At 42.3% G+C, this 288,358-nt stretch overlaps 2 protein-coding genes across 5 annotated transcripts; one reads left to right on the forward strand and one right to left on the reverse strand.

Annotated features, from left to right (window-relative positions):
- Positions 1 to 6,761: 6,761 nt before the first annotated feature.
- PSMB7 (proteasome 20S subunit beta 7) lies at positions 6,762 to 47,807 on the forward strand. The gene is made up of 8 exons (XM_054007515.1): positions 6,762 to 6,888; positions 7,323 to 7,416; positions 8,455 to 8,552; positions 9,205 to 9,345; positions 12,245 to 12,360; positions 27,405 to 27,463; positions 46,176 to 46,327; positions 47,585 to 47,807. Exons 1-8 carry the CDS (start codon positions 6,827 to 6,829, stop codon positions 47,694 to 47,696), a joined length of 834 nt encoding a protein of 277 aa, XP_053863490.1. The 5' UTR covers positions 6,762 to 6,826; the 3' UTR covers positions 47,697 to 47,807.
- A 402-nt stretch (positions 47,808 to 48,209) lies between these two features.
- NEK6 (NIMA related kinase 6) lies at positions 48,210 to 158,298 on the reverse strand. 4 transcript variants are annotated; one of them, XM_054007396.1, is made up of 11 exons: positions 158,192 to 158,285; positions 128,982 to 129,053; positions 113,897 to 114,018; positions 99,516 to 99,656; positions 97,787 to 97,849; positions 88,844 to 88,954; positions 82,874 to 82,982; positions 79,834 to 79,941; positions 65,743 to 65,837; positions 57,157 to 57,270; positions 48,210 to 50,499 (listed from the first exon to the last, which is right to left on the reverse strand). In XM_054007396.1, the coding sequence occupies exons 3-11, from the start codon at positions 113,987 to 113,989 to the stop codon at positions 50,389 to 50,391; spliced, it is 945 nt and encodes a 314-aa protein (XP_053863371.1). In that variant the 5' UTR covers positions 113,990 to 114,018; positions 128,982 to 129,053; positions 158,192 to 158,285; the 3' UTR covers positions 48,210 to 50,388. The 4 variants fall into 4 exon arrangements, with proteins under 4 accessions (XP_053863371.1, XP_053863368.1, XP_053863370.1 ...); XM_054007393.1 differs by having other exon boundaries at positions 99,516 to 99,659; XM_054007395.1 differs by lacking the exon at positions 158,192 to 158,285 and adding an exon at positions 129,996 to 130,061 and having other exon boundaries at positions 99,516 to 99,659.
- Between the last annotated feature and the right edge of the window lie 130,060 nt (positions 158,299 to 288,358).

A 288,358-nucleotide genomic window follows, 5' to 3' on the forward strand; every position in this document is an offset into this window, starting at 1 on the left:
ATACGCCTCACAAAATGCAGTGAGCAAGCCTTTCAGCTAAAACAAATCTTTCAAAAACTCACAAGAGGCATTACTGAATCCAGGATCTTTTCCTCAAAGAAAGAAAGAAGAAGAGTATGGGAGTGCCAGAACAAAGCTTCTAAAAGCAGCATTCTGACTCTCATCTGTGTAAGGTTTTAGAAGCACAGATAGATGTCCAGAAGACCAACAGGCTGAAATACTGACATTTTGCTAAGATACTTTCTTAATTCCAGGCTTTTGAGGCATGAGAAAATTAACTAAGAGATGAGATTTGTGCATTGAGGGATAAGATCCATGGCTGAAATGGATTTCCCCTTCCTCTTTCCTGGTTTTGGGGGTGTGAGTGTGGAAGTGGATGATTTATGTTTGTTTGTACTAGTAAGGTTGCATTTTCAATATGGCAAAAGCCATATTGAGCCACTGATAGGTCAGTACAAAAAAAGTTCCTAACTAAAGTTATATTTTTAGTAGTATCAAGTATCAGAGGAGTAGCTGTGTTAGTCTGAATCTGTAAAAAGCAACAGAGGGTCCTGTGGCACCTTTAAGACTAACAGAAGTATTGGGAGCATAAGCTTTCATGGGTAAGAACCTCACTTCTTCAGATGCATCTTCTGTTAGTCTTAAAGATGCCACAGGACCCTCTGTTGCTTTTTAGTAGTATCAGTCACCCAAAGCCCTCAAGGGGTTTTACAAGGGCCGTTAGCGGTGTCCCACAACCCTAAAGTGAGATAAAATTGCATGACTCATTTAAAATATGGGGGAACTAAGGCAGAGAAAGGTAACAAGACACTAGCAAAATCTTGACTAGAATCTAGATTCTATATTTCCTGATCTAGCAGGAGAGGCAAACTAAGTTTTTTCACAACTCTCTCTCTCTCCCCCACTAGTTTAGGTCATGCAGATATTTCCTATAGCTTCAGATTAGAACAATGCCAGCATTTGTATCCCATAGGGTTCAAGTGTGCCTCTAGCTTCAGAACATGGACTAATGCATTCCTCTTTGCTTCCTCTCGCTGGTCCCTCTGTCACCTTTAATAGATTTCTTGGGGAACCAATGATTTGTTCTTAACTCCAGCTTCACATTAGAAGTTCAATTCCTACAGGACTAGGTGGTCAGTCAGTAGGTGCTCAAAGCCCATGGCTGGAGGAAATACTTGGGTTATTCAGACCCACTCAGTAAAAGTCTGTTCATCCAATTATAGGCAGTACTCTGCATGCTGCAGTGAAGCCCCGGGCCATTCGTTTGAAGACCTTCCTCTGGACACACTCTAAGTAAGCAAACTTCAGCAATGGCCTGGACTGACATGCAAGATTTATACTTCATTTCCTGCCAAAAAGGAGGAACTGTCACTCATGTCTTTGGGTTTGTAAATAAACTCATTTCACGTAACAATTCTAGTAACTCATTCTTGATCTAGACATCTCGCTACGGTAGGCAGGAGTGATGTAGTGGCGCTCATTACAATCCTCACTTTGTCAGTTCACACACTCAACAAGCCTTCCCCCTCAACAACAGGGAGTAATTGTTTTCTTTTAAGCATGTCTATCATAGTGGGTTACAGACTGATACCAGATTCAAACCTTGTGGAATGGATTTAGTTTTCTAGGAAAGTCAGATCAAGGTTACATTTCTTATGTCCCACCCCCACTCTCATCTGTTTGGAAGGGGCGTGTGGGTCTCAAACCACCTTCGCATCCAAAACTCCAGGAAAGTACAGGAGCGTCAGTCCTAAATACTAGTAAGTGGCAAGTCTCTCCTACGTCAAGAAGACTATCACCACATTTAGACACACTATTCTCTTTTCACTGCTCTACAGAAGCTATACAGCTGCTACTTTGAACAGGTAGAGACAACGTAAAGTGCCTCATCAAATGTTAATAGCCTCATGTGCACAGCTGCATTTAGATGAAGATTAATATTTAAACATTCAACACAGCACAGAGAGCTCTAAACACTTCCTAGTTTAAAGGCCATCTCTTAGCAAGTACTGTTGAAAGAAGAACAAGTTTTAAAAGCTAAACAGTAAGTTCTTCGCTCACCCTGATTGAGTAAGAAATAGACATTGGGGGAGGGGGGGGGGGAAAAGGTGGCAACCATTGAAGCAATAACCACAAGCCTTGGGAGGTATGAGAGGGCACTTGTTGCAGACACAGAAATCAGAGACTTAATCCAGCATCACATTGGCAAACACACAACAAATTGGCCTGTATAACTCATACTCGTGAATACTCGATAGTTTCTATTCTATATGCCTACTAAAAATAAAATTTTAACGTTCACAGGGTTTAGAGTAACACTTGAGGTTTGCAGCACACATTCTGAGTGTTAAGTACAAGTACAACTACCACTACCAATGCCCAGCCCATCCAGGTGCTTTCCTGACTGAATACCGTTCACCATATAGCAGTTGCAGACTAGCAAAAACAGCTCTGGTAAGTAGCAGACCAATAACCAGCTGGACAAACAAGCTTTGGAACATTATTGAAAAGAAATGCCTTCCAAAGTCACATTAATCTATTAGGTAATGATACTGTCTTCTGTCAAGAGAAAGACATTCTTTTGAGGGAGCTTTGACCAACTGGAATATTTTGTTTCACACAGAGCTAAAATGAGCTCAATAGGGCAGAAATATCTAGCCACGAACACTAGTGCATAGCTCACATAGGATAGGAATATCATGTACATTTTCTCTAATCAGGTCTCATTGCCAGGAAGCATTTCTCCCAAACACTTACACAGAAGTTAATTGAATTTAACAAATGAGAACAGTTACCTATAGGACAACATGATAAAAACCATAACATGGAAAAACAAGACCAAGCCCTACCCACCAAATAACAGCCTCAGCATTCCACAATTTTCTACCTCTTATTGCTAACAAACACCCAGCAACTCCAGTAAAGAAAACCATACAGGGACAACAACTATGTAAATTAACAGATGGGGATAGTATTTTATCTACCCCACTATAGTCTCACAAACTGCTCTAGCATCTCTCCTCTTCAAAAGGCCTTTGGAGGCTATTTTGCTTGATATATTCCAGCTGGATTAATAACCGCAGCTGCTCTCTCCCAAACCAACAACAGTATCAGAAATTCAGCAGCGGTGATTGGTTAAAGCAGCATCAGACAAGTAATCACTAGGATAGAGTTAATTTCCTGGAAGTCTTAAGCCTTGAATCGGCAAAGACTTGCTTAACTTTATGCACTGAGTAGTTACATTGACTTCAATTAGACGATTCACAATGTGTATGCAAGTTTTTGCAGGATCAGGATCTAACACTTAATCAAGTTTACTCTACTCAATGGTTTTCATGTGCCTATGCTATTTGCTCTCATTTTACAGGTTGGACTGACTGTCTCTAGAAGCATCTCCTTAGCCCCCTTTGATTGCTTGTTTCCCTTTACAATTTCAAATTTCTCTCTTGGTTTTACCTATGGCTTTTCCTGTATTTTGTTTTAATATGGGTGAGGATTTTTAAATGTATAGATCCCTTCTCCTTTTCTGTATAAATAGGAAGCTAGGAGATAGGACTGGAAGGGACCTCTTGGGTCATCCAGTTCAGTTCTCTGCTATTGCAGGCAACCCCCTCATATAATCCCACTCATACATTCATCAAATTTAACGATGCAGACACAGTTGTTTTCCTCCCCACCTTGGAAGTGGCAACTGGGGGCTGCTGAGGCCAGAGCTCCAGTAGTTTAGTCTTTACCAAAGTGAGAGGCAGGTGAGAGTGGGTGAAAGACAGGATCAGATGATGGTGAGAAGCAGGGGATAGCAGGATGAGGCAAGAAATGGTGAACAAAATCCTTTTTTTGGAGGTATATTCAAATAAACCAGACATAGGCGATGGGTATAACAGGCCAGGGGAGGCTAAGCCTCCCCAAACAGCCGGCCCGGCACCTTTGGAGTGCACTGCTATCAAAAGGGTGGGTGCCCTGCCTGCGCTCCACCCCAAGGCCCCACTCCCACTCGTCCTCTTCCCCCAAGGCTCCGCTTCTTCCCATCCCCGCTCCATCTGCATGGGAGGCGCACATGAGAGGTGAGTAGCCAGCTGGCCGGCCAATGGGAGGGCGGGGTGGAGCATCGGCAGGGCTTCTGCGGGAGGAGGCTAAGTGGGGGCAGGCCTCGGGGGGAGGCCACAGTCTGGGTGTGCACAGCCTCCCCAAATGGTGGAGTCACGCACCACCCATGAAACCGGATTAATGATGCACATCCACAATTCGTGAACATTGTGTTGCCTTGTCTTTTAAAACAACTTTTCTTTTGGTATACCTCCAGAATCACCCTTCTTTTGTCCCTTTACTTCGGTTCCCTCACTGTGAAAGGCCTTACATGGTGGTGGCCAACCCTTTGCTACTGGATCTATCTTTCACTCTGAAACCTTCAACTCTCCACCCATTAGAGCAGAATGCACTGGGCAAACAGAGCTCCAGATAACCTACGATCTTTCACACTTGATCCTGCTCCCAACTCAATAGGACCAGGCTCCATGGTAAGGTTTACAACTTCAGCAAGTTAGGTCCCAATCCTGACAATGCTTATGCATGTACTTAATTTTCCTACCATAAACAATCCCATTGATTTTAAAGAGACTACTCATGGTAGTGAAGCTAAGCACATGCAGGAATCAGGGTCTTAGCCTGTAGCATACGACACCTATAGTCAGGCATACACCTCAGCTGACATTTCTTCAGAACATGTCTTATTATCATCCATAGTTGTTGGTTTGTTTTTAGAGCTGGGAGAATAATTCATGAATAATGTATTCAATAACTTTCACCTTTACAGTAACTCCTCGCTTAATGTTGTAGTTATGTTCCTGAAAAATGCGACTTTAAGCGAAATGATGTTAAGCGAATCCAATTTCCCCATAAGAATTAATGTAAATGGGGGTTAGGTTCCAGGGAAATTTTTTTCACCAGACAAGAAACTATATATTATATAGATATACACTCAGTATATGTTTTAAACAAACAATTTAATACTGTTCACAGCTATGATGATTGTGAAGCTTGGTTGAGGTGGTGAAGTTAGAGGGTGGAAGAGGGAGGGATATTTCTCAGGGAATGCCTTATTGCTAAATGATGAACTAGCACTCAGCTGAGCCCTCAAGGGTTAACACATTGTTGCTAATGTAGCCTCTCATCAAGGCAGCACAAACAGGAGGGAGGGGAGACAGCATAGCCGACAGAGACAGACACACACCTCGTGTGTGGGAGAGAGAGTGCGAGATGCACACTGCCCCTTTAAGTAAGCTGACCCACTCTTAAATGCACTGTCTCTTAAAGTGGATCAGGAAGTTGAGACAGCAGCTGCTGCCCTAAGCTCTCTCTACATTTGTGTCCCCTCCCTGCTCTATATGGAGAAAGGGTAAGTGGGGTGCAGGAGTAGGGGGACACCCTGACATTAGCCCCCCTTTCCCCCTGCACAGCAAGCAGGAGTCTCTGAGAGCAGCTCCAAGGCAGAGGGCAGGAGCAGCACATGGCAGTGGGGGGAGGGATAGCTGAACTGCCGATTGATAGCCTGCTGGGCGGCTGCAGCACAGGGAACTTAGGGGAGCTGATGGGGGGCTGCTGGTTCATCCTGGTTCCAAGCCCCCACCAGCTAGCTCCAACGGGCTGCTCTTCTGAAAGCAGTGGACAAAGCAGGCAGCTGCCAAACGACATTAGAAGGGAGCATTGCACAACTTTAAGTGAGCATGTTCCCTAATTGATCAGCAACATAACAACGAAACAACGTTAACCAGGACAACTTTAAGTGAGGCGTTACTGTACTCCCTTCTAGCTCCCCCCCTCCATTGTCCATGAACAGACTGTGTGTCTCAAATGTATGTATTTGAAATTATTCATGGAATAATTTCTGTGCATCACTGTTGGTCTGCAGCTCATTTGAGAGTATTTCACGGGGACTATTTGATATTCAAAACATGAGAGGTTTTGATTGGTTAATCAAGCCACATGAGCTGCGTCTGTTTCCTTCATCATCATCCTCATGTTCCCATTACGCCTCTGGCATTTAGGGCAGTGACGAAGCTCTTCCCCCCGTCTGTTTCTGACAAGTCTTTCAATGGTTCCCGGGCTGTGCCCCAGGTTTTTCAGCTCGGTTTCCTTAATGGATGAGCGCAATTCCTAGACTCCGGAGTGTGGGCAGAGAGCCGTTATTACAGAACAAACGTGTGTCCTCCTGCAATAGCTGCTTAAACTGGCTGTTTCTGTGACTATTCCTGGGCCCGCCCTTACGAGGGTATTTGTACGAAGTGAATATAAACGAGGCGAAGGAAACCGCTTTACAAATCACAGCCAGTTCATGGACACCAGCTGCCGTCCCCCAGCCCCGCCGCTCGGCGCTGAACTCAGCTCAGAGCCAGAGGCCCCGGAGCCCGGACTGACGCTGTCCCGAGTCTCACGGTCACGGTTCTCCCCTCAGCCTCCAAGGGGAAGACGGTTTCTGGCCCTCGCGGCTGAGGAGAAAACGTCCGGGGGGGGGGAGAACCCCGCGGCGACTGCGCGCTCCACAAGCCGCAGCCACCTAGCCCCCCCCCTCGGCCCGGCCCGGCCCGGCCCGGCCCGCGCTGCCCGAACGGCCCGGCCCCAGGGCGGGACTAGAGCCCGGGCGCCAAGGTCCCGAGTCTGCTGTAGGCTCGGGCCTGGGAGAGGGGGGACTGCCGGGAGCCCTTCCGGGTCAGGGGGCGGGGCTCTCCCAGGCGCGAGGGAGGGGCGAGGCGGTGACCCGGAAGCGGTTCCGCGTCCTGCGCTCGCTGAGTCACGCAGCGGCGCCCCGGCAGCACCACCCGGCGGGAAGATGGCGGCGGTGTCCGTGCTCCAGGCTCCGAGCAGCGGCTTCGGCTTCGAGAACTGCGCCCGGTGAGGGCCGGGACCAGGGCCAGGGCAGGGCCTGGGACCGGGGCGATTAGAGGGGGGAGCGGGCCGGCGCTGTGACTCAGGGGAAGCCGCGCAGGGAGCCCGGCCTGCGGAGCCTGAGCGGTGGGGCAGCCCCGCCTGGCACAGCTGAGGGGGGCGTATCGTCCCCCACCTCCAGGGGGCTCAGCCGGGGGCGGGGGCGGGGCCAGGCTAGCAGGGGAGTGGGGTTGGTGTTGGTGGGGGCGGGGCCAGGCTAGCAGGGGGCGTAGTCGGCGGGGGCCAGGCTGGGGCGGGGCTAGTTTTGCGCGCGGGGGGGGGGGTGGTGGTATGGGGCAGTTCAGCCGATTGGTGAGGGAGGTGTAGGAAGAAGATGAAAGCTTTGCTGGTGAAGGTGCCATATGTCCTTAGTCTCCCTTTTGCTCCTCCCCTTGTTCCAGGAATGCACTCCTAGAGGCAGAGTTGACTAAGAAGGGGCTTCGGCTCCCTGCAGCCCGGAAGACAGGCACCACCATTGCTGGAGTTGTGTTCAAGGTGAGGTTAGGTTGCTCATTGACCTCGCTCCCTACGGCACGTGGTCCTTAGTACAGTGGTGGGTGCCCATCAGAGTCTAACGCAGAGCAGCTAAGAGTCACAGGAAGATATTTATAATGGACTCAGCTCTTCACCTCTTCCAGGGTTAGCAGCTGTTGCATAAGGGGTTTTTGCCCTCAGTGAATGTGGGGAGACTTCTGCTTTGTGTGTTTCTGCCAGTTTTGTTTGTTGACCCACGTAAGTTCTTTGGGGAGCTGTGGAGTGAATACATCACGAGAGAGCGGCATTCTATTTTCCCTTGCTGTTTATCAGGAGAACAGTCAGCTAAATTTCCTTTGCAGAATCTTCAATTCTGATGATGAAGAAAAACAGAATTACGTCCCAGATGGCCTGTACAGTTCTCCTTCTTAGGAATAATCATGCATTAAACTGTAAATAGAGCATATTTTATCTGGAAGTTAGAGATAAAATGTAATTTTTAGTCTCTTGTGTCACTGCACTTTAAAACTCAAACTCCACACTCTTGCTGTGGCAACAGGTGGCCTGTAATCTGGGTTGGCTGTTCCTTCCCATGGCAAGAGATACTGTGGTGATGCGCACAATATGAAAACTAGTTGGAAAATAACATGAAATCTTACCTCTTCCAGTAAGGTCCTCTAGCCAGAGTCACCTTACTGGAAAGTGCCAAAAGTGTCTTCCTCAGCTGAACACTGTATTCAGTCCACTGCTGACTTACTCTGTCAGCTCTCTTCACTCACAAGCTCTGTTTAGTATGCTTGCCCTTTCCTGTTACATTGCTGTATATTTGATGGTGACAGAGCCTTTTTGGTGCTACGGGAACTTGTGTCAATTACAAATTCTTCTACAGCCCAGTATTTACCATTTTGTCTCTCTCTGATGGTATATTATTATTGTGAGAATTGCAGGCAGTGACAGTGCTCATTGCCATTGCATGTTACAGACTACTGTAACGTGAGCAGTAAAATAATGTTAAATCTTATAAAAATTTTGATCCTAAGTATCTCACCTTTTCTGTAGGATGGTATAGTCCTTGGAGCAGATACAAGAGCAACTGAGGGGATGGTTGTTGCTGACAAGAACTGTTCAAAAATACACTTCATTTCTCCTAATATCTAGTAAGTATTAAAACTGTCAGTTTTACAGTAAGTAAAGTTTAAGTGTAAGTTAGTGTTGATTCTTGTAAACTGTACGCCTTATTGCTAATACCTCAGATTAAAAATGAGAACGTTAAAATGGTAGTTAATTTCACCAGTAATGCAGTTTGTTTCCTTTTGGTAGTCATTCATGCCAGACAATGAAAATAGGTTAGCTAGTTTCATGTTTAGTATCTTGTCAATTTAATTTTTTCTCCTGCACCAGCATAAGACTGTAATGCTTGGGTTGAAAAAACACTGCAGGAGTGTATCTAAATATGAAGCAGTGAAACATCCTACCCTCCAGTTGCTATTGGAAATACTTCTGTCAAAGAAAATGCCTATTACCTCTGAATGCATGTGAGTGGCCTTTGTATACTAAAAGGGTCAGGAAACTATAACAGTTACGTAAATTTGATTAAATCAAAGCAAACTAGGGGAGGAGACAATGAAAATCTAACATTAAATAAAGTAATCGTAATTTTATCTGTCTGAATAGCTGGTATCCACCTATTTTACACTTCATGGTAGGTTAGAGTCAGTTCCACTTCTAGCGACTAAAAGAAGAGGGACATTCATTAAATACAATGTTTAAGAGTTTTTAACTTGGTAACTTACCAAAAATGTTTTCCAGTTGTTGTGGTGCTGGAACAGCTGCAGACACTGACATGACAACTCAACTGATCTCTTCCAATCTGGAGCTCCATTCCTTGTCTACTGGACGGCTTCCGAGAGTTGTCACAGCTAACCGAATGCTCAAACAGATGCTTTTCAGGTAACTCCATGAATTCACTCTTACATTTTTTAAATGTTGGTACTGGATAAAGCTTCAGTTTGAGACATGGATAACTGGAAAGATACATTTTTAACTTAAAGGAATGTGATTAATGAACACAACCTCCTTCAGGGTAAACTACAGAAATACATTTTACAGCCTTTGTAGCCAAGACAGAGTTACCTAAGTGTATTTTCACTATTTACTTTCAGATTTATAACCAGCTAAAAAGTGAAGCCAATGCTATCAGATTGAGAATTTTACTAAAGCTGGAAATTTTACTTTTAACTCAAGAGCAGCTTTCTGTAGTTTCGATCTTTAAGTGAATATCAGTGTTTGTGTTTTTTACAGAGATATTAACAGTACTGCAAATTTCTTGCAGACACTGACCCAAAGTCAGAAAGTATATAAATATTTATCATAAAACTGCCATGCACTTTTGTTCATTTTGCTTTGTCAGACAGAAACAAAGAAACAATGAGTTATCTTTCCATTTTGTTCACTATATGTGGTGAATTTAAAAGCGCAGTCTGATATCAGAGGACTGAAACGAAGTGATGACAATTGAATACAACAATTTTATGCAGTCAATAATACTACACCTCAGAAGCACCCTTCACCCATGGGTCCTTTGACACAAGACTGTGCTTTTAGATTTTTACAAGCACTATTTAAACATCCTCCACCTATGAGGTACAGTGTAGCTAAGTGTTGTATCCATTTTAAAGATGGGGGAAAATAAGACAGAAGTTGAATAACTTGATCCAAGGTCAGAGGCAGTGGCAAAACTGGAAAAACAAAAAAATACTAGACCCTCCTTTACTGCTAGTCCAACGTTCCCTCAATTTGTTTGGATCGCTTATCCCAGCCAAACAGTGAAGGCAGAGGCGGGATGATGGAGAGGAAAATACAAAGTCCGTCAAAACCATTAGGATTTCCCATTTCCCCCTACAACTTTGTCCTCTCAAATATAGCTTTGCAAGGAGATACGAAGGTAGATTAGGTATTTACACACACCATAGGATACAATTAGTTGCGGAATTACTTAAGGGTCTAATAGCTGAGGTTTGTATTTTTAGTAGCATTATCTATTGCTGAGAGAGTTTTTGAATGATCTGGTTCTGAAAGAGCACCACTAATAGAAACTTATTCTTGAATTATATAGTCCAGTCCCCTCAACTGACACTTGCTACATTCTTCTAAACAAATTTATGAAGTACAACTTTCCGGATCTTAATGTTTTCTCTCTTTGCTGTAACCTTCCTCACAACTGTACAATCAGCCCTAGTAAACTGGATCTAAATTATGCAGCAAGGAGTCAGAGTATGAGGAACCATTTTGCCAATGACCGGGAATTCTGCAGCATCTTCATTTAAATTTAAAACGTGTTTTTATTTCATTTAAAATTAATTCAATAAATACATCCATTGTCACTTTGATATTGACTATTTCTTTAGGCTAGCGTCCTCAGATTTTCCACGTGGCCAGTATGCCAAAGACTTTCTGGTTATTGTTTGGGGAAGGGGAGGTAGGGAGACATGCAAAGGAAATATGATGTTTGACTTTGAAATTGTAGGGCAGTCATCCTAAGATGGGTTTGCCATCAGAATCAAGCATTGTTTTATGTGAGTGGGTATTTAATCCACATTACCAGTTTTTCCAGGCTAAAGAGATTGAGGGCATGTTCTCCATCCCTTTTTTAACCATGCCAATGTTATTTTAATACAGTGTTTTGCATAAGTAAGTTATGTCTGGGTGGAAGGTGAAAGAATGAAGTATGTGCATGTGATTAAAAATAAATGTTTCCAGCAATCAGGAAAATTCCCAGAAAATTAAAGTCTGGGATGGAAGAAGGGGGGGGAAAAAAACAAAAAACCATTCCATGTAACCAAGTGCTCTGGAGTCGGGATGAGTTACAGTTAATTCAGGTCATCAGGTTGGCAGCTTGCTGTTGGTCAGCTTGGCTGTTCCAATGGGCTGTCATGTGACAGTCATTAAAAGCAATCCAGATATTTGGACCAACCAAAGACTGAAAATGGAGGTGGAGGAGGGCATACATTTTAAAACTCTTTCTATTAAAATAAAAACCTGTTTCAAATGCAGGAATAAGATACTTCAAGTAAGACCTGGAAAAGTTAACTTTTTGGCTTCTCTTTCTAGTAAAGAAAGAAGGGCGTGTACAGGATAGTAATGCTCTAGCACAACAAGTGTGCCATTCAAGAGATCCAGCACATTTCCTGCAGCTGAACATTTTAATTCTCCAGTTTCAGGCGATGGTGGTTTAATACTACAGTACCTTTCTATACCCTAGAGTTAATTTTTCTTAATTCAAATGATCACATATTGCTAACATTTGCAAAGTGCTCCTGATAGGTAGCCAAACAGTTATTTTCTTTGTATAATGATGTTTTAAAAAAGGACAGATTAACTAGACCAAATAAGGGGTCTGTATTTAATATTGGCTAATAGGACTGGCACGTTTTTGAAAGATATACATTTAGATATGCATGGAGAAACAACCTTGGTCTCAAGTTGCAGTGGGGGAGGTCCAGGTTGGATATTAGGAAACACTATTTCACTAGGAGGGTGGTGAAGCACTGGAATGCGTTACCTAGGGAGGTGGTGGAGTCTCCTTCCTTGGAGATTTTTAAGGCCCGGCTTGACAAAGCCCTGGCTGGGATGATTTAGTTGGGAATTGGTCCTGCTTTGAGCAGGGGGTTGGACCAGATGCCCTCTTGAGGTCCCTTCCAACCTGATATTCTATGATTCTATGAACCTGTTATAATAATATATAATAACCTTTTTCATAATAACCTGTTATAATAATGGAAAAGTACTTTAATTTTTAGAATGCATGTGTTATCAATGTCTAAATTCATGTTTGTACTTTGTTCAACAGGTATCAAGGTTACATTGGTGCTGCTCTGGTTTTAGGGGGAGTAGATGTCTCTGGACCCCACCTTTACAGCATCTATCCCCATGGATCAACTGACAAATTGCCCTATGTTACTATGGGTGAGTAATGTTGCTTTACTTCAGAAGAGTGTTGCAACACTGCTTGCTAACTGAAATGCTTGTGCTTGTATTTCTTACAAATTTGAATTCTATGGTTCATAAGTGGTGTCAGGAGTTCAGAATTAAGAAGGCGCCTCTAAGATACTGATGGTTCCGTTCCTTCCTTTTTACATTTGAAAAACACTTCTGTAGATTCTCATGCCAAAAAAAATATGGTGAGTTGTAGAAGAGCTGGTGTTAGATAATGTGCTACATGGATTCCTCAACAGACTTGACGCCTAGAATCTCTACTGTTCTTCCTGTTTACTGGCCATTTGAAGTAAAGAATCCATGGCTCTATTTGTAAGAGTTGGGTTACTAATCTTGTCTTGCCCAAATTCCAGCTTGGGTAACTACATTCTTTCTCACGTTTGTTTCACTGGTGGTTTCAGTGGAGTAAACGTGTCTCACTCAGTGTCTGAAATCTTTGAAGTGTTTCTACACTGCAAAATAGCAATTGTGTTCCACTCCAGAGAAGTGGCTGCATTTCAGTGGTTAGTGAAGTGATCCCTGTGTAGCCTTCTGCGTCTTGATAGGATAAAAGTTTGTTTAATGTAAGTTTCTGACTATGGTAAGGAACAGAAATTCTCAAGCAGTCCCTCCCTTTAGTGTTCACTGTAAGTTCTGGTGTCAGTAATTGGCCTTATAGACTGCCACCTCAAGTCATTTAACTGTTACCATTTTGAGAAGCTTCAATCCTGCTGTATATTCCACCCTTTTATAGTATTTTTCTGCAACCGCTGTAGTCTGAAGAGAATGATATACATTTAATTGCATTTTAGATGAGTCCTCATAATTACTTTAAGCTGTTTAGTTATTGGGAAAATGACCGGTAAGGCTGGTGTAGTCGACTTTATTCAAATGTCATACATCTCCTCACACTCTGGCCATCATAACTTCTAATTTTTTCATGCAGCTCTGCACCTAGAACAAAATCCCTCTTTGTGTGCACCTAATATCCTTGCTCTTCGAAACCCACTTTCCCCATAGATTTTCACTCCTTGGCTGTCTGCTCCTCATCTCTTACCTTGTGCAGTATCTATTTAAATATCAAATCTTATAAAGTATCAAGGACCAAATGAAAGCAAAGACTTAATAGGCTTTTATAAAACATACACTGAAAGTGTCTATAATAAGTAGAGCCCTACATGGATACAAACTTTGTATCTGCATCCAATCCGCCATCCTCAAACACGGTCAGCAGATATCCACAGCTATGGATATAAAACGGATATCCGCAGATTTGCTGGGCTCTAATAAGATCACTTACCTAGTCTGGCATCCCATCATCCAGGCTTCCATTTCCCTTTACGAGTCAGTGTCTCCCTTTGGCTGGTGCAGAGATTCGAGGTTTTGGTGGATAGGTTGGTGAGCGTGGGGGGTTTCTTGTAATGTAGCCCTCTGACCAAGCAAATGTTCTCTCCTTCTTGGGCACTGGTTCTCAAGCTTTTGTACTGGTGACCTTTCACACAGCAAGTTCTGAGTGTGACACCCCCACCCTCCATAAATTAAAAACACGTTTTTTATATTTAACACAATTACAAATGCTGGAGATGGAGCAGAGTTTGGGGGTGGAGGCTGATAGCCCATAACCCACACTTAATAACCTTGCGATCCCCTGAGGGGTCACAACCCCCAGTTTGAGAACCCCTGTTCTAGGGTAGCCAGAAAAGTCCAAACGAAATATAATGCCATTCTTTGGCCCTCTCCAAGCTCTGTCTTCTACCCCATTGTCAAAAGATTACCAGTCTCTTGATCCTCCCCAGTCTAAGCAGTTCCTTCCCAGGACCACAACTCTCACCCTGTTGATAACCGAGAATGAAGCAGGGCACTTCTTCCCACCCTGGCTGGAAGCCCCAGTGTGGGTCCCTAAACAGGTGCCAGCAGCAGGCCTGCTATCCACATCATTACTGTATTACCTCATGCTTTCTCCTTCTCAGGCTTTACCCCTTCCCAGAACTCCTCTCTCTTCTCCCAGGCCTGTGCCAGCCCTTGTCCATACCCTCTCCTGGACTGCTACCCCATCTCTCTTGGTAGAAAGCATGCATTTCAATACCCTACAATTCCCAGGATCCCTCTGGAAACTAGATCTCCCAGAAGGCCCATGTTCCACACTGAGTCAGGATTGGGTCATGCTTCATCTTCAGTCTGCCTTAAATGGCTAGTGCATACCCAGTGACAGTGCCTGTGTGCTCAGAATGTTTGAGGGGCCTGTAGACCTGAAAGATCACCCTCAAGAATCCATGGCTTTAGAGAGGGAGGGAGAAGTATACCAAGAAAAAAAATTGAAAGTCAGAAACCCTCTATCTATTTCATTTCATTTTGAACTAAAGAATGCAACACTAAAAATGGGAACTATAAAATAACAATTTTGTGTCCTGAGTTTTAAGAATCAAGTACCATTGCATCTTGGAGACCAAATAGAAGTAAAGTTCAAGGGATGTATAGCAAAATATTTATTGTATAGGCATTTTGCCATCCAGTCCTTGTCTCCTTTTTTACAAAGCCTAGAAAAGCCCTGCTTGGTTCAGCACCTGGTTATCAGAGAAGTTGTTGCTTTTTCTGTTTTACAGCGGTTTTATTTATTGGGGGCAGGGGTGTACCACAGTGGAGTCAAATGAATTTCCTACGATTACACAGTTGCTCAGATATGATTGGAATCCAGGAAAATCTGGGCCACCTATCGACAGCTCTTGCCATTAGAGCACATCCTCCTGGCTTTTAGGGTATGTCTGTGCTGCAGATAAACACCCAGGGCTGGCCTGTGTCAGCTGACTAAGGCTACAGGGATATTTAATTGTGGTTTTGGGCCTGGGCTCTGGGACCCTCTCCCCCCCTGCTTTGCCACCATCCCCTCCCCGTGGAGTCCCAGAGCCTGGGCTCCAGCCCAAGCCTGAATATCTACACTGCAGTTAAACAGCCCCATAGCCTAAGCTGCATGTGCCTGTGTCAGCAGGCACGGGTTAGCCATGGGTGTTGAATTGCAGCGTAGACATACCCTTAGATATCCTCTGTTGTCTTTGCAGCTGCAGAACACAAATCATTGTGCACCTTGGCTGAATTGTGCCAGTCTTTTCTTTTAAAAAGAAAAAATACTGGTCCCATTCTTTGACTCTCCATTCTAGAAGTAGGAGGCAAGTGCAGAGGTTATTACCCTTGCAACTCCTCAGTTTTGCTCACTAGCAAAAAGCATCAGTGCAAACCATAAAAAGGAACTTGATTGTATCATCCTCTAACTTTCAGACCTCCTTAAATACAGTTGCTGAACAAAATATAAATGTCTCCAGTGAGTACTAGGAGGTCACTATGTTATCACAGAATACAGAATCTATATTCTGCTCTAACCTTTGTTCATTGACTCTGTTCTGAGGAGCTTGTCATTCTCTCTCTTAACCAGTGTTTGCACTTCATGTCTAAGCATAGCTCTTCTGCAGTAACAGTTCAGGTTTGCGTTTGTCTGAACTAAAACTGAATATTTTAAAAAGAACCTGGAGGAATGCCCTTTTTTTTTCATATTTAATATTGCTTATTTTGATTTAACCTCTTTCTCTGAAGACAAATGCTTGAACAGTCAAGTAAAATGAAAACTTCCTCAGGTATCCAAGTTTGAATTCTGTGATGCTTCAAAATCTAAAGGCTTGTGAAAAATGCTGCCATCTATGGAATGTTCCAATTCAACTTGGGAACTTAGGGCAGTCACAGATATTGTGTTACACTCCACTGTTAAAATAGTAGGAATTACAACAAATGACTATTTAGTATTAGAGAAGCTAAAGCAAAATCCTGAATAATGGAATTATGAAGAAAAGTAATCTGATGGCAAGATCTGGGCTCTTCAGATGCTTATAAGGGCAACCAAACTTTTGCCCCAAAAGGATTGTACCAGCCAGTGGTAGTGATGTGAGGGCCACACTTGACTTCCATAAAGTTAGACAGTGACTTCAAGCACTCATCGTTAATGTGGAAGAGATACCGTTTTCAGCTGAGAAGATTAAAATGGAGCATATCACTCAGGAACCTGTTATCTCTTCTAGCCATGTTAAAGGGACACTGTCAACTTAAAATTCACCCGTATGCCTGGAAATTCTGTACTGTTACAATACTTCAGATTGCTGCATCTGAAATAGATGAGAGAAGAACTCTATTTTTCAATTAGTTTATTGGTGTAGTTGCTAGTGCTTTATTTCCCCATTATTTCCCCTGTATAGTCAGTTATCTTTATTTCCCCACATAACACGTGTGACTATTGAAGATATATTTGAACTTTGTTCTTTTAAAGGTGAATTTGGGTGTGGGCTACTTGATAAAAGTTACTGATTTGCACTCAGATGCACTCTGGCCACCTGGATTATATAATCAAATAATAGGTAATGCAAGCAAAGTGTATTCTGCCATGGTAGTAGAAATTGACCCTCAATTACCATTTCTATACTGAGTGCTCATCTATGGTCACTTTTTTGGTCATTTTAAATTACTGTGATTACTTGATATCCCCACTCCAGTTACTGCATCCTGGCTAATCAGAGGAATCATTTTAAAACTTATTCAATAGATTCCTTGTAGATAGTGTTCTCTTAATTCGCTATTAATTAACTCTTCTTTGTTAGGCAGACTTAGCCTCCAAGTTGTAAATGAATGCTTATCTCCAGCTCTTGGCTTGGTGATGCTTCTTGCAGGAGCATTGGTAAAAGTGAAACAGAGTGTGAAATTGCCAATTTATCCTCTACAAGTTTTTAATACAACTAGAATTATTTTTAAAGAAACAGTTATCTGGAAACTAAGGTATTTGACAATCTGGGAATACTAATTTACAGAATAAACATTATGCCCCCCTCAAGGAAGCCTTGAGATGTCTATCCAAGTCATCCAGATAAGATTTTTATCTCTAGGTATAGTGATCAATTTTTTAATTATTCAGACATGTCCAGAGGACCCCTGTGTTCAGAATCCTGTAGTATTTAACAAGCTCTGGGACTTGCAGGTGAGCCGTAATGGCTATAACCTTTGTAGTTTTGTTACGGGAAGGAAAATAGCATGGAAATATAGTTGAAGGTAAAGCCACAGAAATCTCAGCATTTCACCCATTCTTTCTCCTAAGTGAGCATTTATAGCAGGAGTGTCAAACTCATTCTTTGGGAAGTGCTGAATTCTATTTTGAATTATGGTCTGTGGAATAAATTTAGGACTACGTAGTCCCCTGCACCCACACCAGACACAGAGTAATGTTAATAGGAGGTTTGCACAAAGTTCAAATATAGAAAATATGGCTTCTAGCCAGTAACTAAAAGTTTTCATCCTTATTGTCTATCAGACTGCAATTTAAATATGTAATGAGATGCAAATTATTTGTACAGTGTCATGATTGGGCTATATAGTTAATGCTCATCTGAAATTAATGTGGCTGGGGATGTTGACATTGCTAGAGCCATTATTTCAGGTTGTCTGCAGACTCAGGAAGTCAACCTTTGCATCGTTTGATTCTTGGCCTTATTTTGGAGGTTGAGGGCTTTTCTTTTAAATGGAAGTGTAGGTTCTGCAGAATCTGAATGTAATGTGTAAGGCCACATAAATATATTGAGTGGGCTGGATCTGTCCTGCCGGCCAGGAGTTTGACACCCCGATTTACAATATTTAAATTTGTCCTTGTCTCTAGTATGGTTACTGTCATTCTAAGATAGTTTCAAATGGAGAAAGTTGAACTGAAATTAAAATTAGGTTACTCATTGCCCTCTACACAGGCTTTTCTCGTCAGACTCCTCAGATCAATCATATAAAATACACAATGGCATATTCTTCAAAGTTTTAAAGGACCTTTTCGGTAAAAACTTCCATCTAGCTAGAATATCTTAAAATTGGCTTCCACAACAACTGTGTCTGGAAACTGGATGACTTTTTTGTTGCTGCGGACTCAGACCTCAGTGGCCAAAAGAGTGCTTCTCTAAAACATGGACAACCAAATCAATGGTTCACTGATATTTCCCTGGAGGTCTGGGGTGTTACCCCTGTCCAGGATGAGGTGTGTTAACACTTTAGGATATTTACCCCAAAACGTGCCTCTCCCTCTCCCACCTAATATGCATCCATCAGTTTCTCAATTATAATTTGCCCATTCTGCAGAATGCCACGTTAGTGAATAGATGGGCTAATAAAATGGATGTTTACTAGGGATTGTGGTTAATTGAGCTCCTCTTTACCAATCCATTTGACCCTCATGCCATCCTCTTTCCTCTCCCCCATGCTATTCTCTACTGAATTCGCAGAAATAATAGGGCTATTTTTATTGGCATTGTACCATTCTACTTAATTTGTTAGAACTGAAGAACACAGGTAGAAGAATGTCTTTTATTGACTGGATTATAAAAACATTTCTGGTGTCTGCAGAGTGTCTTTGTGTCTCCAAATTCTTCTCAATGTGATCATGAGAACACTACAATTCATTATTACTTTTGTGTAATTTTAATTTTGTTTTTCTTCCATGTGAGTGAAAACTAGATACATTCTAAACTCCTTTATATAAGCTGATTTTAGGCAACTTACAAAAGCTTTCCTTCTGATGCCTCTCTCAAACGTTACTGAGAATGGTTTCTCATTAGTGCCTGAGATATATACACATCCATTTACAAGGTAATTGCTTGAAAGACTATGGCCTTTAAGAACTGATTTAATATATTAAACAAAGAATGCATTTAAAAAAAAATCTAACATCTAACACATCCCTATTTATAACACACATCCTTTCGCAATTAGGGTTTTAAATGCCTTTTAGGTTGTTAAAGTAAAACAGTAAATTAACAGGATTGTGCGGTTTGTAATGTGAATTCTGATTAATTTACAGATATTCTGCTAAAATGGTATTAGACCAATAGATGGTGCCATTACCTTAGAAACTGGTAAATTGTTTACTTAGCATATAAAATTAATGAAACAGTTGTATTATATGTGATGTCATGATCTACTCTAGCTCTTGATAGAATTAAAATATTAATATTAATTTGGTTTTGTATTTTATAATGTGCTCTAAAACCAATACATTACCAAATATAAAACCATAAATTACTTCATAATGCAAATAGGTAGTGATTGATTAGTGAACCGGTGGTGTAGGAATACAATCTGCTTTTATCTATATGGTTTCTTTTGGAACTTTTGCTTTAAAAAGCATTCAAGTCTGATACTTCTCTAGACGGGTCACAGATTCTGACTAAAGAAAATAAACATACTGTTCTAGCCATTTTAGTTCTCTTTTGCTTAAACTTGTTTCATTTTCTGATGTACCAGATCTTTTGTTTATTTCAAAGCATAAGCAAAAGGTAATCCAAAGAACATCCTGTATCCTGCCATAATGAGCACCAAATGTGCGGTTTCTACCCCCTGTCCAGTCCACATTGTGCAGACAGGTTCCATGCTTAATTAAAATAAATTTGGTTAAAGCTTGTATAGTAGCAATGTTTAAATAACACCTAGAGATTGCGGTGCTGTTGTGACCTGCAGAAAGAAGTGGTGGTGGGATACAAGGTTTTTGGCAGGAAATGGTAGATTTGATTGGTTTGGGCTGGGCTGCCTTTAAGCAGGAGAGAAAGTCAAGAGTAGTGGTAATTGTATGGCTGATGGGGGCTAAGCTGGAGTTACAGGCTGGAACTTTGATACCTCATTACAAACCAAAGACAGTTATCAGTATTTGAAAAATGGCACAGTATGAATCTGTCTTCGCATGCTTTGTGTTTGAAACCAAGTTTACGCTGCTTCAGCTGGTTGCTCAGTACCTAGAACAGGTACGTACATTGTATGGTTTACAAATCGGTTCCATTTTATAGGGGTTGGTTCAGTCAGAAGTGCATAGTATTTGTAATGGAGATGGCTATACCCTTCTTTACAGATGCATCTGGAACTTAAGGGGTTTTTGTTGTTGTTGGTTTAACTCCTAATTTAAAAAAAAAAATGTAAGTTGTCACACTTAACGCCAAAGAATGTTTTCAAATGACAAATTAGTACAAATTAACTGGTACGTTTTATATAAGGGCTAAATGGATTTTTCTGTAGTGAGTGGTGAAAGTACTTTTGTGGATGAATAGTGTCTTCCTTTGCAAAGGGTTTAAAAGAAACTCAGTGCTTATTCAGGAGTGAAAGCAGCAAATTAAACTGTTTATGCTGACAAAGGACAAATTTGGATTTCAGCAAACGATGCAAGATTGTCTGATTGCTTGTCTTGTCTAGGAAAGCTTCTAGCCAAGACTTATAATGAAATACATGCATAAAATTAAACTGCTTGAAGTCTGTAGTTCAGCTTTCGGAAGCAGTAAGATATATTCCAGTGGTCTCTAGTGGCTGAACTTAGTCCCTTGGTACCAACATTGTTTTATATTCATAAATCAGCTCTTCATGCATTGGCAATGTCGGCTTGCGGAGCAAGCAGTACCACCGAGAGACTAGGCCGCTGAGCCAGGAACCAGATTGAAAAATGATCCCAATCGATGGGGCTGTGGAGAGCACTGAATTTTTACCTAGAATGAGCAGCAAATTGAATAACAATGAGTGTGTGTGAATAAGTGCCTTGTCAGTGAGCCCTGACACTGATGGATTAGAAAGTTCTAAATGTTACTCTCTCAACGCTGAATACCTCCTCCAGAGTGGCAGACTGAGGTAGCAAACAGGTCCTTGGGAGCTGAAAATGGACTGCTGTTAAGCACTAGGAAGTTCTCTGCAGTGAAAGTTCTGCTACAAAAGATCCAGTAAGCTGATTTTAAAAAGCCATTGCAATTAATTATGAAACAGGAGGCGTGGGGGAAATCACTTACAACATCTGGATTTTTTTAGTGCAAATACTAAAATTTTAAAATGAAAGGTAACTGCTAAGACAATTTGAAAACTCCTAAATTATGTAAAGGACAGATTTCAGAGTAGCAGCCGTGTTAGTCTGTATCTGCAAAAAGAACAGGAGTACTTGTGGCACCTTAGAGTCTCTACGGTGCCACAAGTACTCCTGTTCTTTTTGTAAAGGACAGTGCGATTCTAGCATAAAATTCCATTACAACAAGAGTCCATACACTTATTTCTTAACCTAGTGGCAGATTCTAATGGAATGCCAGATTCCATAAAGCAGTTTTAAAAATTAATCTGTTTTGACCGCAAATGTTAGGTCACATGTCCATATTAATTACCAGAATAAAAAATTTTAGTACAGATTTTAACCTCTCAAATCTTAGTTTAAAATTTTATTTGTATGTTTCAACATGTCTAGCAATTTACAGTGTTACTTGTTTAGTTGTTAGGTTAATTACTAATTCTTTAAGAAGCATCTTCCTAAAATGATGCTTACAGAAAACATGTGCAAGATTAACTGTGTTTTAGGGCTGACAGATCATTGGAAGTGCTATACTCTTGTATTTTTGATGTTTACTGAGTTTTTACAGTTCTTAAATTGATCATAGAAATAAAAACTAGTTTAATGTAATGAAGCTTTCTGACTGAAGCTGTGCTTCTAATGTCTACATATCTGGAAGTGTGTGGGTCTTTAAAATGGATCAGACAATGCACTTTTGAAAAACTTGTTCTTCATTAGAAGATTGTTTTATTAATTAAGCATGGTAATTATGCAGCTTTCAAATCACTTTTAAGAAGAGGTGTTTGTGTCTGTGTTGAGCTGAGGAAAGAGATGCTGTTAAACATACCTAAAGCAAATATGTAATGTGATTATTATGTTGACTGTGAGATTAGTTAGAGATTAAATAAACAATTCATTGAATTACCAAGTATGACAGTGCTTTATTAATTCTTTCAGTGGCTTTGAGATATTAATTATTATAATTGAACAGCTATGCTTTTGATTAATCAGTGAGGTTGAATCTCAACTGCTGGTGTTTTATATCGGATGCTATCTATATAAAGTCGGAGTACCTTTCCAGATGAATTCCACATATCCAAGTTGCCGTTACAGTTGGCAAACATATAACTGATGCTGGTTTTTCCCTTTGTGCCATTGTGTTAATTGTGTATTTAGAAATTTGCCCCTAGTCCTTTTAGTTTTTATGGCCAGATTTTCATAAGGTTGTGTCCAATGACTCCTGTGATGGGGCATTCCACTCACCGCATGGATGGCGCCTCCTCCTGGCCATTTGGAGATTAGCTCTGCAAGGCTGATGCCCCTTCCCGCGGTTGCACACCATTACTCAGTCTCTCTCTTCTGGTCTGCAGCCCCTTCATGCTTCACAAGCTGCTGCTGCCTCTTCATGACTCAACCTTATGTCCAGGTCACTGTACGTTTTCCCTTCCAGGGTTTAGTCCTTCACAGTCTGTCACTTACACAGTGACCCAGGCTTCCCGTTACTGCCCTGCCGGTGCCACTTCCCCAGTGCTGGGTGGGGGAGCCTGGGCCTACCTGCTACTCTTGGTTCCAACCCAGGGACCCTAGAACATGCAGCCAAGGTCTGTTCAGTCCCCAACCTTGCCGCTTACTCTCTGGGCTGCTTCCCACGCCAGCATCCCCCCTAAGGGGTTTGCCAGCCTTTCTACTTCCTCGTCCCAGGGAGCAACCATGAGCTACTTGTCTCTATAGCTTCCAAACATATCTCCCTTCTCCCAGGGAGGGATTTCAGATTACCTACCTGGCTTTATAGAAACCCCACTGGTTCCCACACAGGTGAGCTTCTCCTAATTAGGGCTCTCTTCTCAGTCTTCAGCCTAATAGGTTAATTGGCCCACCTGGTCTCCATTAACCCCTTCAGGGCAAGTGTGGGGTGGACACCCCATCGCAGCTGCCATTTGAGCACCTGCTTGAAGTAGGCAGTCTTTTAAAAGTACTCATCTGCCAACAGCTTACAACTTTCCCCAGTGACAGCTCCTGGGTGTTGAACATTTTTGAAAAATCTGTCTCTAATTCTTTAAAGACCGCGGTTTTATTGGAGAGAAAATGAGGTGTTTTCCTTTACACCCCTGGCCTGCCCTCTTCCGATGCCAAAGTGAAATGCCACTTACCAGTAGATTGTTCTGATGTTTATAATATGATTAGCTTGTAATTTCATACTTTAATCAGTGGTTAACTTAGCTTAAAGATAAGATCAACAGTCTGTAGCATTAATATTACATTGAGCTGAGTAGGTGCCGTTCCCATCTCTGTTAGAGCTATTGTTTAAGGATACTTGCAAACATCACTATACCAGTTAAATTTGTTTCACATTTGAAGGTTATTTTTCAAATACGAGGGCTAGAAACTTTTAAAAATTAAAGCTTAGAATCTCAAGCACCAGGGGCAGCCACCAGAGAAGCGCACTGGTTCACTCTGTTGCTATGAGCTGGCCCAATTTGACCCAGGTTTAAAGTTCTCATCAGAATTTCTAGTAATTTGCAGTGTTGTAGCCCTGTTGCTTCCAGGATCTGAGACACACAAGGCGGGTGAGGTAATATCTTTCATTTTGTCAGAAATTGGTCCACTAATGATATTACTTCTCCTACCTGGTCTCTTTTTTAGTAATTGTGTTGTTTTCCCTAACTAATAGACAGTAATGGATTCTATTTTGCAATGTTAGGATTTTTACATCTCTTCAAGCATTAGTGTTAGAAAATATTTAACTTTTCTGCATGCTTGTTAGAAATTAATGTTCGGTGGATATAGAATACATAAATAAGAGAACAGTTTTTGGTTCCCACATACAAATAGGCTCTCCACAGTCCCTTAGGACCTTGGTTTTTCTATGATTTCAATGGGCATTGCAATGAGAGAAATCGGATGTCCAGCTTTCACTTAGTTCCATGGATTTTTATTGCCTGCTTGCCAGTCATAATATATAACTTTCCCAAGGCATCCAAAATACCTGGAACATTGTGGATTTGTTTGGATCATACATTTGACAGCCACTGGGAAGTTGGTGTTTGATAGTGAAGTTCTACAGCTGTACTTGGAAGCAACTGTCCATAGCTGGCGTTCTGCCAGGTCTGCAGCTGCATACACAGCCAAACATCTCATGTAATGGCTGAATTCATCATCTTGTACACAAGAATTTAAGCCGTTTTTGCCAAACGGTTTCAATTGATATACATTTTAGTGTGACTGGATCAAGCTCACTCTCCAAAGTACCTCACATCAGTGTTGTCAAGTAGTGGATTATTTGGATTATTAGAGGAATGCAGAATAATAAAATGTATTTACTTACTCTTCTAAAAATGCATCCATATTCTTGGGTTGCAAGTATAAGCATAAAAATACAATTTATAAATTTCAGATGTTACCCAAAGTCCCTGTTGAGCTCCATCATTCAAAAATCCATGAATCCTCAGAAGACTTGAACTCTGTTCCTGTACAGAATGTTGGGCTGTGCAGTAAGCCTCCTGTCAGGGCACTTTTCTTTAAATGTGAGGCAATAAAGCTGTATTGTAAATATAAAACACATACTCGGGATTTACAAACTCAAGACGTACAATTCAGAATTTGTAGAGAAACTCCTGCTCCAAGCTCTGTTCTGTATTTTTATTAGTTTTGTTAGCACCTTCATAGACCTCCTTTGTTTGTGGATGTATGTAGCTTAACTAATGTAAAAATACAGGTCTCAGAATTTAACAGGCTTTCAGCACCTCTTTGAAAGCTTCCTTTTGTGTGGGATAATGAATTTAGTTTATTTAATTTGAATTTCAAATCTAATACTTATTTTTTATCTTGACCAGTATAAATAAGGGGCAACTCTAAGGCATATTTAAATTGTGCATTGTTTTATTATGTTATATACGTTTTTTATACACTAGAGACTTTCCTTTCTTTAAAAGTTTGCGTTGTTCTTGTCCTGGTATTCTGAACCTTTTGGACTTAAAAACTCACTTAGGATTTTGTCCTTGGGATCTCTTTTCACCAAGCAACTGGTGGAGTGGAAGACTACATCTATTCCATTTGTGCTTCGTTTGAGATTATTGCTCATAAGGAAAAACCATTCTAATTGAGGAGAGAACAACACAAGTGCTATGTAGAATAAGTGGATGGTTGGGAAAGCTATCTATCCTCTTCTCTAAGAGCACTCTAAGAGTGTACATAAGAAGTGTGTGTACAAAAGAAAGGTATATAAAATGGGAGAGCATTAACAGAAGTTTTAGAAAATGAAGAAATATAAATTTTTCTCTTATGTGGTTATTACTTAAGAACAATAATCTTGTCTTTGAAATAATTACTTTTACACTTATATTCTGGAAACTTTATATTTTGTGCAGTCGTACTGTTAATCATGTGAAAGATACCTAGATCCTAGTATAAGCAGTTCTAAAATACTGGTTTCTAGTATTTTCAGTAGGCTTCCCATCCTGCTTGCAGAGGGCCTTACCTGAATTAAGGAGGCACTTATAGTTTTGGGATGCATCCCCCATGTGGCTCTTTAACTCTCTAGTTAGAATTGCTTTTCCATATAATTTCACTTAGACTAGCTTTGTTTTTGCATCTTCCTTTATACACAGGGTCCCATATCTATTCCAGAACACAAGTGATTTTGCCCTTGGTTAGAGAGTCAGTGAAATTTCTTTTGTTTGGTGTTTTGTCTGTTGACAACATCTGTTTATATGGTTCTGCTGCTGCCAGTCCCTCAAATTCTTTTCGTTTCCAGTTTTAACTGTTAAAAAATGGAATCACATATTGCTCCAAGGCCTAAATGAATAGTCATTGCTTGTAATACAAGTACACACTTGGAGCATCCTACTGTTTTTAGATGTGATGTATTTGGTACTGTAAAGGTAATGATCCTCAACCACAGCAATATTCTGTAACAGGAATATCTGTCATATTCATTGGGATTACCATGTTCATTGATTTGTGTCTGTAAATCTGCTGTTTCTACCCTTTAAATTTGATCTATAATTGGACCTCCTTAAATGGTTCAAATAAGGTAGTCTGTATTTCCTCAACAGTGTCCCTGTCAGCTTCTCCTTTTTCATTATACATTCAGCAGACTGGATAAAATCAGCAGGACACCTCATTTGAAACGGTTTAATCGCTGTCTCTTTCTTTTGCTAAACCATTGAGCTGGTCAAGCGATGTCCACAAATCATTTTAAATAGAAAAGACAGCTTTCTGTGTGACCCAGCTAAACAGAGAGTGCTATGCAAAACACTTTACAAAGTAATAAATGCCAAAAAAATCTTTAATTGGAGTAAAAAATTGTAGATAACTTTATTCACTCTCCAAAAGTAGAGCGTCCTGAAATATTGTCAGGGCCGTGTACAGACAAGATGATGTCTTCCTAAAGAGCCGCTCTTCTCTGAACAAAGCAAGTCTAAAATTTCAGATAGTGCCGAGCTGCGTTTTGTCCCTGGGTAGGAAGTGCATATTTATGGGTAAAGCCTGCAATTACATTGCTTCAGGAAAAGCGGGGTTCTGTTGCAATCTTTGACTGGATCAGAGATGTGATATTAAATTCTTGGCTCCGAATTTGTCATTTTGTCTATTTCCTGTTACTCTTCAAAGTACAAAGTAAAAATAATGGCTCAAAATAAATGCTGCCTAATAAACTGATGATAGTAAATGTGGAACATAACCTGGTGGCAGCAGCTATTGCCATTGCTGGTACACTTGTCTCCATGTGTCAAGGTGACTATCCCAGGGCAGCTCGTTAAAACAATCTATTCTTTCTAAGTGTCTTGGTATTTAGTGTTACACCCTGCAACCTGGCAAGGCACAGGAGTGGGACAGAAAATATACACTCTGGCATTCATTTAACTCACTTTCTATAACCTTGTTTTCATACTAAAGCATTTTACTGTAAATAATTTACACTAATAAAAATAGGACCACACCAAGTCTATATGGACTAGAGGTAAATTTGGGACTCAAGTAAGTGTCACCTGTCACGAGAACAGATGTTTAAATGGTATGTGGTAAAATAAGGGTCAGTATTTTAATGAGCTTAAGTCAGGTTTGTGGTGTGTTGCAGTTTTATTGACATTCTCTTGTTTTCTTCTAAAAATACTCTCCAGAAATTCAGCAGTTATGTTACAGCTGCGTCAAAATTGAAATAAATGTCTTCACTTTATTCTCGTAGGTTCTGGATCATTGGCAGCAATGGCAGTATTTGAAGATAAATTCAAACCAGACATGGAGGTAAGGAATATTTTGGGGTTTTTTAATTTAATATTTCTTCTTTCAGTAATTCTCAAAACACTGACATACACTGAATGGCTTTGATGCTAATATTGAATGTTGCTTTAGTTTAAAAAAAAAAAGGAACCCTCCTGCTCCCAATGTCACCCAACAGTATGCTGGCTCATTGGAGAGCTGTCAAAAAATTCAAATGGACATAGCCAACTTACAAACCCAATACTTCTGTCTGTAATTTCTTTAATCGGTTCTTACAAAAGCTTCTATGATTAATGTAGATGAAAGATTAGAGGAGAAATAATTCTGTTTACAGTTTACTTTAGGTTTATGAGAGTCCCTGTATAATCTGTTTCACTCTTTCCCCTGTATAGTCATTTCCTCATCCTCCCCCCTCATTGTATGTCTTTCACATTCTTTTAAAGAAAGGAAAATGTGATTATAAAACCACAAAAATTGGCCGAAGCCAGTGCCTGAAACTACCTTTCACGCATTTTTTGAAACTGACTGGATTTCAAGTTGGCTGTCGCCATTCGAATAACAACTGTATTCCAATCTTCAGGATCTACCTAAAAGATATCAGAACATTTATAAGTTATTTTGCTGATGGTCTGTACCAAACTTGAAAAATCTATAAATGCATATTACTATGCAACCGTAATAATTTAAGAGTAAAGGCTGTAAGCCGTGGTACCATGATCAAGTTTTTGTTACATTATGTGCCAGAATAAGATGGTCCATTCTCATTATATCGGTTTATGAACACATCCATTGCATTGCTTTTATTTATGTATAGCATTTCTTCACACGTATATAGAATATAAAAACCAGTTATTGTTCAATAACTGTTTACCTAAAAAGATGAAAAATCCACAGTTGTCTGTAGATACACTATTGATGAAAATAAAATTAAAAGAATTAAGACGCTTCCTCTAACTATATCTGGTAAAATGTGTCAAGGCCTCCTTTAAACCATATTAATCTCTTCAAACTTTCCTTGAATGCTTGCTTCTTCTAGTTGCAATTGATTAATAATTCTACATGTTAAAGAAAAAAATGAGAATTGAATACAAAATTGAAAGTTTGAAGTAGATTAAAAATGACATTAACATTTAGTTTTTCATAATTGTCATTGGAACATCAAAGATAGCTATAACATTATTTTAAGGTATTTAGTGTTTAACTGAATCACATGGTGGCAAAACGGAAAGTTGAGTAACTGCAATAAATGTCTTCAGATTTCACTAATCTGAGTTGCATCTCTGCTATAGACCAATTTCTTAAGTCTTTATGCAATTGTATTAAGCAGCGTGAGCCCATAATGCCACTGAATTCCTATCTGAAGTTATTTAAATTTACAATTTTAAGTGCATTGGTTTATTCTGTTAAATTTTCTTATGGAGTAACTTCATGTGGATTAACAATTGATTAAAAATTAGTAGTGAGCGCTTTTCCAGTTGTTAAATTTGTTAAAAGATTACACAATGGGCAATAAATGGATCACTTTTCAAATTTCTCTTAGAGAGACTCTTCCGAGAACGTTACGTATGAAGTAGTTCTAGTTCTGTTAAAATAGTTTAAGTTTTGATAACAAACAAGATCAAAATTGCAAAGCTGCTGTGCTGCAGAGAGCATCTCATGAGACAGGACTTTGTTTAGTGTGTAGAATGCATAAGCAATGTTGTCAGAATTTGGAATATTTTCAATTAGGCACTCAAACTCACTCCTTCATTTAAATAGCATGAAGGTTGTACGACTAACAGAAAAATCCATTAAATATCAAGTAACGGTTGAGTCTCCGCCGGTGTAAGGCAAACCATTGTGAGAGTGGCACATCACATTTTTGACTCTGTCCAGTTTCCTGTGTAACTCTGTATTTTTAACATGTGCTGCCTAAATTGACAACAAGGCCTAAAATCCTTAGGAACAATAGCTACTGCACAATCCCTTCTTAAAATTCAATAGCATAATTTTTCGCCATCTTGAAAAGAAAACCTTAAATCTCATTTTCAATTAGTTATCAAGATCCTTGTTTTTTTAAGCCATTTTTGAGTGTAACGTATTTTTTTTTTAAATCATCAAAAAACTGGTAAACTTCTAATTTTTTTACTTAAAAAGGTCAGCCTAATTAAATTGGCTTCATACACAACCTTAAATGGCAGGAGAAATTCACTATTGTATCAAGCATGTAGAAATGTAGTCTATCAATTTATTGAAATTGATATGTAGTCTCAAGACTAGCATATAATTTAAGACTGGTTTTATGTTTATTGGGTGTTCTGCTAATTAAAATAGTGATATAACACATCAGAACAATCTAATATAGCTAAGAGCTAACGGAGAAGACTCAATTGGACTGTTTTTTTAAGACTTAAATTCTTCTCCACTTTTCTACTATGGCTAAGAGGTTAAAAGTCTAACTGTTAATTCTACATTTTTGAACACTGAAAATTAGGTTACTGTACACAGTGGGAAGTTCAACAAGATTAAAAAAACCCCAAAGTAAATATTAACGATAGTTCTATCGAAAGGAGTAAACAAAATCCTATCAGTGCAGCCCATCTTTGTATTATGTGGTATGGACATAAAAATTGTCAATTGCTAAAACACATTGCAATGGTGAGAAATTTAAAATTCCTGGAGATTAATTCATTTAAAACTGGGTAGTAGATTCATATTTTTCTGTCAAGATCAATCCTGCTTGCTTTTGCATTAATTGTCAGACTATCTTGCTAGGGCTACTGAAAGGTAGTAGCGTGCTGCAAGACCATCACATCACAGAAAATGATTCAAAGGCAAACTGTCCTGCACCCTCTGGTATCGACTTGCAAATTAGCATCTGGAATCTAATTAAACAACCGTAATGAAAGTAGCAGCTGAATACTGCTGGAAAAGACAATCAGCTTTTTTCCCTCTGATATATATTCTGTACTATTGAAGCTGATCACCAAACACATCGTGTGAGCACAGTTAACAAAATTAGCATTTATTTGAAGAACAGGAACTGTTTTTCATTCTGTTATGCTTTTGGCATGCACTGGCGTCCCAGGAGAGCCATGCCACAGCAGATCGTGCACAATATTTATAAACCCAGGACAGGCAATAATAGGAACTTGGAAAAATTCTTTTGCTAGAATTTCAAGTTGAGAGCTGCCAAAAGCGGAGAGGATCAAATCTGCAGTGGCAGCTGCTGTGCCCTACAGTTAGAATTGTAGACTTTGAAGATGCTCAACTTAAAGAAATGAAGACTGCAGGCTTAGCCAATTTTTGCAGGTTTCTAGAGCCCTGGCTCTCTGCCTTTTGAAGATGAGTTGCTGAAGCTTCTCCCACTGCCTGAGGCATGCTAACACCAGCAGGATGTGTTTTTTTTTCATAGACTTAGTGTGTCTTCAGTTTTGAGTAGCACATGCTTTGTCAATGCCGGCTGTGATGGTCTTTCTCTGGTTGCAATGCTGAGAGGTGATCTCTACCCAACATCCTTCAGCGAAACTGCTAAGATGGAGAGTGACGTACACAAGTGCTACTTCTGCAGTCTGATTTATGGAGTCATGTTTCATTGTGAACCAAGTGCTGGCCTCTAGAGGAACTGTTATAGATTGCTGAAGAAGTGAACACTTTCAGCCCTGAAGGCCTGTAGATGTTTCAAAATGTGATGCCAAGCACCTGACTGCTATAGAACAATGTTAATTTGTCAGGTGGGTAGCTACAGATCTACCTTAAATAATATAAGTGGAAGAACAGCACAGCTAATACGGTGTTGTGAGCTTAGTCAGTTTTTCCTTTTTGTGGAGTACCACAGGGTGTTAAACTACATTCAGTTTTTTTAAGTACATTAATGGTTTGTGCTGTTCAAAAATCCATATCAAGAGAGATGGCAACCATCCTGAACTAGGATAAATTCTGCCTATAATATTAGCTGCTGGAGCTTTTGAGTTGTCTGTATCCTTGTGGAGATTGGATTCCTAGTGATATTTGGGGGGAAAAGACCTTTAATAATATAAATGTTGGTGACTGACGCTGCCTCTCGCGAAGGAGAAGTTTTTGTAGGTTTAGGGAAGAAAATTACGGTACTTGATTAAAATACAGCTGTGTGCGCCTGTATTTCTCAATCACCTGACAAAAGCTTCATGTTTGACTAAGCAAAGATACAGGCTGTTCATGCTTCTGCTTTGTCTTCCATATTTCATCAAACCAATAAAAAGAGAAGGCAAAATAAGGAGACTCTGGAAAGATGACCAGCAGAAGTCATAGAAAACCATGATTGCAGGGAAATTTAGTAAAGATGTGTGAAGTGTTCAGGATCAGAGGGCAAATAGAAAAATAAGTGTGTGGGGAGGAAATGCAGGATTTAAATAATTGAATTTGAAATGGATCATTCTAAAAATATGAGAACGTGCAGTATTTTTGATCATGCAGTCTAACATTTGTTTGAGTAGTAAATACAGACAAACATTTTACCTAGGGGGAAGGAGGGCTTTCTGAAGCCCATGGACAAAATTTCTCTTTTTTTCCTTCCACCCATTCTCCTGACCATATTCCCTTCTTTAAAAGAGTGTTACTGTACAGGACAGTGCAGACCATGGACTGTTGGTTAATCCACAGAAGACCTTGGTGCTATTTCTGGCTCTGCTGTTGATCACTGAGACTCCTGGAAGCCAGTGGCTCTGTGCATCAGTTTCCCCATCTGTAAGAAGGGGATATTATCTTCCTCAAAGGCAGATGAGTCTTAATGGGCTTATGTAAAGTCATTGATATTCTAAGAAGGAGGGCTTTACTGCAATTTTTTCTATTTAAATAAAAATACTTAAAAGGCATAGTTCCGCACCGTTGTGAAAGCATGCCATGTTCTTCCATTAAACATTATTGGGGGACGGGGAAAACATGGGTGTAGCAATATGTAGCTGAATATTTGTTTTTACTAACTACTGACAATAATACTGGGTTATTTTTTGACTGTCAAAACTCTAATCTTCATCAACAGTAGTAGTCTCATCAGTCTTATTTCGATTGCATCTGTGTGACTCGATGCTCAAGAGCAATGACAAGCTGCATATGAATTCTGTATTCATTAGTGATGGTTGATCAAAACGTCTGTGTCCCTGCCATAGGGCTCAGGTGTGGAAGTCTGCCGGCTAATCCCACCAGCTGACATTCAGAGGTTTAATGACTCCATGGGAAGGTGACCACTTGCTGGGAAGTTTCTTGGCTGCACTCAGACGGCAGACAATAGAGATCAAGCAAGACTATCAGAGTTAAGCTGAAGAGCCTGCCTGAGATACTTGAATTCCTGTTGGTGTCAAACAGAGCTTAAGTAAACAAAACAGAACAAAATTAAAAATCTGACTCCCTGCACAAAAAGAAGTGCTTAAAATGTGTGCCCTGTGTACCTGTTTATTTCATTACATAGTGACAGGAGATTAGGCTGTTAGTAAACGTCTTTACTGCCTCTTATTGCTAGAGCTCACGTTAGTACAGATTTGGTATTTCCATTGTGACTGTACTACTCTATCCTTCGGAACTGTGTATCTCTGCACAGACTAGTGTCAGACAAACCTTATTTTCAGGAGTTATATCATGCTGTTTCCTACTTTTAAACTAAAATTATTTAAACATGTTAACTCAATTCCTGTTTGACACATTGGACAGGTTCCGTTCTTAACTCCTTGCATGGACTGTCATGAAGAATTGATTTCCATTATGGAACTTATGAAAAACTGGAAATATGAAGTTAATTTTAAATGTATCCTACTACTTGGCAGTGAGATATGCTCTTAAATGGCTGGGATTACTGGAGAGGAGTTCTTAATATATGCTCTTTTCATTTATCAAAGCACAATTTCCAAACGGAAGTCAGATAATAAAACTGCCTAAGGGTGATTTCTTTCTGAGTTACCACTGATACCCAAAACACTTCTTTGTTCTATATACTGACTGTTTCCAGATACAGGAATCTTGTCTAAATTCATCCATTCTTTACTTTAAATTGGACCCTGCTGCATGGCAAAGGAAACAATTTCCTTACCTTTGCAGAGGTAACACAAAGTTTGTACGCAATAATGTAGACAAGGTATTCACAAACTGTGCTGAATGTTAGAGAACATTTTACCACACATAGGATAGATGTAGGGCAGATAATTATTTTTTGATGCATTCTCAGGAGCAGATGTTCCAGTCTAAATTGTTTTAGTTTGTATGTTTCCTGTAACTGTGGAACGGGGAAAATGTATTGAGAAATATTTCACATAGTACAATGCCTAAGTGCTGCCCCTGGAGTGAGAATCTTGAAGGCAGAGTGTAATTTCCGTATGAGCAAAGAACATTGAATTGGAATAAGGTCAGAGCAGAATTTAGACTAGGCTGAGAGAGGAGACACCCTTCCAATGAGTGAATACTTACAAGATTTATAAAGCATTTGGGTAAACTTAAGAGGAAAAGGGTTACAAGAGGGCCTAGGACTTTTCCTTTTTAAAATAAAATGTTGATCTTTCTTCACCCTCATCCTTCAACATTTTTGGTGATCGTGAGATGAGCATGGAGTGCTTCACCTGAGGCAGAGGTGTCCTTGCTGGACTTTGTTCCTGCGGGGTATAATGGCATACAGTTACTTAAAATGACTCCTGTGCTTGGTTTGCTTTTCTCTCTACTCCCCGGTAGCTAAGATCCAAAATGTCACTACAGAGTGGTGGTGTAATATTAGGCAGATTGAGGATTTCAGGTTATCAAACTAAGTCTTTAGTGTGGTAGAATTATCAAGCTCTTTTACTGCGGAACAAGTCCATTTCATTCTGAGAATCTGTTCCTTAAAAACTCTGAATATCAGAACATCACAAGTGATGGATTAAATCTGTTCTCATGTTAATTCATAGTTATTGTGAGTATAGAAGCAGCCAGAAACCCCACAGACTCAAGATAAGGCTTGTAATTTAAGATTTCATACCACTGGAACAATGTATTGTACTACTCTTCATGTAAGGAATGAAATATACGATTCCAAGATACTATTCAGTAACATTGGTTCCTATAAGTTTTTGTTTTGGCAGGTAATTTGGCATAAATTGTTAATGTAAATCCAGGTTAGTGGGGAAGACATTATTTTACTAAAAAAGATAAACTGCTGATTAATTCAGTATAGAACTCAATTACAAATTGAAAGTGTCTCTGCGGGACTCCAGTACCCTGAAGACAGCAGATGTTGAATTGATACTCCAGCATATTTCACACTGGTATGAAATATTAACATGGTTTATTATACTTGTGTGGTGTACAAGATCAGACGGGGGGAGGTAGTGATGAGTCTGGGCTTGCAAGTGTATGTACCAATGAAACACGAAAATACTGTAATTACAAAAAAGAGTAAGGACTTTGAGAGGTGTATTTTATTGAAGAAAAGATCTCAGTAGAAAAGGGTAAGTTTAAAATAGTATAAATATTTAAATTTTGTTTACATGGTATATATAACGTACAAGATAATACAAAAACATACATCAGACAACACAATCTTTTTTAAATGTACAAAATCAAAGACATTAATATTAAAGGTTAAACTGCTGTGTTCACAATGCCCTGGTCAGATCCAGTTTGGGTAGTTAGTTACTGTCTACTCCATATTTGCCTGGTAGTTTCAAAATAGGCTGTCATTCCTCATTGCTGTAGTGTACTGTTCCTTTTAAATAAATGCTATGTTCACTCTAGAAGTAGGTACACTCTGGTGGTGGGTGAAGTGACTTGTGTGTTAATATATCAACATGATGACAGTGACATAAATTCTATAGTAGATACTGTAGAATTTGGATCCGAGAGATTTCCAAGTGAGCCAACCAAATTGGAAGGCAGTGTCCCTTTTTAAAGGTGTTTGGATATCTAAACGTTAATTGGTGTGTCATAGTGGTGACTTGCGATATGGGTGATAGTAGCCACATCAACCAGCAGCAATGACTATGTTAATCTTCTTAAGCAGAGAGATAAGTGTTAGTGTTGGCTAGGACTAGGCTGAAAAACAGCCACACACGTTGTTAAAAAAACAAAAAACAGGTAACCCTAAAAATGACAAGAATAATTTTAAAAGCTTGCAGAAAAACTAGGATAGCTTTTTATTTTATAAGAAATGTATCGCTCCAAATACACCGTGTGACCCAGCGTTCCAATAAGTAGTAATTTTCCAAAGGAATCCAAGTCTAATAATTACCATTTTTTTGAGCTTCTTACACTCAGAGCTTTGAACAAAAATGGAGAGATTTTCACAGTGGGGTATGTGAACAAGATACACAGATTTGTAGGAAGGAGTCTCAATGTAAGTGGTAATGTTTCAGAATTTGGAGTCTTTCAGATTTGTTCCTAATTAAAGGCTGCAAGCTGGATTGGAAAATAAAGCAATAGTTGCAGTAGCTTGATCCAAAATATGAAAAATCTTAGTTTGATCTCTTCATTCACCATTATTCTCCCGTCAGCTGGAGTGTTTGTAGGTTTCTTTATGTCCTACACTTTTTAAAGTCTATCTACTACAGCTAAGTAAAACCCTTGTGTGGATTCAGAAGACCCTTGCCCTAAGAAAAACACATGCCGTCACGAACCACAAAGTTCCAGAATTCTGTATGGGAGAAATTCAGCTCTGATTGGAAGGCTTCATCTTTATCCCTGTGCAGGTGGGCCTCAGTTCTGGGAATGATTTTGTGGGCTGCCAGTGGCAGTGAACACCCCATCTTTGAATTATACAACTACAGAGTTACAATAGTAGTTGAAGTCCAATATATGTATTTTCACCTGTCCTAGTTTCTTGATCATCTATTCTGGCATTACCCTAATTTCCTTCAGTCTTTCTTCTATATACTCTAGAAAACTGATGACTGTTTCTGGCACTTGTCTGCCCCATGTAAGCACCATTTTGAATACAGAAGCAGAAAATGCATTAAATCTTTGTTTTTTCCCCCATGTCCACAAACTAATCTTGCAGTGAGAGATCTCATGGTCTCAAGAGCTTCACTGACCACCTTTTCTTCACTGCTGCTTTTCCTTTCTTACTATGTGCTTTTTGTAATTATTTCAACTGCTCTTTTAATGGTAACTTTAACAGTTATTTTAATGTGCTCTGACTTTAAACCAATCTAGCAGATTTGAGTGCAGTATTTTTTTCACATTAAATATACAGTAATTCTCTTTAAAGAAATTCCACTTCCCCTCTGTGCTCTGTTGTCATTCCTCCCGTGCCTGTCTTTGTGGCATTAGACTAATCATGACAAGCAGAGCTGTGTACGGTGTCCCTCTTCTCGTTCATTTACAATAAGAGTGATGTATTCCAGAATATCTGGATGTTGTATCACTTTATGGTCCAACCCCTTACTCCCCTAGTCATCCTAGTGCAGTCTCAGAATTAACATCCTCTTTGCCTTCTGCTTTTTTACTTTTGTTAATTTCTTAGCTGCAACTTAACCTCCTAGAGTCTGGTCTCTAGAATCCCTCTACACTTGTTGAGGCCACTTTGAACATCTCCCCTTTGAACCTCTCGTTCCGTTAAACGTTTCAGACTGTGATCAGTTGTGTGCTAAGTTGAGCTTGTTTTTTTCAGGTGTTCAATAAGCCCCATTTCCACTCCCACCTGCTCCAGATGTGCTTATTCAGCAATAGCCCCATCTTGCACTGTTGAAACTATAGGGTTTCTCTCCACTCTGCCCCTAGCAGCTCCTTCATGACCCTTTAGAGCATGTACAAAAGATGGTGGGGAAAGAAAAGGCAACAAAACATGATGTGAAGGCAATGTCAATAACTCCCCACAGTCAGCACCAGGTGCAGTTCAATTAAACTTAACAATTCCCAAGTGGTCATTCACAGGCACTCACTTTACCTAAACAAAGTGAGATAAAAACAAAGCACAGTCTTTTGATTCGGAGATCCAGTACGATAACTTCATAACAATATTTTTCTGTATTTGTAAAGCATTCATCTGCCTATGACATGCATCACCTAAACTCCTTCGGATGGGAAGCTCGGTGAGTGGGACTTCCAAACAGTCTGAGCTATTAAGATTTTATACCCCAGCACCTCTCCCCTCAGTTCAAGTTTAAAATGTAGCCAAACAGATTCATTCCAGACTAAATGGTTGGCTTTCAACCCTCTCTTTAAAAAAATTAGTAAAAATGCTTTGCATCAGAGCTGTCATCTTAGTTCCACTGTCTCCTTGGACTTTCCCAAAAGATTTTCGCATTGCTTCCAGTCCCATATTGATCTCCAACACAATTTCTCCCAGCAGACAGGCATAGCCACACTTTCACCTACAGCAGTCTGCTGATTACACTTCCAAAGTCTAATTATCCTTCTGTAGGCACTTATGTCCTTCAAGAGGTATTGTTTTCCTAACTCCCAGGCCTTTTTTATAGATTTTTTTACTATGTCTCTGTCCTTGGGCTCCCAATACTCTTCCTCACTCCTCAGAGTCTCACTTAAAGTAGTTTGTATATTTTACTTTTTCAGTACAGGAAGGACATGGAACAAATTTCACCCCGGTGCAAAAGTATCACCATGATATTTTCAAAAATTCTTCTACCCAGTATAAATGTACCGCATGCTGATTCTTCAGATTTGTGATGAAACGCTAAACTTGTTAGAGCATTTTACTTATTTACGTATATGCTAAATATCAAAATAGGATATTGCTGGTTATCTACTAGACACAAATTCATTCCAGTTTGGTGATAATCTAAATAACTAATTAAAAAAAATCTCTGTACAATATATAAATCTGTTGGAGAAAAAAAAAAAAAGAGGTCTCCTGTATGAATTGCTTGTCAAGTTCCCAAAACATCAGGGAAATAATATTCTCTAAACAGCTGCATTAGTTTGAGACAGCAGTAGGCTTAAGTGATACAATTTTTCTTAAAAGCTTTTAGCAAAAAATAGGATTAATTGGATGTAGACATAACCAACATGCTCCATAGAAAAGGTTGTATTCAAAATCTGAAAATCATTTAAGTGTGAAGAGAAATTCGATTCAAGCTATATAAAAGAGTAATATGGAAAAGTTCCTTATCCTTGCTATTTGGAACTTGCACTATAGCAGATGTAGAGAGGTAATCTATCAGTTTTTGAGTGTCTACAAAATGCAACTCTCCAGATAGCAGGTTTAAAGTAAAGATTTAATACAGTCTCCATCTACTATGATGTTGCAGTGACAGTTTAAAACTCATTCTCTAAATCTCAGCAGACTTTATAGCTAGCAGTGGGCCAATATAAAGTTTAATGGCATTACAACACATAAATCATCTTTTAAAGATGCTACTAGTAGCTCCAATATTAAATGCAGACAATTGTCTAAGTTATAAATAATTTATCAAACACCATTTTAGATTAGCCTTCCATGCTGAGTTATTTATTTTAGCCTTTACTGTAGTATTCCTAAGGCACGTTTTGAAAGATCCATTACTGGTCAGTTTAATGAACTTGGGGTTCTGTATTGTTCCCTTCAAGCACTATGGTACAGCTGTGGTGACCATTACATGGCTGATCTGGACCTCTTTGTGCCTTTTACAAGTGCTGCCCATTTGTCATGCAGTGGTAAATGGAGTTGCACATTGGAGTCCTGGGACACATCGTGTGATGTAGTGATGGAGACAAACAGATAGCTCTATAAAGTGCTGCTTGTCACAGCTGACTTGTATTACAGTACATCACTCTTACTGTAATCTCATTTAAGAAGCAGTGTAGACCCGGGAGAATGATATTCCCAGTTAACTTGGTCTTTCCAACCATAAAGTAGGAAGTGCTCCTTTTATATACTCTGAACTTTTAGGGGTTTTTCAGATTAATTATTACAGTGACTCATTCATGCCACTGTAGTTAAGACTGTGTCAGCACTTTCATTATAACCCCCTATTTTCGGACCATAAAATCTCACTCCTTTGTATGCAGGGTCCCTACACAGGAACAGGCTTTTTAAACCCGTTTTTACAAGGGCATTTTGGTCCTCTTTTTAAATTATGAAAGGCTGGGAAAGATATTTGTCACATTTGGGTGCTGTTTAATTACATGTTAGATTTAATTAAATAGACTGGTCAAATTATGGTCCTGTAGTATTTAATATTCTGAGAGGATCTTAATTATAACAGGCATCTACCAAATAGAGACTGTTTTGGTCTAACAGTTACTTTGGGTTTAAGAATATTTTGCTAACAGAGTGACACACATGGTGCATTTTAAAAACAAAAAAATGCTTTTTTACCCAAGAGACTGAGGTGACGCTGAAAGAAGATTTAAAACAGCACAGTTTTTACATTCAAATAGAAAAGGCCTAATCTATCGCCAGAGAGAACTAAAGTGGATACATTATCCTTAACCTGTGGCCTATAATGTATTCCTTAGTTTAAATTTCATTTGAGTTTGTTTAAAACGTGTACAAAAGGATTCATTTAAAATAGTGGTAAACTTCCAGGTAACCAAAAAAGTGTAATTTTATTTGATTTACTATGTTCATTTCCATAGACAGTACTAAAATGTTCCTGTCATAGGATTCTAATTAATGAAATTATTCTTTTACCAAATGAAAAAAACCCTCATTCACTACCCCAAAACACTGAAGTGATGTGCCGAAATTTTTTTATGTGGCTTTGCTGGTTTGTTCCCCTGGGTGAATCTGCACAAAGTGCAGTTGAATCTATTTTAAAAGATTTCGTCTGATAAAATGGGAGTGAAGTAAGAAAGCGCACTGTTTCTGGGGCTGAGTACAGACCTCTTGGTCAATGTCATAATTAAGCTGTGAGAATATGAATACTGCTAATAACAAGCTCTTGTATGGAGGGTCACTGGAGAATATAAAGTCTGCCTTGGGTACAGACATGATTGTGGCTGAGCTACTGTGGGGATCCTCTTCAGCTGCACTTGAATCCTGGCGCTTGTGCAGCTGCCGCTTGAATCTGAAAACATCTAGGACAAGCACACACCCCCTAAGGATCAGTATTTCCTGGGGCGGGAGTTTAAAAAAAAAAAAAAAAAAAAAAAAAAAAATTTCAAGGCTTTACATGAAGTGAGCAGAGCTGCATTTACCAAAAGCAGCTTTGAAAGCTAATGTGCCAGTGCATTCCCGATCTCTAATGATGGCAAGTTAGATATTCAAACTGCTACAAGAACTATTAAGAGCTTGGATAAAACTGGTAACTTTGGAGACTCAGATTTCAGTTGCTCCATTGTGCCTTGGTTGTACATCATGTTTAACTCGACGTCGCCATAGGGTTGGACATGTCTGCAATAACTAACCACCACCTTGGTGAGTGAAGGATAAAACGGTGACTTGGAATTTCCCTATATGTGTATTAGAGTCCTGGTTTTTAGTATTGCTTTGTGAAATTGAAGTCTGAATTAACATGTTATGTTCAAGTCAGAATAATCATTTTTTTAAAAACATTCCTTGATCTTATGCATTGGAAGTAAATTATAAAAGTGGGGGCGGGAGGGGGTTATAACAGTATACTTGGATGTTTAATTATAGCAACTTCAGATGGTGAGATTTACACACCAAAGAGCCCAATCCTGCAGTGCTACTCATACAAAAGTCCAGTTGAAGTTAATCCTAGCACCAGCACTTATGTAAAAGTTCTGATAGAGTAGAGCCTGCAGGATTGGGTCCTAAGTAATGTTTTCCCCTTGATGAGTATAAATTTACATAATGTATTACTATAAGTATTATTTGGCCATTGAGAAGATAGTACTTTCTTTTGTTTCCTTAAGGCAGTGGTTCCCAAACTAGGGTTCGCGAATGTTACAGGGGATTCCCAGGAAAAAAATTCCCTAATGGCAGACAGAGCTGTCCCTAGGAGCCCCTGGACTTCCACGAGCTAAGCAGATAAAAGCAAGCATACCTATCACACTGAGGAGATTTAAAATTCAAGACTCTTTATAAGCAATGGAAAGGGAGGTGGATACTTTTTGCGGTTTTTAAAATTAAATAGGCAGCTAGTCTTGTTCTTCATAATAATTTTAAAAGCAACTTTAAGCTTTCTTGTAACATGCGTTGTTTGCCTGGACTGCTCAAGACCTGATTGCTTGTGTAGGAGGAACTCTTTGAGTTGGCTTCTTAAATACCTTCATGCTGTTTCACATCTGATACTCCTTGATGGAATCTTGTCTTATAACAGGCTTATTCAAAGTGATACAAGCTACAAAAGTGAGGTCTTGGAAGCGTGTTGCTGTTTTCATAACAGTGTGTAATAAGCATGTCATAAAAACAAATTGTATATTTCCAAGAGCATTGCTTTTATCATTTATACTCCGGTAAAGGAGAAAATCCCTGGAAATATTCATTTTTAGGAGAGGGTTGTGAGACTTGTGGCACCTTAGAGACTAACAAATTTATTAGAGCATAAGCTTTCGTGGACTACAGCCCACTTCTTCGGATGCATATAGAATGGAACATATATTGAGGAGATATATATACACACATACAGAGAGCATAAACAGGTGGGAGTTGTCTTACTAACTCTGAGAGGCCAATTAATTAAGAGAAAAAAAAAAAAAACTTTTGAAGTGATAATCAAGCTAGCCGAGTACAGACAGTGTGATAAGAAGTGTGAGAGTACTTACAAGGGGAGATAGTCAACGTTTGTAATGGCTCAGCCATTCCCAGTCCTTATTCAAACCGGAGTTGATTGTGTCTAGTTTGCATATCAATTCTAGCTCTGCAGTCTCTCTTTGGAGTCTGTTTTTGAAGTTTTTCTGTTGTAATATAGCCACCCGCAGGTCTGTCACTGAATGACCAGACAGGTTAAAGTGTTCTCCCACTGGTTTTTGAGTATTTTGATTCCTGATGTCAGATTTGTGTCCATTAATTCTTTTGCGTAGAGACTGTCCGGTTTGGCCAATCCTGAAAGATGATCCTTTACTCTCACAGATCTTGGGAGACAGACCTGTCCTCGCTTACAGACAACCCCCCAACCTAAAGCAAATACTCACCAGCAACCACACATCACTGAACAAAACCACTAACCCAGGAACCTATCCTTGTAACAAACCCCGATGCCAACTCTGTCCACATATCTATTCAAGTGACATCATCATAGGACCTAATCACATCAGCCATACCATCAGGGGCTCGTTCACCTGCACATCTACCAATGTGATCTATGCCATCATGTGCCAGCAATGCCCCTCTGCCATGTACATTGGCCAAACCGGACAGTCTCTACGCAAAAGAATTAATGGACACAAATCTGACATCAGGAATCAAAATACTCAAAAACCAGTGGGAGAACACTTTAACCTGTCTGGTCATTCAGTGACAGACCTGCGGGTGGCTATATTACAACAGAAAAACTTCAAAAACAGACTCCAAAGAGAGACTGCAGAGCTAGAATTGATATGCAAACTAGACACAATCAACTCCGGTTTGAATAAGGACTGGGAATGGCTGAGCCATTACAAACGTTGACTATCTCCCCTTGTAAGTACTCTCACACTTCTTATCACACTGTCTGTACTCGGCTAGCTTGATTATCACTTCAAAAGTTTTTTTTTTTTTTCTCTTAATTAATTGGCCTCTCAGAGTTAGTAAGACAACTCCCACCTGTTTATGCTCTCTGTATGTGTGTATATATATCTCCTCATTATATGTTCCATTCTATATGCATCCGAAGAAGTGGGCTGTAGTCCACGAAAGCTTATGCTCTAATAAATTTGTTAGTCTCTAAGGTGCCACAAGTACTCCTGTTCTTCTTTTTGCGGATACAGACTAACACGGCTGTTACTCTGAAAGTTGTGAGACTTGACATTTTAGTGAAAGGGGTTCACAGGTTGTTAAAGTTTGGGAACTACTGCCTTAAGGTTTAATATATTGCTGCAGGAGATTAAATTGTTTGTGTTTAATACCTAAAAATCACGTTTTGCCTCATTTCCTCATGAGTGGGTATTTTAGTATCTGGGTGTTTTTTTGTTTTTAATACACTGGTGTATCCAGCCCATTTGTACCAAGTAGCATTGAATTTATGCCACAATTGGTATTGGGCAAGAAACCTATCCATTACCAGCTGATTATCAATGGTCAGATGAATTTTTGCTGCCCAGGTGACACTTGCAAACTCTTCTCCTCTCCCCAGGAATGACTTCTGAGGATGGGGGGTGGGGAGGAGTGAACAATTTCCAAGGGTCAGCCATCAAGCAATAATTAACAAGGCAGCCTCCAGGTATTTTTAAACAAAAACCAGGCTCCATCATCTCATCCCAACAGTGTCTGGAGTGGCTTAATCTTTCCAGTTACAGTTTAGAGTGATTAGAGGGGACCAGTCCTAGAATGGAAGAAAACAAAAACAAAAAAATTTAAAATCAATTTTAAAGTCAGCCCAAATGAGGGAACATCTTTTAGAAGTGGCTTCAGTGATTGTCTCTAATTTCTGAGGACCATTTGGTCTTTCAGAGACCACTGTCAGTCTTGGAATCGTACCTGAATCTTTTTTATGGATTTTTAAAAATCTCTTTGACTTTAAAGCCAATCAGTTGCTCTTTTGGTTCCCAGAGTTGTGATTTATGGATTTGACATTTATATGTGGCTTTTCCTAAATAAGTGAGCATTAGTAGGACAGCCGCTTGTGGTGTTATGGGGTGGGGGTGTGTGTGTGTGGATATTTAGTCTACTTTTTTTTCCCCCCTGAAGCATGAGGGAACAGTGGGTCCTAAGTTGTGATTTGAAGAGAGCTGGCTTGTTAAATGTGATCTAACAGCTCGGAATAAGGAAACATATATAACGTTCCTACTATTATCTTTTAAAGTAGTTGCTACAGGGATGTTTTGTGATCATGAATGGCAGAGGTGGTGAGCCATGAGACATCTGTTAAGTTTCAGCTAGGGATTGCATTTTTTCCAACTGTGAGCCTTTTCCAGATCCTGCTGGATATATATGAAACATGCTGATGAACCACTCTACCAGTAATATAACCTTTGTCACCTCAATACAATTTTAATGCAGTATGTTCAGTTACAATGTGAAGTTGCGGCTTCTCCTTTGTCTCACAATACCTAATGGCTTCCAAAATTGTTTGCAACATCCCTGAATCTCCTCAGGGATTGTCAGTTAGGAGTTGCATTTGAAATGAAACCTAATTCTTTCCCTTGCTGAGTCTGTAGAGGGAGCTAATGTAGCTCTAATAGGCTTTCCCTTTCTGCTACAGCGAAGCTACAATTATGCGAATCTTTTCAGGCTGTAACTTGCTGTACAGAATGCATAGTTTGAGGCCAGTTATACCAGAGTTATTCAATGAAGGGTTGTGTTGTAGTTGTGTATACAATTGAATAGATTTTATTGTAATGTGCTCTCTGGGGCGGGGGGTTGTTGCTTAGAGCACTGGGCAAGCATTGGGCTGAGGCATGGAACTTACTGCAGTCTCTCTGAAAGGTAATTTCCATTAAATACAGAACAATTCAAATTTCCTTTGAGAAACTGTTTAAGCCAGGTGTCTGTATGGTGTGTATTTCAAGAACATATGCATGCTTTAAAGAGTAACAAACTCTTTGAGCATTAGAAATCCTATGCAAAGGGGTATGTTTGTATCTCAAATACACATTTGTAAACTTATACAGGACTAAAAAAGTAGTGCATAATTTTAGCCATAATAGGAATTTTCTTTAGATAGAGGTTTTCCCTGACTTGAAACAAGCAGCATATCTTTCCTTTCCTAGAATATCCTAGTCTAGAGCTGAGTAGAATTTTGCTGCTTCATTAACTCTGAACTAGTTAATGAAACTGCACAGTAGTGTCTGTACTATTGACAAAAGTATAAATGTATTACATGTTCATTTCATATTAGTAGTTAGTCTATTTAAATTGAAACATTGTAACAATCAGTATTTACAAATAGTAAATTTTAAAATTTACAAACACACACTTTACTTGGATTTATATAAAAGTGGCCATACTCCCATTCCTGCTATATATTTTATATTTTCAAATTGTGTTTCTCAATGTTTCTTTTAATACTCTTCTCCCGTGCACTACACTGGCATCTGAAAACATTAGTTAGCTATGATGCAGTGCAGATCAAAGCTTCCCTGTAATGCAGCTATTCAGATGAGCAGAATAACTTTTGCATTCCAAGTTGGCTATGTTACAAAACATACAAATCATTTTCTTACTATAGAGGATGATTAAATAGTCTCTACTCAAGGCAGTCTTTAACTAAACTACCAGGCAATTTGTATGCAAGTGTTTTACACTGGGCATTACAGGGGTACGTGTATGTTTTTAAGGTCTGGAAGCTACTAAATCATTATGAACGTCAGTTTCTCCCCTTCATAGTTTAAGGTTTTTCGTTTCTAAAATTTGTTCACGCTGACATGGCAGTTTGACATGTACTGATGATGGCGCTAATGATAGGAAAGCTGGCCCTTTGGGTAGTGCTGACCATTGTTCAGATTCACAATACTGTATTATAAAGAGGATGCCTCTGTTTCTACCTTTATCCTTCTAAGACTACTTAGGGCATGTACAGAAATATACATCTCCATCTGATAGTACTGTCTCAGTTAATAGGGCAAGTGATCCTGTTGAATCACACTTCAGTAACCTCTAGAAAGTAGCCCCTTAATTTGATCATTCATAATTTCGCTCCTTCTGTACATTAGATTAGTTTTCCCTTTTATTTAAATGAAATGACAATTTAAGAACTTTTCTATCTAACTACACTGTTGCTGCACAATTTCCCCATTTACAGGAGGTAGTAAACTAGACAAGCTTTATTTTATTTCCCGCCAGGAAGAGGAAGCCAAACAGCTTGTGAGAGATGCCATCTCAGCTGGCATATTCAATGATCTGGGCTCCGGCAGTAACATAGATCTCTGTGTTATAAGCAAAAACAAGTTGGATTTTCTCCGTCCTTATGATGTGGTCAACAAAAAAGGCGAAAGGTTAGTATTTCTGATACTGCATATTGTCCACTCTTTCCCTAACATTCCAGACATTTCAGTCAGACCCTTCCCAGTATATTTTGATATTGCTTTTTCACTGTCTACCACCATTAGCTCCTGCCTTCAGAGAGAAGAAGGGCTTCACCCATGTTTGGAGAACAGACTGTGCATGGGGTTGCTGATTTTAAACCACTCTGGATCACTAGTATTTCCTTTAAAACATAGAAGTTTGTAGAGATTTTTTTGTAAACAATTGTGGGAGGGACTATAAATTGTCTATGGTTAACTTTGGCCCAACCAAAAATCTTCAGTCTAAAGGGAAAAAGATAAGGAATTTAGGGGAACCAATGTTGCAGGTTGTCAGCAATGCTCCTTTCCCCTGGAACATCCCTCTCTTGACCTTTTCACCACCTAGAACTTTGTGCTATTTATGTTCTCCAGCTCCCTCGTTTGACAGGCCACAGCAAAAGAGAGATCCCCCCATAGCCCTCCTTTCACCACATTGTGTGTGAAACTACAAATGTGACAAACCATTTTATGCTGTTGCTCTTTCTTCCTTTAAGTTCAGGGAATTCAAATCCATCAGCTGTGGTTTTAAACTTTCAAAACATTAGTTAAATAAGGTACAGTGGCTGTACTTAAGTATGATTCTGCAGTGCAGTTTTCATAATTAGCCTCAGAGAAGTGACAGAACCTTTTAGGAATACTCAAGGCACAGAGGTGGTGAAATTCCAAAGTAAGCAAATGTGTTTGCAGTTAGTTGGGTAAGAGACAGGCTGAAAGTTTAACTACTAACCATGCAGTCACCCCAGCACACTGCATTGCCTAATCAGTGAGTCACAGCCCCTGCAGGCAGTTGAAAGATTTTGCAATATGTATATTTACACAAGGTGTAATGTGGTTGTGTAATCTTACATACCATTGCCGAACTAGTGGAATGGAAATAAAAATTCACCTTTCTTTAAAGCGAACAATAGGGAAAGGCACAGTGCCAATCCTCCAAACTTAGTCATAGTAGTTCTACTTGAATAGTATGAGCTGCACAGCTCGGCTGTTAAACCTGCATGGGATATGAGACTGAGCTGGAACTTGTTCATATAAGTCCAGGAGAGAATTCCTGTACCTTACCATTCATCTCTTCCTTAAAGTGAATATCAAAGAAGCTGTCTTTAAAACCATTGTTAAGAGAATTTCGCTAGGGTTGAATCTAATGTTGGGGAGCTGCTCTGTGACTTTCATTGATTATCTTTTCAACAGGTATGGTAAGTACAGGTGTGAAAAAGGAACTACAGCTGTTCTCACAGAAAATGTGGCTCTCCTGGAACTTGAAGTGGTGGATGAAACAGTACAAACAATGGACACTTCGTGAAGTATTAGACTAAATTCTAGTGACACTACATGTTAGCCATGGCTGGTTTATACTCAAAGCCTTCCTGCATGAAAATCCTCAATTTATAGTAAATAAACAGGTTCTGACCAATTTGTTGAGTTTTTTTTCTGGTTTTCTCTGATTGGCTGATTTACCATTCCTTACCTACAGAACCAAACAAAAACCCCTTACCCTCTCAGTGTGATCTTTCTCTGAATGGTCGTGAGTCACAGAACAGAGGTCTGAAGAACTCATTCAGCTAGTTGGGCCATTGTCAGTAATCAGCTGCTACCTGTACTTTGGGTAGTCAAGATAGGACTAGCAGAAAAACCTGCTACCACTAAGTTCAGTGGCTTTTCTCTCTCTCTCCCGTTTTAACACAGAAAACAGCAGCTATGCATTGTATTTCCCTCAAAAATTAGCCCATTACCAAAGAGTCAGGCTAGCCTCTAACCTGTACAACAGCACAATGGTTAGACATTGTTTTTAGAAGGCAGAATTTGTCAGCAGAACTGATGTAACTTTGAGATTTAGTCCATTTCCTTACAAGTTGACAGTTTCACACTGTGCATCAAACAGATATTGGGGGATAAAAACACTTTACAAGAACAATTGTAGACTTAAGTCATTTTGCAACAAAACACTGTATTCCTTAACACTGAACTCAAATATAGATAGTTTTTTACAAAGGAAGTTGTTTATTTTGTAAATCATGGTTTTATTTATCTAAAAATGCACAGTTGCAAAAATTTACCTTTTAAAATACATTTACTTATAAGCACTAATAGATCTTATGTAGCAAGGAAGTGACCAGACTTATCAAAACACTCAAGTAATTTGAGCCTTCTTGACAGCCAAAGAACTTTTATTCTACATTACACCAACAGAGGCATTGCACAACTATGTCTATGAATGTGTAGTTGCCACTATAGTTTAAAGGAAACCTGCAGTACAAAGGTGATAATCTTTATTATATTTAAATATAATAAATCTGGCTTCTTGATCATTTCTGAACATGTTAGCATTGGGAATGGAGGAAGCATTCTGGCCTCTCTCCTACATTCTCATGCTGAGTTGAATATCCTGGACTTCCTAACAGGAAGTAGATGCAAGATGCCATCTTACATAAAAGTGATACCAGCATCATTCACAACAATGAATATCTTGAGGTTTAACCTCTTAGCTGAATATTTTGACTAGTTTAACTGGGCACTGCAGTTTTCCTTTAAGTAGTGAGAATTAGGTTTAAAAAATCCATTCAAAGCATATACATGTATTTAACCCTCTTACCCTAATTTTATTTCCAAGAGACTAAGGCCTTTAAAAAAATTTTTTTTTAAAGAGTAAGCTGTCACAGGCTGTATTTAAACACGAACAACTGCCACCCACAAACATACATTATAGTAATGGACTCTACCTCACACAGAAGAAACACTATGACAGTACAAGTTTAGTTCCCCTGGCGTTGTCCTTTGAGACTGTTAAGTGCAGCAGTTCCCCTGAACAGTTAGGTGAAATGGAAACACTTGAACGTGAATCCGCACATTTGGTTTCTAAAGCAGTGAATACTTTTCATTGTCACTAATGAAACAAATCATTGATTCAATGAATGAATTTAGTTGACTGAAAAATTTTAGGTCTTTAAAAAAAATTAGTCTTTTAAACAAGAGATCTCCTTCAAATCAGCTTGAGTTTCTTATAAAAATTCACATTTTATAAATTAGCTTTCACAGTTAAATAGGTATGGGCTGAACCTTATTTAAAATTACACAAAGCACTGGTCTTATTTCATGCTAAATGTAAATAACATCGTTACTATGTTTGAAAAAGTTTTTAAAACACTGCTTTCCTTACATTTTATTTATGAATGGCTAAAGTACCATCGGATTTGATAAAGTATCGTCCCCAAAATAGAATTGGCTTAGAGTAACACTGGTTTTATAATAGACTTTTAGCCTAACAAGATTAATGCCAAAGGGGAAAATACATTTATAAAGATACATTGCTTGTAGAAGCAATGCTTTTCAGGTATATGCTAGACTCACCTCATTGTCTATAACCAAGTTAACAGATAAATGCATCAACAAAATATTCACTCTACATTTTCAGATAAAAAAAATCTTCAAACAAATGTCCCCCCTTCCTGTTTTTGCAAAGGAGGGGATAAAACACATAGCTGAATGCTTTAAAAATATATGAACTAAAAACTGAAATTGCTATTAACCATGTGCAGAAGAGGCAAAGTAGCAGTTATACAAATTACACAAAATCTACTGCAATTCTTACATTAGTATAAAGTGATTTCACTGAAGGAATTATTTCAATATTTCACATTACAGTTAAGATAAAGGGGTGTGTCAAAGGCTCAATGAGACACCCCTGTTAATATAATCTATTCTAGATTACACACAACAGTTTTAAGAAAGGACCCTTAAATGATCTACATCTGTAACATGTTATTGGCTTTTAAAAAAAAAATGCTTGCAATACCTCATAGAATCTTCACTTTAAAGCATGACCACCTGGTAAGAGTCCTTGTCAAATAACCTGCAGATATAATGGAGCATCTTGCTACGAGTGCTCAACTCTCTCACTTGAGTTTGACTAGGCACCGGTCGGTTTCATCTGAGAAATAAAAATTCAAGTAAGACTAAGCTGTGATGGCTTTTCTTAGAGAGTGTTTGCAGATGATTCAAGTGCTGGAGGTCCAAACATGCATCTGTTTTGCTATTTGGTGCACATAACCAATGTCAGGTCTCTGATCTGGATCAGGGTATATGCACATGCTGACCAGTTCCCGTAGCTGAAAAGGAAGGAAAAAAAAAATCACATGAAAATATAATGTAACATCCTGTTTCTTTTTGGAAAGGGTAAGGGACTATTTGAATGCAAAGAACCGTGGACTGGAGTGTCAACTCCTGAATTCTTTTCCACCTGCTATGTTCATGGCAAATCAGGAAGTGTGTGTGTCCAGCTTCCCTATCTGTAAAATGACTTGTCACTAACTAGACAATTAACTTTATAGCACCGAAGTCTAATATTCTGTACCAAGTTGGTGCATTCAGTAATGGCTTCTTAGACACATTCTAAGATGGCTACAATAAGCAGGTGCCTGAAGGAGGAGTGAGTGTTTGCTCCGTGTACAGGAGGTGAGACACTGAATTATGAATGGGAAGGAGGTGGTGATGAAGGGTTCAATAAGGCAGGCAGAGTATGTGAAACATCAGTAGGGATGAAGTAGCAGAGTAGAACTGAGCTTTAACAGTGAGGACAAGGAACTCAAACTGGATATGAAAAGATAAGGGGGGGCGGCACAGAATGACATGATCAGGATTTGGATGCAAGGGAAAAGCATAGGAAAGAACAGAAAATGAGCCCCAAATTGCAAGTCTGACAGAGATGACACATGATATGACTTGTTGGTGAAGATGGAGAAACGGAAGTGAATTGTGGAGTTCAATTCAAGGAAGTTCTATTCAGGACACCCATCTATATAATGATCCTGCATTCCATCCTAGCAGCAAATCAGTGGCAGTTAGCCAGTTCAAGATTGAATTAAGTTTTGAAAAGCACTTTGAGATCCTTAGACACAAGATAGAGCACTAGCTGTGCGAGATACAGCAGCGTGACAATGACACTCTTGACTCCAGGACCTTAATGGAGAAAAGAGATGGATCCCTGATTATAAGTAATAAAATGCAGAAGGACCAGAGTCTCCCTACCTCCCCAGCCTCTTTATTGTACACATGAAAGATTGTAGCTTTTAATTATACAGACACTGAAAGCTGCTCGTACCCCCGAGGCATGGGGGGAGAAAGCCTTGAGCCTCTGATCTTCTCACATCCTCCCAGTAGCCACAGTGCCAATTATTTTAATGGTAATTAAAAGCATGACTGTACAGCCATCAAGCACACAGCTTCAGCTGCATTTCTGGATTCACCCAATTGAGGTTTTCACTTCTGAATGGCGCTACGTCCTGTAAAATGACAATTCTTTCTGGGCCTGAAGCAGATTACAACACAAGGAATGGCAGCACAGTCCTACAGGGTGAACAATGATCGTGTTTATAGAAGGGAGACACACCACAAGGGAAAAGTGCCAAAACAGACTGATTCAACTACAGGTACTGATGTAGCCTTACTACCTATGATTGGGGGGTGGAGGGAAAGAGGAGGATGTTATGCTTTGTCATCTCTCCTATGGCCACAGTATAAACTCACAGTATCTGATCACTTCTCACTAAAATGAGGAGTAAAGTCTACCGTGAACTCCATGGACCCTTTGACTCTCTCTTTTGGGGATAAAAACGTGTATGCTGTTTATATCTGATAACAGCTCATCAAAGTCTTAGCATGTGCCTGTACCTTGAATTATAAAATGGATGGTATTTTACTAATCTCAGATGATGCCAACCTCTTTATTATTTTAATACATTCTAAGCAGTCAATGTAAAGTTATGTGAAATCAATCTGCTGCCTTTTGGTAGGGTAAATTATGCTGCTCGAATTCAGAATGATGGAGAGGCAAAGATTTTCTCCAACAACCATCCTAGCATGCCAAGAGCTATATACAACTTCCATTCTTATCTACACGTGGATCATAGATGAAGCCTCGATAATCACTACAAATAAGTGTTTGAAATGACTTGATCAAATTCTCTTCAGCAAACAGACTGCGGAGTTGGAACATAAGAATGGCCCTACTGGCTCAGATCAAAAGTCCATCTAGCCCAGTATCCTGTCTTCCGACAATGGCCAGTGCCAGGTGCCCCAAATGGAATGAACAGAACAGTTGATCATCAAGTGATCCATCCCCTGTCGCTCATTCCCAGCTTCTGGCAAACAGAGGCTAGGGACACCATCCCTGCCCATCCTGGCTAATAACCATTGATGGACCTATCTCCATGAATTTATCTAGTTCTTTTTTGAACCCTGTTATGGTCTTGACCTTCACCACATCCTCTGGCAAGGAGTTCCACAGGTTGACTGTGCGTTGTGTGAAGAAATACTTCCTTTTATTTGTTTTAAACCTGCTGCCTATTAATTTCATTTGGTGACCCCTAGTTCTTATGTTATGAGAAGTAGTAAACAACACTTCCTTCTCTACACCAGTCATGATTTTATAGACCTCAATCATATCTCCCATTAGCCGTCTCTTTTCCAAGCTGAAAAATCCCAGTCTTATTAATCTCTCCTCATATGGAAGCTGTTACAGACCCCTAGTCATTTTTGTTGCCCTTTTCTGAACCTTTTCCAATTCCAATATATCTTTTTTGAGATAGGGCGACCACATCTGCACACAGTATTCAAGATGTGGGCGTACCATGGATTTATATAGAGGCCACATGATATTTTCTGTCCTATTATCTATCCTTTTCTTAATGATTCCCAGCATTCTGTTCGCTTTTTTTGACTGCCGCTGCACATGGAGTGGATGTTCAGAGAACTGTGGCCATTTCTAGTTGTCTGTTTTAGGGAGGGAGTCTATCACGACAAGAGAAAATATTTGGATGGCTTAGCTTTAAAAAGCCACAATTCATTTTAAGGAGCTTTATTAAAGCAGGCCACTTGTCTCTAACTACTCAAGCCTATTCATTTTATCTGGAGCTGAGCATGCTGTCAGTGAGAGATTCATGGGATTAGGAATCAGCCTGCAGTGTAACACATTAGCAGAGCTCAACCTTAGCTTCAAGATCGGTAGTAGAGAGGCAAAAGGGAACTTTGCCATTAGCTCCCAAGGATGACTGAGAAACATTCAGCCTTGTGGCATGGGCAAAAGAGAGACCAGTCAGCCTCATCTCAGCTCGTACCCTCAGCGTGTGAGGAGACGCAGGCTGCTTTTTCACATTGCTCACAGGCCAACAGGCAGTGACAATGTTAGAGCGGGCTCGAGAAATGACTCTCTGAGGCTGAATCTGAGCGAGCAGAACAGCCATTCACTCTGGAAGGAGAGTGCGTGTATTCAAATACAAAATGACAAAGTCACCCATTTTGTCCTCTGACGCCATGATTACTGCTAGAACAAGCTCTGTCTAAGGCCTCTTGTACGGCAGATTTCTCCCATAGACTACTGCGGTGGCCTGTTCCCTGAACCATCTTCACTGTGTGCTTGGGTGGTTTAGGAAGTCCATGTGCTCCCACCCCTGGCCATTCACTCTGACAGTGTCACCATTTGGGTATTTCAGACCGTAAGAACTAAAGCAAACACGGCTCAGACTATACTCATGTTCCAGCTAAAAAAAATTAAGCTTTATGGCTTCATGTAACAGCAACAACTAATACAGTGAAATAAGCCAGAGCCAAAGGGCTAGCCCTCTCTCAGGCTGCGTCAAGCGTTCAGTTAAGTGTATGAACACCATCTGTAGTCTAGTTCTCTGGGACCTCGTGCGTTTGAGCTTTAAACCATCCTTCTCACCCTGGATTGTATCACTATACTACACACACACTCTTTAGCAGTGCCAGAGGGAAGCAAACAGACAGTAATTGTAAAGACAGGAAACACATCTGTCAACTTACACTAATTCCTACTGCCAGCAGGCATATCATGAAGTGCATGCTACACTAGCACAGCAAATGGAAATGACTCTTTATGAAGGCTGTCTGGAAAAACAGCACTTTCTAGAACAGTTTACCTTTTTCTTTTTCTTTTTTTTTTTTTTTTTTTTTTAAAGTTGGTTGCTTAGCAAGAATGCAAACTGTGTGAAAACCAGAAGCTCTGGTGTCTCTTCAGGAACACAGTGCCCCTTAAAGCCGAGACCCTACCAGGTATGTGCACACCAGACGGCCAGCATTTAGAGTCTGTTATGGTCAGGACATTATGGCTATATTTCTTGCCCACACAGCAGGACAACTGAGAAATAAACCAGTTGTTTGTGACAGACTTGCTGACTCACAACTCAAGGTAGGAGGTTAATGCTTAGAACAGATGCTCTGAAAGAAAGCAGCATGTGTGTGTTATCCTTCACCTGAAGAGGTGGGGGAACTGATTGCACATGTATATTCTTATCTTACTGCACGTTTGCTTTGACTACCGCGTAGGGTGACCAGACAGCAAGTGTGAAAAATCAGGACAGGGTGGGGGGTAATAGGCGCCTAGATAAGACAAAGCCCCAAAAAATCAGGACTGTCCCTATAAAAATCGGGACATATGGTCACCCTAGTACAGTGGTGCCTTTGGAAACCTCCCAGAATCCACTGCTTCCGTAAGGCACTTTGGGTTAGGTATCCAGAGGGTACTGAAATGGAAGTGGCTGGTGTGTACCATTTGAGTCAGAGCTGGTTCTATCCCACCGGTCGAGTTAGGAATGGTTCAGCTCTCTAGCACAGACAGAGCCTCTGCCTGCAGGCTCAAGGAGACAGCACCATGCTAGTCCAGCTGGAGAGATGCTGTCCTTTGAGAAATGGCACGCTTTAAACACAAAAGCTCAAATTCTGGTGAGTAACGTGAAATTATCGGATGTCCCTAAGAGTTCAGTCTCCCCTCAGTGACTGACACCTCCCACACGTGCCTCTTTCACTAACAGTGCCTGCAGCCAATCCAAGTCTTTATTAAGGGAAAAAGTCTACTGGCTTGGCAGGCTTAGGGGTCTGTCCCCTCCAGGCCTGTGACTCCCATTAACATTATGGGACTGAGCTGCATCCATCCAGAGGAGAAATAACCCTGCAACCAGCACACACTGGACGTTTCCAGAAGTGCACACTTCATTTCACAAAAGCTGCTGTGTGCAATGGAGCCGGAGCCAGAGCCCAGCTGCTCAGTTTTGTCTAGTACTGTTTCCCAATGCTTTGTGCACAGATCTGGCATGGTACCTTTCCCTGGGAGCCAAATGTCAGCAGCTTAAGAGGATGTGCAAGTGAACTGGTTGCCAATTAAAGTGCTCTCAACCCTGTTTCATTTATTTTGTTGTGTCCGCTTTCTACAGCGTTTACAGGGAGATTGGCGTATGCCACAAACACAAACGGGAGGTGAGGACTAGAGCTAGTCACTGTATGGATGCCCCATTTTTTGAATATGCAAAACTGATTTCCAACCCCCTTTGTTTTATTTCCAACCCCCTTCCTCCAGCATCCTGTTACCTCTAACTAGTTCAAGAGTATGTAAAACTGGGTGGGGATATTTCGCTAATCCCTGGAAAGACACACACAGGCTGAGTTCTCTACATCAGCTGCATCTATTTAGTTTGTTGCTTCCCATTTCTACCAGGCACACTAGCAGCCGTTGTGCAACCCGATAGCAAAGATGTTCTGAGCATCATCACAGTCCCCTTCCGGGGAAGAACCTTGGAACACACGTGGACTGTCCGCTAGCTGCCCTGGATTTTATTTCCTCTGTACCCGGTCTCTCACTGCACGGAGCTCTGCTTCTACTGAAAAACTGGTTGGACACTCTCAAGTACCTTAACAACTTCCTTTCAAATACTAGGCAGTTATTTCTGAAAGAAGAAATGGAGGAAAAGAACTAGTTGTTTCAGGGCGATTAACACACTTATCAGGAGACTTGGTTTCCCGTCTGATTTAGGTCCACAAGAAATGGATTTGGTGGGCTTCAGTCTAGCTGACATTTGGCCACATTGCAAAAAGTGCCACACAACTGCAAACGAACGGGGTGGCTGCAATTGGATTTAAGCACAATGGCAAAGGGGTGGGCATGCACAGCAGCAACCTGTGATATAGCTCGGTCCAACCACTGCTTCTCGTCTCTTGCTTTCATCGCAATAAAATTAACCAGACGTTAAAAAGCCTCCATATGGCTCCTGCTTGGATGCTTATTGTACTAGGCTAATCACTTCCCTTCCTCCTTTTAGTATCATTTTCCCCTTGTTATACATTTAAACAAACTGAGGACTTTATAGGCTAAATTTAAACACTGTTTTATGGTATGTTAATGTAGGGAGAGGTGACAGGTTTTCCCAGGTTTCCTTGTCGTGTTTTGCTAGTGCAGGAGTGCTCAGAGCAGATCGCTCCTCATTATTGGAAACTTCCTTTTGTCCCCCATTGGGCTCTAGTCTCAGAGGGGTAGCCGTGTTAGTCTGAATCTGTAAAAAGCAACAGAGGGTCCTGTGGCACCTTTAAGACTAACAGAAGTATTGGGAGCATAAGCTTTCGTGGGTAAGAACCCCACTTCTTCAAATGCAAGCCACTTGCCCACTTGCCACAGGTTCTTACCCACGAAAGCTTATGCTCCCAATACTTCTGTTAGTCTGAAAGGTGCCACAGGACCCTCCATTGGGCTCTATTTACTTTGCTGGTGCTTGGATACCATGGTGAGAGGTGTTTTAGCCAGCTGTATGCCAATCTAGAGGTCCCCAATTCTTTTCAGGTGTGTGGAGGGGAGGGTCTACTTCAGATACGTCCAAAAAACACCTCCCCGTCTTCACGCACACTCTGCCCCACCCCGGGATCAGTTATTTTACCTTCACTGGTCACCACTTTCCAATCTGAGCATCATATGCCCAACTTACCTTTTCCGAATAATGTTCAGCTGGAAGAGGGGGGTAGTCACATTGTTCTATCTTTTGGCAAAGAGAAAACAGATTCATTTTATCTCCATAGAAAGGACTCTGAAGAGCTGCCATCTGTAGAGAAAAATGGAAGATAGTTTTAAACTGTGAAGGGTTTAGTAGCTCCCAGTCCTGCTGATTTGCAATAGCAAGTTTTGCTCTGTGACAGTGCAGATGATTGATATTCTTGCTCTCAGACAGTGTACACAAACAGATACTGTTGCTCTTTGAGACATCAGTTTGTACACTGACAAGCACCTATTACCAGATGTACAGCTTACCTGCCGTTACCTCATCAGCCCTATGCAGTGGACATAAGCAAACAAAAGCTGTGTCGGGCAGCAGCAGTCGCACAAAGTACGTCGAGTCACAGAGCGCCCCGTCCACATGAAAGGCACGAGATTTGGTATTTGCACAGTGAAGTCAGACCTCTGCCTGTCCCCTATGCAGAAGGCTGGAACTCTGGTTTACCATGCTGCAGGGACACACACCTAGAGGTCTCAGGCAGCTAAATTGGTTTCCTGGTGTCCCCAAGGGGTGAGTGATAATTCTTGTAACCAAAGAAAACACCCGTGTCGAGCAGAACAGAGATTCACAGACCAAACACCTCCCACCACTTTCTTCAAATGATCAATGAACACTCATTACACTTTCCTGGCCCTCATTACACAGGAGAGGCTTCTATGTTTTTCCCCAGCACTGTAATTATTTTTTCCTAAAATGTCTTACATGTGGGACCCTGTGAATGTGGATGGGCAGTGATTCTAGATGTACACCAAAAAAAAACTATAAATAACAATGTTTCTTAAACCAAGGAAATGGGATTTCAGTGCTGCAGGAAAATTATTGCTCCAAGCCAATTGCATGAAGCGGAATATGATAACCTATAATAAAAATTATAATCTTTTAAAAGTAAAAGCCCTTTCGCCTTTGATGCATGTTACAGTTTCAATCTACTTCAGTTACAATCCTGTTCAGAACACAGCATATTTGCTCTCTGTGCCTGCTAAAATTTTAGTGGACTGCTGTAAAGAGCAAATTGATGCTTTCTGGACAACAAGCTGCTACCTAAAATTCAAAGTCTTATAAATAGGAACATTCCACTTGATTTTTTTAATAAAGCAAAGCCGCGTATTGTTTAGGGAAGAGGATTCAAAAAAGCTTTTGTAACCAGGCTACTGTGTCTTTTCCTTATCAGCTTATTTTTTTCATTTTAGTTTCTTTGGTTCATGAGCCCCATATCTCAATTTATTCAAACATGCCTTTTTTCATGGAGATAAATGGAAGATTCAAGCAGCCAGGATAACACGATGGAGGGTTTTTGAGGAGCTAAGATACACACATGGTGTTTGGAGAGTTTTTATATATATATAAAATGTAATTAGGTCTCAAAAAAGAAATTGCATCTTTGTGGGAGGAAATCACTTATGCTGCAAGTCCTTAACTGAGAGCTCTAAATGAACTTTAAATGCTGAGCCCCAGTACCGCAGCCATGAAGAGACGTGTGTTTGTGCACTTACAAAATATGACATGACTAAATAATGCCTATTTAAAGTAAACATTGTGAGCTGAGTACCTTTTTGCTCTCTCTCTCTCAAACCACGATTCAAAAACAACAAGCCCACGATCCAGAGTAGGTTCTGGCAACGACAGGCGCAAGCCCAAGACTGTTCACCGTTACAACTGTCTCCAGGAACAGGAACAAATGAAATTCGCCATTTACATATTAGGGAACCAATAGCACTAATAAGAATTGTCTTCAAAGGGAAAACCAGGAGCTGCAGAGAGGCTCAGTAAGCAAGAGGCATGTCACCTCAGCATGCAGCCCACACGGTGCCCCATCTGCTTATTACTCCATAACGTTGTTCAAGTGCTTCTTGTCACTGTCACTAACTGTCACATGCCACACCACACAGCAGAGTAATACCTCCTCCTAATGAAGCGCTATTGGATAATTGTTGATATTATCTACTCTGTTTAGAAGATTTTTTAAAACCATTTTGCCGCAAGCTGCATCAAAACGGCAAGCTTTTCATATTCACGCCGGCTGAAGTTGATGCTTCTCACTATGGTTTTAATAAGGGGCTATTTGATAATTGTTAGTCTTTTTCTCATTATCATGCACAGTGAAAGCTATCCAAAGAATATCATCTTGTTGCTGACACACACAGCAAGCTCCCAGCAGAACTTAAAAAAAAAAAAAAAAAACTCAAGACACTCTGCTCTGAAATTCTACAGTTTAGATACATTGACAGATTATTAGTGATTTGAGGACAGAAGTGCAGCACACGAATTACATCAGGTTTTGAAGACATTGCTTTCGGCCTTGCTCTGTGCAGTTAATAGAAGGTTTTTAACTCAGTCAAACCTCACCAATACACAAACCAGATCATTCTCACAACAAAACTGGTGGACTCACTCTACTTCCCAGCAGGTGTTTTTTGTGTTTTTTTTAAACAGCAGGATTCTGCAGTGCATTTTACTAAGAGTTCACTAATATACAAAATATGTCCCATGTATTAGCAGAGCAGGACAAATAATTAAAATTAAAGTATACTTGGGAAAATAAAAGGACTAAGTACATTTTGTCGGACTGTAGCCACAATTTTTATTGGTACACTACTCACTAATTTGCCAGTAATGGAAAAGAGTTCCATTATCAACTTAGAGAAACAGTGATGCATTTTCAAATGTAAATATATTTCAGGTAGTTCTTACCGGTGTCATATGTCAGATGTCCAAACATGCTTATATATGGCAACTCAGGTGGGATTTTCAAGGTACCTAAAATTACTCTGAAATTCAATAGATGTTCCCTCAAGCTCCTTTGAAAATCCCAGCTTCACTTTTCTTGTAGATTTCCAGCTGTAGCTACTTTGTGTAACATGTAGTTAGGAATGTTTGCAGAGTGAAATCTAACATCATGTCCCCCTGTAGCAGCCAGGTAGATATGCCTAGTGAACAAACAGCAACTGCAGGCTGGGAGAACATAAGAAGTGCACATGATGCACACAGGTAAGAATCTTTAGTCAGTGTCTATTTTGTATGTTTTTGTGGTTCGGAGTTTCACCAATTATCAGTATACACTGTATAATCTTAAATGTCATCAGTGATAAACAGTATCTTCAAAGAGCAAACTGACACTAGTAATTTAAAATAAGAAAAGGGAGCACCGATTCCATGGTTTCTCTGAGTGACGGTGATGATCTGTGTGTTACAAATACAAAGGAGAGTCAGGAAAACGCTAGCCAAAAGCATACAAGATAGGTCTCATAGAGTTAAATAAAGAGTCAATCCCTGGAAATCTGAAGATCTTTCAATTACAATTAAAATCCCTGTCCGTAGCTCCTTACATAGTCATATGCAAAGTAAAACAAAAAATGAGCACAACGCTCATGTTCTTTTCAAGACTGGCAAATAGAAAATTAAAACTGAAAAAGAAGATGCCTTATAAATTCTGACTAAAACGGCCAAGAATGCGAACTGGAAGACTGTGAGTCCAGGCATTCCAAATGTATTGCTAACAACAGTTTGTGATGCCACATTTGGGTTTGCTTTTGACATTTTGGTTAGAACAATTACAGCAGAATGGCTGGATCTCCATTTAAAATTGACCACCACACCGCATGACTGGTTTAAAAAATATGAAATCCTGTTAGTGTTTAAATTGATCATCTTGTTAAAAGTGCTAAAGCCATCGCTTGTGGCTACATTCTGGAAACTGAGAACTTATTTTTATCCCCCTGGAGTTATCTGGATGACAGATTTCCAAGGGAAGTGGGGAATGAAGACACCTCCCATTATTTTGAGAAGATTTAATAAAAATCAGTGTGCGATTGTAAATGTCACAGTAAGATGGTACTATATGACATAACAACACCCTCCCCCAATATTACTCAAGTGAATTCCAATTGACATGCATGTCTCTGAAGGTAATTTGTACATTAAATCTCTCGAGTTTATCTCCAAAATAAAGTCTGAAAAGAGGTATCAGAAGTGATTCATAACCAGCCAAGCATCATTATTTTTCCACTTTTTATCCCAATGGGAAAAAAAAGTTTTTTATTACAAGAAATCGGCATGACTAAAATAAAGATCCTTCAAAGAGATGTATAGATTTGATTTTTCAAATAATCTAAACAAAGTTTAAAATGTCTAAAAAGAATAACTTTTTATTCACTGAAATCAAATGGTAACTGGCCAATATTTCTTGCAGTGTCAAAATATCAGACTTTGTCCACAACTTAAAGGGTTTCCTATGTAGACAGCAAGTACAAAAATGCTTTTCAAGCCACATCTTGCACACACATGATTATACTATTACCACCACAAAAGCATATTTATTTTACCAAGTAAGTTAGCATGCTAGGACGCTTAGACTACTATGCCATGAGAGGACCCTATTGTGCAGCAAAACTATATCTTAGCATAAGGCTAAATACGTCTCTCCAAACAAAATCCGAGATCTTCTCTACAGCAGAACTCGTACCTGGGAACAAACTTAAAGCAGGCTGATTGAGAACTCACTTTGAACACTGATCAGTGATGGGGTAGCAGCATTTACCTTGGGTTACTGTCAATATTGTTCTTCTCACCGGTAGGGCTAATGGTGCAAATAAAAGGCAGCAAAGCTTCAACTGAGCAACGCCTTTACTGGAAATCTCACTTTCAGGTCAAATCCGAACAATTCCAGCTATATTTAATGTAAATAAATAAATAAATTCTTAAAAGCCCAAGTTTCCCTCACAATAAACCTATGAAGAGTCGTCTCTGGGATGCATTTCAGGTGATGGAAACACCATACACACCCTTTAGATACCGCTACACTTTATAGTTCCATTGTGCATATTACTAGAATCTTTAGATGCATGTAAAGCAGCAGGCTTTTTTAATTGGTTTGTAGATTCAGTGGCTATAAGTCCAGAAGGGACCAATGTGTTCATCTGGTGTGATCTCCCGCACAACACGGCCATAGGATATCCCTGAATTAATTTCTGTTTGAATTAAAGCTCATCTTGTAGAAAAACATCTAAATCTTGATTTCAAAATTTCCAGTGAAATCCACCACAACTTGTGATAAGTTGTTCCTATAGTTAATTACACTCTGTTAAAAATATGTTGCTGCTATTGCTTTAGGACTCTGAATTAATTCAAAGTCCTTTGTATTCCTTTCCTAGAGGTCACATGAATTTTAAGCATGGACCCAGGAACATTTCACTCAGCTGGAGTACATTTCCACAATTGTTTATGATAATGAGAGCTTTGAACCGAGTTGCTGCTTTCCTCCTTTTCCAGTACGAGGCTATCACACACTGGTGTTAGCACTTAAGTTCCCTCTAAGCTGCGCAGCCGTGCAGCAATCTATTAAGTGCCGCACAGGCACTTAGGGCTGAGGTGGGGAAAGGCGCCTCTCCCCGCCAGCCGCAGCCCAGCCTCGGCCCAGGGGGAGAGGCGCCCTGGCCCCAACCTAGCCCCGGCCCTGCTGTGGCCAGGGGAGAGGCGCCTATCCCGCCGGCCCCAGCCCTGGAACTGCCGCAGCGGGGACAGACACCTCTCCCCTCCAGCCCAGGTGCTGCTGTGCGGAGAGAGTGCTGGGGGGAGTCCTCTCTCCCCGCTGTAGCCCCAGGGCAGTCTGCACCCCAAGCACTTCATCCCCGGCCCCACCCCAGAGCCCACTCCACCCAGTCGGAGTCCTAACCCTGCACCAACCGTCTGCCCCAGCCCCGAGCCGGTCATCCCCAGCCCCACCCCCCAGTCTGCACCCCCAGCCAGAGCCCTCCCCCCCCCACCCCTGCCGCATGAATTTTGTTATATGCACCAATATAAAGATGATGTGTCACACATCACCTCCACATTGGTGCACATAACAAAATTCATTCCGCACATGCCTGGGAAACATTAGAGGGAAGACTGGTTAGCAGCGCTTTTTTATTAGGCTAAAAGCCCTCTTTCCCGTCTGGCCACATTGCCCCGAGTAGGCAGCATGCGCAGGACAGCTTTTGGCACATCTTAACATTTCTTAAACAAATGCTAACACACCCCTATGTTCTCATGGCTAAATAGATATGGAAATGGTGCTATGAGCCAATCTGCAGGATTCTCCAACTCTGACAGGAGTGGTTTCCTTCGTGAGCTTGTGCTGTTTTAAAGCTCCATTTTATTGATTGAACGAACACTTTTCCCCTCTATACAAATATTAGTTTCCCAACTGCTTTTCTTGTATGGTTGTCTCACAGATTCCGAGGTAAGATCTCCTTTAGGACCTTCGGGCTGCACCGTACAAACTCCAGTTGAAAGGCACTATTCACAATGATTTATAGACAAAATGGCTCTGCCAGATTTGCTTCCACCTTTCTGGCAGTGGAGTCTAACTTTCTAATCAACTTCCCTCAGCCCCACATGCTACCTTACAAGGTCCTCCTGCACCAAACTGTGGATGAGAAGGCACAGAGAGGGACCAAAAACTGGCAGGACAATTTGTGAGAGAGGAGCAGCCAAGGAAATTACCTTCTACATTATCTGCTTCCTGGATCTAAGTCGTCAACAACAGTCCAGCCAGAATGTTTTTTGTCTGTGGTCTGCATTATTTGGCAAGCGTCTGGCAACTCCCTATTGACCGTGGTGTACAGCATCAGACCTGTGTGTCCCCTTAGCCCACCCCTCTAATCCCCAATGGAATTTCACACACAACTCACTGTTATGATACACTACTATCATCTCTGTCCAGGCAAATCTACTTCTCAGCAGGTCCAGCAGCTCTTTGCTTAGAGACCACCACGACCAGTCCTTGGTCTTTACATTCACTGCAGCCGTTCACTGCATTTGTACTAAATCCAGCCTTATTGTTTTTCCATGAACTAAACTCTGTGACACGTCTCCTGCCCAGGGCAGCAGGTAAACATGCATTAGCGGTCTATGGAGCATCTGCATTTTCTTTACCATGGAAAAAACCACTTCAGGTGGGTATGGGTCAGTGTTTAGATACCCACGCGACAGGCACCTAAAAACCGATATGCAGATACATTTGGCCCAGAACATTTTTAGGTACAAATACCAAAGCCATAATTGCATCTAAGCAGACAATGTTGGAGTTCTCACATGTAAGCAGCACAGAGCTGTTAGACTCAAGCAGCGCTGCGCTACTCCCAATGGATGCTTAATCCCTCTAGCAGGATTTTATTGATTTACTTCATTGGCTTCCCAGCACCGATATTTCTCTCTCTAGATGCACACCACACAGCACTTTCACATTCTGCCAACAAATAAATCAACTCCTATTGAACTGTAGGACTCAGGCTTGGTAATATACTAATGATAGGACATTACCTTGTTAAACAAACATTTAGCTATGCTAGACGAGTATATTCTTCCCAGCAGTAAACAAACAGTGACAAACACTTAACTCTTGAGGGGAAGAAGCCTGCCTGGTTTGCTTTTAAGATAAAATTATCTTTAAGAAAAAAGAGCTGTAAAGGGTTTGTCTCATTTATGCAGAAACCTAGCTAGAGTTGTTGTAGTGTCTGATCAGTTTATGCCAGGTATTTGTATTTTGATTTTTTTCACGATTGTGAAAAGTTGCAATGACAAACATTATTTCATTTTGACAATCCTTTAATTAACCAGGAAACAATAACCAAAATACTTAAGCATCCAAAGCTTTGAAGTGGCCCTGGGTTATACTCAATTAAAGTTTAACATTATAGTGGGCTCTTAACTGAAATTTTTTTGGGGGAAAAGTTGTACCACATACTTCCTAAATTTTGGCTACCCTCACTTGAGCCCAAAGCAGTTCCCATACATTTATAATGTAACCTTACTATTTGTTTAAATGAATAAAAAAAATGTATGGATCTCAAATACCATTAATTGATCATTTTTCTGAACACTTGAAAAATCGAATGGCATAGTGTTCTTACGCAATCATACTATCAAGAGTAACTTTCTTCTCACCCTTCATATATCTAGTATGTAGTACACCCGAAGTATGTAAAACTGCATGTAGTTCACACTAAGGATCTCTGCTTTGAAAAACTATATTCTTACATGCTTTTGCATGGCTTTAAACACTTTAAAAAAAAATCTAACTAAATCCTCAGTGGGAACAGTAAATTCATTCAAAAAAAATCAGTCGTTTTCTTCATCGAGAGCTCTGGAAGGTCAAAGTATTTCAACTCTTCAGAACTCACTGCTCTTTACACTAAATAACATTAAAATGACACGTTCGGTCTTTAAAACAAACCGAGTACTTAGGAAAGAGGTCTAAATACGCTCTTCCAATCATTGCCCAGCTTATAGGAGTAAAGAATGAGACAAATTGGCTAGCTTCTATCTGTATCTCCAACATTTACTGTGATTCACTAAACCAGCTTTGAATAAAATCTTTTTTTTTTAAATACTCAAAAAGAACTCAAGATGACTAAGATTTTATAGGATTTCACAGGAATCAGATGTAAACAGGACTGAGTTAAACTGTTTACTTCAATTCATTCCTGTTTTCTTTTATTATGTGTTTGTTTATGCAAAGATGAAAAAGTTAGAGATGCTTACCTCATACAATAAACAGCCCAAAGACCAGATATCAGATTTAAAGTTATAGCCATTTTCATGTATTCTTTCTGGGGACATATAGTATGGAGTTCCCACTGTAATAAAGCAAGCAAAAAAACAAAACAAAACAGGAATTATCTTTCTAAAGAGCAACAGAGTTTGATCTATATGAAGTACAGATATTTACCTTTGTGAAGAGCAATGGCTCTAGCAAAGCTGGCAAATCACACATTGGAGATAGTTTGTATAATTATGAAATAAGCAATGGTTTCAAAAGACTATAGAAGAAATATTCTTTTTTAGAACCATAATAAGGTCAAAAAAATCAGATAAAGAACAGACAGGCATTACTGTGATAATTTTATGGTTTTTGAACTTTGAGGAAAACAAACAAACAATCTTCTTTTCTACCCTTCTGGGCACTTTTGGAATGTATTGCTTATATAGAACAATGGTAAATGATCACTCTCCACTTGGTTCATTCAACGGCACATGAAGCCGCAAGTTAGATGTCATGAACATTCGCTACTAAAACAGGAATCCTGTGACAGGATATCAATTGAATATGTTCACTTGACACACACTGTACCAACTGTCTGACAGACCAGCTCCAAATATGATAAGATACCTTTCCTCTAACGAGCTCTTTGAGATCTCAAGAGACCATTTGCTGCAGTGGAGAAACAGCAGTAATAAAGTAGGCATTCAAAAACTTTTCTGAAAGAGCCAGGATGATCTATGAAATTCCAGAATTAAAAACTCTTTTGCAGTTCTCCATCGTATTAGGAGCTATGAGCTTTCAACTCTGTTTCCAAAGTTTGTATTTTCTAAAGCTAAATTTGCCAGGGCATCTTTGGACAGGAGTTTGAAATAACGACTAATAAATCCCTTGTACCAGTGAAACTCATTTTTATCCCAAATCAACTTAGTGGGACTGAAAATACAAGATACCCTGGTATCCTCAATTACATCCAATAATCCTCGGACACTCCATTTATAAAAAACATCCAGGGTTCAGTTACTATCTTTTTTTTCTTTCTCTGCTTGTCAAATCCTCTGTTAATTGTTCTTTTTCTGATCTTGGCATTCCTATCTAACCTTCTACTAATGACCTTAAAGTGGCAAATGTTAAATTGCCTCTCATGTTAAATCCACAATTTCTTCATTCAAAACTCTGGCTGGAAATAAATTGTAGGCTTTGAGCAGGTGTAAGTCAATGGGCCTTTCAGGTGCTAGACCATGCAAAATTAAACAGAAACAAGGTCTACGAGTGAGTGTGAATGTTGGAAATGAAAGGGGTGGAAGCAAATTATAACAAGTACTAGTAGCTCAAAGCCCATGCTGTCACACACTTGGGCTAAGTAATCTCAGCATTCTCCCTCATACAACCAATGAAACTGTTGCATGCAAACTAGCTGTAGTGGGTGATGGCTGATTGAGTTACCTCTGATATCACAATAGTCTAGGACTCTTGACATAGATAGATACGTTAATATAACTAAAAGCCTGTTCTGTCGCATGGGTGTACTGTAATTCATAAAGTCAAAATGGCTGAGAACTTTAAAAACTGGATGGTAACACACCGCAAATCTCAGTGAGGATTGAACCTGGTAATATTCTAAACAAAAATAGTTCTCAGCCATGCTTGTAGCTGATTCCATCAGTTCACACTGACTCATCAGACATTCTAGGCTGCAGAGTGACAATCCTGGATTCTTATTACACAGATTTTAGTAAAAAGAACAGGAGTACTTGTGGCACCTTAGAGACTAACAAATTTATTAGAGCATAAGCTTTCGTGGGCTATAGCCCACTTCTTCGGCAGTAGCCCACAAAAGCTTATGCTCTGATAAATTTGTTAGTTTCTAAGGTGCCACAAGTACTTCTGTTCTTTTTGTGGATACAGACTAACACGGCTGCTGCTCTGAAACAGATTTTAGTGTGAAGTGCCTTCCTCCTCAACCTTGAGGCTATACTGAAACAAGCTGGGAATGTGAGAACTAGTTATTCCAGCTACGGACCAATTACAATCTCTTGCATATTTTCGGTTATTGAAATAGCCAATGCATTTCACAAGCCCATAACCTCTAGCTCACATCTTCTATTACTTTCATAACTCACCTGGTTCCCAGGAAGGAACATCTTTCTAGTTAGGTGATCAGATCTACTTACATTTTGAGTTTGTAAAAATCTTCCCTTGGTCAATTTAGGCCAAATTCATACCTGATTAATTTCACTGCCTTCAATTTGGCTCTATAAATACAGACTTGCTCCATCAGCCAAGTAATCAGTTTCCAAATAATCTGATTTTGTAAAACTTGAACGTCCTATAACATGAATGGGTGATTTCCTGTCATATGGGCAAAAGGGGTTCTCATTATTCACCCCTCGTCCTGTGTGAAGGAACATGGGGTAATCCAAATGTGTGTCATAGTCTTTCACTAACCCTTCTCTAGCAGAAGCATGGCTACATAGGCATACAGATGCCATGGTCATCCATGGTGAACTCCTAGGGCACAAATGGGAGAGGTCTGAGTCTTTGGTGCTGAAGGCACCAGGGTGGATTCCTGCTCATAACAGAGATATCTGTATGTGTACATAGCTACGGTCATTACATTTCCACCCCACATCTCCATTTTACCTTCCTATCTCTCATACACATTGATTCCTACCCTCCTCTGGGAGCTATGGCTGCAGCATGGACCCCTGCAACCCCAAGGTTTTGATCATCCTTGAGATGGTCATCCATTAGGAAAGAGTTTGTGAATGATGCAGTATGCACCTAACTCCAAACAGCACTCCCAGCTGCTTTCAAGATTCACGTGGGTAGCCTCGAACCCAAGTCTTCCCCATAATGCGTGGTGAGTCTCGAAGTCTACCAGTGCCAAACCCTAGCCATTTTAATACTGGGCTATTCACAAGGAGTACTTTAATATACTAAGCATATTGTCAACGCAGGAGCTGTCAGATCTGTGTGATTCACATAAAAATAGTAAAATGAAATAAAACCTATTGCATGATTGTGAAATGTATGAGATTATTGGATTAATTCATTACAGTTCTGATAGGAAGAAGGATTGCTGTAGCTGACTGGATCACTCATTTGGTCCTCCAGTCTAGTATTCTGCCTCTGGCAGTGGCCAGTAACCCATATCTCTTAATCTTAGCTTGCATTTATGGTTCATTCAAATAAGAAATTACATGAATCTGAGTGAGGTATGCATCTCTAGTTGGAAACTTAATTTGCACAAATTTAACATAGGTACATATCGTGTGAGAGGGAACGTGACTTTCAGAAATTATTACATCTCCATGCCTGTCTGCAAGTCTCTCCCTATTACAGCATCACTTATTAACCCAGTACTAATATCCAGTCTACGAATAGTCCAACATAGACCTTGACCCAGCTTTGGCCTGATTTAGCTTCCTGTAAAAGGCTGCTGCACATGGGATAGACTGGAGCCCTCTCATTAGTTACTAAACCTTTTAATGAACTGCATGGAGTGACATAATGGGAGACAACAGAATACTGTGAAAGCCGACAGAGCTCAGACCTCCTATGGATCTCCTCCTATTTGCATGTAAAATGAACACAGTGGGCCAGCTGAGCACTTTACATAATTCCTGTACACTTTTTCTGTAAAAAAAAATTGCATTGGGCGCACATCATTTACACATTTCTTCTGTTTAAAAACATGCAACTGCAGCAGAAGCTCAAAGTTATTCACTCTCTGAAGATCGTTATGAAGAGTTTTCATAGTTCTCCACTGAACACTGATGTACAAGACATTTCCCCACCTCTGCCTTCTCTATGCTTCTCCTCTTCTCAGATCTGCCAAGAAAGTTACAATACTGGAAGGAGCCAGAGAGAATGCTACCCTGTTACTGTCTGTAATTAACTGAGTAAATTCCAGAACATGCAATGGAAGGAATAAACATGGAGAACATTAATACTCTTATTCCCATAAGTCTCAGTGTGTCAGAATGCTTTGGTGCCACTGGTGGCCTCCAGCCTTAAGTGTTCTTGAAATCGGTTGTTCTGGGTCACTGCATAACAAGCTCACAGTAAATAACAGTGTGTGGGCTTGAAAGTTATGGCCTTGCCTTCCATGTTAGCATGGGTCTGTTTGGAAGGCTTTGTTCAATTTAAAATTGTCATTTCGAATAATGCCTGAAAGCGACCTTCGATCAAGGCAGAATGACAGTGTTTATAATACGGATGAATGCGTCATATTCCTTATTTGATTTTTGTGCATTAGGCTGTTCCATTATATTAAATAGGTTTGTGGGGCAGCCTATGCCTGAGCCGATTCTATAAACTCTACCTTGCACATTTACCTATCATTACTGTAGTGTTGTCAGCAAATATACGAACAAGCAGGTCTCTGCATTTCAAAAATGATACATTAATTTTTAAATAAGTGTCATGATAAAAGACTGACAAGCCCAATTCTCTTTATGGCCTGTCCAACATTATGTGGGAATCTCCTGTAATGAGCATCTTCTAGAAAACTGCACAAGACTTCCACTTTAATAAGCCAGGGCTCACCAATGCATTACATTAGTCAATTTGACAAGAACAGTCTAATCGGAGACTATTAATCAGAAACTTTCTTTGGCATTTGCCCTGCTGAAAATACCAAATATTGTTCAGATTCAATATTAATCACCAGCTGGTAGAGTAATGCCTCTTAAGTTATAAAGGTCACAGAACAGTACAGAGGTTTATGACTAAAGTCAGCATCTTCCCATTCCACTTCTGAAAGTCTAAGCACTTCTCTTGAACACTGCCATACCTGAGTGATATCAAACCAATGCTTATTCCTTCTATCATAGGTACTGTATTTGCTTCAGCTAAACCACGCCAGGACACCAGAACACCTCTGGGTCATTTGTAACATCCAAGTGAAGAAGAGGTTGATTCTTCAGCAGGCAGATTATGGGCAAAGGCAGCACTGTAAATGTAAGATTCATATTCCCTCCCTCTCAAATATTCTTTGAGTCAAACAGGGAGTGAGAAATTATGGAAGCCAACTGGGAATAGGAAGACTTAGGTTCTTTTCCCAACTCTGCCACTGAATTGCTTTGGGACAAATGGTAGGTCACTTCTATGCCTTGGTTTCCCCTTCTGTAACACGGAGGTGACAATGCTCACCCATCCTTGTAAAGCACTTTAAGGTAGCATGAGGGGCGTTTTCTGTCATTATTAAAATCATCACTGCTGGCTTCTTGGTTTTAACGTGAGGTTTTTGTTTGTTTTAACTTTTCATATTCTGGGTTATATCAGAGTTCTTTCCTGTGCAAATACAATGTATTCAGGGATCAGAGTTCCTTGTGAAACTGTTTCCTGATTCCTCACAAACTGAAACAAGGACAAAATCTAATTTATACTGTTAGGGTTCTCCCTCTATTCTTTTACTCTCTTGTGGCAATGTTCTCTCACGCACCCCTCCCATTGCCTTCAGGCAGATTGTCAGACTGAAAAGGGTGCAGAGGTTTTAAAATATTTTAGAGGTTTATGTGGTTTTGAAAAATATAGGAAATTTAAGTATCTACTTGAAATTGGTCAAACTGGCTGTGATATAAACTAAAAGGCAATTTGACAAGGAAATACTGAACTGAACTGTGTTTCTGAATCTATCGTTTTGCTTTCTCCCAGCAGGGAACAGAGTTCTGAATATGAAAGAAGAACCTAACAAATTCTGACCTTTATTGTGTCTTTACAGAGTATTCCCACTTTCAAACCAAGAAATATCAGAGCACAACATGGGCCTCCAAGGGGTAAAACTGATTAAAGCATTCCTTCATTCCAGAGATGTTCCCACTTCTCTCCAAACAAACTTTGCAATGTTTTGAAATATTTGTGGTTTTTGAAACATGCTCATTACATTTGAAAAGGCGAAGACCAGGCCTCAGAAAACTCAGATGCCACACAGGTCTAACTTAGTTTAAGAAATGTTTCAAATAAATAATTTAAAATGTCGAAGACTGTTGTCTTGCCATTGATATGCAAGACACATATTGAAGTGTCATAACCACAGAGTTAGAAAACCACTTTTTAATATGGTTCAAGCACAATATCTATTTAGTACGAATAAAATCAAAGGCCCTAATTCAAAGAGGAAATCAGCACCCACAATGCTCAAGTGACTCATCTCTTAAGATAAACCTGTAAATTGTTACATAGGAGAATTTACAGCGATCCTAAGGAGGAGTCTAGTATTAACATTGCTACATGAGGGTCTAAATGCCAAAACAAAAGTTTTCATACTTTGATGCACACTTACAGAATCTTAATCTTCCTATTGAAAAGCACTGAACTCTTAAGACAGTTCACCTATTCCTTGTCCTTTGTAATCTATGGAAACCTTAAGAAACTATAACACCCATCAATTGTCTCCTATTCTCAAACATTCCGGATAAGCCCGGTCTGCAATAATGGAAGTGTTCAGTTGAGACTGGATGCATTGCAGCTTCTGCTGTTACAAGAAAAAGAAAAATCCAACAACAGTTTGAGAGACTCAATCAAGTCAAATTGAGACGGCATTGCACTTTATGTTGCTCTTGCTTTACTCATTCGTTAGTTGTAGAACTACTGCAGGATTGCTGAATTTTTGACAGGAGACAAGCATGCTGTCTCCATAGCAGAGTCTATGCAGATTCTTACAAGCAAGATAAAGGTGAAAGAATGGTCAAAAGCATGAAAGCAGTTTCCTCTAAATTCCTTCAAGTATCACCCTGAAGTACAAATTCCATTCCAATAACTTAAAGAAAGATTTGATTGAAATCTACTTATTTCTACAGCAAGAAGATTACATGCAAATAAGAAAAGGAATTATGAGAGATTAATGCAACAAGTAGATTCAAAAGAGTTGTGATACAACACAGACAGTATTCCATTAGGAACAATCCACCTACTGCAAATAATCAAAAATCCTTTTATCTGTTATGTACTCTATTTATACCTATTAGCCATAACTAGGGTGACCAGCTGTCCTGTTTTTAAAGGGACAGTCCTGTTTTTGGGGACTTTTTCTTATATAGGCGCCTCTTACCCCCCACTCCCATCCCATTTTTTCACAGTTGCTATCTGGTAACCCTAACCATAACAATAAATTAACCAACAACTCTTTGATTACAAGTTTGCATTTTATCCCACAAATACTATACCTACTGCTTATACCGAAAGAACAAACTTGCTCAGAACACTGAAAAGATGGGCATTAAAATTTTAAGCACAGGTTTTCTCTGTCCTTTGTTTCTCAATGAGGCCCCTTTTCTAGTCATTGCAGTTTTAAATGCACCATGAATCTGCTTGGAATGGCACACTGGCTTGGCAAGCAGAACAATGGGGACCAGTGTATTTGTGCACCAGATCTTCTCAAGACAAAAGGGGTACTCCCTGGTTGCCCTCTAGCAGAGTAGAAAACACAGAAGGAATGTGTGTTCAGCAACCCACACGCAGTCTGATCAATGGCTATTTGTGTGTTCTGTTTTGAGAAGGTCTGACATGTATGGTGGTATTCCCAAAAGGAAAATCTGCTCTGACACGAGGAAATTTGAGTCTATTTGGCAAAAAAAAGTCAACATATATTTTTTCCCCCAATTTTTTTATACAAACCTGCAATTTTGGATTATACCACCAGACACAGGATTTTCACTAATAAAAAAATATAGTAATTAATTTAACAAAAAAGCAGTCAATTTTAACATTGATGGAAATTATCTATAAGCTATTTAATTGTTGTACCAGGTAAATGTTTTGGTGCATTTAAAAAGAAACCAAAACTACATCAATTCAGTGTTGATTTTTTAGTCAATATTTGACCATATTCTGCTGTTTACGTTCTCCTCTTAGAACTGTCCCAACTTATGCTGTGGGACCTATTTAACAGCTTTAAACAAAGCACGACAGAATACCATGCACTGATGATTTATTCCTCTTTTTGCTCATCTCACAGAGAAGTTCACAAAAGGAATGATGAAATGTATAACATGGTCTTTACAACGGGGTTTCAAGACAAGTTTAAAGAGCAGCATATGGAAAAATAGTACGGGAAAACTGCAACCCTGCCCATTCCAGTTATTTGCTGGAAGAAAGCCACTGTAACTCTGAAGCTGCTATGCACCATGGGTGGGAAACAACACAAATCCACTTGTTACATCTGATTTCACTTTTGTTACTGGACAGGAAGCTTTAGGTTAAATTTAGTAACTTCTTGTACCTAGCAGTGAAATGGGAGTCAAAGGGGTACCATATGGTACAAAAAGGGGAAACACCTAAGCAAAAGGAAAGATTTTAAATGTAATTATGCATGCACTGCAATAAACAAAAGAATTGGAATGTATTTTTGTTTTTTGTGAAAATGGTTAAGCAATATTTTCTCCAAAGAAATTAATTTTTAAAAAAATCCCACTCAGCAGAGACTGTTTCTCTCCGTTTTGGGGAAAAAAATCTTAATTAATGGAAGTTTTAATTATATGCATCTCTATTCTCCTTTCCAGCTAAAACCTGGGATTTATCCAGGGGGGGAGAGAGCAATTTCTTTAACTGGGGACAGGACAGAAGGGCAGCACTGCTACCTGGCAATGGCAGCTAATAAAATATCCTTTAGCGAGTAATTCAGCTGCAAGGGTTTGCTTTAAAATGTGGAAGATTTCAGGTAAAGCACTGAGCAGTGAAGACTGCTCCCTGCAATAACATAGACCTCGAGAACAAGGGATCGCTACAGTGAAAAGAGCAGCAGCAGAATATGTGGTACCCTACAAGTTCCCCCAGGTTATTCCTCTAACCATCCAGGAAAAGTTGATTTCACCATTTTATTTGTGGGGTTTACCGTTCATCCAATACACTTCCCTTCCTTATTCATACAGGGTGCTGGTTTTACTGCAGTCAGGGCCAAGTGGGACCAGCCTGCATCCAACTTTTCTGTGTGTTTGTTCACGTGTTTTTGTAGGTCTGTCTATCAGGAAGTGGACCTCACTTTCTCTCGTTTTACGAATGCAGACTATAGTGGTGAAACAGGAACCTCAAAATCCAGCCACATAATTTGTCGTGCAGCCTGCTGTTGCTCCAAGCAAGACACTCGCTTGTATCTTGTGAGCTGTGTATGGGCAAATCTTTCATTTTTCTTTCATTACCCCGGCGTGTACTGTCACTTAATTTTTATGTATGCAATCCTTCCTGACAAATATGATCTGCTGCCTGGTAATTCGTTTGACGTTCATTCTGTTCCTTGCTCTAATTATGGCTTCCATTTCTGACATTGAGGCGGCTGCGCTGCCACAGCCCGATAGTACACCTGTCAGACGGGTTGTGGTGCTGCCTAATGCCCTTTTATGCCAGTCTGATATTAGGAAATACAAAGAAAGAAAAAAATTAGACGAATATATTTGCATAAGCCCTGTGTTCAATTCATGGGTCAGCAGCCTTAGAAATTATGGTTCAGGGTGGTTGCTAGGGCAACATGGCTACAGGAAGTATCAGATACCACAGAGTAGGCCTGTATAAGATCATATCTATGTATATCTAGCTACCTTAAATATAAATATATATAAAATATCATTCACACTTACTAAAATGTAAATTTCCAAATGAAAAAAACCTTTTTAAACCACACTCTCTTTCTTGCTGCTATAAAACTACAAATCTAGCCAATTACGTAAAACAGCTATTACTCCAAATATTATTTTTCTCCAAACAAAATATCTTTTGAATGTAAGAATGTACTTTTTATTTGGAAACAAGCATTACTGTCAACAGCTCTTTCCCCCTTGGAAACCTGGATTTTACCTTTTCACATTGGTTTTCATTTTGCTTTCGGGATGCTATTTCTTTGGAGGAAGGGCAGGATCCACATAGAGGAGCTTTAACTCTTATTACATGCGCTTTCTGAATTAAGAAAGAGGAGCTCTGATAAAGGTCACAAGCCTGGTTTACATGTTCGGCCAGTTTCCAAGCCCCAATTTATTCTTATTAATATAATAAGCACAGCAGTCAAACTAGATAAAATCAAATTATTGGACATGATCATATTTTTGCCCATTCCTGATGATGTGATTTTAACTTACTCTGATGGGGATTTTTTTTCTCTTTTTATAAATACATTCTAGACTGAAATCTTACAGTAAAATAAAACTCTCCTAATATTTTGAGTACGTACATTTTAGAAGTACCTCGCTTGCTATTACATCTTTTTATAACAACAAAGGTTCATACGTCATCTCTGTTTTTCTGTGTGCTTAAAAGCCTCACTGGTGTATGTGACACGATTACCAAATAAATGTCGATTCAGTGCAGGTAGTAGCAATTTAAGCTAGGCTCTTCTGCGGAATGTGAGAAATGGCACAAATACAAAGTGAAATGAAATCAACACCTTGTGTAGTCCAAACTGACCTTGGGAACTAAAGGTAAAGAACTTAAATAGAGCTACTTGCTCTTTAGTGAGATAAGACTCGAGTATTTTTGAACATGTTAATACAGTATAGAGATATAATTGACTAGGAAAAGAAAAGAAGCATCCTCTCTTAGATGATCACACCTTTTACTTAAAAAGAGGTGACAGAGTTAAAAATGCTCTGGAATAGTAAACACTCTTTGCTCTCAAGAACTAAAATCTTGTATCAGTATGATGCAAACCATATAGCCATCTAGAGCTTTATAAATAATGCACAGTAACAAAGTTTACATGAAAAATCAAATTTTATATACAGTCCCTTTATATTAAGAAAAAAACATTCATGCTGTTTATCATCTTGCATACGTTAGAAAGGTGTATTATTCAAACAGAATATTCAAAACACATGCGTCTGACAAAGTGGGTATTCACCCACGAAAGCTTATGCTCCAATACATCTGTTAGTCTTTAAGGTGCCACAGGACTCTTTGTTGCTTTATTCAAACAGAGGAACTGTTTGAAAACGTTGGAATCACACCATTCATATTGGGGAAATAGGGGAATAAACAGAAGTATGTGATTACAGTGATATTTAAGGATGTTTGTTGGGTAATGAGAACAAGTGTACATTTGTCATAGGTTTTTGAAAATTCCTACTGCATCTCTTACTGTCTGATTTTTAGTAGGGCTGCCTTTTATAACAGGTAATTATAGTTTGCCTTGCTAATTTTATATCCATTTCTATTCATCATTCTAATATCTTTGTAATAACATAGTAAATTAATTTTCCACCACTGATATGAAGTATCAGTGTTTGAAATAAGTACTGGATGAGATAAAGCACTTATTGGATACTTGTATATTAACTGTCACATGGTATCCATGCAACAATTTATATTTTAGTGCAGAAGGTATTTCATTAATAATGTACAACAATTAATTATGCTCTAAATTTCTAATTCCCTCTCACTGTGAGAGTAAAAAATATATATATATCCTGTATAGAAGTTCTATCTATCTATCTACATAGGTACTGTGGCCCTCATCATTATCTATCTATCTCAGCACTTTCTAACCCAGTGTCACAAAAACATCTACTGAAGAAATCAGAGAAGTAAGAAAAATGCAGTGAAATCCTACAATGGTACTAAATACAACTCTCCCACTTACTATTTCAATGCATTAATGTGAACGGCTATGTGCGTAACACTACAACACAAATGACATCTGCACTACACTGGGACTTTACTTTCCACTCACCAAGTGTATTGTATGCCGTTAAGTGTATGCCAGTCTAATTCACAATAAACTCATTGGGGCAGAGTCTTCCGTTATAATCTGTACAGCACACCAAACACTGACAGTGCTCAAATAAAGTGTGTGTGTGTGTGTGTGTGTGTGTGTGTGTGTGTGTGTGTGTACAGTCTAAAGAGCTACATATACATATTACAGACATCTACATACAATCAGTACACACAAACTAGGTCATCACACACTTTCTGTTAAATAAAATAGTGTGTGTTGTGCATTTCATCTCATCCTAAATCTGGATCAGCTTGGACCCTTTTAGGCTCAGTTTTCATGCTACAGTAGCAAACGCTTAATGCCTGGTTAAACCCAGTAATTAGACATGTTTCTGAACTACTTCCAAAGGGAATGGATCCTCAAAACCTCTCACCTCTGTAGCAAACCAGGTTTTAAGTACTATCAAGTAAAACCACCTAACTCTCGTAAGTAGAAGATACCACCAATATTCTCTCTTGAAAACTTACGATAAGACAAAGAGACAAAGCCTAAATGACCATAGTGCACTTTGCATCTTGTGCCTTCCACTGACCATGCTGCTGAGCTCAAAGCACTTTAACCCTTTACCTGTTTTTCAAATAATGAGCCGGATGGCAAGAGGGTGAAACCCACTATTGTTATTCTTGTATGAAAAGGGATAAAAATTGTAGTTTCTTCTGCTGCATCTGTGGAACTCTGAACACTCCTCATCTAACCACACACATACATGCACCCACCCACCCCTTTTCAGGGTTCAATTCAATTTTAAAAGATCCAATTAAGGCCAATATTAGCCACTATTAGCTACAATTCAAACTAGTGCCCAGAGAACATTAACACTGTAGTTCTGTCAATGATCAATTTAGCCAAACCTTCAATATAGTATCATGTCTAGAGCATGACCAGGATTCTTATTTGTCAAGCAAGCCAGATAACTGAACAGGTCTATTTTCTTAGCCAAGATAACAGAGCAAGATCCCTTCTCCCCTCCCCTTTTGACTACAAATGCAGTGAATCACCAAAATGGGAAAGAAAGGACAATTAACCCTCTCTCACTGAAGCCAATGTTGCTCCATAAATTATCTAACTGGAATAAGAGTAATGGTTGTTGACACAGAGACTGCAGATTCATGTCTCTGAAAAACCCCAACCAAAAGGGTTTGCTGGGCAATTAGCGGAATATTGATTTCGTGTCCTTTAGAGAAGCTTGAATATTCAGCACTGTAAGCTCTTCGGGGCAGGAAGCAGGTTGTCTTACATATAGTAACTATCTAGCACATTGTAAGCACTGCTGGAAACAACAAACAGTAGTTATACATACTCTACTGCAACTACATCCTAAAACTACAAATCTTATAGCAGTATCAACCCGTGAGGAGATCTGGAGCCTACAGAAAACCTCCCTAAGAAGCAAACTTTGTTCATAAAGTGAATTTTAGGCTGAAGAAAGGTGCCAGCTTGACAGCCCTGGAGACAGAATGTATATTTATTTCCTAAGAGAGACAAAGAACTGCCATTGCTACACACTGAAGTCTTCCACTTTGCTCTCCTTTACCATTGCCTGACCACTAGACGGTCACAGTGCTGTTAAAATCTGTCCAGTAGATGTATCAAATTAGATACCACACACCCCACCTCACCATTGCTGGGGACGAAGGCTTACAGTGATATCATTCCTGAAGACAGAACTTCTGCAGATGCCACAGGAGTATTCTGAAACAAAGCCACCACACAAGGACAGCGGACGATTTTGAAAGACGTGTAATTGCACAGCAGAAAACCACCTGAAATTCACCTCAGGTCTAAGAGCTTTATGTTGCTCTGAGCTGTTATGGTGGTTGTTTGAGAAAACGTCCTTGTTTGGAACTGGTGAATTGCAAGGGTTTCTATGGAAATGTGCTTTTACACACTTCCCATTCTCAGAGAGCAATTGCAATGGCATCTTGGAGGGAGTCAGCTAATCAACATTACCAAAAGAAGTTGGTGGTGCAACAGTTGATATCAGCATAAAAAAGAAATTAAGGAAAGGGAGAAGGTATCTTGGATCTTATTGTTTATTAATCCTCTAACTACAGTGCATCACACACTCAAATGTGCTATTTAGATAAAGAAAGATGCCTATGACAACCTAGTCACATATCAGAAACCATTATACTTACCACAGTGAACAACGTTGCAGAAAAAAATGTCATGGAGAGTTTTAATTAAAAAAATTAAAAAAAAATATTTAAAATTTGCATAAAGAAACCCAATATATATAAACAGCACTTAAAACTTGCATCATAGAAAACATGTCAGAGGTACCCGCTGAACCAACCTTTGTCACATTAAGAGGACAGATATCACTTTGTTTGAACTTCACAGTGATACATTGTGTAAGGGTGTTTAATGGCTAAAAATGCCATCTTACCTAAGGAATGTGCTGCAGTGGTTTTAGAACTAAAAAAGCGGCCTAATCCAAGATCTCCCAGCTTCACCACTCCTGTGGCTGTTATAAACACGTTGGCTGGTTTTATGTCTGCAAAAAGGGACAAGGAAAAGGTCAAAGCCACAAAAGGTTATCTGTTGTAATACTGCAATGGAAACATAGCCTGAAGCCTCTTCTGCACAAAAGAGAGACTCAATCAGAACCATGTTTCTGCACAGCTTTGATAGGCTGAATCTTCTAAGACTTCAAGTTACATAAAAAAAAACCTGAGTATACTTCTCAGTGCAGCAGAAATATTAGCAAGGGAAAAGTTGTAGGAAAACAACATAACAAAAGAGGTAACCTCTCTCACTCACGGAAATCAAAGAAATATTTAAGTCCAGCTTCCCTTTGGAAATGTCACATTTACACAGAGAACTATTTATTATGGTTGACTTTCCCCTTATATCAAAGGTTGATCTACATGTCCAAAACTGATCCACATTTTGTGAATGGGACAGTGTTTTATATCGAAGTTCTATATTTTTTGTATCAGGCTTAAGATGCAAATTTGCAAACCGTATGTTAGCAACACGTTTGTTCTGTTGGAAGGCTGGTCTTATGGTTAAGTTAGAGGGGGGGCTAGGTTACTTGGATTCTATTTTCAGTTCTGACTTCGGTCATAAATGGCCACTCAAGGGCCCAACAAAATTGGTTGCTTAATAGAGGGAAGGCCCTCCTAATGAAGGTGGAGCCATGTTACACTCAGTACATTTTGAGGATATGAGAGGGAAGTCACCTAATTAGGATGGGCTTGTACATGATTCATTCTTCCACTCACTTCCTTTGATTATCAACTTGCTCACTGAATATCAGTCCCCTGGTAAGTAACAAATGTGTTTGTAAGTTACATTAACATGATTTTTTTGTGTCTCTTTCACACTGAAACACACTGCAATGGGTTGGAACTAGCTTGTGAATAGAACATGCAGTTACAAGCACGCAGGTAACATGCCAAGCAAGGGTCCATCCACTTCAGTAGCCTAACTTAATAATTTTCTCATTTTTAAAAATGACTGATTATTTAAATGTTGTGAATAGATTTTTAAGGCTGGAAGGAACCATTGTGATAATTCAGTCTGACCTCCTGCATGACACAGGCCATAGGATTTCCATACATATAATTTCTGCTTCAAGTCCAACAGCTGTAGTAAACAAGAGCATATCTTTTAGAAAAAAATCTAACCTTGATTTCAAAATTTCGAGTCATGGAGTGATCTTTCCATTCGAAAATACGGCACGTTCATTACATCACCATCTACGGATCTGGATATGTGACTGATCCAGAGCCAACAAAAGTCCATGGGGCTCTTTCTATTGACTCCAAGAGGGTTCGGCTCAGGCATTAGCACATTGAGCCCTGCCGAGACTCTCGTACAACGAAACAAATGTCATAATCTGAAGGCAGAATGTTTCTACCACATGGATTACAATGTCTTCAACATCCTAACGTCTTATAAAGGAAAAATAACGCAAGCCCCCTGCAGTGCCTCATACCTACATTGAATCAAAGATGGCTTCCAGGGCTAGGACAAGATGCAACACTCTCCCTGCAGAGTTTTGTATGAGGCAACTATTTTGGGGAAACTCAAAGAAATTATAAGCCAACAGTGTGTTAGCACCATGCATTTTTAATCTGAAATGTCTGACAGGTGACTGTTCAAGTCCAACATTTGAGGCAAAGATCATTCTAAACTGGAACAGCAGGTTCTAATCAGGGAGAGAGTAGGAACTTTGGTGTTTTTCTGTTTTTTGTTTTTTTTTAAGGATGTCTCAGACAGCTTTCCCTGATCTCCCCTTCCACCCTTACCAAAAAAAAAAAAAAAAAAAATGCACAATTTAGCTTTACACAAGTCTAATAACCTAAAAGCAAAGCAGGAAAGCTCTGAATTGCCTTCTCTTCACTCTAACCCTTCCCTCATCTTTTCAATGAAAATGAACTGCAAAATGTCAATGGGGGAAGAGGGAGAGGCCCCTCTTCAGAAAAACAACCAGAAACTTGGAATATAACGTAGCTAACCCACCCAGCAGAGTATGCATCTCATTCACAAAGCAGAGCTTTCACTCTGCCCAACACATCCTGTCCGACAGGACACCACAGGGGGTTTTATACAAAATATTTTGTCCGCTTATAAGACAGTCAAAGTAAGTGAAGCTCAGTTTCCCCAAGCTAAACCCCAAGTCATGGTGTGCACTAGTGAATCCTCTTTCCCCCTGAATTATAGTAGACTTGTGTACATGACAGGCTACTATCATTTACTATAGTCTAAATCAGGCATACCTGGAAGTCTGCAAGAGGCAACTACGTAGGAGCGGAATTCTAGTTCTCCCTTTGCTGGCGAATTGAGTGAGGCATTCGCCACTTGTAAAGGGAATGGAATTAATGAGCAGCTGAGATTGGTATTTGCTCCTTTGTGGTGCATTTGCACTTCCTGGGTCAAGTCTTTCACAAAACATTTCATTTGTACTATAAGGGGCAAAGTAATTTTTGGATAGAGACCAAAGTGATGAAAAGTTCTAAGAAAAGAGCTAGAAAAATAATTAATGAACATTGAGAATGGGGTATAAAAAAGTTTGGAACGTATTTATATTAATATTCCCAAATCCGCTTATGAGACAGAAAAACTCCCCTTAACTCTCTCTAAGGTCGTACTAAATATAATTAAGACTATTTCTTAGCATTCACTGCATCCACTAGTCTCAGCATTTTACTTCTGACACATTTGTAATGGCAGGTTTGACACTTCTAGTTAATATCAGTGTCTGGAATAGAAAGCAGCTCATCTTCATAATACTCTACTCACTTCGGACTGAATCCTCTAACAATGAGGCAAAAGACACGAGGAGAAATCCATCTCGCAAGCACCAGTCTCTCTCTAAACATGCACTGGCTGAACATCAGCATAATTGTTTTTGAATGTGGGCGCTTACTAATTGGAACATTATATTATTATTCAGTGAAAAGAGACTGAATTAATGTTACCTCTGTGCATCACCCTGCGGGAGTGCATGTGTTCGACTGCACTGCATAACTGCACAAAATATTTCCACACCGTCCTTTCCGGGATTAACCGTTTCTGCTTTTTAAAATACTGTGGAAGGAAATAAATAAAAGATCAGTGAAGAAGCAAAATATCTGTCTCACTCCTGGACTCATGTTAGTCAGCTGTTGACTGCTCATGTCCACCAGATCAACAGCGGCATGGCTCATCTTCTGATTAGCATTTAACTCCTTCTCTGTGTATGTAAACTTCAATACAATTCACTAATTAACAACCACTATGAAAAATATGCTTAAATAGGTTTGACATTTTTGAATGGACACCAATTATAATTAGCATTAATCTCCTTAATTACCTTGCAAAACATATTTAATGCCTCAAAACAACAAATGTCTGGAGTATTTTGCCTTAAGTAACAAAGGATTTTTTTAAAAAAACAACATCTTGTAGATGTTTATCATTAATGTACAGTCTATTAACAAAGAAAATCAATTCCTCCATTTTCTTCCCCCAGCCGCCCAAAACTACCATGGAATCAACGGGGTATCCCCAATTCCGATGTAATAATATATCCCTAAGAGTTCACACGTAGACATAACCTTTGGGAAAGCCAAACTGTCTCAAAGCAAAAATAAAAACAGATTACACGGAAGCAAAAATTGAGATTGTAAGCTCTTTGGGACAAAGACTGTCCTATCCCGGCTTTGTATAGCACATAGTACAATGGAGTCCCAATCCTTTGGGCCTCTGAGCATTGTTAGAACACACACAAATTAATAAACAATCATCACCACCACATAGCACAGCCATAAACTGTCGATACTTCTCTGGAGTAGTTTTACGTGCTATTCCCCAAGATGTAAATAAAGCAAGGCACTGAGTTATCACCAGTATAATCCAGGGCAGACACTGCTGAAATATCCTCGCTAACCATGCACCTCGCCCTCTACATCTTTTCTCAAAACTCACTTCTTTGGATTACCTTTCCATTGCTGGCCAGTACTTGACACTCTTTAGTGACCCTCACTCCAGGCACTAAACCAATTCTTTATTTATACATTTAGTTACAGAACCAATAAGATGCATATAAACCTCAGTTGTTCAATGTTTATTATTGTCATCCTTTGCCATGTAAGGTCTAATTTATTATATAGTGATCTCCTCTGGACAGGCACCTGTGATTTTTCTGATAAGATGTTGTGCACCCTTATGATGCTCTACCATTATATTTGTTTTACATCATACAATTAAGAATTTTCACTACAAATCTTAAGAGGAGGAATAAAGGTGCTAGATTGGTTGAAAGATGCCCATCTTGTATTTGTCCCTCTTGATACAGACAGCTGATGCCGGTTGTGACATTCAGCATTTTATATGAAAGTGATCTGAATCAAATCATGGCAAGAATGTAGCTTGCAGATCAGCTGTGAAAAGGTGTAACTGTGCAATTCGCCAAAAGGCAAAACTGACAGCTTGCAGCAGTTTGAAACCAAAACCGAAGAGTGGAGTGCAGCAGAACTGCGGAGGATGATGGATAAAGTGTTATTTACACCAGAATATTAGCTTAATTCTCATTAAAGTATTTAAGTGAAGATATGTTAGACCACAAGTGGTAATTTTCTAAATGTCATGTCCAATAAGATTTGCCTGACATTTACCAGAAAGCCAAAATTCTCCAGTGGGTTATACAGCAACACACTGTTACATCAGCTTTATAACAGCTCATAAATAATGCAGGCGACAGGGACATGACAAAGACAGTCCCTGTTTTTATCACTCTCACACCTTCAGAGTGTTGTTATTGCTGTTCCTACCGCCTCCCTGAAGCATAAGACTAACATACGTCTAAAACAAGGGGGGATGGTGGGGAGAGAGGAAGGGGGAATCAAACAACTTTATCCATTAATATTTGGATTCTATTTAACCACTACAAAATTCAGTTCCTTTTGTTTCAGTACAGGGACCTGGTTGAGTATAATATTCTGGCCTGAGGATTTTCTCAACAAGATCACTAAGCAGAGCTGGTTCTAGCTTTTTGCTCGAGTGGTGTTTGCTATCCTATGAAAGAGACAACCAGAGTTCCTCACCTATTCTACAACGGTGCAGGCTGGTAATCATGACGATCCCAATGCCAACTACACTATCATGTAAATAGACTCTTCCATTTTTCATCCTTGTTTGCATTTAATTTTTGCATACATCAAAATTCTATCTACAGGTTTGTCACAAATGAAAATACACTATTTGTATCATGGGGAGGCGGGGCAGGAATCAATGCCCCTTTCCTTTTACAATTATTTTGGGAAACAGGCAAGTCCATAAAGTATTTACTAGTTATAGCATCACAGTCTTGTCCAAGTTATCAAACTAAGGGCAGATCTGCACTACCGCTTAAGTCAATGTAACTTACCGTCACTCAGAGGTGTGAAAAAGACTCCCCCTTGAACAACGCAAGTCACAGCGACCTAAGCACTGGCCACACCAGTGCAATGTCAGCGGGAGATGCCCTCCCGCCAACATAGCTTCTGCCTCTCATGGCGGTACAGTAATTATGCCAACAGGAGAGCGCTCTCCTGTCAGCACAGAATGTCTTCACCAGACTCGCTACAGCGGCGCAGCTTCATCGGGGCAACTGTACCAATGTAGCGCTTCTAGTGTAGACCTGCCCTTAGAATCACCAAAATTAATTTTTAGAGAAAGACACCAAACTGGAAGTAAAAAATATTAAAAGCTGAAATTATCAATCCTGAATGGTACATTTGTGTTTATTATATTTATGAAAAGCTCATTTAGCCAAAACGTGAAATTTCTTCATCAGATACAATAATATTTTAAATTGTGTAAGCACTACTTTTTTCAACTAAGCAAACTCTACTCAAAGATTTACACAGGAGCATGGTCACTAGGGTAACCAGATGTCCCGATTTTATAGGGACAGTCCCGATTTTGGGGGCTTTTTCTTATATAGGCTCCTATTACCCCCCCACCCCGTCCCAATTTTTCACATTTGCTGTCTGGTCACCCTAATGGTCACTGCCCCCAACACTTGCTTTCAGAATGGTTCTTTTCTTTCCTCAAATCTTTAAATGCAAGTACTGAAAAGCCTCTGATCAATCTGGATGTTTTCTGGGGTCTCTTGGGAGAAGGAGCAACATGCAGTAAACAGCAACAATGTAATGTTAAACGTATATGCAGGATGAAACAATAATCATGAGCTCTCCTCAAGGGCCTGACTTCCTCCCTGCTCTTTGTAGGTTAGCCTATTCAGGAAGTAATATCTCCCTTAGCACAGGTCATTGCATGAAACAGTCTTCAGCATGAGAGGTACACTAGCCGCTAGCGTTACCATCCACATATACTTTGAGTCACCATCAGCGAATTCAGGTTTATAGATGTTAATAGCATTAACTGTTTGTGGATAAAAGCAATGGCTGAAAACTTTAGGCCATCCCCCAAAAACTCTCTACCATAGGTCTATTTCCAGCCCCCAACTCCCCTTGATGAAGCAAATTCCTTCTCTGAAACAGAGATTTTCACTGCACTGTAAATGTAGCCACTAACTATGGGCTAAATGGCTAACTGGTTTGACAGCCTTTGGCCTGGTGCCTCATAGCTGAGCTGACAGAGAAAACAAATCTGTTAATCAGGTATTTTAGCTGTGACAACAAGGAGGAGGTGAACTTTCCGAAGTGTTCATTTATGATAATTACAGAATAATGATGGCAAAAACAGGTAAAATATGGAGAGAAGGTTAAGAGTGCTAACAAACATGATATACCACATCTGTTCTCACAGGGGATGTATGTCTAAAGATTAACATGTCAAAGAAAATACAAAAGCAGGTGATAACAGCTTAACTAAAGCTGGTTCCAACAATACAAGTATTCCTAAGAGCTACATCAGAGAAGAGAAAACACTTGAAAATTTTCTCAATCCTAAATCCCTGTTGTGAAGGAAAGTCAATATACTTTTTGAAATGTCTTAAATGTAGCAGACAAGCTACGTGGCTAGTTACCCTACAATAATTAAACGTGCCTATCAATCAGAGACCGGGTAAACCAGCCTTGCAAAATTATACATACCCACTTGCTATGAGCGAATACTGTTTTTTGACAAAACATTTGTTCTTTCTTCATTATCTATCCTCATAGTAAAAGGTAGGTTTTTTGAATGGGCTAGTAAATTTTTAAGCAAGTTTTGCAAGGCTTGCATGTCCTAGGGCAAAATCCAGGTCCATACTGATATTGCTTAGAATTAGAATGGATGAGGAAATAGATCTGCAAGGCTACAGTGTAGAGAACCCCAGTTCACGTAGGGCATTCAAGACTCCTAAATTCCCGGGGGAGAGGGCAAGCCCATCTTCCTTCATAAAACTACTATGGAAACAAAGGTCAGAGAGAGGCAGCTCAGGAAGGGGAAAAGGAGCAAAAGAACATGAAAAAAGCAGAGACAGACAGTTAAAGAGAAAGCTGATTTGAGAGAAGTGGGGGGAAAAAACCTTAAGAATATTCAGGATCATAGGACAAGAATAAACTATAACAAGAATGCAGTAAAGAGCAAACCAGCACAAATGGAGGAGTAAGATTCATAGTCTAATGAAATTCTTGTGAGTTCAAAACGTACTTGTGCCTTCCCCAGTAGGGCACTAATGCAATAAAATACAGATTGGGAGAGGAGGAGAAATGCAGGATAAGACAGGCTGGGAGATTCTACCAATCAGAAGAAGCCAAAGATTATAAACATTCTCAAAAGAAAGATGTCTATTCAGAAAGATCACAAGGGGTGACAGTAAGTGCAGGACAACCTTCAGACACACTAAAAGAACCTATACATTCTTAACCAGTTTTCATATTCCATGCTCTAATTAAAAGCCCAAAGACAATAATGGCATAAACATGGTAAATGGCTGATGAACTAATATGTTAGATCCCTGTGAAAAATTGAGTGGGGTCATGAGACTCTGTATAAAACTTCCAAGTAGGAAGCCTTTAGGGAAATGTGTCTAATCCCAAAAGGAATTTCCCCTCTTAAAAATCTTTTTTTCCCCTCTTGCCAAACACACCAGGTTCACCTTCCTCCTCCTTCCCTTTCTTTTTGTTCTTGTATGTACACAGAGGTAGAGAGAGAAGGAAGGCTACAACAAATATGCTAGCTTTGAATTTTGTTCCACAGCCAGTAAAGGCTGGTGTGTTCCAAGAGTAAATTCTGGTGTGTTCCAAGAGTAAATTCTGAAGCCATGCACTAGACTCCGAGAAAGCACCATCTCCCACGCTCACAAGTTACACAAAATAAAGAGAAGGAAGGCTCTAGTAATATTGCAGACTGGAAGGACGTGTATCCTGACTTGCCTTTTTTTTTGCTCTCCATAATAAATCTCTGAAGTTATATCAGCTAGAATAAAAATTACCAACGTCATCAGTCCTCATGCTACTAATTTAAAAAATAAAAAAGCATGAGAACTGTCCGGATCCCGTTCCTCCTTTCCTTTTTGTCGTATTTTCATTTTACATAATTTAAGGAACTATCAAATGAACAACCCACATTTCAAGTTTCCATAAGATTTTCAGACTTAAAACGATTCCTCACATTTTTTAATCAGAATTGTAAATCACTTTTACTTATTCTCTAAAATTCTAGTGAACATCCATTCCAAGCATTCACAATGCTTTTTTTTTTTTTTTTTTTTTTTTTTTTTTTTTAAGTTTTTCTATATTTTCTTGTATTATGTCACTTTGTAGGGTTTATTCTTTGGTTTGTTTTTGTTTTCAATTAGGAAATAGTTCTGGTTTTGAGCTTGTTGAAATTTTCATTGAAATGACCTCCTGCAGGTAAGCAAGCAAGTGGGGTATCAGGCCCCAAGTTTCTAGTACAGATCTGCTTGTATCTGTCGCCTGAACTTCCAGAATAAATGTGACACCCCTATTTTGCCTCAAGAATTGGTGTGTCCTTACCTTAATCATCTGAGAGAGATCACCTGCATCTGCCAGTTCCAGGACAATGTTCAGTTCATTGTCTTCAATAAAAGAATCCAAATACTTAATTATATTGGGGTGGTTCAGTTGCTGCAGAGAGAGAGAGAGAGAGAGAGAGCACGCAAAGTGAATGTACATTACATGAAAGGTGCTTCAGTAATAATGACTCAAAATATACTGCCCATCAGTATTCATTCCTGTAATTGTTCCACAGCAGTGTCCTTAACAAAAGACAAGGCTATGGCATTTGCTGTGTGTCCATATACACACAAGGATGTGTGGTGAAACACAATTCAGATTATATCTCATATGCGTACCAGGCAAAAGAGAAAGCCAAGCAGTCTTTTGTAAGGAGCAATTAGTTCCAAATGGTCTATTCTGTTGTATGTTCAGATAATCAGGGTTTAAAATCATGATCTTGGGAGAAACTTGGTCTGAGCTACAATTAGCAGGATTTCATTTTTTATTTTTTTAAATTAATATCAAGCCCCACCACACTACTAAGATGTTTGTTATAGTAGAGCTTCAAATCCCCATTCAGGATCGGTGTACCATCTTGCTAGGTGCTTTACAAACATACAGGCAGACATTCTCCCTGCCACTAAAAACTACGAAGGGCAGGGGTCGGTCTACAATGGGGGTAGTCAACAGGTGGACCGCAGGCCACATCTAGATCACCAGACACTTTTGAACGGACCCCAAAATCTTTTTTATTTACTTATCATTGTTGGTTTTTTTATTATTTATTTCTTTTCTCTGGAGTCTTGACCTTGACCAAAAATTTGGACCTTGCCAAAAATAACTGACTACCCCGGACTATAACATACAGATTACATACTGCTTGTTAGTTCTGGCTCTCTCTTTTAAAGCTATATTTATAGTTAAATCTTGATGAATTTAAAAAACAAAATTTGACCAATGCCTCTATCAGGTCTATATTTTTGCATTTAATCCTAGCTTTTTTCTGTTGATTTATAATTAACACTAGAATATGGAAAATCTTGCCTTTTTCTAATGTTTGTTACATTTTACAATATCCTTCCCTTTTTCTATTTGTTAAAAAAAATATTTTTAATCGTTGCCTATTATTTTAGGGTATTTAACCCATAGCATTATTTTAAAATTTTTAACCCTTACCATTTTCAAAATATATTCAATCCTAGTCTTTTCATTTATTTACAAATTATTTTTACATTTATGCTTCTTTAGTAACCCTTGCCATTTTAAAAGTATATATCTAATCCCAGTTTTATCTATTAATATAAAAAAAGTCTTGCCTTTTTTTTTTAATTTAACCCTAGGCTTTTACTGTGTTTGTATTTACTCAGAGCCTTTTCTATTTAATAACTATTTAAAAAAAAATTTATGTACAGATCTTTTTCAGAAGAGACAGTAAAACAACTGCAGATTTAAACAGTTATTATTTAGCTCATGGAGGGCGAAAAGAGCAACTTGGATCTCATTTCAGACCTTTTTGCCTATACAGGATATTGAATAAACCTGGTGAAATATTAATTTTGCCACAATTAGTTAAAGATTTGCTATGATCACTACAGAGAAGGTGCCAAACCTACAAACACTTGTGCAGGTGCCCACATTTATCCATGTGAGTACTACCACTGACTTGAGTGATGCCAATTACCACCAAGATCATTTTGGGTTAAATGTGCGGCTAGATGGAGCTACTATGTGAACCACTTGTCCTGTAGCATTAATGTGTTCACTGCCACCACTGTGTTCCTTAGAAAGTACAGCACATGAGAAAGTGGGCTCCTTCAGAAATCAATTTTGCCCTACATGTTTTACAAAAATCTGCATCTTCTGGGATGCAAAGATGGAATCAGTATCAGAAAAGCTGGCTGTTTGAAATTCTTGCATACCTGACACTGAAGATTATTATGTAGACAATTCTGCAGGAGAAGCTCCTAACTAACAAAATACCTAGTCAAAAGTAGCTCTTTAATAGAAGGAAAGATTACAAACTTTGAAAAGCCAAGTGTGGACTGGAAATGTGTGGATTCTAGGCTTTCCAAACAATTTTGATACTGTACCCTAAGTTATGGGAAAACTTCTCCAAAAACTTTGAGAACTGATACATGAGATGCATCCATCTACAATGAAAGGAATACAGAATCCCAATGCATGCGTCTGGAAATATAGGAAGCATCATTATCGTTTCTGTCTAATCCTGAAGGAAGTAGGTGACACTGCTTCCAAAAGACAACAAAATGTAGTTTCCACATGACCCCAGCCCTATTCATCAGGCCCAGCAGAAGGAAGCCACCATATTGTTCCATGCGCAGTATTATTCATGAGGAAGTGTACATTACCTGAGACACTGATTCTGCTGAGTTTCAACTGGAAGTTATTCTTTAAATACAGTTAATCCTGCCTTAGCATGGGGGGCTAGACTAGATGACTTCCAGAGGTCCCTTCCAGCCCTACATTTATATGATTCTACCTACCGTTCCCTAAATGTCTTGAAAGAAGAGCTATCACTTGCCTGTATTCCATTTCTATGGCAGGACAATGATGAATTTCAGGGGCATTCCCATCATTATGGTAGACAAGCTCACCATCTTTTCTGCATAGTTGAGTGCTTTGGCTTTTTTTTTTTTTGGGGGGGGGGGGGGGTTTATAATTGTTAATCCAGATTTCACTTATTTAAATAGCTTTTGTTTTTATAAAGTGCAGCATGAGAGGATTTGTACACTAATATATACTATAATATTTTTCTCTTGTTTTCTGGTTTTGTTATGCATTATTCCCAGGACTAAATTAAGAAACAAAACATATTACAATTTCTGTTTTAATATTTTAATGTCTGATTCTCCTAACAAAACTGACAACTGTAATTACTTGGAACATACTGTATGTATCTTGATTTCTGTACTCTCTCTCTCTTTGCCTCTTTCTGAATTGCATTTCTCTATTTTGTAAGCCTAAAGTCCAATAAAAATAAACTTAAAAAATAAAAAATGGGCATTTCATCCAGCAGACAGTAGTGACTCCTGTGTGTCTATTTCACGGGTTACTGAGCGGAGAGAAACACTGTTATAACCCACCATGTTAATCACTCTGCTCTGCATGCACATTAGGCAATAGATTCTCCTTTGCAATGCCTGGACACTAACTCACATTAGTGTTAATGGGATTCATGTGTAGGCATCAAGAGAAGAATATTCCCACAAGGCTGAACTTAAAAAAAAAAATAATAATAATCTAAACAGTCAAGACATTTCAACGGAATATTTTAAAAAATGTCTTCCTTCAGGTGTGCTGATCTACTGCCCTTCCAGCCGAAGAGGTTCAGGTGTTCCCTGCAGACACTGCTCTCCACCCAATACTGGTGTCAGGGGCATCCTCTGCAGGCTTCCCAGGACCTGCCAGGCTTGTCTGTGAACTTGCCTCCCAGTAGTGTCTGATGGCTCAGCAAGCTTGGCACACGAACTCTCTCCAAGCAACCCATGTCTTAGTCTTTTGATTAATATCTTAAAACTTTTTTTAAAAAATATATCTATGTTGAGATTAACCTCTACCCTTGTGGGTGGGTCTCCCACGATTCCCCCTTTCATCTCTGTTACCAGCAGCAGGAGCTGAATACCAATCCCTCTAGTCCGTTAAAGCTGTTCCCAGAGAGCTAACCGGCAAAGTTCCTTACTCCACCACCCAGCACATCAGACCAGACCAGCCACCAACATATGGAGATTGTATATGTTAAATTTGTTTAAAAAAAAAAAAAAAAGAAGAAAAAGAAAAGATTTGTTAAAAAAACAAAACAAAAAAAAGACACCTTATTCCCCACACCTCTGAACCCCACTACCCCAGAACATCCAGTGAAGTCAAACTGGTTTTATAAAAGACTTGACTGAAGCGGAGATCCTGCCCCCCTCTCCACCCCCCCGTACCCTCAACGCTTGTGCATGCACGTGGCAGGGAAGCTATGCGGGAGGTTACTTGAAATTTTTAATCTTTTGACAGAAGGAAACTGCATAACCTTCATTCTCACCAATCTTTAAACGCACAAACAGCACAAAATGCCCTAGCTCGGGTTATTGACATTTTCTCATTTCTTTAATGCAACCTAAAAGTTTGATGGCAGTTAATGCCTGATGCGTATGCACAGCAATGCTGTCAGCAAGAGGCATGCAGAAGAGCAAGTCATCTCCAAATGAGCGAGCATGTTGGCTCCCTGCTGCTGATTACAGCCATATTACTGAGCTATTTTACCCTCTCTTTTTACTAGGCTGGTTTTTGACGGGGTATTCTATTTTTTGCAGTTCCAGTGAAGTTTTTATTACCTCCCAAATGCACAAGTTTTTCCAATTAATGTACTAAGCACAAAACAACATTTATTTCTGTAGCCATACAGGAACTTTGGATCAAAAACAAGCAGAGGCAAAGCACCATTTTGACACAGATTCACTGCAGCAAGCCTGTCCGATTCCTTCAACAACAAAAAGTGTATGGAGTCTAACTTGGTATATTAAAAAATTGGGTAAATTGTTTTAATTTGCAGTTTACACAGAAATTATTCTAGACTTTGGAGTGAGGCGGTAACTTAGCGTACAACAGTAGATATCATGGGACAACATTCACAAATATAAGTATCCAAACTGATTACTTGGCTAAGCTCCAGATAAAACATTACAGTTAGACATTTATTATATATCAATGAACCCACGAGTAGTGCACTGACTTGAGTTGGACTTAGCACATGTTTAAGCAGTTTGCTGAATCCATTACCCTTAGACACTTTAAACTTTTTATTTAAGATAAAAGGAACAATTGCCTTTCTCAAAACTAATAAAATAGTTAAAGGACAGAATTTATTCATTTTTACATAATATTGTTATATTGGGAGCTGGGGTGTTCACATGGATATTGTGTGTTAAGTTACTCATTTAAAAAACAGTATTGACTTTGTTGAAATGTATTGCACACTAATCTAATAAAAACAATTGTGGCCAGTTTTTGTTAAAAATGGAAAAAAAAGTTTAAAAGAAAAAATTCCAGGGAAATTCTTCATGCCATGCCAAGGGAGATCACATGTCTTCTGCAACATAAACTGGAGTCACGCTGTTAAAACCTTACTCCTCTCTCAGAACATGGACTCGCTCTGCCTAATGCCTTATGCGTAGAAACATCCACTACACCATCCTCAAATTGTACTGGAAAGCACAGTACACCAATGTCAAGTTTTGAAATGTGAAATAGTACTTTTTCTAAGAACCACCTCTGTGACTCTGTAAAATGGCCTTCAGTTATTTATATGTAGCTGTAAGAACAGCCAGCATGGGAGCTATCAATTAACAAGAGATGAGTTGCAAATATTGATTTGACAAGTTATTAGCTTTACAGCACTGAGTGAGATGCATTCCAGTTGCTGACACTGACAGATGTACTGAAGCTGGCCTCTTAAAATCCTCCCTAGTCTCTAAACAAAACCTTGAACAACTCTGCCTCACAGCCTTTTGGGAATATAACTTGCCTCTGCATCAAATTATCAAAAAATGCTGACCTGTACAATGTCATTAAAAACTGCTTCTCAAGTTGACATTTAGAACTTTGATTACTCTTAGTTGTGATTTGTTCAGTTTCTCAGAAGCTGACTTATATACATCGTGGGTAAAATCCGTCATATTTTGTTTGATCTTTCATTTGAAAACTAATATACATTTGAAAGAAGTGCCCTATCGGCAGTATCAACTAATATATCCCTTGTGCATTTGCAATACAATATGATTTATCAAACTGACTTTTTAAACCATACTTTGAGCTCCAGCTTATTTGATGGGGCTATGTAAGTGTTCAACCAGCAACGGTTGTTCATAGCACAGCACGATTATTCTTTACTGCATTTTTCAACCAGGAATTTATATTGTCAAGACAGGAGAGAGACTTATGACAGTAATGCTTAAAGCTCCCCAATTCACAGTCGTTTTATGTAGCAAATAACTAAAAAACACAACTCAAAGTATGTTGTCATAGGGCAATAAACAAGGATCAAAATGCAAAAACCTTGGAGGCTACAGCATCTCCTGAAAAGGAAAAAAATAATTTAAAAAGATATTTCCTGCATTACTAAGGCTGTGATTTTTAAAATGAAAAAATTTTAAGTTTCTTATTTGTCACCACTTATGCAATTTGTGTATGTTCTGCATTTCATTCAGAGAGGAGAGTGATCATCAAATATCCACCTTCACTTTTTTCTAGTCAGTTTCACTTCCTGTTTCTCATACACAAGTACAATGCTGAAATGCTTGAGTTGCAAACGCTGAAGGAGAATGGTTGATGTTAAAGAAAAAAATAGGTTTAATTTGAAATACTTATAATACTTTTCAAAAATACATTCACTGAGCCCTATTAGTACATTTGCACATAAGCAGGGTATACTTACCCATTGTTCCTACAAGTTTCAATGTAAAATGGACAGAAAAATCAATTCAGATACAAAATATCAATTGGACTAGATTAATTTCCAACCTCAAAGTGGTACAGATTTTATTTATTTTTTTGAGTAAACGTTTTTTTAAAAATCAACTGCTACATTTTGGGCTTAAGTGAGTGGGCAACCCCTCTACAACAGAGATTTCAACTCTCTGACTTTCATCAGAAAAATCTCATTCCTAGCTGGCTTAGAGTGAGTAAAGACACATATTAATTTATCCTGGCAGGATTACTAAAACTTTAGAAATACTTAAGGTAAAATTTAACATTATCCTAAAAAAAATAAAAACCTGGAAAAATGACGCAGTTAAAGTTTTCCATAAAGATAAGTGACATGTTAGCATAAGTTACTATGGATTCCAAGCTAAAATAGCCTTTTCTTCATAAAAATATATATCTTGGGTAATGTATACATCTGTGGAATATGAGTTGGTAATATTTTCAAATAAATCAATTCAATTTAAAAAAACAAAATACGAACTAGTAATGAATCTAGTCTACTTGTATAACCAGAGCCAATTTACTACTGGGATGAAGTCCCAGCTATGGAAGAAGAATCATAAACTAAGTCACTGTGGCCTATGATTTACAAGAGTGGCACATTTGCTGCTATTTGGAAGATAGCTGTCACGTTCTTCAGGACACACCATAACTTGCTTGATCTTGAACCGGTAAAGCTGCCCAACTTAAACGTGCTGGCTGAGTTACAGCCTGATCCAACTCCCATTGACCTCAAAGGGATTTGGAACAGGCCTTCAGTTCTGCCAGTTGACGCTATGTACAGCAAGAGATACTTGGGAGAACAAGAAGAGTCAAGGAGGAAATTATATGTAGAGATATATATTTAATTGATTATATATTTTAAAAGCAATACAGTAGATGGGGAAGTGCTAATTATCCCACCATATCATACCATCTCTTACTGCTCTTTTCACAACCCAGACAGTACAGTATTCACAGCTTGACATCTGGCTCCTTGGTGAGCTTTACACAGGAAGATTTGGAGTTGCCTCTGGTCATCTCATACGATTAGGATGATAATTGACTGTCTATGAGCCCTTGTCATCTTGGATATTTTATTTTCACTCACCTTTGATTCTGATAAATTTGCACATACTGTCCTGAATAAGTCCAGTGCAAACATATGACAGTGCCCCACAACTAAATGATCTTTCTGTAAGATTCCACATCTGAATTGCCAGGATCCAAAATTCTCTTGGTGAATAGTAAGTTTGGCATTATTTTCTTTTTCATTACAAACTCTTTAGCAGGTAGACTATGCACACACATAAACAGCTTTGATATAATTCTAACTATATGTCCATACCATACAACTGCCACAGGCTGACCAGACTTTCACCTACTGTAGTATCATGATATCTGATATTCATCAGAAGAAGAGCTAATTCCTATTGCTACACTAACATTCCATTTTGCATATGTAAAGAGAGATGCAATAAGATGGCTTCCGGTTGGATAAGCTCTTGTATGAATTCCAGCTGTTACCACCGTGAAGCGAATGAGGGATGTTCTCCTCTAGCCATCACTTTGTGTATACACAAACTCACACAGATAGCCGTTATCCATCCCTGCCAGCAGGTGCTTTGGAAAGGTAGACCCTTGTACATTAACTCAAATCAAACTATGAAACTCATCCTTGTCATGAAAGAACAGCAACAACAGTGTGATCCAATTGCAGGAACCGAAGCTGGGTTTTTCTTACCAGAGGTTACATGCAAAGTCTATTGAGTGTAAACTAACTGATTAATGAACCACTTCCCAACGTCGGGAGTGCCAGGAGGGGCAAGTTGCACTGATACTCTCCTGCCACCAATTTCCAAACTTTATTTTGTTCATCACCTACTGGCAGAGCCTGTCTCCTTGTACCAAAATAGCATGCAGTATCTGTTGCATATTTAAATTTGTTCAGTCCTCTATTACTGTAGAGAAAAAGAGGGATGCGTGTACTGTGGAAACAACCCATACATAGTCAGCACTTAAATAACCCCAGTTCACACATGACATGTGGACTCAAATACATAGAAATGCACATGCCCTCTGGCCAAAACCTGGCCAGCAGGTGATGCATAATCACTTTTAAGAAAAAAAACCTCCCAGCCAATGCCCCTGCCATGCTGTGTGCAAGATCTGTGGAGGAGAAAAGAGATACTTGTGCATAAGGCAAAAAGGAGCAGAATGGATACCCCTAGAGCTCTAAAGGGCAGAAAACTACAAAGAACCAAGAGGTGGGCCAAAAGGCATGTATTGCACAAAACTGCTAAGGAAACTAGTTAGATAAAACACCCTGCAACCAAAGAGAGGTCCACTGCAAAGTTCCAGACAGGAATTGTAAATATACGTCATCTTACTTGATTTGCCACCCAACACAAATAGTAATCTGCCTGCACGGACATAAAACAAAATATTCTCAAACATAAAAAAGTAAAAATAAGCCACTGTAGAAATTCTTACCTTCAAAAGGTCAATTTCTTTAATGCAATCCTGTCTGGCCTTGGCATCCATCATTTCAAATATCTCAACACAAGACAAAAGTGAAATATTAAATTAATAATAATAATAACAACAACAATAATGAGGCAAGAAATCAGATAAGCTCTACTCATTTTAAACCAGCATTGGTTTTCTTTCCCTTCCTTAACTTAATGAATGTAAGTGTCCTATTGCAGGCACCAGACTTGCATCTGGTTGACATATTCTTTGTTTTAAAACCACTACAAACTAGGAAGCAGCAAAATTAACATTAGCACCTTTTGGCAACATGCTAAATGGTGGGGGAAATGAGATTTTAGTTTGTAGATGTTTTGCCTATTTTGTGACCTTAAAAAAAACAGTTACTTAGTTTAACACTGTCTACACATTGTGTGTGAAATATTTTTTTTATATATATAAAATATTTCACGCACAATGTGTAAACAGTGTTAAACTAAGTAACTGTTTTTTTTAAGGTCACAAAATATATATATTTATTTCTATTCTCTCTTTAAACAATTCAGAATTGTTCTTCCTCTCACAGATTCCCATCCATTAATTAAGAGTAATTAGCGTTAATATTCATTCTCTAATAATCAGAGAGCAAGTCACTGGTAATATGAATTTAAAAGATACGTTGAAGGATTAAAGGCAAATTTCTTCAAGAAAAACACTGTTCTGAACACTGTATGGTATTTTAATCCAAGTTTGTAATATATTTGTGTGCTGCATCTTCAGAATTTTGTTTTAAACAATATAACTAATTATAGTAGAAAGAAAACTAATTTCTTTTTATTTAATTGTGTTCCACCAATGAAAGTCTGGCCACTGAATATCTTTGTTCATAATGTCAGCTGCTCCTCTACTTCTAGATACGAATGACACAGATGAGAAGAGCAGTGAGCCATCGTTTCCATCTCTAACTTTATGTCCTCAACCATCTGCCCCTTATCAGTCATCCAGCCTTTCATCACACTCAATATTCTCATACGATAGTCCGTGTCAAGATTCCAGATCCTTAATTTTATGGCTATGCCCATTAAAACCTTTGTTTTTATACATATTATCAATCAAAAACGAAATGGCCATATTCTAATAAAAAAAATAAAGGAAAATTAAAAGTAGTATGAAATGACAATCCTTTTTACACTGGTGATACTGGAAGTGTCAAGCCATTCCTAGATGCAATGGTCACAAGGGATCAAGATTAGGCAGCACAAACACATTAACTCAAATCTGGTCAAGATGGAAGCTGGATTTGTCCGCCCTATGTGGAATAACTGAAGAAGGCAATTAGGAGGAGGAAGCAGAGAGTCGGGGCTTGGGTTCTATTCCCAGTTTATACCACTGACTCACTGAGTGACTAACTAAATCAGTTAACTTCTGTCTTCATGTATCCATCTGTAAAATGGGTATGATAGTATTCACATACCTCAAATAGGCCTTATCCTTCTTAATTAGTATTTATGAAACTGAACCTTTCAAAGGTGTTGCTCTATATGGGAGCCAAAAATAACTAATGTTTATGACAGCAATTAAGGACAAAAGGACTTCCAAAACAGCTTTCTGCTCTTCGGTTTATTTCCACCGGTGAGAGAATTCTCAAGGGGAAGCAAGCACTTCACCTGTAACATCTGTGCAAAGTAAGCAGAAATCTCAGAAATCTTCCTTTTACCTGCAATACAATAAGCTCCAATTTTAAAACACTCACCTGAACTTTCTTTAACGCCACGGTTTTTCTGTCCAGAAGGCAAGTTGCTTTGTAGACTTCACTGAATTGCCCACGGCCAATCTTTTTCTCTATCTGAAAATCTGCCAAGGTGCAGCGATATGGATATGACGTCAAATGCCTCTGCTTATTCAAAAGAAATAAAAACAGCCATTGAACTAGACAAACTGACAAAAACATGAGCAGGTATTTCTTCATCCCTCTCCTTTTCTCACTCACAGACAGCACCTTCTATGACTTGATAATCACAGTAAGTATTGCACCTAAGCAATCTACAGGGGAGCATGAAAAGCCAGAAGGCCAAAAAACCCTCTACTTTATGTAGGGTTACCATATTTTGTGCCTCCAAAAGGAGGACACTCCACGGGGCTCTGGCCCCGCCCCCTCCCCCGCCCTAACTCCGCCCCCTCCCCTGCTTCCCGCGAACATTTAATTCGCGGGAAGCCTGAGCAGGTAAGGGGGAGTGTGTGGGGGGAGTGTGTGGGGGGGAGTGTGGTGGGGGGGAGGTGCGGCCCAGGCTGGCCCCCCCGGCGGCTCCAGCCTGGGTCGGCTCGGGCCCTGGGGTGCCGGCCCTGGCCCCCGGCCGACCACCCCCGGCCCGCCCAGCACTGCCGGCCGGCCCCCGGCGGCCCAGCGCACCCCCCCGGCTCCCGGCGGCCCCGCGCACCCCCCCGGCTCCCGGCCCCGCGCACCCCCTCGGCCCCGCGCACCCCCGCGGCCCAGCGCACCCCCCCGGCGGCCCGGCCCCGCAGCCCAGCGCACCCCCCCGGCGGCCCGGCCCCCCGGCCCAGAGCACCCCCCCGGCGGCCCAGCTCCCGGCCTGACCCCCCGGCTCCCGGCCCCGCGTCCCAGCGCACCCCCCCGGCGGCCCGACCCCGCGGCCCAGCTCACCCCCCCGGCGGCCCGACCCCGCGGCCCCGGCCCGGCACTGCGCCCCTGGACCCCGGCCCGGCCCCGCGACCCCGGCCCAGCCCTCCCTCCCGATTTTCCCGGACATGCCTGGCTTTTGGGGATTTCCCCCCGGACGGGGATTTGAGCCCCCAAAAGCCGGACATGTCCGGGAAAATCCGGACGTATGGTAACCCTACTTTATGGAAATGGGCTGAATTTCTCTCTTCAATCACAGCTCTCCCTTTCTGCTTCAGGCCACTTACAGTTCAAACCACCTTGCACCAGAGTACTGAACAGTGAATATTCAGTGCCATTAAAAAAAAAACCCAGCATAGATCCATGAAGTCCCACAAAATGTATCTGTTTACAAAAATAAACTGTTCGTGGAATCAAATGGATCAACTACATATTAAAACAAGCAGATCCTCCAAATAGTTGACAAGATTGTTTTAAAGGCCAATAGGTATAAGCAACACACACTTTCAAGTCAAATTAAATAAAAACGGTCAACTTATCTAATACTTCACTTGAGGATGCAAGAATTTAAATTCTTCCGTAGTAACTGCAGCAACAAAATTTGCATTCCATAACACTGGCAAACATTTTCACTTCTTATGCATTTCTGCATTTGTGTGTATTACCCATTTAAAAATATTACCCATAGAAAACCCACACATAAATCTGAGCACATTAGTTAACCCTAATGATTACAGAACAATTGCACAGAAAGAAGCAAGTTTAAAACTGTAAACATGCGAATACTTTTGGTCTTATTTCTGATGTGCAAAGAACTGAACGTAGGCCGATTGATCTAGGGACACATTTATCTGTCAATATATTCATTTTCAGTCTAATTCCACTGATGTTACTAGTGCATCTAGTTTAGTTTGTTAAAATAAGGAAAAAAGGAAATAAAGAGAGTGTGCTGGTCTCCCGTGTAAATAACTAATTAGGCCCAAACTGCTGTCTCCCCAGTTACTTGCCCTCAAATCAACTTTGCATATTATTTTCACCAGGGACAGATTGAAGCCTACTTTTGAGCAATCACAGGTAAATATGTGGTTAGGCAGGTATATACAGTATAACAAGCATTATGTACGCCACAGACCAGGAACTACTCCTAGAGCCATTCTGGTCTCTTCTATAATTAACATGAGTGCTAACCAATGTTTAAGAACTAAATTAATGACTAAAAGTTGCTGTGCATGCCAAGTACAGTATTTTTAAGCTTCAATATCTTAAGCCATTTTTCAGTTATTATAACAAAATAAAAAATAATTAGACCAGTTTGTAAATCAATCCTTTGTAAACTTTCATTCTTTAAATATAAATTATTTACAATTGAGGCCCTAGTTGACAATCCCAGCAAAGGTGCCCAGGATTGAACAGGATATGGAAACTGTACATTTTGATACATTTGAAAATAAAGGAAAATTAAAAGTAGTATGAAATGACAATCCTTTTTACACTGGGTGATACTGGAAGTGTCTAGCCATTCCTAGATGCAATGGTCACAAGGGATCAAGATTAGGCAGCACAAACACATTAACTCAAATCTGGTCAAGATGGAAGTTGGATTTATCCGCCCTATGTGGAATAACTGAAGAAGGCAATTAGGAGGAGGAAGCAGAGAGTCAGGGCTTGGGTTCTACTCCCAGTTTATTCCACTGACTCACTGTGTGACTAACTAAATCAGTTAACCTCTGTCTTCATGTATCCATCTGTAAAATGGGTATGATAATACTCACATACCTCAAATATGGATATGGAAACTGAGAAGCCAGTCCTACCTACTACTGCAATGGCCTAACCTCTTCTGTGAATAACGCATATCAGTCCAGTACCTCTCACTAGCACTATGTTCATGGCAGTATAGAATCTCTTTGGACTTTATATTTGTTGACAAGTCAGATTACACTTCCTTCTTTGCAACATCGGCAGAAATAAAAGTTACTAAAATATACAACTTAGCAATAAATTTTTTTTAAAAAACCTTTCAGGTTTATAGCTGTTTGCCCAATTCTGAACTATAACCAAAAAGAATGAAAATATCTTGTTGGCAGAGGCTTTGTGACCAAGATCATATATTCCTCACACAAAACATTGTAAAAACTCCATGTTCCTCAGCTAGAATTTTTGAGATACCTGAGCTAAGAGACTGCTGAGCATTACAGTTTGTACAGCAAAGTCAAACCATTTTCAGGAACTACATCACCTTGACAAATACAGAACAACAACAGCGGAATGCTATTCCACTGGCGCTGTAGGGAAGATGAAAGGAGAGGTTGTATTAAAGACTAGGATATACAAAATATAATTCTGTATAATAAATTGTCAATTAAAAGACTATCCAGTCCTTTCATCCTTTGTCCCCTTTTCCCAATGTCACTTTGTAGCTGGCAATACGTTTTGTTGCTTTCTAATACATACCTAAACTACCTTCCCCATCAGTCGTTCCAGGGATTGCTAAATGAACATTAAAATCTAGGATAATTCTCAAAAGACTACACCATTTGTGAAATATACATATGCGTGGTTACGAATTCTAGTCAAGACGAAAATATCACAATACTATAAGGTTCAGTCAAAGTCTCCTAATACAAGTAGGCACATGGTTGGGAATTTAACTCCAGGTCATCTTCATCAACTTTCCCAGTTTAAGTGCCCTAAAAGAGCAAAAACACTCATCTTCTCATAAAGTGACACTCTCAGTAATTGTTTTTGAAACATCAAAGCCAAGGGTGAATTTTTCCACCCCCAGAACACCTAAACTATCTGAAACTGATTTTATTACTCTGGGCTGAAAAACCACAATTAGAATTTTAACTCAAGTACAATAATTTATACAAACAATTAGGTTAATTAACGACTGGCATTTAGTTAAAAAAGGTCAGTCACGTGGAAATCGGAAGCTAATTACAGGGTATGTTTTCTTTTAACCCTTATATTCTATGGCTTCATTTCTTTCCCTTCCCAAAAATTTGTACTTCTATGAAACGCAGTATGCTCTCCCACCATACTCCTCATGTGGGTTGTGATCAAAATGTTTGTTTTATTCAATAAGATGAACAGTCTTATCAAGAATGTTGCTGTGTCATATCATGTTTACAGGTTAGAATGCACTGCTATTAAAATTATAACAATGATTCAGGGCAAGTTTCTCCTCTACAGTGCTGCACTGCATATTCTACACTTGTAGAGCAGTAGAACTTTCACCAATACTGTTTGGAGAAGAGAGTTTTGGCCTAAGGTTTGTCAGATATGTAACACAATATTTATGCAACAGCTGCTTCAGCCTCCTATGAAGTATTGTTTCAGTTACTCATTATAAATCTAAAAATCTCTACTAATATTAGGAGCAATGGGAGGTTGTATAGAGTGAACTATACTAGCCAACATTCAGATTCCAGAGCCACGGCAACTCTTTAAATTTATTTTCTATGGTTTTAAGATTAAGTTAGATAAATTTATGGAGGGAATGGTTTAATGGTAAAACATAGTAGTCAAGGAAAACCAAACAATGGTAGGTAAATCGTATAATGGCTGACAGGGGTCAGGCTGGGGTCAGGCTGGTGACTCTTGCCTATATGCTCGGGGTCTGACTGATCGCCATTTTTGGGGTCGGGAAGGAATTTTCCTCCAGGGCAGATTGGCCGAGCCTCTGGAGGTTTTTCGCCTTCCTCGCAGCATGGGCAGGGATCTCTAGCAGGAGGGTCTCTGCCGATTGAAGTCACCTAAAACAGGATTGGGGACTTCAACAGCAGAGTCCAGGGAAGGGGTAGGGACGGTTTTATGGCCTGCAGCATGCAGGGGGTCAGACTAGATGATCATAATGGTCCCTTCTGACCTTAAAGTCTATGAGTCTATGAGTCTATGAGTCTATAATTCTACTCCATAGAGCAGGGGTGGGCAAACTATGGCACGCGGGCCACATCTGGCCCGCGGGACCGTCCTGCCTGGTCCCCAAGCTCCTGGCCCCGGAAGCTAGCCCCCAGCCCCTCCCCTGACCCGGTTCTGTGCTGTGTGGTGGTGGCGGCGCGGTAAGGGGGCAGGGAGCACGGGGGTTGGATAGAGGGCAGGGGAATTTGGGGTGGTGGTCAGGGGGCGGGGGTGTGGATGGTGGTCGGGGGGGGGGAAGGGAGTTGAATGGGGGCAGGGGTCCCGGAGGGCAGTCAGGAAGGAGGGGAGTTAGATGGGGCAGCAGGGGGCAGTCAGGGGCACGGGTTCCGGGGGCAGTCAGGGGACAGGGAGAAGGGGTGGTTGGATGGGGCTGGGGTCCCGGGGCGGTGTCAGGAATGAGAGGGGGGTTGGATGGGGCAGCGGGAGTCTGAGAGCAGTCAGGAGACAGGGAGTGGGGGTGTGTGGATGGGGCTGGGGTCCCGGGGCGGTGTCAGGAATGAGACGGGGGTTGGATGGGGCAGCGGGAGTCCGGGAGCAGTCAGGAGACAGGGAGTGGGGGTGTGTGGATGGGGCAGATGTCCCGGGGGTGGGGAGGGGGACCAGATAGGAGGTGGGGGCCAGGCCACGACCCCCTCCCCAACTGGCCCTCCATGCAATTTACGAAACCTGATGCGGCCCTAAGGCCAAAAAGTTTGCCCGCCCCTGCCATAGAGTTTCAATCAGATTCTGAGTAGATACATTTTTCTTCATTGGTTAACTCAGAAGAAGAGAATACACAGATTTGGCCACAAATATTTGCATCACTTGGTTGGTAAATATCGAACTATGGAAGCTTCCCTCCTGTTCTGTCCCTACACAAACGCACTCCAATGAAGGTGGATTCATTCTACTATCCTTTGTTACAGACAAATCATTGTACTAACTGAATATGGACATGACTAATCTAAAGGTGTCTCACTGTCTAAACACTCAAAGTGCTTATTTAAAGAAACAATCAAAAGCTGCAATTGTAAATACGTGCCTCCTCAGACACAGCACCTCTTGAGTAAGAACTGGATGTTTGTGCAGGAACTTTTATAATTACGGGGTCTGTATTTCAGAGCACCAGAATGACCAGAAGGAATTCCTGTAGTTTCGTGGCAATATGTGCCTACCACAGATACAAGCCTAGTAAAAAAATATGGCCTTTGCTTATGTCAACAATGGTATCAAGTACAGCTAGAAACATGCCTGCTGATCTGCTATTTTGGTTTCACTCTACTAAGGCAACAAATGGCAGCATTTCCAGCGAATTATTTAAACTTACCATAGGACATACAGTCCTTACAAGGCATTGGGCTATGTTTGCACAAACCCACTGTTTGAAATTTACATAGACTATGAAACTGATCAAAACCAAATTTGTGTCCCACTAACTTTTAAATCATCACAGATGCCAGTGCCTAGCCATATACATGATTACTCCTGAGGGCATTCTCTGCCAAAAAATTAAAAATTCTGCACATAATACTTTAAAATTCTGCAAGCTTTATTTGTCAATAAATAAATGCAGAAACTCCAGCATGGCAGTGGGGAGCACAGGCCACTGGCTGCACAAAGGTGGGAGATCATCCTACAGCCTCCCCACCCAGGGGACACAGACTCAGTGGTAAGGCTGAACCCAACCCTGACACAGCACAAGGCCTGGGCCTGTCCCGGAAACACCCTGGGGCCCTGCCTCTCTGCACCAGGTGTGGGGCAGGCAGGCTCAACCAGGCAGGATCCAAGTGTGGAGGAGCTCATTGTGGGAGAATCCAGGTGTGGGGTGAGAGGATTCTGTGTGGGACAATGTGGGTGCAGGCAGCTCAGTGTAGGGGGATCTGGATGCACAGAGGCTGGGGGGGGCGGGGTTCCCAGGTGCAGGGGCAATGGGACTCTGCAGGGGCTTCCAGGTGAAAGTGGCTGGGGCTCAGTGGAGGGGTGTGAGGGTCTCAGCAAGGGGGTCTGGGTGCTGGGGGAGTGGGGCTCATCAGGGTGGGGGTCTGGATGTGGGGGCTCAGGGTGGTGCAGCGGGTGCGGCTCATACAGGGTGGGGGTTTGAGTGCAAGGAGCTCACTGGAGGGTGGTCTGGGTGCAGGGTTGGGGGTCTGGAGGCAGGGAGTCTGAGTGCAGGGGGCTCCAGATACAGGGGTTGAAATTGAACGGGGTGGGGTTCGGGTATGGAGGGTTCTGGGTGGACTAGGCGAGGTCTGGTGGGGGGGTCTGGGGATGGGAGGCCCGGATGCACAGGGGTTGGGTGGGTGAGGGAGCAGCTGCCAGTACAGTGCCCGCTCCACCTGCAGCTGAGGAACGATGGGGGCAGGAAGCAGGGGAGGCTGCTGAGCTTCCAGCAGCTGGGGGAGGTTTCGGGGGGGGGGGGAAGGGGGGGGTCTGACACAACCCCAGCCACTGCCTCTAGGGAAGAGGAAGTCCCGTCCTCTCTTGTCTCCAGCCTGGCTGGGACTAGCAGCTGATCCCGGCTCAGGGTAGGAGCCCCTGGCTGGGGCGTCCCCAGCCCTGCGGTGATTTACCTCACCGCCAACTGCTCCGGGTGCCTGAAACGATGTACCTGCGCAGCTAAAGAGTGGGGCAGGACTGCTCTTGCAGCTTCCCTTTGCTTCCCTGTCAGAAAGTCATTTGTCCGTGAGGAAGCTAAGAAATCTGCGGGAGACATGAATTCTCGCATGCACAGTGGTGCAGAATTCCCCCAGGAGTACATGATGGACACCTGAATGCCAGAAAGAGATCCACGTTTAACATGAATAGTAGCCATTTGCTTTTAATAAATTATCACGCCCTAAATATGCATTTAAAATATTAATTTATATATAAAACACTCTTGGCTTAAGTGTATGCCAAGAAATATATCTAGCAACTCCTTAACTTGAAAAATAAATAATGCTAATAGAGTGACAGGAGTAGGGGCGGTGTTTCTCTCTCTCTCTTCCTTCTCTCCCCTCCTCTCCCCCCCAAAACCACTTTTAATATGGCTAGCAGAGAAAGTCTGTTTGCCATGCTGGAGTTAACACTGGGTGATGACTGGACACCTCAGCTGATATGTTCTGGCATCCTCCAAGACTACAGCTGCACATTTACATATGCAATGACCTAGATTTGCATTTGCTATCACAACCTATCAGACCTAATTAAAGTAACAGAGTTTTCATATAAAATAGGAGAGGATGTTAGATTACAGCATGAACCAAAGAGCATGCTCAGGTCAGATCAAACCATAGCAAGGAACTCCCCATTGATTAGCATAGTGTATTTTTCCCTATGCCTATTTAAAAATTAACCACTTCCTATTTGTTCTTATATCTAATGCTAAAGGTGACTTCTGTCAGTGTCTGTAATTCTTCTGACTATTGATACAAAGGACAGGAACACATTTGACTTGGCTGGTAAATATCTAACTAGGAAAATGTCTCTCCTATTCTGATGCTTATACAAATACATTTCACTAATTTCATTATTTAAGAGGAACTATGTTTTCCTAGGTCCTTTTCAGTTCAATCCCCAACAATACTGTTCAGCAAGCTGTCAAAGAATAGATAAAACTGCAGAAGTACAAGTCATGGATTACAAGTGGATAGATTTGCAAATGTACAATTCTGTAAAACTAAAAGGTAAGTTCAGTTGACCCTTCCACCACCGTCAAACATACATATCCTACCTAGGGGGCCTTCCACATTTCCAAGAGTGCTGCAGTCTGAGTGCAGGTGCCAGTGTTTGAAGGAATATGAGACAGAACCTAGCAGTGGATCCTTCAGAGCAAGGTTGAGACACATTGACAGGGCAGCTTTGTATTTAGTCATTTTTTGAATGTTCAGAGTGTGTGTGAAATTCAATAATCTGAACAGTACAAATTCCAAAGCAGCGGTAGGACTGGATCTAAACTGGGAAGAAATAATTTGGAGCCAAAGGCTGCTTTGTCCTTAGCTACACAATAAGTAGCATTTTTTTCTACTGTTCCGTAAAAGAACAGGACAAAAATTAAGCTCAACTATAACCCTCATTCAAATAAAGCAGATCTTCATTTTTAAGGAGAAATCCAGAGATCATTCCAAGAATCAGATTGGGCAACGTCTCTGCAGGACGCATTCCTTGTGAACTGTAACCGCTGACACAAAAACAACAAATCTCAAAGTCAGGGGAGAACAGTACGGAAAAAAGCAACTTTCCTCACACGCTTAAAGGAGAAGTTAACCAGATCATTCGGCACCAAATGGTGGTGGTTAATGGGATTTCCTGCCAAATAGGAGAATTAATGAGGTTTTACATTCTAAACAACCTAAGAGAGAAACTCCTCAGAGACATATGTAATAAGATGACTAATTATATCAGCTGCAGTGATATGAACCTTAATTATTAAGGAATTTCAGCCTATATACATGTCAGAGTGCAAAACAGCTCAGACAGATAGGGTGATGGTAGATGGATTCCTACTTACAGATTTATCTATTTACCCTTTGTAGTAGTGCTTGGAGTAGAGCAAAGGAGGCTCTGTTATACTGACACAAAGAACTAGACTTAGAAGGCTCTTCAGTTCCAAAGAAAAAGCCAACTTTCTAATACATTCATATTCCGTGGCTAGGTTAAGTTACTCTACGAGACAGGGTGCAAGATAGAACAGAGACGCCTCTGGGCTCTTACAAATATGTTCTTTTTTCTGTATTGTCACATTTCCCAACCATTGGGTACAACACACGGATCTTATTCCTTATCAAGCCTTCAGTGCCTTTCTTCACAAACAAACTACTGCAGAGATGGGGAAGTCATAGCAACAAATACCAAAGTGGAAGGCACCAGTGGTAAATAACATTCTCTTTGTGAATATGCCTGTGTACACACATCTTAGAATGCACAGGTGCAGCAGATGTCTTTCAGTGCTTCCATCCAGCACTAAATGTCTTCCATCTAGTATTAAAATTGTTCAACCTCTCCTGAAGGACAGCAGCTATCAACAAGCAGACGTAAAGACCCACAAGGTTTGGGGAGAATTTTTGGAGAATTTTGAAATGTGCACCTGACTAAGGTTTTACTTCAGAATTTGAAGGAAGAGTGTGTTGGGGGCATGGGAGAGAGAGAAGTGTGCTGCAGATAGACTTTTTCAGTCTCTGGAGAGACTGACAATGCATTTTACTATTAAATTCATACTATTATTAAAAAGCTAACTGTTGAAAACTACTGCATAATGCTTTGAGAGCTGGCTGAGAAGCAGCCACTGCTGCTGCTGACCTGCAGTTTCAGGCAGAGACTAGGACAATGTGGTCACTGTAGGATGCGAGACTAGACAGCAAAATCTCAGCACAATAATAATATGACATGGAGTTGTGGCTATATGACTGCTTCTCAGAGGCATGGAGAGATTTGAGTCTGGGTGTGGCTACAGGATGGAAATATCCTGTGATAATTGCCTGGTGTGTAAACAATAAAAGCTCATGTTAATAAATAATAAGTTCAGTTGTTTTATTCCAGCCTGATTGGCATGAAAGGAAGTCAGCACTTGCCATAAGTCTGAACTAGTGGCAACCAGGCACAGAATGCTCAAAATACTTTTGACCTACCTAAAGATTCTTAAAAATTGGTTAACAAATAGTTAAAAAGTTAGCCATTACAATCTTTAGTTACCAAGAAAAACATTTTTCCCCTGTAGGAGCATGAAATTAAATATTTCTTGTAAAAGAACAAAAAAGCATTCGCCCAATTAATTTTCTGAAATCTCATTAAAAAATTTAGCCTGACTAAGTCATAGACTTCTGACCTGAATTTTAATTATCTTTACGCTGGATGTAAGCTTTTTTCTGATATTTGCAATGCATCATTAATTTTAAGGCAACTGCTTCTATGCTTTTAAAGTGCATGCTTCATCTGAATGACATTTACCATAAACTAATTTCACCTTTGAAAAACATCTGTGTTGGTACATGGGGAAGCCTTAGCATATGCAGTATAATGCATATGTATTCAAAGGACTGATTTACTATCATCATCAATCATTCAAATCTCTTTTTGATCTGTCAAACTGTACATCCATATCCATAAAATAAAATCTTGCTGAAAAAATGTATGTTCATTTTGAGATTGAAATTCTTTTTCTGGTGTGGATTTACAAAACTACACTAGAAGAATAAATTGGTTTATGTAGGGTTTCTAAGCTCCACCAACTAGAACAGGAAAATACTGGGCTTGTAAATGTGAATTATTGTTCAAGTATCAAACAGCTATTGTGGTAATGACTGCAGCTGATGACTGTTTGCTCTCAGTTTTTGGACTTCATAGTTTCAGAAACCAGTATGATAATCTCTGATATCCTGAATCTGAATTGTTAGCTACAATTCAAAGTCTGATGAACAACTTGGCTCCAGTTTGAAATGTTATCTTCTCTACCAGCAAAAAATTAGTACTGGCTAATGAAAAAAGTCGACGGGAAAAGAGAAATGTTAACTTTGAATTTGTAGGCTAGGCCAATATTCAGTAGGGGAACCTGAATAAAAAGCTGGATGCCTCAGGGAATTATAAACGGGACAGAGACTTTCACTGCTAAGTGAATCCAATCTAAATCAGTTGTGACCAAAATTAGTTATGAGCAATCCTAGTATCTGAGAACTGTAAAAATAAGGGTCAGAGAACAGACACTGGATTGCATTATTGTTTTTATAAAACCAAATTTCAGTCAATAAAAATGATGAAAAAGCTACATTTTTAGAACTGTATTTTGCATACTTCACATAATCTTTACTCCTCTGCGACCCAGAGCAAACAAATAAACTGGGTATTTCACTGATTGCCAGCTTGCCGTCAGGAACATTACTGTTTCTTTTTACAAACTTCATAGGAACAATGCTGGGCTGATATCCTTGCTGTGATTTTATAAGTTCCTCTCTATATATATTCACTTACTCTAATTAGAAAACTTCTAAGTATGAAGTTCTATTGTGAGTCATAAGGAAAAGGTTAACTAAAACACTAAATATAAATACTGCAGATGAGCAGCTAGGGATGGTTCTAAACTAGCACTGCAAATCTTCTGGGGCAAGTTTGAAACAAATTGTGACACGTAGTCAATTTATCTCTCTTAAAGTTGAAATTATATACCTTTTTATTGTATATGCAACTTATAAAAAAAATAAATATCAAGCCACCAGAGTACAACTACGATAGCCCCAAATTTTTATATAACAGAAAAATACTCCAGAATGTGAACTATACACGAGGCAGGCAGCAGGAAAGATCAGCCTACGACTGGAAAGCTATGCTGGTACTTGCAGCTCACGTAGTATTATGAAAAGCAAATACCACTTCCCCACCTGTGCAGAAGCACTTTAGTGGCAGCATTAGCTGTAGAAGGGCACTGCATAAAAGCACATAGTCTTCTTATGGAAGTGTTGTCTAGTAATTGGAGAAGGGGATGGGAAGTCAATGGCCCTGGAATTCTATTTCCAGCTCTGCCACTGACTTGTTATGCCACATTAGGACAGCCATTCCCTCCACTTTGCCACCTGTAAAATGGAGATAATACGCTTTTGTAAAGTGTTTGAAATTGTAAGATGAAAAGTGCTAAAAGCATTTTTCAACCAAAGAGTGAAAACTACTGTTAGGAAAGGCCTTTGGGATAGGAGTATACTCCTGGTCTGGTCTGTCTGCAGATGAGGGCACAACCTTGACCGAAGAAAAGAAACCATTCCATTTAGTTTATTCTCTCACTCTCCCCACTCCCCCACCTTTTTTTGCTGAGACTTTAAAAGCCAACACACCGCCTGCTCTGCAGAAACACTGAAGCCCCGTGCGTGACACTTTTCATAAAAGATGTTTAACCAACATTTCCCTCCCTTCCATCCTAAACTACAGCATAGCATGCTAGCATTACTAACACCCTCAGAGACTAGGATCGCTGCATTTCATGGTGCAGAATTATGTAGTTTGGGATCCTTCCACATAAGAGATACCACAAAACTAAGAAGCTCTCTAATTACATTTATGCCAAATGAAAAACCAGATATACCGCAATAAACAAACCATCATCATCTTGACACACAAGGAAGTTGTGATAATCTTTGCTTCAGAAGTTACTATATTGTGTTTCTTTTTACAATAAACTATGTTTAAAACTAACATTTCACCTTCTCAGTAACACTGTTTCTCTGGTTTATTCAGCACCAAGGCTATTAAAAAGGAGTAAAGATGCAAGAGCTCTTTTCCCCACCCCCAATTTCCAATCTGGATCTTCCTCAGAACAGCTGACATACTCAAGACACCTCCACTGATATAATTTAGATACTAACAGAAGAGAGGGAAATCTTCACTGAACAATGACCATTCAGCAAAATGAGGTTGCTCAGCATCAGGGTAACGGCAGAACATAGAGTATTACCTACTAATTACACTTAACTATGTCATTACAAATTCTAACATGTGCTCCACGATGCCATGAATGTAGCTGCTGCTTAAAAACACTTCCTAATCTTGTTCATGAAATAATTACAGGGGCTCTACCCTGCCAAATGAGGCAGTAATTAACCCTAATTGCTCAAAATGCAACTGGCTAATTCTAGGAGATTAATCAAGGGGATTCAATTATTATTAAATGACTTAATATGACAAATTGCTGCATTAGGAGAGGGGGCTGTGCTCCATACAATGTATTTTCAAAGCAGCGCTACACAAAATATATTCATTGTTTTTGGAATCTTGTATCTATGTTTTGCTACAGCTTTCCTAATGAATTATTCCTGTCCAAGGAACCTCAAACCACCACTGGATCCAATACTTAAAGTGGCAAATTAACACCCGAACTTCCCAGCAAGACTTCTAGCACTCTTCTTTACCTTTAAGGCTTTTTGTTAAGTGCACTAGGTACTGTGCAGGTAAAAATTAACTGTTCTGATAATATCTGCAGCCTTAAACACCCTCCAAGGAGGGAGGTAGCCCCAAGCCATACCAACAAAAAAATCTCTTGGTTAAACTGAAAATCTGCAGTTAGTCTGGAAATAAGACCTAATGATATCTTTATCCCCTACCCCTTTTGTGGACTGTTAGTTACAAGAGGGAGAGTATCATACAGGGAAACATGTTTGTGAAGACAAAAAATATCAAGGAACGATGCTCCCAGAGACTCAGAAGATAGAAAGAGAGCATACAATTTCATCTGGACTGACCTGTTTCTTGTATTTGGTAATTATCATTAAAATATTCACTATTAAAATATTCCAGTAGATAAATAAAGAATATATTTATCATTAAAATTCAAACAGCTTCTTTTCTTTGGCCTCCCTTTAAAGAATCGCAGCAACACAGAAAGTCAGCATTCTATCAGTATAAGCTTTTTATAAGCCAATTTCAAAACACTTGCTATAGATACCATAGAAAATGTTTCCCATTCCTCCTTTGATCATCAAAAATGGGTTTGAAGCAACACTGTCAAGCTGTTTGGCCCAAAAATTGATATGCCTTAAAGACTATACTAATCTTAACATTTAAAAACAGTTATAAAAAAGGACTCCATGGGGTCTTTAAGGAGAAAAAAGGGGGATTAAAGAGACAAATGTGCTTACTTGAGGATCATGCTGATATTCCTGCCCTGGCACTTTGCAGAGAGGGTTGTTCTGGTCCCCTAGATGATGTGGATGGTTATGCTGTCCTTCCATGGTAACATGCCAATCTTTGCCCTAGAATTCTGTTGAAATAAAAAAAGAAAGCCATGTCACTGTTACCAATCCAACACATTGAAAGTGGAAAGAATTTGCAATATGAGTCTGTCTGGGTATGTGCATAAACAGAGAAAGAGAGGATAGTCTTTTCCTCTCCTTCACTCCAGTGGATGTTCCAATGCACAGAACTCTTGAAGCAAGAATCCTTCATCTTCCACTACAGCCTAAGCTTCATTAACTTCTTTAGGGAGAAGAGCTGTATTTTTGATCTGACGGAAAAAGAATTTGATGGAGCCAAAAATGAAGACCTTTTAGGTTTTCCAGAGTCTAAGCATGTCACAAATACACTACTCAGAGTCCTTTCAGCTTGTGTATGCAGAAAACAGTGGGTCAAGCACATTCTGATCTCCACAGACAACAGCAAGGGAGGAAGCCTCATGATATCATAACCATCATTGATTTCCATGAAAGCTTTCACACTGAGCAGAATATCAACAACAGCTAATGTGTGTATGTTCTATCTTTATGTTACCCATAAAAGAGCTTGCTTTCACCAGTTCAAATATAAATTAATTTTGCAGCAATAGCTGGCACTGACATCAATAAAGCTACATGGCCTAAATGCAATTATACATACAGAAAAGAATACTATAAGAAAGGTTAGCACTTTTTTCACTGATAAAAGAAAGGAACTAAAAAAAATTAATAAGAGCAAGTAAAAGAAAACTCTTTCTTCAAGAAAGTATTTCATATCATATTTAACTGTTCTTCCTGGCACACTATCTTGCACTGGGAGGAATTATAGATCCGATAGGTCTCATGTCTAGTAACTCTTTAAATCAGATGGCATATCAATTGCAAACAAATCATGCACTTTTGTCAATTTAAAAATACAGAATTAAACTGATTGTGAGCCAATAATGTTCTCCAATGAGCCTGTATTTTGATATCTTTCGACATTCAGAGCCTGCATAGGTTTGTTGGTGTCCTCCATCCCACCCATATCTATTCAGTGGAATCTATATAAAACAAAAAAGTGAAATCCCCCATCTAAAGCGCTTTTAATTCTTTTTCTTTCTGGAGGTATGTATAACCTTGATGATGGCCTGTACAAACCTCCAGATGCCCTTAACAAGGGTTAGCAGATGTAGAGTGATGCAATAATGGACCCCAGGTGTTTTTCTGAGCCCTACCTCCCATTTCCTGACCAGACAGTTCCTCTTCCAAATCATAAGAACAGCCGTACTGGGTCAGACCAAAGGTCATCTAGCCCAGTTTCTTGTCTACGACAGTGGCCAATGCCAGGTTCCCCAGAGGGAGTGAACCTAACAGGTAATGATCAAGTGATCAAAGCATCCCTTTTTACTCCTCTAAGAGACTATCCCTTCAGAACCTTTTCTGATGCTGGGAAGCAGGAACAAGCCAACTATCTGTTTTTATTTATTTTAATTTATCTTTGGCAGCATGACAAGTGCAAGATTTGGGTTAATCTCAAACAAGCGGCACAGAAGAAGGCTGCAATGTCAGGGATTGTCTGAATGGAGAAGAGGAAAGATTTAAAGGGAAAAAAATCTGCATAAGTGTGAGCTCCAAGTAGCTTCACTAACTACTTTAGGGAGAAGAGCTGTATTTTTGATCTGATGGAAAAAGAATTTGATGGAGCCAAAAATGAAGACCTTTTAGGTTTTAAAGCTTCAGCTACATTTGGAGTAAAATTATTTTCCAAGCATATCAGGAAGATAACTTATAACATTTACTGATACTCTGGAAGTGTCAAAGAATTCCAAGAAAATTTTTCCAGTGTCACCTTCAAGTATAAGAACATAAGAATGGCCCTACTGGTTTAGATCAAAGGTCCATCTAGCCCAGTATCCTGTCTTCTGACAGTGGACAGTGCCAGGTGCCCCGGAGTGAATGAACAGAACAAGTAATCATCAAGTGATCCATCCCCTGTTGCTCATTCCCAGCTTCTGGCAAACAGAGGCTAGGGATACCATTCCTGCCCATCCTGGCTAATAGCCATTGATGGACCTATCTCCATGAACTTATCTAGTTCTTTTTTGAACCCTGTTATGGTCTTGGCCTTCACAACATCCTCTGGCAAGGAGTTCCACAGGTTGACTGTGTGTTGTGTGAAGAAATACTTCCTTGTGTTTGTTTTAAACCTGCTGCCTATTAATTTCATTTGGTGACCCCAGTTCTTGTGTTATGAGAAGTAGTAAACAACACTTCCTTCTCTACACCAGTCATGATTTTATAGACTTCAATCATATCTCCCCTTAGCCATCTCTTTTCCAAGCTGAAAAGTCCCAGTCTTATTAATCTCTCCTCATACGGAAGCAGTTCCATACCTCTAATCATTTTTGTTGCCCTTTTCCAATTCCAGTATATCTTTTTTGAGATGGGGCGACCACATCTGCACACAGTTTTCAAGATGTGGGCATACCATGGATTTATATAATGGTAACATGATATTTTCTGTCCTATTATCTATCCCTTTCTTAATTATTCCCAGCATTCTGTTCGCTTTTTTGACTGCTGCTGCACATTGAGTGGATGTTTTCAGAGAACTATCCACAATGACTCCAAGATCTCTTTCTTCAATGGGACAGCTAATTTAGACCCTGTCATTTTATATTTATAGTTGGGATTATGCTTTCCACTGTGCATTACTCGAAATTTAATGTTGATAAATGGAATCTGCCATTTTGTTGCCCAGTCACCAAATTTTGAGAGATCCTTTTGTAGCTCTTGGCAGTCTGCCTGGGTCTTAACTATCTTTAGTAATTTTGTATCATCTGCAAATTTTCCAACCTCACTGTTTACCCCTTTTTCCAGATCATTTATGAATATGTCGAACAGGACTGGTCCCAGAACAGACCACTGGGGAACACCACTATTTACCTCTCTCCATTCTGAAACCTGACCATTTATACCTACCCTTTGTTTCCTATCTTTTAACCAGTTACTGATCCATGAGAACACCTTCCCTCTCATCCCGTGGCAGCTTACTTTGCGAAAGAGCCTTTGGTGAGGGACCTTATCAAAAGCTCTCTGAAAATTTAAGGACACTATATCCACTGGATCCCCCTGGTCCACATGCTTGTTGACCTCCTCAAAGAATTCTAGTAGATTGGTGAGGCATGATTTCCCTTTACTAAAACCATGTTGACTCTTCCTCAACAAATTATGTTCATCTATATGTCTGACAATATTGTTCTTTATTATAGTTTCAATCAGTTTGCCCGGTACTGAAGTCAGGCTTACACGCCTGTAATTGCTGGGATCACCTCTGGAGCCCTTTTTAAAAATTGGCATCACCTTAGCTATCCTCCAGTCATCCGGTACAGAAGCTGATTTAAATGATAGGTTACAGACTACAGTTAGTAGTTCCGTAATTTCACATTTGAGTTCTTTCAGAACTCTTGGGTGAATCTGGTCCTGGTGACTTATTGCTGTTTAATTTATCAATTTGTTCCAAAACCTCCTCTAATGATACCTCAATCTGGGACAGTTCCTCAGATCTGTCACCTAAAAAGAGTGGCTCAGGTTTGGGAATCTCCCTCACATCCTCAGCCATGAAAACCAATGACAAGAATTCTTTAGTTTCTTCGCAATGGCCTTATCGTCCTTGAGTGCTCCTTTAGCACCTTGATCATCCAGTGGCCACAGTGGTTGTTTAGCAGGCTTCCTGCTTCTGATGTACTTAAAAAAAAAAAAAAAAAACTATTACTTTTTGAGTCTTTGGCTAACTGTTCTTCAAATTCTTTTTTGACCTTCCTAATCGTATTTTTACACTTTATTTGCCAATATTTATGCACCTTTCTATTTTCCTCACTAGGATTTAACTTCCACCTTTTAAAGGATGCCTTTTGGCCTCTCACTGCTTCTTCTACTTTGTTGTTTAGCCACTGTGGCTCTTTTTTGGTTTTCTTACTATGTTTTTTAATTTGAGGTATACATTTAAGTTGAGCCTCTATTATGGTGTCTTTAAAAAGTTTCCACGCAGCTTGCAGAGATTTCACTTTTGGTGCTGTATCCTTTAGTTTCTGTTTAACTAACCTCCTCATTTTTGTGTAGTACCCCTTTCTGAAATTAAATGCTACAGTGTTGGGCCGCATCACAAAGATTCCCATATAGCAGTGTTGTTGTAGCTGAGTTGGTCCCAGGATATTAGAGAGACATGGTGGGTGAGGTAATATCTTTTATTGGACCAACTTCTGTTGGTGAGAGAGAGATGGTTTCAAGCTTACACAGAGCTCTTCTTCAGGTCTGAGTACATTTCCTAGGCACGAAGAAGAGCTCTGTGTAGCTCAAAAGCTTGTGTCTCTCACCAACAGAAGTTGGTCCAATAAAAGATATCACCTCACCCACCTTGTCTCTCTCATAAATTAGCAGACAGAATAGTAAGTTGCTCTTTTGGACCATTCGGTTTTGATTTCATAAGACCTCAGCGATTAAGCAGCAGATTCTGGCTCCGGCCCCATCTGACCATTCCCTCTAGTGATAAAGTGTAAAACTGGGTAACCATCCTGGTGAAATGAGTGCCTTCTCCTTCAGGCCATACTTCCACTTACCTGCAAGTAATACGAGGAAGAACTGGAAGTATTAGACCATAAGCTAAATTATGACTTCATTGGCAATGAGACTTGGTGCAATAAGTCTCATGCCTGGAATATTGGTATAGAGGGGTATAGCTTGTTCAGGAAGAACAGGCAGGATAAAAAGGGAGACGGTGATGCATTCTGACGTCTAGAAGGAGGTGAGAGCAGAACAGTGGAAAGTCTATGGGTAAAGATAAAAGTGGTAAAAAATAGGGGTGATGTCATGATAGGGGTCTACTATAGACCACCAAATCAGGAAGAGGAGGTGGAGGAGGCAGTTCTAGAACAAACAACAGAAATATCCAAAGCATAAGACCTGGTAGTAATGTGCGACTTTAATTTCCCTGGCATTTGACACAAACTTTCCAGTGAGTACAGAGAGGACTGCTTGCAAATCTGCAGCTGAAGACAAATTGAGTGAAAGTGATCACGAAATGATAGATTTCGTGATTTTAAGGAGACGAAGGAGTGAGTAGCAGAATAAGGAGAATGGTCTTCAAAAAAGCAGACTTTAACAAGATAAGGTCCACGGGGAAGAAAATCTAAGGGAAAAAATTTCAGACAGCTAGCAGTTTCTCAAGGACACAATATTAAAGTCAACTGCAAACTAACCCAATGCAAAGGAAAGACAGGAAGAATAGTAAGAGGCCAATATGGCTCCATCAGGAGCTCTTTACCTGAAAATCAAAAAGGAATCCTATAAAGAGTGGAAACATGGATGAATTTCTAAGGAGGATTACAAAAGAATAGCATAAGCATGTAGTGAAAAATCAGAAAGCCTAATGCACACAATGAGTTACACCTAGAAAGGGCATAAAGGCAATAAGAAGTTCTTAGGAGCATGAGAAACAAAGGAAAGCATAGGACCTCTCCTTACTGGGAAACGAGAGCTAATAACTGATGGGATCAAGAAAAGTGAGGTATTGCTTCAGTCTTCACTAAAAAGGTTAATTGTAACCAGATACTCAGCACAATTAGGAGGAAGGAATGCAGGCCAAAATACAGAAAGAACAGGTTAACAAATATTTAATAAGTTAGATGCATTCAAGTTGGCAGGGTCTGATGAAATTCATCCTAGGGTACTTAAGGAAGTGGCTGAAGAAAACTTGGAACTGTTAGCAATCATCTTTGCAAACTCGTGGAGATTGGGTGAGGTCCCAGAAGACTGGAGGAGGGCAAACACAGTACCTATCTTTTAAAAGGGGAACAAAGAGGACCCCAGGAATTATGGAGCAATCAGTTTAACTTCGATACAAGGGGTCTGGAAGGATTTTTAAAATTGTCCAACCTTATTTTGACCAGCAGAACACTGAAAATAAAGGCTCAAGCCTATGTGATAAAGTACAAGCAACGGTAAGATATTAGTTTTTTATTATTTTAAATCATATTCGCTTTTCTTAAATTCTAGTCATCATCTTCCAATTTTCCTTCTACCAAGAAAGTTGAATCTAGCCTTCCTTGGATTCTCCCACAAAGATTAATAAATATTCCAAGCACAAAAATACAATTGAAACTTCCAGTATGACTTGTGTTCAAAAGGACTCCAATGCACTTGGTAAACTCAGAATAAACCTTATTTCTCCGGCGGGGGGATGAGGAGGGCGGTTTACAAACTTAGCTGAGCTGTACAAGCTAAAAAATTATTCTGCCAAGCCCAAGTTATTTTACCTACTGCTACCAACATTTATTAATATTTTGCACAGTTTGTAAGTAAGGTAGTTAAGTATGATCCCCATTCAATAAATTGGTAAATTGGAGTAAGAATGTAAGTGACTTGCCCAATTCATTTGCAGTGACACAAATAAAATCCAAATTCTCAACAGTCAGACCATGCCTAACTTACGATCACACTCCATAAACAAAACCTGTACTTTGTAAGCCATTTGAAATAGTAAAATGGTCAGTGGCTGTTATGCATACAGACTGTTAGCTCTGCGCTCTACATCCCCAACAATACAGTTTGCAGAGTGGGCACCATTTAAAACATTACATAGGTTGAGGGAAGACTTCAGGATCATCATCTGTTAGTGGCTCAAAATGCCAAGGCTGACATTACACCACGACCTACGGTCACCTGAAAGGTTAAGATTCAACCACCCCCCAAAATTTTCTTTTCATACAAGTTGGTGTGTTGGAGAAAGCAATAGGTGGAAGACCTGTTAGAATACAAGTATCAGAGGGGTAGCCGTGTTAGTCTGGATCTGTAAAAGCAGCAGAGAGTCCTGTGGCACCTTATAGACTAACAGACATATTGGAGCATGAGCTTTCGTGGGTGAATGCTCATGCTCCAATATGCCTGTTCGTCTATAAGGTGCCACAGGACTCTCTGCTGCTGTTAGAATACGGTGACACCAACGCACTGACCAAGGAACAAAGAGAAAAAAAGAACAGTACTGCAGATAAATTTGTTCCATTTTTCCCTTACAGGAATTACAAGAGACAGCATCTCAGTAGAGGTTCCTGAAGTTACAGAACTGAAGGGGGGAGGAGGGAAAGAGTATACAACAGCTGCCAACAGAGCAGTTTCTGATAACTTATTCTATCAGCAGCCAATAACCTGCAATCTCTTATTTCATTCGTACTGTCACTTATCCCTCATTTTCAATCTAAAATTTCCCTTCATCCCACACAAATTGTGTCCCATTTTTTAGCACTGAAAATGTATTGCAGTCATAAACCTGAAGTGCTGAGTCAAAATACAAAAGGAAATCTAACTTGCATTTAAGCTGCCAGTAATGTGGTTGCTGAAAGGAGTAGTGAAATCCAGTACCCACACCACAACTCAGATTCCTGCACCTCAAGACATCACATCTGGGCTTATCTTAAATCTGTAGAGAAGGGTGGGGGATTATCAAGTGGTTTCAAGTATGACTGGATTACTTTTATACCTCTACAACTTCAAATAAGACTAAGGCTATGTCTACACTTGCCATTTAAAGCGCAAAAAGTCCCTTTTTTGCGCTAAAACCACGGAACATGAAGCAGTGCAGCACAGGGCACTGAACAGGGACCCAGAATGCCTTCCACTCACCCCCGGCTTCCCACAAGGCCAATCGAGAGAGCTGCACTGTGAGATAGCTGCCCTAGAGCGCTGCTCTCATCGGTGATGGAAGGACTGCTAGTGTAAACACTCTCCGATGCCTGAGGAATTGAGTACACAAACCAGCACTTTTCTTTCACCGGTTCCCTATCACCAGTGAAACTTACAGTGCAAAAACACTGCAAGTGTAGCCATACCCTAAGTAAAAGTTTGTGGGTGTTCGGAAGGAAAAGACTGAAAAAGACATGAATGAAAGAGCCCTGAGAATGTTATAGACCAGCCAAATTAACAAGTAAACTGCTGGGAATCCAATCTTTGTGCAATAACTTTTTGAGAACGCAAAGTCAGATCAAAGCAACTCTGTCTGGAAAAGTGAAATCCCTCTGTTGCCTGAACAGTGTGAAGCAGTTTGCTCCCTTAGTTGGACACAGTGATCCTCATTCCTACTCAAATGGATCTCTGGTATATATGAAAGCACCATCTAGATCCAATGTAAACAGGAGCCAGAGGCACTGACGTGGTATACTATTTCCACACGTCACATGCAGCATGAAAACAACTTGCATAACATCTTAGTAAATGAAATAAGGGCTGAAGGAAATTAAATGTCTTTAAGGAAAGGAATATCTGATCCAGGTTATCTTTGTTTAAGCACAAAAGTGGGTATACACCATAGCCTTTCTAGGAGGAGCAGTGAAATGTATCCTGTCACAATGAATCATATTTAGAGATTCAAGATAGTCAGAATGACTAGAGGCAGGGAATGAATGTGGACCATATCCCGATACCTTTATTCAAAATGAAAAAATCCCATGAATAGTTAATAGGGGTATGTGTGGATTGAAGTACTACTCAATATAAGTAGATGTATCAGATTCTGGCCCTGAAAGCAAGGCTTCTCGTCAAACTATTTCTTCAGAATTTACACATTAAATACTAAATGACCCAGGAAATGCAAGAAGACTTTGAACAGAGTGTTTTCGGCTAGTAAAATAACATGCCCAGTTATTCATCCATCTGTGTTTCAGGTACTGTGCCAGTATTGGGTCACCTCTTTGTGGCTGGTCTGATAACTGTTCCAAGAGTATAACAACTGTGACAAGATAACATCTAGTGTCCAAAACGAATGTTGTCAGAAACCTTTGTTCCAGCAGTCTTGGCAAGCACTGAGCGAAACAGGGAACTTTGCTATGTATTAATGCACGAAGGGCATCTGGGCACTGACTTCCTTTTACTTTAAACTACAACAGTTGGAAAACGAGGGGGATCATCTACAGCTCAAGTCATCAGAAAAAATTTTGCATTGGAGGTTGTGTTTTGTTCTATCAGTACTATTCATTAAAGAGCCTTAAGAGCAGACAGAATTTTGCTAGTTGGGTATAACACAACCTACCATAACACATGGATGTATGGTGACATTTTAAAAATATCCACTTTCTTTTTAGGTATATGAAATTGAGAATTAAACAAATGATTTAAAAACTTCCAGTTCCAATGCTCAGAACCAACACTCATCATTTGAGCGCAAAGTTTTAGGTTATTCCCCCTATCCCTCAGAGACATCATCATGCTACTTCCATACTACATGTATGCTACTAGCCATACAAAACACAGGAACAAATTTTGAGTTTTCCATATTGCAGCAGAACAAGCTACAGATTCATTCTGAAACCTGACACCATTTTTCTGTTTTCCCAGTGCTGGCCATCTGATTACGAAAAGAGGTTGGGGCTTCCATGAGGAAAACATCAAGGCTTCTGTTGTATTGATCTACCAGCCAGGAAAGCTATAAAAGCGACAAACATTCATCCACTCACACACCTGGACAAACATTTTGGTTCAAACTGCCCCTACCTAGATCATAAAACAAACGTTCCCACTACCAAAGAATCGTAAGAGCCCTATAGTACAGTACCTGCCAAAAACAAAGTGCTGAACACTTCTGGGTTGGTCTAAATATAAAAGTGTTTTAAAAACCATAATTTGAACTTCAGTTTGTTTTCATTGTCCAAGAGGAGAGGAGAACAAAGAATCAGCATGAGTCAGAAAAAGTAACATTAGATGTTAACATTTTTTCATTTTTAATAATCTGTAGGTTTATTAGTAACACAGATAAGGAAGATCATGGTGGGTTTAAAAAAAAACAGTCCTTTTAATAATAATACCTCTTTCTTATATAGCACTTTTCATCAGTAGATCTCAAGGCCCTTTATAAAGGTCAGTGTCATTATTCCCATTTTAAAGATGGGAAAATCAAGGCACAGAGAGGGAAAGGTGACTTGCCCAAGGAGGCCCAATGGGCACTGGTCAAACTGGGAACAAAACCCAGATCTCCTGAATCCTGGTCCAGTGCTCCATCCACTAGAAATATGGACTCTCAGACACACCCCCAAGTAATTTGTGTGTTATGTGTTGCTGTCAGAGCCGTCAAATTTATAATTCTCTAAAAACATGGGACCTAAAATAATTAGGATTTATAAGTGATTCTTATTTAAAAAGAAAGCATAATAAAAAATCCTACATGCACAGAGAACATACTGATATGGACTACAGTTTACTGACAGATTCCCTTTTTGCCTCTTACCACCCAAGACAATTAAGTTTCACACTTAAAAATTGGAGATACTGGAATGCATTAGGTCCCAGTTGCCATACTCAAACATTGATACATATCCATAGTCTAACACTGATCTTACATCACATCTACCCTAGCCTGCCTTAGGAACAGAGTAAAGTCCAAAAAGATATCAAGTTATTTGTAAATCTGAGAAGCCAAGCCAGTCAGCAGATCACATGAAACTCAGGCATTTCTAAGAGAACCATAACTCTCCGAGTGCTGTAGGAAACACAAGGTATGTTCACTTACCAGGAGAGATTAGACGATGGGAAAGTAATGAACAGCTGAGAATAGCATAGCTACCACAAGCATGTAGAAGAGTTTATTAGGCAGAGTACTAGGGTTTGGCCAGTGTTTGCTTAAAGTACTGTAGCTGCACGCAAATAAAGGAGTAAGAATAAAATCAGTTTTGAAAAGAGATATGGCTCTTCTCACATGACACCAACTCTGATCCTGCTGACACCTAAGGGACAGAGTGTCCTGCTCGAAGTTCTGCTATTCCAGGCTCTTACTGGCATACACTCACACTATAGGTAGACTGGCAAGTTTATCCTCAGCAAGAGGTCCGATAGAGGGCCTTCAGATTGCTGCTAACAATGGAGAAGCACTTTTTAATGTCAGCAAAGGCTCCTGAATTGTATGCAGAGAACTCTACAAGAAACTGTTGCATATTTTTCAAGTTTTTTGACTCTTTAAATGAAAACAGCAAAAAGGTAACTAAAGCCAGTATTCCAGTTGCACTTTTAAACATGAATACAACGTAGTAGAGAACACTGGAAATGCCTGCTATAGCTTAAAGCTACAAAACTGCTTACAACCTCCCATCTTCCCAGCCCCATTTTCAGATGCTTATACTTTTCTAACAAACAAGTCAAAAAAGTTGTTTGAAACGCTCACATTCTGGGCTGAAGTTTCCCTGCCCGATCTCTTTAAAGTGAAATTTATGGATTAAAAAAAGCTACATGTGTAAAGGTTAATTTGTAGCTAATGAGTATATTGAAGACTGAATTACCAATTGATACCTCAAGTCAGTCATTCTAACTTCTTTGTATATAATTAATACATTTTTAAACCTTTGTTATTTAAATCTGGAACTAGTCGGGCTCTGTTACATGCACAATAAGGGGCAGACTATCCCACCAACTCCTAAGAGGTAATTACCACAAAACCTTAAACAGCACTAGGATAATGATTTTCCAAGATTTAATGTAAGGGAGCACTTCAAAATTTAGTCTCTCACTCTTAACTGTTCTTTTCAGAATTACTCAAGTCCATGGGCTATTACAGTCTTGCACCTTATATTTTGGCTGTACAAATCAGTATGGGTGCTGCATGCAGGGACCTGTTGTTGTCTGCAAGCAGCACTCTTCCTATACCAAGCAGGAAATAAATGCAGGCTGCATTGTAAGAATCTTCACCTGATTTTAACCTTTTTATACCTCCAGAGTCACAAAGATGTCAGTATATCACTGTTAATCAACACAGCGTAATACTTTAAATGACTCTTTACTTTTTAAAATTCAACATCTTAAGAAGAGAAGTTCCACTGAGGTTGGAAGTAAACAATCAAGAGGATTTTGGCACCATCTGTACCCAAAGAAATTGGTCAAAGAAAGGTAATTAAGTTACAAGAAACCCAAGACCTTCACTGGACAACAGAATTCTGCTAGATCTTGGATCCAATATTACTACCCAGTTTATTAACAATAAGGAAACATTTGTCAGATGGAAGGTAAATCTACACTGCAGTTGAATGATCTCAGCTCAGATAGACATACTCTCGCTAGCTTTAATTTAGCTGGCACACTAAAAATCACAGTGAAGACACAGTGGCATGGGCTTCAGTACCAGACATACATGCCTACCTGATCCCCAGGGTACAGTCATGTTGCTGGCCCACGCTGAAGCTTGTGCTGCCTCATCTTCATTGCTATTTTTAGCGTTCTAGCCAGATTAAAGCTAGTGCAAGTGTGCCTACCTGAGCTGCAAATCACACCTTCAACTGCAGTGTACACATACTCTGATACTTTTTCCACAATACATCAAAAATATAGCCGCCATTCCCTCACAGTAGATGCACAGCATTCTGAAATATGACTAAACTCAATCTGAAGGAATAATTATGTTGATTTTATGGAGCATGCACTCCATCTTCAATCATGTATTTATATTGTATGTATATTCATGTAGTTTTCTTAAAAGGGATACTTAAGTCACTGACATCCAAAATGTAAAATACACCTTTAAGTTTTCACATTTCCATAGCAAATGTGCTCCTGCCAAAATGAGTGTTTTTTAAATTAATCCCTGCAAAGATAAATAACCCAGAAAACTGTTCCAGCTCTAGCACCTGTATTCAAAGCTGTACAGCAGTTTATAACTGAACCACAAAAGAAATGTACACTAGATTAACAGACCTGAAAACTAAAATTTTTCTATTTATTCTCAGCTTTGCAACAGCAATTCAAGCTTCCCCAAGATTTGTAAATTTCAAGAGTGTGCCTCAATTCTAACTTGCAGGAACTATATCCGGGGTAATAGGAGCATTTCATTTCCATGGCATATTCAGACCTTGTCCTCTCTTGAGACATACAACAAGACTGCAAAAATTAGTGCACTGTGATGGTGAGTTTGAATACATGATTCCACTGACAACTGGACAGAGATCAACAAACTCATTTTACCCAGTGCTTTCTAGTCAACTTTTAATACATTATCATTGGCACAATACAGCATCAAAGAAATCAGACAGAAAAAATCTAGTCAAGTCCTGTTTAAGCAGAATACGAAAGGTACACAAAACCAACAGTAGAGAACATTAATAAAAAAACAGAATTCAAAATCATTTAATCAGACTCCCAATTCCTTCTCACTTCCTTTTCCCATTTGGTAATAAAAACATAGTTCCAGAAGAATATTTGAAGAATTCTTCATCTGCTTAACAGCCAAAGACAAGAGTAGGAAACAAGTCAAGAGGCCTTGGAATGAGCTCTCCCTACACGCTGGCAGCGTTCCATTCTGCTTTGTCCCAGCCCTGCACTTTCATTACTCAAGAGATGGGCTCTCTCATTGTTACTTCCAAGGTACTTAGGAAGCTAAGACTGTTCTTGTTTGGACCTTGCAGCTGGGGAAGTGCAAACAGATATATTTTTAAAATAGCACAGAGGTGTGCCACACATTCCCCAAACTGGATGAAAAAGGGAAGTTACCACAATCACCTCTGAGAAGAGTAAGTTACAAAAAGTAACCAATGCTGAATTTCTATTTGAGACAATTACAAATGTTCACATTAAATATTTCAAATGCACAAGATCCAAGTAGGTCATATGCCACAAAAATCAATATACGTAGAGGCAGTCTTTCTCCAAAAGTATGCATGTCATTCATGGGATCCTCTGTAGCCAGTGTTAGCCAGCTGTTGGAATCAGGCTCTCAATCTTTATTTTTTTTTTAAATTAAGTTTTAAATTAATATTTTTGCTTCTGGACAATTATTTATTCTGAGAATTCCTGTTTGGACATATGGTTCCTTTCTACTGTGAGGTATGAATTGTCATTGTTGAGGTTCCGTTCCCTGTAAGCAGCACAGAGTAACTGTAGAGTGAATATTAATCTTCTCAGCTTCTAGAAAGTGAAATGTAGGGAGGAAAGCTTTCATCACTGCTTTTTCAAGCATGGCACTTAAGAGAATTCTGGGTAAAAATTATTAACGGCATGCTCTGATTCTTGCAGTATTTGGGGTAAATTCTAAGTGACCATGTAAGTTCTTAATGATGCTGACGGCCAACCAATCTAATGAACCTAGCAATACCGCATACCAATCCTGGTCAGTTTCATACAACAATAAAGCATAAAGATGTCATTAGTTAGCACTGGCACTTTTCCTATAAGGGAAAAATGATGGGGATGCTTCTTTTGAAGGGTTCAGAAACACAAGAACTATCATACAGGAAAAGAATAAGTGACCAGTTCAGTCAGGTATTCCTCCTCCTGCCATGCCAGAATAGACCAAATGACCCATCCATGCCAGTGCCTCAGTCAGTGGCCAATGAAAGAAGTGTCAGAGGAAAGAAAGTAACCCTGTGCTAAACTAATTGTATAATACAATGCCACAAAGGGAAGTTTCTTCTTTACCTCAACCAGTGGTCCCATATGGCCTGAAGCACAACTGTTCACCTGTATAATTTTGTCCCAGACTAGTATAATTGCAGGTGCTTGTCCAATTGCATAAATGTCTAATCAATTTTGAAATTCACAATCATTTGTCTTAGCAATATCTTGGAGCAGCAAGTTCCACAGGTTTATGGTATGTAAGATTTTATGAAAGCAGTATAACCTGGCCTCTTTTGCACACAAAAGAAGAAAACTTGCAAATTATGATTAAGCAACATTAGCATATAAACAGCACAGCCAGTTTTGCAATCTTCGGTATGTCACAAGAACGGACACAGGCTGGTAAGTGGGACGCTCTCTCTGCATTCCCACCAAATCTACAAAAATCAAGCAACAAACTTCTCTTACTGAAAACAAAGAGGAGAACTCATATGAACAAACAAGCCAGTGACATGCTTCAGTTATTAAAATGCTGGCACTTAGCTGCACATAACAAATAAATGAAGCAACACTGTCTCAATTAAGCACTTAGTTTTGTAAAAAAAAGACAGACATCAGGACAGCATACAACCACACAAAAACTGGCAGGTCTTGTATGACTGAATATGCTGCTTACCTAAATATCTGCAGTGGAGTTACTGGTGCAGGATTGTTGGCCTGTACCCGAACCAGTAGGGAAAACAGTTTACTGGAAACAAAGGAAGGAAATAAAACATGGTTAATCAGAGCTGAACCCAACTTAAAAACAAACATTTTCAGAAAAGAACAATTAACTCAGCAGAATGCTGCCTTCCTTCCACCAACAGATCTGAAGTTATAAACTCAAAAGCTAGGAAGACAGCACTCTGAAAACATATAGGATACCAAACTTTCAACTCACTGTCCTTTGACATGTGTGCATGCGTGCACACATCACCACTACTTTAGGAACACATCACAAATACAGTGATCCACCCAAACCTCAAATGATGTGGAATCTGGTCCTCTCTCAGCGCACATACTAGAATAAGTTTGTCTAATATTTGTCCCTGTATTTGAAGGAGTGGCATGACCTGAAAGGAAAATACATGCCAGAGCACACTCCAAACATACTCACCCACAAAAGAAATTCCCCTATCAAACAATTATGAAAATAACTGCTGTCCTAGTCTCTAAAAATCCTAGCACCCACTGTCGTCATTCTGAAGTACAGTTATTACTACTACAATCTATTCATTTATATATTGTAGCACTATTCACATGCAAAATGGAATTTTTACAAAGCCAGAAACAACGTACACAAGAACAAACAAGAAAAACAGGCTTTGACTTAGATTGGAAATAAATGAATTTATCTGCTACCTCAGCTGCATCTTTACTAACACTTGTGAAATGAACAAAGTAAAATTAATAACAATTAAAAATCATCAGCATAAGAGCATAAAGAACTGTAACCACACAAACCCAAAGTTTTTATAGCTAGAAGTGCACAGATCTAGAACCAAATTCTGCTGACTTACATTTCGTGCAGTGACACTATTCCTGAAACTTAGGGCTGGTCCACACTAAGCCCCCAGTTCGAACTAAGATACGCAACTTCAGCTACGTGAACAACGTCAAAGTATCTTAGTCCGAACTTAAAGGTACTTACCGCGGCTCCACACGCGGCAGGCAGGCTCCCCCGTCAACTCCACCCAGAAGATCGATTGCTTGCCGCCGAACCAGCGGGTAAGTATAGACGTACCCTTAGTCTTCAGTCAGCTCCACTACCATCTGCCCAAGCCAAAGCAACCTGTCAATCAAGATCCCAATTCACCACCTATCCTCATTTAAAGTTAAACGAACCCCCTAACCTGAAGGGGCCCCACATTCCACAAGTGTACAACAAGCTCACGTTCTCCTGGGAGCTCCTCTACAGGACTATATCTCCCAAACAGATCTACCTCTTGCTCTTCTCCTTTGACTCAAATATTCCACTCAGACCAAAAAAAAAGCTTCCATGATCCCCTGCAGGTATCTGACAGGTGCCTTTCATAGGGCGGAAGAGCCCAGGGTGCTTGGTACTGGAGCCCAAGATCATTAGTTACAAGATGTACATTAAGGAACAGAACCTCATCAGCGTTCAGATTCTTATGCACCTAATGCCCAAGGTGCAGCTCCTCTCCAAACCAGCCTTGGCAACTGCTGCGGCCAGCTTAATCAGGTATTAGCATGTGCCTTTGGATGCCTAAAACTCAACCAGAAGCCAAATTATCCTCTCCCAGATGAATACTCCGTATGACTGCCGCCGAAAACCTCCCAAGGCGATAGTGAAGCAGTAGTAGTTGCGCCCAACACATGCCTGTTTCCTGTGCCAGCACACCTCCATCTTATTACCAGGCATACCCAGCTGCTTGCCATATGGCTGGCATTCAGTCCTTTTTGCTGCCCGCAACACTACTGAGTGTCAGCAAACCCAAATGTCCACAGATGAACCATTGTTAGCTGACCTAATAGGTAAGAGACAAAGAAAGGATTACACTACACAGAGTAGTAGTGCCCATCTGTCCCACAGAAAGAAAGCGTCCTCATCTGGCCCTGCATAACAAGCCTTTTGTTAATCATTAGGGCCGTTGAGGTGGATGCTCCTATAAAGATTAGATGAGCCACATACACTACTGCTTTCCTTAGCATTGCCACAAACAAACAGTAGGGCTTTGCACTCTGACACTGGAGGTGATGGGAAAAATGAAGCCCAGAAGCTAAGTGACTTCCACAAGGCCATGGAGTCTCAGTATTCCCATCTGTAAAATGAGGGTAGTAGTGACCTGCCTTACAGAAGTTCCAAGTGGCCTTTTGCATCTGCCATGTGGTTTGAGATCATCAAATACAGGGTGGTATAGCAATACAAAATATATTAATACTGTGTATAGACTATACACTCACATATGTACTTTTTCTCCAGATTACTATATCCCTCTATGTTTCTTCCCCACCCTCAATTCCTGGGGGGCTGAATGGGGGAAAAGAACTATGTTTGGATGAAAATAGCTAGTGCAACAAAATAAGCAATCAAGATTCACACTATGACCCTAAGTCCCATATTCTTCATAGAGATATTGCTATGATATAAATATGGCAGAGCTGATTTCAGTGTCTGTGTCTTTCTGCAGCTGAGCGTGTCCCTACCAGTGTGTGCGTGCTAGAGGAGGCTTGAGGGCCTGGCACAGAAGGACCGGGTGAGGGAGCCCAGGCTGGTGGAACGGGCGGGCTCAGTGCGATTCTCGTACATCAGGTGGCACAACCCATCACACACATCCTTCCAGATACCCGTGCATGATTCGTCCGCATTCAAGTGGGTGCCCTATCAAACCCCTGCCCACTCATCCTGTGGCTTTCACAGAGGGATCCAACAGTTCATTGTGAATAAAAGCTCTAATATCATGTATCTGATGAACAGGCTCTTCGGTCAATGACTGACATACAAATCAAACGTTTTACAGACGGGAGCCAGGGTTCCCAATCTCTAGTGAGTGCTGTGTCATTTATAGTAGGCTTCCTGAAAGAGTGAAGTGATGCAAACTATTTTACAAAGTAACCACTACCACAATGATAATACTTTCTTCCTCTCTGCTGACCAATAATGTTCTCTCTCTGGCTTGCTCATAAAATAAATCTGTCAAGATGTTATATGAGATTACCTATATTTTTAAATGATAGTCTAGGCTTATGATTACATTATCTCCCTGGTTCAGTGAACGTGCGGTGGAGAAAGCAGTCCAATCCTAGGAGAGTATTATTTTCGAGTGACTTTTATTGTCCATTATCTTACAGCATTTATGCCACAGCCACGATGTCTGGTAGGAATATTTCACAACAGAAATATTTTTGTCGTTAGTATTCTCATTGCAATTTAGTCAGATCAACCTTTAAATCTCATCTATCATACTGAAGTGCTTTGGCAACACAAGCACAGTAATATATGCTTCCATGTAGAACCTAATTACAGGCTAGGTTAAACAGCATACTCCCCCCCCTTCTGTATTACAAGGGGATAGGAAATCCTGAGCAGGCTTTGGTTTCTCACCCTCCCTTTCTGTTGGTGGAAGTACACGACCAGTTCATTATAACAGACTGATTCTGTCTGGCACATTACAAAAATTCACTTGAACCTAAACAAACTTCTGACAGCATTTCCAAAAGCAGAGAGTATTTACTGTAAATCCCTGACAAATTTTTCCTCCTCAGTTCATCTCTCTCTTGACAGTCACCTTAAAATGACTAGAAATTACCATAAGTAAATAGCAGTTTAACATCCAAAAAAAAGAGTGTTAACGTTTAATACACACCTGCCAAAACTAAAGCACTATTAATAGGGACGTTGAAGGAGAAAACTTGAGACATGCTACTGAAATGCATTAGATAGGAGAGAATTCTGCAAGAAATTAGTAAGAAAATACAATTTAGCAAACATTTTGCATAAAGAGACTAAGATCAGACCACATATGTAAAGGTGGATTTTATACCACAGTGATGAGAAACGGATTAGAAAGAATATAAACTCTTCAGAGCAGGGACTATGCATTTTTTCTTACTAACAGCTAGAAAAAAGTGACATGGGAATTCAAGGCAAAAACTGTCAAACATGAAGCTCACACATATCAATTGAGAGTTTGAAAATCTAGGGCTTGGTCTACACTTGAAGGTTATGCTGGCATGGTTATGCTGACCAGAGTTATGAAAAACTACACCCGTGATAGAGCTATACCAACATAACCCCCAGCATAGACCCAACTATGTTAACGGAAGAGTGGTTCCGTTGACATAGCTAACATTGTTCAGGCAGGTGGTGTTCCTACACCAACAGAAAAAACCCTTCTATTGGTGTAGGCTGCATCTACACTACGGGGCTTGCTGGTATAGCAATAACCCAACCTAAAACAATGTCAGAGGAAGTTATACAGTACTTTCCAAAACACAACTCAACATGAATAACGCACACCTGCAAAACCCAAGGAGATACATTATTAACCAGTATGAAGATTGTGTAAAGGCTATTGGGGTCTCCCTACAATATGCCTGTTAGTATTGTGTCATGGTGATCTTAGGGCTTGGCTACACTTGTGAATTACAGCGCAATAAAGGAGCCCTAGGCGCCCTAGCTCACTACCTGTCCACACTGGCAAGACACAGAGCGCTCTGACTCCGGGGCTACAGCGCTGCTGGTACTCCACCTCGGTGAGTGGAATAACGTTTGCTGCGCCCCTGCTGGAGCGCCGCAGCACCAGTGTGGACGAGGTGTTGCATTACTGCACTCTGATCGGCCTCTGGAAACGTCACATAATCCCCTTAAGTCAAGTGGCCACTCTTCTCATTGTTTTGAACTTGCTGTAGGAATGCGGATATGCCATTTGAAAGCTCCGTTTCTGACAGCCAGCTGCTTATGTGCTCCGAGACAGATTACTGTGGAATGCTGTATGTGAGAGAGAGAGAGAGAGAGAGAGAGGCAGGCGAGAGAGGGGGGAGCCTGCTGCTGTCTGAACTTACAAGATAGCATCCTGACATGCTCTCAGCCCCCAAAACCCCACTCTCTGCCCACCCCCATACACACAACACACTCCGCCCCACCCCACCATTTGAAAAGCACGCTGCAGTCACTTGCATGCTGGGATAGCTGCCCATAATGCACCACTCCCAATGCCGCTGCAAGTGCCACAAATGTGGCTACACTAGTGCGCAAGCAGCTGTCAGTGTGGACAGACTGCAGCGCTTTCCCTACTGCGCTCTCCGAAGGCGGGTCTAACTCACAGCGCTCGACATCTGCAAGAGTAGCCATGCCCTTAGTTCATGGATACAGTTCCTAAAATTTACAGCTAATATATTGTCTAATTGAGTTTTATTATTCCCCAAAGGCACAAGCTCTAAAGAACTAGAATGGCAAATTTAACTGTCTCAATCTCTCAAGTTGAAGAAGTTTTTAAAGTGTGTATTCTGAAGCCAATAACCAACAAAAAAAGGCATCAATCATTATAGTCAATGTAAATATATGTGGTGACAAGGCTGAAAAGCAGATGAACTCACCCAATAGACCAAAATGGTTCCAGTGCAGGGATTCTCAACCCTTTTCCTTCTGAGCTTCCCCCTGCCCCCCGCCACCATCCTATAAAAACTCCACACACGCCCCCTTGTGCCTCAACAACTGTTTTTCTGCATATAAAAGCCAGGAATAGCGTTAGGGGGTAGCAAGCAGGACAACTGCCTGTGGCCCCATGCCACAAGGGGGCACATGAAGCTAAGTTCCTCGGGCTTCAGCTCCAGGTGGCAGGGCTTGGGGCTCAGGGATTCAGCCTCATGCGGGGGGGCTTCGGCTTTCTGCCCTGAGCCCTAGCCAAGTCCAGTGCTGGCTCTGCTTGGTGAATCCCTGAAACCTGCTCGCAGCCCGCCAGGGCGCCCTGGACCCCTGGTTGAGAACCATTGCTCCAGAGTAACAAGGCTTTCATTCAGTCTTTATAACATGTAATTGTTTGGTAGTGACATGTCTTATGAAACACAGTTCCTGACTGAAAGCAAGTTTCTTTTCAAAATTTCTGGGCCATATTTTTAAATCCCAAAAGCTATCAATTAATCCACTGCAATTTTTTTTTTAATTCAGTCTTTCCTTAGATTTATACAAGCGCAGAAAGGGATCTTAGTCAAGTTTTTTTTTGTTTGTTTGTTTGTTTTTAAGTCTTTACTGTTCCAAGCGGAGTCTCACTTAAATAAGTAACTACCTCTAATGAGAGTTACATATGTACATCGCAAGGTGAAATATTTAAATGAAAAAAAATATTTCTTTAATTTTCTTCTATCTGAAAAATAATGAATATGTAAATATCTGCTGCCAGGCTGAAATGCAGAAGCCAAGTCTCAGCCCTCAGCAAAAATTTTACATGCAAGTTATAAACCCCTAAAAAAAAAAAAAAAAAGAGAAGATTTATAATGGAAAAGCTGACAGACCCTTAACTGGAAGCAAAGAACTGAAGTCTTTTTAGTATTTTAGTCACACACATCCCATTTTCTGAATGTTAGAATAATTTATCCTGAAAGCAGGTGCAGATGAGGTTGTGTTAAGACTTTGTGTAGTTTTTACTAGTTGCATCAGCTAGAGTGCTGAGCACTGTTTCCTTGAAGATATCAAAATTCATTAACTGAGAACACTTTCGTTAAAGAACTGAAAACCCTGGAGCTTTTTTCATATTGTTATGTCAAAAATGGATATTCATTAAACAAATGGTGACAGCCATTGTAATTCACTGTTCCATACTTAGGGGAAAATGACATTAAGTCAACAAACTTAAGACTTGTCTACACTGGCAATTTACAGCGCTGCAAGACTCTCGCACAGGGGTGTGAAAAAACACCCCCTGAGCGTAGCAAGTTTCAGTGCTGTAAAGCGCCAGTGGAGACTGTGCACCTGGGGAGGTGGTGTTTTTAGAGCGCTGGGAGAGCCACAACCACGCAAGCCACGTTGAAGCGCTGCCCTTACAGCTATTCAGAGCCACTCACTACAGATGTCAATAGAACTAATGTTACTTGCCAATATTTAAATATTTGCGGCAAACTTCCCACTTTGTTTCAAATCCTTCTTCACCCCCAGCTCAAGGTTTACATTAGTCACTGAGATTAATCTTTCAACAGAAATACTACTGAACAGCCTACATTGTAGTAGCTGGAAGAACTCCCCAAGAAACCCAACTTGCTTCTAAAAAATAGCATGGTTTGTCATCGTTTTCTCCATTATTTATCACTGTTTGAACTATGGAAAAACCAAGTACCACGTTTTAAAAATAATAATAATAAAAGTACTTCAGATCCAAAACATTTTACAAACTTAACTTGCCAGTCCTCAGCACTCTCCTGTGTAGTAGTTACATAACTATCATCATCTTCATTTTACCAATTAAGAAAACGATACAAACAATGGAAGGAAAGCATCCTCATGACATCATTCAAATATTTGTAAACTTATGTCCATCAAGCTATGTATATTTAGCTTTCTTAATGTTTTGTACATTTTAATCTTTCCTACCCCAGAGGCCATCTCATTCCTTACAATACGTGCCGCCACAGCAGAGTGAGTCAGCTTGCAAACACTTGCTGAAAATCCTTAGATTTAAACATACGGGGCCTGGAGCCGGGACATAGTCAGTGGACGGCCCCTACCTTTGGATTTTTTTTCCTCTTATTGGCCCAACAGAGCCCAAGACCCCGCTGTCCAGTTCATAGTCACAGATTAAGGTCCATCACTTCTCCGAGCCATCCGCCTGGGGGATTGATTCTGATACTTTTTTTTTTTTTTAAATTTACTTGGGTGACAGTATTGTAATGGTCATTAACATTCGCCAACAAGTCTCAGTCTCTATTTAAGTGTTGTATAAGCAGCCAGGGACAATGTAAAGGCCACTTTTTATGCGTCAGAAATAAGTCTGTTTCTCCAGCCCCCTTATTTTCTGTTGCTTCTCTCTGAATCTTCACATCTTTTGGTAATGAAATGCCCATGGCCAAATGCTGTTTTTTAGACGCAGTCATACCTGAGCCAGAAAGGGAGGAACTATTGCCACTCACCTCCATGGCAGAATGCTTTGGAATATGCAACCGAATTCTGCTTTGAATTTATCCATCTCATTACTCACTCATGTCTATTTCACAGTCCATTATCACTCTTTTCAGCATGCAGATTTTTCCTTCCATTGAACATCTATGCTACAGATTACTTTTTCCCATATATACATTAGCTTGCATTTGTTCAAAGTGGGATACAGCACTGATTCTTTCAATACACGCCTATACCTCTCCCAACAATCTAATATACAGATCTTTATTATCACCCTTTGCTTACAATTGCTTCAGCAACAGATCATTTTCTCTTTTGAAGACTGGTCATACAGTTTACTTTTCTTCACTCTTCCAGTACCAAACCAGCCCACTATGACTTTTCAAGAAGAGTTATCAGTAGTTGGAAAAGTTTGTTGGCTAACTCCAACAAAAGATGCTTAATATCTCTGCCATATCTGAATCCTTATTAATTTCTGTTTATTAATGGGCCTGTTGTTTCTACTAATAAATATCCCCTGGTATTTTAGTCCTTATTCTCCTCTCAAACACACACACCCTTCTTCACCACATGTGAAAGTTTTAACTCAAGCTAATTTAGGCTATTCCTCAGGCAGAGTGATCTGTATTTTGTCCTATACCGCTTTCCTTTTGCTCCCCTTATTTTTCTCTAGAAGACTTATAAAACATCGTTTTCTTTTGTAGGTCACCTACCCCATTGCCATTTACAATATGGATTTGGAGGAAGGTTTGGATTTGGAAGTGTTTATGCTTTTTTAAAAAAAAAAATTCAATCACTTGCAAAATGAGTTCCTTAGCACTTGGGCCCAACTGAAATAAGATATAACTGTTTTTAAAGAGTCTCCTGAATATGGTTTTTAAATGTAGCTTACACCATTCATTACAAGATTGTTTCACGTGGCTCCCATTAAAGAATCCTAGGATCAGTGCCAAGAGCACTTAGTGATTTATAGTTATGACTGCATAATCAATGTGACAAGAGATCAATGTGCCTTCACATCAGGCTAACTATACTATTCTTACCTCTTATTCTGTTCTCAGACACACACACGCAAATGGGTATATGTATATTTAAGACATGTAGATACATAGATATATGCACATTTAAAATTCAGTGAGCATGGGTAGCCATCAAGTGCATTTAAAATGACATCAGTTCCTCTGAAAGAGATTTAATATTGTAAACATAATACATCATCCACAGGCAACTTTACAAAACAGCTTGCTTTGCCCTTTTTTTTTTTTTTTTTTTTTTTTTTAAATTAAAGGACCTATATATTACAGATAAATTGAGACAACAGGGCCTTTCAAGTGCTTTTCTGTGCAACCTTGAACTCCATATAGATATCCACTATACAAATGTTCACATTCTTTGAAACAGCAGCAGGAGACACCCCATGCTACTACTGTAACTAATATACACCCATATTAAAACTATCTGGAATTTTATTGTCTTGGTTACCAAGCATGCAACAACATGCTTACCTTTTAATTTATAATAGAATAAAGCTTTCAAGCCTGAAGCCAAGTTATATAAGCACATTTCTGTTACCATTCTCAGAATTTGTGCATTTCTGATTAACAGAAGAATTAAATATAGGCTGTAAACATGTTATTTATATAACATGCCCTTGTTGCATAGGCTGCTAGACACCTTAATATCATTAAAACAAAACTGAAATCAGTATTAGCCACGTACTGCCATGAAAGGTGCAGTATCTAAACTAACCCCCAGAATTACAGTTTACCACCATAAAGAGCACAACATCCCTAACCATTTACCCAAATACAACTAGCACTCTCAAGCAAAAGCCTCAGCAAACAGATGGGCCTCATATACCTTCCCCAGGTCAAACACAGACTCTAGAGAATCAACAAGAGCAGTCAGCTCCAGTGTACAGGAGGACCTTCCATCAATTTCTACCTCTGCTCTCCCAAAACTTTAATCTAGGAACTGTTAAGATGAAATGTCTCAGCTGATATCAATAAATACAATAGTATTAATACTAAACCCTACGACATCTTCCTAAAAAAAAGTCTAGTGTTAATAAACAATACCTTTTTTGCCTGGGTGTAGCCCCTTTGAAATGAACCATTTCAGAGCCCTTTACAAACATTAAGCAATCCTCACAGCACACCTATGAAATACTGTTGTAATTTCTCAGATGTGTTCAGGCACAAAGAAGTACCACAGCTCATGCAGTGAGTCAATGTCATAGACGGGCAGACAGCCGAGAAGTCCTGACTCTTAGTTCCCTGATCTAATCACTATGCCCATGGACTCAGTTTGTGGCCCCATAACATGAATATTCTAAGGGATGAGAAACCAGGAGCCAGGGTACCTGTCCTGCTGCAGAGGGACTCTGCCAAAGGCTAAGGGCAGGAATAGAAAACATATTTGCACTTAACTTCAAATAAGCCAGAATAGCTTGAAGTATTTACATTTCTCATAATCAAAAGTAAGAGGAAATGATGTTGAGAATTATGCAAGTCAGACAGTCTGAAGAATCACGTGATTCAAATCCAAAGGCAACTTCAAAACCACCTCATAAAAGCATATGCAAAACTTGCAAAGCAGCCAGATGCTAACATTGCAAGAATAGCTTTCGCAGCATCTGGATCCTGCAACTAATAGCCAAACGGAAGCAGAAACTTTTGCCTGTGTAAAAAGATTAAACTTTTTTCTCCTTAAATAAAAAAAACCTAATTAGAGACATTTTTTTCCTGAGAATATATGTCAATAAGAGTATACTAATTTATAAATGTATTCTATCTCCTGAATAAAATCATTGTTAATCGATTTTCCTATATATTCTGCAAAAGCATCTCATCACATCTGGAACTGACAGCACCAGTTTTTAATTACGGTTCTTGCTAACTTTATATTAACAGTTGTGTTTCACTTTGAACGATAAGGTTGCCTTAAAGTAAATACAATTCCTTGCCCATATGGAAAAGTTATTCTCAAAGAATAAGGTCACACACTGATACTTTTTAGAGAGAGACTATAAGGTGATCCTTCTGCAGTCTGCACAGTGGCTTTTATTACTACTTCTACTGATGACTAGGGTTAACTTTAAGTTCTTGCAGAGAAGGGGACTCTCCCCTGCCTGGGCTAAATGCCCAAATTCCTTCAGGATTCACAAGACTGTCTTTTTTTAATCAAGTCAAATTTTTCTACAGAAAGGTCTGCACATAATGTTCTGCAAAGAAACTGAGAATCATCAACCTTTAAAGAAAATTATAAATAAATGTGCCTGCATAACAGACAAACAGCATATTGTGTTATGTTCTGCCCTACATGCAACAATTATGCATTATTCTAATACAAATGTTCTCAATACAGTAGCACAAAGCTACGTACTATCTGTGGAGTCAGTCAGTAATGCCCGTATGTTGATTTTTGCGGGGGGGGGGGGGGGGGGGGGGAAGGCAGGCAAACAAAAAGATTTGACTACCCTGTCTACCCCTGGCATTTCCTTCCCAACCTCCTTTGACTGCCAAGATAGTTGTGCCTAGACACAAGCACTGATCTCAGATCACTGCTACTTTCTGTAGCATGGGGTACATATTTATTATTTTAGGGATCCAGAAAAATGAGTTTTTACTCACCAGGGCAATAGCTATACATTCCCACTGCCATTTGTCCCTTCTCTTACAAATGCTGCAGATCTTATACCTCCAAGATGACCCACGTTCAGCCACTTCTCTGCAGTAACTACCTGTATGGCCATATTACATCAGAAACTGAGCTACCTTCTCCCCTGACAACTGAGTGAAAGTTAATTTTCCAATAACCTTCTTGACATTATCAATCTCTGTCAATAATACTCCTGAACACACCTGAGAAATTACACCATGGACCAATCCATCACCATTTTCAGGCAGCTGCGTGCTATTACACATTTGCATAAATACAACAACCAGTTTGTTTCAAAAGAGGCCCTAAATATTTACCTTATTTAAAAACTCTGTACTCATTGCAAATCATGCTAACAGCTGTGAAATGCCTGAGTAAAGCAACACCACTTATCAAGAGAAAGAATTTTATAGAGAGACAGATTCTACCACTGACAAGTTGTATTCTTTCTTCAAAAACATGAAGGTTTTAAGCATCCATCCCCCATTAGCCCTAATGGAAAAAGTATGCACAGCTACCATAGGAATGAATGGGAAAACTGACCCAGTAACATGTCACAAACATGAACCCAACTTAAAATCAGGTTCATACATAGCCTAAGTGCTAAGATGACAAAGATAAAATTAAAGAATAGTGACAGCTGGGGAACAAATCAAACCACTTTAAAATAAAACTGATATAAACAACTAATTTAAAGTCAACTTATTTAGTCACCAAATGTTTACTGGTCATTATCTAATCAATGAATGTCTAATAATTCCTGACCAATCTCTCTCATATTTTCTAAGTTTATTTCAGAGTAGCAGCCGTATTAGTCTGTATCCGCAAAAAGAACAGGAGTACTTGTGGCACCTTAGAGACTAACAAATTTATTAGAGCATAAGCTTTTGTGGGCTACAGCCCACTTCTTCGGATGCATACAGAGTGGAACATATATTGAGGAGATATATATACACACATACAGAGAGCATGAACAGGTGGGAGTTGTCTTACCAACTCTGAGCGGCCAATTAAGTAAGAGAAAAAAACTTTTGAAGTGATAATCAAGTACTGGGCTATCTTGATTATCACTTCAAAAGTTTTTCTCTCTTACTTAATTGGCCTCTCAGAGTTGGTAAGACAACTCCCACCTGTGCATGGGTGTGTGTGTGTGGGGGGGGGGTGTCCTCAATATATGTTCCACTCTATATGCATCCAAAGAAGTGGACTGTAGCCCACGAAAGCTTATGCTCTAATAAATTTGTTAGTCTCTAAGGTGCCACAAGTACTCCTGTTCTTTCTAAGTTTATTGATTTTAGTCCTACATTTTCATATACTTTAATTCTAACAAAGTTGATGGATCAAAAAGCCATATACAGGTACCTTATTTGTAGATGCAACTCCAGCTTTGTGCTAAAATGGTTTCACCTGGAGGCAGTTTTACTATTTTTCCTATTTAATTTCCTGCAATGAAATTAATTTAATAGTGGATCTGATAGTGCAAAAGCAAATGTGACTTTTTTGCGAAATTCTTTCCAAATAATTTTGTTATATTTATTAATTTATTTTTGACTAATAGCCGTAACTGATAGAAGAGACTGAACAATGTAGCCAGCTTAATTCTTCTGCAAGGAAGGATGAAACTGAACCTTTTTACGCTTATGGGAAACAATTACACAACATCAGATATCTTGCGTGGTTCAAGTCTGGACATCCAATGAGATTCTTGGGTTATCCCTCAAGATACAATACTATGCATTGAAGGATCTGCAAGTGTTTTACAGATATACTTTCTAATGTTCCTGTGTGGTAGGCATTATTAAACACACAGTGGTAAGTAAGGCACAGAACTATTAAATAACCCTTCCCAAGGTCATAGAGAGAGTCAGAGCTGGGAACAGAACAGATCTGTCCTGACTCCATGCCCTACTCTAACCACTAGACAGAGTCGCAAAATAAATATGTGGATTACTGCAGTGATTTATAGATGTTTAGTAATGCATGAGAAAGGAGGAACACACAGACAAAAGAATGAGATATTAGGATAAATAGAAAATGTTTAGTACTGAAGTCAGAATATTTACTAGCTGGTTAGGAGTACTGCATAAAATATTGCCTCATTTATTCAAGATTTGCTGAAGCTACCAGTGAAAACACATTCTATTCTGCATTGATTTTTCTTCTTGGATTAACAGATAATTTGTCAGTCAAAACAGAAAAAAGCCACCCCCGTGACAAACATGTCATCCACAAGCATGAAAAGGAAGAGGTATCATACAGAGAACTATCCAGGCCTAGCCTTTTCAACACTCTAGAGCACAAGGATTGCCATGGGGCATACAAAACTCAGATATGCTGGCATTTCAGAAACTGGACCCTATGAAAATGGAGGTTTCATCTATTTATCCTCTTATTTCACAATTCCATTAGTCAGTGCTACTTTAACTCCATCAAGTCTTTCTTTCCACATCATATCAGAGACCCTCATTCTATCTTTTGTGCAAGTTAAGATTATTCAATTTTAAATTTTAAACTATTAAAATCCTATGTTTATAGTATCAAGCATAAAAAATTAAATCAGTCCTATATGCAGTTGTTCAAACCTTCAGGAGGACTAAAATCAACCCTTATACCACTCATCTTACAACCTCATCATTGGTCTTTACTATACTGAAGTGAAATTCATACCCAGACACGTCTTCATAACAGAGATCTGTTTTGGTGGACCACTGGTTTGATGTAGTAACGCATCATTCTATGTTCCTTCCTATGGACCCAATCTTACCACATAGTTCAGCTACTTCTGCATCCTGGGTATGTCCATATCACTCAGTAGACTGGAGCTCTTGAGACTTCCTGCTTTCAGCAAATGTTCCCCAATTGCGACACAGACTACAGTATTGTAGGTTCAAATGCTGAATGCAGACAAAGCTGTCTTTTATCAGCTTTGGAAAACAGACTCACCCATTCTGCTGACTCTCTCCAAAAGCCATGCATACTCATTAAGTACCCATTCAAGGTTTTGTTTTTTGGTTTGTTTGTGTTTTTAATTCTAGTGCTTACAGCAACATGAAGTGTAGAATAACATTTTCTAAGATGATATATATCTCACAATACATGTATGTAAACCAAAGTCAATCTGTGAGTCAGAATGGTCCTGGGGGTAATGTACTGGACAGGGGAGTAAAGAGATCTGGGATATAGTCCCACCTCTACCACCAGAATAATTTTTCCATTTACCTAGCTGCGTGTATACAGCCGTGGTTAGGTTGACTTAACCACATCACATAGGGTACAAAATGTAGCTAGATCAATCTAATTTTCAGGTGTAAACCAGGCCTTATTCTATCTGTGCCTCAGTTCCCCATCTGTAAAATGGGGATACTACTACTGCCTTACCTTACAGAGGTATTGCAAGGATCAATTAAATGGATTGCAAGGATCAATTAAAAATGAAGGATGTATATCAATAAAAATCTTCACTTATTAACAGAAAAAAGTGAAGCAGAGAATGTATGTGGAGACCCATAGCAAAATATTTCATTTTTAGTGTACTTTTTTTTAATTGCCTCTTTCAAGTAGTGAGAAGTTCAATTCAGTTATTAAAAAAAACAGAGGAGCAATTTGACTGCTAATGGTTCAAGTACACTACTAGAGACTGTACATGTGGCCAGTACATCATCATGCAATTAATCACAGCTGCCTGTGGCTGGGTCTTGATAGCTGTGAGGTACAAATCAAATGACTGAGTTAATAACCTAACAAGCTATAGCTTTACAGTATGGTACATTGTGTTGTGGTAAATCTTAAAAACAGATATTATAAAAATCCTTTCCCACAAAGAAACTTATCATGAAAAACTTCACTAAAACCATAACTCTTAGCTGGAAACTGAAATCCTAACTCCCTGCTAGACTTCATATGGAGCAGCTAAGAAAATGAGCCAGTTTACAATCTTACTGATATGTCATCTAATAGTTTTCCTTTTGTTAAAAAAAACAAAAAATTATATTAGGCACCCACTCAATACTGCCTCGTATGCAAACCAATTCCCAGTCCCACGCAATACAGTATTTGCTAAAAGAATTCAACTCACTGAATTACAAAGTTAAGTTCAAAAAGATGCATTTATGGTCAGCATTACACTCAAAAAAAAAAAAAAAGTAGGATATCTGATACTTCAGGAAAGAAGTGACTAATTGGGAAAGGGTGGGAAAAAATTTTACATAGCCATGTGGTTTCTGAAACTCAGAGCCACGAGTCAACTCAGAGCCACGAGTCAATAGTCAGACTATTTCAGACCAAGGCAGGAAAAGGGGAAGTGAGTTCTAAAGTCAAGGGGACCTCACAGAGAATACTCTGCCAGCATGTTCCTCATTGTTATATTGAGGCGGTTCCAGTTTGAACATCTTTGCTGATCTCAAATGTGACAGCACAGCATGGGGAGAGAGTACATAGGGCCCAGAATCTCAGGGCTTTAAAATTATTTATTTGCATTGTGGCAGCTTCTAGAGATCCTAGCCTCACTGTGGTAGTCACTCTACAAACTTATGATGATCCATGCCTCAAATAGAAACCAAGTGAAAAGTTGATCAGGAAACCACCTGGTAGCCTGAGCCAAGGTACCTGTGTAATAAGCTCACAGCAATTCTGCACCAGCTTCACTTAAAAAAAAAAAAACGTAGCCCCGCTCTGTGGCAATAGTGTCAAGGTGAAAACACACAGATGACATCAACAAGGTTTAAACAAATGCAGCCTCTTGGCAACAAATACCTGAAAGAAAGTTGTCCAGGCCATTTCTGCTGCTTGGGGATCTAGGAGCACTAACCTGGCCACTAGATACAATCTTGAATAACAAATAGCAGACACACTCTAAATGGCAGATATTATCCTCACTGCATCTTACTGTTGCTTCCCCCAACCGACTGACACCACCTCACTCTTATCTATTTGGAGTTTCAGCCAGGTAACCCTCAATTGTGCCCCAATGTCAACCAAACACCAGGACAGGCAAGTGACTGCTTTGTCTAGGTCAGAGGAGATTGGTGTGATCAGAATACTGAACCAACCAGCTGAAACTTTTTATATACTTTACAGCAATACTCTACATACACATACATATGCAGAAAGAGTGGGTTTGGGTTTGAGTTTTTTCTTGCAGGGGGATAGAAGGGGGAGGTATTGTTCTATAAATGCAAATGAACTATACCCAACTTCCCTTCAGCCTATACTTAGCGCCAATTTCTCCCAGAAGTCAAGTGATACTGACAATGAATTTTCCTGCCACCCTCACATGTGGACCCTCAAAGTAAGACTGAGACACACTGGCAGGATGCCTTATGGGAAATCTGCACTGCTGCTCATGCCACATATGCTTCTCCTATGGATAGAGGACTCCAGTATGCAGGGCTGCCAATCTGGCATTTGTCACCAGCACAAAATTCATATGAGATGTCATTGTTGTTTTAAAAAATGTAAAATCCTACAGAACTGTAGATACTCTGATAGTTTTGCCCGGATATGACATCAGAGCAGGGATGGAATATCTCCTTGTTTTTCATTGGCTCCTATAACTGATGGAGCAAATGGTGCTGAAGCAATGAATATAGTCATTCTGAATTACCTGATCCGAAGATAAAAAACTCCTTTATTACCAATTTGGCGGTTTTTAATGCCTAAGCAAACAAAATATAAAGGTTTCTGCAGAGACAGAATTATACTAAAGGCAACACTGCAGTGCGACTTACTTACAACACAGCCAATTCCAAAGGGCTGATTTTGTCTTTCAAAAAGTTACAGTACAATTTCATTAAGAACCAAGATCTACAGTATGTTTTACCCAAAATGTTATAAGAGTTGCTTTTCTCCATGCGAATGAATCACAGTTTTCCTCTGGGAGGAAAGGAAAGTGTAACTAGAACACTTGCTCCTTGGGGGACTTATTAGATCCTCAAAGAGTCGTTGCAGTTGCTGAAACCTGGTTTTGCCAGAAGAAGCTTCATCTTACAGATATAACAGAAAAGCATAAAAGAGAGGAAAACCCAGAAGATTACACTTCAACATTCCCAGATAACTGAAGAAATACAGTTCAATACTGAAGTATTTAGCCTCTCTGGCCTTGCCTACACTATGCTTTTCTAAGAATTTCCTACCATTGTACTTCCACTACAGATAGCAACAGTGGACGCACCAGTGTAGACATGATACTGGCAACCACTGCTGTGACACGTTTCCTGCTTGTCCTTACTTCTCCCAAAGACACTCTGGGCAGAATAAGATGACAGCAGTAAAAAAGGCCAGCCAGTAGCTTGCCTACCACTAGGATTCCCACCATGGCACCAGCAGTGGCGAACAGCAAAGGCTGGAAACATTAAGAAAAAGCTCTGTCTAGGCACAATTTCTAACCCCTTCTTTTAATAAGCATATTGAAACCCTGTAGAGTTGGAAGGGGCTTTTACTTTAATTAAAAAGCACTATTTAATAATAGTCCAACAGAACATCTGTAGAAACAAACAATCCTTTCCTTTACGTAACTATTAAAATCCAAACCTTCCCACAGATGAGCATGTGTCCAAAAGATAACCTTAAGAGTTCTGACAAACTTTTTTTTTTTTAAAGGCTATAGAAGCATTATAAGATTTATCCTGATGAAAAGGGCAAGGGGAAGCATTTCCTATAACAAATACTGAATTCACCCATTTTCTTCTTTCAAGCTTTGTAATCGATGCATACATGGCAAAAGTTGAAACAGTTGTGACATGATTAATGGTCTTTTTCAGAGATTGTTGATATAATTGCTGCTGTTTTTCTTGCCCTTGCCTTTCCCCTTTTCCTGCTTTTGTGCAAGCAAAAACTGTTAATAAAAATCATCATAAAAGCCCCCCTTAAAGAACAAAGCAGAGACTAAAATAAATCTCACTCAAGAAGTTACAAAATAGGCAACAGCTTTCCCTAGTGTTCCAAGAATTAAAGCAAACACAGGTAGAGAACTGTACCATCAGAGGAGTAGCCGTGTTAGTCTGTATCCACAAAAACAACGAGAAGTCTGGTGGCACCTTGAAGACTAACAGATTTATTTTGGGCATAAAGCTTTCATGGGTAAAAAACCCACTTCTTCAGATGCATGGAGAAGAAGTGGGTTTTTTACCCACGAAAGCTTATGCCCAAATTAATCTGTTAGTCTTTAAGGTGCCACCGGACTCCTCGTTGTTTTTGTACCAACTGTTTACTCTTGGATGGTAACATTCTTTCAACTGACAAGATGCTATAAATTCAGTAGCTGATCTGTGAAGGAAGTAGGGAGTTCAAGTGAGTTAAAAATTTCTGTATAAATAACCATACAGATTAACAGATTTTTAATACTCACCAAGAAGCACTTACTCTAAGTACAATGATTATGAAAACACAGAGAACATATTTACTACAAAGCAGTGACTTTAATGCCCACAAGGCAGCACTGGTTCTTAGTGAAGTAATAGCTCAAAGCCACCGTTTAGATTTTCCAAATTGATTAAAGCTGACCTGCAAGTGAAAAGACATAAGGCTATTCATTTTCAGACTCTTGATGTTGTATAAAAAAGCTTGAAAGATTGTTACAAATAACATTTCTGCTTCTTTTCTCCATTAGAAACGTAAGTCTCACTTCCCTTTGAAGACTCTATGGTGTCTGAAGAACTAGTGAAATTATCACCACTCAAAAGAATGAAAGCAGAGCTGCGGAGAGGGAAGACATTTTTAGTCAGACTGTTAAACTTCTTTTGGTGTTTGTTTTTAACAACCATTTTAGTCCAATTCCTGATACACACTTGGGAGAAACCATGTTAAAAACTCTATAGTTTCATCCCTTTAAGAGCTCACAAACCACACACATCCTGAGATTCCCAGAGTCCTTCAGCAAAACCAGGGACTTGATATTCCTGATCATTCTAAATAAAAAACAAGTCGTATTTATTATTAATTTGGGGTGGGAGGAAGCAGAAGGGAAAAAAACCTCTCAGAAGCTAAGAGGGCACAAACCCAATTTTCTATAAATCCTCTGCAGGGCAGTTTTCCTCTTTGATGAACCATGTCCATTTTCTGTGTTGTTACAATCCATTTTTTAGCTTAAATTCCAAAAAGGAATCACCAGTTACAGAGTCTAGCCAGAGTACTCTCTCGTCCTTCAATTTTAAGTTCCCACTATGGCTTCAAACTCAATGAACAGAGTTACTCTCTGGTCACAAGGAGGACAGTTGGCTCTATGGAAAGAGAGAAAACTGGAACTTGAGTCATCCTACACCAGTTGAGCCAGGAGCAGGCTGCTGACTCAGAGGCAGGCAGTGACAGGCAGCAGCTATGGGTGAACTTGCTTGGGTTCCAGCCTACAACTCGCCAACTTGGTAAGTAAGTAGACATATATGCCAAGTATTATTTAAACCTTTAAAAAAATAAATGTTACAATTTTCTGCATTTCATGACACTGGTGAATTTGTTTAGTTCAAGTATCTGACAACTATTTTCACTATTTTCTGTTGTCAGGTAATATTAATTCACAAATATTAAAATAACATATCAGATCACTTTATAACATATGATCTAAGACTCAGTTAATGCAGTCCTGTGCATTAACTCAATTTTAAAAATATGAATATAAAATAATTTATCCATTTTTTTTCATCGTGAGCTCTCACATTCAATCTCAAAATGCTGAACAGAGCAAGAGATCCAACTAAAAAATCATGAACATACTCAATTTTCATATCTGCTCCTCTTAAGTCTGCATTCTACTGCACGGGTCAGTGTTAATAAAGAAGGATTTGCTACACATTTCCCCGAGAATTCTCCAGGCTATCTGACCTTGTTGTATAAAACAAAAACAGAACACAGCATCATCTTCATTTGGGCAAAACATAGCCAAATCATAAGACATAATTCAAGAAGTGCTGCAAAAGAATGGAAAGAAAAAATATGAAATACATGCAGTAACAACGTCACTGTAGAGACACCAGTTGCATTTCAAATAAGAATTACTTTTTCTAAACAGCTCTGGGCAATGTGTCAATGTGTCAAAATAAATATTAAATAAAGTCACCTGTATTTCTAAATCCACTTTCTTAACAAAGATGTATTAAGTAATGCACTCTGCCTTGCAAGGCAGAAACATTTTACTTCCAGCATATGGCAACAATTTTACAAAGTTTCTAGGTTTTACTCAGTATTTAACGTGTGCTTTGACTAATTTACTGACTTAGTACAGACTGATTTGTACTAAAAAAATTTGCTGACACTTTAAGGTTAATCAGAATGACAGTAAATAATTTATTTTAGTTCACCAATATTTTGTCCTAGAAATGGTCTGTTGCCTACCTTACCTAAATAAATAATAGCAAATATGAATTTGACTAAGATGCTTTCATTATATTACTGTTGGTTTTGCATGAAAACCTATTTGGAAACAAGCAGCAAGGGGGAAATTTTTTTCTCTCCCATCTGTGACAGGCAGCTGCTCACTGGCTGGAATCTATGATGATACCAGACACTTAAAGTAGCACCAAACCAAAGTAAACATTGCATAAATAACTTTAAAAACATCTGTCCCACTTAATAAAATACAATTTCTAACGTAGTTGTGCTACGCCATGATAGTTCTAATTGCAGGGTGTGGGCTATGTTAAATACTGTCATTAGAAATTATTTTACATTTTAAAAAATATGAAAATTTATCTTTTAGTTTATTTTGGACATTAAAAAATGTATTCGAAAACCAAAACTGAACCCCAGAGATTTCTCAGGCATGTAAAACTGTGGCACCATAGGTACAGATGTTTAACTACTCAGCCCAGGTTAGAATGTAAAGTAATCTTAATTTGATCCAAAACAATTCACATGTAAAAATAAGTCAAGATACAAAAAGAACAGCTCAGCCACATAAAGATTTGTATCTATACAAACTGCCATGTCTGAACCACAGTTAACATCAGGAAGCTGTTGGTTTAGTTTTTCTTTTAAAGAAATCTTGTCTTACAACTTTTAGAGTTATTTTGCCACGCATTCAAGTAGGATATTCATTCCCCATTTCCTACACTACAGAAGAATCAAAACAGAAGCTTCCTATTTACTGTTTATTATACATGTTTTATTTAAGGCACTTTTCAACAAATATTGATTTACTCTATAATTTAAATGTAGGGATTAGAATCTGCCACAGTAGAGTTTTGCTTTAAGAGCAGTTTTTAATTTACGTTTGTATTCAAGATTTCAAAAGGTTATGTACTAATAAACTGCCTGGAACTTTATCATTTGGGCCACCACCACCACTCTATTTCAATACATACCCCACTCCTACACCCAATAAAATACCTGTCTCTACCATTAAAGATATCAAAATATAACCTGAATCATAGAATTATTTAGAAATGGAAAAGACCTATTAGATCATTTCCAGCCAGTGAACAACTGCTCCCTAAAGAAAATGCTCTAATGTCTTGTCTAGTCCAGGTCTGAACAACCCTGCAATAGTGATCTCACATCTTCCTTGAAGAGACCATTCCATAAACTACCACAATTTATTGTTAGTAATTCCTTGCTGAAGTCCAACCTAAACATTCCCATGTTGGTTATTCCTCCATGCATCATCCCAATGGCTCATTATTGCTCAAGGACTAAGGGGAGACAAACTTGCAAGCTTCCCAACACAGTTCTGGCTGAATACATATGGTGTGTAACAAAAAAGTCCCAGCAGAACCATACAGCTTTTGCAGCCTGAATGTTTCCTGAAGAAAGCTGGTGGCTTTTAAAGACAAGTGGTACATGAATATCTACAAAACTTATTGTATTTTCATCTCACTATTTCTTAATTTGTTTTCATAACAAGGGTCTGTAATGGGACCTCTGAGAACTTGTATGAACAGTGTGGTCCAGAGACAAGGGCACTGGACTGGAAGACAGCACTCTGAGTTCTGTTCCCAGCACGTGTGACCTTGGACAGGTCCTCACCTCTCTTTGCTGTTGTTTCTCGAACCGTAAATTGGGGTTGCTTACCCAGCCTTCTCAAGCACTTTTGAGATCTACTAATGAATAGCAGCAAGTATGTACTAAGTATTATTGTGCGTTTGTACTATAAACTTTGCAAATAGAATGGTGGTATGGAGAGAACATGTTAAAGTTTAATGGATTAATTACAGAAGCAAAGACTATTGGAGGCCTCTTGATCTTTTAAGGGCAACTTCTTAACATACCCTCCAATGTAGCTTTCAGATGAGACCTTAAAAACGTTTCTGTTCCACGTGGACATTAAAGGGCTTGTCTACACATGCTGCACTGTTGCACCATGTCTGTGAAGATGCTCTATCCAAAGGCTCGTCCGCTGACATAGCACTGTCCAGACCAGCACGTATGTTGGTGTAACTTATGTCACTGGGGGGGAGGGAGGGGTTGATTCACACCTGTGAGCGACATAAGCCATACCAACCTAAGCTGTCGTGTAGACATAGCCAAAGAATCCATGCACTTTATATATTAACTGAGCTTTGCACAGTTTAACAACACATAACCTTTTGAAATCTTGAATAGAAATGTAGATTCCACCCTTCATACCAAAGATAAAATATCTGGGTGTTCTTTGGATCAACATTATGTAAAATATAAATCTTTAGTGTTTGATGTTACTGCACATAGAGACAGAAAGAAAATCGGATGTTTACCCCATGTTGACTTTTTCGTTTAAATTTTAAATTAAGGATCTTATTAAAGCAGACATCAGCTCGCTAGATCACGCCCAAAGTACTTCTCTCTAAACACAGTGTCGGGAAGTTAAACTAATGGTCGACTGGACCTTAAAAAAATTCAGCTTCTCTGGCAAACAGACACAATACTAGTACTTGATTCTGACCAATCTAAATATTTGGAGTTCATTTATGCCATCAAACATGGATAGTAGTGGATCAACACCCTGGGCATTCCCAAAAATGTTTCTTTAAGATTCCTTGCTACTGTCTTTAAATAAACTAGTCCCATAGGAACCTGTAGCTTATGAAGCACCTGATTTATGCAGCAGACGGGTGAGTTTTTCACAAGTCCTCCCCTTTAAGATCCCAAGCAGAAGAATGAAGTTACTTGCTGAAAGTGTTTCACAAGCAGACACACATGGTGTCCAGATGACTGGCAGCTACAAGCTGAAAGCTGCTAGTGACATCCACTTTACTCCCAAAATGATCCACATGCTAACAATGGTGCTCACGACTAACCTCACATTTAAACATCCATCCACTTTAGAAATTTATATTGGCATGAAAGACTTATGTACAATAGAGTTTATTACTATTAAATATATTTGCTATGTTTGGTAAAAAAAAAACTTAGAACTTTATCTTCAAAGAGCTGTACAAGCAATTTTTCTTTTTTAAACAAAACCACCCTATTAGGTAGGTAAGCAACGCTGAATTATTTTCTTCCATATATACATGGGGAAAACAGACAAAGGTTAAATGGTTTTCCAAGGCAAAAGGGGGAGTGTGTGTCAGAAATAGAACTGGACTTCAATAGTAGTGGCTCCTAAGTCTCTGCTCAGACCACACTATCATGCCTCTCTCTCTCTCTATGAAGTACAATCAATGTACTGAAATTCAATGTAAAATTCTAAATATGTTAAGAATGTTAATACATGATTTTTATCTTGACCTTAACATGTTGAGTAACCTCCTAGTGATAAGCCACAATGCAAAAAGGAAAGTTTGTTTAAATATTAAAAGCCAGCCTGTTTTCTGTAATGAACTTCCATTGATTTCTGATCTGGTAGAGAGGAAACCAAGTTTCACAACTGTCAGAGCCATGAACTGCTTCTTCCACATCATGCAAATCTAACAGCAGTAAGTTAGAAAATGTTTAAATCACACATATAGTTATAAGACTAATCTGGTTTCTGAGATGCTGTGTCTCCCAACTAAAGACTGTTTCATTAAAGACTGTTTTGTTGCTCAGTATTAGATCTTACATTGATGTCCACAGCTCTGTAATTCATTGTTCAGCTTTTGCTTGTGTTTTTCTTGTGTAATGCAACTCCCTCATCCCTTCCAACATGCACACTGATGACTTTTCTTGCTTTAAACATAAATTGAAGATGTTTCTATTTTTCACTTCTTACCCTATTTACTCTGCTGACTGTTCTAGTTTGCATCATCTGATTTTTTATGTTTGCTTGTTGAAATCACTTTTTCGGTGCCTTGAGGTAAAAGATATTTAGCACTTATGGCTCCTCCCATCTTCAAAGTTCTATATGCATATCACCTAATTAATCTTCACAGTACATTTTGGAGCTGAAATATTCACATTTTACAGGTGAGGAAATTGAGGTGGAGAGGTTGAAGGAAAAGTCGGAATCAAGAGGTTCTGGCTCTTAGTCCGGTGCTCAGAGTACTATATAGTACTATGTAATTTATGTGACTAGACCACACAGTGCAAGAAATATTTTTCATTTAAACAGGTTTCAGAGTGGTAGTGTTAGTCTGTATCAGCAAAAAGAATGAGTAGTACTTGTGGCACCTTAGAGACTAACAAATTTATTTGAGCATAAGCTTTCGTGGGCTAAAACCCACTTCATCGGATGTATTTTCCACTGCATGCATCCGACGAAGTGGGTTTTAGCCCATGAAACCTTATGCTCAAATAAATTTGAGCATATCCAAGGTGCCACAAGTACTCCTCGTTCTTCTTCCATTTAAAGCCTTTCAAGACATCAATAATCTCTGAATAAAACCAAAAAGGACTTAGTTAGGTAAATCACAAACATAAGTTTCAGATAATTTGCTACTGCTGCTCTTCCTCCTTTATGGGGAGCGCTTAGAAAAGACAATTTAGGCCCAAAGTATTCAGTACAAAGTATACATGTGTGTCATACACCTGAACAGTGACTGTCAGGCAGGAGGGGAAAAGCAGGTTTTATAAATAAACTCAATTTCCAGGGCAGACATGGGCATAGAGGTTTTGAATTGTTATTAACTTTGCCCACTTTTCACAGAACTAAACAAAACGGAAATTTCATAAACTTTAATGAAAAACTGAACAGTTTAGAACACTGTAACCAGAACAAAACCCACAATCAAGTTATTTTGACATTCTTTTCCTGGAATTCTTCTCCTTAGTTGAATTATATTTCTTTCATGGAGATGAAGGAGGGTGACTGTTTTTGCATGTTAGTACCCATAACTGAGATTATTAAAACAGAGGAAAAAATGTTGATTTTGTACTAATGAGTTCCTCCTTGGGTTGTAAAAAAAATCACATGCATTTTGAAATCTCACTTCTCACTGGAAATACTTCTCTTCCATTACAGTGAAGGCGTCCTCCACCCATCCCCCATTATTTTTAAAATGTAAGCCATAGGAAATAGTACAGCAGCCCTAGCCTAAAACAAGTTCCACAAACAGAAAAGAACTTTGTCCTTAGACAGAAAATCCACAGGAATAAAATTATTCTGACAATAAAAGTTTGACTCAGTGTCAAGAAATATGTCAAAATATCAACACAGTGTAAATGTCACGTACATTAAATGTTTCCTTGTACTGCTTCATAAAATATTAAAGGAGACAGTGGGAGGACAGGAAGAAGTTCATATAAGGAATCTGCATCACCGAACTTTCAATTGTCATAGTATTTCCTATCAGATTATTTATTCTGTGAAATACCGTAGAACTCTCATTGATAAAAATACACAGACAGATGGAGTTGTTTAGAAAGCTGTTCATCATTCTAAAATAGTGCAAATCACACTTTGGATTGAAGAACATGTTAAAGAAAATGGCATTTCACTGTTCAGCCCAAATCAAATATTCCAACTACAGAGAGATTTTGTGTCTCCAAATGTACTGATTTTATTCCAGAAAAACTATACGCCATTTAACAACAACATAAAATAAAGCACTCTAAGACTAGTTAGGTTCCCCTCCCTTAAAATGTTCAGCAGAATGTTAAAAAACAATAAACAGAAAAGTCCCCAAATGGAAAGTGTCTGGCAGTAGAGAAGATCTCAGACTAGAGTCCATAGACTAACCAGTGATTGCAGAGCTCTATTCATGGCCCACAACCCCACAGAAGAGAAGGCAATAGAGAAGGTAAGGGTTTTTAGAGCAGTGGATCTCAACCTTTCCAGACTACTGTACCCCTTTCAAGAGTCTGATCTGTCTTGTGTACCCCCAAGTTTCACCTTACTTAAAAACTTACAAAATCAGACATAAAAATACAAAAGTCTCACTGCACACTATTACTGAAAAATTGCTTGCTTTCTCATTACCACCATATAATTATAAAATAAATCAATTGAAATATAAATATTGTACTTACATTTCAGTGTATAGTATACAGAGCAGTATAAACAAATCATTGTCTATGAAATTTTAGTTTGTACTGACTTCACTAGTGCTTTTTATGTAGCCTGTTGTAAAACTAGGCAAATATCTAAATGAGTTGATGTACCCTCTGGAAGACCTCTGAGCACTTCCCAGGGGTACACATACCCCTGGTTGAGAACCACTGTTTTAGAGGATAGTAGAGGACCTATTACATGAGGTGATTTCTCTCTTCCAGATCAGAATAGAAATATGTGGGAATCACTGGCTAAGGCATATGTATCTGGCAGCACCACCATCTCTAATGTAAAAAAAAAAAAAAAACTGCAACCTGACACCAACCCACATAAAACCACACAAATAGCCCTATTTTTAAAGTAATTTTAACCTTGCTTAACTCCAGAAGCAATGTTGTCTAATAACACCTTTCCTAACAGCACTTATAGATCAACAAACCTTCATCCAAGAGAGGAAAAAACTGCATTTTGGTGTCATTTCAACTCTTCTCAGATTTGTCCAGATATGGGTTAGTCCCAAAATCAAGAGTTGCAGTAAACAGGGAAAGTCACACGGCCAAAGGGAGCCGTGGCACTATCGCTCAACACTTCTCAAATTTCTTCAAAGATCACTTATCTCCTCCTCCTCTCTCTGCCTCTCATATTTACGTTGTTTCTTTCCGCTACATTAAGACTGATGTCCACATGCTCCCAGTCCACAAGTCCCAGTCCACATTACTCTGTGACACTATGATGCTATTCTTGACAGTGAGTTCTAGTCCAGGGGGTGTCAACCTTTTTCTTTCTAAGGCCCCCTCAACATGCTATAAAAATTCCACAGCCCACCTGTGCCATAACAACTGTTTTTCTGCATATAAAAGACAGGGCCTGCATTAAGGGGTAGCAAACAGGGCAGTTGCCTGAGGCCCCACGCCACAGGGGCCCCCGTGAAGCTACATTGCTCAGGCTTCGGCTTCAACACCTAATTATGTGGTTCAGAGCCCTGGGTTTCAGGCCCTGTAATGGGATTCTGCTTTCCGCCCTGGGCCCCAGCGATTCTAACACTGTCCCTATTCAGCGGACCCCTGCTCGTGGTCCCCCAGGGCACCCCAGACCTCGGGTTGAGAACCACTGTCCAATCTAGTCTGTTATGGACTAGTCTCCCAGAGGAAGTGGTTAAAGTCCTATTTGCCTGGAACGTTTAGAATGAACAAAGCACAAAAATATACATTAGGAAATATCCCTGCACTAGCTCTGTAGAGGGTGGGAAGAAGTAATAGGTCCTCAGAGGACTTTTCCTTGTCTAACTCTATGACTCTAGTCCTTTTCTCCTAATGATGCCACAAACCCCTGCTTGGATGCTACACAAAGACACCATCTAAGGGAACAAAGGAAGGCAAGTTTAGGCAGCGGGAATGACTGCAGAATACTGTTCCTGAGCATTACACCCAAGCTGGTCCCTAACCTGGCCACTAAATACATTAAAAAAAAAGGACAGAATGGAGACAGGTGTCCCAAAAGGAGAGACCAGCAAGTCCTGTTCTCCTGCGACATGGACCTTCCCCGGCCCCTGCAGAACAGCAGCAAGTCCACGTGCCTTCCCCAAAGGCCCTGCAAGACAGTGGCCAGTCCACATGCTCCCTACCACCGGCCTTCCCCAGGCCCCCACAGGCCAACCCATGTGCCACACGCCTTTGTCCGGCCCAGGCAGGACAGTGGCCAGCCCCATGCCTGGTCCCAGGGGCTCAGTTCACCACCCACCCAGAGCAGAGCACACACCCCCCACACACACAGAGAGCACACCCCCACCCCCCCACACTCAGAGAGCACACCACCACACACACACACACACACACACACAGAGCACACCACCACCACACACACGGCGCACACACAGAGCAGAGCACACCACACCACACAGACACCCAGAGAGCACACCACACACACACAGAGCACACCACACACACAGAGCACACCACCACCACACACACACACACACACACACAGAGCAGAGCACACCACACCACACAGACACCCAGAGAGCACACCACCACACACACACACGGCGCACACGCAGAGCACACCACACACCACCCCCCACACCCAGAGAACACACCACCACCACACACACACACGGCGCACACGCAGAGCACACCATACCACACCACCACCCACCCCCCCACACACACACAGCAGAACACACCCCCTCACACACTTGTTGCCTCCCGGGAGGGCCCCGCCGCGGGCGCGCGGGGTCAGGGTGACCCCACGGGAGCCGGGGACGTGGGGACGAGCCCCGGGCTGCGCGGCGGCCCCTTACCTGCGGCGAGTCCCGCAGCCCCGCTCCGAGTCCGCGGCAGCGAGTCCCGGACACAACTTCGCCGCGCGCTCCCGACGCCCCCACCCGGGCCCGCGCCTCCTGCTCGGCTCCCTCCCCCTACGCGGGCGCGCGCCACCCCGGCTGCCACGCAGGCCCTGCCGCCCGGGAGCGCGCGCCGGCCTGGCCCGGGCCCAGAGCTGGGGGTGGGGGCAGGGCCCCTCCCCGGCGGCTCCGCCCGCCCCAGCCCACGGGCCCGGGGAGCCCGGACAGACACCCCCGGGGCGCGAAGGGGTCCGGCCCGAGGAGGGGGAGCACGGCGGCGCCAAGCCTGTTGAGGCTTCGCTCAGGGAGGGCACAGGCCGCCCAGAGGGGCACTGGGGGAACCGGGGGTGCAAGGGGAGGCCCTCCGCGAGGGGGGGGGATGTACCGGACCCCCAGCTCTCTGCCTGGGACCGGCTAGGAGACTGTCCTGGGGCTTGCGTGAGCCATGCCCACAAGCGGGAACAGCTCCTGAGCCCTCAGCGTTTGTACAGCGCCTGACACAGCAGGACCCCAAAGCCTGTGGGTGCTCCCGCCCTAGGGCTAACAGCAGCTAGGGCCCTACGGGCTGTGGGAATTCTACAAGGGAGAGTTAAATCCTGCCAGAATGGACCTGAATACTGAACTACGGATATAAATAATAGAAATTTACCTGCAAGTTTGTTTAACTTCTGTTTTTAACTTGTGGGTTTTTCCACATCCTAAGATGAGTCATAGCAACAGCAAAACTGTACTGTGGAAAACAAAATTAGAAATTCCCTCCCACCACCATCACAGTCTCGTCACCTTTACTCCCACAGAAAATTACTTTCTCAAATGATTTATAGGTCAGGAGACAATGCTCACGTCTTTTCCCCCTGAGAGTGACAGGGTGCACATATGTACCTAGTCATTTTGTTAATTTATACCTTTTGTTTCCCCCTTCTGATCCAGATAAAATTCCCCTCCACCTCTGTGCTTAACAGGAAATGAGCAGTGATAGTGAGAGGGTTAGAAATTAGTTGCAACAAAGGCAAAGTCATATATTTAGAATTTCTTTCCCCAACATTTACATTTTTCTTTTCCTATTGATGTATGTACATAATGTCCATTCAAAAGACACTCAAATGAGGTGCCCCATCTTACAAGCACACATGCACTCAATATTAAGGACAATGGAAGTAGTTCCACTGAAGTCAACAGGACTAGTTTTATAAAAGTAAGCCTTGAATAAGTGGGTAGAGGATTGGAGCCTTAGTCCAAATCTAAAATTTGGGCTTTGCTATACATTCAATATGATTTTTCAAAACACAAGGAACAGAAATATTTCCATGATGTTTTTTTCTTCTTTTTTTTAAATAAAATACTAGTTTGTAGAGAAGCAGAGATTTAAACATCCCTCTGCTGTATTTTAAAACTAAATGTGATAGCATTTTTTTTACTAGTGAAAGAGAACCCAAAGGTGAAATTAACTAGAAATAGAAGTGAAATTAACTACTCTGATTTCATTGTTTATGCTTCTCACCCAGCTTTGCCAAACAGTTTATATGGTGAAAAATACATTTTGTTTGTAAAATTATGTTTTTGTAAACTAAATTCTAGTCTACACTCAAAACAGTTTGCTGGTATAGTTACACAGGTATATTCTTATAAAAACCTTCCTAGGGCACATGCATACAAATTACACAGACAAAAAAAATGCTTTTGTTAGTATAGCTTATACAAGTTTGATAATCAAAATAAATTATACCAGCAAAAGCACTTTATGCCAATATAACTACATCTAGACTAGGGCTTTTGCAGGTATAGAAATGGTGCAACACAATCATGCCCCTAACCAAAATTGCTATACCAGCAAAAGTTTCTAGTTTTAAACTTGGCCTAAAGTGTCAAACGGTCCCCTATTCTTTGCAAACAACTCTCAGAGCTGACAAATTCATTACACCAAACATGTCTTGCAGTATATTTACCCATAAAAAGTAATATGTAAGGTATCTACATAAAGCTTATGACTATCAAGACAATCATTGTGAGATGTATGTACAGGTAATATTAAGGAATAATGTAACTATATGGAAAGTATACTTTATGGACTTGGAGTAGAAGTTTGTCATCAGAAGATAAAAAGTCTTGATGATGGCCGATTCGAAAAGGAGCGGTCATCCTGCCATGTTTAGTCAGTGAGGTAATGCAAGGCTCAGTTGTCTAGCCTTATTCCTTCCCAAGACTATCAATGGAAAACCATCAGACAACTGCAAACAATCAAAGCCACTTGGAGGTAAAAAAGGAACATTACAGAAGACCAGTTTGCCCTGTCTATGAATAAAGACAAAAGACTATTTCAGTATAACAGAGGAGGGGGAAAGATACTCTACATCCTTTCACTGAGGAGACATCCTGGTTCTCCTGAAAAATTGGATCCTGATTCCAGCCAGCCAGCTCTGCAACAGCCTGAACTTTGAGGAGAAAACTACTTTATTAGATAGGAAAGGTAACTTAGGTGTAGACCCAGGTTCACGCTTTATGATTTTGTTTCGTATTGTAAATAAGTTTCTACCAGTCTTCTCTCTCTTGTTTCTAGAGAACTCTCCATTCTTTCTTAATAAAACGGAAGTAAGTTAATTTATAAGTGCTCACAGTTAAACAGGAGCAGTGATTTAATGTAAAACTACTAAACTGGGTCACACTGTTTCCTTCGGTTGCAGAAGATTTGGGATTTCTGTGAGTAGCCAGTGTCAGGCTGGATATCACAGAGGAATGATTCAAAGAGATTTGGGGATTGGGGCTCACCTATTGTAGGGTTACCATATTTTAATTTTTAAAAAGGAGGACACTCCATGGGGCCCCGGCCCCGCCCCAACTCTGCCCCTTCCCGCCCCCAGCCCCGCCCTAACTCTGCCCCCTCCCCTGAACGCTCCGCCCCCTGCTCCTCCCCCTCCCCCGCTTCTCGCGAATCAAAATGTTCGCGGGAAGCCTGAAACAGGGAGGAGGCAGCAGGTGGGCTGGGGCTGGGGCAGGGTGCAGCGCGGCCCAGTCCAGCCCCCCTGGCCGAGCGGCTCCCTCCGGCGGCGGGCCGGCCCAGGCCAAGAGGCTCTGGCCCCAGCGTCTCCTGCCCGGCTCGGGCCCTGGGGTGCTGGCCCCCAGCCAAGTGCCCGCGCCCCTGGCCCCCAGCCGAGCACCGCGCCGCCCCAGGCCCCGCACTCCCGGCCCCAGCCCCTGCCGAGCACCACCGGCCTGGGCCCGGGCCCGGCTGAGCACTGCCGGGCCTTCCCTCCCTATTTTCCCAGATATGTCCGGCTTTTTGGGATTTCCCCCCAGACGGAGATTTGAAGCCCAAAAAGCCGGACATGTCCGGGAAAATCCAGATGTATGGTAACCCTAACCTATTGTTAACCTGCAAGACAAAGACAAGGCTGGCATAGCCCAGCGGCAAATCCTTGAGTGACTAACAAGTTGGCAGTGTCAGGGAGCTAACACCCAGTTACCACAAGCAAGACTCCCTCACACTGGAGGCCGGGGGTAAGAGGGTGACTCTCAGTTCTGGGTATCCCATAAACCGTCACACATGGCATTATGCTTTTTAACATTAGTGATAGATACATGTATGCATCAGCTAGGCAGGGTTTTCCATCTTTCCCACAATACCCACTCCTGTTTGATTTCAACACATCTTCCTCACATGTATGTCTAACGGTGAAATTCAGACAAAGGGTAACTTTGAAGCAGCTCTTTAATTCTCAAGGAGTGCCGCAAAAGGAGCACTGTTTGGGGCTTGGGTGTAACTATACAGCTCTAAGGGGCAGTTTTAACGTATTCTTGATTTCTCACCTTTGATTCCACTCCAATGGTTCCATTTGTATTTTCTCCTAAAAAGGAGTATTTCTCATCATATGTTATTGTTACCCTGCATGTGGATTTGACATACCAGACAATGTGGCCAGTCAAACCAGACTGGTTTATTAACACAGGATGATAGGCGGCTGGGGCAGAACATTCAGCACACAGCAAACTCCCCCACTTTGTGACAAAATTATCAGTTATATCCCACCTGCTCTGTTCCTTAAACCTCTTATGTTTAAGAATTATTTTAGATACCCTGCAACTGGACTAGAGTTGGCTTGAGAGGACAGTCCCAATGCACAATATCCAAGGTACTTTATCAATAACATCTTCTATTTGTTATTTATTATTTGCATTGAGGTGGTATCTACAGGCCTGCCTCTGAGATTGGGGTGCCACTACGCTAGGCACTGTATACCCCCCACACAGACAACCCTGCCCTCCTTCCTAAACCAATGTTCTCTTACATTACAGTCTAAATAGAATATCATATTAGATTTGTAGAAGAGCCACCTCTCTTTGCAGACAGTCTGACCACAGCATGTAAATCAGTTCTGTGTAGAACCTGTTACCCGACACATTTTGGTTAGAATAAGTTATTTTTTCCTGTAGGTTTAACTTGTGTGGTTTCATAAGGTCCAAGATAAGTTTCTATTTTGCATTAATCTGAAACTTCATGACAAATCTTGGCTTAAACTCAGTAATTTATCAATTAAAATTCCTAGTTTCAAGCAAACTTTTTGCCAAAACAATGCCACCTCTGGAATCCAGAGACAAGAAGATATAGCAAAAGGTTTGTGTAATTTGAAGGCAATTGCATCAATAGGACCTGAAACCATTGACCAGGGGAATTTGACTGGGTTGGAGTTTTGTTGCGAAAGTTTCTTCCACAACTCTAATGTAAACTCAGCTGTGTAGTCAGTTTGGGCACATGTAGACAAGACTCTTCCAGAGGCTCAAGTCCCTAATATGTCTGATACTTAAGATGTTGCAAGAGTATATACTATCTCCTTGAACATTTTTGATAATGTAAAGAGTTTTCTCTCATGGGTACAGATGCTTGCACAGCTATGCTATGCTTCTCACTAGAGACAGAGTAATAGACACACCAGATGGAAACTAAGAGGCCACCTGGTTTTAAAGCAAATTATATCATCAGTCCATCAGTACAAAATCTGAAACATAAGGGAAGTGCTTAGAGTGAAACAAAATTAATTCCATTTTTTTTACCCAAACTCAATTTTCCCAAGATTGGTGGAGCATGGGCTTTTTCATGTGGACAGAGGTGTAAGGACTTGTTAAGTGGGTAACATCAAATGAAACCAGAGAGAGTTTTTAGTTATTCTGCTTTCAGTTACTGTCCTTCTAGGCAGTAAAGAAGCCTTTAAACATGGGCTACATTCTTGTGCACCGCTCCAACATCCAGGCTCTTTTATTGCCGAATTAGACAGACCAGACAGAATTACTTTAGATTACCAACAGAATGCAATTAGAAAAGAAAATTTAATTTCCTCAATTAAGTCTCGACAGAGATGTGCCTAGTTTAATATATTATTATTATTATTGTTCCATGTGAAATTCCTTTCTGAACAACCCAAATATGAAAGGAAAAAATCCAATAATAATTTTTTCTGGAAGTTTTGTGTGTCAAATGTAATCAATTTTAAAACAAAGTTATTAATGGATCCTGCAGCCTGGCTCTGCACGGCAAGGTTAAAAACCGTGTGCCTGAACACCCAAAGCTTCCTTTTAATTCAGAGCAAGTGCTGACTGCCCAAGGATTGCAGTGTTAGGCCTTTAAGTCTCTAAATCAACACATTTTTATGAACATCCATTTCAATGAAAGTGTTGCCATTCACAAGTCTCATTAACCATTTTCATTTGATCAGATTAACTGTGTACACAGTGCAATGATGTGTTGATCTAGGGACAGTTTAGGCTTTTGGCGGGGGGGGAGGAGGAAGGGTTTGCACAAATTAATAGAACCAACTGAAGAACTTAATTTTTTTTTTAACCTAAACAAAAACAATTTTATGTTTGGATGCAAACAAGTCTTTATGTTTAGAAAGCTCTCTCTGTATATGTTCTAATGGAAATATTTTTTAATAAAAACAAACAGCACTATTTATGTGCTTCTTTAAAAATAAAGGGAATATGCAGCAGTGCAAACAGTATTTGCAACCCAACATTGCCCTAGCACATGTGAAACAGGAAGTGAAACTAGGTAGTCTATTTTCATTGTCCAAACGGAGTAAAGTGCAAAAAGTAAACACACAGCATAAATGGTGGACCACAAATTAAATCTGATTTTTTTTCTTTCAGTTTCAAATGATGCAAGCAAGGAGATTTGTTAAAAAAAAAAAAAAAAAAGAAAGAAAAAGAAAAAACACACACACACACACCCCTACGATTTTTAACTGGCAGTAATCCTTAAGGATTTTAAATCAACATACAGTCTGGTGGATTGATTTTTAAAGTTTATTCTGAACGCTATTGTCATAGTTTTCTTCATCCTTACTCCATTACTGGTGAAATCCTGGTTCCATTGACTTAAATAGGCCCTGGATTTCACCATATGTATCATATATGCGTGCTATCTCATTTGTTAGTTTTCTTCTTAATAGAGTATACTTTGAAATCTTCCTGCTAGGAGTTATTTTCAACAAAAGCTTTTTGAACCCTAAAGGAAAACAATAGACAACGTTTGGAGGAACGCTTTGGTCAAAGTTGACCGAGAAGACGACTGCATATTCTCCTTTCTAGTTATAAAGCTGCAGCATGTCCTCTCCACACACAGTACATGCAGGCTACTTTCATAGTATATCTTCTGCATACATGCTCCATTCTCATATTTCTGTAAGGTTTGAGTCCCAAAGGAAACATTAATGCTAAAGGAATGCATACCAGTATGCGACTAGTCTAAAAGTCAGTACAAAAAATCTCCACCAGATTGCCCAAAGAAATACCTCTTTTTTTACCATATAAAGATCTGCATATTGATCTCAAGAGCATTTGTGCAGAAGTTTATTCTCAAGCAGATAAAAGTGCTCAAAAAAATAAAAGATTCTTAGACTCAAAAGGGATTCAGAAAGAATTGGTGTTCAGAAAGATAGGGCAACCTAGACAGGTCATCTGACCCAGAAAACAACTCCAGTCCAGCTGCCTGTGGAGCTCATCAGGGAACCAGATGTGACCAGTGGCAGAATATCCTTCCCAGCATGGGAGCTGGAGGACGTGATTGCCATCCAGGAAAGGGGAGATGGGAAAATATGATTGAGGAAAATGGCGTTTTTTAAATGTTTAATTGCTTAGAAGAAAGACATTTTCTTTTAAAGAAGAAAAGATGCTAGAGAAAGTGTCTGGAGAAAGAAAGAGGATTTTCTCAGATAGACACAGAGGATTGAACATTGTTTCCTCCACTTTAACAACTGTGGATTTTAAAGGATTCAGTGACCTAATGAATCATTGTTATTCATTCTTTTTTCTTAGTAAGGAAACAAAACCTAGGATAGGAAATTAATAAATACTGAGGGCCTTATTTTTCCCTACCCAGGGGAGCTGGCAACTGTGATACAGAATTTCTTCCATCAGGCAGAGAGGGAAAGGGAGAAGTGCTTTCACCTGAGCAGAAGCTGCAGGAGGTTCAATGTGCAAAGCATAGGTACAACAGCTGGACGGGGATGAGGGGGACATTTCACCTGCAACTCTTTCCTGTGCTCTTCATGTTCCTCTCAATGTGGCATTAGGACTATCTGTCTCTCTGTGTTCTATGGCCTCCATCACTGTGTATCTGAGCACCACCCAGCATTATGAAGTGCACACATAAGTTTGCTCACTCTCCTCTAGTCAGCATGGAGTGGGCTTGTGTGCGCGTGTCCTGATATTGTGGGAAGGCTGGCTGCAGAAGAGGTTTTGCATGCACAGAGGTTTGTGCACACTGATCTCTTTTGGGGTTGGGTTTCAGATTGATGGGGCAGTTACAGACAAAGTTTGGTCTCCTGCACACACAGATTTCACTCTTGAGGCTGGCTGTACGAGGCTATGATTCTATAAAAACAGCCATACTGGATCAGATTAATGGTCCATGTAGCCCCACATGGCCACGGCCAGGGACTTCAGAGGGATTGAAGAGAACAGGGCATTTACGGAATGATCCATTCCGTTGCCCAGTCCCAGCTTCTAGTTGTTGGAGGTTTAGTGACACCCAGAGCATGGGGTTGCATCCCTGACCATCTTGGCTAATAGCCACTGATGGACCTATCCTCCATGAACTGATCTCATTCTTTTTGGAATCCAGTTATACTTTTGGCCTTCACAGCATCCCTTTACGCGTGTGGAGAAATACTTCCTGCTGCCTATTAATTTCATGGAGGGTGAGGGAGTTTCAGTAATTTGTGTCAGTCCCGTGGAGGGCTCTGAAGACTGAAACTTTGAATTTCAGCCAGCATTCAATAGGGAACCAGTGAAGAGAACAGAGCCCTGAGGGGATTGACTCCCATGAGCCTGTGCTGCTGCCCAGATGGGCTGCTGTGTTCTGAATCCCTGCAGTGTTGTTAAGGTCAGCAGTTACAGGCCTAGGTACTCAGCATTACATTAATCAAGCCTAGACATCAAGAATGTATGGATCACCCCAAACTCATGCACTTTCCTTCCGCCCACAACTCTACACTAAAGCCAGCAGATCCCTCTTTACAGTATCCATGGAGGCCCTATGCCCGGGCTAGTCAGTTATTTTTTGGCAAGGTCCAAATTTCTTGGTCAAGGTATAGTCAAGATCCAGACTTCAGAGAAATATTTTTCACACTGCAATAACAATAATGATACTAATAAGTATACGAAAAGATTTCACAGTCCATTCAAAAGCATCTGGCCATCCAGATTTGGCCTGCAGTTCACCTGTTAACTACCTCTGCCCTATGCCTTCATACTGGCTTTTGCTGTCAACGGTCCCCTTCGGTTTCCTGGCAACACAACTCTTGTAGGTGCTACATGGCTAGCAACCCCTCCATTGGCTGCTTCTCCCAGAACCCTCCATCAGGAATTTCGTATGGCAGAGGAAGAAACTGAAAGGGTCAGCATTAACTTTCTCACAAGAGTGCTGTTCATTTGGCAGACAATATCACAGAAAAATGCTTATCCAAGCACCCCTCCCCACAGGTCCTCCATGCTACCCCTTACTCTGGGCTGTGCCTAAGTGGCATGATCTGGCCCATTGTCCCTAGTGATCTGAACCGGTGAAGCTGTGTCCTATCACTAATCATCGCAGCCATCCAGTCACCCTCCAATCTTAGTTTTTGGCATGATATGAATTTTTTGAGTGGTGACAAACTATACCCAGAATATATAGGCACCAAATTGCACCTAATCAATATGCATGGAAAGGAAACGGTTAGAACAGATTGATACAAAGTCTAACACACACCCCATGTGATTCCATTGACTTCGGTAGAGTTGCTTGAGATGCAAGTCATAGCAAACTTTAGCCTTATGTGTCCTTGTCCTCAATACGTAGAGATGAGGCCCAACCCCCTCACCCAAGCTTGGGGTTAACTTGAACCCAGAACATCTCAGACCCAGCTCTGGAAAACAGTGCAAGTTATTGTGCTAGAGCTGTGGTTTATGTGACATCCAGCAGTTAATGTCTTCACAATAGCTCAGTATTCCTTTCCTATGCGATTTCGCCCAAGAAGGGTAAACTGGTCAGGTCTGTTCAGGGCCCTTTCCAAAGTACGCTGCAAATCTTTGGTGAACAGATCTACAACTCAAACCCCATCACTTAGTCCGATTCAATCCATTCCCCCTGGCTGACTATAGCATTTGTAAAGACCTGCCAAAGTCTATCATATTTTGCTAATGAACTGTCTTCATTTGGGTCCTGTTTGTTTATTTGCCTCTCTGATTGTTAATGATACTTAAATGCCTCCCCTTGCTTAGCCATGCTGGAATTTTCATTTTCTAAGCATTGGTTGGTTTCTGGCAGCTCCATGTGTGTATTTTTTTTTTTATTTAAATTGAAGCCAGATTGACCAATTCTGACTTTAACAATCTTAAACCCGTCCCATTTTTCCCTGACATTCTTCTTCCCGTGATCACTTCCAAGTGTTCGGGCGAGTTTCATTGGAATGCACAGTTACTCTCAGTCTTGGTGAGCAGTGCCTGTTATTCAAAACGAATTGGCTGAGTTTTCTATCTTTCACAGCCAGATGTTTCAAATGTGACCCTGCCAAAAGCTGCCATTCATACACCTTCTCTTCCCCAGCTCCCTTTTGAAGGGGGAAATTTTCTAAAGGAGCTAGTCCACATAATTATTTTCTTCTGGAACTTGCTCTCTCTTCTTAATATTTATTATTTCAGTTTTTCACATATCACCTTCATTTTTTAAAGTATCTGCATCATGCTTGTCACCAATTTGGTCATTTATTCATGGGGGGGAACCACAAAGACACTTCCACCCCATTTCTAAACTTTGTGTTCAGTAACTTCCCAGCTAGAGTTTTGCTATTGACTTCAGTGGGACAGGATCTAGTCTTGTATTTTGCTCCTCCCTCTCTGTATATTCATGTGGTTTGATAAACATACTGCAATAAACTATTTACGGTGCTCCACAGCTTCAGGACCTGTGTTCGGGACTTTCCTGTCCGCTAGGAAATGTACAAATAAGACATTCCACTCACTGACTGATAATGCAACAATTTAGCTATCATACATTATATAAGACCACCACGTTATGCACATGGGTGGCTTAAACAACCATAAGATTCCACTAACTATTCTCATCCACCCTTCTCTGTCCTCTTCTATGGTTTGTTAATTAAATTATAAACGCCTCTTCTGTGCTCACCCAGCACACTGGGACCCTGCTCATGGTTGAGATCACAGGGAGCTACTGCAATACAAATACTGACAAGATGACAGTTCAGCTATTGATTTGTCACTGAAATTCTCTGTGCCTCAGCTTATCAGTGTGTAAAATGGAGATAATATTCACATCAATGGAGCATTAAGACACTTAACTGAGGACCATTTTGTGACCCCTTCAAATCAATGGTCAGTTAGTGCTATAATATTATCCTTAGTGTTTGAGTTCCTCAGATAGAAGGAGTGGTAGAAGTGCAGAATGGGAGATTTATTTATTAGCAGTCCTGCACAAGAATTTTCGTGAGCGCCACTGGGGAATGTCTGACAGGTGACCTCCTGCCATGAGTGGCATCTTTCCACTTCAATTTACATTCTCTAAATGATTTGGCATCAGATTACTTAAAGCACAGATTAGTCCCCCCCCCCCCCCTCAACACACACACACACACACACACACTATTCACTTATGCAGCCCTAAGTCAAATGCCCATATTCAACTATTTGTTCCACAGAACCATGTTAAAACATGGAACACTGACTCCTACTTTCAGGACATTCTATTTTGGGAAAAGCCACATGCCCAGCAATTGGATTCATGGACTCACTGTATCAGGCAATGGCATTATCAGCAGGTGAAGTTAGAGGTATAGATTGCTGTCTTGACAAGAAGCATTTCTGCACTTGTAATTTGATTGTGCAGCCAAATATACAAATGGAATGTTCACATTGGAGTAAAGAAAAGTGACTAATCTGTGGTTTGGTTACATGTGGACCAAAAAGACTATGGAGCAAACAGATCTTGAATAGTAAAGAACAAACCCCAGATGTTCGTTAGTAGCTGCAGTGATTGTAACCACCAATGGCAGAGAAGTGGTTAAGGGAATATATTACGGGTGCAAAGGGTCTCCTAACCTCTGCCACTGTCAGTCCTCTCAATGGGTCTAGAGACACTAGTGGAATAATTATGGCCTATATTTAGATTATGGATACATCGGGCAGGGTGAAGGTTGAACAGGAGGAACACAATTGTTTGCAGTTCATTAGCAAAAGGAGCAGCCAAGGGTGTGAGCAGGGCACTGAAGTGGATTCATCCCACCTGGAGTGCTTGTGCCAAGCTGCATAACATTAAGGAAGACAGATCGGATTCTGTGGAAACAAAAGAAATAAACAACTGTGTTTGGATTGTCACTTGCACAGAGCAGAAGGAAGGAAGGAAGGAAGGAAAGGAGAAAGCAAGACAAGTTGCTGGCCCTCAGCCCCACAATTACTGTAAGAGAGGTTCTAAAAGTCACCAAGAAAACTCTCTGCACAGAAAGCCTTTAAAGGCTTGGGCTGGAGGTTGAGAGTGAGACTGGGTTTGAGTGCACTAGCGTGGGTGTAGGGAGAAGATAAATGTGCTGTGTAGTCAAGTCCATTCAGGTGAGCATGTGTTGTGGTAAGAGAATGGGAGAGTGAGTGTGCTGTCATTGTGGGCAAATGGGTGGTATGGAAGGGTGTACAATGCATGTACATTGTGCGGATGAGCAAATGTTGTATGGGAAGGCTGAGTATGGTATGTGTGTGGCAAGAGCTCATCCAGGTGTAAAGGGGTATGTGCGGATATCTGTATGGATATGAAGATGGTGTGTGCACAGGAGTAAGTGTGTCTGGGTGCTGGGTAAGGAGGACGTGAGGTCTGGGGGACTGGTTGTTTAAAAGAAAATGTAGAAAATCCAGTGCTCTTTAAACAGGGAAGTGTGAGGATACAACTTATGAAATAGTCTCAGATACTGTGACCTCGAGTACTGGCTTCTGGTGCAGAATTCATTTCACACGCAACCTTCTTAGAAAAGGACAAAATAAAGAGGATTCTGAGATCAAGGTAAAGCAGCCAGGAGACAGAGAAAAATGTATATATTTGCAGGCATAGTGTCAAAACTAACCTTGTAATGTCGGATTCCTAACCCTGAATATATCTCTGCAGTGCATCATCATGGTTCAGTGCAACATCGAGGAGAAACTAATCCAAAGGAATGGGAACAGGATCTCAAATCAGAAGAGTTTCTCTCTCTCTCCTTTAGCTAATTACTGGAAATCTTTGTCTTATACCCAATCATCTAGGAAGCTGTATGAAAGAGTGAGTCCCCATATTAATTAAAGACCGTGCCTGAACAACCACTGCAGCTTAGTTTGGAAAGGAGAGTTTAAGCGACTCAAGTTTTAATTCTGCATTTGTCCCCTGAGCTCTCTAATTTTGGAATGCATGTCCTCCAACAGTAACACTTTGCAAAAATGCTCCATAAATGTTAACATTTACTAATTAACCCTCCCAACACCTCTACAGGTAGGTAAGTAAATATTATTATCCCCTGTTTTAGTCAAGGCTGTAGTGTCAGGGTCAGTTATACAATTAAGGAGGTTTCACTCTCAGTCTTGTGATCTAGTGGACTGAACACACCGAGCCAAGAGCTAATGTTTTACCAAAAGAAAAAGAAATGGCATTGCTAGGGCAATGATGAAAAGCAGGATTATCAGGGCTATATCCCCGACTACTGCTGTCTAGTAGGTCGTATATTAATCGCTTGTTGGAAGCTAAGAGGAATCCCCTCCTCCCATTATCCCCATTTTGCAGAAAGGGAAATGGAGGCAGAGAGAAGGGAAATCATTTGGCCAAGGTCACACAGCAAGTCAGTGACAAGATGGGAATAGAACGAAAAAGGCTGGACTCCAGTTTTAACCACTAGGCAACCTTCCTGACCAGAGCAAACGACCAGCCCAGATTGAAGGTCCAGGAGAAGGGGAGACAGGAGGTTGAGCTCAAAATGGCTTTGTGATGATAGCTAATAATATTACTGCATATGTCCATTTCAGCCATGGAAGTCCCCTGGATGTCAGAACAAAGGCCTTTTGCTGCTGACCTGGTGTTGCAGCTATCAGTAAATTTAAAGTCAAATATGGAAGAGGTAGCAGGGAAAGTAAAAATGGGAAGCAGATGCCATATACATAAGTTATTTTTCAATACAAACAGTTGCTCCCATCAAACTGACTGTGCCTGGTCCCCAATCAAATGGCTGGCAAAGTTCCTTCACTCCAATCACTGGGGATAGTGAATTCAAGAGTTTTTGAACAGCTGCTTTTCATGGATCATTTAGAATTTGTGATGCAAATATGAAAAATCCATGTTAAATGCCCTCAACTAATTGAGTAAAGTACAGCGAATACAAGCGGCCAGATCGCTGACCGTGGTAAAACAGCACAAAAGCCTTAATCTGCCCAGAGTGACTACAGAGAACAAGGGAAGAGCTGGAACCTTGTGTATCCCAGCGCCAATTCACAGTTCTGCTTACCAAGAAACAAACACTAGGCTCTCCTCAGGGATGATGTAACAAATCCCTCAGTGCTCCTCCTGTCAACCTAGGGCTAGGGAGAGAGGGGTGAGAGGCAGTTTGGAACCATGCCAAACTTTGTAGATTTGTTGTTTCAGAGCAGCACTTAACATCTGGGTTAAAGAGGGTGGGTATTTTTGCTTAGTTTAGTGTAAAGCACAGGATGCAAAAAGAAGAAAAGTGATTATAGGCAGGACAGAGGCTGGGCAGGAAGCAGAGGTTGTCCTTGGGTGCACATGGTCAAAAAAAAAAAAAAAAAAATCAAACCACTGGGGCTATGGACAGTGATGCTGTCAAGGCTGATTCCCCACTCTAGCACTTCGAATGCAGAAGGTGGGGGCCCGCAAGGATTCTAAAAATTAATACTGGCCAGTCCAGGCTTGTATTAAACTCCCAAGGTTACAGCTTCTCTCTGACCTTGGATGGGTAGATGCTGCCTCCCCCAAGTGCAAAACCCCTTTGAGAACTCAGGAAGGTGCACTTGGGAATTCCTTCCTGTGGGTTTGCTAGTTTAAAAAAAAAAATAACTACAAGGATTAAGCATCAAGAATAGCTTTCTTGAGGTTCATCTTAAAGGTTACAAGCAAAACCAAAGCACTTGGGGTTAGCACAGAGGAGTTCACAAGCCATAAAGAAATAGAAAGAGATAAACCTAATCACGTCTTTCTAGACATTTCCTGATCTACTTACATATTTGGGGTTTTAGAGGAGTAGTTTCTAGGTATGATACTGATGATTTTTCATATCTGGCCCAAGCTTCTCACAGCATAACTCTGCCCTGTCCCCTCTCCAGGAGAGCAACTAGACAGACAGACAAAAGGGGGGGGGGGTTGTTTTTCAATTTTAAAAAGAGTTCTAGCCTTCCCATTGGTTCTTTTGGCCAGGTGCCCACTCACTTCCTTTTACTTATGCATAGCAGTGAGACTTTTTAACCCTTTACAGGTAGAGCAATTAGAGAACAACTACTAATTTTATAGCTATTGGCTGAGTGTCCATAAAAGGGAGCTACCCCCCTCTCCCTTCATTTTTCAGAGATGTTCATTATATATATCTTTTAAATAAGCAGGAGATGGACGGTGTGATAGTGGCAGGAGCCTCAAGGAGAAAGCCAGGAAGACTGTAGCTTTCCAATGAGGCATGGCAGAGCTGCTCACCCTGTATAGACTAAAAGAAGTTTAGAAGTTTGCTTAGATGTTTACTGTGACTATCCCAAAAATTCTACATTTGCTAGGTATACGCTATACTGTCTCACTATGAATGTACTGATTATTTACGTACGATTGCCTAGAATAGGGGCTATTACACATCTCAGAAGGTGGTAAAGTTATCTTTCCCACAAACCTTCCTTAGCTCTGCATACTATGTGCATGGAAAGTAGCAGCTAAAGCCGGCACGTGAACAAGTCTCCCCCAGTTGTAGTTTTCTAAAATTGGAACTTGCACGTCTGCTGCACTACATACCAGCCACTGGTCCTTTCAGCTGTTCCTCACTTTATCATTATATTCCTCCGAGGGAGTCCATCTAGCTGTTTTCTCGTTACTATGGAGGTAGCTTTTGCAAGTTGTGTGTCTGTGAGGAGTAGCAAAACAAAAACACTGATGAGCTCACAAAAACGATACAGGCCAATCTATCATTTATACCCACTTTCTCCTTTTTGGCTTGAACAAGCAAAAAGCTCATTTTAAAAGTCCATAATTGTTGCTCAGATTCTACGAGAGACAAAGTGATGTTGTAATAATAGTTTCAAAGATATCCACCAAGGGAATAAGTGGCAGGTTCACTTTAAGTAGGCAGATACTCAAATGGATGATATTTAGAAGATTAACATTTATTAAGAAAGATTTTGCTCTGTGTGTTTCAGTGAAACTTACAACTCTAATTAAGTTTTAGGTTTCTTTGGAAATCTTCTGCGTTCATACTGACTCAGCCCCATATAGGGTGACCAGACAGCAAGTGTGAAAAATCGGGACGGGGGGGTAATAAGAACCTATATAAGAAAAAGACCCCAAAATCGGGACTGTCCCTATAAAATCAGGACATCTGGTCACCCTAGTTCCATAGCCCTGCCTCTGCAATAAACATTAGTACTATCTGTAACAGTTAGGTAGTTCCAGGTGCCGTCTAGGCACTCATAAGATACTGTAAAATTTCTCTGTCTCTGCTTGTCTGATTACAAATAACTACAAAAGAGAAATGACTTAGTGTCACTGGTTCAAAGGCTGCATGGATATAAGGCTCTCTCTCAAACAGGAAGGAAACAGGAGGTACAAGGATGATGCCACAATTGTCAGAACTAAGAGCAAAAACAAACTGAAAAGACCAAGTGTCAGGAAGGAAAACAGAATCAGAGTTAGATACTGTACTAGAGGCCTGGGAAAACATTTGATTTATATTATAACCCTTCTACTCTGTTATTTTCAGTAGCATTCCAAGTTCTCAGAGCTCATCCTGAACCACCAAGACCACTGCATTTTGAAAACCCCAGTTTGGATGGTGATGAAGAGAGGATGAGTTACTCTTCAGCATCTAGAGTTACATGCCAGCAACAGAACATAGAATAAGTATAAATTCTGCTAGATAAATGAAACCTTTACAAGTTCTAGTCATCCTTTTGCTGATTTAGTACAATCCATGTTTCCCAGTAAGTCCAAAAGAAAATACATACAGATTAAATAAAAATACCAAAATTCTGCATGTGTGTTTGCCAGCCTGTGTCCTGGTTATACTGCTTCTACAGTGTGTATTAGAGAAGGGCTATTCTGCGAAGTTTTAATCCAGATGCAAACTCTCCCAGAAATTTGGAGTGTTCTGATGTAAGGTTCTGTTTGGACCGAATGCGAATGTCTCTTGTGCATGACCACCCTCACTCACAGAAGTGCAGTTTATAAATGGCAGCAGGATGGTTCAATAGTCAAATAAGATTATCTGCAGTTTACCTCATTAAAGAAAAGATATGATTAGATGCAAGTCAGTTTTGAAAATCATAGAATATCAGCCCAGAACCCACCGCATGTGAGGCTAGCCAGACAATGGAGAAAAATACAGAGCTCAAGGTGGGGGTTGATATCAGACTCACCTGAGAGCTTAAAGCCCCAAAGCATCAGAAAAGTATGTGTCTGTTTAAACATAAAAAGAGGCACTGACCAACTAAGCCCCAAGGTTATAGGTTTTTGAAACAGTGTTTTTCAAAACTCCCTATCAACAGAAATTGTTATGAAATCAAATAAAACCAATGAACACTTTCCCCCTGCAGTTTGAAAACCCCAACATAGTGCCCAGATGAGACACAGAAAGACAAACAGACAAGAATCAGAAGGTGAAACTGGGCAGCTGATTTACCCATACCAAGTGAACTGCAAAACAGAAACAAAGAGCTTTAAATGATGAAAAGTACATTGTTGCTGTTTACGGTTTTCTTTGGTCATCATAAGGGGTAAAAGGTAAGGAATTTCTTTTGAATATGGAACTTTTATTTTAAATCCCTTTATTTAAGACTGACCAGCCATTGGATCCAAGTTGGGAATATTTGGGTCCTGGACATATCAGGTATGTCTGGACACAACAAAAATACTCATGCAAAGCAAGACAAGCAGGTTGATTGGGTTAGATGATTGTTTGGTGAATCACAGAACTTTTTTCAGTTGCATGTATGTTTTTAATATTTATCATACCTCATCTAGGTACTTTGTTACATAAAAAGTTATGAAATAAATGAAACTTATCTTATTTGGTAAATAGCCCACTGTGATAATGAATGGCTGTGTTATACTTCTACTCTTCAGTGCTTTTCATCAGTAGGTCTTTAAAAAGGTGAAGTATTATTATCCCCATTTTACAGATAGGAAACTAGAACCCAAGAACCTCCCCACAGTCACAAGCAAGTCAGTGGCAGAGTCAAGAATAAAACCCAGGCCTCCCAACTCTCAGCCACACATGTGATCCACTAGCCCACAGCTGCCTCCCTTTGTGTTCATGCCACCTCTGGTAACATGCCAGTCTGCTGTGACAGCAGCCCCTCCCATTGATGTCTGGATATAGGATTCTGTGATCTTTTCTGGCTGGTGTTTTAACTTGTGTAGTGCATGACCTTGGATTTCCCTGCTGAGAAAACTGCAAAACAAACTACAGCTGTTCAGCTGCAATGTAAGATAAGGTGATGTTTGCACTATAAAAGTACACTTCACTGGTTAGGTTAGAGAGAGGAAAGCAGTGTTCTAGAAAGGAACAATTGATGAGGGCTGACTTTAAAATGACTCATTTAACAGTGCAGTGATGGTTAATAAATTCACAATTGTTAATAGATTCATAATCACCACGTTCCAGAGTGATCTTACTGCCTTGATCCCATCTCCTGCCAACTTAAACTTCATCAGAAAATACATTTCCCTGAATTCTGGTGGCAAACTTTGAAGCAAAGCTCTGTCCCCCTAAAGATTGTTAGCACCACTGTTAATGTGTGCGTTTCCTGTGCATTTAGTTGCGGCCTAGAAAAGACTTCTTCTATGGCTAAAACGACATTTTTGTTCCTTTTATAACAGCTTCCTGTTTGTTGTTTTTGTTTCTCTAACATTTGTTAGGTACGTTTCGTAAAGTTCTCAGAAGTTGCCAAGTGCTGTTGTTAAACTGCATATTAAGAATGTTTGCATGAGAAAAACAGAAATAAAAATAAGGCTGTTTGGAAAAACAGTTGGTTTTTTGACCTGCAGTAACATACCTACCTCTGCTGCCAGTAGAGTAGATGCTAATTGTTAATTAATACATTCAGGGGAAAATGCTAGTGCTCTAAACAATCTATTTAGTTTAAAAATGCATAACAAAGGAAGTAAATGGATAGGAAAATAAGATTTCTTGTATGGAATTTTCCAAAGCTTTTACTGGGGTTCAACAGCTTTGGCCATGAAACAGATTTAGGTTGCTTTGTATTAGATTTTATATGGCCAAGTTATAATCCCACACATGCCCCCTGAAAACAGGGTGTTAGGGTGGAAATGCTGATCCATACTTAATCCCAAGAGCCTGACAATCCCTCTACAATACTCCACTGCTTCTCTGGGAGCATGCCAAAAGTCAGGCCACCACAGGAAGCAGCCACCATTGTACCATGGAAAGGGAAGACAGCCAGGTCATGCTACAGGTGGGATTTGATTTCTAAGAATCCATCTTTATCTGGTGGCCTGGGATAAGATTTTCAGAATTGTTACCTGAAGCCAGAAAGCAGAGATTAAAATAAAAGGGCTAGCGCTCGAAGGGGGGTGCAGGTAGAGGCAGATTAGGAGAAGATGCCCTTTGGCTGGCAAAGCAGATGGAGGTTTGTTATCAGGAAATGCAGTCTGAGTGAAGGTACATTAGGCAGGTGATGAATTCTGACCAGAGGCTCAGATAGGATGCTGAAAGACTCTCACAATTTCACTCCTTCTCTGAAAACTTCTCAGAACATTAGATAAGGACTTGGCACAGGTATTTCAGCCACGTTCCTTGGAACATTTTCTCTGGCAACCTTTGAAATCTCCTTTGCTGCTCCTTTTGTGCAGCATCTGGCCCAGGACACACTCAGTGCTCTTTGGCACTTGTCATTTTTCTTGAAATACTGTACATATTTGTGACAGAGACCCCCTTGGGACTGTCACCTGATGTGCTGAAATTAACCCTGAGCCCATGTTCCCTGCCATTTTAGGACTTCCAGAACCCTGCCTTGTTGAGTCAGACACTCTAGCCTGCTGCAACACAGACCCAGGGTGCAGGCCATGCCCCCAAAGCTGCAGGCTTTAAATGAAAACAGCTCTGCAGGTTACCTGACTCCAGCATCCAGACACTCAGCTCCTACTGGGATCCAACCCCCAAATAAATCCATTTTACTCTGTATGAAGTGTATACAGGGTAAACTCATAAATTGTCCATCCTCTATAACACTGATAGAGAGAAATGCACAGCTGTTTGCTCCCCCAGGTATTAATCACTTATTCTGGGTTCATTAATAAACAAAAGTGATTTTATTAAGTATAAAAAGTAGGATTTAAGTTGTTTCAAGTAATAACAGACCAAACAAAGTAAGTCACCAAAGCAAAATAAAGCAAAAACATGCCAGTCTAAGCCTAATACATTAAGAAACTGATTACAGGTAACATCTCACTCCCAGAGATGTTCCAATAAGCTTCGTTCACAGACTAGACTCCTTCCTAGTCTGGGCCCAACCCTTTCCCCAGTACAGTCCTTGTTAGTTCCAGCAGACATCTCAGGTGGTAACTCGGGGCTGTCTCATGACTGACCGCCCCTCTGTCCTGCTCCACCCCCTTTTATAGCTTTGACACAAGGCGGGAATCTTTTGTCTCTCTAGGTCCCCACCTAAAAATACCAGATTTAAGATGCAGAGGGGTAGCCGTGTTAGTCTGAATCTGTAAAAAGCAACAGAGGGTCCTGTGGCACCTATAAAACTAACAGAAGTATTGGGAGTATAAGCTTTCGTGGGTAAGAACCTCACTTCTTCAGATGCAAGTAATGGAAATCTCCAGAGGCAGGTATAAATACTCCATTCTCCATACTGATTTATACCTGCCTCTGGAGATTTCCATTACTTGCATCTGAAGAAGTGGGGTTCTTGGGAGCATAAGCTTTCGTGGGTAAGAACCCCACTTCTTCAGATGCAAGTAATGGAAATCTCCAGAGGCAGGTATAAATCAGTATGGAGAATGGAGTATTTATACCTGCCTCTGGAGATTTCCATTACTTGCATCTGAAGAAGTGAGGTTCTTACCCACGAAAGCTTATACTCCCAATACTTCTGTTAGTTTTATAGGTGCCACAGGACCCTCTGTTGCTTTTTACAGATTTAAGATGATTCCAGTATCATGTGACATGGTCACATGTCCTGTGAGACCCCCTAGACTCCATTCCCCGTGGGCTGGCCCACACGTACACAGGAAGGTTTGCAAGTAAACAGAGCCATTTACAGTTCACTGATTCTGAAGCACCCTTAATGGCTTCCACTTAATATGTTTACATCAGTAATACAAGTTTATATCTTATTCTCCTAACTCCAAACATAGAAATAATACACGCAAACAAACAGGATGAACACACTCAGTAGATTATAAGATTTGTAATGATACCTCACAAGAGACCCTTTGCATAAAGCATATTCCAGTTACATATATTCACATTCATAAGCATATTTTCATAAAGCATATGGAGTGCAACGTCACAATATTTAATACTGTTTCCCCCATAGTCTGCAGACAACTGTGAAATACAGGTGCAGCTACACAGCTAATGAGTGTCAAATCCCAGCTCTCTGAACACTGAAACCAGATGCCCGGTGCTTTGGGGAGAGAGAGAGAGAGAGAGAGAGAATGCCTGTGGCAGACAGCAGGGCTCTCTTCCCCACATCTGGCCTGGTGGGGGCTGCCAATGGGGCTGTGTCTCAACCAGTGCAGGATGCTGCATTCATTTCAGAGTCAGATGTTGCCCTTCTGTGAAGATCTTAAAGTGTGTCACAAAGGTTAAACCTCCACACGCCTATGAAGTGGGTAGTTGTTACCCCCACTTTTCCAATGGGAAAAATAAGGCACCGAGCAGTAGGGGAAGTCATTTGACCCAGGTGACATGCTGAATAAGGGGCAGAGGTGAGAATACAACACAGAAGCCAATTCCTGACCTTCCATCTGAATTACTCAATAATAATAATATTATTGTAGCCTCATGCCCCTGCCCTGCTTTCACCCTGAATAGACTGTCCCAGTTAAGGATCCTCAGGAATAAAGCACATCATGGTGGCAGCTATAATATCTCTAAAGTTGGTGGGAAAGCAACTGCTATATGTTTAGCGTGACCAAATGTCTATACGGCTGCACACCCTGCCCTGGTTATTACTAAATACTCTCTAATGTCCCCTCCAAATTTTCACTGGGCACTTTATGCTTCTAACTTGTGACAGGAACACATTCTGCTGCCTTCTGAAGATGTTCACTACATGGGGGTGGGGGCAGGAGGAGAAAGATGAGCCGGCTGCATTGGTTCCCCTAGAACAGATCTGCTGCCAGGCTGCCTTATTGTCGAGCGGCCATCACAGCAGCAGGCCTCTCCCTCGGCTGGAGAGGTGGCCACTTGCTGAGTTTCCGTCTCTGGATGGCAATTTTCCTCTGGCAGGAACCTGCAGCAGATCTGATGCAGGGAAGTGACTGGAGGGGAAGGAAAGGACAACAGAAAACACAATCTACCACCCTAGCCCTTTGCCTATGCCAGGCTCAACCATCTTCCCAGCCCTTCCTGGGCTCTGTGGCTCTATAATCATAGGGGTCATGGGATGAGAAGGGATCTCCTAGCTCATCAAGTCTAGTCCCTTGCTGTCGCTGGTATATCATCCCAGTCATAAACTTATCAAGCTCTATCTTAAAACTAGTTAGGTTGTTTGCCCCCTCAACTCCCACTGGGAGGCTGTTCCAGAACCTCCCTCCTCTGACCAGCCTGAATTCATTCATGGCCAGTGTGACATATCAGGGCAACTGCACCTGTATTGCCCTTCCAGGATCCAGCCAGGGCACCCACACTCAGGCTTCCAGCTACCCTATCACCTCTCTTGGGTGGAGACCTGCCTCTCACTCCTTTCTGACCGGGAGATCTCCAGGCTGAACAGTTCCCTGCCTTCACTGTGTTATTCCCAGCAGAGACTGGCTGCTCAAGTGGGTCTGCTTGCTTTCTCTTCAGAGACATTAACTATACCTGTGGGCAGTCACACCTGTCATCACACAGCACTTCCTATACAAGCCTATTTTATTCTTAAGGCAAAAGCACTGCAGAGAAAACATTCAAGAACAATAAAAGCACCTATGCACATGTGGATAAGCTTACCCAAGGTCATTCCAAGCAAACAGGGGCTCTGGCAGGAGCAATCCACCCAAGGGGTTTCCTTGTGGTTTCAAGTTCATCACAGCTTCAGCTCAGAACAAGTACAGTCTTAGGGGCCCTCAGCAGTGCCAGTCATTCCCTATTAAGGATTGGGGCACTCCATGGACCAGGGGTCCTGTCTGTTTGGCGGATCAAGAAGGCGGCCCTAAGCCTGTTTAAAACCAGGCTATTTAGCCAAAAATCCTATCTCTGTCTATTGGTCACTGGAAAAACCAGTTTGAACTACTACATGTGAACCTCTCCATGGTAGCTTCAAAGGGCTGATCTCTGGAGGAACTACATTAGCACCCCCTCCTCCTAGAGGAGTTACACACAATTCCACAATAACACATACAGAATTGCATGTTTAATACAATGGACCCCAAAAGTATTAAACTTAACTCAGTCAGGTTTAACTTAATTCAATAAAGTTTATCTTAATTCCATAAGGTTTGTCCAGAATACTGTCAGTCTGTCACAGCCAGTTCATACCCATTTGTTCTTGTGCCACGGCTTGTCCTCTAGCTTACATAGCTCTTCTTTCCTCCTGGTGTTTATTCCCCTGTATTTATAAAGAGCAATCAGGTCCCTCTCAGCCTGCATTTTGCTAGGCTAAATAAGCCAAGCTTTTTTAGTCTCCTCTCATCAGACAGGCTCTCTATTCCCCTGATCAGCCTAGCAGCCTTCTCTGCACCTGTTCCAGTAATTAATCTTTCTTGAAGATGGGTGATTCAAACTGTACACGGTATTCCACATGAGGTCTTACCAATGCCTTGTACAATGGCACTAGTACTTTCCCCTCTCTACTGAAAATGCCTCAACTGATACAGCCTAGTATCACATTTGCCTTTTTCACAGCTGCATCACACTGGTGGCTCATTGTGACAGAGTGCTAGGTATGAAAGCCTGAGTCAGCACTCTACTCACAGCAGCTCCAATCAGGCAAAGCAGATTGGAGCTGCCTAAGCAGAGCTGTGTCTAATTTGTGGGTGGGACAGGGCAGAAAGGCTAATTAAGCCATTAGCCAGAGCCCACAAATAGGCACAGGAAGGAAGTAAAGAGGGGGGAGGCAGGTGTTAAGAGGGAGAGAAAGAGCCCCCTCCCCCCGCTTCTTAAAGGTGCTATGTATGTTGTGAAGGTGGTGGGACTCCTTTATAAATAAACTATACAAAGTGTTGGACCAGCACAAGGGTCTCTGCCTAGTTTGTCAACCAAGACAGAAGCAGGACCAAGGAGGCCATGTTATACTCATAGTCACCCTGTGATCGACTAATAAATACACCCTTGTCTTTCTCCTCATCTGTTGTTTCCTACTGAAGAACTTCGGGCTTGTAGCAGAAATTCTTGTTGTTAGTCCCTAAGTGCATGACCTTGCATATTGTATTCTTAAATTTCCTCTCATTTCTATTATCCCAGTCCTCAAAGTCACCTTGTTCTTCCTGGGTAACATTTCAATCCTCCTCTGTATTGACAATGCCTCCCCGCTTTGTGTCATTAGCTCCTACTTTTTGAGCCAAGTCATTAATAAAAATATGAACTAAAATCAGAATCCTCCTTCCAGCTCAGCACAAGGTTTTGTATATGCCTCCAGGCAGTGGTCAGTGAACCCAGGCTCTTCAGATCTCCCAGAGATCCTCAAAATACAGTCTCTGTGCACCCCACTTGACATCTCACAGCACATCACTTCCTTGGGCCATTCCCTGCGGGCCCATCATTCATCCCTTCTCCAAGCTCCTTCCCAGGTCTCCTACCTAACCGCTGCTGAGAGCCTATCATAAGTCTTGCTTTGACACAGAACACTCTCTGACTGACCACAGAGCACTTCTTATATAAGCCCCAGGCAGTCACATATCCCTTAGCCACATGACCCTTCCTGGTCGAGTGCTCCCTCAGATCAGACGTTTCAGCTGAGGACTCTTTAGAAGACCTTAAAGTGGGGAACAAATAAACTCTGGGATTCCCCACAGCATAGCAACTCCCAGGGGCAGATCTTTCCTTTGAGACCTCTCTCTGTGTTGAAAGAGCGCTGTCCCTAAGCTCAGTAAAAGCCCTCTGCCAGGCTGGAGATCTAGGCACAGAAAGGAGGGTGGACTAGGGCAAGTCAGGAATGGAGCTGGGTTTGCATGCCTTTCCCGCACCAACTCTGCAGGGAATCGTTTACCAACCCCATGGAGTTCCCACAGGCCATGCAATTGTCCTTCAAGCAAGGAGAGGCAGAGCCGCATTGACAGGGAACTGGAAGAGGGTCAGGAACCCATAGGAACATAAGAACGGCCATACTGGGTCAGATCAAAGGTCCATCCAGCCCAGTATCCTGTCTTCCGACAGTGGCCAATGCCAGGTGCCCCAGAGGGAATGAACAGAACAGAGAATCATCAAGTGATCCATCCCCTGTCGCTCATTACCAGCTTCTGGCAAACAGAGGCTAGGGATGCCATTGATGGAGCTATCCTCCATGAATTTATCTAGTTCTTTTTTGAACCCTGTTATAGTCTTGGCCTTCCCAACATCCTCTGGCAAGGAGTTCCACAGGTTGACTGTGCATTATGTGAAGAAATACTTCCTTGTGTTTGTTTTAAACCTGCTGCCTCTTAATTTCATTGCGTGACCGCTAGTTCTTGTGTCATGTCAAGGAGTAAATAACACTTCCTTATTTACTGTCTCCACACCAGTCATGATTTTATAGACCGCTATCATATCCCCCCTTAGTTGTCTATTTTCAAAGCTGAAAAGTCCCAGTCTTATTAATCTCTCCTCATACAGAAGCTGTTCCATACCCCTAATCATTTTTGTTGCCCTTTTCTGAACCTTTTCCAATTCCAATATATCTTTTTTGAGATGGGGCAACCACATCATAGTCAGTAGGGAGGCACCAGGCCTCTGTACAGCTCCTGGGGGATCTCTGGATTGTGGAGTCAAGTCTTGTTCTCTTTCCTGAAAAAAGTGGGGTGCAGGCACATCCCATTCACTGAGTGGAACCATCAGGTGTCAGCTGAGGTTCTCTCCCCTCCACAATGGAGTTTTCCTTTGGTACAATAGCCTCCATTTATTTAGCACAAGGCATTTCTGTAACTGCAATGTACTGCAGGAGAGGAGTGGGGAAGAGAGCTTGTCAGTAACTGGTAGTGGCCAGTAAGGTTGGCTCTGTTTGGGGTGGCAAGCAAGAAGTGTCAGGGTAAGAGATCATTGCACCAACCTCAAGGGGAAGAGCAGGAAAACAGTTCTGTCTGGTTCCACAGAAACTCCACCCCCACAAACTTCCCTGGCAGGAGAAGAAGTTATACAAGCATTATATCACCAGGACAAACTCCCATTGGCTGGTTTACCCAGAAGGCAGGACCCTGCTCCTTGCTTCTTTTGGGAGCAGTTAGGGCTTGTGGAAATTAACCCTTTCACATGTGTCACGTACAACACCAACCCACCTGCAGCTGTTTGGGCAGGTGGAGAGTATCAGCCCTGGACACTCTGTCTGAGTGACAAGCCCATTGAAAGTACTGGTTGGCTGGCAGAGCCAGCAGGCTGCTGGCTTTGGGCGATGGGGGTGAGTGACAGGAGACTTTATTAAGTCTCCAGCACATGAGTGACTTTCCCCACCCTCCAAGCTCTGTCGCTTACTAACCACTAAGTGCTCCAGCTTTGTGGGAAGCTGCAAAGCACCTGTGGCCTCTAGTCACTAACCTGCATGCCTGGCCCTCAGGGGAAACTAGAAAAGGTTGGGAGGAGGGGACAGCACCACTTCATGCACTCCTCTGAGCATCCAGCTACTGTCTCTCTCCCTGGTGTAAGCCATTGCATCTCCCACTTACTTCAAAGGCCATCTTATAAGCAGGGGGAAACTGGATCCAATGGGGATAGCAGCACACAAAGGTGCAAAGCTCTGAGCTGAGATCTGCTTCCCATTTCCTGAGCCATTGCCTCAGCCAACGTGCCTAATTCTCCTCTCACTTACTCCAGGTTTACAGCCATTCCTCTCCTCTGATTTCCAAGGTGCTACTTCTGATTTACACCAGTGGGCATGTGCAATGAATCAGGTCCCTTATCCCAGAATTGTACCCCGTATCCATAGGGCATGTTCACCCTACGGGGTGCTACAACAGCACAGCTACCACGCTGCAACTATGCCCTGTAGCGCCATAGCGTAGATGCTCTTTCCATCGATGTAGGTAATCCATCTGCCTGAGCAGCGGTAGCTAGGCTGACGAAAGAATTCTCCCATCCACTGAGCTGTATCTACACTGGGGTTAGATCAGTTATGAATTTTTCACACCCCTGAGCAATGTAGCTGGGATGATTTAAATTTTAGTGTAGACCAGGGCTTAGATTTCACACTCACAAAGACCACAGAAAGTCCTTTTTCTCCCCCGTTAAATCATCCGGTTTTGTTGGCTCCCTCTCTGATTGGAATTCTTTTTTTCATTTGCATTAATTTTGCACTGATCCGACTGTGACCCATGTTTATGAAAGGGGCTTGTGAGCTGCAATGTTAACTAGCCTCAGTTTGCTGATTCAGCAACAGAATAAATAGGTAATTACACTCTGCCATATGTGTCTCTAATTCCGAATAGACGATGTCCAAAAGGCGCTGTGTGTTACCAGCGGATGACTGGAGTTGGGACTGTAAAAATGAGTAAATTGGTCCCCAAGGCCAGAAATAGCTCTGTCAAATCCCACTGTTTATATCATACTGAGTGGCTGACTTGTGGTTATTTTGTAATTTAATACTGCTAAATGTCAACTGGAAATCCTTTCAACCACAGTTTGATACCTAGTGACAGAAAATCATTCATGACTTACACAAAGCAGCCAGCTCAGAGAGGTGTATTTTTTCTTTCAATCTTTGCATAAACAAACAGTGATCTAGCAGTGGCTGCCATGGCCTGGAGGAAGGGGGCAAAAGACATTGGGTGAGACCCTGTCCCCAAAATGTGCACCTTTGATATGCACAGCTGGAAGCATTACCTCTCTTGGCACCCCGTGGCTTCCTGATAGAAAGATGCATGTGTTTAGCTCTCCCCTAGGCCAGCCTAGACCATCATTAGCTGGTCTGCAATTTCCACTGGCATCACTATTCCTACTGTTGGCACAGGCACAGCCCAAATGTTACATGGACTCCATTTGAGTTATTTGGGATTTTTTTAAGTAAGCAAGAAAACCAAGAAAGGTCCCATGCCCCGGATGTTTCTTCTCAATAAACACAAAGAATAATGGCTTCTGCAGAGGTCACTCACTCTATGCTGGGAGACAGAGATTGCCCCCGTGGAACAATGGCTCTTCTACACTGTGGCCTGCAGGTGGAGTAAGCATTATTGGGGACAGGGAGGTAGCTGGAGTGTCCCACGGGAGCATGGAGACAGACTCTACTTAGGAGAGGGGTGTGGCTCTGAGGTGGGGGCCAACCAATGCCACACATATGGAGCTGCCGGTGCGAGAGGGCAAGAGGGACTCTGCCCGGCCTGAAATGATGACAGTTTGGACTCCCAGAGGCAACACAAGTTCAGCCTGCATTAGACCCCACCGCAGTCCTGCTCTCCCAGCTCAGGGCTGGGGGTAGCAGCATCAAGGAGGTGCTGTGACGGCATGGGGATGTGGGGTCATATGGGGGGGAGCAATAGAGGGATCCTCAGAGCTCTGTCTGGAGAGAGGGAGGACCCCTTCCTTCCTTAGTCTCGTCCTAGTCCCGTGCAAGATAGATCTTTTCCTTTGGTCACTCTCATAGAATCATAGAACTGGAGGGACCTCGAGAGGTTGCTAGTCCAGTCCCCTGCACTCATGGCAGGACTAAGTGTTATCTAGACCATCCATGACAGGTGTTTGTCCAACCTGCTCTTAAAAGTCTCCAATGATGAAGATTCCACAACCTTCCTAGGCAATTTATTCCAGTGCTTAACCACCCTGACAGTTAGGAAGTTTTTCCTAATGTCCAACCTAAACCTCCCTTGCTGCAATTTAAGTCCATTGTTTCTGGTCCTATCCTCAGAGGTTAAGAACAACAATTTTTCTCCCTCCTCCTTGTAACAACCTTTTACACACTTGAAAACTGTTATCCTGTCCCCTCTCAGTCTTCTCTTTTCCAGACTAAACAAACCCAGTTTTTTTCAATCTTCCCTCATAGGTCATGTTTTCTAGACCTTTAATCATTTTTGTCGCTCTTCTCTGGATTCTCTTCAATTCATCCACATCCTTCCTGAAATGTGGTGCCTAGAACTGGACACAATACTCCAGTTGAGCTAATTGGCACGGACTAGAGCAGAAGAATGACTTCTCGTGTCTTGCTCACAACACTCCTGCTAATACATCTCAGAATGATGTTCACCTTTTTTTTGCAACAGTGTTACACTGTTGACTCATATTTAGCTTGTGATCCACTATGACCCCCAGATCCCTTTCCGCAGTACTCCTTCCTTGGCAGTCATTTCCCATTTTGTATGTGTGCAAATGATTGATCCTTCCTAACTGGAGTACTTTGCATTTGTCCTTATTGAATTTCATCCTATTTACGTCAGACCATTTCTCCAGTTTGTCCAGATCATTTTGAATTTTAATCCTATCCTCCAAAGCACTTGCAACCCCTTCCAGCATGGTATCGTTTGCAAACTTTATAAGCGTATTCTCTATGCCATTATCTAAATCAATGATGAAGATATTGAATAGAACTGGACCCAGAACTGATCCCTGCAGGACCCCACTCGTTATGCCCTTCCAGCATGACTGTGAACCACTGATAACTACTCTCTGGGAACGGTTTTCCAACCTGTTTTGCATCCACCTTATAGTAGCTCCATCTAGGTTGCATTTCCCTAGTTTGTTTATGAGCAGGTCATGCGAGACAGCATCCAAAGCCTTACTAAAGTCAAGATATACCACATCTACCGCTTCCCCCCAGCTCCAAGGCTTGTTACCCTGTCAAAGAAAGCTCTCAGGTTGGTTTGACACCATTTGTTTTTGACAAATCCATGCTGACTGTCATTGCATCCATCACTTTACATCACTTTGATGCAGTTAGGAAAGCTCTGCCAGAAGCCCACTCTTAAGCCTTGTCTACACTTCAAAGCTTTGCCACCATGGCTATGCCAGCAAAACTGTCCTAGCATAGACACAGTTGAAGATTTTTGCCAGTATAACTGTGCCTATGCTGGCAACACTTTTAAGTGTAGTCCTGGCCTTTGATAACAGGGGTCTGATTCAATGCTGTCCTGCATCTCTGCAGTCATTTGCATCAATGCAGAACAAGCTGTAAAATGCTGCCATTTTAAGTGGGTAGTTGCTCTGCACTGACTTTGTACTGGTGTGAACACCACCACAACTGGGCAGAGCAACTCTGAAACTGGCCCTGACTGCGTAGCCCTTTCTCTAGGCCTTAGCTGCATAGCTCTCAAGCCACAAACGCAGGACACAATGTGTGACAAAGACCCAAAACAAGAGACACAAACCCTTATTTTTGCAGAGAAGACAACACTCCACGGGACTGAGTTCATTAGTGTGAATGACTCTCTGTAATCTCAGCACAAAGATTCTGCAGTTCTGATGTCAATTAATAAGAGTGAGAGAGAGGGCGCCAGCAGGGTGGAATACAGGGAGCTTGGGAAGTGAGCAGAGACCCAGCTGGTTGGCTGCACTGGTGGGAGAGCGGAGCGTGGCCCCCTTTGTGCACAACTCCCAGACTGTGTTTGGTTTTCCTGAGCACGGCGTGGGCTCAGGCCACATGCCAGCTCCCCGTCTTGTGCAGAAGCAGCCACATTTCAGGGCTGCTACCCAGAAATGGGCTAGAGCTCCTGATAGCCCTTGCTCAGTTTCACTCCCCAGGGGTCTGTCCTGTCTCTCCAGGGGCTGGACACAATAATTAGAGGTTTGAGAGATGGGCAAAGCCCATCTGGTACGTGGTATAATTTACCAACGCCCAGGCCATCCGCATTTCCAAGTTGAAGGGGAAGCTTAATTAGCGTCACCGGAGACACTCATTTGGGAGGAAACTAGGGCAGTGAGATTCCCCACCTTCCTCCGAAGTAGCTAGCAAAGGGAAGGTGAGAAAGGAGAAAACCCTCAGCCCCCCCCCCCCATCCACTCTAATAGATTCCCCTGAAGATGGGGGGTGGGGAGGGAGGGGGAAGAGATATCTGTGTGTGCTAACAACAACCGGCAGATCTGTAGTTAAGACAGAAAAAAAGAGAAGAATAGTCCAGTCCCCTGGCTGACCCCCCCCAGTTCCTCAGTGCTGGAGCCAGAGTCATTGACTCTCCCCTCCTTCCTGCTCTAAGACATTCTGAGCAAATGCACCTTACCAGCTCTAGCCCCACCGTGGGGGTCTGGGCCCCTTCCCTGTGCTCTGTGATTGCCTGCTTTTACTAACAGAGTCTGCAGGGAAGAGATTTCACACTTGGGTCTTCTGTTATATGCTGTTAGCTACCAACTGTGAGGATTGACACTGGCAGTTCGGCCTATCTTTACCCCCAGGGAATCCACCAGGACCCCACACACTGCTCTTTAGAAAGAAGAACAGGAGTACTTGTGGCACCTTAGAGACTAACACCTTAGAGACTGCTCTTTAGGGATCCCCCAGGATCCTGTCTGACACCTCAGACAGAGCATGCAGACACCTTGGCTACATGGCTTGCATCTTCCTCTTAGCCGGATGGCAGTTGCAGGTCACATTGCAGAAGCCCCTGGGCTGCATGTAGTGACAGAGCAAAACGGGCACAGGGATAAACCCACTAGTGCCTAACAGCCACCAGTATTCTGCGGTGTTGAGTAGTTAACTCAGAGGTGATTGTCAAGAGGGGTCTGGGCCCTTGTTAATGTAGATGGAATCCTCAAGAGAGCGCTTTGCAGGCAAATTTTCTACAAAAGAGAGAGAGACCAAGCCCCCAATGATTTACAATACAATACTTCTTTCAACCTCAAAATGTACCTCTCCTCTCTGGGCAGGCCGAGCTATCTCCTGGTTACAGCACACGGTGGTTAGGGGAGCGGGATTCCTGAGTTCTCTTTCCAGCACTGACAGTGACGTGGGCAAGTCCTTTAATCTCTCTGTGCCTTAATTTCCCAATCTGTAAAGTGGGGTTAATAATGTTTAACTATCTTTCAGGGTGTTGTTAGGCTTAATTAGTGCTTGTAAAGTACTCGGAGTTCAGCAGATGAAAGGAGATACGGAAATGCAAAGTAGTATTATCGTACTGTATTATTGCACAGGATAACGCAAGTACATCCTCCTCCTCAGACACTCACTATGCATTATCCACTCGGCAGCTCCTGGCATCCCCAGAAATGCTGCTTAAACAGTCTGAGTGCTAAGGGGGAAGTCAGCAACATCCAAATTATAACAGTGAGAAAGGCAAAGAGCTGTCATCAGAGACCAAATTATTAAGAGTGCAAAGCATTCAAATGTATATGTGACTGTCAGAATCCTCATTCCTGCCACACTGGGCAAAGGCAACTGAATTCATTCTCTAATTCTACAACACAAACATTCTTAAAACAACAATCTCTCTTATTGTACAGTGATTTCATTGGGCCCTTTGCTGGCAGCTAGAGCACTGAGGCAAAGTCCTGAATGGCCCATGGCACTGAACATTCCTTTGAGCCCTAGAGATGGGTCCCCTCTGGTTTCAGGGACATTGCCTGCAGGGGCATCACATGCTATGGGACAAGGGGGGCAGTTTCTCCCCCCCCCCAGACTTTTCATGGTTCTATATGATCCACTTTTTGCCATCTCCCTCATTTTGCAGACTATAATATAATCACGTATAATGTTCCATATACTGACCCAACCTTGCCCCCCACAATTTTTCTGAAATGATGTCCCTGATTGCCAGGTCATGGTGGGGAAGCTTGCACTCCTGCAGCCTCTGCTCCATCTGCTCTGTGGAGAGAAAGAAGATTCAGTCTCCGGGGATGTCGAGCCAACACCTGTCACGAGTACAGAGTTCTTCTAATAAACAGACCAAAGTGGCCTGAAATATCCAGCTCTTTGAGCCCCTGGGGCCTGACAATTCCAGCCTTGATTCTGTCTCATCTCCCCAGATATAAATAAGCCTTTGGTCTGGTTCCCCTTTTCCGCCCAGTAACAAATGCAACCTAAGTACCTGTTCAGGTCTTTCTTTTTCTCATACAGGAGCCATGTTTTGAGTTGGGAGCATCCCCTACCTGATTCCCCTAATGCTTCCCAAGGAAACACACACAAGAATTTTAGCCAGTGGAATAAAACAAGTCTCAGGGATGTGGGAGCTGGGACAGGTTAGCTCTTTTCCAATACAAGGTGCCCTGGGACTGAGGTGATTAGTGATAATAATAAGCAGTAGTGGGATGGTATCAGCTACTGTGTGCTATGTACCACTTCTACATAAAGGAAGAGGCAGTCCCTGCTCACATGAGTTTTACGGTCTAAGGAAGTATCACAAGGTGCCTCAATTTTAGCCTTTGCATTCATGGTTGGTTGTGGGTGAAGAACTGCAGGAGCAAAATGCGAAGCAGATTTTGAAAATTTGTCCCAAAGGAGTAAGTGTCAGAGCCAGGATTAAAACTCGGAATCTCTTCTCTCCCTCCCAGTCCTGTATTCTGTCTACTACATCACATGCCACCATCCATCAAAGGCCACCTATATAAATACAGTAGCTACAACTGAAGGATTCTGAAGGGCTAATATTGAGCTTTATAAAGGAGGAACAGGGCTAATTTTCTGACCTCTACTTTCTAGCTGGCCTGGTTCCTTTTTCAATTGCTTCCAAATAAATTCTTTAATGCCAATTTATTTTTTCCCAGTTCTTAGCTGCTATGATGTAGAAGTGATGAGTTTAAATTAATGGGTGGTGGGGGTTCATCCTGCACTCTATAGAGCAGCTGGCCAGGTGCATTGGGGTTCTGTTTCTCTATCTACTTCTGAAGAATCAGGCACTGGCCATGGTTGGAGGTGAGAGGATATCAAGATGATGATGGACCAATGGTCCGACCTAAATTCCAGGATCTGGGCATTCACCATTCATAAAGAAACCCTGCTGTTCTTACTAGGAAATGACTTTTTCAGTGACGGTGTGAAGTGGAGCCATTTTATTTAATCAGTTTTATAGGGGTGTTCTATGGGCTGTGTTCAGTCAGAGACAGATCAGGAAACAACCAAATGTATTCATTTTGCACAGTGGAAAGAGGAATCCTGTTATAGGGATTGATTTGGGCAGCCCCTGTTCAGATTGTTCCAGATTAGGGTGACCAGACAGCAAGTATGAAAAATCGGGACAGGGAGTGGGGCGGGGGGAGGTAATAGGAGCCTATATAAGAAAAAGCCCCAAATATTGGGACTGTCCCTATAAAATCAGGATATCTGGTTACCCTATTCCAGATCCACCAAACAATGACACACTCCCAGAGAAGCAGTATTCTCTGGCTTGAAAAGATAGAGCAAGAAATTTTAATGGCAGGCCAGGTCAATCAGGTTACAATTGGCTCCAGCACGCACCCTGTGGTCTCCAACTATCTTTACCTGCAGCCATGTGGGCCACAAGGAGGACAGAAATTTCTGCTGTCTGTTAGGAACCTCAACAACAAGCAAACCAATTGCTCCCATTCTGAACCCTATCTCCCTACTGCTCCTCTGATCTTGGAAACCAAATTCCATAGTGCTCACAATATGCTACAATTTCTATAGAAGCCTTTGCCAACTACGGCTGCTGGGCACGTTGCATATACATGGCCTCTCGCTAACTGAGATAAAGCTGAGGAAGGGAGGAGATATGGTATACAATGGGAATTTCTAATCCAGTCAGACTCTCAGATTTCAGCTGGCCATTTCTCATTGTGACATCTCAGGCACTAAGGAAGAGAGTCTGCAATTGGCACAATACTCAGAATAAATATCAGAGCTCTGAGCAGACAGACACCCTATATGCAGCCAAAAAGAAGCCTACCCAGACATGCACACACATACATGCACACACAAATCAGGTTCCCAACAGTTAGCTGGAGGTTTGCTCTTCCCTAAAGCTCTCTGCGCTGATTTCCAGCCCTGGGAATTCCTCAGGAGACCCCTTGGGGCAGGCATCCAAAGGAAAATTCCAAATACCCAGGCCTCAGTCCTGCAAGCCAATTGGAGATTTGCCTGTCTAGGGTCTGCAGAATTGAGCCCCAATGAAAGAAATAACAATTCAGGTCACACAAGCTTGCTGCTGTCTGGTCATTGTGCCAGCCAAACCATTGCCAAGGGGTGAGCCACTCTATGTTAGATGCACAAGAGATCTATAATGGTGGGTATGTATTGGTACGCTTGGGAACAGAACACTGCCCAAGAACGTGCACCCAAAGATTTGCAATGTGCATTGTGTTGTTCTTGTTGATCCTGGCCCACACACCTGCCCTGGGTGCCCTATGTAGGTGACACGCTTTGGGTGGGAACATAATTAAAACAGTCTGCCATTTACATGAGTGCACTTTCCCCCCAAAGACCCAAAGAGTACTGCAAACTTTATTCATTCAGCACTGTAAAATACAGCCACTTCTGGGTGCAGGGCTCCAGCCAACGGCACAGCAGTGAAGAGAGAAGAACATAAGAAAGGTCCCACTAGGTTAGACCAATGGTCCATCTAGCCCAGTATCCTGTCTCCGACAGTGGCCAGTGCCAGATGCTTCAGAGCAAATAAACAGAACAGGATAATTTTGAGGGAGGGATGTTCCCTATTGTTTAGTCCCAACTACTGGCAGGTAGAGATTTAGTGGCACTCGGTGCGTGGGTTGCATCCCTGACCATCCGTGTTAATAGCCATTGATGGACCTATCCTCCGTGAACTTATATAATTCTTTTTGAACCCAGTTATACTTTTGGCCTTTACAACAGCCTATGACAATGAGTTTCACAGGTTGACTCTGCGTTGTGTGAAGAAGTACTTCTTTTTGTTTGCTTTAAACCTGCTACCTCTTAATTTCATTGGGTGACCACTAGTTCTTGTGTTATGTGAAGGGGTAAATAACACTTCCCTCATACCATTCATGATTTTATAGACCTCTAACATATCTCCCCACTAATCATCTCTTTTCTAAGTGAAACAGTCCCACGATATATATATATATTTTGAGATGGGGTGACCAGAACTGCACACAGTATTAAAGGTGTGGGCATACCATGGATTTGTATAGTGGCATTATGATATTTTCTGGTTTATCATCTATCCCTTTCCTAATGGTTCCTAATATTCTTACCAGCCTTTAATTGCTAGGATCACCCCCAGAGCCATTTTTAAAAAATAGGTTTACACGTTAGCTACACTCCAGTCATCTGGTAGACAGAGCCTGATTTAAGCGATAGGTTACATATTACAGTCAGTAGTGCTGCAGTTTCATGTACGAGTTCCTTCAGAACCCTTGGGTGATACCATCTGGTCTTGGTGACTTATTACTGTTCCAATTTATCGATTTGTTCCAAAGCCTCCTCTACTGACACGCCAGTTTGTGACAGTTCCTCAGACTTGCCACCTAAAAAGAATGGCTCAGGTGTGGGGTTTCCCCCGTGTCCTCTGCGGTGAAGAGGCAATGAAGAAATTCATTCAGAAGGCCCACACTTGGAATGGCCTGCAACTCAGTTTATCTCGCAGATAAGAATAAAAGGTTGAAGTCAGCATTTCAGCTGTGTTTACAGTAACCTAGGGTCTAGGCAGTTAAAACCAGAGACCTGGCCCTCTCAATCATCCCCCTCCAGATAGACTGGGGCTTCACAGGATGGAAGCCCAGAGTGGCACACGTCCATCATACCACCTCAGCAGGGTCACCCCTCCTAGCTTCCATGAAAGCACAACTGGCAAACCCAACTCTAGACATATTGAACTGATTGTAAATCTTGCATTTATCCAAGTGTGATTAATACAAATAGGATTGGCTTTTAATGATTGTCCCTGCACGTGGGGGCGAAGGACAAGTCCAGGGGTGCCCAGCAGCTATCTAAGGAGGAGAAGCAGGGATTGCATTGTGCCAGGCTAGGTATAGGTGGGCATGCCATGGGCAGTATGGGCTCCTTCCAGCCTGGAATTTCACAGCGGTTATACTGCGCGTCAGGCACGACCCAAGAAACTTCTGGTCTCAGTCGTAGGAAGGGCAGGTGGTTCTCGCATCACATTATTCAGGCCCCGCCAAGACACACGACACAGAACACAGTAATACTCTGTAGAGGGGGGAAGCTAGTTTAAATGATGCTTTCAGCTTCTCATACCTAATGCCCAGAGTGGGGATTTCTGGGATGGTTTCCAGGCGGGTTTGAAGAGATGCTGCCCTCACCCTGCTGTAAATAAGAAGCTAGGCCATTTAACTCCATGCAATTGCCCTGGTGTAAAAGTAGTAGGAGGGAATAAGGCCCAGGAGAGTTAATGACCATAGGTGCTGGAACTAAGGTGCAGGGGGCGGGGGAGGTGTGCTGTAGCCCCCCTGACTTGAAGTGGTTTCCATTAGATACAGGGTTTATGGTTTGGTTCAATGGCTCTCGGCACCCCCACTACACAAATTGTTCCAGCCCCCGTTAATGACCCTGGTCAGTACAGGCAGAACGGACCTGCCATGTGGCGCGGGGACCAGAGTGACACCTGCCAAGCTCTTTCACTCAGAGTAGGAGAGAGATTAAAGGGCAGGGTGGTTGGCAGTTAGGGCTTAGTTCATTAGAAAGAGCCCTATTAATTAGGTATTAACTGGGCTCTGCTGGGGATCAGGGACACACGGGCTGGGAATACAGAAGCTGCAGTGTGATGCGTGTCAGACATTTGAATGCTGGCAGCCTCGTAGCCCCTATTGCTGCCAGGGGAAGGGCAGCCCCAGCCCTCAGCTGCCTTGTCAGGCTGTGTCCCTCAGAGATTCACTGATGCTGTTGTCATGGCCAGACTAATCCTCCTCCCGGGGACTTGGGGCTGGTTTCCTTTCCAGGGCCAGGCTGTGTATTATGCCTCCAGAGCTCTGCTCAGTTTAAAAATACATGTTCAGGTTTAATCTGTGCTGCCCTAGGGCACAATGACCAGTCTTGCACTGAGATCACCCAACAGCCCCAAAACGACCCCGCCCCCACAGACAGAGCCCTCAGACTCTGACACCTAAAGTCTCAATTCCTCTTGTCTGGAGACCCAATAGGATTGTCTCTGTTAAGTGGGATTATGGTAAAAAAACAGACCCTTTGTTACTGATTGTCTGCTCCGTGGATGACAACTGAGTCATAGCGGATTAGAGACTCATGGTTAGAGCCAAGGAACTGGATCCAGGACTCCTGGGTCCTATTCTCAGCTCTACCATTGAGTTGCTACACGACTTTGGGCAAGTCACTTAACTATTCTGTGACTCACTTTCCCCTACCCATGAAGTGGGGATGACACGGGTCTTCGGATGATCAACTGTTTTGTGCTAACAAAGCACTTGGCAGATGGGCATTGCTAGATCAGCGGGAGGCATTATTGTTATTCCTGCCTATGTCTGTGACCTGAGAAACAAAATACACACACATGCCAAAAAATGGGAGAGCACTGATCACTGGGAATAGGAGGCTTCCAGCAATTACTATCCACCCTTGTATAAAATTACTGCAGGACCCCACAGTACAGTCCCCAACACGACAGGCCAAACCTATGCCTGTGGTGAGGTGGTGGTGATGTGAAGCTGCACTACGCCAGAGGCAGCTTGGGGGAAGTATAGGACTTCAGGGAGGCACAATCCTTCCCCAAGCAGCCCACTGCCCAGGCAGGGCTCATAGGCTGCTCCCTTCCAGTGGATGCTACCCCATATGCAGCTCACTGGTCCTGCAAATTGGTGTAGTGGGGAGGAGGCAGGACCATCTCCTTTCCATGTCCTCTGCAGTGAGGAGCACGGCTGGGGGTGCACAGAGGCACGCAGGGATGGTGGCTGCTCCACACATTGCGCGCATATGGAGTGTGGTTTGGGGCCTCCTTCTATGCTTCACCACACCCTGATACATGTTGGTCACAATCTGGCCCTTAATCTCTGGCCTTGGCTACACTCGGGAATTCACAGCACTGCCGTGAGAGTAGTCGTGCTGCTAGTGCTGCGTGAGAGCTCTCGCAGTGGTGCAAGTACTCCACCTCTCCGAGGGGAATAGCTGCGAGCGAGCGTGCAGCGCTGTATGTACTCCACCTCTCCGAGGGGAATAGCTGCGAGCGAGCGCGCAGCGCTGTATGTACTCCACCTCTCCGAGGGGAGTAGCTGCGAGCGAGCGCGCAGCGCTGTATGTACTCCACCTCTCCGAGGGGAGTAGCTGCGAGCGAGCGCGCAGCGCTGTATGTACTCCACCTCTCCGAGGGGAGTAGCTGCGAGCGAGCGCGCAGCGCTGTATGTACTCCACCTCTCCGAGGGGAGTAGCTGCGAGCGAGCGCGCAGCGCTGTATGTACTCCACCTCTCCGAGGGGAGTAGCTGCGAGCGAGCGCGCAGCGCTGTATGTACTCCACCTCTCCGAGGGGAGTAGCTGCGAGCGAGCGCGCAGCGCTGTATGTACTCCACCTCTCCGAGGGGAGTAGCTGCGAGCGAGCGCGCAGCGCTGTATGTACTCCACCTCTCCGAGGGGAGTAGCTGCGAGCGAGCGCGCAGCGCTGTATGTACTCCACCTCTCCGAGGGGAGTAGCTGCGAGCGAGCGCGCAGCGCTGTATGTACTCCACCTCTCCGAGGGGAGTAGCTGCGAGCGAGCGCGCAGCGCTGTATGTACTCCACCTCTCCGAGGGGAGTAGCTGCGAGCGAGCGCGCAGCGCTGTATGTACTCCACCTCTCCGAGGGGAGTAGCTGCGAGCGAGCGCGCAGCGCTGTATGTACTCCACCTCTCCGAGGGGAGTAGCTGCGAGCGAGCGCGCAGCGCTGTATGTACTCCACCTCTCCGAGGGGAGTAGCTGCGAGCGAGCGCGCAGCGCTGTATGTACTCCACCTCTCCGAGGGGAGTAGCTGCGAGCGAGCGCGCAGCGCTGTATGTACTCCACCTCTCCGAGGGGAGTAGCTGCGAGCGAGCGCGCAGCGCTGTATGTACTCCACCTCTCCGAGGGGAGTAGCTGCGAGCGAGCGCGCAGCGCTGTATGTACTCCACCTCTCCGAGGGGAGTAGCTGCGAGCGAGCGCGCAGCGCTGTATGTACTCCACCTCTCCGAGGGGAGTAGCTGCGAGCGAGCGCGCAGCGCTGTATGTACTCCACCTCTCCGAGGGGAATAGCTGTGAGCGAGCGCGCAGCGGTGTATGTACTCCACCTCTCCGAGGGGAATAGCTGTGAGCGAGCGTGCTTTGCTGTATGTACTCCACCTCTCCGAGGGGAATAGCTGTGAGCGAGCGTGCTTTGCTGTATGTACTCCACCTCTCCGAGGGGAATAGCTGTGAGCGAGCGTGCAGCGCTGTATGTACTCCACCTCTCCGAGGGGAATAGCTTGCAGCGCTGCGAGTGAGCGTGCAGCGCTGCAGGCACTGATTACACTGGTGCTTTACAGCGCTGCACTCGCTGCGCTCGGGGGGGGGGGGCGTTTTCACACCCCTGAGTGCAGCAAGTTGCAGCGCTGTACAGAGCCAGGGTAGCCAAGGCCTCAGGCAATTAGTATTAGCATTTTAGGCAAACATCTCAGTGTGTATTAGGCAATTACTGCAGAAAACTGCCAGTTTTTAAAATCAGGGAATCCACGTCTGTCCTTGTGTCTTATCCATCATAGACTTCAGGCTGTAGCAGCCCATCCTCCCTGCCAGAGAGGCAAAAAGCGAAGGGGAAATGACAGTGCTTTCTTACAGCAAACATTGTCCCCTGGGAGCTGTGCCAGGGTAAGGAGAGGCAGATCCCAGTTAAAGTGCGAGGGGAGAGAGTGCACATATGTGTGAGATCTATACCTCGGTGCAGTGGGACTCTGTGTCTGAGATCTACACCTCACTAATGTGCATGGGGAGAAGGGGTTGTCTACACTCCAGGTAAAGTATTTTCTATCATGATTCTCCTCACTATCAATGAGTGAGCATCCCAAGTACTTTCCCCAGATCTCATCTGAGCCACAGGCACTGGATGTTGGCTTGTGTGCCTTTCTCCATGGGGCTGCAACCAATCAGCTTCCAGTGGCATTTACAAAGCAGCAGTAATGACTGAAGCCTCTTTACCTTTAAGGCATAAGGTGCAGTACACACAGCAAGAGGGTTTGCCTAATTAACTCCGATTGTATATGACATTGTCATGTTGATTTACTAAATATACATGGGAAATCTCTCTATTTCACCAGCTGATTGGTGACATAATCTGGGACTGTAAGGAGCAGGTTTGACACCAATTCCCTCTGGTTATGTTACCTGTCTTTTCCACCTGCAATCGCATCAATGAAGCCCACAAGGAACTTCAATACCTAATTTATTCATTTTGCTTCTGATTTATTGTAAAAAGGGAAGACTGTCAGGGTACACTTGTCTGGAATGACAATCAAACTCAGAATCCTTCAAAAGCTGGAGCCTTCTCAACAAGTATCAGGCTTCACCCATCGGTATGTACATCATAGGGATCGCAATTACGGAGCACCTTTTCACTGCTGTGTAGACCCAGGTAGGCTGGGAGAAGGGTTTTAGCCAATCACAGCCTGGAAAAATCAATTACCCTGCTTTACCATTCACTAAAGATACTGGAAACCATGACTGACACATGACATCTTTGATCATGTTACTCCTTCTCATATTTGCCCTTGGATCATTATTCACTTTTTATCAAGCCACACTTAGGAGCGGATTTTGAAATGCTTCCTTATGTAAAGGGCACCACTGAGGCCCATGAGACTAGGTGCATGAGTAGGGATTGTAGAAGCAAGTCCAACGTTAATAAAAATGAAATTAGTGCTGATGGCAGCAAACTCCCGGTCAGGTTAAAGTGGCCCCCTTAGATCTTACTCATTATTCACTTGACACTGAGGCTGAGATTTCCAAAGCTGCTTAAAGGAATTGGACACCCAAAGCAGCTTTAAAAATCTCACCCTAAATATTCACCCCTTCAGGATGACTCAGAGCTACTCAAACAAGTTTGCTCTTGGCAGCAACTGGGTTTCTGCACCCAGGCACTGCTCCAGAAAGCCAGATGCTCCAATGCACTGGGTGAGTTTGCTCTTGTCTACGGGCAACACTGAATATTTCTTAAAAACAAAAGGCTGGGCTATTTCTCCCAAACCATCCTAGGCTAAATGCATGCATTGTAGAGTAGCGCTGCAGCTTTCCATTTTCATAGCATTTCTGCACGACAACTCTGCAGGTTTGTATGCAGGCAGTATATGGATCTTGGGTAAAAGCTAGGAGGAATTTTTCAGTAGAGATCTTCTCTTCAGTTGTCCCAAACACAGAGAGGATAATATGCAGGATGTTACAGATTTTCCATTGAAAGTCCAGGTAGGAATGGAGAGGCAGGTAGACTGAAAACCTGTCTGGATGGTTGATTCGCAGCATGTTTATTTATTAAAGCTGTGAATGTTGAAACCAATGAACCTCTCAGTCAACTTCTTAGGTTTTTTTTAACTAGTCAAGAATTCAAAGCAGCAGAGGAAGGAGATGCTGGCATGATCAAGATAAAAAAGGAAAAAATGGCTCTCTGGGTAAATTCAAATTCCTTTTGGGTGCACACTGTTCTGGAAACATTTTAATCCTGGAGTACTTCCAAGAGTCCCAGACATTGATGGGGTGTGGATTCTTCCACTCCTAGTGTGCGAGTTCAAATCCAGGCTTGGGCAATCATGGCCAAAGATTGTCCCATCTCTTAGCTGTATTTCCAGGTCTGCTGGAAATGAACTGGGGTTGCAGCCTTGGTTCTAGACCCTGAACCTGCAACTGCTAGTGTACCCACATGCAGCTAATTGCAGGGTCAGAGGCCTAGCAGACAGGTGCCCACATCACATCCCCACAGCTAGCATTAAATGAGAACCTTTCCGATGGTCTCTGCAGAGAAGTGAAGGAATGAGTGGGGCTGAACTCTGCCCTCTCTCTTAGTCCGTGCGCTTTGTATCAACAAGGGATTTCACTCCTTAGGGCTTCCCTCAGGCACCTTCCACCTGCACAAACATCATTTAATAAAATTGCCCAAACCTGGAGAGTTTATTTAATATTCTGTCCTCCTCCTCCTAAAAAGGAGCAACTTTCTCTAAGCTGGTTCACTTTCTCCACAAACTGATGCCTGGAATAACTCAAGTAACAAACCCAAAACACTTCCCCCTGCACACGGCCTACCCTCATCATGGCCACACTCCTCATCATAGTGAAAAGAAACCCTCATTTGGCAGAGCAATCAGGAAGAGCAGGGTTAGCCGATCAAAGAGATTTTCAGATATTCTGTGGCAGGCATGCTGCCCAGCTCGGGAGCTGAACAAGCAGGGAATAGGCCAATGTGCAAGTCCATTGGATGAGAGCCTAGTTAAGATCTGTCTGTGTCAGCACAAAGCCTAATCTGGACTGATGCAAACTGCAGAAAGTATCATTAGAGGCTGTCTGGGGAAGTCAAGGAGCTTCACTGCTCCCTTCTTGTCTCCTTCAGTAATAGAGATATTTCTATTTACAGAGGTGAATTTGATCCTCAGAATTTCCTCTCTAGATCTCTAATATTCACATGTGTCACCCTGTTTCTCCTGGCTAATTAATCATTCACTAAACTTGTCAAATTGGAACCATGCTCACTGTGTACCTGCAACCTGTATAGGGGCTCTGGGGTGAATTTTTCTCCCTTTGCTTTATTGCTGGCATTTAGGAATCCAGCCTGGAATACAGTGGCACCTCTTACAGTCTTTTGCAGTGCACCCCCAGGTCCCCTTATTGGAAAGGTAAGAATGCACGGCTAAATCTCCAGCAGGCTGGGATGTGGAGGAGGCCTGCACAGGGCTGATGCAACCCATTAGGCGACCTAGGCGGTTGCCTAGGGCGCTACAGTTTGGGGGGCAGCGATCGCGGCGGTACTTCGGCGGCGGGACCTTTCGCTGCCTCTGTGGGGGGCAGCATTTCGGGGTAGGACCTTCCGCCGCCTAGGGCGGCAGAAAAGCTGATGGTGCTCCTGGGCCTGCAGTATCTATTAGAGTGGTTGCGGTATAGAGCTACGACTCAGTAAAAGAGCCTTGCAAATAACACAGCTCATGCTACAGCTACTCTCTTTCTAGTCAGTCCCTTGTCCATGGGATGCTCTGGAATCCCCAGTCTAACACTGCCCTATTGTGCTTGCTCAGTGTTTCATCTTTTTAAACTGGGAGCACTGTGATTTGATCATAAAAAAAGAATCCCAGAAAACTTGCCATCGAATTGGAAGAGTCAGGAAAGGGGACCTTGACAGAGGAAGGGGAACATTTGGTATTTTCCTCTAAACCAGTGATTGGAGAATTCCCAAAGGTTCAGGAGAAGTACAGATTTTAACCAAAACTATCTGAACGTCTTAGATCTGCAGAACTATGCAGGATATCTCAGGAGAACAAGATTACTCAGGAGATTACCAAGACTTCCTACTTCTAATTATCATCAGAAGCAAGCACTGCACAGCCCAGGACACATCAACTCAAAGTGGCACTAGACCTGCAGATATAGCCCCACTGCTACAGTATTCAATACCCCCCACAACACACCTTTTAAGATCCATGGGTCCTATGCATACCTATCACAGCATGTGGTGTACCTCATCCAGTGCATCTCACGCCCCAACAGCAGCTATGTGGGTGAAACCAGACAATCACCATGCTCTTGAATGAAACTCAAACAGAAAAATGATAAAAGACAAAAAACACCGTGTCACCTGGGGGCAAACACTTTTCACGAAGTGACCACTCCATATCTCAGCTCTCCGACCTGATTCTCCAAGGAAACCTACACAACACCTTCAAAATACAAGCCAGGGCCCCTAAATTCATAACTCTGATGGACTCTAAAAACCAGGGATTTAATAGACACTGGTTTTGTGGTCCATTACAACAATTTGTGACATACTACCCTGTCTACTAACCTTTAATTGCCCATTTCATTTAGAGTGGTCTTCTACAGAACTTGTGACCCTGTTACAGTTAACAATCTGTCCCACCTTGTATTTAGCTTGGACGCTGTGGTTACCTTCTCCAGACCTGCTCAAAAGCTTGTCCCATCCACGAACAGAAGTTGGCTCAATAAAAGATATTCCCTCGCACACCTCCTCTACTTCTAATAAAGTCAGAAATCCCTCGAGTGCACCTCTCGTCGTGATGCATTGACACTTATGCTATAAAGTCAGAACCCAGCAGGGCAGTTGTATGCAAAAATGTTCAGTGGTGGAAAAAGTGAACTCTGCACTCATCTCTGAGTGAGAGAAGTGGGCTGAGTGCAGTAGGAACCAGGAGCTCCAGTTCAGCATCTACCACTAGCTCCCTCTGGGCAAGTCCCCTCGTGCCTCCCCTCTCTGCCTGAGCTTTCCCATTGAGAACGGGGACGGTAACACTAACATCAGACTCAGTTTGTCAGAGCCAGATCTCAGCTGCAATGGCGTGAATACAGAGTAACTCTATTGGCATCAGTGGGTTTCCCAGACTTACAGCTGAGGTCATGTTGGACTTGTAGAGCATGTAAAGTGCTGCAGTGGGAACTAGTCTCTAAATTATGAATGAATGAAATTTCTGAGTCCTGCGTGACGGTTCCTGAGGGGGAAGGAGGACAATAATTGTGGCGGTTGCAGTTTGCCCAGGGACTCTTTTGGGCCAGTCGCAGTGCTGAGGAGAAGATTCAACCTCACTCGGGGTGGCTGAGAAGTCTTTGTCAATCTCTTTCAAAGCATAGCTGTTGGGATAGACACACTGCTGAATCCCTCCACATAGAATTTGCTTTGCCTGTGTTTGATGCATGGTAGACTTGGACAAAGTTCAATTTTCAGGGTCAGATCCTCAGAATGAGTAAAACAGCGTAAGACCCTTGAGGCCAATGGAGTCACACTGATTTACACCAGATGAGGATCTGGCCCTTAGGATAGTTGCAGCTGAAAATATTAGTTTGAAAGTGTGCAGTTCACTGTAAAGTTCCCCTTGAAGTCTGATCTGCTTGTATGAAAAACTGTACAAATATCTAGTTGGCTTCAATTTATAACTATTCAATTTCCAGGCCAGTCACTAAAATAAAAATAATACAGCATTTGAAATAGGTCATCCAAGGGATAGAGAGAGCAAACTGTGAGAACAGTGGAAAGCAAGCCTTGCCCTGTACAGCTGCAGGGGAAGGACATAGGATTGTCAGTGGAGATTATAACAAGCTCGTTATTTTTATTTTATTTTGTTTATTTGTAGTTTAGCAATGGACTACAGAGCCTGAGAAGCTACATCAGGGAAAGCTAGGAGTCTGATTCAAGAGAGTCACTTTAATACAAAAAGTTATTAGAAAATATTTTCTTTGTTTAAGGTCTTCCTTGACAAGTCAGAGAGAGAACCCAAGAACCCACCTTGTTTAAACTTGAAAACTGAACTGACACATGCCCAGGGTTTAGAGGTTGGAGCCTGCTGGTTAGAGTTTCAGTTTAAGGTCTGGAGAATTAAAATGACCTGAATGTTAGCCCCAACTCAGCTCAAACTCAGCCCAAAATCTATGCAGAGTTACAAAGAGTTCTATCAGCTTTTTATCCCCCCCTCCCCACTTTTTTTTTTTTTTTTTTTTAATTTCTTTTCACCCTTGCTCTTTCTGATTTCAGCCAAGACTGGAAGTGAAAATACTAAAATGCTGTGTGAAAAACTTCTCCTGGTGAAGTGACAAAATTTTCAGCCAGATTTCTAGATCAATGTGTGTACTAAATGCTTTCAGACTACGAGATAAAAGCAAAATATAACTGTTAGTAACTGAACAGAATTCTCTGGCCTCCTGAGGACCCTGTAGATGAACTATTTGGGATGTCTAAGGATGGTCTCAGGGAGAACACATACCATCTCCATAGTCCTCCCTGTGATTTCTGTGCTGCTGTTAAATGGGAAATTAGCAAGAGGCGGCCCAAAAACCAGAGTTAACTCTTCCTGTTAAAAGCAAACAAAGGCCCCAACCCAGCAAACCATCCCTTTTCAGTAAATCACTTAAGCCTGAGCTTAACTTTAAGCACATGTTCTAGATCCACTGACTTGAATTTAAGTGCTGTGCTAACCTGGGGACCTACAATATTTTATTTTTCTTTGATTTTCAGTTCAGACTAATCTTTGAAAGCTATACAGTGGCACCAGGATCACTGATATGCCTTGAAGAAAGTAACTATTATTATTTGTCTATTGCTTCTTCACTCAGGGTGGGTGGTGCAGTAAAACAGTTGGACCTGCTCACCATTCAGGATTCCAGGATTAATTTGCTACTGTCAGGGATGAGATCAGATTAAATACCCCAGACTGGCATCTGAACAAAAGTCAAGACATATTCCTGATATTGCATTTAACTCTACATTTAACAATTCACTTTTCTTTAAAACTAGCCCATTGCAATACTCGGGTATTTCTTTTCACTCTTCTCTTCTTGCATATCAAACCAAAGCAAGTTACTATGGGATTGCAGCCAAATAATTTATGCGTGTTTAAAGTAAATACTTTAAGCAACCTCTGGATTGTTTTTTTGCTGCTCGTTGTGGACTCAATGGCTAGAAAGGAAACAGTTCATTTTCTCCACTGCACTGGTATGGTCAAAAGGATTGAAGTGCAGGGGACCTGCTGATGCCCCAAAGCGAAGTACAAATGGGCAGCAGCCTCCAAAGACAGTGAATAAACCAGGCAAATCAGCCCATGTTAGCCTCAGGTCCTCTACCTTATCCCAAGGGATTAGCAAATGCGAGAATTAACCACGCAGAAAGCCAACTGTTCGCTCGCCTAATGAAATGAGGCTGCATTCCTTCAGGGACAGAATGTTCACCATCACCAGAATCAGCAACATGAAGGGTCAGCAGGAGTGTTTGGTAGATAGGGAGACAGAGAAGTACAGTTATATGGGAACTGGGACTGCTGTGAGCAGGTGTTCTTCACAGTGAAGAAGTTTGAGAACAGGTCCATGGTCACTTTGTGCATCTGGCCTGGATGGTGCATTCCGGGGAGAATTTGCACACCTAGAACACACAGAAGTAGGTGAGCACGAGGCTTACATTATGATAGACAACTTCATAGAACTTTGGACACTGAAGATGGTCCCATCCAGTCTAGCCCACAGGGACCAGTCCAGGATTGCACCCCACAAAATATTCACCATTTAGAATAACGCAAACAATTCCCTTTGACTTTCCCAATAGGTCTGCGAGGGACATGCTATGCCACATTCCTATTGCGCTGACTTTCTGTGCACATTTGAGTGAGTATTATGGGGGAAATGATCAAGGAAAGCAAATTTCAAAGTCACAGGAGTCAGTATCATCACAAACTCAATTTTTAATTTACACACGTAGGTCTTTATACCAAAATCGCTCACAGACTCATCCAATCTAGGGACATAATAGCTTGCGACTCATCTGACCAATCACAAAAGAGTGGAACAGCCTGAATTTTGAATATGTGTGTTAAATATATAGAATGAAAAGCTCTGAATAGCTCTTAACAGAATGGATTGGAATGGCAAGGCACTCTACGAAACGCCAGCCTACTCCCAGGATAGACACTGTAGCTAGATCAGCACAGAGATTATTCACTCAGCAACGTCACCACTGCTTTGGCCAGTCCAGTGTTGTATGTCCCGAACACTTGGGCTTCCGCCAACTCCCTTGGGAGATGATTCAAGGTCTAACACATCATTCTGCTTTCCTGATCTTTTGCCCAAATTCACCTTTTCGTATTTTCACCCCATTAGTCTTACTGTCTGCCTAATACTGCGCACCCTCTCACACACACTTTTCAAATTCTTGTAAAGACAGCTGTCAAGACATGTCTTGGGGGAGTTCATGTAACTGTTGTCATACCTTTTATTAATTCCCTGCTAGGTCTGTCTGACCACAACTGCTATGACAGTGACTACAGTGGGCCTAGCTTGCTACTTGCTGACACCAGCCTATGAATGAGGAGTCACTCCTTTGAAGTCAGTGGAGATACACCAGTGTATAACTGGGGAAATTCTGGGTTTGTTTATACTGAGAAGCTAGTTTGGATTAAGGTAGGATGTGGATTTAAAGCAGAATACTTATTCCTGATTAACTCCCTGTGCAGAAACTCTTATTCCAGAATAAGAGTACCTTATTCCACATTAGTTTAATTCACAGCCAAAGGCTAGGTCTACACTCCGGGGGGAGGGAGAGGTCGACCTAAGATACGCAACTTCAGCTACGTGAATAGCGTAGCTGAAGTTGCGTATTTTAGGTCGACTTACCTGGCTGTGAGGACGGCGGTGAGTCAACCGCTGCCGCTCCGCCATCGACTCCGCTTCCACCTCTTGCCGCGGTGGATTTCCGGAGTTGACGGCAGAGCGATCAGGGATCAATTTTATTGCATCTTCACTAGACGTGATAAGTCGATCCCCAATAGATCGATTGATACCCACTGATCCGGCGGGTAGTGAAGACGTGCCCAAAGTGGATTAAGCTAATTCAGAATAAGGCACTCTTATTCTAGAATAAGAGCATCCACTTAGGGTACATCTACACTACAGCGGGGAGTCGATTTAAGATACGCAAATTCAGCTACGTGAATAGCGTAGCTGAATTCGACATATTGCAGCCGACTTACCCCGTTGTGAGGACGGCGGCAAAATCGACTTCTGCCGCTTTTTGTCGGCGGCGCTTACTACCACCTCCGCTGGTGGAGTTAGAGCGCCGATTTGGGGATCGATTGTCGGGTCCCGACAGGACGCGATAAATCGATCCCTGAGAGGTCGATTTCTACCCGCCGATTCAGGCGGGTAGTATAGACCAGACCTCAGGGAATTAATCAGGAATAGTTTATCAGAAAATAGCTATTCTGGAATAACTCCCAGTGTGAACGAACCCTAACAGACTATTCATCTTGGAACATGATGGGTAGGGTTTGGGGTGCAATGAATTGATTGGGCGTACATGTACACACATATGTACTGTGACAAATGTCCTCCTCTGCCTTGGTGGGTCCTATGCTTTCTGGTGGATTTGCTTACCCCAGACATTCACGGCAGCCTTCAGTTTGGCTGCTTCTGCTAGAAGTTCAAACCTGCCATTTACTCAGCTAACCTCAGCAGTGGCCAGCATGGGGAAAATGGAGAACAATTCCCACAGTTTCTGTGTCCCACCCAATGGGTTGGGGACACGACAGATTCCTTTCCAAATTAGACCTTCCCCTCTGGTGTGCCTCACAGACCAGGTCAACTCCTCCTGTGTCAGATAGAGAGTTGGGAGGAACCCAGGCCCGCCCTCTACAGCGGGTTCCAGCCCAGGACCCTGTGGACAGTAGCTGTCTATAACGTCTCCTGTACCAGCTGCAAGACAGCTACAACTCCCTGGGCTACTTCCCCATGGCCTCCCCCCAGCACCTTCTTGATCTTCACCGCAGGATCTTCCTCCTGAAGCCTGATAATGCTTGCACTCCTCAGTCCTCCATCAACACACCTAACTCCCTGCTCCTTGTACACCCCCCACTAACTGATGGGAGGTCCTTTTTAAACCAGGTGTCCTGATTAGTCTGCCTGCCATAATTGATTCTAGTAAGTTCTTAATTGGCTCCATGTATCTTAATTAGCTTGCCCGTCTTAACTGGTTCTAGCAGGTTCCTGATTGCTCTAGGGCAGCCCCTGCTCTGGTCACTCCAGGAACACAAAACTATTCATCCAATGGACAGTATATTTGCCTTCTACCAGACTCCTGCACCCAACTGGTCTGGGTCTGTCACCCTATGTATACGTGTGTGCGCACACACTTCCAGTTGTTAGTCACACTGCGGTTAGGTCCCCTCCTCCACGAATAACCTTTTTACCAGCTCTGCAAAGACTCACACATTCAGCAGGCTGGAAATAAGACAGGGCGAATTTGCCCTCTTTGATTTATCGGCAACTTTCACCTCCCACTTCCATCCTGAGCTAGTAACATGAGCAGAGCAAGTGCCTGTTTGGGGAAGATGCATTCTGAATCCTTATTGCCCACATTCCTCTCCACAGGTAGATGCCCTGACATCGGTGCTGTCTTTATTCAACTTGATAAAGAATCTGTGCTTTAGAGTGACACACAGAGGCATTTACAGTAAAAGGGGGAGAGGCAGAAGGAGAATAAACACATATTCCGAAAGCCAAGCGCAAAAAGCCTAGAATTAAGCTAGTAGAAACTACAGCTGAAGACCTTGAGTCATAATGAGTAGCTGGAGTCCTTGTCCTAATTGTGTTGGGGGAGGCATGTTCTTCAGACAACTATTGACCACTAGTGCATTTCCAGATCTATCTGAAAGCCTCAGTACAGTTTCAAAACAACCCTCCCAAAAGAAGTTACTAGAAATGCAGAGCAGTTTCATAGGCAGTTGCAAACATGGCAACTCCTATCCACTGGGTATAATTTTTAACAACCCAAACCAGCACCAGAACAAAGCAGAGAAAAATCTCAGCCCTTTGTTTGAACAGCTTTTGAAACAGCCAAGCTAATTCCAATTTGCTGGAGGCATTAAAACAGCACATGTCCCAGTGGTGGGGAAGGGAGAGGCTAAGAGTTGGCTATGAATGTGTCAGATAATGGAACTGCTGTTACAGGGCCCAGAGAGCCCTGGCTGTTGCCCCATTTGCACAATCCCAACAGCAGGTTTCTAGGATGCAGACACTCACTCACCAGTGCAGGCCACATCTGGTTCGGTCTCAGGAAATCGTTACTTATTTTAGCAGCCCTGTCGCAGTTCAGCTGATTTGCAAAAGGCAAGTCGCCACATCAGCAGCTTCTCTAAGAAGCACCAAGAGGCAAACTGACCTCCTGGAGTACGGGGGTGGGAGGATCACCCCTCCACACTGCTTGGATGCAAGAGCCAGATCAGAGAGCTACAGAACAGAGGAAGCATACAGAGGTGCTTCCACACACAGCCAGCACCCTGTGCCCTGCTTCAGGAAGAGCGTCAGCAGTGCCAGGCCTGGGCATCACAAGGAGCAGAGCTCAGCCCCTGGTTGGTGTTGAGCTGCCTGAGATATTGTTCTGGGCTTTATGGGCCCTAACGAGTGTGTGTGGGGTTCCCACGCAGCTCCCTCTCTATCATAGTCTGAGTCCCCTAACTCCATGGCACCTCTTCCCCGCTGCTTGCCTGTGACTTCCCCCTCATGCTGTGGAGATCCCTCGCCCTGGACGGTAGTCACTGGCTTCTGGGAAGCTGGGATGTGCAGCTGAAGAGAATTCAGTCCCTGGTAGAGCCTGTCAGTGCCAGCCACGGAAACATCCCATCCCACGACAGCAGGAAAGGAATGAGATGTGCTTGGAACTCTGAGTCCAAGAGGAGCAATAAGGATCAGAATTTCTCCTTGCGGAGCAGGGGAAAAGCTCATATCCAGCCTTTTATCTTGAAGCCTGTTGTGTTGGAGAGGGATGGTGGCCATGTCACAGGGGCTACACAGGACCCCAACGTCTGGTGCCAAGAGGCCCTTCTATCTTAATTTTGGTTAATCCAGAGAAACCTGCAGTGCCTGTGACAGAAGGCCCTCTCTCCTCTCCAAGGAGAGGCCTTGTCTGTGAAGATGCAATTCCCTTCCAAGTCCTCCCCAGGTGCACATTTGCCCAACAGGCTGCAACTGGCAGGTCCAGACTGGCTGTAAAACTCATCCTTTGAGATTGATCATTTAATCAGATTTACAACAGAGCTGGAGTCTGGGGCTGCCCCAGTTCCCCATGACAACTAGGTTGGGCACAGGACTAAGCAAATGCACAGCACACAAGGACAGCTTGTAGTGACCAAATGGTGGCAGGACCTTTTGAGGCAATACAACGGCAGCAAAAGGTGACCCATGCCCAGAGAGCAGTAGAGAGCTATGACAGCACAGGATAATTGAACATTACCATCTCCAGGCCTGGCCTTCTTCCTCTTCTTTAGATGACTGTTATTGTTCTGCCAAAACATAATCTCCTGACCTGCACTGGCCGATATGGAAACTCAGCATTATTCCCACACCCAGCCCACCTCTTCTTCCTTGGATTGACTGGAAGGTTTTAGTTCAGGTGCTGGAGAAGGGTTAATAAATAACATTGCTCCTTCTCCAATGAGATAACTAGCTCCAAGCCAGGAGGTGCTGGTTACACACAGCTTTGGTTAGTCAGGACCCTGGGGACATATAAATCACAGAGAAAGGGAAAGAGACAGCACTCAGCTACTGCCTTCTGAGACCTCAGTCACCTAGCCACACAAGCTACTAGCGCATTCCCCCTCCCCGCCCCGAGCTAGTAGATCTGTGGTATTGATGGTGGCAGGTCTGGCCATAAGGAGAGTTAGGCAGAGGTGTTTAGAAAATGGTAAGTATTTTCAGTGAACATTTTTGGAGGGAGAAAAATGTACAAATTTCAAGGAAATTTTCCAGTTTTTTGAGGAAAACTGAAACCAACCCACATTAATTTTCAGTTTTCAATGAAAAAAAAAAAAAGAGAGACAAACTTTGAATAAAACAGAAAGGCCATTATTTGCCAGAACCAGTTCTACAGCTGGACAAGTGTTAAAAACCTGCTTCCAGGAATATTCGTATGGAAATGCATTTGCTGAGGCTGTGTTTACACCTCTCTTGCATTGGCCTTCATTGATTATTCCAGAATTTGCATTTACTAGCAAGAATGGTAACAAATCAGCAAATCCTAAGCCACCCTGGGAGAATATTTACAGCCTCGTAAAGGCCACTGCTTGTCCAGTCAGAGAAGAGAAACAATATCAAGTGCCCTATTTGTCAAGCCAAACTAGCCTGAACTTTGAATGTAAATACTCCCAGTGCACTGCCCGCAAACAACCTGTACTGAGAACTCTTCATTACTGTATGAATCACTCCAAATATCAAATTAATTAACCGTGATCTGATTGAGAACAGATAGAGAGGCAAGGTTTGTTGAATAAACCATGTGTGCCAAATAATCTCCAAGCTTTAGCCTTAAAGAACATGGTCATCGTGAAACTGGAAATGGGATTTTAAATCTGACTGTGTCCCTTTAAGCACATGCAAAGTAAGTGACAACTTGGGGCCGTCCACCCACATGCCCTCCACAGTTCACAGCAGGTCTAGGGAAGCTACACCAGGCCTGCCTCCTCCCCTCAGGTTCCAGCAATAGGACCAGATAAAAAACACCTCCCAATACAATCCTCCTGTACAGAGACCTGGGGCCCTGCAGACCACAGGGGTCTACATTCAGTTAAGGGTAGTAGCTGGGAGAGCCCTCACAGGGCATCCATTCAGGTTGTATGAATCAAGGTTTCAGAACAGTTCAGCATGAAGGTTTTAACCCTACGCAGAAATGACATTGATAAACCCCAGCACGGATGGGTTTATCGTTCTAGAACTGGGATGTTTCAACTATTCTGACAGGTAAAAAAGATGCCCAGAAAAGAAGGGTGCAAAAATTAGTAACTAAAAAGCTAGTCTCCTTAGAGTGCAGCAGGACTTAGTACCTTGCACAGCAAAAGTATGGCTAGGTTGCAGGGTGGGAGAGGAGCAGAGAGAGCAGGAGACAGGGAGGCAGTGCACAGTGGTGGTGGTGGGAGGCTGGTGAAAGAAAGCCAAGCTCTCAAAACTCAACCCTGAGCTGGAGGGGCCACCTCTAGGAGCCAGAGTGGAGTTCAGCCTTCATCAGCTGTCAGTCTGTCACCTCTGCTGAGTTGCTCACAAAGGGCCAGGGATTATCCATTGCGATGGCTGGATCTCGTGATGTAGGAAGCACACCGGTCCTGGTGAACATGGAGAGAAGCCACTGAACAGCCTTCCCATGGCAATAGCTTTTGCCCACTGCTGCTCTTCACAGACTTGACCCAGGGGGAGTCTCAGTTCATACCTGCCAGAGGAAGCCACCCTTCCTCTTCGTGAAAACAAGGACTTTCTGCCCTAGGGCAAAGCTGTGAATTCACCACAGGCAGAAAGCCAGCAACTCTGCTTTGCCACCTGGGGGCAGGAGTCTGAGGCCTGGAAAAAACAAAAACAAACAAACAAAATGAAAATCCTGACTGTGGTTGTGATTTTTCTTGATGGGTCACCAAAAAAATAATAATAATAATAATAAAAATGCCATTCTGGTGCATGTAGCGGTATTCACACAAAGCTCCTGTTATAGAAATGTATTGTTCTGATATCAACCTAATTTTCCTTTCTTGTGAGAACAGATGTATCCAGTCCCAAGAACCTGAGCCTTTCCCCTAGTCCCCTCATCTTGGAAATATGCCATATGCCATGGCCACCAGGGTTATTACAGTGTGCCACAAAAGGGTGTGACATCTTATATATCTGCCTCAGTTGTTCCAACACCTTGGGGATGGGCATGAGAGAGATGCATTTCCATTTTTAACCAAGAGGTCAAAGCATGGTTCATACAAAATTTTTGGCTAATTACTTTGGTATTTCATTAAAGACTGTGAGGCACTCAGATGCTACAGTAAGGAGGGGTTGTAGACGTATCTTAGATGGATGCCATGGTCTTTGAGATGTTTATCTAGTTTCAGTTATTTCTGTAACTTGTTTCAAGCTGTGGATGTAGCCCCCCCTTTCTCCTTCCTCCAAGGCCAGCGCCTTTCCAGGAGGCAGGCTCACTTTATTGATGATAATATTATTGGCCCTTGGTTGTAACACTTTGTACTGTGTTAAGTTACAGTGAAATGCTTCTGTGGCATGACTCTCCAAAGCCCATCTCACAAGTATTAGGAAATTTTCCCATCCTCTCAGTGCCCTTTTCTATTACACAGAGCTAGATCTGAGCCACTATGTACTTCAAGTAGAACCCGAACAAAGGGGTATTTGTTTCTGTCTCTGCACATATGCTGCATGTCCTCATAACTTCCACTGCACCCTGCAAAGTGGGCGGGGAACAGCATGAAAGTGGAAATTGTCTAATGCTGCCTTATCAGCCATATGCTTTAAAGACTAGTCTAAAAGAAAATGACATTTCTTTCCTGGAAAAATTCTATTCTCTCCTGGCTTCAAAGGCAGCAGGATCACAGATTTTTAAGTGTGCCGAGAAAGCAGCTATTATACCAAAGAAAATCTTGGCACAGACTGATTTGTGACTGCCATGTTTCTTCCACAGCCATGACTGATAGTTGCCTAAGAAGCAGAGTGGGTTCATTTGTGAAGGTTCCAGTCAGGTTCCTTGTAACTTGACCCCACTCAGGGCCGGCCCACAACATTTTGGCACCTAAGGCGGGGAGCTCAAATGATGCCTCCAGACCTCCTCGCTTAGGCCAAAACTTTGAAAGGTCTCAATTCTGCCTTCTTCCTGTTCTACTCCTCTCATGGTACTGCTCTGCTACCTACCCCAATAAAGGAGACCTGACAACTTAAAACACCATGTTCAAAAATTTTAAGTAAAACTTAACTTTCAAATGCCTGAACAGCAAATGTAACTTTTCTTGTCTGCATAGTAAACACTGACATTTTTATCTGTTTGAATAATCAAAGTGGTGCTTTCGGTGCCTTCTTGGTTGCAAAGATTTGAACTGCTTCCTGAAGGTCCACAGTTCTGGGCCATCTTATGCCCTTTTGAGATGGTTGCAAGGCCGACCAGCCTCTCCTGTGTCATTGTGGAGCGTAGATATGGTTTAATTAACTTCAGCTTGGAGAAGTGGCGTTCTAACACTTCCCGTAACTGTTGCCAGTGGAGAAGTATGCGCAGAGCAACAAAAGCATTTGAAAAGAGGGTGGTCATCTTATTTGTGCACATATATTTCAGAACAGCCTTTGAAGTTGAACTGAAAGCCCTTTCAAGATACATTTCAGCAGGATCATCACCTAAATCACTCACATCAATATCGCGCATGTCATCATGTGTCAACACTGTCTCTACTGCCCTGCATTGCTGGTGAGGTCTTCTTCAGGTATAGTGAGGAGTTTGGGAATATCATACAACATCCCAAATATACTGCTGTGTTCCTTGAGCTGCATGAAACGTTCTTCAGCTGACTGTATTGCACAATCTAGCACCTGATTAAAGAATTCATCTTTGAATTGTTGTTTGGGATCTCTTATGGGATTATCCCATGCCTCGTAATCAAATGTCTTCTTCTTCGTGACTCTTGTATTCTTGAATGGGTGAGAAAATAGCTTCAGTGTGAAGTTCCTCTGCCAACTTCTGTGCACTCTTCAGAACATTTTGAAATCCCTCATCTGACCAGTAAGACTGTAGGTATGACTTTGCTTTGTCCAGTTGTTCCATTGCTCCAGATATATCAAGGTCAACACCTTGGAGTCTCTTCCTTACAACATTTATTTCAAACAGTATGTCATGCCACAACACTAAGCCACACAGAAATTTGAAATTATGTATGTTTCTGGTGATTCCATTTCCCTCTGCCACTGTTCTCCCATGAACAGTTCCTGTCATAGCATTATCCTCCATAATGGCAACATCTATCTTCCCAATCTGGTGTTTGATAGGCTTTATCATCTCCACTCAACTTTCCCATCGTGTGGCACTCAGTGGTTTCAGTGTCAGAGAGGATGTTCCCAGATGTTGCTTCAAAATTTGCCATCGATGAATTGATGGAGAGAAAAATACATAGATGCTTTGAATTACATTAAAAAAATTCAGCAGCCTTACTAGAAGCTGATGCTACATCACTGACCACCAAGTTCAATGAATGAGAACTGCATGGGACAAAAAAAGCTCGAGTGTTTAAACTCTCAGATCCGTGTCTGCACGCCTCTGTTCTTTCCTCTCAGGTTGGCACCATTATCGTAGCCTTGATACGGCTATCATATCAGCTATCGCAATTTCCATATCTTCCTGCTTTCTAAGAAGCACATTTGTCATACCAGCTCCTGTAGTATCATCAAGGTCAATAAATTCTAGAAAATGCTCTCTGACAGTCACCATTGCAGGGACATTTTCACTAGGTTCTGATGTTGTTACAAAACACACCATTAAAGTCATTTATTCCGTATGGCTGATGTCAGGTGTGCAGTCCAGAATAACAGAGTAATATCTTTCTGACTTCAGATCTGACACAATCTTCTGTTTGACTTCTGTTGCCAGTAACTGTATGATCTCATTTTGAATGGTTTTCCCAAGGTAGTGGTGTGTGTACATTTCTTGGGTGGTGACTCTTCTTAGATGCTCCTGGAGTACAGCATCAAACTCAGCCACCAGCTCCACAGTTTTAAGGAAGTTTCCATTGTTTGGCACATACAGGTGATCTGAAGTGCCACACAATGCTAGGTTTTGGGTAGCAAGCATTCTCACAATGGCAATGAGCCTTTTCAGAACATTCTGCCAGTAAAGAGATTCTGATGCAATTTTCTCTTGATGCTGATCATCTATGATGACCTTTAACTTTAGTCTCATCTCAAGCTCTTTCCACGTATTGAATGCTCTCTGGTGATTTGCTGCCTTCTCATGGCATGCCAGATTTCTAGCCAGATTTTTCCAGTCCTTTGTTCCTGTAGAACCCAATGTGGCTGGAACATTAGACTGGAAGAGTTTGCAACAAAAACAGTATGCAGCATTCTGGGTTTTTGAGTACATAAGACAAAGTGGAGAGGCCATGGCATCATTGGAGATTTCATGCCAGTAATGTGTTGGATGGAAACTTCTATTTTCATTGTCTTTGGGGAACATGAAGTTTTTCAGTCGCTGTGGCCCATGCAGTACAAGGAAGTCCCTCAGGCTACTGCTCAAGTGGGTCCACAGTCCTGGATCATCTAGACGTTAGGAACTAAACTCAGCAGCCTCCACCACACTCTTCTCTGATCTACATTTTTCTTCAGGAATGGGCATGGTTACACCCATTTGAGATGGAGATATGGATCCTGCAGTAGCTGCCAGGTCACCTGCACTCTGACTAACTGGAAGATCAGGCATCTCCTCACCACTCACATCCTCACTGGGGCCGGAAGGCTCACCGGGAACATTTGTGTCTATGTATCTCAGGAGAGCTCCTTCCTGCTTAGATAGAAAAGCTTCCTTTGCTTTCTTTCTTTTTCTGAATGCTGCCCCAGAGGGGCGTTTTCTTCTTTCACTCATGACTGCTGTTCTGCGCCAGCTATAGTGTCTCTCAACACTCAGTTGAAGGGGACAAATAAGCAGGCTGGTAGCAGGGCCTGAGTGAGGGAAGATATCAGCATCTTAAGGGCCTAACTGGCTCCTACTACTTCAGTTGACTGCCTGTTCTCCTCAGGTGGGTTCAGGGAAGCAGCAGAAAACAGGAAGCTCCCTGAGACACTGGTGTGAATCAGTCCAGGCTCCTGGGGGTGTTAAAGAGGTACATAAGAGCAGGGCTGGCTCCAGCTTTTTTGCCGCCCCAAGCGGTGAAGAAGAAAAAAAGGAAAACCCGATTGAGCAGCCACTGAAGTGCTGCCGAAGAGGAAGAGGGAGTGAAGCACCCGCTGCTGAAGTGCCGCCACAGACCCGGAGGTGCCGCCCCAACAACGGACCAACTGCCACCTCTTTCTATCAGCCGCCCCGAGCACCTGCTTCCTTTGCTGGTGCCTGGAGCTGGCCCTGCATATGAGGCTCCTCCTCCTCTCTCTCCCTGCAGCTCCTGCCGCTTTCTGTTATTCCCTCTCACCTTTTCTCCTGCCTGCCTGTTACGTCTCTTGTGCCCTCCTTCCTCCAGCCCAGCACTCCACCGTCTCTGCGCATCTAGAGCAGAGAGAATCCATATGCACCAGACAATTTTCTACACTCTGGGTCCTAGTGGTGCCCTCCCACAGTCTGGCACCTGAGGCAGCCGCCTCAGTTTGCCTCTTGGTAAGGCCAGTCCTGACCCCACTCTCAAGCAGAATCCTTCCTTCCAATTTGTATAGCTATTGATAGAGAAAAAGCACAATGGTTTAAGAGCACAAGTGATTCAGACACTAATATAGTAGAGACTGAGCAAATACACTTCAGTGTAAGACGGAAAACAAAGAATGGAGGGTGGCTTGCGATCCATCTAACTCCCTTCAGGATGGTAATAGAACTACGGTCTTCGGTTATCCAGCACGGACAAACAGACGGATACACATTGCACACAATGCTGGTGTCAAGGGGAGAATGTCTGCCACTTATGTAAGGCCTGTGGTACCAGATAGACATCGTCCTCTTTTGGGACTGACTAACTTACAGTCTGTGATGCTGACTCCAGGACTGTAGAGCAATGAATAGGCAACTGCACTTCGGTTAACACTAGATCTGCCTGGTTGCTGTTTCTAAAGGATCACTCACTGCATCCGATCTCAGCAGAGCATCGAGTGGAGTCCGTGCTGATCACGGTGAGTAGAACCGTCTTCTGCTCACCTGGCTCAGACTCAGACCATTCTCCCCACCATTGGCTTACTAATTAAGAAGTTGTTCTCGCCAGGTTAAAGAAACTTTTTTCCAGCACAGCTAGCTCCGCTCATGTCTAATTGCACTATAGATAAAAGGTTAAGAGGAGGAAAGATCTCATCATCTGGGTGAGTTGAAGAGAATCCCCTACCAGCAGGGCCAGTGCAGCTGTTCATGCCTCCATGGGTAGGGTTCCTGTCTTTGAGACCTCCTCAAATCCTGATCCCTACCCTGGAGAATTAATTATCTGCTCCGGCAGAAAATGGAAGATCTGATTTCTTTGTATGAAGGCAGAAATTCTGAGACGGGTGAATTAGGTCTATCTCAATGTTTAAATTCAGTTGCAACTTAACATGGAATAGCTCTGATCTGCACATGACCTATACGATATAGTTTGTGCATGTGCGTGTACACACACACACAATGTTCATGGCAACTGCACCTGTATTCCCCTACCATGGTCCAGCCAGGGCTTCTAGTTCCCAACTCCCTGCTGACTGGGAGATCTCCAGGCTGCACAGTTCCCTGCCTACACTGCAAATTCCCCAGCACATCAGGCCTGCTTTGCTTTTCTCAGAGGCTAGAAACGGCATAATTGCCTACAGTTATCATACAGCTCTTTCTAAGCAAACACATTTATTCTTAAGGTGAAAGCATTACAGAGAAAACATGAGAAAAAACAATAAAAGAACCTACACGCATGCTACTAAGCTTACCAGAGATCACCCCAACTCCAACAAGGCTCTGGCAGGTGACCATCCTTCCAACCCTTCTCTAAGGAATGGGGCCCTCCCCTTGGACAGACGTTCCTGTCTCTTTGCTGGATCAGAAAGGTGACCCTGAGTCAGTTTAAACTCAGGCGGTTTATCCCAAAGTCCTTTCTTTGTCTTTGGCATCTGGAGAATTCAGTTTGAGCTAGCAAAGGCAAGCCTCCCCAGCAGGTGCTCGGTGCCTCTCTGGAGAGGATACAACTGAATGAATTTACCTAATCACCCTCTTGCTGTTCTGAGGGTCTATGGTTACCCTCTCCCATAGAAATACAGAGAGGCCCTGGCCCACAATGATACATCAGCTTAACACAGTAAGATCTCCCAACGATATTACAGGACATTGCCATGTCTGTCACAGTTGCATTGAATCCGAGAAAGGATTTCCACTTCAAGGGGCTAAACCTGCTCAGAGAAATCCTATTGATTTGGTCAGGTCTGCAGGTTGAAGAGCTGTAGGAGCCGGACATTGCTCTTAGTTCCATGGGTCACACAGAATGCTACGCCTGAAATGCCAGCTGCTGCCAGGCAGCCATAAAGATGCTGGTTTCAGGGCACCCGGCAATGAGTGTCCATGTATCGGAGGCAGTAGTGCTCTGCCGCGTGAAGCCCTGCCCCCCTCAGAGAAAGGAGAAAATAAAGCTCAACTAAAATAAATTCACCCTCAACTCAGCCATCTGTGCCAGTCGTAGCTGAGCATGTGATGGAGCGGCTCTTCCAGATGAAGGAGCCAGGTGAGGCAGCCACTATGGCAGCCCAGGTTTTATTCACGCAGAACTCAGTAAATGGGAATTGAATAAAGAAAATATAAAGAGACCTCAGAACACCCCTCAGGAGAATGCTCTCAGTCAAGTGGAAGGATGAAAAGTACAGAACTGGGGGCCAGGCTGTGAACCTTGTACTCACACAGATACGCAGTTACTCACACTTACTTCAGTGAGCTGCCCTGTGCGAGTAACTTCTCACTATCACTAGCAGCAGTAAGGGAGATCACAGGCTGGCTGTTAACTTGATTAATAAGAGATGTCATTGTATTTCGTTCTTATTGTTATTGCGAGTTCTTTTTTCTTTTTTTTTTAAAGAAAGTATACTTTTTAAAAGTGGGAGTTAATTACTATACTAGGACTCAGTAGTTGTATTGTGGCACGCATGCACCCCCCCACCCCAAGTAAGTACTCCAAAAATGTCCTGTCCCTGCCTTGCATAAAAACCTGTAATGGATTAGTGAGGGACTCTGTTTCTGTTCTTCCAAAATCCCAGTCCCAAGCCAAGCTGGTTAGAAAACAAAAAACCTTCCCCTCCCCTGCCCCCTAATTGAAAAAAGTTAAATCACCTTTTTTATTTATTCAGAAAATATTCTTGGATAAAATTTCCTGGTGTCTCTAATCTCAAATAGAGCAGAGATTTTCTAGAGCATGAAAGGGACTGTCATATGGGCAGTCTTTTTTGGTCAAAGAAATGCAAGGTCCATTATAGGAAGACATGCAGTTTGGGGTCATTTGCATGAGAGAGATGAGCATTCTGATACCATACCCCGCACAATTCAGAACAATGCTCATCTTCTCCAGTTAGGAATAATTCTTGACATGGCTAAAAGATTCTGGAACAAATTCTGTGTGAAGCACAATGAATTCATGGCAGGAATCCCCTCCCAATCTCCTGCTAGCGCCAGTCAAAATTTTGAAGCAATTTCCCCCCTCTGTTAACAATTTAAAGCCTTGACAGATTACCTAACTTAAAAAAGAATTTTGAACTGTACTTATAAAATATTTCATGGAAACACTTCTTAAATACATTACCACCTTCACTCCCCAGCCACGACAGTACTATTTGAAAGGATATGGCAGAGATATGCCTCTTTCTCATTTAAACTCACATCTCTTGAAATTTCTGCTGCTCCAAGCTGATATTTATATTCTGTATCCACTTAAAAGGTGGGGAAAATAGGCAGATTTGGTATCAGATTTTGTTGTTTAAAAACATGTGGAAATAAATACTTTGATCTAATCACATGTAAATTATGTGTCACTGCTAAAATATGGAACTGCATGTAAATCTCAGATACAAAAGAAGCCATCATCATCTCCATGTAGAATGAAAAGAAGTGTGGAATTTTAAAACCAGGGCATTCAACTTTATTAGCATTACAGCTTTAGTTTATATTCATAAACAAAAAATGCACTCACAGCAAAATAACTCTAAAGAAACTGGACTAAAGCCCTGATTCAGTAAAGCACATGCTTAACATTAAGCAGGCATTTAAATCTATTCAGCAAAGCATTTAGGCATGTGCTTAACTTCACTTTTCTTCAGAGGGACTTATGCGCTCTTAAAGGAAGCATTTAAGTGCCTTGCAGAATTGGGGCCTAAATTTGGTGTGTTTTTGGTCTAATTAGACACTGATGCTCATCTAAATAATCCAGCCTTACTGGGCAAGTAAAACTGGTCTAAAATTCATTAGATTTCCAGTATTTTCTGCTTCCAGTTAGGACCAATCCAGGAAGGACAGATGTATTAAAATGAAACACAGTCCATTTGTAAAATGTTAGACGAATGTTTGCAGACAAAACAAACAAACAAAAACCTCAGCACAAGGTTGGGATTTGTGGTTCAGTTAAAAAGTTGGGCAAGGGATTGGAGCAGTTCTTAATTTTACCTGAATCATTTTGTCCAGCCCTAGAACCAAACCCTGTGAATTCAAGAAATCCATTAGATGTATTATCCACTGCAAGCCAAGGTAGCAGAGCTCCTGGAGAGCACCACTGTTCTTCAGAGAAGATGGGATCATCTCAGCAGCAGGAGGCGCAATGGCATGAACCACTGAGGATCTCCAGGGTTCGTGGAGAGAGGTGGGCTGACATTTTTCTCTCTCTGAAATGGTGCTTAGATTGTGGAGAGGTCCAAATCACACCTTCCTCTCCTGCTGATGGGGCTGGCAGCCTAGCACACAGCACCTCATGGGATCTAATACTTGTTCCCTCCTCCCTGCTCGTGGGGCTGTGCAGACACTCCCATTAACAGCAGTGAGTTACATGTGGAAACGTCCTCAGTCCCTCTGCAAACAGAGAACGGGTCTGTCTGGGCAACTGAAATGGCTGTGACAATCCCAGGCCACTGAAGTGGATCTCCTCCTCTTCGGAGCAGTGGTGAGTGCATCATGTTTGCTTTGCAGGAGGCAGTTTTAAGTGATGGTTTCTGGTACTAAGGTGGCTGGGGCTATTTTGTATAGGCTTAGAGAATCTACAATGTCATGTCAGGTTTCAGACATGTACTGGGCTATCTTGATTATCACTTCAAAAGTTTTTTTTTCCCACTTACTTAATTGGCCTCTCAGAGTTGGTAAGACAACTCCCACCTGTTCATGCTCTCTGTATGTGTGTATATATATCTCCTCAATATATGTTCCACTCTATATGCATCCGACGAAGTGGGCTGTAGCCCAAGAAAGCTTATGCTCTAATAAATTTGTTAGTCTCTAAGGTGCAACAAGTACTCCTGTTCATTTAGTGTCATGTCAGAACACTTACAGCTTTCTTAGCTCACTGATCAGTGACAGAGCTGTTACAGGCCATCAAGTCAATGAATCCATGGCTGTATGCGTGTGTGTCCCTAGCCCATAATGATCCAAAAGGATTTTGTCTTGGGGAAAGTCATTACCAATAATTCACAGCGCATAATAAAGAACAATATTTCTGGATGCAGGAAACATGAGGATGGTAAAAGCTTACTATAATAAAAATAGTAGGGGAATCATTTTCAAACCACTATTAACCGGAGAAAACCAGTTCTTCAGTTCTTTCCTTCCAATAACAACAACATCTGTCATCAAAACAGAGCGAAAACAAGAGTTATGAAAAGAAATTAATCTCAGCTCAATGTCCACATCACAAAACCCATAAGCACAACTACCTGAGTCTAAGACCTGAAGGAACATCCAAACCAACTCACCTTTTCTCCCTAGAGGTGGTCCTGGTAGGATATGGGGAGAGCCCCACACCTGATCCATTCTTTTTAGGTGACAAGTACGAGGAACTGTCCTGGACTGATGTGTCAGTTGAGGTGGTTTTGGAACAAATTGATAAATTAAACAATAAGAAGTCACCAGGACCAGATGCTATTCACCCAATGGTTCTGAAGGAACTCAAATACGAAACTGCAGAACTACTAACTGTGGAAATATAATCTATTTCTTAAATCAGCCTCTGTACCAGATGACTGTAGAGTAGCTAATATAAAAAGGCTCCAAAGGCATTCACAGGCCAGAAGTCTAACTTCAGTACCAGGAAAATGGGCTGAAACAATAGCAACACCACAAAATTATCAGACACACAGACACAATCTGTTGGGGAAAAGTTAATATGGCTTTTGTAAAGGGAAATCATGCCTCCTTAATCTATTAGAATTCTTGAAGGATGTCAATAAGCATCTGGGTAAGGGTGATCCAGTGGATATAGTGTACTCAGACTTTCAGAAAGCCTTCGACAAGATCTTTCACCAAAGATTGTTAAGCAAACTAAACAGTCATGGGATAAGAGGGAAGGGCTTCTCATGGATCAGTAGCTAGTTCAAAGACAGAAACAAAGGATAGAAATAAAACAGTCAGTTTTCACGGAGAGAGGTAAATAGTGGGGTCCCCCAAGGCTCTGTAGTGGGACCTGTGCTGTTGAACATATTCATAAATGATCTGGGGGAAAAAGGGTGAACAGTGAGGTGGCAAAATTTGCATACAATACAAAATTACTCAAGACAGTTAAGTCCAATGCTGACTGCCATAGGCACCGACTCCGTGGGTGCTCTGGGGCTGGAGCACCCACAGGGAAAAATTAGTGAGTGCTCTGCACCCATGAGAAGCCAAGCTTCCCCCTCCTTCTCCCCCCGAGCGCACCGTGTCCCCGCTCCTTCCCCTCCCTCCCAGCGCTTCCGAACTGCCCGCCACCTAACAGCTGTTTGGCAGCACTTAGGACTTTCTGGGAGGGAGGGGGAGGAGCAGGGACGCGATGCACTCGGGGGAGGAGGTGAGGAAGAGGTGGGGTAGGGGCTTTGGGGAAAGGGTAGAATGGGGGTGGGGCGAGGGCGGTGCAGGGGCGGGGCCAGGATTCGAGCACCCACCGGGAAGAGGGGAAGTCGGCCCCTATGCTGACTGCAAAGGCTTACAAAGGGATCTCACAAAACTGGGTGACTGAGCAACAAAATAGCAGATGAAATTCAATGTTGATAAGTGCAAAATAATGCATATTGGAAAAAAAATAATCCTGACTATACATACAAAATGATAGTCTCTAAAATTAGCTGTTATCCATTCAGAGATCTTGGCGTCATTGTGGACAGTTCTCTGAAAACATCTGTTCAGTGTGCAGCGGCAGTCAAAAAAGCGAACAGAATGTTAGGAATCATTAGGAAATGGATAGATAATAAAGACAGAAAATATCATAATGCCACTATATAAATCCATGGTACGCCCATGCTTTTAATACTGTGTGCAGTTCTGGTCATCCCATCTCAAAAAAAGATATTAGGATTGGAAAAGGTGCAAAGAAAGGCAACAAAAATTATTAGGGGTATGGAACAGCTTCCATACACCTAGAGATTAAAAACACTGTGATATGCTAGAGGGCTATAAAATCATAAATGGTCTGGAGAAAAAAAGTGTTATTTATCCCTTCACATAATACAAAAACTCAAGGTCACCCGATGACATTAACAAGCAGCAGGTTTAAAACTAACCAAAAGGAAGTACTTCTTCACACAACATAAAGTCAACCTGAGAAACCTGTAGCTATGGGATGCTGTGAAGGCCAAAAATGTAACTGGGTTCAAAAAGAATGAGATAAGTTCCTGGAGAATAGGTCCATCAATGCCTATTAGCCAAGATGAACAGGGATGCAACCCCATGCTCCAGATATCCCTAAACCTCAAACTGCCAGAACCTGGAACTAGCAGACAAGAAAATTGCTCTATCCTGTTCATTCTCTCTGAAGCATGACACTAGCCACTGTCCGAGACAAGATACTGGGCTAGATGGACCTTTAGTCTGACCCAGTTCGTGTGTGCTTATGTCAGAAATGATTCCCACTGGTGAGTGGGTGTGTGTGGGGAGGGACCTTACAGTACTACCACCTGCTCTGATCCTGTCCTCAAGATAAATGGAACTCCCCATTTAGTTTGTAAGCTCTTCAGGACAAAGACTGTCTATGACCCTGGGTTTGTGCTGTGCCTAGCACCCTGAGGCCCTATTCTCTGCGGTCCCTAGGCACTACCGTGATAAACACAATTAATAATAATTATTATTCTCCAGCACAGAAATCCACTTTTTAGAAACCAAGAGGAGGAAGAGACAGACAGATTGATATTCAGGATAATAGTCTGTCCTTTCTGCAAAACTGTGATTCCAGCAGAAGAAAACTCAAATTTTTTTGACATCCCAGGTGACTCGATGCTATTCTCCCAACCTGAAGGCCTAAAAGTCCCTTGGTAACATTAACTCAGCTATTTCCCAGCAATCTTCTTATCTGAGACTGCAACAAGACTCCCCATTTCAGGATGACTCGTGGCATCACTGAAAAGCATGCAGGAAGAGATCAGCACTCGCTCGCTCTGCACATTAGGTGACTTCACTCTATTTGCCATATGCTTTTGCAATAGGTTCCTTTCATCAGCCGCCTTTGAGGTTCTTTGAAAAATAGAAATAATTAGGCACGTGTATTTTCATTGGCACAGGGATGCTGAAGCCGGATCTGAAAGGTTTCACCATAGCAGGGAAATAATAGGCCCAATTAAGTGTACTTTATTTATTCTGTGAAGTTCAAACACCACAGCTTTGAGGACAAGAATCTTATGCAGAGCAGGAGTGTGGGTTTATACAAGATCAGGGGTTAAAAATAATCTGCTTGGATTTACAGAACAACAAAAACAAACAAACAAACAATGGACAGGCAAAGGGTAAAATTTGTATTATGCATGTTTATGTGAAATTCACCCCTGTGCAGAGGGCCAGCAAAAAAATCTAGGCACCTTTTCAGTCCTGTTTCTACTAATGCTAGGGCCAGAGTTGCAAGAAGAATCATGGGGTTCCCGTCTGTTTGTTAAATTATTGAGCACACAAATGGAACCAACAGCTAAGGAGATGGATGCAGCTGTGACAAAAACCTCATTGACTCCAGGGGGAGCAGAATCAGCCCTTAATTATTAGCCATGAGGTCTTGCTCAGTTGATATTTCTAAGAACTTTCTAAAGGAAAGGAAAAAAAAAATCTCATCAGTGCATTTTAATTGCACACAGGTGAAAGGCACCATGTCATCTGGCTTGGGCTTGAGGGGAGGGGGCAGTTCTGTTTGGTGGGACCAGTGCAAAAGGGCTGATGCTGCATTAGAACACAAAGAGAAATCAAAGCCAAATAGAATTCTTAACCTAAAGCAAAACCACTATTAAAAAGTCAAGAGGATGCCCTGAAAATAATGAAAGTGATGCGAGAGAAATCAACACGCTCCTGTGCTTACAGGTCTCAGGTCTCCAGGGGCCAGCTCCTGTCTCTGCTGCTTGCAGTGGCTTCCTTCCCATACGTCTGGACAAAAGGCACTTTATTACAGTAATTTATCACCCCATAAAAGTGGCTCTCTTGCACTGCCGAATAATTTTGAAAGAAATATGTTTTAAAAATTAAAAATGCAGTCGGTGTATGCACACTCAGGTCTGCTGGGAGACATTTTTGCAACTACTGTAACTGCCTGGGTAGTTTTAATACCTCTACCTTCCATTATTTAAAGTATGATGATTTTTTTCCTTCTCGGAGCTTTGTCAGCTATAAATAAAAGATAAGGGTTGAACTGTACAGGGTATCAGTAAGCACTTCCATTATTGATACTTAATGTTACTCCGAGACGGGACGACGGGGAACTCCGCGCTTCTCGTTCGCACCTAAATCCTTGGGCAAGAGCTAGGAAAAGCTGAGAGCGTGAAATTAAGAGGTCATTTTTCTGCTTATGTTTCCGTTTTCTCCTCCATGTGGCATATCCGAAGGCACAAACAATGCACTTTCCAGCTCCCCTAATGAACCATTTAGCTAATGCAAACACTTGGAGAACTAGGGAAAGGCTTTTGCTGGATGGCCCCCAGATTGATCAGCAAGACTCGCTCTTGCCAGCCCCCAGGCCTGGGAGGTTGCTCAGACAAAGGCCTGAAGCCAGGGCTGCATTCTTGGGACACACAAGATTTATTCACAGCCCCCCTCCTACTTTCTGGGAAGGAAGAAGGTTCCTTTTCTGTGTCGAATCTGAGCTGCTGGCTCCTCAGCTCCTATAAACAAAAAGCGCACATTTTCCTGGTGTTCTGCGAAATAAGGTTGTGCACACTTTATTAGCACTGTCGTGTAAATCGCTAGTTCCTCCAAAGGCAATTAGCTCAAGAGCAACAAAAGGCAAAGGGACCCAACCCCAATGGGTTTATTTAACAAATAATTCACCAGACAGACCCAGCAAGGAAGGGGTGGTTTGGGCTTGTTTGATTTGGTTTTAGCAAAAGGTGTTCTTAAAAAAAAAAAAAAGTGCCTCCGATTTTCCACATGCTCTGGAGCTCTGATCAGTCCCCTCTCTGTGGCTTCCATTGCCCCCCCACACCTCTCCATCAGCCCCGATTCGTGATGTTTCTGTGACAGCTGGGATTTGGGGAATTTGCCCCAGCACAGCCACAGCAGTGCAAACCCTTCCTGCAGATGTGGTGCACTGGTGGAAAGCAGGGTTTGGATCTGTGCAGCTTACTCCAGAGAGTTCCCAGAGTTCATGGCACCTAGTGCAAGCCCTGCTTTGCACTGGTTCAGCCCTTTTGATGTGGTTAAACTAGGGCAAATTTCCCCACTGTGGACAGGCTCTTCAGCTGTGCAAGACCTCCTCCGCCCTACAGAATCCTCAAGCTCCTCCCTGCGCCAGAGTTGCAAAGGGGCAGAGACTGACCTTTAGTGCCCCCAGCCCAATAGGATGAGGGGCCAAGGCCCATTAGTGGGGCAGTTGTGGGGCAAAGTGGCATTGTGTCTGCCATTCCCTTGGATGGGGCTGTCACTCTGGCACCCGTCCCCAGCCCTCGATTAGTTACAAAAATAAACAAACTAGTCTGGACCTATACAGCAAACTTTGCTTTCAGGGAAGCATGAAGGACTGAAGAGAAAGCCTGTGTAAGGGATGGCATCAGCAGGAAGCCTGCACTCCACACTGGCTCTTCAAAGCTGTCTAATCCCGCCCCCCACACCAATGTGAGTCAGGAGTGACTCCCCCAAAGTCACTTATAGCCCAATGTCAAACTGGGTGAGCTCCGATTCAGGACCTGCCCTCAGTGGGTTTCCTGAGCCAAAGCTGAAACAAGCTGATAGGAGGTAAGAAATCATTAATTATTAAATGTAACCCTTCACATAAAAATCTCCCCTCAATCTAAGTACCACTGGAGGGGGGTTTTAAGTGCAACTGGACTGTTTTGTTTAATCATTACATCCTGACAGCTTTGTACTGAGCAGAGAGAGCACAGGATGACTAGGTACCGGGAAACATTTATTAAGTCAACTCTCCAGTAACTTCTGCAAACCAACATTTGACAGCTGAATTGGTGAGCCCTTTTAGGCTAGGCTTCCCCTTCGCATCCCCCATTTTCTACCTCTCTCCAGAGCTGGAAGGGATTGCATCAGCCATTCATGCCTGCCTACGCTAATCACAGATCCGTAAGTAGCCCTGATGGCTCTTCAAACCACAGGGTGACGGAATTAGCACATTACTCATGTCACTGTTTGCAACAGATTATCATGGGGATGTGATGGTATCTGCCTATCTTCAAATTCTAAGAAGTGACTTCAAGATTCAGAGAATGAGAAAAAGTGAGTCATGCTCAGAGGTTTCTTTAGCTGCTTTTGTTCAACTAGTGTTAACAGTGAGGTAAGCTTGAATCACTCTGAGCGCACGGACCTTTAAAGGACGAACAGACATGGAGCCCATTTGCTTTTGGCTGTAGGGCTAACAAACCTCACACGGGAGCACAGAGCTGCAGGCTGTGGTTAGGCTGAATCAGACTACATTTAAAAACGGACCGGTCTGTTCAGGGAGTCTAAGGCATTGGGGACCCACTGAAAGCCATGAGGAGGGGCTCTGCATCATTCTGCCATCACAGAGAGAGCCCCTGGGTTAGTGAGGTGCTTTTTTAAGTATTCCCCATCATTGGTGCAGCATCACAAGCACTTTGCATACATGCCATGGTCACACTTTAGATTATGGTTTCATTTATGCATGGCTTATGAAGGATTGATAATTAACCCATGTAATACACCTGTTACAGACATGAATAGTATGTGTTCTAGATGGTTATAAACACATCAGAAGAAGTTTTTATAGATTGTTATAATGGTTATATGCAACCTATTGCCCTGGTACACTCTATAATAAATGATTAACCACTTATTAAAACAACTACTAATACTTTATTCACCCTTTATAAATTATTTCCACATGGAGCCTTGCCACAAAGTGTGACCCATGCCATCTCACATCTGTTCCTTCTCCCCATGCCACCGTGGCACTGAGTGGTATGTCACTGCAGGAGCTGGAGCACTTTCAGTAGGGTGCCAATTGTGGACGTTAGCATCACATATCCCTATGGATGGTCTGTCCCACACTGCAGAGGTTTCATGCAAGTACCATGCTTTAATTTTTCCCAACGGTTGCATAGCTGGGCTGACCAACAAAGTCAAGTCCTATCACTCTCTAGGGAACAGCTGAAACTGTTCCCCAGTTTTGTTGCATATAGTAAAACCTAAGCAGTATGTTTTCCCAGAAGGTAATTTTTGCAGAGGTCTTGGGTGCATTGTACCATTAGGAAGGACAAAGCCATTAGCACCACTAAAGAGCTATAAATAAGGGTACTTGGGAAGTAAAATCTCTTAGCGCCACAGGAATACACTGGGGTAAGAGAACTTTATGAAGACAGATACACATAAGGGTATAAAGTGTTGAAAGATAGGTGCTGTCCCTTCAGAATAGGAACATCTGGCATTCCCCTCTTCCTCCGTGCCTGTCCCACCTCCACCACCACTTCATGGTATGGTCTTGAGCAGGGGTTTTCAAACTGGAGGTCAGGACCCCTCAGGGGGTTGTGAGGTTATTATATGGGGGGGGGGTGCAAGCTGTCAGCCTCCACCCCAAACCCTGCTTTGCCTCCAGCATTTATAATGGTGTTAAAGGTATAAAAAAGTGGGTGTTAAATATATATATAAAAAAGTGTCTTTAATTTATAAGGGGGGGAAGGGGGTTGCACTCAGAGGCTTGCTATGTGACAGGAGTCATCAGTACAAAAGTTTGAGAGTCACTGGTCTTGAGCAATCCACTTAGGGTCTGATTTTCAAAGGTGCTGAGCATCGATAGCTCTTGCTGAGTTCCATGGACTTTCTACCTCAGAGTCAGCCCATTAACCTCTCTGCCTTATTTGCCCAATCTATGAAACGCAGAAAACTCTTACCAGCCTCCCAGAAGCAGTGTTCAGTTTTACCGGGGTAATGCGGGTGCAGCACTTTGAAGATGTACGGGGCTATATAATTGCTGAGCATCATGACTCCAGTCGGCCCAGGCTCACACAGAATGTTTGGGAACCTTTCACTGACCCTGGGGTAAGTTTCAAGCATGTAACGTAACCCGATGAGTTTCGTTTTTCATAGCTCCACCTAAGGCAGTATATAAATTAATAAGTACCACGTGAATCTTGTTTTCCTTTGGGGATGGCGGACTGCGCCTGTGGTGTATTGTGGTGGGGGGTTCCCTAATACTTTTCTACCAGAAATGTGTGGATTAAAATACCAAGTGGCAGGGGCAGAAGCACCATGTGTGAGAAGCAGCAACGCTCGCCACAAGGGAGAAAATCTCTGCTCCGCAGGTATGTATCCAGGAACATAGAAATTGCAGTACTAGATCAGACAAGGCTTTCTCGACTCCAGCATCTTGCCTCGCACAGCCACCAGTAGCATCTGTTTCAGAGGAAGGAGCAACAAACCTTGCAACTATGCAATAAACTGCCCACAGTGAAAATTTCTTTCCCAGTAGCCGGAGATTGGCTTATGCATCAAACGAAAGAGGGTTATGTCCCTTCCAAAACAATTTTGCTTTAAAAAAATCCCAACTTTATTATTGTAGTTCTGGATGGTCTCATTATCCATATAAATGTACAATCCTTTTATGAATCCTGCTAAACTTTTGGCCCCACTAATATCTTGTGACAGTGAGTTCCACAGACTAATTGAGAGTTACATGAAAAAAATATTTCCTTTTCTCAGTGTTAAATTTGCTCCCTTTCAGTGTAGCAGTCTCCAAGGAAGCTGGGGCATTGGTGGTGGGGACTGTCCTGTGCATAACTATTGAAGTGTTAAATAGGATGCTGCAGGTAACAATGAGGCGTTATAGCCTTCCTTCTGCATCTTACTCTTTAGACTGATGTTCAGCTCACACAGGATTTATCTACATTGGATTCTTAGGCTGAGATTTCACAGTCTCAGGCCTTGTCTACATTGGCAAGTTTCTACACAGTAAAGCAGTTTTCTGGAGTGCAACTCCCAAGGTGTACACACTGCCAAGCCATTTAGTGCGCAGAAACGGCACCATTGCAGCGCTGTAAAAATTACCCCGATGAGAGGCATACAGCTTTCTGTGCCAGGGCTACAGCACCGCGGTGCCAGTGTAGAAACCGTGGTCAATACAGTGCTGTGATCGGCCTCCGGGAGGTATCCCACACTGCCTGTTCTTGCCTCTCTGGTCATCAGTTTGAACTCTACTGCCCTGCCATCAGGTGACTGTGAGCCCCACCCCTTAAATTCCTTTGGAATTTTGGAAGTCCCCTTCCTGTTTGCTTGGTGACGCATGCAGTGGTCTCAGCACATCGTTCCAGGTGACCATGCCTGCTCCACGCACCAGCGCCCCCCCCCCCGCTTGGAGCAATGCTGAGCTGCTGGACCTCATCAGCATTTGGGGAGAGGAGGCCGTCCAGTCCCAGCTGCGCTCCACCTGTAGGAGTTATGATACCTATGGACAGATTTCACAATGCATGACAGAAAGGGGCCATGACCAGGACACGCTGCAGTGCAGCGTCAAAGTGAAGGAGCTGCAGAATGCCTTCCACAAGGCACAGGAGACAAACGGTCTCTCCAGTGCCGTGCCCATGAGCTGCCGGTTCTACAAAGAGCTGGACGCAACACTCGGTGGTGACCTCACCTCCACTGCGAAGGCCACTGTGGATACTTCGGTGGCTTGCATGCCAGTCAAGGGTGGACCAAGCCAGGAGGAGGAAATCTTGGACAAGGATGTGGAGGGGGACCCAGAGCGGAACGGCGTGTTGATTCCCTCGAAGTGAGCGAGTCAATCTGCCTCAGATCTCCAGGAAACTCTCATGGAGATACGGGGCAATCCGCTGCCGCTGGTTCTTAGGCAGAGCTGCTTTGTTTCTTGCTCCATTAAGGGTAACTTTCCTGCGGCACTCTGCCGTCACTGGGGGAGGGTGGAGGGGTGGGAAGAAACCATTGCTACACACAGGCGAGCTGCATAAGAGCCGGGTGGAAGTCGCAGTCTTGGAGAAGACCCTCCCTTGCTTTCCTGTTCACCTTCAGCAGCAAGATTTCTTCCATAATGAACACAGCCTGTGGAAAATGTGGGGACAGGAATGATTATAAGGCCCCCCCTACAGTGCTGGTTCTCCCCAAGAGTCACGTGCCCAGTGTACAGAACAGTCCTGGAACACTGATTTTCCCTGCCCCTGAGGTTACTCACCATTTTGGGGGCCATGTGTGTTTGCCTGGGGTCAGCCAGTTAGTGACAAGTACACCTCTCTCCCAATAGAACGCTGTCCTCAGGAGCCAAAAAAATCTTACCGTGTTATAGGTGAAACCGCGTTATATTGAACTTGCTTTGATCCGCCAGAGCGTGCAGCACCTCCCCCCCCCCCCCCCGGAGCACTACTTTACCGCATTATATCCGAATTCGTGTTATATCAGGTCGCGTTATATCGGGGTAGAGGTGTATGTGAATAGTGGCTGTGTTTTAAATCACCGAATCAGTGGTCTGTGTGTTGCAAACAATATGGCTTCCACAAAACGTTGCATTTTGGCTTCACAGAGATGACCTTGGGAGCCCAGCCTCCCTGTTTGTTATCGCCGGCTGAACAGAATTAGAAAGCAGCCACGAAGAACTGAAGAGGACTTTCTATGTGATGTCATGATGCACTCCATGGCCAAAAAACAAGAATTGAAGGAGTGGCGGGACAGCGAGAAGGGGGACCGAAAGGAGAACACGGAGCACCAGAACGAATCCACGGTGGCTCTTAAAAGTTATGGAGCGCCAAGTGGACATGCTCCAGGCGCTACTAGCATCCCAGACGTACATGACGATATGATCCCACCACTCAGTGCTTGTTTTCAGAGCCCAAAAGTGGCGTTCTACTGTGGTCAGCACCTCCGTGAATGCCACAAGCAATCTCGTGTCATAGCTACTACGCGTGGGGAGATCAATGTCAAACTCCTCTTGCTTTTGTAGTTTAAGGAATAATTCCATTGCCACTCAACAGTGCGGGATCCATTCCTGCAGACCGAAGAGGCAGAGCCCCCAGTACACAAATTGTTGAAAGATGGTGCCAAATGCAGGCAGAAGCACAGGGATTGCTGGGATGCGAAGCAATGCATCACGGGGCATTGGGACAGGACACAGGATGCCCCGCGACCCCCTCCGCCTTCCCACAACTCTTAGCGGCAGAAGAGGAAGAGATGCTCTGTGGGATAGCTCCCCAGAGTGCACCACTCCGAATACCACTGCAAGTGCCACAAGTGTGAACACATTATTGTGCAGGTAGCTGACAGTGTGAACACAAAGCTGTGGTTTCCCTTCAGCGCTCTCTGAGCGGCGCTGTAACTCTGCCAGTGTAGACACACCCTCAGTCTTTAAGACAGAATGTTTGTACTTCAGCCATACTTTAAAAAAAAAACCTAGTTTTCCAATGTGTGTGTTGCGCATAGGGCTCAAACAAGAGGGAAAGATGTGAGCTGCTTTCTAAAGCACAAATTATTTTTAATTATATTTCATAGATACAGCCATGAATATTTGATATACAACTTTTTTTAAAAAATCCACAGGTCTCACCAATTTGGCCTTATATTCCTCACACCCCATGTGCCATTTGTCCCTTTAAAATATAGAAAATACTCTTTTTTCCCTCCAAAGTCTAAAGGAGGCGGGCCTTGGAAAGGATCTTTCCTGCCCAGGCTGGGTCCAGGGGCTCAGCGCTGTACATTCTGAACTAAGCTATCAATGCATGTTCTGAACTAGTTCATTGTTTACAGGATCAGTGACATTTTTTTCTACCCTTTGTTCCTCTCAATTCTTGGCACTTCCATGAATTATGAAAAGCTGAAGAATTTGGAACTTGCCAGCAACTGATAAAGATAAATTTTTCATCTTTCATGTACTGTTTGTCAGAGCCACACTCGTCCATTCTTCCACCAAAAAATCTTTATGCCTTATCTTGAGCAACATCTGGGCTTCCAGCCTGTTCTCTTGGCATGCAAGGTGGCTCAGGATTCCACAGCAGCCCAGGGCTGGGGGCTCTGCATCTGAGATGTACATTTGCTGTACAGGTCACCTGGGCAATAGATATTGTATTACATCACAATTCAACGTGGTGTGTGTTTCCCCTTTTATTTATTTCAACCAACACTTGGCTATTTTCACCCCCTCATCCCAATTTTCCAGTTTATTTCATTCAGGCAAATAATTGGCAGGTCAAGTGTCTGAACTAGCTGTCATGAATCCTTGCTGCCCTCAGCTCCCTGCTATTTGGTGCTTTTCAGCACTGTATATTTGGTTTGCTTCCTTGTTCTCTCCTGACAATGCAGTTTTCCCGCTAAGGTAAAAATGGCTTGTTTTAGCCATGTTGAAGTGGTGCAGTTCCCCACAGAGAAGGACCCAGCACTGTAGGGTTGTGTGGGTCACACCAGACATTAGGGCCTGATTTTCAGAAATGCTGAGCTCCAGTGAAAGTCAACGGAACAGCTGGTGCTCTGCATCTCTAAGAAGCTGCCCAGCCCTGCCCTGAGTGGTGGGGAGTGCACAGTCTCGGAGGAGGAGCTCTACTCCGAAAAGCGGCGCTGTGAGGATGGCATTGCGGGTTTCAGTTTTCTTCCCTCTTATTGACTCCATGCCCAGCTTCACCCTGTTTACAGGCAGTGATGGTCTTTCTTGCTGAAGGTCCTGCTGAGATTTGTCAAACCAAGCTGGGCCATTTCTGCCTTCCACATCACCAGCCAGAGAGTCACCATGGATCTGAGCTGGCACTTCTGTCAGTTGAGGCAGAAGAGAGGCCAGCATGCTCCCCTGCATCTCTAGTGGCCCACAGGGCTCACATGAGTTACAAACAAATAAAATCAACCTAGTCCTTTGCAGTACAGTCAGTGCAGAGAGAGCAGCCAGCTCGGGTCAGAAACTGATCATTGTGAGTCACTTTTCTGGCCTTACTGTGAGATTCAGGGTTCGATGCACAGCTGGTATAAAACAGGCAGTTCCACTGAAGTCAACAAAGTGGCACAGGTTTACAGCAGCTGAGGATCTGCCCCTTGAGCTCTATGCCTCCTTTTGCCAGTGACGAGGCAAGTGTTACTTTCACGATTGCTAGCTGCTTAACCCACCGCATTTCAAAGCGAAGCACACAAAATAACGCAGGCAGGTCAGCACGGATTTTGCTCGAATAAGGAGGCGAGTCGCAGAAAGACAGACTGGTGCAAGCAATTGCATGATGTCAATGCATTGTCCCATACCTTGAAGTTTAGCAGCAGCCGTTTCTCCTCCTGTTTCTATTCAAATATCCTTATGAACAGACAGCCAATGATAAAGAGGAGAACATGGCTGTGAATGGCTCTGCGCTGACAGACTCTGTAATGGGAGCTGCAGACCCCAGCTGCGTGCACTGTAAAATTCTCTTTGACACTACCAGAGTCTGTGTTCTGCTCAAAGCCCTGGAAAGTTTTCAGAATTTTTCAGACAGTATCATATTAAGTTACCCAAAGTATTTTCAAAGAGGGTGTTCACTTGCCTAAAATTTTGTTAGAGTTAATAAAAAGTGGCAGAATTGGACAGAAAGCCAAGCATACGCACTTGTGAAAAGAAAAAGTGGCCAGTCAACAAAAATGTGACCCAACGGAGGACAAAGCAATAGAAATTAGTCTGAAACGTCTGCAGTGTGGGGATGGGTGGAGGCGGGGGCAATGCAGAGTGCAGGGAGTGAGGAGGAAGCGGGGGCAGGGGGAGGGCTCAGCTTGTGTAATTCAAAAGCTGGCCTTTGTTCCTTCTAACTGCTGCCATTTCTTAGGATATGTCTCTGTGCAATGAAAAGCCCTTTGGGCTAGTGGGGTTCGGGCTAAGGGACCCTTTCATTGCAGTGCCCACGTTCTGGCTCAGGCTGCAGCCCGACCTCTGGGACCGTCCCACCTCACAGGCCTGACCTCATTGGTTTATTTAGATTTAAATAACTCCAGTTAGTTATGGGTGCCCCGAGAGTTAAACTCAATGCTCGTAGGAATAGCCACGTACACGGACCCCGCAAGTAAAGTCACCCGATCTGTATTTTAAAGAAAGGGGTTTTGGAATGGTGCTAGCTCTGACTATGCTAATGCACGAAGACTAGGAGGGAAGCTGCAGGAAGGGCTGGCTGCACTCAGTGTGAACCCATTTGAGATGCTAGGCACACGCTTGGGGCAACGAGCCCATCCCACCGCTGCGGGCGGCTATCCTCCATTTTTAGTGCACTAGCTCAGTCAGAGCTAGCATGGGTATGACTCCTTGAGCTCGTAGTCTCCCCCCCTTCCCATAGACGTATCCTCAAATCGCTGGGCCTAGGGTGACTAGACGTCCCAACAAAATCGGGACTGTCCCAACATTCAGTTGTTTGTCCCGTGGTGCTCCGGCTTTTCTTTTTTTTTTTTGCTTGGTCCCTGCCCCCCGCTCCCCCCCAATGTGTCCTGATATTTTATTCTTGTCATCTGGTCACTCTAGCTGAGCCCCAGGTCCCCATCCTCCTTTCGTCTGAGCTGTCTTGTTAGATTGTAAGGTTTCCGGGACAGGGACTCTCTCTTAGTTTGTGTACATGCCGTGGCTGGCTAGCACAAGGGCCAAGATATTGGCTGGGGCCTTCAGCATACTAAAGCCAGACACATGATAACAGTAATAAGCAGGGCCTGTCTTAAGATGAGAAATGAAAGGACTGATAGCACTCTGAGATACCACAGGCCTGATCCAAACCCTTTTTAACCTTTCTATTGGACTTCAGAGCAGGCCCTAAGAGCCATCTATTTTGTCTGACCATAGTCACTGTACAGAGCAGCAGACTAGGAATGTACTTGCCCCTAGAGGTGGTCTCTCCAGAACAGGGTTGAGATGCACTGGCAGGGAAATGTGGGGAAGTTTGCCCTGTCCTCAACCAGACTGTACCTGCTATCCAGGATTGACAATCTGGCACCTTTCAGCAGCACTAAATAAAAGTTGGTGGGGAGAGGAGGAGGGGATTCTTTTATTTTACTTTAAAGAGCCAGAGACCAGAATTAAATTTTATGTTATTTTTAAAGTCAGACACACATTTGCAACACCGAGCCAAGTCAAATGTTAAATTACCACCAGCAGCTAAAAAGAAAACTATGATAAAAAAATGTTCTCACCAATAATTAAATTAAGTTTCTTAAAGTTACTTCATTTCTAGATATACAAATGGGACTATGAAGATTTGCTAATTTTCTGAGTTTTAGTTTATTTGTGAGATGCTAACAACACTTTTCTGCCCTGAAAAACTTTTCTTCATCTTCCCTTGTCACAGAGGGACCTTTAGAAGTATGAGTGGGCAGTAAATCCCAGTGTTGCAGTATGCCAGTCATATTATTCCCCTTTCTATCGTTATTTGTGAGCCCCCAAAAGCCTTCCTGGCACTTCGCAGAGACAAGAAAGAAAAAGTCCCTACCCTGAAGGGCTTGCAAACGAAACTAGACATGCATGAGGAACTGCAACACAGAAAGCGTAACTTAGGGCATCTAAATGGGAGCTGAGCTTTTTTGAAAATCTGGCCTTAAGACACTTGCATAAGGTGACACAAAAATTCTGACAAAGCCAGGAGTTGAACCTAGATCTTCTGAAACCCAAGACAATGCTTTAACCACAAGAACTGGCCTGCTACACAGTGAGTAGATCTGCAGAGTACGACGTTTCCGCCTAATTTTAAGAACTCCCACTGCCTATTTGCTGCAGAAATGTTGCATTTGCAAAAACCCTTTAGTGATACTAGAAATGGAAAACCAGCAACCCATCTTTTCTTACTTTATGTTAGTGTTGCCACCGCCCTCTATTGATTGGAATCGGAACGGATTAAGCATGTGGCCTGGGAACTATACTGCTATCAGGTAACAGGAATTCTGTTCTAGTTGATGTAGTAAGGACCAGTGCTTTGGTAGCAGGATGATCTCCATGCTCTATCTGCTGTGACCATGAAGTTCCAAGAGGGCATGCTGTGTAGCACAGTCACACCGGTGAGGTTGCCTGAATGGCCACAATTTGTGATTGTGTATTACATGTTTTACACACACACACACACACACACACACACACACACACACATCCTCATAACTTTTAAAAGCCACTATCTGCTACCCATGTAGCCCAGAAATGTTAACACACACTAACGTACAGCAGTATGAACAAGGCTGTCCTAATAATGTGCCTCTCTGGATTCTTGTCATGCTGCCCTAGTGATATTCAGCTCAGTAATGAAGGTGGCAGGAATCCTAAGAAAGGAAGAACAGAGAAAATAGCAAACACACTTGGAATAATGTGGAGTTGCCATGAAGCATCACAGTTTCACTTACAGGAATTTAGAGAAGTTTGATTTTTCCTCTTACTGCCCCCCCCCCCCCCCCCCCCCCCCCGGTGGTCCTGCTTGTTGTAGCAGGAGCAGCAGAGTCAGTCAATGGGAGCAAACAGAGCGGAGGCCACTGGTGCACAGCTGAGCACGGCTTCCTAAAAGGTTGTAGAGGACTGTCCATCATCAGGTTCAAGTCAAAGTCACACTTCATCTATCAGACCTGGCTTTTCCAGCCTTGGGAATCAGAAGGCTGTTTATAGCATCAGGGGGAACAGGGATATCACTTCACAGCTCAGAGCCATCCTTATTTAGGATGGGATTGTCAAATCACCAAAGGGTAGTCGGGTGGGCTGGGGAGGCGTCTACCTCCTGGGACCTGAGAAGAGCACATACAAATGACTCAAGAAGATACAATGCAGTTGGAAGTGGCAAGGAAGATAAAGATACAGGTGGGAGCAGCAGAGGTTGAGGTGAGGGGGCCATGAAACAAGGCATCAAGGAAGGATCCCACGCTCTGCAAAGCTGAGTCGCTCTAGATAACTTGTCTCTGGGGATATTGCAGTGTGGGTGAAAAAAGGGAGGAAAGGACAAAGCAAAAGAGGTGGGACCTTTCATTGTGGAGGAAGAAGGGGGGTGAGGAATAGCACAGGCTCTCTCCCCACCCTCAGCTCTGATAATGCATCACAGTTCTCTCCTCCATCCAGGGGCACTGGAACTACAGTGCACCGTGGCTTGAAGTAATAGCAGCAACTGAATGCACAGCTTCCATCATACACAGCATTTATACTTTGGGTCAATGGCTTTCAGCACCCCTGCCTCCATCATGCCTCTATTCCAATCCTGCCCTCCACCACCACAACCTACAGCACGTCCTACTAGCCCAGCCCGGGGGTTTCTCATTTGTGCCTTTTGCTGAATATACTGTGCAGACTTATACTGAACAATTTATAGACATCATAAAAACTAGCTGCATAGTATACAACAGGCAGTGGAATCAGGCTAATGCCCGCAGGTCAGGTGAGGCACATTATCCTGACTCAGATTATAGCCAGAAGGGTGCAAGATCCCAAGACCTTGAATTCCCCTGTGCAAACCTGGAATGAAAGGAAAGAGTCTGGAAGACAGAATTATGAGATTTTCATCTCAGTCTTTTTTTGGAGGTAGATAAAAGGGACCAGAGCAGGACTCTTGGGCAACAGGGGGTGAGATACTAGGGAGATACACCAACATGCTTATTCCACTTCCCATTGTAAAAACAAAGCGCCTGTCGAAAGGCAGCAGGGATGGGACAGGTCGGAACCTTCCATCCACCCTTCCTCCAAAATGCTGGCCGTTTGGATACAATGGAACCCAGGTCTGAACCATCCCTGCTTGGGGAGCCAATTGCAGAGGGAAGAGGCAAAGTAGGTGTCCAAGGTACCATTACGCTAGCTTCACTCCTGCTGCAGACATGGCGCTAGCTACCAATGGACGTGACACGAGACAGCCGATATGGGCCAAGCGGCAGAATTCAGTCCCAGATCCAGAGCCCTGTCCCCCATAACACTAGAGCGTCTGTGATCCCAGCACCCTAGCTTAAGCCCATCTCTGACGGTAAATGAAATGAGATGGAGGAAGGGTGCAACTAATGGACATGCATATCCCTCTGTCCTGCGGACAGAGCCAAAACCAGGAGGTCAGAAGCTATTTCAGCGTCACAGCTGCAGAGTACTGAACAGGTTAGATGGGTGGTTGCTGTGTTCCTTTGTCCATGGGGGCCTGTGTGATCTAGTTACCTCAGGGCACAGGCGCTGTGACCCACTTCCAAAGCAAACCCTTTCTCAGGACCTGGGCCGATAAGGACTCAGTCTGCTTGAGAGGGGAAACGCATACTCTGAAGGGATAACAGGAAGCAAGGGAGTGGCCTGCTACAGCAGCAAGCAAGGAGGGAAGTGAATTTCAGCAGAGGAAACAGAGCAGCTTTCTGTTCTAGTGCAAAGGCAATGATTTATTTGAATAAAAGTAGGGCTTTCTTGCTATCTTCTTTCCTGCCCCTCTCAGCATTGGCAAGCTCACGTGGCTATATTCTGTTTGCACAAGGCAAAGGGCCCAGCCGTACCAGCACCGTCTGCTGTTGCCAGAGCTCAGAACACACACCAGTTCCTCCAGCATTTTCCAGTCGATCACCGGAGTACAGCCCTTCCCCCAGCTTGGTCCTGTGCGGGAACCTTTGCACTCAGTGCTCTCAGCAGAGCAGCCTCACGGCGAGGCCATCAGGCAGTGCAGCCCATCGGCTGATGATTTACACTCGTGCAAACTCGATGCACAATGTGAGCATTCTGACTGGCTAGCATGTTGTACCCACACTGCACAGGACACTGTGCAGCAGCAGAAATGACGAGATACGGGGCAGGGCTGTAGACAATCAGACCTACTGAATATATTAATATCTTCAGCTTGGGGGCCATTCGGAGGAGGGCTAAAGTGAGACCTGCCTGGTGCCTAGGCCTCTGGCACTGGGGTGAATTCCACCCTTACTGATTCCATCTTGCACAGTCACCTGATGGAATTCATGATCCAAAGAATTCAGCCACCCTGTCTCAGTTAGAATTCGTTCCATGAGGTCAAGATGGCTGGACTGGTGTGTCTAACGGGACAAAGCTACAGAAGCAGAGGAATACGTGAAGGCTCTTTCCTATTTCCTGTAGACGCTCCCTAGTTCCTGTTTTAGTGATTTGTGAGATTATTTTTTAAATCTTGGCATTTGTTTGGAGTCCTCTGTAATAGACACAGATAATGTTTAATTTACTTTAATTAAAGATATTGTGTTTTAGTAGGTTTTCTGTCAGTTCCCATAACTCATTTTGATGGGAACCCATTGGATTTTAATGGGAACCCTATTAGATGAACATATTGTGATCTTTAATGAAGCTGATGTGCGATTATACAGGGAACCACCTAAAGGTAATTAAAACCTATTGAGGCCACTAAGGACTAAAGTGAAATGAAGTTAGTCTTGTTTAAGACAATTAATGTAGACAATGATCTGAGAACAAATTAAATGATCCTTGATGAAGAGAAGCGGCGCAGGTAGCTACCCCAGAAAATATAGGACACACGAGCAAGGCTTAAGAAAAAAAACAAAAAACGTAATAATGGAAAGATATTTGTTTATATTACAAGTCAGGGAGCTTCCCTGGGAAGCTCCATCTTTTCCTTTTCTGGATGGCATCAGTTCCCCATCCACTCACTCACTTCATTTAGAACACATTCAGGGTTTCAGGAGAGGGTTTGCACCCAGCTAACAGTAAGCACAGAAGCTTATAAAGGAATATTGCCAAGTGGTGAATGCACAGAACTGGAAGGTAGGAGGGCTTGAGTGAGATGTGAGTGGTGCCTGGGCCTCGCGCTGGTCCTCTGCACAAGGCCGGGAACTGCATCCACTGTGACAGATAATAAACATGACTTTTGCAGAGTCTCAGAATGCTAAGACGAAATGATGGCTGCTCTCCCTGCACACAGGTTGCAGTGGGGAGTGTGTGCAGGGATCGCAGAGGTCAGCATCTGTCCTTGTCATCTCTAAACTCTCTGCCTACAAAATGCTGCTGCAGCTGCTCCGTGGTGTTCGTGTGTCTTGCGGCAGTCTCGGCAGGTGATATTGCACACATGACAAAGTGGACATATTTTAACCCCTGCGAGGCTTTTTCTGGCATTGGTTTTGCACTGAGGGTCCGTCTACTCTGCAGCAAGAGTAGACTTACCAGAGCTAGCTTCAATCTAGCTCACTTGAACAAAACTATCCGTGAAGCTGACGGACAACACGCGGCAGCCTGGGCTAGCTCCTCGAGTAGAGACCCAGGGTCCCAGATGGGGTTGTCCGGTCCCTGCTGCTGCCTGCGCTGCCACCGCCTCACTGCTATTGCTTTTGGATCTAGCTCAATTGAAGCTCACACAGGCTGTAGTCACACACCTGATCGCAGCGCAGACGTGCCCAGAGAGAAGGGCAAGCGGGTGCCCAAATTCAGGACAGTGGACTTGAAGTGGTAATAGTGAGGCACAGCCTCTCACGGTAACAAACCACATCGAGTCAGATGTTCTCCCAGGATTATTTTGAAGAGCTTCAAGGTAACTGCAAACCATCACACCAAACCACACCCAGCCGCTACTGTAAGTCAGATGATTCACGTAGACCCAACGCTGCTGTCAGTGACCTGCGTGACACCAGGACATACCGGGCTTTGATGCAGAAAGGTCCAAGCAGTAACATAATTAACTGTAGGTATTGTCCACTAAGTGTTGTTTAACAAATCTGATCCCTGTTCACCAGCCTCGACAATGAGGCTGCCTCCCCATCCGCTGGCAGAGGTGTTTGCCAAGATTTTAGAATTCAACAATGAAATGGGTCTGCAACTAAAACATTTATCTGGCAGTTTTCCCTCTTTAAGTCAAAGTGTTAGGTTGGCACACTGCACTGCAGGTGGCGATTTGCCAGAGGAAAGCATGTGTTGGAAAACCTTGCTCAATATTATAGCAATCTCGTGCTTGTGCGCCTCAGACAACTCTAGGAGGAACATGCCAGCAGGGCTAGCAGCAGCCAGCCCCCCAGGCAAGTGGTGAACAAGGCTCAATGGTGGCTCAGAGCAATCAAAAAGCAAGGGGCTGCCTAAAGCCACTCTCCATGGAGCAAGTTGGATGCTGGGAAAAAAAACCATTGGTGTGAGTGACACACAGTGTTTCCACTGATCTGCATTAGCATTATGGGCACCTCAAAAAGAGCGAGATTTGTAGGGGATATTGAGGCAAAGACATGTTATCGATTCACAATTATTTCCCAAGATTGGCTACAAGTTGCTTGGAAGCAGCCCAGATTTCAGACAGTTCAGCTGGGCTATTTAGTTGCGGGTGGACAGTGCCCAAGAGATTAGGGGGTATTTACATGGAACACATGATTTGTGAAGACTCCCTGACCAAAGATGAATAGTCACCTGTGTAACCTTCTTCCCCACTAGGCAGTGCAAGTGGAGCCTGGGTTCAGAAGTCAGGATGCTCTTGACCTGCTCTGTGGCATTGTCCTGTTAGTAGCAATTAGAGCTCAGGTAATCAAGCTCTGAGCATCATGCTTCCGCCTGTACACAGAGGGTGTCATGGCTTCTCTAAGATCAGTTCCAGCAAAGTCAAGGAAGAAGTAAGGATGAAAACAGGAAGATGAAAAAGGGAATTATTGTATAAAGCAAACAAGATCAATCACCACCTTTCACATCCCCAGTGAGTCAGGTCCCTGAGGCCTCAGTCCAGAACCCTGGTGGTTTCAATCGAATGTGCATGCACCACAAAGAGTCCTGAGAGCTCTGCTTTTCTTTATGCCTAGTGCTGGCAGGTGAGGGAGACTGGAAGGTGCAACAGATAACACATCGTCTTAAACCATAGCAGGAATTCAAACAATGGTAAAAGCGCTTCCCAGTGCAGAGATCCAGTGCCAAAGTTCAGGGCGTTTGAGTCCTATAGAAAGCAGAGTCCTGTGAACAGGGTGTCTCTCCCTTCGGGGTGCCCTGAGCCTTACTAGAAATCTAGACAATCTTCTGGGAGGTACTTGTAAAAGGAAGTTCTCCATCACTTGAAGTCTCTACACAGAGGTTGGATGGCTCTTTCTAAAGGAACTGCTCTAGTTCAACCACAAATTATTGGGCTCAATGCAAGAATTACTGGGTGAAATACAATGGCCCTTGTTATGCAGCAGGTCAAACTGGGGGTCTTAAAGGTCCCATATGGCCTCTCGGTCTATGAATCTACCAAAAGCAGTGCAGTGCAATACAGTTACAGGGCAGCTGGGAACCTTAGAAATAGGGGTTTCTCGGGAACAGGAACACACTGGTCAGATCACAGTGATCAGTCCATATTCAGTTCCCAACAGGAGCTAAAGTATAATTTTTTAAAGGCGTTGTTCATTTTTTCAAGCTATTTTCCAACCACAGGATACGTGCCCATAAATGCCCGGCTATGTCACACATCAAATAAAAGCCCTGGATTAAGTTGCCATTCCTTTTCTCATTACATTTGCAAAATTAAAGATGTCAACAGTCATAGCCTAGGGCGTCAAGCATATATTTACACACAAAAAAGTCAAGACCAGACATTCATGAAGGAGAGTCATCCAGCTGATCCCTAAATCCAGTCAATACTGGCAGCTAGCAGCTTCTCTACATTAATTGACTTCTGTCCCTGTTTGACAACTAGAGAAACAGAGTACTTCTTAAAGCCAGCTAGTTACTAGAAGATAAAACTGAGCAATACCGTCTGCTGCCGCTGGAGAACATTGCCTGGTTGCAGCTCTACTGGGGAAGAGTCAGGATTGGGGATGTTCTTACGTGGAAGTCAGTGCCATGTGCAATAAGCACAGTTTTAAGTCTGTAGTTCCAGGCCCTCAAGTTTGGGGTTGTGTTTTTAAACTCCAATATTCAGGGGAGCTATTATGCACTCACACCACTTTATAGGCGCATACAACCTTCACTTCACTGTAACAAAGCTTTTGGAAGCAAGCTGGTATGAAAGATGTTCTGTAAATACAAATGACGATTGTTTACTGTGCAGCACTCACAGAGCTCAGCCAAAAGCATGCTGGATGGTCTAACCTGGTGCAATTAGAGCAGAAATGATTTCCAAGTAAAAGATGCACAGAAATTGGTTTGGGTTTTCTAGCATCGTCATCTTCTAGATCTTGTGGTTTTTAAAAAAATACCAACTGAGCAGACTTCACACAGGAAACCTCAGTGCTGGGCAGCTAATGTTCCTGCACAACCGTCTGCAAGCAATAAAGCCACTGCTCTCTTGAGTAGCACAGAAGCAAATCCTGGAATCTAGCACACCTCAGTGGAAGTCAGCAGAAGAGCCCCAGTATCACAGCTCCCCAGCCTGGTATAGCAACTGCTCTAGCTATCAGCAAGAGCACAGGAACCTTTTAGTGTCACAGGCAACCACCTAGAGAAATGGGTCGGAGGGTGAAATTCCTGGGCAACGGGTATGCCACAGGAACCCCCGCTTCACCTTCTTTTTTTAAAAGAGTGCAAGGATTAGCAGGGGAAAGCAATGTAGCTATGATTACTATTTCACCCTTATTAATAATCTTTTGTCGGTCTAACTGCTTCAACCTTGCTGACGTCAGGAACTGTTGGGCATCGGTTTGTGATGTAGAGCGCATAGTTTTACAAGTTTGCTTGGGGAAAAAATACATAAAAGTTAATATTATGTATGTGCCAGTAATGCAGAGTGGTCCTTCTGTCGCACTTCAAAACGCATCCATCCAAATATAACCAAATGCAATATACGTGCCCACAAACCTCCCAAGATATCAGGGCCTGATTCCTATTTTTCTAACTACTCCCTCCTACACGCTAATAAAGACACGTCTGGTTGGGGGTGGGGGAAGATCTTGTCATTTTGTTTTTTGGCTTTTGGAAAAACACCAGAGGCCACCAAACGGCAGGTACAGGATTTGAAAATATTTCTCAGATGGAGGGCTTCCCTTCTCCCCTCCACGCTTCCCTCGAAAAGCTTTATTTTCTCTTCTCCTCCCCACAACCTTTGAAAATCCTTTGATTTTAATGCCCTACTGCCCCTCTGACTGGTTCAGTAACTCATTTGCCTTCAACATTTTTACATGTCTTATAGGAAACCTAACAACCAGTTTCATACAACTTCAGGAGCCCCTCCCAGGTACTCTGCATGGCTAGGACTCCTGAACAGCATTTCAGGTTTTGGGGCTGTATGTGGATAACTCAAGCAGATCAGAGGTGTAGAGACATGACAAAACTGGAATGCAGAAGGGAGGGGAAACTGGAGAAGGGTTGTTTTTTGTCCTTTATTGTGTAGCTAATCTCCACTAGACAGTCGTTGATCATAGTTATAAGCAGGATCTGAAACCATCAGCCAGAGTGAATTGATAGCACAGAATCCATGTAGTAATGTCCTATACATGATGCCAGTCTAACGTATATAAATATGGGGTACACTAAAGTTATTTTTGGATGGATTTTTTTGATGTGTGCTGAGTATAAGGGAATTACACTTAGCCTGCAAGAACCATTTCGAACCAGTCCGAGCTGGATGAACCCACAATGGACCTTCCCAGCTACTAGTATCAAGCCAGAACTATTTCTAACCTTCTACGACCATCCCAACCAGGACCACATTGAGCCTCTACTCTCCTGAGACACACTATTCCTCTCCACTAGCATAACACACAAATCACACTTGTGTATCACATTAGCACTGCAATAGCCTATTTTCATCCTGATCCCCACACTTACTCCTGGCTCTAAATTGTTCTTTATAAAGAGATCTGCAGGGACCTTGTTATTTTTATTGCTGCCATAAGGCAGATCTACAGGAGAGAAGGAAAGTGTTTAGAAAGATAGCAAGGGCCCGGAAGGCTGCCTGCCTGCATGTCAGTGAGGGCCTCGCTGCAGGGGCCAGGTGACCCAGGTGACCCAGGTGCTTGCTTAGGTGAGCACTAATCAGCTCAGCTTGCAAAATGTGCATCAGAAAATAAAATACAGACGCCGCCTAACACCACCGTTAACCTGTTTGGAGATCTCCTTCTGCCAGCAGAGGCAGAACAGTGATTTACAATCTCCTCAGAGAGAGTCCTGGAGTGATGATCTTGGCCCTCTACTCCTCTGGGGTTGGGTGCCTTAGATATAGGAGAAAGAGCGCATCCACACACTGAGCACATCCAGAGAGGGCTTCTTGCTAAGAGGAGCTTCCCCACAGCCTATTCTTACATCCCAGGTGACAAGCTCTTTAAATCAAGGCACTGCAAGTTGACAGAATAGAATGACACGTCAACACGGCCAGGCTGTGTGCACAGCACCCACTAAACTCCCAAACCCCTGTCCCAGGATGCATTAGACCAGAGGTCGGCAACGTTCGGCACGCGGCTTGCCAGGGTAAGCACCCTGGCGGGCCGGGCCAGTTTTATTTACCGTACCTGCTGACGCGGCAGGTTCGGCTGATCGCGGCCCCCACTGGCCGCAGTTCGCCGTCCCGGGCCAATGGGGGCGCGAGAAGCCGCAGCCAGCACATCGCTCGCCAGCACTGCTTCTCGCCGCCCCCATTGGGCCGGGACGGCAAACCGCGGCCAGTGGGGACCGCGATCGGCCGAACCTGCCGCATCAGCAGGTAAATAAAACTGGCCCGGCCCGCCAGGGTGCTTACCCTGGTGAGCCGCGTGCCGAACGTTGCCGACCTCTGCACTAGACTGAGTTTACGACCTGGGAAAGGCCCTCTGGAACCCATTTCTTTGGTTGTTCAAAAAGCTGTGGTCAAGAATCTGGAGGGGAAGCCCCTAAGAAACGGTGTATCTATCAGGATTGCTCACATGCCACTGATTGCCTGTTTAGATTCAACTCTTCCCATGCAGAGCCCTACATCCAGCCCATTAGTTTTCTCCAGCTGGAAGGACAAAGGGGTTAATATTTTATGTAACATTGGGAAACAGTATGACACATATTAGCAGTATGTAACATTGGGAAACAGTATGACACCTTTTAGAGGGGAAAAGGTGTTGCACCAGCGAGAATTGAAACAAAGTCCAGCTTGAAGAGTACAGAGCCTGCAAACACGGCTTTTTTAATCAGCAGGCAGGATCACTGCTACTGCAGGTGATGCAAGGTACTCAGCACTCTCCTACAGGTGAAGAGTGCATGGCCTTGAACATACTCCCGGCATGGAGAGCAAGATACGGAGACTCATACTTACATGGCAAGGAAGAGCATGACCACCATCTGTCAAGACTCAAACAGGATAAAAAGTTTTTCCAAAAACAGCTAGAGATAGACAAGAATCTCAATGGATGGTGCGGAATTTTAGTAATATATTGACCCAGGAGAAATGCTGATCCGTTGGCAGAGCCAATGAGTTGCTGAAACAAATCGAGCAGCTCCTGAGTTAATTGGTGATAATGTCTCACTGAAAACAGGCCCTCAACACTTTGTACACTAGAAGGGCATGGCCTGAAAGTGGATTTCCAAATCATTAGTTAATAATGTTGAACTAGAAAGTGTTATGGGCAGGGGGAAAAATCAGTCAGAACTGGGACAGCAGGTGTCGGAGACCCCCAGGACTTGTGCCCAAAATAAAACCAAACACTAGGTTTGAGCAGAACGTGTTTAAGCATGCCCATCCTTGGGGCTCCAAGCCTCTTGCTGAGTGGAGCTGGCAGAAACATTTGCAGCTGAAGTTTTCCATCAGAAATTGCTGTATCGTCAAAATGTAAATCTGACATGTGAACATATTGATTTCAACAAAACTTCATATAGAAAAGTTGTGTAACAATTCATTTAGACTCATTTCATTCGGATTCATTTCATGTATATTAATTTTATGATTTAATATTCATATTTTGTAGTGTTTTCACATTATCAACGTGAAATGTTTTGATAAGCTCATTTCAACGTTTCAGTCAGTAAAATATTTCAAGATTTCATCCTTTTGACATAATTTGGGACAAAAACAAAATTCAAGGTGTGGTAATACCGTAATTTCCTGAAGAATGTAAATTCTGATCAGTTGTTGCTGAGAAACTAAAGACCTAGCGTCTTGAGAGGAGATTAAGCTGCTGCACAGACAGGAGAGTGCACGGCGCTAACCAATGAGGCTGGTGTATGATGCCAATATGGAAACTAAAGCTCCGGCAAACAGTTCATCTCCCTGGTGAGCAACCAAGCTTGGTAGCTCACTGCTGTTTGCTTTGTAAGCGCCCTTGTCATTGCCACAAGGCCAAAACACACACATCCAGTTCCCTCACCATTGCTGCAAGACTTAATACCCCTTCCAGGTTCTCTATTGGCATGGAGAATTCACCAGTTTGGTTCAAGCAGTGAATGTAGCTTTTCATATCGCAGGCCCATCACTTTCAGCAAAATGGCAACTCATTCTTCACAGCATCTCCTGACTGCACCGGATTGACAGGACAAGCTCTCAGACATCTCTGTGCAACCCAGAAGGGCTGGTCTCGGAAATTAGCATTGAGTCATTCTGCTGCCATTATCTCAGAGCTTCTTTTAAGATGTTAAAAGGCAGTGATTGATCTGCCCATTGCAATGGGCCTAACTAATATTTCATTACCTATCCCCACTAAAAATGTTGTTTGATTTAGGTTCAAAGAGCTCATTATTTAGTTTTTCCCAGACAGGAAAAAAAAAGTATCAAATTCAGAATAGCTCAGCATTTGATATTTTCTTAATTACAATTCGCCAAGTTTCAGTTGGTGTACAACTGAATCGGAGATCTTGCTCATTACCAGTTGTATAAAATAATTTCCACTGCACTGTTAATTAGTGCCAAAAAATAACCTAAGGAATTCATACTGGATAAAACTACAAGCACACGTGGAGGACAAGAAACAGATAGCTAAAGAACCAGCCTTTAGTGAAACTGTCCTCGTCTGAGAATTTCTAGGGATTCATGAACCTCAGAAGGTTCGGACATTCAGAAGGATAGAAGTTTTAGGGGAACGAACTTAGCTAGAAAAATCTCAGGAACAGACTCCCTTTTTTAAATTAAATTCAGGGTCCTTACAGGAGTACTGGGCTACTAAAAGCCCTTCCTCTGTACTCAAGCACACATTCTGACCACGTGAGCAGGAGAGAGAGACAGACAGCAGTTTGGCAATGGCTCAGAGACTATCCACAGACCTATTGAGCTGAACCTCAGCTGGTATGAATTATCATAGCTCCATGGAGTTATAATTTACCCCAGCTGAAGGTCTATAAACTCCAAGGTTGTTACCCAGGCTTCTTCTAGGGAAGAAAACCCTTGTAGTTTTATGCACCAAGCTATGACGTATGACCATTAAAGTAATCTTGCCTCTTCTATAATGGCCTCATCTTGGCCAGTGCTGCCATTCCATCACATGAACCTTTGGTTTGGAGGCAGAAGTGCAGGTGCAAGGGCTGGGTTTTATTGTGTGTGTGTTCTTGGGTTTGGGCTTGTTCAACAAGTTGGCTGAACTATTTTGAACCTTTAGGTTGAATTTTTTTTTGGAATGTTCAGAACAATTCTGATTTCCATCCATACGAAATTCACACATCCCTACTTTTAAAAATATACTTCTGCAGTTTTTAAACTTGTCCAGTTGTCATCCCCTCCAATGAGGAATAAAAACAAGTATAAATGAAGTATACATTCTCTAAGACCTCTTCCAGCAGCTCGGCAAGAAATACAGCCAATTGGGATGCATTAAAACCAATGATAGCCCCAGACTGTTTAAAGAGAAGTCAGGTACCAATAACCAAATATGTTGCTGTAAAATTTATTGGTCTGTCTGGATCAAACTGTATTTGCCATCTTAGTGCGGCCAGGAAACGATCTCCCATTCCTTTGAACCTGAATGCCTTGTGCTTCATTACTCGCCGTTCCTCCCAAATCTAGTGAGATCTGCAACTACGAAATCTTTCTATGTTCTCAGCCAAGTCTTTCGTATAGTAGAACAATCAGAAAGACCAGGACCCGCCAGTGCAGTCTCCTACGGTACACGCTCCTTTATTAAATTGCCTTTCATCTTCAAAGGCTTCTATTTATGCCTCCTTTCCCCACTCCACTCCTGTCCTCTGGCCAATTTTCAATCAGCCAATTCTTCCCCTTCCCAACTCCCCACCTTTAGACATTAACCTCCGATGTGGGACCCTGTCAAACACCGTCTGAAGATCCAAGCCTCTCCTGGCTGTTGCTTTGCCTCTTGTCTACACTGACAGGAATGTGTGTTCTAAAAAGGACATTTCCAAAAGTTAGTGAGGCAGAAAAAGTCCTTTCCGGAAGCCACACTGGCTATCTTTGGTCAAGCTGTGCTTTTCTCAACATGCCACCTTTAATCTATTAAACCATTTTCTAAGACTTCCCTTCACCTGAAGGGAAATGAACTTGTCTGCAAGACCCTGGTGCATGTCTAGGTCGATCCTTAAATAATGGTGGGAGGTTGGATGCCTTCCACCTTTGAGGAATCTCCTGCAAAATACTCCAGCTTTGTGAAGTGCCTGCAAAAACCTTTCCAATTTAGAGCAGCAGTTCCTTTAACCTTTCTAATAAGAGAACCGTAGGGTAGGAGGGATTGGTCCCAACCGTATACTACATGCTTTCCAGCTCTGGTCCCTGCAAGCTTCATTTTCTACGCTCTCTTTTCTTTTCAGGAATAAAGTCTGGTTTCCACCTTCCTACTTAAAACTTTGCTCCGGGTGGCTCTTCTCCAATTCAGATGTATTCTCCCTGCTGATAGCTCAGCCTGACATTTCCCTTTGCCTCTTTCACATTTGTCTCTTCCACGTCCACTAGATTTAAAAAAAAAAATTGTAGCTTCCATCTTTGCAGCTAGCCCTCTCCTTCCTGCTGAAATGTAGACTCCACCAGCGCTCTCTCATCTAACTCAGCTCCATTGCTAAAATGTCCCCAATTATCAAAGAATCCCATATATCCTGTTCTGCGTGAGCATCCGTACACCATTATCCTGCTGCTCAATTCATAGCCTCTACCTAGAAAAGGCAGTAAACCTGTCTGAACAGACCACTTTACATCCACATTGACTCTCCCTGGTCTCCAGAGGAGATATCTGAAACCTCAGCTTCACTATCTCCTTTGCCTTGTGTCATTCATACAGATGTGTACACACACAGAATGGCTTCACTCCTTGCATGCTCGATGAGGAGATGAAGTAGCAATCTCATATTGCATCCACAGCCACATAAACAGGCATTTTCCCAGGCCGGCATGTTGCCTTGCATTATTAGAAATAGCTGACACACACATTCAAAGGACTACGGCTGGGCTAGCTACAATATACTATGCAAGGGGCTTGTAATTTCTTTATCCTCTATGTAGCTGTATTTCCTTCTGTCAAAAGAGCTGCATCTTTTACACTGTAAGGAACAAGAACAGAACTTTATTGGTCTAAGTTTGGAATCACTGATGGAGCTGAGCAGGAAGGGGGTAAATGATCAGCCAAGAATAATTTGTGTTTCTAAAGCAGAGAGTAAATCCTTCTCTAACTGCCAAGTAAATATGTAGTGGCTTAAGATTTATTAAACTTCAGAGAAAATGAAAACCATTCCACTCAGGCCACTCCAGCCCCAGTGCTATTTGCATAATACACCTTGGGTACCAGCCCCTCCCTTTGACTTCAGCAGTTTCATTATTTTGGTTTCAATCCATTCACTGCAGTGCTAATTTCTTGCCAGGATCTTTTGGATGAAGACTGTGTAACAACAACAGCTCTAAAGTCAGCTGGTGGAGTGGAGCAGAAAGACGTCTGCCTCCCCCAGGTTTTAAAGCTAACAAGAAACGAAACATAGTTTTGCCCCAACTGCAGGGGGTGGGGGGGAGAGGGGAGAGAAGGGGCAGAGCCCAAGGTATGAAGCAGCCCCATAGAGCTCTCCTGTTCTACAGGCTGTTTCCAGAGCAAGTCGCTGTTCTTCTTGGGTCTCCCTGCATTCCCCCGAAAGCCTCTTTGATCCTGCAGCCCCAATTCCACACTGTACATTTTCAAGGGGTCTAAGCAGGGTCTTAACTCCTTGCTTGCTGGAAGTAAGTCAGGCTTCTGCCTCCTGTCACAAATGCTGTGTACTAGTGGAGCGCTTGCTGTTTGGATATCTCATAGTGCCACACAAACCTTAATGCATTAAGCTCTGTGTGGCAGATGTCGAAAACAGAAAGATGAAGTGACTTACCCAGAGTAACACAGGGAGTCTATGGTACAGCCAGGAGCAGAACTCAGAGCATATGCCTCCCAGCCCTGTATCAGAACCATCCGACTATCCCCACCCTCCTGGTATAGAAGGATTGTTCCAGCTACTTGCTTCTGGCAAATTCCCTTCCCTTGCCTCCCTGCCCTGACCCCCAAAGATACTCAAGGTCACAGCTACTGAGTTATAAGCTTCAAAAGAGGCTTGCTTTGTTTCAAACAAGCAGGGAAGTGGACAAGACAGAGTCAGTCAACGTTATCACAACTAATGCAGCTCATTAGAATAGTTTTAAAGTCAAAGCAAATGAATATCTAATGAGATTTCCCCCCAGGTGTAATTAGTGATAAGCTTTACATTGCTCTAAAAATACCCTCCATTTTTTTTGAAAACTAAATGCAGATAACTGGAAGCTCTAGTTACACTTAATGAAGAGAACAAAGCATATTGAAAAGTAAGAATATTTTAATTGTATTTATTTAGCCTTCAGCAAAGGAGCCAAGACATTTTCACAATCATCAAATTAATTCCGAACTGCTCCCATATAAGTTGTCCAGCGAGCAGTTACATCCATGCTGATCACATACAGTGGGCTATTTACTGATCAGGCAATTGACTAAACGAGGCATTATCCAAGGAAATGAACCCATCTCTTTACCAAGCCTTTCTCTCTTTCCGGGGCGCTTCAGCATAAGAGTTTATGAAGCCAAGAAGAAACACTGCAATTACAATTAGTGAAAATAATGATATTTACCTATCTCCCCTTCCGTTCCCATTCCCTCCCACTCCCCTTAAAAGGCATGGAATAAATATTAGTTTTCCTTCAAAACTCTAAATTACTAAAGTGACATTAACTTTCATATTCACTGCAAATGAGTTGGCAAGATGAATATTAAGTAATTTTGGATGATTGATTTAGTTTTGTGACAATCAGACAGAGCTGTCCAAATGCCTGACCTCTATCCCTTGGAAGATGATCGATTGCAGTTTGGTACATATACTGTGCTTCCCCAACCAGGGTCGCAGAGACATTTTTGGGGTCCTGGGGCAAAGATCTGAAACTGAGGCCCCCTACCCTTCCCAAAAAAGTGCTACCACTCAGGTTGGGGGCAGGGAAGGGGGTGTAAGAAAGCAAGCCTGCCCCATACTTATCCCACAGTGGTGGCTCCTGTCTCAAGGGGCTGAGCCCAGCTCCCTGTTCCAGGCGTTACGACCTGGCACACCAGGTTGCAATGCCACTCCTTATGGGAGCCTTCTCAAATAGGGGCGTGGGGAGTTAGAGCAAATTGCTCACACACAACCCCCCCCCCCAGCTCTGCCCCCGTGAGAGCGTGGGAGCCAAAGCCTGGTCCTGATAAAGTTGGCAGGTTTTATAGAACATTCACTATCCACTCATGGATGCGAGCGCTCCTGGGGCTGTCACAGTTGTGGGTTTGAGGTCTAATCCAGCGCTTCATGGGCTGTGGGTACCCACTTGTATTCAGGTGCCTACAAATGAGCCTCCTTTACCCAGGGCTGGAGTCACCAACTAAAAAGAAAGTCACTGTACATGGTGGAGAACGGACCCTTGGATCACTGCAGCACAGAGTCACAGTGGTCTAAAGCAGGGGTTGGCAGCCTTTCAGAAGTGGGGTGCCGAGGCTTCCTTTATTCACTCTGATTTAACGTTTTGCAGGCCAGTCATACATGTTAACGGTTTTAGTAGGTCTCTTTCTATAAGTCTATAATATATAAACAAACTATTGTTATATGTAAAGTAAATAAGGTTTTTTCAAATGTTTAAGAAGCTTCATTTAAAATTAAATTAAAATGCAGAGCCCCCCGGACCGGTGGCCAGGACCCAGGCAGTATGAGTGCCACTGAAAATCAGCTCGCGTGCCGCCTTCGGCACATGTGCCATAGGTTGCCTACCCCTGGTCTAAAGATTAGTCAGTCCCAAAATACTGCAGCTCTTTCACACAATTAGCTCCCACTGGAGTCACTGGGAGGCCAGTATATGGGGCCCTGTACAATGCCCCTTAAAATCAATAGGCAGACTTCCATTGGCTTCAGTGAACATTGGATCAGGCCCACGTAGGGTCTGTAGAGACCAGGTAGTAGAATCCATCCCTTTAAAAGGGTTTTCTGTTCTACATTCCTAAACTGGAAAGTAATAAGGGAGAGCACCAGGTCCAGGTTAAATAATTTAGTTATTAAATTACTGCCTCACCTGGGCATAAGATGTATTTTTAATGCGGCCACTTACTTCCCTCTAACCTAGGTAAGGAAAGCACTGCAAATTCCCTATTGCTACTCTTTCTCCATCCCTGCACAGGATGCTGGGATTATATTAAAGCATGCAGGGTGACCAGAACAATGGAAACCACTCAGGAAAGCAAAATCTGTGTATTGATGCTGGTGGGTTTTTAATTTCAAATGATTACCAGAAGGAGCAAGGGGCAGAGGAACCCAGACAGACTCTATACAATGAAAAACACATGGGACTGTAACTTTGAATCTTTTTAGAAAATATTTAAATAATCTGACCAAAGTACCATTAATATTTCAATGAGGTAGGCTCCTCGGTACCTGTAATGGGACCTCACAAGCCATGTTGTGTTTGGATAATGGGATGGCTGCTCTTTGCAGACAGCATGCAAGAACTTCATTCACTTGGCCCTCAATGACCATGAAAGATTAGGACAGAATGAGGGCTCCTGGCAGCTCTCCCTTACGCTTCTGCTGCTCCTGTTCCATAAAATGTTTCTGGGAATTTGGTCTTGGTCCAGGAATCAGAATAAATGGAGCAGATCATCTCTTCACAGAGCTCCAGGTAGTCAGATCCCATCGATGTCCTTTGCGCCCCTATGCCTGGATTGCTGCCTTCCTCCAAAGCTCCGCCAAGGAGAGTTAATTAATTCTGACCATTCCTAATAGTCTTCTGGGTCAGAAATTGGTGATTCAGCTTCATTAATTTGATTTCTAATGTTTTCATCCTTTGCACTCTCTGCCCGATTAGCTTCTTGAAATTTAGTTTCAGTAAGTGGGATGAGCAAGGCAGAAACTTCCAAAGAGATTTTCCTCATTGACACTTGGAGGGCGAGTCACCAAGCTGCCCCCTTGGACATGAGAGGGGAGGGGGTGCTTAGGGATTTAATTGGATTTCACAAGCTGCTTGATGGGTTTTGATGACCTTGGTACGGCTGCAATCTGGGTTGGTCGGCAGACAAAAGGCTTCGGTTGCCTTTTTGCTCAGGCGGATGTAAATTGGGAGTAACGCCACTGAAGGCAATGGAGTTAATTACACCAGAGTAAAACCAGCTGGGGAGGAAAATCAGGCCCAAAGTGCATTTGAAAAGAGGAAGCTGCATGAATCCCTGAATTTCACCCCACACTCCCTTTTAAATAAAGATTTGCATTGATTCACATATATATGAGCACAGATTATATTATACAGAAATGTATCTTATTTCTCCAGACGTATATCCATGCAATGCTAGGGAGGCAACAAAGCAAGTGATCTCAGCTGCACCATCAAAGGATTCTTATCTTCCTAGTCTCCAAATGCTCTTCTTCCTCTAGTTTCACATGTTTAAACGGGTCATTGCTATAAAATCCCCTACAAAGTGAGTTATGGGAGAGAAGAGTGAATTTACTTTCTTACTCAGGAGATTAAGACCTGCTGTACAGGAATTCTCTGTACAGTCATTTAATTTCTTGTGTTTTTGATCAGGGAACTTTTTCCACATGTACTAAAGGCATGGGAAACACCTCTGATTTCCGGACAAGCAGATGTTAATGTGACCTGTTCCTGTTGGACAGTCTGGTGTTTGGAGGATCTATTCATAGATGAGAAGGCCAGAAGTGGCCATTGTGCTCACCCAGCCTTCTGGGTTTCCTTTCTATTCCCCTGAGTAGCCTGCCCTGTCCCCAGGAGAAGGTAGGACCCTAGTATTCTAGTCAATAGGACAGGGCCAAGCACAAAAACAATTGCCTGCTGACCTGCTATCCAGACACCTTGCAGCCATGTGCACGTAATAAATCTGTTAGTCTTTAAGGTGCCACCAGACTCCTTGTTGTTCTTGCAGCCATGAGTTCTCAATGATCAGATGTTCATCTGCATACTTTTGTAGATGGTGACAGCGAGCCCAGTTCAGCTCAGATTGGAACTTGGATGCTCAGGGTCTCTAGGCAAATGTGATGTGGAAGAAGTAAAAAGGACACAGTCAAACCCATCCTGAGCTCATTTCCACTGGCAGTTATTCTTCACAGATTTTGCAACACTTTGCATTAAAACTATTCTGTACTTTTCTTTTTCCATCCATGCTTGGGCATTGGTTATTCTCTAGTCCTGAGACAGAACTGAACTCTTGGGGCACCAGAAGTCTCTAGATCTTTTTTCCTCATCTTAACTTTTATAACCACTGCACAGACTGTCAGAATAACCAGGAGTTTGCTCTTTAGCTTTATACAGAAAGCTGCCTAACCTAGAACATTTCTCATCTTCCATTCACCACAAAACTGGTCTAGACTTCTAGGTTACTTTAATTAGATCACACAATAAAACGTGAAAGGCAAAGTCTTTTCAACAAAATTGTGTTTCCACAAGCATGAGCTTACACAATAAAAACATACCTTGTGTCCTAAAGTGTATTAATTTAGAGCTAAATCAGGTCCTCTCCTGGACAAGAAAGAAGATGGAAGGAGCTGGACTGCATTCCCCAACCTCATTTCCACATGGCCCACCAAATAGATGGTAACCACTTTTAGTTATCACTGATAAACACAGTGACCTGGAAATGAAAGGGTCCACATCTTATTTCCACTCCCCGGAGCAATCCAGGGCTGGGTGCTCCCCCTACTGCTAACAAAGAACTAACACTTCACACACATATGGCATTGTATAAATGAGAATGCCCTGAGGATTCCTGAGATGCTGCACTACACTGAGTTGCCAAGGTACATGATAACAGAGTAACGATCCCTTGTACTTCTAAAAACCATCATTTCAATTGTGTTCAATGCACCACAAGGGGCAGAAGAGAGGAATCAACATTCGTCAAATGCAAAGAACATTTTATTTTCAAGTTGCTAACAGAGTTTGATGAGAAAGTCAGAGGAAAACTAGAAAGAATTCTGGGGCTGTAAAATTCTCATACAGGGAAGCTTGTTTTCATTCTCCATCCACGTTGGAGAAGTACCTTTATATTTAGCTGAATTAACCCGAAAATTCATTGTGAACCTCAGCCTAACCCACTGACTTTTCATTTCGGTTGGTCTCAAGGAGTTTCATGTGGTTTCAACATAAAACCACAAAGCGGCCCAAGTTTGGGGATAGTCTACTGAACCTGGACTGTGTTTAGAGGGTTGTGGAGAAAGACCAAAGCAGTCACGTCACACCTGGTTTGTGGGTTTCACTGAAAACACATCACACAGTTCTAGCTACAAAACACACACACACATACACACACACACACACACACACACACACACCAAAAATATTTTTGCAGCCAAAGGGATATCTTGGGGGTAAAAAGATTTTCTAGGAAACGAGCAGAGCACACACAGAGCACAACACAACCTGAGAGAGGACGCAAACCCACAGCCGCGGCTGACAAATGAAACGGCCATCTCTGCAGCTCAGCTTTTCATGTCACAAGAGCCAATGAAAAAGTGCTCGAGTGTTCTCACTGCTCAGACATGTGCAACCTGGACCCTTCGCTGGGCTTATTGTTTGCTCGCAAAAGGCCCATTTAAAGCAAACCAGGCAAGGTCTGAGGGGGGAGAGAGGACAATGGGCAGCCTCTCTCATTCACCACCAGAGGCCTAGGAAATATTTGCTACTCCAGGAGAGGAGCAGCAGTCTCTTTTCAAAGCTCTCTTTGCTGGATGCTGAGTGACAGCTGAATCACAGTGCTGCTTTCCAAGAGCCAGATCTCACTAGCATTGCCAAGAGTGGCCCGTTGTATTCAGAGCCCCGACACAGCTGCAGTTACTGGGAGGTCCCGCCATTGTCCTGCCCCAGCAGAAAGATGCGTCTCTCCTCCCTTTATAGACTTCGATCACGGCCCAATACTGACAGACTGAATAAAAATATCAGTAATAAGCATCGAGCAGATGTGAAGGGAGCGCACTCTCTGACCTTGATTCACCTACCACGTGGGGTCAACACTGCTTTGAGAATAGCTTCATAAAAGACACAGTCTTCAGAGGGATTCGGCCATTTTAAACACTGTCAGCCTGAAACTGTGGCCCAAGTCCGATAAACTCAGCCGAGGCCCAGGGGAGGCAAGGGAGAAACTCTTCCAGGAAGACCACCAGGGAAAGGACTCTGCGTTCTAGACATTTAGTGTGCCTCCTATTCATGTTCCCACAGTTCATTGCACTCACCCACCCCCAAAACTCTCTTTCATCCCCCTCCTGCACTTTAACTGTTGTTGTTGTTAAAGTCACCGTTTTTAAAGTGACAATCTTAGATAGTTTGGGCCCACAATTTAGGCTTTTGGTAAAATGTTTTCAAAACCCTAAAAATCAACAGAAGTGTCTCCATGAAATATAACCAAGAGAAAAGAAAGCAGTCTTTGGTTTTGATGCAACATTCCTCTGCATGTTTGCAACCCAGCTGTGGCAGCAGTGTGCTAGTGCATGGGAGCATGGAAGTGAAACCGACAAGAAAACAAACATGAAACTAACTAACCTAGTGTCACTGTCCAAAATAAACAAAATACAGAGAGGAAGAGAACTCTGGAGGGGAGATTGGGAGGAAGTGGGGGAGGAATCCATGTATGTTCAGAAAGGAATTTGAAAGGAAAATTTTGTCCCAACTGTGTTTGTGATACTTCTGCATTTATGCTCCATGCATGCTCGAGTGGCAGAGATTCATTAGCAGGAATACTCACATTTTAAGTTTGAATATTCACCAAAAGTGAATCAAATCTAAAATTTGCACTGTGTCAGTACATATATTGTCCAGTCAGGAAACTGACATGTGACTTATGTCATTAATAGGGCTGTCAATTAAACACAGTTTTAATCACATTGTTAAACAATAGAATACCAATTGAACTTTATTAAATATTTGTGGATGTTTTTCTACATTTTCAAATATATTGATTTCAATTACAACACAGAATACAAAGTGTACAGTGCTCACTTTATATTATTTTTATTACAAATATTTGCACTGTAAAAATGATAAAATAGTATTTTTCAATTCACCTCATACAAATACTGTAGTGCAATGTCTATCCTGAAAGTGCAACTTACAAATGTATAATTTATTTTTTTTACATAAGTGCACTCAAACAAAACAATGCAAAACTTCAGAGCCTACAAGTCCACTAAGTCCTACTTCTTGTTCAGCCAACCACTCAGACAAACAAGTTTGTTTACATTTACGGGAGATAATGCTGTCCACTTCTTATTTAGAATGTCACCAGAGAGTGAGAACAGGCATTTGCATGGCACTTTTGTAGCCAGAATTGCAAGGTATTTACGTGCCAGTTATGCTAAACATTCGTATGCCCTTTCATGCTTCGGCCACCAGAGGACATGCTTCCATGATGAGGACGCTTGTTAAAAAAATAATGCGTTAATTAAATTTTTGATTGAACTCCTTTGGGGAGAATTGTATGTCCCTTGCTCTGTTTTACCCACATTCTGCAATATATATTTCATGTTATAGCAGTCTCGGATGATGACCCAACACATGTTGTTCATTTTAAGAACACTTTCACTGTAGATTTCACAAAATGCAAGGAAGGTACCAATGTGAGATTTCTAAAGATAGCAACAGCACTCGACCCAAGGTTTAAGAATCTGAAGTGCCTTCCAAAATCTGAAAGGGACGAGGTGTGGAGCATGCTTTCAAAAGTCTTAAAAGAGCAACACTCCGATGAGGAAACTACAGAACCCGAACCAGAAAAAAGAAAATCAACCTTCTGCTGGTGGCATCTGACTCAGATAATGAAAATGAACATACTGCTTTGGATTGTTATTGAGCAGAACCCATCATCAGCATGGACGCATGTCCTCTGGAATGGTGGTTAAAGCATGGAGGGACATATGAATCTTTAGTGCATCTGGCATGTAAATATCTTGTGACGCCAGCTACAACAGTGCCATGAGAACGCCTGTTCTCACTTCCAGGTGACATTGTGAACACGAAGCGGGCAGCATTATCTCCTGCAAACGTAAACAAACTTGTTTGTCTGAGCGATTAGCTGAACAAGAAATAGGACGGAGTGGACTTGAAGGCTCTAAAGTTTTAGGTTTTATTTTTGAACAGTTTTTTTGTACATAATTCTACATTTGTAAGTTCAACTTTCAGGATAAAGAGATTGCACTACAGTACTTGTATGAGGTGAATTGAAAAACGCTATTTCTTTTGGTTTTTACAGTGCAAATATTTGAAATAAAAAAATATAGAGTGAGCACTGTACACTTTGTATTCTGTGTTATAATTGAAATATATTTGAAAATGTAGAAAACATCCAAAAATATTTAAATAAATGATATTCCATTACTGTGTAATAGTGTGATTAATCACGATTAATTTTTTAATCGCTTGACAGCCCTAGTCATTAACCTATGCAGCAGCTGTTAGGGCCGGGATGTATGCAGCAGGGCCTAGCGTCAGGCGGGGAGCTGGGTCCCCATATCAGCCGGGGTCAGAACCGACGGTCAGGCACTGAGAGTTAAGATACCAGGAAACAGGCCGAGTCAGGAAACCAGGTCATCAGGGTCAGGAGACGAGATGGGTAGTACTGGGTGAACAGTCAGAAGCAGGATGGAACCCAGTTGTACAGACAACTTCCTGTGCCACCTCCTGGTTTAAGTAGGGTGACTGGGACAATCAAGAGCTCTCCAGTGTTCCACCAATTGGAGCCCAGAGGTGGAGCCTTCTCTCTGAGCTGGCCTTCAAGAAGTCTCAGTTCCAAGTCATGCCAGTAACTGTTGGGTGGTGAGTTGGAGGGAATGACCCCTGTGGAACCAGGTTTGAGACCCCGGGTCATGACAGCAGCTTACCTATGGGCACAGATTGTAGGGATCCGAAGAAAACCAAATTAAATGGTTGATCCTTAGACACAATGTAATAGAAAAGGAGGGGAGGGGAGAAATACAGGTCTGTCACTAAGGTAGATGCTGTAATCTCGGGGAAATTTCATGTCGTTTGGGAACCACAGCAGGAGTCCTAAGGAAGGGGCCACACTCCTGAATATGGAACAGGCAGGCACTTCCTTCCACCGTATGTCAAACAGAGACAATTCTGCATCCATTAGCTGGATGTGAGCCAGTGGTACTAAATAAAGTTGGAAATACCTGAACTGTAGTGGTGATAATTTCTCATCAGGTTTGAAATGCAGATGAGGGTCAAAAGTCAGGGCAGTGACACAAATATACTGGAGCGGAGAACAGCCGACTTTGGAGGGATATGAAACAAAGCTGAAGGAAATTGGCTGGGATTCAATATAGCCTGAGAAACGCACAATGGGGAGGGTTTAAAATACAGTCAGGGAGTAATTACTTTAAAATAGTTAAAAAAAAAAAAAAAGTTGTTGAAGTGGAATTATCAGAATTCTTTCCACACTCTTGCTCAATCCGTGGTAAAAAACCAGGAATGCTCAGAAGGAAACAGTGTTGCAACCCCCCTAAGTGCCAATGGTACAAAGACACTGGATCCACAACGTGTGATAAATCCAAAGAGGAGACGGCCATGGGGTGAAGCAGAGCAGGCACTGCAGGAGTGACAGGCACAAGTGGAAGTGCCGGGGGAAAGTGGTCTTTAGGCAGCATACACCTCCACTGCTGGGAAGAGAAAACCGCTCAGGTCAAAAAGCTCCTGGCTGAAAGGCCAGTGCTGCCAGGGACAGACTGAACTGGATGGAATGGGGAACTTCTTACCCACACTACAAACAAGTTAAGTGCCAGTACAGAGAGCACAACTGGGCTATTGAAACCACAGTCTGAGAGACAATGGGAGGGAAGGAGGCACCATAAAACTTCAAACCAAAGCGTATTCTTCCCAGAACTGGCTCCCAGAGGCATTGCAAAATGAAGGGAAAAACAAGAGGGTAAAAATAGATTCAACTCTGATCCACAGTAATTGCATAACAGGGATCATACAAAGCCGAGAGATGGAGATAATAAAGCGTCAGAGTTTTTAAAGTGAAGACTGTGACCGCTGACAAATCAAAGAGGGGCGGGGGGAAGAGGTTGGCGGATTTGGGAAGTTGTTTCCTTAAAGCTGCTTCAACATAAGCCGGGAAGAGCCCTCTCGCAAGTGGATGGGGTGTTCGTGATAATTATTACCCCGACAAACAGGGCCCACTCACTAGCAGGATGCCATTTGGCCCAGGCACACTATGAATTTTATATGGCTTAAAGCTAGACTCTTGTAAGTTCTCTAAAATCCAAACAGTTACTCAGATTGCTTTCAGAGTAGCAGCCGTGTTAGTCTGTATCCGCAAAAAGAACAGGAGTACTTGTGGCACCTTAGAAACTAACAAATTTATTAGAGCATAAGCTTTCGTGGACTACAGCCCACTTCAGCCCACTATGCATCCGAAGAAGTGGGCTGTAGTCCACGAAAGCTTATGCTCTAATAAATTTGTTAGTTTCTAAGGTGCCACAAGTACTCCTGTTCTTTTTGCAGATTGCTTTGAAATTGTGTGTGCCTCATGGGGATACAGAATAGCACCAGTGAACCAAATTAGGAGACATTTGAGCAAGGGGTTCTCAAGTTACAGCTCCCCCCACAAAAAAAACAGTTTCTTTCTGCTGCCTGCTACTAATAAACTGAGAGGTACTAAATGACTTGAGTCACAGACCTTATTGAGCCTGATGACTGTGAACTCATCCATCAATTAACATCACTAAAGCTAATATGTCTACACTACCACTTATGTATCAGAGGGGTAGCCGTGTTAGTCTAGATCTGTAAAAAGCAACAAAGGCCTTGGCTACACTGGCAATTCACAGCGCTGCACTTGCTGCGCTCAGGGGTGTGAAAAAACACCCCCCCTGAGCGCAGCGCTGTAAAGCGCCAGTGTAATCAGTGCCTGCAGCGCTGCACGCTCACTCGCAGCGCTGCAAGCTACTCCCCTCGGAGAGGTGGAGTACATACAGCGCTGCACGCTCGCTCACAGCTATTCCCCTCGGAGAGGTGGAGTACATACAGCGCTGCGCGCTCGCTCACAGCTATTCCCCTCGGAGAGGTGGAGTACATACAGCGCTGCACGCTCGCTCGCAGCTACTCCCCTCGGAGAGGTGGAGTACATACAGCGCTGCACGCTCGCTCACAGCTATTCCCCTCGGAGAGGTGGAGTACATACAGCGCTGCGCGCTCGCTCGCAGCTACTCCCCTCGGAGAGGTGGAGTACATACAGCGCTGCACGCTCGCTCACAGCTATTCCCCTCGGAGAGGTGGAGTACATACAGCGCTGCACGCTCGCTCGCAGCTACTCCCCTCGGAGAGGTGGAGTACATACAGCGCTGCACGCTCGCTCGCAGCTATTCCCCTCGGAGAGGTGGAGTACATACAGCGCTGCACGCTCGCTCGCAGCTACTCCCCTCGGAGAGGTGGAGTACATACAGCGCTGCACGCTCGCTCACAGCTATTCCCCTCGGAGAGGTGGAGTACATACAGCGCTGCACGCTCGCTCGCAGCTACTCCCCTCGGAGAGGTGGAGTACATACAGCGCTGCACGCTCGCTCACAGCTACTCCCCTCGGAGAGGTGGAGTACATACAGCGCTGCACGCTCGCTCACAGCTATTCCCCTCGGAGAGGTGGAGTACATACAGCGCTGCACGCTCGCTCACAGCTATTCCCCTCGGAGAGGTGGAGTACATACAGTCGCTGGCGGTGCGACTACACTCGCGCTTCACAGCGCTGCCACTGCAGCGCTGTGAATCCGCGAGTGTAGCCAAGGCCAAAGAGTCCTGTGGCACCTTATAGACTAATAGACGTATTGGAGCATAAGCTTTCGTGGGTGAATCCCCACTTCAGACGCATGTCATGATGCTCCAGTACGTCTGTTAATCTATAAGGTGCCACAGGACTCTTTGTCACTACCACTTATGTCGCTCAGGGGTGTGAAAAAACACACCCCTGAGCAACATAAGTTTTGCCAGCATAAGTGACAGTGTGCACAGTGCTGTGTCAGTGGGAGAGCTACCGCCACTCGTGGAGGTGGTTTTATGATGTCGATGGAAGAGCTCTCTCCCATCGGCATAGAGCAGAGACACGAGCAATCTTACAGCAGCGCAGGTGCATCAGTACAGCCGTGCCATTGTACGCTCGCTACTGCAGAAATGGCCTAAGTTAGACTATGTCCACACTGGCGCTTTTCATCGGTGAAACGTTTGTCAGGGTGTGAAAACACACACACACCCCTGGCCAACAAAAGTTTTACCGATGAAAAGCGCCAGTGTGGACAGCATTTTGCCAGCAGGAGAGGTTCTCTCACCAACAAAGCTACTGCCCCTTTTTGGGGGTGTTTTATTTTGTGGGTAGGAGAGCTCTTCCCCGCATTGGCCTAGAGTGGTTACACTGCGTAACTTACAGCAGCATGGCTTCTACCGGTGTCAGGTGTATAGTGTAGACATAGCCATAATCACAAGTGACAAAAGGAGTTTTGGACCCAGTGGCTGTAAATTGATCTAATTTGAGAGTCATGGCTGGCAGATTTTTGGGAGTTCGGGGAGGGGTGAGGGTGGGAATTAAACATGGGAATGCTTTCTGGGAGGGGAGGGGAAGAAAGCGTGGGGTTGCAGTGTGGGGAGGGGGATACATGAGGTGGGTAGTAGGGGAGGAGAGAGTTTGGGGGCTCAAGTGAAGGACACTTGGAGTTAGGGGGTTTAAAGTGGTGGGACAGTGGGAGGTGAGTGGCAGAGGGACTAGGGAGAATAGAAATAGGGACACCTGTCAGCCCCATATTCTCTCCTCCTGTGTGTGCACCGAGAGCTGGGGGACTCTTGCCCCTCTGGACATGTCTGAGCCCCTCTTGCTGCCCCGGGGGGGGGGAAGGGGCTGTGCCCATCTACAGAGGTTGGACGCCTCCTCCCTTTCATAGGAGCTAAATTAGGAAGGCGCTTGCCCTTTTGGGAGAGTCCCCAGGTTGGGGAGCTGAGAACTGGTATATTTTATTTAATGCATATCACACTCTAAAGTACTCAGGAGAGGGATGGGAACACCCCCTGAGATGAATGGAGCGGTTCACAGGTCTCAGAGCTATTGTTTCAGGCTGTATTCATCTCCATGAGGTGTTCTCATTCAGATGAGAACATCACATTGAGATAATGGGCCACTTCACACCTCTCAGAGCCTGCTATGCTGCAGATGAATGTGTAGGGGAGCCCTTTCCCTCCTCTCCCTTCCTGTTTAAAGGATGATGTTTCTAAGTGCTAAATCCACATGCTTCCATGGCTTTTCTTGAAATGTACTACACCCCGTGCGAGTGCAGAGTAAGGCTAGCGAATCAAATTTGGGGGCATTTGAGCCAGTTTCTGGATATAAAAGCCCTGAAATAAAATAGCCATTTTTCAAGGTTCTGGGTGGTTGTTTGGGATTTTTCGGGTGTGCAGGAGCTAGAGATCAAACTATTGCTGTGATGCATGTCACAATGGTCTCAAGTGGCCAGGTTTTACCCAGGCTAGTGCCTGACATGCACTAAGTCAAACTGTGAACAGCATTTAGGAACACATTCACTTCCTCACTTGCACAGATATGTAATCCTTCCAGACTGCACATGTGCCAGTTAAGAAAAAAATGCAGGGTTTCTATGCAACCACTTTACACGAGCCGGGGTAGGCTGAGGGACTAGGCCAACAGCATTGCCCCCACTGGATGCCCTGCCACTGCCACTTCTAATCCAAACTTTTGGACACCTGTGCAATAAAGTTTTAATAACTCATGTTGCTTGCTACAAGTTGTCCGTTCTAACGACATGTTTTTATTTTATGGGGAGGTTTACTGTGAACACAGCAAAAGTAAGCAGCCATTCTTGTTCTATTGTGTGGGGAGGAACCAAAGAGAGAGGACTGTGGGTGGGAGCAGGGATGGGCGGACGCCAGACAGGGAGAGGGGGTATTGCAGTGGAGGGAGTGACAAATTAGGATGGGTGGTAGGCAAATCTTGGACTGGATGTTTGAGAAAATCTGAATTTTACTAGCCGCTGAGAAAGAGTGGGAGGCAAGTGACTACTGCTTGATCTCTGGGCAGATTAATGGGGCATTTCCAAAGATACTCCATATGGAGGTTTGGAATTGACAGCGCAGGTACTTGACTGCTGAGGGAAACGAAATGTGTGTGGTGCCAGCTTGAGGATTCCTGGTGATTCGTGAATCAGGGGGTTGCAAACATCTATGGGAGAGCAAGGAAGGAGTACACCACAACATGGTGATTGCTGAATACAGGCAGATTTGGCTCAGTATGCAGACTGAGAGACATGATATGGACGATTTGTTGTTAGTTCATTTAAGCAATCTTATTCTGTTAAAAAAAAGTTAGGAAATTTAATGGCAAAAAACTATGTTCATGCAACCTGAAGGTTGCTGGTGGTATGTTGTGCCTTACAAAACGCAAGTTGAGCTAAACTCAAATTTCTGAAAATCAGGAAATGCACAGTTAAGGTTGCCCATGCAATCCTACCTCTACCCTCTTTCTGCAATGTCCCACTAACACACACAATTTACTCTGACAACCCCACACTTACTGAATTGTACAAACTCTTCAGCTCCTTTTACAGCCCATTCACTCACCCACAGGATTCCATCTAACACTTCTAAATGGGGGTGGGAGGGGAAGGTTGCAGGTGTCCAAGGCCTTGAAGGTTGGCTTCCCAGTGGAGGAGAAGTCAGTGACAGAGCAGTTAGGCATATTCTAAGAGTAGCTTGTTTTATTTACTCCACCAGTCCTGGAACAGAAGCCATGTTGCCAACCTCAAATGTTTAAAAATCACCAGTCAGACCCCCCCAAAATCACGAGATTGGCTTAAAAAAAATGATTTAAAAAAATAATAAATTTGAGTTTTTCCTGCTCTGACTTCTGGTTTCTCATCCATCAGGCTGCATTTATTTCATGTTTTCAAACTTTCCCCCATAATCATACGGACTAAAATCCTCCTTTTCTTAAATGAACAATGAGATTTCATGAGGCTCTCTTTCTTCCAGCAGCTGGGGCTTTAAGAAAACCACCAACCATTACAAGTGTTGGCAACACGACAAAGAGGATGCGGGCAATCCCATCTTACAGGAATCTCAGCCCAACACCATTGCCTTGTTCCCAGGCACATCTCTGCCCTACTGTTGTGCCGGGAGGTGGAGGAGACCGCTCAAGTCAGTCTCTCCCCTACCAGCATGTTTGTAGCTTTTAACTGGACAATTGCTTTTATTTAATGAGGCCAAGACACAAAGTAGCCAGGAAAAATAATGAGGGGAGGGGGGAGAAGAACTCCTAATAAATGTGAGCCAGTTTTAGGGCTAGAAAATTCACTTGTATTGTCCGGTAGTTTGGGGTTTATCTTCTAGAGACCCAGTAAGTACAGAGACCCCTGTGCACCCCTCTCCCTTCCCTCTCCCCCCAAAAGTCCTCTTGTATCAGCAGCAGGGAAAGGTAGGCCTAACTCTGAACATTTGAGAATTTAATCGTACTGGGTTTATATTTCTGAGTAAAGCCATATGTCTTTTCTCTCTGCTTACCACATTTCTAATGGAATCCAGAAAAGCCTGGGTGGGGGACGGGGGCGGCAGGAAAGGCGATGATGTCGTTTTGATTGGAGCCCTGGCTTCCATCAGAACACTGCAGTCTGATCAGTTTCTGTGGACGTCGTCATTTCAGAAAGATGGTTTTAAAAATAGTTCAAAACTCTGCACTACATCGGGAGCCAACCGAGAAAGCAGGGAAGTGTGGGGGCACCAGGACCCTGCAGGCATGTGAGTGAGCTTGGGGTGGGGACGGCTGTGGGTGGCATGTATGCATTGGGGAAGGGGGGTTGGGAGTAGAGGGAAAGCTGGTGAATGCTAGTGGAGTTGAATCAGACTTGGGTGGGGCTGCTGGGGCAGATGCAGAGCGGCTTCTCCGAGGGTCTGAATGCCCAGGGAGGCTGCTGGGCTAGTCTGCCGACAGTGGATTTTAACTCCTTTAGACACTGCAGGCCTGTTGCTAATAGGTCACACGTTTTCAGGGTGCTAAGGAAAGGTTTAGGGCTTGTCTACACTGCAATGTTGTCGACAAAACTTTTATCTTTCACAGATACTTATAACCCCCCCCACCCCCCAAGACAAAAGTTTTGCCGAGGGAAGTGGCAGCGTGAAGGGGGCTTTGCTCCTGCCGACAAAGCTAACGCCACTTGCGGGGCTGAAAGTATTTTGTCTGAAAAAGTGGTGACAAAATACCAACAGTTCACACATGCTAACTTTTAGCGACAATTGCCACATGAATCGCAAAGTGCTTTAGGGAGAACCTTTGCCCCTTGCCCGGTACGCACTCTGGCAGCGTAAAGTTGCCTTCAAGTGAATGTGTGCACATAGACTTTATACCCACTGCCAGAGCAGCATAAAGGAGCCCTCCCATAAGGGAGAATCTGAATTGCTGCCATCGCTGGGGCAAAATTTAGCAGCTATTTCACAGCACCTCTGCACAAAACCACCACCTAGGGAATTTGAGACAGACAGAATGCGAGCGATCACAGAGCAAGGGTTATTTCAGCCCAGTGTCAAGTGCCCTGGGAACCTTAGGGGTATGTCTACCCAGCCCGTGCCAGCGAGCTTCCCAGCCCACTTTGACAGATGGGCTAGAAGGGCACACACTAGCGCTCTGAAAACAACCAACGTGGACAGAGCTTTGAAGTTGCGTCTCAGGATGGAGCTTGGGGTCAGCAGCCCACCCCCTCCATAGGCTTTCGTGACCACAGGTCTAGAGCTGGGTTTTATGTCTCAGCTAAAAGTTGGCTCCCGTAACAGCCCAGCACCCCTCCCACCACATGCCAGAATTGGCTACGGCCTGACTAACTGAATCACTCAAGACCACTGCCTGCGTGAGCAAAGCCTGCCTGGAGATCTCCCCCCACAAGGGATGAGACAGAGCAATCCTGCCTAGCTGGAGATCTGCTAGGCTCACAGCACAAGGCCGTCTGGCTGGAGGCATATGCCCATAAAGACAGGCAAATGCATACACAGGCAAACAATACATTTCATGTCCACCAGACTTTTTTTTTTTTTTTAAACAAAAAAAAAAAATGCAAACTGCTTCTCTTTGCTGCAGGGAAGGGCAGGGATATGGAGACACATGGTACAAGTTTGCATCTTGAGAACGTTTGTCTTAAATGTTGCTATTAAAAAGAAACCAGAGACCTTAACTGCATGGTCACAGATCCTTGTGTATCCTCTGGTGTATCCCAGGGAAAGTGAGGGATTTGGGCAGAGAGACTTGAGAAGCCCGGGCCTGTTTCCTTTCCCCCTTCCACAAGCATTTCTAAGCAGCTGTCATTGCAGCACCTAGACGCTGTAGATGGGCTATAGGACTGAGTGGGATCTATCCAAAAGGGACAGTCAGTCTGACTCTAAGGGCTGAAACCACCACTTAGCCCCAAAAGAGCACAGCCAAGTTGGCAGCTTCGGCACGTCAGAGAACGTGATGGGGAAGAGGCTCATTGAGCGGGAGGTAGAACCATCTGTTCTCCTTTGCTCCTGAGCCATTCCTGCCTCTAGCTCATCAGCGAGTGCTAGACTCGCCCCACTCCAGCACTGCAGTGTTTTGCACAGTACAATGCAGGTCTCTGGCAGTAACGGCAGCCATCAATGGGCTCTCTCAGTGCCCAACATTGCCCTTTGGGCCCCACTACTCACTCTGCTGAGGCGGTGTTGTTTTTATATTTAAAACATGGGGCATTTGCTTTTTCAGGAGATTTCATAAGGGTTTTGGACACATCCAGCCTCCTGAACAAAGCCCCTGGATGGGCTGCTGCTGCTCTTGGCCCCATTGCATCTCTCCTGAAGGGCCCCATTCCTTGGTGTCAATTGCCTGTTGTGCTGCCTGCTGCAGCAACGACTTCAACTGTCTAGTAAATATTGCAAATGTTTCCTGAAGGCCGTTTCATGCATTAAAATCCACGAACCTCGTCCTGGGATAACAAGCTACCCATGGCTGTAAAGAGCTGAGCAGAAGAGAGAACTGTAGCAAAAAGCGTCACTGTTCTTAGCTAATTTGGCACTTCAAGGAAGGATGGGACTTTGTCTCATCATGTTCTAGTGGAAAGGGAGAGATGAAACATTAAATATAAATAAGATACTAAGCTGGTTGCAAAGGACAAACAAATCCTTGCAGACTGTTGCTTGGTAAGTGATGTGCCTCTTTGGGCTGAGTCATCACCTGTAGATTCATACATGAGATCATGGAAGTGAAAGTCAGTTAGAGAGACTTCTGCTGGTACCTGGGACAGGTCTAGTCTGCTATAATCACCAGCAGGTGCAACTGCCATTAATTCCCAATAGGACATGAAGCAGGTGGGTCGGTGGATTTGATCTCATCACTTCCCTCCCCCTCCCACACAAAAATTTCTCTCTTCTACAAATCATATAACCCCTTGTGTTTCCATACACACAGTCTGCAGATATCAATGTGCAGCAGCCATTTCAAATAAAGCATCAGAGTTACATATCCCTGGTGTGTGTGTGTGAGTGTCAGAGAGAGAGAGAGACACACACACACAGAGGAACATTTCTTTGGTAGGTAGTTTGGACAGCCAGAGCCGCACAGCAACTTTGTTCTTGTCCACTAAGCCAGTTAGGAAGGGAAGAAAATATCCCACAGCAAGCAGCCGCACACTGAGAACCTGCAGCTCTGAGGTTTTGGCTCAATGTAAGGAAAACACAGATGGTCCAAAGCACTACTCAGACCAGGAAGCAAACCTCAAAATCCTTCTCCCCACCCCCTCCCCCAGCAGAGTTTGTGATGCTGAGCCTGCCCCCACACCTCTGGAACTAGGGATGAGCCTACACAAACACCCCTGCAACCCGGAGAAGGTTGGGATTCAGAATCTGAATCCTGACCCAGTGCTGCATCTCATAGCCAGCCACTGTCTCTACCGGGCTGAACCCAAACCCTGGATGCAAACCTTGGGTAGGTTCAAATTTTCTGGCTTGGGCCTATTTCTGCCCTGAAATGACCTCGTATGTCACACTGCCATCCTGTCAGCAGCATGACAGCCATGGGAAAGCTTAAAACACAGCAAGGTCTAACGGGCTTATTCAGGAGCTAATAAGAAACACAGCAGCCACTAGATGGCAAACTCACAGCCAGAACTGAATATCATTGACCCCAATAGGATCCCCAAAAGCCAAAATAAATAAATTAAAAAAAAATCATCCAGATTTAGGGGCAAATAGGCAACAGGGAAACACAAACACAGGGTCTCATCCTTGGCTGGGCTCAGGCTTGGTGTGTCTGTGCAGAGTCCTCACCTCCTGCACAGACATTAGCAGCAGCTACCATAGTCTGTGCTGCAGTAACCCCTCCAAGTGTTAGTGGCAGGGTTGAAACAATACAGACAATTATGTCCGAAGGGACAAAATAAAATTCCAACACAATTAAGGGAGAAAAACGTTACCTAAGCCAGCAAGAACTGGCGCGGCAAGAGGCACAGATTGCAAACAATGTATTATTCATTGTTATCATCATTGTGAGCCTCTAGCTGATCTAGATTTATGCAGTTCAGGCTGGGGGAGAAGTGGGACTAGTATGCAAATCACTAATATCTGGTAAAGGAGTCTTACAAATTAGCTGCATGTTTATGAAAGGCCATGCATTGCATGGTATCTAATGCTTTACACAAACCACAACCTTTTGTATTTTCTGTCAGTTTGTTAGGGGTCAGTTCTTGAACAAACATCAAAGCTAGTCCATTCATAATAGTCCTCACTCATTGCAGCGTATGGATAGTTCTTCTGAAAGTAAGAGTGAGAATGTTCTCCAGCAGCTGGAGTCACAGGCAAAGAAGCAAATATCCTTAGTGATGTGTGTAGGTGTTGCAAACAAAAACAATGTTGGGTCATATTGCACCAGAGTTCAGCAGCGATGCAGGGTATGGCCTTCTTTCCTCCACATTTATCATCAGGTCAATATGACAAGCAGTGGTTGATGGTTCAAGTTCTCTGTAGTGTTTCCTGAAATGCATGGGCAGCAAAGCCATCAACTTGGGGGTGATATTACTGAAAGCTTCAAATTTGTCATTTTGCAACACGAGAAAGGATCCCTGAATAGAAGAAACAGCAAATGCCCATAATAATATCGCTGTACAGAATCCAAAGGGGCAACCTGCTACTAGGATCATGTGACAATACAGGACAGTAAAACCTCTAGGCCAATGTCACTGCCATTTGTTTTGCTGTAGCAAAGAATTGATCGAAACAATCTTCATTTTCAAGCCAGACTTGGAAGTTTGTTTTCATCATTTCTGTACAGTTGTTTGCCATAAACAAGTCAGATATAGTACCCTGCAGTCCAGTTTTCACACTGGCCACCTCACCCAAGTTGCTTCAAGGATGCAAGTGAAATGATAAACTCTGAATCCTGCAAGGTATTACAGAGAATATTTGCATCTTCAGCTGAGGTTCAGACTTTTAAGTCAACCAGATTTTATTTTATATATATATATATATAAAATGTAATTATTAATAATAATATATATATAAAAACAGAGCATTGATCAACATGATGCACTGAGGGTCTCTAAATATGCAAAGTTGTTCACCAGGAGCATTCTCGACACAAAGCCTGAAGCAGGTTACTCCTTGGTCTTGGTTACTGATGAACGTTGGGCTTTTTGTCATTATAAATAAAAAATTACCAATTGCAGGAACCTTGCTAGATTTGCCGATCACCATCAGAGCCCAAATCCAGATACCCTGAGATCCACTCCTGTGATTCATAACTCTACCAATACTCTGCCTGTTTCCGTCATACCAAATTGTGCAAGCTGGAGAAAGCCCTCTCTGGTGACATTATTGTGCAAACATCTTAAACAACTGCCATATTGTTCCTTTTCCCCCTACTCTCTACTGTTTCTCTAAATTTGCACTCACAAATTTTGATTTATTGATACATCTCGTTAGGGTGTACATTATTTCTTGACCAATATATTCATTCATCTGACTTGGAGTAGTTCTGCTGGAGTTCTCTGCTGTCTATTTTATGGACCATATTTTAGATTTTCAAACTCTTTCCAGCCAATGTCAACTAATGCATGTAAATCTCACATGATTCCATCACTCTGAGCAGAGTCATGCTCTCAGACAGAGCTGTCACCTCTGTGACCACAACACAGTGCTCTCCACAGCGCTCTGGAGCAGGTGTTGCCTCTACAATTTTACAGAAATTCTTTCTGTTCCTCTTGATCCCATTACACTTCATCAGGCTAAGTTGCCTGTAACTAGCACCCACCAGGAAGTCCTTTGCTTGCTTGGCATTCTGTTTGCCATGCTCTCCTTTGCTGTGCGGACACAGCACTTTGCTAAAGTTCCTTATGGGCTCTCTCACTAATCTCCCTGATTTTTGTGCATCTCTTGCCTGCTGTCCCCATGTTTGCTTGCACCACATCAAAGTCAGCTGCATTACCATGCTTTTGAAGGTGCTCATGACAAAAATAAGGTTCGGTTATGACCCATTGGAGGTTGTTTGAGTCACAATCCAAAGTCCCGGCACCCCCAAATTCAAAGGAGTTTGGATGAGAAAATAACCTGCAAAGTGTAGTGAAACGATGAGCTAATGGGGAGTGCTGCCTAATGGCCACAGCACTGAACTGGGAGCCAGGAGACTGGAGTTCTATTTCCTGCTCAGCCACTAGCCTGTTGTGTGACAGTGGGCAAGTCACTTATCTCTGTGACTGTTTCCCCTCCTGCCCTTTGTCTTGTCTGTGTAGACTCTAGGCTCTCTCTTACCATGTGCTTGTACACCCAGGACCCTGCAATCGCCAGTGGGGCTTTAATAAAAATACTATAAACAATTGATACAAAACAAAGATGTAAACAGATGAGAAGATACTCCGTGCCTGATCCAGAGCCCATTGAAGTTGATGTGAGTCTCCTCATTTACTTGAATGCACTTTGGATCAGGCCCTCAGAAGGTGACAACAGCTGAGAACCCTTAACGACTTTACAGATTAGTCTTGTTAATGGCAATAATGGATCAAATGACCAGAGGTGCCAACAACAACAACAGGCTAAAGGGCTGAACGAATTACAGCAGTGATAGAGCCATGACCCTTGGACCAGTGTTTTTGAAACCAAGACTCAGGAATCCAACATCCATCCTAACATCCAGAGTTACAAAAGCGGGATTAACACAACATCAGTGTCCAGGTACAATGATGGTTCCAAAGAGTCCTGGCAAAACCAAGGGTTCATCCTCCCAGGGCACAGGGAAAACAATGCAGACATTAATTCCCCGGTAATTTGTTTCTGTCTGTCGTGCTGAAAATGTTGCAACAATAAAGGTTTAACTGTGAAGAGAGATTGCAGAATTTGGGGCTGGAGTGGAAGCCTATCTCCAGTGAACCCAGTAACATTAAAGGAGCGGTCAGGCAGCTAAAGAGGATACTGAATATCTAACTCATCAGTTACCACTCAGATAAAGGTAGGGGTGCGTGTGTGTGCGCGTGCGCGCGCACACAGCAGATTTTGAGAAAGCCAGATTGAGGTAGACCCAGGGGGCAGCCCCTCAGGACTGATGTGCTGTAGTGCATGGACACAGGAGGTAGGTCCAGCTTGCTGACGAGTGCACGGGGCCCAGCACAATTAGACGCAAGAGAAGTTTTGCGTCATCTTTATAAGAGGAATTCATGCGCTCTCGATCTCTCAGTAGCAGGAAGGGACGCCTCTGTCTTACTGAGTTTCAGCTGAGGCACTCTAGGCTAGCAAGGAAATACAACATGGCAGAACGTACCTGAAGCTTTCCTTGGGAAGGACATCTGGCTCCCAGGCTCAGTAAGATGCCAGTCCTGTGTCCAGGTCTACATAGCGCAGCTCAACAAGCAACTCGAGGCAATTTCCAAATGCTTAAATTCCTTTTTCAGAAATAACGAAGGGAATTAATTAGGGTAATTAGGTATGGGCGATTAGGCCTTCAGAGTTATTATGGCCCAGGAAGGCCAAAGCCTCTGTGACTCTCTCTAAAAAGCTATTAGAGATTTCATTTTTATTTCAGACACTGATGGGTTATTGTGCTATGGACAACATGCCCTTATCTGGGGCGTGAAGAAGATACAGTGCCACCTTCTTAAAAGGGACTGGCACAATTCAGTTGCTTCACATGGGGTTGGGCTTCTAATAAAGGTGATTGGAACAATACTCCATACATATGGGGATACTTAGGGATGCTCCCTAAAAACAGGAGGTGACCTAACAAGGCAGAGACAACAAGGAGTCCGGTGGCACCTTAAAGACCAACAGATTTATTTGGGCATAAGCTTTCGTGAGTAAAAAACCCCATTTCTTCAGGTGCATGAAGAACAAGGCAGAGGTTCACTGCAAGGTTCTTTTAGTAAAGGTCACCAGGATAATCTCCAATATCTCATTGCCATTGCTTCACTAGCTGCAGAGATGGGCAACACACCTTACAGGGGTTGGAATATACAAAGTACAGTCCCTGCCCCAAAGAGATTACAATCCAAGGGTGAAATTCATCCCTGTGTAGAGGGCTAGCTCAAGGTCCACGCACTATTCAAGTCCCAATTAAGACTTCAAATTAGGGCTTAAATAATATATGGGCCCTGTGTTGCTCCTGATTTTCACCCACTTTGATTAGGTTCATATTTCCCCCACATGATCCTTTGAAATAGGATGTATTTTTAGCAGCAATTGAATGAATATAAATATTCTGAGCCAAATTCTTTGCTGATCTAAATAGGCAAAACTCCACTGAAATCAATGGAACTGCATCTGCAATCTAAATACTCCTACTTCCACCCTCCTTCACGGAAGGCAGGAACGCCACTTCCCTCCTGTTAGATGACTGCGTTTTTCATTCTCCAGAGAGAGAGTCCTAACATTGTTTACACCCCAGAAGCATTGAATCCTTTGCTCCCTTGGAAGCCATTCAGGGCTGTGATACAAAAGCACTGGAGGGGATTTCTTGCTTCTCCTGAAAGAAGCAGCTAAATCCCAGAAGGTAAAACAGGAGCCAATAGTTTTAGAAAAGCCATTTAATGGGGCAACTTGCTCACGAGACATGGAAACATATATGATGCCCTTCAATTCAAAGAGCACTTGTTGAATGCAAAACATATTGAGCAGCTGCTAAGGAGACAGATGATCAAATCAGTGGGGGTGGGAAGTGATTATCCACAGGCTCATTGGGGAGTAGCCACCAACACCAAAACTATTCTGGCTATAAAACTGTAATTGGGAAATTACTAGAGAACCATAAAAATGAATGGCAGATTCTATGACTCCGATAGAGATGTATTTTAGACCATGCATATGAGCAGACTGACAGCAAGGTGCAGGATTTCTTAAGAAGGAAAGAGCTTATGGGGTGAAGAATAATGTAAGTTCCCAGCAGGTTTACTTATGTCCAGACTTTAAAGAGGGATGAAGAGGGAAGTAGCACTAACTCAACAGTACAGGACCATGCTGCACTATTCCAGGATCAATTGCCTACAGAAGGACAACAGAATAGAATGCACACGAACCCTAAGATAGCGGAGTCACACATCACCTAGAGGTCCAAAGAAATTGGTACACTCTCTTCTCAGGAGACTGAAGTGTATTTTGAGATGCTTGAAGGTTCGAGTTTGTGTGGCGTGTACAGTTTAAGACTCAGATGCCTTTTATATTCCTCTGTATTGCATCTGCATGCTTCGAAGAACTCTCCTGTGTATAGAGTTCAACAGTTATTTTTGTTTTTAGAACATCTGCAACCTGTAACAGAGGGGACACATGTACACACAGCACTCTCTATGGGATCTAGACTTTTGTTCTTTCTTGCTATGGTTTACCTAAATCTAAAACATAAGTCATTTTATGCTGTGCTCTTTGCAAAAGGAAGTATCACACAAAAGTGTTTATTTGCCTATGAACACTATGATCTTCATAGATTGATATTAAAACCCTCCACACTTCTTTTCACTGCCTAGTTCAATTGAACTTTGGAATTCCAGGGTATCCTGAGAGAGTGCTGAACAGCTGCAAACTAACCAAGGGATCACATTCCCACAGATGGTATTAAAATCCAAAGCCCTTCATGTTTGTGGGATGTGTACAGGGCAAATGAGAATTTACACAGCCACCGAACGTTTCAAAATCCTTGTGAAGAGAATTAATATAACTGTTCTTTGATTTAATGGAGTTTGCTTTTAAATGCTATCTTACAGCTTCCATTTGGGGAAGTGCTTGCCTGAAGACGCGGCCAGTTTCTGTGTAAGCTCTGCTATCTCCAAACTTTTATTAGCCCTCCCCACTAAGTGATCAGTTAAACAGAAGATTTGTAGCATTGTTTTCAACACTAATCTAACTGATGCCCAAAGGAATGCTATGCACCACACTACCTAGTGGTCTGAGCACAGGACTAGGAACCAGGAACTCGAGTTCTAGTTGAACTCAGGATTATTAATTATGCTCAGCCAAATTTCCCCATCATTTACAAATCCATATTTCAAAGAGTGTTACCAGAGCAGGGCTGCAATAAGATAAGATAAAGGCTGCCAAGAAGAGTAATCTTATGAAGAAAGCAAACAGTGTGGCAAAAATGCTGATGATATATAGAGTATCTTCATCATCCCTGCAATCAATGGTATCACAAAAGCTGCTATAAAGTCCAGCGATACCAAGAGACCCAAGGACCCAGCATCTGTGCCTAACCGAAGTTCGTGGCAGATGCTGGCGACTGGTCTGAAAGTGCTGTGCTGACTTGCAGAATTTACAGTAGGAAGGCGGTGACCTTTCCACATACAGCAGTCAGACAGAAAGCAAAGCTTAAAAAATGAAGTATCTTCAGATCTGAAGGAGAGCTGTTTCAGCAAAAGGGTGACCAAAGAAGGTGCCCAGCCAGGAGCTCCAGTTTTTGGAGTGCAGGCAAGACTGCATGTACAGCCCGTTACAAATTCCTGCTTAGTTAAGATGGACCTCTTTTCAATGAGCTAAAAATCAACAGGTGTTGCCAGTGCAAGAGTGTGTTCTCTTGTACATGACCAAGAAGCCCAGCCTGTTTCTGCTGAAATTCAGCCTGTGCACATCGATGGGGCCAGCTCCTGTTCCATTACACAAGCGAGTCCAGCAGTATGTATTGCTGCAGGGCAGCAAGCAAACCTCTTAGAATGGCACTGATCAAGGTGGCAGCACATCAAAGTAACCGGGCTAATGAGCAAGCAGGCTTTGGAAATCAAATGGGGGAGAGAATAAACTACCAGTTAAAGTGAAACTGTAACAATGACCTTATATTTATGTAGCACCTTCCATCGCAAACCGGTGTCATAAACTACATATATTTTCTTAGATTGTAAACAAGGTATGTATAATCTCTTTGAGGCAAGAGCGGTCTCTTCCTATGTGTTTGTACTGCATGGTCACGGGTCCTTGTTGGGGACCTCTGGGTGCTTCTACAATATAAAGGTTAAATAACTGCTAGGGTGATGAGGATGGAATGCCTACACATTTTACTGATATTCAGCCACTTCTGAAGTGAACATGAGTCGAATATTAGTGTCCTGTTTGACACCAGCATCACCCTCTGCAGAGCAATGGTATATGTCCAGGGCCTTACAGGTTGGCTTCCCAGTGAAGCAGAAATCAGTGGCATGGAGTCTGGGTATACTGTAAGTGTAGTTTGTTTTAGCTACACATATGCACCAGTCCTGGAACAGAGGTGGTCAAACAGTATGCAGTCCCTGCTTCCAGAAATCTCAGCCCAACATCAGTGCTGGTTCCCAGAAAGAAACTCTGCCTCAAATATTGTCTGTAATCAAAGCCCAAGGCAAAGAAACTCTCCACCTGTTCACCCAGCTCCCTCTCTGAGGACCAGTGTCTTTGCACAGAGCCTTGCATAACAAAATACAAAACACAAGTCTTAAGGTATGTTTACACTACCCGCTGGATCAGCAGGTAGTGATCAATCAATTTATCGCGTCTAGTGTAGATGCGATAAATCGATCCCCGATCGCTCTGCCGTCAACTCCTGTACTCCACCATGGTGAGAGGCGGAAGCGGAATCGACGGGAGAGCAGCAGCAGTCGACCCCGTGCCATGAGGGTGCAAGGTAAGTCGGCCTAAGATAGCGTAGCTGAAGTCGACGTGTTCTCGTAGCTGAAGTTGCGTATCTTAGGTCGATTCCGCACCCAGTGTAGACCAGGCCTTAAAATTTGTTCATGTGCTAAGAAAGACCATGTGGAATGGCGCCATCTGGCGACACCTGTCATAACATTAACAATTGACCCTGCGGATTGTTAAATGACCCAAATCAATCAAGAACTCAGTTAAGTCTCATTGAAAATTGTCACATCAACAGTTGAAGGAAGGAACCAGATCAGAGCTGACTCAAAAGAGGACTGCTACCTATTGAGTCTCCAACATACCTTTCTACAACACCTGACATTTCCCTGGGAGGTTTTCCATCAGGTACTGAACATCCGTATTCTAGAAGATCTGGCCAGATTACAGCCAAAAACTGGCATGACCATGACACAGAAAGGGGAGAAATATTTAATCAAATCTGGATATTACACACTTCAGACACAAAAGCTGCTTCTGGAACTTCATGTGTAGTGAATCCATATTAAAGAGATACTTCCTCTATTGCTGTAAGTTTAGATGTACCATCATTTGCAGCAGGCAACACTAAAAACTCAGCATTCAATGGCCTACATGCCTTCAGTATTTTCCTATACGGAGGACAGGAGATGCAATGCTATGTTCACTGTGGAGTGGCAAACATTGAGTGTTTCAAGGGCATCCACTGTACCTTTCGGTGAATGGACTTCCAGGATTAATCATCAGTGCATAACTCTAGAGTTTGGCTATGCATTCCTTCTCCCAGCTGACAAGAATTGATTGAAACAAGTGCCATCATCAGGAAAAATAAATGATTTTTCAGCTAGCAAGACACACACCAGCAAGAAGAGGAAATCTGATCATCAAACTTGCTTGCTTTGGCTTTTCAGTATGCAAGAGGCTGTTTTTCTCAGAATTAGAGTGACTGCGACAATCTGCTTTTAGAGTTAGAACCACAAGATAAAAGAGGCAGGAATCTTCTCATCTGCATATTTATCAAAATGCAGCTACTGCATAATTTAAGCTTAGTGTTAAAAATATTGTACATTATTTTAAGGTTTTTCCTATTCAGGTGAAAAGGAGACACTCTTTCACTAAAGTGCTTAATTATTTCAGAATGGTGTGAAAACAACAAAAGAAAAAAATAGAAATCAAAAGGAAATTTCTTACCTTCCACCCAGCCATGAAGCTAAAAAGTCATCACCATCCATCTCTCTCAGACGCATGGAATAAAGAGGACCCTGGGTGTTCCAAGAGGGATTGGGACAGTTACACACATGCACAAGTTCATAGTGACCTCCAGGGAAAGCTGTGGACTCTCTTCATTATTCATTTGCCCTTTCATCGGGGAATGCAGTGTGTTTGTTCCTCCATCTTGGGGGGGAGGGGGGAGGGAAGACAACTGACTGGGTGGGTAGTTGTGCCACTCAGCAGGGAGTGCTTTCCGTGCTCTTTGCCCATCATTCTACAAAAACACGATACCGGTGAATACCACCTCCACCGACTGGCTGTGCCCCAGAGGAGGGTGCCATATGCCAGGTGGGTTCCCAGGCTACAGTAAAGTACATACTGCTCCTGCTCCCCTATACATACCCATGTAGGGAGGGGAGATACTGCTTCCTGGCCCATGTTCTGTTGGGAGGGAATGAAGTAAGCATGGACTTTTCGGACTGGCGATTAGGAACCGAGTCTGCTCTTTTTTTGGCATTAGGAGATGGCATAGAGAAGAAGGGTTCTCCATATTTTTCTCCATACCCCTGAAACAGAATTGACTCTTTGAAAGCTATTTATACTGATGCCCCTTAGTTGGAGGTTCCATCCTCTCAGGAGGCTGGGTACTCTCAGCTCCGGCTACCCCTGGAGAGAACAAGGGCCTATGGCCAGGCTTTGCATCCAGGGCTCTCATAGGGCAGGACAAAGTCATCCTACTAGTACTAACAGAGCTTCATTTAATAGGAGTCCAAGCAATTCTGCATCCATAACTTAGAAGCAGGTGAATGAGTCTTGCAGACACTCTGCAGGGGAGCTCGATTGGTTTGTTCCCTACCCATTGTTCACCCCAATTATTTCTCCCTTTCTTATGCCCAGTTCTCCTTCCCTCCTAGCTGCTCCCTCGAGATGCAGCTTCTTTGTATGTCTTTGCCATCCCTACCCACGCTCCCAGGCCTTTGGGAAGATCCACCTCGTCTGTTTTGCAGTCCCTCCTGAGGGACCACTCATTCCTTTCCTCACCATTGCCCAGGAACCCATCTCCAGCTGCCCTCCTGCACTCTGCAACACAAGCCATCTGCCTGCTGCATGATCAGTCACTGCTCAAACATCTCTATGAACTTGGCATTTCCCCGCGCCGAGTACTGCAGAGCTGGCAGTCTGGCCCTCCAGAGTCAGCAGGTGCTCAGTCGGTGGACATAGCTTTCCCATGCTGTCAATTGGCTGCATCCACATCCTTGCACAGCCCCGGATTCCCCAGCACTCTAACTGCCTCATCTCTCAGATCCACCATTCCCCCTTACTCGCATATATAAATATCAGGGGGGAGAGGGGAGGGGTTGTAAGAAAAGCTGAAAGGACATAGTAGGGACAATGAGACACAATCTGAAGACAGCCAATCAAGCTGGTAAATCCCCACTCATTCTCCAACAGCTGTAGCCCAATTAAACTCAACAGTTCACAGGTGTTCTCAGTAATGACTAACACAAAAAGCACAGCTCCCTTTAGGGCCCTTTAACAAAAATTTAGAGCTCTTTAAATGTTATATACCAACAACATCAAACCATAGTAGGAAATAATAAAGGAGGAAAGGAGTCACAGTGAAGAACACACAAAAGTGCGGCAGCATCAGCCTAATTAAACAATAGCCAACAGAAAAATACACATGCTATTCTCCCAGACAAACCTCCTTCCAGGAACTTGGGATTCAAATGCACAGTTCTCTTTCTTGCTCTTCAAATATTTTTGCTCCATTATCAGTTTTATTCACCAAGTCCCTCCTAGTCCCCTGAAACTCAGCCTGTTACGGGACTCGTTCCTTAGCAACGCAAGGAAACATGGAACCCAGAGGCCAGCCATCTGGACTCGGCCAACACACATTTTTCTGTGCCTCTCTCAACTCCCTCCTTATCAGGATGTTAAGATGGGGTTAATCTTACTGGGATACTGGGGCAGGCAGAGTTACCCGACTGTGAAAGTGACTAATGGTCTTCCTGTGGCTCTCTTGTCCTTCGGTATAGTAGGTGAGTCGATCTAGTAAGGGCTGGTGTTGCTGGCTCCTTCGCTGTTCAGACTATGCACTGTCTGTCTGGAACACTAGCAGCATGCTTTCATGACTTTGTGCCCCCCTTTCTTAGATTCTGAAACACCCTGCTAGCAGGGGCCCCAGTGACAACCACATTGTCTTGTATGCGCTCCCTGTCCGTTTCAGGCCATTTTTTCAGCAAAGCAGCAGGCCCAGTAACATCATGAGTTCAAAGAGCAGCTACCACCTCTTCACCAGCTAAAGGAGGGGCTAGGAAGGGATGTCTTCTGCTGTGCACCGAAACATGCTGAGATAAGCACTGGGTTCAAGACAGAGCAGAAATTCCCTTTCATAACTGGGTTGTGAGTGGAGTTGGGCCCAGGCTAGGCCATGGGCTTAGAGCTCCATCAAAACACCAGGGAAATTCAGATCTAGGTCCAGCCCGGAGCTTTCTAGCTCCAACCCTTGATGAAGAATTAACCTGTTGGTTCACTTTCTCCTTTCCACTGCATGATACTGACTTTGAAAAGGATTTGAGGATTCTGTTTTGAAGCCATCTGGGCTCTAGCTTTAGATTTTCAGTAATAAATAGAATTTGTCTGAATTTTTTTTGAAGGGGGTGAAGGGACAAAGAACTGCCTTTTTTCTAAAAACACACACACACACACACACCTTTTGTCAAAAAGGTTAGTTTCTTTCAAAATTTTCCAGTTGAAGAAAAAACATTTTCAGGAACCATTTTTTTGTTTCTATAAAAGTTGACAAGACAAACCAAACCATTTTGAATCTTTTCAAAAATTTTTTGAAAATTTCCCACAGAAAATATTTAAAATTAGAGCTGGTTCTGAAGCGTTAAGTAAATGCATTGACCTTGTTCTAGGTCTTAGCATTATTATTGAACTATATATGACCTGTCTACCTCAAAGACTGTCTGGTGTCTTATATCTCTCATTGTGCAGGGGAGGCTGGAGCGGTTGTTATTGCTGATGGTCATAGAATATCAGGGTTGGAAGGGACCTCAGGAAGTCATCTAGTCCAACCCCCTGCTCAAAGCAGGACCAATCCCCAGACAGATTTTTGCCCCAGATCCCTAAATGGGCCCCTCAAGGATTGAACTCACAATGCTGGGTTTATCAGGCCAATGCTCAAACCACTGAGCTATCCCCTCCCTCAACTCATCTGGGAGAGACAGGTCTCACGGCCCTCTCTAGAAAGCCTGCAACATAGAAACACTCTCCCAGCCAACATATCTCACACCATACCCAAGGCATTAGCTCTCATGAGCCAGGACCAGGCTCTCTGGTGTTCTCAAGCACATAGCAGGCACTACCGGAAACAAATACACCTCTACCCCGATAGAACGCTGGCCTCGGGAGCCAAAAAAAATCTTACTGCGTTATAGGTGAAACTATGTTATATCGAACTTGCTTTGATCCACCGGAGCACGCAGCCCCGCCCCCTTGGAGCGCTGCATTACTGCGTTACGTCCGAATTCATATTATATCGGGGTAGAGGTGTAATAGTAAATATTTTAAAGGCAAGACTCTGGACTTTGTTAGCTCCCTCCTACATATGAATTGAAATTAGTGGTCGTCACTGTATGTTCGGAGAATCTGTCCTCCCCTCACCAATTTGTGAAACAGTTAGGACATGTTGCCTTTCACTCTTCTTTGATTGCCTTGTTTTCAGTTATATTTTATTTCCCAAGACACCCCTGTGTCCCAGCACTCACAAACACATATACTGGTAATTTTATTAACGGTGATCATGGCTTGCCTTTGTGGACTAACTTTTTTCCCTTTCTGCAAGCACTGTTTTGGAAGGAAGAATTCTTACATGGCAAAAGTGGAAGAATCCTCTCCTCTTGCAACTTGGTTGGAAGGTGGAGATTTAGTGACCAGAGAATGAGCTCTAATAATATTGATCCTTAGTATAAACCATAACACTATCATGTCAGCGCATTACCTTAGAACAATGCATAGGGGGTTTTTGCAGAGTTCTTTTTAGTATTCTGCAGAGGATTGGACTTTATTCGGAGCCTTGACAGACCTGGCTACAGAAGTCCTCTTTATCTACAGTAAAGACAACTCAGACAACATTAGGTGCAAACTTCCCCACCGTGCCCTTGGCCAATGTGCTAGATCAGGGGTGGGCAACCTGTGGCACGCATGCCAAAGACGGTACATGAGCGGATTTTCAGTGGCACTCCCACTGCCCGGGTCCTGGCCACCAGTCCGGGGGGCTCTGCATTTTAAATGAAGCGTCTTAAACATTTTTAAAACCTTATTTACTTTACATACAACAATTGTTTATTTATATAATACAGACTTATAGAAAGAGACCTTCTAAAAAACGGTGAAATGTATGACTGGCACATGAAACCTTAAAATTAGAGTGAATAAATGAAGACTCAGCATAGCACTTCTGAAAGGCTGCCGACCCCTGTGCTAGATCCTGACCTGAGCACACTACTTGCAGAAGCAGGAGGCTACTGGTTCCAGGTCTCACTCATTCCTTGTCCTCCCTACTTAGAGGGCTATTGAGGGTGCCCGACGATCATGCTGGGTCTGTGATGTGGAAAGCCATCTGCCAGGAACAGACTAAGACCACCAGCTCTTTTCACAGAGCTCAGTGAAGCTTTTTGGGGAGAAGGGGTGTCATTTATTATACATTTGGGCCCCATTCTGCTAGGGCTTTACAATCTGGTTGAGGCCTTTAGGGACCACTGCAATATAAGTGTTAAAATGTAAAATAATAATAATCAAAGGGTGACAACTTTAAGTCATAATCCCAACCAGTAGATACAAAAGGCAATGCCCTTATCTTGAGATAACCAGTCAGAATTGCTAGATGACTGAAGAGAGATGCAAGCTTGTTATAAAGGGGAAAGCCTTCGTTATATACAAATCCGTTAATAATTCTGGAATGATGACAAGAAATTGAGAAAATGCCCAGGAAAAGTTAAATGACATTGCTGAAAAAAAGGTTAATTCTTGAGATTATTTTGTGATTTTGACTCTCATAAAAAACAAAAATAGTTAGACCTTTAATAGCACCAGCAAGAGTCAAACCAGACATACAACCTAAAATGAATACACATAGAACTACTGAACTGTGGAAGCATTATGGCAAATATCACAACAGTTTCATTTTCTTAGCATAGTTTCCATTTATAATTCACACAAGTAGCTTAAACGCATCTATCTGAGATCAAAACAGAACTGCAGGTTACATAGCATCTGTTCTATAGGAGGGTGCTGTGTGCATTGAGATAATTTTAGATGAATGTGTTATAAACAAGATCTGTGGAGCTTCACAGCATGGTGAGTTTGGGGAGGGAGAAACATACAGTTTAAATGTATAAATTGTTTAGAATGTTTAGCATGTAGTTGTGAAGCGATCATCCAAGTAAATTCTGTTTTCCTGCACAGGGTGGCTCAGATATATAGAACAGCTGCTTTCTAACTATTTATCATGAGGATGGATCAAAATCTAGAGAAACTGCATCCTGTACTATACAATGTGTGTGATGATAAATCAGCAGTTTTTCAGTCTCTCTCAAAAATTTTGAAGGTTATAGAGGCTGCCACAGCATTTTGCCTGTGTGCAATTTGGTCTGGCTACTGGATGTTGGGTTGGAAAGTAGCTTTCACAAGGCCTTATTGGACAATGTAGTGAAGGCTGAAGTTGTGATATTACTATTTCAGGGTAATGATTCTTAAGCTATGAATTTCTCATGTCACAGTGTGCAGAGAAAGGTTTTCTTCCTAACTGGTGGTACAGTTTTGGGCATAACCTGAACTATAGCTATGCACCAGTGGAGGATACAAAATGCCCAGGAAAATTCCTGTTTGTATTGTTTCCATTTTATAATGTAAGTGCATTTATTCAAACATCCTGCAAACCCTCTTTCACAGAGAGCAGTCAGGCTGCCTGCGATACACATAACATTTTAACACTTGGGAGTCACCATACCGTCTCCTGGATTCAGAAGGCTGCCAATGCACCTCAGTCCTGACCTTCAGCACCTCTTGTTCTAGACCCTCCACAGAGCTCTGCAAATGCCTCTCAGGCCTCCCCACTCCAGTCCTGGGTCACTCTTCAACCTA

The sequence above is a fragment of the Malaclemys terrapin genome, chromosome 17 (assembly GCF_027887155.1).
Source record: "Malaclemys terrapin pileata isolate rMalTer1 chromosome 17, rMalTer1.hap1, whole genome shotgun sequence".
Classification (NCBI taxonomy): Eukaryota; Metazoa; Chordata; order Testudines; family Emydidae; genus Malaclemys; species Malaclemys terrapin.

Excerpts from the sequence above, each read along its gene's own strand:
- PSMB7 (XM_054007515.1), top strand. The coding sequence starts at position 6,827 with ATGGCGGCGGTGTCCGTGCTCCAGGCTCCGAGCAGCGGCTTCGGCTTC. Across the intron at positions 6,889-7,322 it reads GGCTTCGAGAACTGCGCCCG|GAATGCACTCCTAGAGGCAG; the intron begins GTGAGGGCCGGG and ends CCCTTGTTCCAG. Across the intron at positions 8,553-9,204 it reads TTCATTTCTCCTAATATCTA|TTGTTGTGGTGCTGGAACAG; the intron begins GTAAGTATTAAA and ends AATGTTTTCCAG.
- NEK6 (XM_054007394.1), bottom strand. The coding sequence starts at position 113,989 with ATGGAAGGACAGCATAACCATCCACATCATCTAGGGGACCAGAACAAC. Across the intron at positions 97,850-99,515 it reads TGGCGTTAAAGAAAGTTCAG|ATATTTGAAATGATGGATGC; the intron begins GTGAGTGTTTTA and ends TCTTGTGTTGAG. Across the intron at positions 57,271-65,742 it reads TGGGCTGTTTATTGTATGAG|ATGGCAGCTCTTCAGAGTCC; the intron begins GTAAGCATCTCT and ends TTTTCTCTACAG.